This window comes from Phyllostomus hastatus, unplaced genomic scaffold (assembly GCF_019186645.2).
Source record: "Phyllostomus hastatus isolate PE091 unplaced genomic scaffold, TTU_PhHast_1.1 phas_contig_147, whole genome shotgun sequence".
Taxonomy (NCBI): domain Eukaryota; kingdom Metazoa; phylum Chordata; class Mammalia; order Chiroptera; family Phyllostomidae; genus Phyllostomus; species Phyllostomus hastatus.
Window position 1 is genome coordinate 5,206,513 of NW_025333603.1, and position 284,481 is coordinate 5,490,993.

At 51.1% G+C, this 284,481-nt stretch overlaps 3 protein-coding genes across 4 annotated transcripts; 2 read left to right on the forward strand and 1 right to left on the reverse strand.

Annotated features, from left to right (window-relative positions):
• Window positions 1–10,734: 10,734 nt before the first annotated feature.
• Window positions 10,735–228,638, forward strand: GLIS1 (GLIS family zinc finger 1). Of its 2 annotated transcripts, none has more exons than XM_045857836.1 (11): window positions 10,735–10,794; window positions 17,331–17,625; window positions 142,865–143,042; window positions 148,617–149,496; window positions 206,717–206,878; window positions 211,546–211,656; window positions 215,440–215,572; window positions 220,304–220,457; window positions 224,943–225,121; window positions 225,701–225,868; window positions 228,230–228,638. In XM_045857836.1, the coding sequence occupies exons 2-11, from the start codon at window positions 17,373–17,375 to the stop codon at window positions 228,385–228,387; spliced, it is 2,376 nt and encodes a 791-aa protein (XP_045713792.1). In that variant the 5' UTR covers window positions 10,735–10,794; window positions 17,331–17,372; the 3' UTR covers window positions 228,388–228,638. The 2 variants fall into 2 exon arrangements, with proteins under 2 accessions (XP_045713792.1, XP_045713781.1); XM_045857825.1 differs by lacking the exon at window positions 10,735–10,794 and adding an exon at window positions 16,280–16,354.
• Window positions 228,639–257,029: 28,391 nt separating this feature from the next.
• On the reverse strand, window positions 257,030–264,429 carry DMRTB1 (DMRT like family B with proline rich C-terminal 1). The gene is made up of 4 exons (XM_045858524.1): window positions 263,907–264,429; window positions 261,998–262,203; window positions 258,512–258,734; window positions 257,030–257,094 (listed from the first exon to the last, which is right to left on the reverse strand). The coding sequence occupies exons 1-4, from the start codon at window positions 264,421–264,423 to the stop codon at window positions 257,030–257,032; spliced, it is 1,011 nt and encodes a 336-aa protein (XP_045714480.1). The 5' UTR covers window positions 264,424–264,429.
• A 14,390-nt stretch (window positions 264,430–278,819) lies between these two features.
• On the forward strand, window positions 278,820–279,827 carry LOC123831427 (phosphate carrier protein, mitochondrial-like). Its single transcript, XM_045858310.1, has one exon. The coding sequence runs from the start codon at window positions 278,820–278,822 to the stop codon at window positions 279,825–279,827; it is 1,008 nt and encodes a 335-aa protein (XP_045714266.1).
• The last annotated feature ends 4,654 nt before the right edge of the window (window positions 279,828–284,481 follow it).

Consider the following 284,481-nt stretch of genomic DNA (forward strand, 5'->3'; position numbering starts at 1 on the left):
TTATACCTTAATAAAATGCATGAAGCAAAAATGGACAGAATCACTTATAAGGGGAAATAGACAAATCCATAATTATAACATGATATTTTGTACTTAGTAAAGTGATAGAACAAGGAGATTTTATAACTCAGTAAGGCTATAGAGTAGATCACTTGAATGACAGGATCAGCAAACTCGGCCTAGGTGCACACTTGGATCACTGCCCCTAACAATTAAAGAACATCTCTTTAACCTCTCACTGCACTTACCAGTCTGGTCATATGTTGGTCCATAAAGCAAGTCTCGACAAATTTCAGAGGATTAAAATCATTTAGCAGGGGTGTCTAACCTTTTGGTGTCTCTGGGCCACACTGGAAGAAGAGTTGTTTTGGGCCACACATTAAATAAACAAACGCTAATAAGAACTGATGAACAAAATAAAAAGTTTTAAGTAAATCTATGATTCTGTGTTAGGCCACGTTCTTGCCATCCTGGGCCGCATGCAGCCTGTGGGCCGTGGTTTGGACACCCCTGATTTAGAGTATGTTTGTAAGGCAATTAAAGATGGATTAAAATGATAGAACATTCTGTGTTTGGAAATTAAGAAATACATTTCAAATTGCCCCACAGGTAAAAGAAGCAATCACATAGGTGGGAGTTAGAAAAATGTTTTTAAAGGAGTGATAATAAAAATATACATGTGGAAACCTGTGAGCTATAGCTAATGCCAAGCTTAGAGGTAAATTTATACCCTTAAATGCATATGTTAGAAAAAAAAAATCTGAACATCAGTGAGCCGAATATTATCTATCACACAAAAGTAAAAAGTGAATTGAATTACTTTAGTTTTTACCACTTCTATACCTTTTCAATGCACATATCTTAGCATATTAGAATAACCAGTTTGTGTGCCCTCACTGGGAACAGTGATCTGTGAGTTCTTTGGGCTCAGAGGTCGTGTTTAATTCTTTTTATCCCCAGTGCCTATTAAAGTACCTTGTACACAGTTGATGGTTGTTTAAACTGAAGTCAGTTTAGTGCCTTTGGGTTGTTAGAAACCCAGGGTCTCAAACTCAAGTGTTTACAAAAGCCAGGCAGGTGGCAGGAGTGGGGCCGGCCCATGACCTACATACAGGGAACATGGCAAACTGGAGAGGGCCCACGCCCCTCTAAAGGGATGACTGTGCCACTGCCCGGCCCTGGTTGGTAGTTGCCACGGGACGGTGCTTGCCTGGTATGTCTAGATTTCCCCGTTTGTTTATCAGAAGGCAAAAATTCAGATTTCGATGTGAAATCTCCATTTTTAAAGTGTTGGAAACTAATTAATTAAAAAAATAATACCATGAGTGCCAAGCCAAATTACATGGTTCTGTGGCTGCCAGTTTGCGACCTCTGTTGTTTCACACTTTTAAGAGGTGGGAATGTGTTTCATGTTCAACCATCCCAGCCAGTAGACTCTTGAGCAGCCTCTTCCATGAAGCATATTTCTGCCTGAAGGAAAGGGTCATGACTGCTTCCTAATTGGATTTCTGGGTCCTATCTGTAAGAGGTTTGCAAGGTTTTTAAAAGCCTTCTTTGTAGTTGGCTGTTTACCCCAGCTGAATTAGACATGTGTTCCCAAAGATTTTTCCCCCTTCTTTTGTTTTAGTATTCTTAATGATGCATTCTGACTTTTTCACTCTATTTTCTACACATTTGTCACCACTTCTGCTTTTGGATCTTCATGCTGGAAAATCTGAGGCTTACATGGAAGATTGATTTTTAATGCCCCTTGTGTTGTTTTTCAGCTGTAACATTTGCATGCAATTATGACATTTTAAAAATAGGAGACTACAGGGTTTGCAAAAAAAGAATCTTCTGGGCGGATGAGCAAATGGAAAGGCCAGGCTTTAATTTTGTTAACATCCCAATTACATCGTGGTAACCCTTGTGACGAGTTCTGTCCCTTGTAATGCAACACCTGGTTTTTGTTCCAGGGACAGGGACCGAGCCTGGCTGACTCAACTCAGCCCTTGCTCGTTCATGACAACGTTGGTTGAAAAACTCATGTTTTCCGTGGGCCAGCAGAGGTCACTATTTCAAAGTTGTTAGAGGAAAAATTGTCTCCCGACCACACCTCTTGTTTGAGGGAGGTTTTATTCATAGTACTGGTGGGAGACTTTTTTTTTTTTTGTACTTTTGGTATCTTCTGGTGTTCTTTAAAAATCCGTTGTTTTTATATGGTGCATTCGCCAGTGCTGATGGCTTCAGTGGGCTTCTGTAGATCACTGGTCATGGGAGTGATAACAGTACTATTTATTGAGCACCTAGTGGGTGCTGGACTCTGTGCTCCGCACTCTGCACACACTGTTTTTAACAGCCGCTTCTCTTCCAGGGGTGTTGTGAAGATTACCTACGTTTTCCAGAAGAGGGACGGAGGCAGGAGAAGTGAGATGATCTGCCCAAGGACATAGCTAGTGGAGATGGGGTTCAGATGCAGGGAGATCCAGCTTCAAAGCCAGGCTCTTCGTTTCCTTGGGAGCTCTGCTTCCCCCGCCACCCCCACAAAGAAGTAATAGTTTAGCAGTTTGAAGCAACAGTCACCAGGAATGTATGAGAGGAGTATGTATTTTTGAAACAAACCCTTAGAAACAGCTTGCTTTGTTCCCTTTGCAAATTCCAGCCTGTTACTTTCTTGAAGAAGCTAGACTTCTTAGTCTTCTTTGGAGGTGGGGGCTGTGATGTTCCATCAGACTTTGCTCCTTCTCCACATGAAAACAAATATTAGTCATATATTGTCTCTAAAAATGTCTCAAGCTGAAAACCTACTTAGGAGTAAAGTTTACTACAAACATTTATTTTTTCATTTTACAAGTTCAACAGAAAAACCTCCTAACTTTGAAAGAAATAGCTTGTTTGTGAATGAAAAGATAAATCTATTTTAGTGGGCTTTTATTTATTCATGTTTTAACCAGGATTTTCCATAAAGGCTGGAGAGTTATGAGAGGACAGCTGTGTTCATCACCAGATAATGCATGGTCAGTGTGACCCCTCTGTTCTCACTGAAGAGGTCATGTGAGAACAGCGAGAAAAGACTGCGAGTCTTTGGGGCTGCTCTCAGTGGACGCGTGGTTCTGGAGACGTCTGACAAAGCGGCCTGATGCACTAACCTTATGTCTAGTTTTTTAATGTTTTGTGGTTGCTATGAACTGTGCTTATTATTATTAGAACAGAAAACCCTATTACCCTTTTAGAGCTTCTCAGTTAACTAATAAGATGGAGTTGGCTTTGTTCTTGTTGTCAGCAAATGTTTAACAAGCTTCCACGGGGACAGCAGAGTAGCTCAGAGTAGCTCAGAGTAGCAAAGCTCGTGGGGGAGATAGACAATGAACATAAACAAACGTGCCGTGGTGGTAAGCTCTCTGAAGAGCAAGTAGACAGGAGGACGGGATCCTGTCTTGGAGACGGTGGTCAGAGAAGGCCTTCCTAACGAAGCAATGTTTGATCCAAGGCCTGAGTGAGATAAGAAAGAGCGTAGGTCGCTGTCTGGGGGCAGAGTTCCCGAAAGCAGAAGGACCCCGAGCCCAGAGTGTGCCTGATAAGTTCAAGGGCTAGCAATGAGGACAGGGCGTTTGGGCACAGTGGGCGAGGGAGAGAGTGGGAGGAGGGGTCAGAGCCATAGGAGGGGACCAGATGGCGCCACAATAAGGACTTTGGTCTTACTCTGAGTCAGAGGCAGCCATTGGAAAGTTCTGAGCAAAGGAGGAACATGGGCCCGCTTATGTTTTTATTTTTAATTGAATTTATTGGAGTTACATTGGTTAATAAAATTACATAGGTTTAAGGCATATAATTCTATAGTACATCATCTGGGCCCACTTGTGTTTTAAGAAATTAAGTCCGGCTGGAAAACAGACTGGGGAGAGGAGGTGGCGGGTAGGCATGAAGGCAGGGAGACTAGTCAGGAGGCCACTGCTGTCGGCCAGGTGAGAGAGGACAGTGCCCGGGATCAGCGTGGGCAGTGCAAGCGGTGAGAGACAGGCAGGTCTGGGTCTATTGCGAAGAAAGAGTGGGTGAGACGACCTCTTTCTGGGTCTTCTTTTATGTGAAAAGTAAATTTCTATGTTAACTTAAGCTGCTATTATTTTGAGCTTTTCAGTTGTATGCAGTCAAACCTAACTAACCTGTCTTACTTACCCCTGTAGGTCCCTTCCTCTCCCATCTCAGTAAATGGCTTTTCATGCTACCGGCTGCTCAGGCCAGAAGCCTTGGAGTCAATACTAATGACTTGTTTTCTTTCATACTCCACGACCGTTCTGCCAGCAGTCCTCAGGAAGGTTATCAGGGATCTAGGCTCATTCAGAGAAGCTCTCGACGAACCTGCCCCCAAGGTGTGGTCCTCATCTTCATGGTCCCACATGCCTGCCAGAACTAGGGTCATCATTATCTGCATTTCAGGCACCAAGAAGGAAGAAGAGGAGGGAGAATGGTAGACCTGCTTCCTTTTTAAGGGACTTCCTAAAAGTGCACACACTTATCCTTGTATCTCCTTGGCTGAAGTATGGCTACATCTGTGTGCAAGGAAGTCTAGGATATGTGTTTTAGAGGTTATGTGTGACCCCTAAATAAAGTCAGGGTACTGTTACTGGGCTTTTGAATGAATATTAAGATAGGCTGCCAGTGTAGTGTCTACCCCAGAGTTTGATTTTGGAAGAAGTGAGTTCTAGTCTTGTCTGTGGCACTATCTAGCTGTATGACTTTGAACTAAGATCACATCACTAAACCTCTGTCTAACTGCAAAATAAAAGAATTGGACTGAATGATTTTTAAGTTCCCTTCTAACTTAAAATTGCACAAGTCTTCGCATTTGTCATATAATAAGGTAAGTATAGTTTTCATAAAAAGTAAAAAGTCTTGAAAAGTTTATGCAAGAAGATGTCAGTTAAATGTCTTAAAACTGATTTTTGTAATTGAAAGATTCATTTCAAACTTATTCATGGATACGATACCATCCTATTTTTCAGAATGCTTTCTGCATATAGATATAGATTATTTTAACATATGCTTGAAAAGAAACATGACATATAATACTAGCATGTACTGGGTAAACTTGATATTTTATAATAAAAATTTTTAATAAAAATTTGAATAAACAACTATCCTATTTTTAAAAAGGTTTTATTATTTTTAGATAGAGGGGAAAGGAGTGGGAGAGAAAAAGGGAGAGAAACATTGATGTGAGGGAGAAGCATCAGTTGGTTGCCTCTTGCTCTCACCCCACCCAGGGGCTGAACCCACAAACTAGGCACACCCCCAGCCAGGAGTCAAACTGGCGGTCTTTTGCTTTGCAGACTGACACCTAACCAACGGAGCCACACAAGCCACGCCGGTCAGGACAATTATCCATTTCTTACTCCACATTACATTTGCTGTAGCCTCATTTCTCAACTTCTGACCTGTTTAAAAAAGTTAGGACACATGTTCAAATACACACACTACCGCTTCTCTCCCACACACATTAAAGTCTGTGCCTTCACGGGGTCTGCGGTTTATTATTGGGAGTGCAGTAATACACAAATAGGTATGTAATCAGGCAGAGAATAAGTGCCTGGAGAGGGCCCTTACGTGTTTGGTGATTGGTTGGGAGGGGAAGCAGGCTATGTGGAAGAGAGACCAATGAGGTGAACCTTGGAGACTTGCCTGGGTCCGGGTGGGAGTGGTCAGGCACAAAGGTGTTCTGGATGAAAGAAAAGGAGAGTCAGTTGTAAATGAGGTATTATGGCCCAAAGGAAAGATCCTGGTATTTAGGGTCTGGTAGACCTGTGACTGAACCCTGAGTCTACCACTTGTTAGCTGAGACCTTGGGCAGGTCACTTCACAGATCCGGGTGTCGTTTTCTCATCTGTCTTCTCAGAAAAGACAACACTACCCTCGTCATAGGGTGGTTGTCTGTATTGAATGTGTCTATTGTGCCATCTGGAATAATGTATAGCAAAGGAACTGCCACAGGACATGGTTCTCTGTGCTTCCATAAATAACAGGCCCCTTCTATATGGATAACTGATATGGTCCCTCATATCTTGTCAAGTTGTCAAATCTTACTGTCCTCATTGGCAGCATATGACGTGCATTTTATATTGTCTGATTCTGTTTTTGTGCAAATACAGTGATGTGCTGAAAACCCAATTAATGTTTTTATGGAAAAGCAGTTGCGTAGTAATGAGACTGAGGAAGGGGTATAACTTAGTGGCCTGGCAATTGTGGCTTTTTTTTTTTTTTTTGCTTCCAGAAGCCACCATTAAGGATGAAGAATGCCTTGGGCCACCCAGGGGGTGTTCCAAGCTTGAAAACTAGTAGTCTTCTAGACACCCAGCCTCTTTTTTCCTCTTTATTCCCCCTCATTCCCATCACCCAAGCTCGTCAAGTTCACTTTGGAAATAAAGCTGTATTGCAGCCGTTTTTCCCCATCTCCACCAACCCCCGGCTCCCAGGGCCAGCTCCTCAGCACCTCTCTTTGGGACTTCTCCTGGCTGTGCTCCTAGCACCCACACTTGCCCCTTCCTCTGTCTGTTTTTTTCTCCCATACAACAGTGAGAGTATTTGCAGAACTGATCTGATCATGTCAGTTTCCACCTACAATCCTTCATGGATTTTGGATCCAGCCCTTTAGCTTCCTGGTGTCGTTGGGTGCCTTCTCTCCCCTTGCTCTGTGGCTCCAGTCCCCCATCCTCCTTTTGCTGTCGGGAAGGGGTCTTCGTTCCTCTGGTTCCAGGACTTTGGCATGTGCTGTTCCACCTGCAGGAATGCTCTTCCTCAACTCTACAACTGGTCATTTCTTATCCTCTGAGATCTTAATCATCACATCCTCCATCAAGCCTCTGACCCTCCTCCTGCTTCACTTCCTTTCATAGCATGGAATATTTCTCCTTCAGGGCCTTCTGTTTGTAAGTATGCATTCGCTTGTATGAATACTAAGTGTGTACCCTCAGATGGAAGGACTGTGAATCTCTGGCACCCAGGACAGTGCTTGGGACGTGGTAGATGCTCAGTCGACAATGTTGAATCAGGATGAAGGCTGTTCTGGGCCACAGACCTTGCTGCTTCCTCCTGCCATTCTGACCTCTCTGAATGAGTTTCTGGAGGGCCTGCAAACCCAATTACAGCTCCTTTATCCACTCTATTAATTTATACATTTATTCAACCATCTTTTCACTGAGTGTGCCCCGACACTAGGTACTATGCTTGGTAACAGGGCTACAGTGGCAAATAAAACAATAGCTGCCCCCAAAATGCCAGGGACACTCAGAAGGCTGTAAGCTTGGAGAGCAGCATGGCTGGATCTAGCTGTAAAGAGGAGGGTTGATTGCAGGAGCCAGGCTAGAGGCAGGGAGACCAGGATGAGAAGCTGGTCAGGCGATTCAGGCAAGAAATGATGAGGCCTGATGAGGGCCACAGCTGGGGAGGTGGGAGAGAGAAGGAGCACTTCCAGAAGGATACATAGGTAGGAAGCTCAAGCCTCAAGTCTGAATGTGGGTGAAGAGAGAAAACAAGGCCTAGGATAACCCCTAGGGTCCCAGTTTGGTGGTATCACCATTCATGTAGGAGAATACATAGGATAGAGAGGGGAGAAAGGAAGGGGAGGCAGAGGAAGTGAGTTTGATAGAACTTGGTTTCCCAAGCCATGTAACAGTTCCCATTTCTAGAGTGATTAACCTGAAGCTTCATTCAGAAGAGACTCTGATGTCAAAAATAATCAACTTGACTCAAAATATTGTTTGTTAAATTGACGTACAGTAAAATCTATAGTGTGCAGATCTCTGAGTTTTGAAAAATGCATTGAATCAAGATACAGAACAATTTGGTCATGTCCCCTATCTCCCCACTCTTCCCTCAATTCCTTTGAGGTCAGTTCTTTTCCAGTCCTTAACTTCTGGCAACCGTGGATCTGTCTAATTTTGCCTTTTCGAGAATATTGCATCAGTAGAGTTATACAGTGTGTAGACTTTTGAGTCTGGCTTCTTTTATTTGCCATAATGCATTTGATTCACCCATGTTATGTACATCCATAGCTGAGTCAAGCAGTATTCCATTCTGTGGATTTACCACAGTTTATCCATTCTGCACTTGAGGGACATTTGGTTTCCCATTTTTGAGGATTACAAATAAAGTTCATTATGTACAGATTTTTGTATAAACATAGATTTTCATTTACTACGGTAAATACTGGGAGTGGACTTGCTGGCTTGTATGGGCCATATCATGAGTATTGTGTTTAACTTTATGAGAAAAATATCAAACTGTTTCCCGAAGTGGTTGTACCTTTTTGCATTTCTACCAGCAGTGTTTGAGAGTTAGAGTTGCTTCACATTCTTGCCAGCATTTGGTGCTTTTTTTTTTATTTTTAAATTTTAACCATTCTCATCAGTGTGTAATGATGTCTCAGTGTGCTTTATTTTACGTTTGCGTTACCTGATGACTAATGCTGCTGCTCGTCTTTTCACGCACTTATTTTTTATCTGCCTATTTTTTGGTAAAGTCTCTGTCCAGATCTCTTGCCCATTTAAAACTTTGGTTGCCTTCTTTTTATTAAGTTGTAAAATGTCTTTATATATTCTGAATACAAGTCACTTGTTGGATATTTGATTTGCAAGTATTTTCTTTCAGTTTTTTTCATTCTCTTAACAGTATCTTTTTAAAGTAAATTTATGTATTCATGTATTTATTTATTTTTAGAGAGGGGGAAGGGAGAAAGAAAGAGAGGGAGAGAAACACTGATGTGTGAGAGGAACATCGATTGATTGCCTCTTGCACGCACCCTGACTGGCGACCGGGCCTGCAACCCAGGCATGTGCCCTGACTGTGAATCAAACCGGCGACCTTTGGCTTTGCAGGATGACGCCGAACCAAATGAGCTACACTGGTCAGGGTAACAACAGTCAGTGGCTTTTGCAGAGCAAAAATTTCAAATTTTTGATGAAGTCCAATTTAACAATTATTTTTTTATGGATTATGCTTTTGGTATCATACCTAATTTCTCTTTAGTGAACCCAAAGTCACAAAAACGTTCTTTTAGGCTTTTTTCTAGAAAGTGTAGCTTTGCAGTATGAGCCATTTTGAGTTAATTTTTGTATAACATGTGAAGTGTAGGTCCAAGTTCTCTTTTTTTGCACTTGTATGTGCAGCTGTTCTAGTACCATTTGTTTATAGAGGTAATTTTGACAAAATCTACTGGCCTTATGTGGGTTTCCATATATTAGGGAACATTCTGTTCCATTGATCTATGTTTATTTCCTTTCACCAATATCACACTGTCTTGATTACTGTAGCTTTACAGTGAATTTTATTTCTATTTTATTTATTTTTTTATCCTCACCCGAGGACATTTTTTTTATTGCTGTTAGAGAGGGAGGAAGGGAGAGAGACAAACATCGATGCAAGAGAGAAACATCAATTGGTTGCCTCTCATATGTGCTCGGACCAGGGATTGTACACACCAGAACTGGGAACTGAACCTACAACCTTTTGGTTAAGGGACAATATTCCAACCAGCTGAGCCACACTGGCCAGGGTGCTTTACAGTGAGTTTTAAAATCAAGTAGTGCATCCTCCAACTTTTTATTTTTCATATTGTTTTTGCATATTGTAGTTCCTTTGCCTTTCCAAATAAATTTGAGAATCAGCTTGTTGGTTTCTATCAAAAAAAAATCTGCTGGGATTTGATTGAAGTTGTGTTGCACTTATAGATTGATTTGGGAAGAGTAGACATCTTAATAATTTTCAGTCTTCCAAACCATGAGCATAATACTCCTGTTCACTTATTTAGATCTTCTTTGATTTCTCTTATCAGGGCTTTGTTATTTTCATCATATAGATTCTGCACATATTGTTTTAGATTTATATCTAACTATATCATTTTAAATGCTGTTATAAATGGAACTTAAAAATTTAAAATTTATGTCTTGGCTGGTGTGACTCAGTGGACTAAGCACCAGACTGCGAAGCAAAGGGTCACTGGTTCGATTCCCAGTCAGGGCATATGCCTGGGTTGCGGGCCATGTCCCCAGTAGGAGGTGCAGAAGAGGCAACCACACATTCATGTTTCTCTGTCTTTCTTCCTCTCTTCCCCTCTCTCTAAAAATAAATAAATAAAATATTTTAAAAATTTAAAATTTATAATGGTTTATTGCTAGTATATATAATTACCATAGATTTTCAAATATTAACCTTGTATCCTGCAATCTTGATAAATTCATTGGTTAGTTCTAGTGGCTTTTGTGGAGGAGTAGATTTCATGGAATTTTCCACGTAGATGGTCATACATGACCATGTTGCCTGTCAATAGGGAGTTTTATTACTTCCTTTCCAATCTGCATGTCGTTTTTTTTTCTTTCCTTACTATATTTGCTAGGACTTCCTAATCATATATGAATTTTCATCTCAAACATCTTTACTGGCTTTTTGTGCCTGTATGTCATACTGGGATTCTTTGGGTTCTTGTTTGTTTTGTTTTTAAAAAGAGCATCTTTGAGTTATAAGATAAACTCTAGAAATGGTGTGGAAGTAAGTTGTATATTTCATTGATCATTGTCATTGCCTCTCATTATCTGGTTGATTTTATCTTTTTCCACCTTTTAATTGAGTCTCCACAAGTCCTGGTGGGTCAGGCACTATCATCTTTAATTGGCAGGTGAAGTACTGAGGAGCCAGGGATGGTGACTTGTTCATGTCCCTCTGTTTGACAATATAGGAGTTCCAACCATTATAGAAGTCATTCTGTGGACTTCCCTTAATGAAAGCCCTGAAGTTCAGTGAAGGAAGCCCAGGCTTTGGACTCAGGTAGGCAATCTTTCTAATTTTAATTAAATGTTTTTATTGCAGTGAAATTCACATAACATAAAATAAACCATTTAAAAGTAGACAATTCAGTGGCATTTAGTATACACAAAATGTTGTGTAACAATCATTTCTATCTAACTTCCCCCAAATTTACATTTCTTGTAGGAAATCTATCTCGTTAAATGGATACTCCCCATTGGCCCCCCACCCAGCCCCTGGCAACCTCCAGTCTGCTTTCTGCCTCTATGGCTTTACGTATGAAGTCCATATAAGTAGAATCATACAATATGTGAACTTCGGTGCCTAGCTTCTTTCACACAGCATAATGTTTTTGAGGTTCATCCGTGTTATAGTATGTATCAGTACTTCATTCATTTTTATGGATGAAAAATATTCCATTGCATATGTGCACCAATATCTGTTTATCCATTCATCCGTTGGTGAACATATGGACTATTTCCACAGCAATGTTCTGTATAACTAGGAGAAGAATTGCTGGGTTATATGGTAATTCTAGGTTTAATGTTTTGAGAAACCATCAAGCTGTTTTCCACAGTGGCTGAGCCATTTTATATTCCTACCAGCAATATATGAGGGTCCCAATTTTTTTCACATTCTTGCCAACACTTGTTATTTTCTGTTTTTTTTGTCTTGTTTTTTAATTATAGCCATCCAAGTGTGTATGAAGTAATATCGCATTGTGGTTTTGATTTGCAGTTCCCTATTGACTAATAATTCAAGCATCTTTTCATGTACTTGTGGCCATTTGTGTATCTTCTTTGAAGAAGTGTCTATTTAAGCTCCTTGCCCATTTTTTGGGTGGGTTGTTTGTCTTTTTATTGTTGAGTTGTAAGAGTTCTATATATTCCAAATACTAGACCTTATTAGATGTATGATATGCAATATTTTCTCCCATTCTGTAGCTTGTCTTTTCACTATCTTCATTTTGTCTTTTGATGTACAAAAGTGTTTTTTTTTATTTTATTTAGTTTTTATTTTTTAGAGAGGGGAAGGAAAGGAGAGAGGGAGAGAAACATCAATATATGGTTGTGTCTTGCACATCCCCTACTGGGGACCGGGCCCACAACCCAGGCATGTGCCCTGACTAGGAATTGAACCAGCAACTCTTTGGTTTGCAGGCCCGAGCTCAGTCCACTGAGCTACACCAACCAGGGCTGCACAAAAGTTTTAAATTTGACAAAGTCCTGTTTTTTCCTTTTGTTGCTTGTGGTTTTGGTGTCACATCCAAGAATCTGTTGCCAAATCCAATGTCACAGAGATTACCCCTGTATTTCCTTCTTCTAAGTGTTTATGGTTTGTTAGCTCTTGTTTTTAGAAAGTTGATCCATTTTGAGTTTTGGGTTTGTTTTTTTTTTTGTATATGGTACGAGATAGGGGTCGTCGAACTTCATCTAACTATGGATATCCTGTTGTCTTTGCACCATTTGCTGAAGAGATTATTCTTTCCTTAATGAGCGGTCTTGGGATTCTTACCAAAATTCAGTTGGCCATAGATTTAGGGAAGGCAGGTACCCCTGACTGAGAACTTTAGCAAATCACTTGATTTTGAACTTTTATTCTCTCACCTGTAAGGTGGGGGAAATGACCTCTTCCTATCAAGATGTCAGGATAAAATGAGGTCACATGTAGAGAGTGTGAGGTGATACGACCCAGCGCATAGTAGCTTCCCTGGTGAATGTCATTTCTCTCCTTACTGCAAGAAAGAGGGCAGGGTAAGCAGTATGACACTCGTCACCTCCGTTTCTTCTCCTTCCTCATGTCTCTAGATCACAGAAGACCCTAGACACACAGAAATGTCCATTTTTGACATTTTCACAATGGTGCAGAGAGAGAACATGTTAGGGTGAAAAGGGACTTAGCTAGAAATTCAGGCAAGCAAAGCAAGTACTGGCAGTCTTTAATAATTCAATTAGCATTCAATAAACATTTATCTAGTGCTGACTTTGTGCCAGAATCTGTTCTAGGTTATGAAGTTACAAAGACAAAAAGCTGCCTCTACTTTTTGAGAGCTGTCAGTCCAGAAGGAGAGACAAACTGTTAAATAGGTAGTTATAAAATGGTATGAGAAGTTCTGAGATAGAATGAAGCAGAGATTGCTGTGAGAGTGTGTAGGAAGAAAATAATTCTGGCCAGTGGATTCAGGGAAAGCTTCTGTGAAAAAGCGACACTTGAGCTAGGTATTAAATGATTCATAGGGAAGGATGAAGGTGGATGAGAGGGAAAAGTGTTAGTACAGGAAATGTCATATACAAAGCTCTGAAGGCATAAATGTATGTTCTGGCTTCTAGGAGATGCAAAAAATATTCCAGGTCGCTTGGAACCTGGGCTTGAGCTAAGCGGAAGGGTGAGAAAATGATTTGAGTTTATTTAGATGACTACTGGGATCATTGGCTTAAATAGGGAAGTGAATTCATAGTCAGATCTATGCTTTAGAGATTCACAGGGAGACCAGGATGGAAACTGAATGATAGTAAGATGAGGCTGGTGGTGGGAAAAGGGTGAGGCTGGAGGTGGGAAGAAGAGTTGGGAAGAAATGTAGTAGAGAGGATAAAAGAGGGGCTCTCAGTAAGTGGATTTATGGCAAATCAGATATGGGAGTGTGGGAGAGCAGGGGCCCTGGATGATTCTCAGATTTCTGACCTGGGGGACTTGACCCTGGGGCCATTCACCCAGGTAGAGACATTGGGATGGGGAGCAAAGTCGGAGAAGAAAGCGTGATGTTTGCTCTTGCAGGTGGATCCAGATGGAGATATCCCGTAGACAGGCTAGACTGTGTGTGGGACTGGAGGGCAAAGGACAGCTGGAGCTAGAACATGGCATGTAAAAAAGCACACATTATTGCCTGGTCTGCTAAAGGGAGGGGTGGGTTTTATTTGTTTTGCTTTGTTTTGTTCTTGACAATTGAAATATTAATGGGTTTTATTTTAATACCAAAAGTTTAAAGAAAAATATAGCTTATAATCCTACTACTTAAATGACCCCTGTTGAAAGGGAGGGAGGATAATATATATGGTCAAAAAATACACACAGTTCAGAAAAGTATAAAATGAAAAGTGCAGGCTTCCCCAGGTCCTCTATTCCCTTAACCCCTGTTAACACTTTCTTGTGTTTCCTTCTAGGAAAACAAAATGCATATACCCACTGGATTCTGTATATACCTGAAGGGTCCTGTGATATACAGTGCTTAAGAAGTTCATTTTATTGAGCAGGTTAACTTTCTCATTGCTTTGCCAGGCTTCACAAACCCAATGGTCCTGGTGGGGCAGGTCTGGGTACCATTCACTGGGGGAAGACAGGACCTCCATGTCCCTAGCTCGGATATGGGGGCTGGCTCAGGGTAGGTGCCCAGTAAAGAATAACTGAATGAGCTGTTGCTGCATCTTTGAAACTCGGAGGCCTTCACCTACAGTTCCGGTTGGTTAAGTGACTTATTCAGCAAATGTTTTCAGAATCCTGTGTCCAGTGCTGTGAGCATATGGCAAGGAAGGAACGGCAGAGGACTCAGCTTCTGGGCTCACTGAAGGGTAGAATTGGAAAGGCCAATGATCTTCTACCTTCTCATTTTTTGAAGGGAAAATGAGGTCCAAGCCGAGGTTATGATTTGCCTAAAGCCACATTGAATGATTCATAGGAAGGAGTATGAAGATGGGCAAGAAAGAAAAGTGTCAGCGTAAGAAACATCATATACAAAGCTCTGAGGTGTATGAGCCAGCACTGGAACTTCAGAAGTGTGGAGGGGAGAGGGAGGAGCACCTGGTGACATGTGGGGGGGTGGTTTGGTAAGCCACCTGCTTCTTTCTACTTCTTCCCCTCCTGCCATAAAAGTAGCAACCATCTCCAACTCTAAATCCCCAAACAGAGGCAAGGTCTTTCAGATGCCCTATGCAGGCAGGTCTTGGCCTTTGGCCTGTGTATGGACGGGGTTGATTGATATCTTGTACCTATTAGGGGAATTGTGGTTGGTAGAGAAGAAGAGCACTGGACGGGGAGTCTGGAGGCCTGAATTTCAGCACCGGCTCTGCCACACCTGTCATACCGCTGTGTGCCAGTCACACCCTCTATCTTCTGCATGTGGGGTGGGTCTAACTCGATCTCCAGGTCCTTCCTATTATTATTGCTCTCTAAGGTAAGATGCTATGTTAATTAATTATAGGAAATCAGATTTTAGGATTCTGTGATTCTAAAATCCTGGTTTTTGAGGACTCTGGGGATGCTGTTTAAGGTATACTATTCTGCAGAATCCTGTGTTGTGAGACCTGTCCATATATATTTTTCAATTTGAGACCAGGGCCAAACAGACAGACCCCTTCCTTCCAAGAGCGTGAAGCCAGACAGGAGCTTAGAGCCCTACCAAGTCACTAGCAAAGAGTGCAGAGGAGGCATGCCAGGATGAAATGCAGGGACCATCTCAGAGACCTCGCCCCATCCTCCAGTAACCTTGGCAGATACGCTGGGTCTGGATGAACAACCCTGTTTTGCACAGGAGGAAACTGAGGCTCAGAGAAGGGAACTGAGCCACTGCTTCCAGTCGCCCTGAAGCCTTGTTCTTTGTCCAGTGTTCTTTCCACAGATTGAGCAGGGCTCACAGAGACACTGCTGTCTGTGAGGGGAGCCCAGAATGCAGGGGAACCGGGCTTCAGGCTCAGGGGGAACTTAAATGAGTGGGTCTCAACCCCCAGGGCTGTAAGCCTCTCCACCCCCAGGGCTGTAAGCCTCTCCTAGGACCTTGCTAAAATTCTAGGCGCTGGGGCCCCACCCCCAGACAGTTTCGCAGATTCTATTTTCTAGTCGGGATCCCGGATTCTGTTTTTGCTTGTTTACCCTTTTTCCTTGGAGTTTGAGACCCTCTACCCAGGGCTTTTTCTGGTGAGAAACACCACAAAAACAGAAACGTAAGAAGTGATCTAAGAGCTCTAGGTTCCGGTCTCAATTTTGCTTCTAACTCGCTGTGAAATCTGTGCGAGCTCCTAAGTGAGTAGGCTGGGTTTTGCAAGAAAACTTTTAAAGAGCTTTTACATCTATTACCTCCCCGTTAGGTTTCAACCTTCCCATTTGAGAAGAAAACTGGCGACAGAAGGGTCCTGCCCCAGCCACTGGGAAAGACGGAGGCACAACCGGGCTGAGCAGGTTCACCTGATGCTTTCTCCACCGCCCAGGCCAGGCCAGTCCCAACGACAGCGTAGACTCTGTCACCAGTGGCGCCGCCCCACTGGCCTGGCCCACTCTCTGGCGGCAGGGCGGCGGGCAGAGTTGGGCTCTGGTTGCTAAGGCCTGTCAAACGCTCTGCAGAGCCCCGCCCAGGCCCCTCCCAAGCAAAGAGACCCCGCCCTCGAGGCACGATTGGTCTCAGCGGGGCAGCCTCAATGAGACAGTGGCCATAATGGCTGTCGGGCAGACCTTAGTCCCGCCCCCCCCCACCCCCGGGTGCCGCCCCGCAGGACGCTGTGCTGCTGCTGCGGCTGCTGCGGCTGCGGGGGTTGCGGCGCCAGTAGAGGCGCGGCGAGCCGTGATCCCCACGAGCTGCTGTGGCTGGTGCTAGGTGAGAGGAGGCGCAACCGGTGACGCGGGGAGGGGGCAAACGCCTGGGCCAGAGATCCGGCGGCTGCTGTCCCAGCTACACTCAAATCTGAAGAGCTTTGGGGGTGGCGCGGGTAGCACCAAAGGGGAAAGGAGAGTTTGGGGGTTCCCGGGCCCTCGATCCAGGAGGCTCTGTGGAGGGAGACCCAGAGCGCGTGTGTGGAGTGTGAGACAGTGTGGCTGCTAGTGTTGCTCAGTGTCTGAGAGGATGAATGAGAGAGTAGTTTGTGTGATAGTTGTGTCACCGAATGTGCAGTTGCAGGGGTGTGTGGTGTGCGTGCATGGGCGCTACTGACTTTGTGCGAGTTTGTGAGAGCGAGGGGGCTCAGTTCTCGGCTGCGCGTAGGAGTGTGAGAATCTCGGTGTGCCTGTGATGGGTTTGCCTCACGGGAGTGAGCTCCCATCCTCGGACTCCCATTCGGATACCCAACTTTGGGATTTCCCAGTCTTGGGTGGTGGTAGGTGAATATCGGAGGGTCTGCACCTGGGACCCGTGAGTGCGCAGTACGCGTTCCCTGCGCACAGCCTGGTCGCGGAAAGCCCTGGGGCCAGAGCCCTGCCCTAGGAATCCTCCTTGCCGTCGGCCAGTCTCACCAGGTGCCACACAGGCGCTCTCCCTTCTCCAGGCCTCTGTTTCCCCAGTTGTCTTAGGAGGGCTGGCCTCTGTGGGGGCGTATTTGGTGTGAGGTGTAGGGGCTTCGGGGAATAATCTGTGGCGGCTGCCCGTTGGGACGCTCTGCTTGCCAGGGAGGAAAGTGCGAGCCGCTCCTGTGTAGGATCAGGTGGGTTTGTCAGGTTAGGCGAAGTGTGTCGAGCTAGCCCATTTTACAGGGAGGAATAAACCAAGGGGTGGTGGTGATCTGCCCAGACCTCGGCCCCAGGACGAGAAAGGAGCTGCTCCTCCCATTCTAATGCTCTGTGCTGTCTTCTCTCCCCAGGAGCCCGACGTGACCCCTACCTGTGCGCCCCACTCCAACGCCATGCACTGCGAGGTGGCCGAAGCGCACTCAGACAAGAGGCCGAAGGAGGCTCCCGGTGCTCCTGGTCCCGGCCGTGGGCCCGCAGGCCTCGGCGCGCATATGGCCTTTCGGGTCACTGTGAGCGGTGGTGGCTGCGGGGATGTGGATCGCCGTGACCTGCTGCCCCGGCCGGTGCCACCCCCTCGAGCTCACGACCTCCTCCGGCCCCGGAGCCCCAGAGACTATGGTCCGTCCAAGGCTGCCGCGGGAAAGGGTAAGTCTGGCCCTGCCAACGTGCGGGGCAGCGAATGTGGACAGATGAGTGCCGAGAGATTTGGTTGCCTGGCGTCGCCACCTCTGCCTGTGTAGGAATCCGCCTGAGACCTTGGTGGAACTTTCTCCGAGGTCGTCAGTTTCTCTTCATTTGTTTGGAACTAGCTTGTCATTCTAAAGCGATGCCTGTTTAGGAAACGTCTAATTTAAACTCAGTAAGCCTATTTTGGGGAAGTGTATCTAGAAAGGTCAGATTATATAATTTTGCTTATTTTGTTTCTGATAAAAGTTGTGTGAAATTTGTCAAAATCTTATTATTGGGTTGAGTAGCCAGCCACTGGAGTGTCTGCCTCTCTGAGCTGGGTAAAGGCATTTTTTGAAGTGCTCCAATTTCCCTAAATAACAAAAACCAGAAGGGTCTTCAGCAAGACCCTTCCCCTCTTGGGAGCTCAGTTTCCCCATCTGTCGAGAAAGGAATTAATTATACCAGATGATTTCTGGATTCCTGATGGAAAATTTTATTAATCTATGATATAGCCTGAGTCAAGTTCTGACTTGAAGAACTGCTTTTCTGTACTTGAAGTTTCAGAAGCACAGTCTTTGGTAGAAAGCTCCTTTGGAATACTCTTCCTCTGCCCAGTGAGGCAGTGGGCGGAAGGTACAGGCCTCAGTACGGTTGAGGGGCTCCAAGTCAGCGATGATGGCAGGGTTCTCCTGAACATGTTTTCATCACAGTTAATTATTATTGAGCCATTATTTATAAGTTTCATGCTGACAGATAATTAACTAGAAATTGGGGAAATTGTTCAGGCATTGTGTCCCCGCTCCCCACCCACCCTGTTTCCCCTCTGGGAGAAAAAAACCAAGGCTTTGGGCTTTCATTATTTTGGCGTTTGAGGCCTCTTGGTTCTATTTCCAGAGGCTTCTCAAGGAAGACAAAAGCAGCTTGTTTTATCACGCCTTTAGCATCAGCTCCAACACTTAGAAGGGGTAGGCAGCTTACTTTTAGAGAGCTCCTTCTGGGTAAAAAATACCCAACTTCCCAATTCAGGGACTGGCAGGATAAAATAAATGTAAAGGTTTTTTTCCCCCCTTTTAATGAAAACACCTGACTTTGTAGGAGGGTGCTATTTCTTATTGTTTTAAATGTCAGTCTCTTTCCCAAGACACAGAGATCATATTTTAGAGGAAAGATATAGAAAACCACCTTTAGAGTATTATTGCTGGATCACACATATGAGGAGGCTCTCTTGTACTCTGAGAGAGAGACGGGAATGCTGTGCAGCCAGACGTGAGCAATGAATGCTTGCTGCTCTCAGCTCCCAGGCTTGCCCTCTTCATACACGGTCCTCCCTTACGCAGATATGCTCTTGCAATGTTTTGGGTTTAAAAAAAAATCGTAGTCGTCCTCTGAAGATGGAGTCTCCACAGACCTAGTGAATGCCTGTCAAACATAGCCTTTGTTCCAAGCTGTGGTTAGGGACCTTTCATCTAGATGCTTAGTGTACGATCTTCCACTTCCATTCCTCCAAACCCCAATTATTTTTATCCACACACTTTCCCCCAGTGTCTAAGATATATCTTTAAGTTAGAATTGTATTTGGAAAGGACAGAGAGGATAAAGAGTTGGGAGGAGGAACCTCTTTCGTTGTACCAGAAGATGATCTTTCTGGTTACGATTTTTCTAAGAGGCTTCTAAATGGTTTTCTTTAGAGCATTCGGCCAGGCTGGTGGGGTAGGATTTATCACACCCATTTGAAAGATGAAGAAACTGAGGCCTGAGGGTGGAGAAGTGTCTCGTATGTAAAAGGCTACCCAGTCGGTCTGGGTCAGGTTTTCTAGCCAACCCATTGCTCGTGGACTTGGGCTTGCAGAGGTTTCTAGAGGTTTCTGACCCGGTCTCTGTCGGTCTGGGCAACTTCTTCCTCATGAGTGGCCTGAGAGAAAACCAGAGCTTTGGTTCGAGTGCCGTAAGGAAACGGCATCTTGCTATTGCCCTTATTCCCACCAAAATATTCCCCAGACCATATAACCCTTTGAATATTTGGTGTTTAGCTTCAAATCTGAGGCTTATTGGAAACAGACAGATAGAAATACCAATTGAAAAATATTTATTGACTGTGCTAGAAGTTGTTAGACCCTGCCACGGATGATCTGTGGGACCTTGGAGGAAGTCATTTCACTCTCTGAGCCTTAGTTTCCTCATTTATAAATCTGCCGGGGAGATTTACTTTCAGAGACTGAGGAGAGCATTAGTGATACAGTGTAGAAGGCCTGCCTCAGCGCCTGATTATTTGGGGGATTTGTTCTTGTAATGTGTTAAATGTTCTCAATCTCTTTAAGATTTTTTTTTATTTATTGATTTTAGAGAGAGTGAGAGAGGAATGGAGGGAGAAAGAAACATCAATTTGTTGTGCCACTTATTGATGCATTCATTGGTTGATTCTTGTATGTGCCCTGACCAGGGATCAAACCCACAACCTTGGTGCATCGGGTCAACTTCTGTTTTTTTATTTTCATGAGAGATAATAATGTTTACCTCCCAGGGTAAATGAAATAATGGTTGTAAGAACACTTTATTAGAAAGGTAGAAGGTTTTTTTTTTTTTTTTAAAGTAATTCATGCAGGGCACCATGCTAGAGTCAGTGGTACTTGAGATAAAGGGGATAGGGCGAAAAGGGAGAATGGTTTGATTTTTAAAATGCTGAATGGGAAGAGCACTAATTGGTGTGCTAGCCCGGGGAAGCCAAGAGGAGCCAAGCTTCAGGTCTTTTGTGGCCACCGCTGCCCAGTGAGCGGAGAGAAGACAGTATTGCTTGGTCTGGAATCAGGTTTCAGATGATCTGCCTTCTGCCCATGGCAGACCCCAAGCCGAGGAAGGGAGCAAGGTCTTGAATGCTGGCAGTTTGTCCATAAATGTTGAGGTTCTCTGTGTTTCCAGATCTGGAGTCAGGAGGCACTGGGGATGGTGCAGCGTCATGGACTAACATTATCATCATTTACAGTAAGAATCACGATCTGTTTATGGCAGAGTCCCGTTTATCCAGATTCCAAACAGCTGGAAAGACCAAATTACCAGATGCTGTTTTTTTCTTTTTTACTATTAAACACCCGACACTCTGCTTTTGGAAGTCCTGACAAGGAAAGAAGGTAAACATCTGGGCTTTACGGAGGCGGTCGGCTTTGTGGTGATGGCCTGATGACTCTTGTTTCCCGTGCGTAGAGCTTTACAATGTTCAGTGTGTGTTCCCACACACTGTCTCGTCTGCCCTCAAGTCAGCTGTGCTCTGCCTACCTCGTGGGCTGTTTTGGGGGAGCAGATGTGGGAGCGCTTCTCAGGCTGTAGAGAGCTGGGCAAATACTGGCTCTCATTGCTGCAATTCCCATTTTATGGATGAAGACTTTAAGGTTCAAGGACGTGCTCAAAGCTATAGGCAGTAAGTGGCAGTTTTCAAGGTTGCCTATTTCCAATATGCGTTTTTGGTTCGACAGCTTGTACCTTCTACGTGTGTGTTGTCGGCCGAGAGCTGGTGTTCACCAGGGCCTCCTGGTCATTCCCAGAGAATTTAGAATATTTTTGCTTTTGGTATTTTTTCCTGTCTTGAATCTTTGCAAATTGGTAAGTTGTATCTATGCCATCATTAGGAAACATCTTAGTTTACCAGATGATTCTGTTTGTCTAGAGTTGCTGTTCTCAGACCAAACCAGATAGTAAACGCACTTTTTAATTCAGAGACTCGCTGGGCCCTTTTCACTGTGCAGAGACAGGACATGTCCTTGTAATAAAACGGCAGCTGATGATATGACAAATGTGAACTCTGCCATTAGTAACCAGCTGTCACTACATGGCTGTAAATGTCAAAAAGGAGTCAACTTTGCAACTTAAAAAAAAAAAGCTAGAACACACATGTTTTTGAAGGAAAACAAAAAAGGGAAACAATTGTAGGTGTGTGCATGGACCTCAGGGGCTGCTGGTGGCGAGCGGACGTGCTGGTTTGGTAGCGTTACTCGGTAGAGCTTCTTCGTCTGAATCAGAAGCCACGGCGATGTTCTGGGGAAGGCTCGGAGGGGCTAGCACACCCGGAACAGAAAGGTATGAGTTATTTTGAAAGCATTTACCCCCTCCGGCTCTGGTGGGCAATTTGCTTGCATTTCATCCATTTTAAAGTGCTGGTCCTGTGATCCGGAAATAATCAGATCCAAATTTTTTCTCAGTGCTTGAGATTTCAAATAAGGGGGAGAAAAACCTGCTGGCCAAATGTCAGGCTCAGCGAGACAAAGCGAAACATGTATGTGTGTGTACGCATGTGAGATAGCAACATGCTACGCCGACAGTCGTTAAGAGTTACATCTCAGACACATCTTTTATAGGCAAATGGTGGAAATGTAATTCCCAAAGATGCCCTAAGAATCTTGTTTGGCTACAATTTCTCTCCTCATCTTGCTGTCCCCACTCTAGAAGCTGAGACTTGGTGTGCGAAATGGGAAAGGGACTGTCCTATGTGATCCTAACTTCACTTGGGTTCAGTTGTTTCTGAGGTCTCAGAACCCTCTTAGCTGCAGAATCATATTGATAGACCGTGTCGCTCTGTCTGTGATTAAGAAACATACGTTTCTTTATACTTCGTGGTTTCTCCTCACACTTCTCCTGAAAAAAACGAAAACCCGCCCCATCTTTGAGTCATTCATCTCCCTGCGTTACATTTGCGTGAGAAGCTAAGTGAGCCAGCGCACTTATTTTTACAGTGCGTTAAAATCCCATTACAGGCATAAGTGCACAATGAATCATTTAAAAAAATATATTCTTATGTTCTTTGTTCTGAATGTTGCATAATTATCATCATTTTCTTTGGTTTTATTTTGTGGAGTTTGGCCAGCATCCGAGAAAAGGGGAGAAACTAAAGTTTGAAATAGGATTTGCCATCCCTTTTTGGGTAAGATTAGAGGAAAAAAAACAACAAGCAAATAAATACCAACTTTATTTGTAAGTTCACCAGTGACTCTTGCTAGCTGTGGCTTTTAAGTAGAGAGGGTAATTTCCCTTCTTTCTCTCCATTTTCTTGGAAAATAATTCCCTGTATTGAGGCCCATATGGTGGTCTTTCAACCATTTCACCTTATATATGTCATTATATTCAAAGTTAAATTATAGTGTGTGGCTTGCTAATTATTTTTCCTAATACAGATTTTAGTTACCATTAGTTCGTTAGTTCGGACCTAGAAAGTTGTGTTTTTTTCCTTTGGTAGGGGGTAGTTTATTTTTGTGTTTAAAGAAACAAAGAAACTTAGTGCAAGAGGGAGAAGAAATGAAACAAACTCTGCAATGGGCTTTGAAAAATCCAACGGCCTTATGCAGAGAGCACAGCTGTGGTACCAGGGCCAGGAAAAAGAGCACACTCTGAAACATTCGTGTTGCTCGCCTTCCCTGTGCTAATGATTCTAGCAGTTTAAAAACAGACTTCTTGTTTATCAACAGCTGCTGCCCAAATTAATAGTTTACAATGAGAAAAAAAATGCTTTCAGCATTCGAAGCAAAGTCCAGGACTGATAGTGGAGTTACTGAGTAAGAAAAGCAGCAAAACAAAACAAACAAACAAATAAAAAAAAGTTCCGAACACACAAACCACCAAAAACACCCCCAACCACCCCACCAAACCAAAAACAAACGACAAAAAAATGGGGGGGGGGGTGTATTTTGTGGCTGTTTTGGTCTCCCCAAACTTTATTTATAAGAAACTGAAAGAAGACAGAGGCTTGGGATGGGGTGAGGGTGGAGAGAATACAACCTAACCCAATGGTCTTATAGTTTAAAGTCACCTAAAGCATCTGTTTTTTTCTCCCTCTCCCTGCTTCTCCCACTAAGCTCCAAAGGGTTATTCCTTCAGAAGGTTTCTGGCGGGTTGAGGTGGATTGTGTTAGCATTATGAGCCTTGTTTTCAAAGTCAGCATTTGAGTCAGATGCACAGAGAGGAGACCTTCAGCCTGCTAACTGAATAATGCATTTCCTGTACGGCCTGAATTTATTTGGTGGTTATGGTTGAGCCTGGCTGGAGCAAACACATGTGCCATTGTACAGCCTCAGTGCATGTGGGCCATGCCCTTTACTTTGAACCTTGGTTTCTGCATCTGTAAAATGGGAAGCAGTTCGAGGGGATGATCCAGAGTGCCTTCCTGCCCTGATGCTCCAGGATTCCACAGGAACTGGGCTGGGAAGATTGATAGGGACCTGGGGCATGGGCAGAGGCTACCTTTGCCTCAGGCCAGGTTACAGACTTGACCGGTCCTTGGAACTCTTGACTCCTGAGGCTGACCACAGAAGGAACAGAAAAAGGGAAGTCAGCTAACCCTTACTGAGTACCTGCTCTGTGCCAGGCCAGGTACGTTATAACTGATTGCATTGAATAACAACAACCCTGTGAGGGCAGAAGTCCTAACGGTAATTTTACAGATGGGGGAACTGAGGCTTGGAAAGGTTAAGTGATTTGTCCTAGATAGAAGGAGCTTCTATTTACTTTGTAGCCACCCATGGTACAGGCAGTTAAGTAGTAGAGCCTGGAATTTGAACCCAGCTCTCTCTGACAGCAAAGTTGGTACTTCCCCCTAGAGCACAGTGCTGTTAAGGATAGCCTTTAAAATGCAGGAGTAGCAAGAAGTCTCTGTGGTGGTTGAGTGTGCCCTGAAATGATGGGGGGAAAGGCAGGAGAAGGCCGCAGGCTGGACCAGATAGCCATTCTTCGACGCAGCACTTCCTGAGTTTCAGCTTACAGGCCTAGGTGTGACACTTGGGGGAGACTCTCTACCTCTGTTAGGGCTCTCCCCACTGCCCTACTACAGAAATGCGGAAGGACAGTGGGTCCCAGTTGTGACATGGGGTTCTCAGGCAAGTACTCTCTGAGGCTATGGAGGGGCCCCCTAGAAGCACCTCTTCTCAGAAGCTGTGACATACACACCCCATCGGTTAAGGTGGATTCTAGTCCCTGTTTGAGGCTTTCATGTAGTTTGTGGAGGTTCCTGGCCCAGCCACTGATGGCAGTCTCCCTTCCACTGCTTCTGAAGATGTCTGTTTGGAGAGAATTTCTCATGATCCCCAGCACACCTGGCACGTAGATCTGCATGCTTCGCTGGGCATGGTTGTTTGAAATCTATTAAGTAATAATTTTGTGTTAAAACCTTGGTAGGATGAAGAAGAGGTTGGGAGGGAGAGTAGGCCGGAGATCAGAGTGAACTTGAGAGTTTGCGGGAAATGGGTGTTTTGCATCTAGTGATGAATGAATAAATGACCCCCTTTGGAAGGAAAAGGCCTCCTTGCTGGTTTGTGTTTGTGGTCTTGCATAAGGGCAGGTGTGTATGTGTGGACAATCTTAAGAAATCACACATGTCCTGAAGGTGAAATTGTAGGAGTCTTGATTGCCCAAGGCTTCTCTGCCTTTGGGTGTGTAGGCTGGGGCTGAAAGAGACAGTAGGAAGAAATATCAGGATGTCCCTTGGTTGCGATCTGGCCCAGCCTCTTCCTATTTGTGTCTTTTTAACAACAAGATTACTCTTTCAGATATTGTTACTTTTGTTTTTAAATAACAGGTCTGATGGAAAATAAGGCTTTAGCAAGAAACCAGGGAGTATTATAAACCCGACTTAAAAAAATACAGATCCCTTTTGCTGTTTTAAGCTCTCCGGAGGGCTGGAGATTGGGTTTATTTTGGAATGTTGCTGGACTATATGAATTACTTCTCTGAGGCTTGGGTATTTAATACCTAGTAGACGTTTGTGTAAGAGCTGATGATGTATTTTGCCGACTTTCCAACCCTGTAAATAAATTACACGTGCCGGCAAAGGCTGCCAGGTTCCACTGTGTCAAATGAAGCTTAATTTTTATCCCAAACCACTTAATACCTTTGTCCTAGCGAGTAGAGAGCGTTACAGGGCTCTGCCCGGCAGCAGGCCCGTTTCAAGACGTAGACGGCCTCCCGCGCCCGTGGACAGGCCTCCGTGGATTCATCGATCTTGACACAGTTTTCAGTGGTTAAGTAGCTTCAGCGCTCTCAAGTCCAACCCTCCAGGCAGAGAATGATAATATAAGTTTAAGTATATCGTAAAAATGAAACTCAATCGCTTCCACTCCCCAAACCTGTCTCACTCCCCTTCTCTCTGGAGAAATCGGCTGTAATTGTGTATTTAATCTCCAGACCGCCTGCGCATTTTATCTTATTTGAGTGCAAAGCCCAGGTAATAACATTGGCATTTCCAGTGTGAAACAAAATAGGGTTTCTAATTTGGAGAACACTATTAAATATTTTATGCTTCAACCAAACTCAATTCTTTTTTCCCGCATAATAAGTTTAAATATTAATTCTCTGGAATGTCAGATGCCTAAAGCTAGGCATTTAATGATCTGCCGTTTCAAGTATCTCGAAGGTTTATGAAACAAGATATTTCTCTGGGAGGGATGAGTAGTGTGTTTCAGAGATATCTGAATTCAAGGCAGTGTCTTCTGATTTACTTTTTAAAGGGAAAAGGTCATAAAATAAGTTGCTTTATGTGCTGAAGGATTAAGTGGCTTAGGCCAAAATAACAGCAGAGACTTGACTGTTTTCCCCCGTTATATTTTAACAATGCTTTTTGAGGGAGGGAGTGGGTCATTTTCCCGCCTGCTTGTCTCCTCCCCCATCACCCCTGCCAGCCCCCACCGCCCCCCAGCCAGATGGCTTTAATTCTAACCAAATCCCACGCTGAGGCCAAATGATTGATCAGTCATTTGTACTTATGTAGCGCTCTTTGTGAGAATAGCTCTGCACTGGAGCTTCTCGCCAGGGCCGGCTCCTCTTTGGGCCTTCAGATCGTCCATTTCCAGCAGACCCAGGGGCTTGGAGAGGGCGGGTATAGGGGTGGGTGGAGAGCAGCAGACCTTAAATCCTAGGAATTCCTCTCTCTGTTACTTCCCATCCCTGATGCAGGGGTATACGAGTTTTCTAAATGCAAGGGCAGAAATATTTCCCTTGTTTACATCATAGCACTTATGTTTTTAGCATAATAAGGTTACTAGTTTTAAGAGCACTTGGAAATAGATTTGTATTTTATCAACTACTCACCCATCTGTAGAGACATGGGTTTGTCCCACAGACAGTCTCGGTGCATGCTTTAATGCTCTCCCCTGAACTGCAGCTTGGCTTGTAGAGTGGCACCCCCTCGGCCAATGGCGCAAACCTGAGCCGTTTTATCTGGCAGTCAGGGCTGTCCCGCGCTCCAGCCTGTGCCTGCTTGGCTTGTTCCAGGCCGCATCGGACTTTTCCTTATGCAGCTCCAGACCTGGAATTTTCTCTTTACTTCTCCTTCTGTGCTTATATTCTGTGAGCTTCTTTTTGTTCATCTCCATGCCTCCTTAAATCATTTTTAGAACAAGCTGGAAAATAGTGAATGTTCAAACATTTGCACCCTTGCGCCCAGTATCAGGTCTGGCACAAAGGACACATGTCAGACGTATAGCGGATGCTCACTGAGGCTGTGGGTGTAGAACCAGGCCACTAGGTTCAAATTCTGGCTCCCGGTACTAACTTGGGGATCTTGGGCAAATAATTGAGCTCTCTGGGTCTCGATGTCCCTATCTGTAAAATGGGGGCAATAATAGTAATGATCTCCAAAGGCTGTTGTGAGAATGAAATGAGTTAATACATGTACATATATGTGCTTAGATACAGAGACTGGCACTTGATAAAATGCTCAGTTAACGTTGGGGTTTTTGTGATTGTTCTTGCTACCCTGTAAATGGTCGGTAAACAGAGCCCTTGGAGGGGTCTTCCTGGCCTTCCTTGCCACCAGACTCCTACTTATTCTTTAAGACCCAGCTCAAGTGCCACCTCCTCCCAGACGCCTTCTCTTTCTTCCTAGGCCAGGTTTTGCTGGAGCTCTGGAACCCACAGCCCATATCCTTCCTTCCGTCGTAGCACTGGTCACTCTCTGTGATGTTCTATTTACTTAAGTGTCCTTGAGGACAGGGACAGAGTCTCATTCTACCTGCGCTCCATGTGCCCAGTACAAGGCCTGGCTCAGAGTAGATGTTAAGGAACATACAGCCTGCAAAGGAGGAGCTGAGTTTTATGTTCTTTTTTCCACGAGGTTGAACACACAGCAAGCTCTCAGCATACACAAGACTCCAGCAAATGCGCAGTGAGTTCTCACATGCAGACACAGTCTTATTTTCTTTCCAGCATCACCTTGGGGCTCTTCACAGATGAGGTCTGAAGCTTGCTTGCAAGGTGACTGTGGACAAGTCTTCTCACCTATTTGGGCTTCCCTTCCTCTCCTCTCTGTTCCCCTCCCCTCCTGGGAAGAGTTGGCTTCAGTGATCAGGGACCATTCTTGGTTGCCAACCTTCCGAGCTGCCAGACCAGGCCAGGTGGAACTGGGGGCCTGATGGCTGTCCTAGCGTAACTGCATACCTGCCCTCTCTCCTAGGCAGTCTCAGGCGCTGTAAAATGTGTCTCATTTTGTGGTTTAAAGAGCAGGTATTCATGGTTATAACACATCTGACACAGACTTCTCTAACATGAAGAACCTTGGATCAAGTATTGGAACTGAGAGCCAGTAGCCAGCTCTCAGCAGCCCTCCTGGCGGGGGAGATTGAGGTACACAGTCTGGACCCCCACTCTAGGACAGGCTTGGACAGAGCCCCTGGTGGGGATAGTATTGGCCTCCTGTTTCCTCTTCAGGCACTATTGTGATTTGAGCTTTGTAAACTCAAAGCTCCACCCAAATCACAATTGTTCATCCAATCTCCTTTTCAACAGATGGGAAGACTAAGGTTCAGAGAGGCCACGGTACTTGTGCAAATGTGGCCACAGGGCTTTTGGAGTCAGAACTGATTTCAGATCCTAATTACACCGCTTGTTGGGCCTTGGGCAAGTTCATTGAACTCTGAGCCCTGTTTACCTCATTGCAGGAAATGCATGAAATGGAGATAATTGCTATCTCATAGGGTTGCTGTGGGGAGCAGGAGGAGGAGTCTGTAGAGCACCTAGCTCGGGGGCCAGCATGTAGTAGGTGTGTGACAAAGGTGAACTGCTGTTACTGGTCTTACTGCGTGCAGAGCTGCAGCTGGGTCTGTAGGCCTGACTTCATCTGATGCTATTTTGCCTCTCCACTGTAGTGCCCTGTTCTCTTACTCTGACTTATTCTTTTCTTGGTCTAATTAAAAGAATAAATATTTTGGAGTCAGAGAGACTGAGGTTCTAATCCCAGCTCTGGAGGACACAAATTTGACTGGCTGGCATCTTGGCTTAGGGCTAGGGGAAGGTTAGGAGCTGTGTCCCTTGCCGAGGAGGGTGTGGGCTGCCTCAGTACAGCAGTCTGGCACGTCCTGGCCCTGGGGTCAGTCCAGGGCCCTCACTCTGCCTGTGATGGCCCTGGTGTCCAGCAGGAGGGGTTGTTTGTGGCACAGACCTCCCCCTCCAATCCCTGGTTTATTGTGTTGGGACTTGCCTTCCGACTTTAATATCCAGCTGAATTATCTCGATTGTATCTCCCAGTGTATGATGCCGTTTTCGTTCAGCTTCCCGCTTCCCCATATGGGTGGCCCTCTGTGGTGCCACAGTGACTTCCATTTGTTGGACCTCGCTGAGTGTAGATACCCTGTCACGCTGTTTAATTCTTCCTATTTTACTCTGTGTGTGTATGAGGGGGAGTATCATCAGCCTCATTTTACAGATGAGAAAAGCTGAGGCCCGGAGAGGTTAAATAACCCACCCACGGTTCTAGAGCTGATAGGTGGGCGCTGCAGGCCTGTCTGCCTCCAAGAGCCTGCCCTTTCCCATCTCCCCTATGGGCCTTCCCTCAGGTCCTCTGCACTTCTGCTGCCTGCAGTCCAATCTTATCCATTCCTCATAGTCAAGAAGTTACCATTTCCGTCCTTTGTCTTTGTCTTCTCCCTGCTCTTTGTCCCTTTTCTCTCACTGAGCAGCCAGTATTAGAGATGCTCAGCTCCGTGCGTTCCTCCCCAACGAGACTGTGGGCTCTTCGGAGCAGGGTCTGTGATGAATGAATCTCTGACTGGCGGAGGGGATGGGGCCCAGAGAACAGAATGAACGTGGGGTCCCCATGGAATCAATCTGTCCCTCTCCAGGCAAGGTGTGCTTCCTGGGTGAGTTCCCCAAGCAGATTTGCAGGACAGCAACCCAGAGTGGCCCTGTACTTCTGAGCCTCATTTTCCCGCTTGTAAAGTGGTGAGGACGGTCTCTGCTTGCCAGTTGTCAGGAGTATACAGGGTGAGGTGTGGGAAAACATCTGAAAATGGGCAGGGCCGCCCCTGGTGTGGTTGTTGCTTGGTTTATTCATGCATATGTACTGAATGGCTGCCGCGTCCCAGGTACTGGGCCGGACCCTGGGACACCGACATGGGTTGACAGCAGAGCCCTCATCTGCACAGAGCTTGCAGTCTGGAGGGCAGGCGGATGCTGGGAGAGTGTTCCCAGCCTGGCTGGTCCTTGCCCCCCTCTGTGCAGCTTCAGCACCTTACCACCTGGCTCACTATCCAAAGCAGATGCCTAGGCTCCAGCCAGTTAAAGCCTCGTGACCTCAGACAATCTCACTGAGCCTTGGTTGGCCGGCTTATAAAATGGAAATGTCTGCTAGCTAGCTTCCCTTGAGAGGATAGTGAGAGAATCAGTGAGGTCTCGGGAGAAGGGCTGACTGCTGGGCCGCTGGGACCGTGGGAACTCAGGTGTGTAGAGCAGCCCTCTGCAGGACACGGGCAGTAGAGCCACTTGGGTCAGCCAGCCCTTCTCTTGTACCTGTTGCCAGCTCGTTCCTGCTGCCTAAGTTTCCCTCTCAGAGGGGATGCCCTCTCTCCTTGTCTCTGGCAATACAGGCCAAGAGCTTGCCTTGTGCAAAACCTTCCGAGTCTCTCCTGTCCCAACCTCACACTCCTCTCTTTCCTTTTCCCCCAAACTTTCATTCTCTCCATGCCTGTGATTGCTTATGCACTCAGAATACCTCAGAGCTATTTGCTAGGGATTCAGGAGGCAGGTAAATTCCCATTGAGTGATACTGGCCAAGTGTGGGGGGGCAGGTAGAGTGGGGAGGGGGATTCCTCTTCCTCCTCATTTTTAGTATCCTGCAGTGATCATGTTGGGGCCTTCAAGGCACTGGATCATTTCTTTTTTTAAATTGATCCTCTTGTGTAATACTATGATCTCCCTGTGATGTACACAGTCTTATGGAAGAACTTACAGCTATTTACATTTAAATTAATTATAATTAATTAATTCACAATGCAATTAATTAATTAATTAATTAAGAATTTTGGCCCCTCAGTCATACTAGCATGTGGCCCAGTGGCTACCATATTGGACAGAGCAAATACAAAACATTTTTTTTTTCACCATAGAAAGTTTGGTTGAACTAGTCTAGCCAAATTAAAGAATGATATTCTAGGCTAGTCTAGAATATCATTCCTTAGTTTATTCACTTGTTCAGTAAACATTTCCTGGAGACCTATCCTATGCTAGGTTCTATGTGTGCTAGTCGCTGGAGAAGTCAGTGTAACCCAGGCCTGGCCTCTGCCTTGGGGAGCATCCAGTTGAGGGAGCAGGCACACAGACATACCAGCTGGGAGGTTTTCTGGCCTCTCAGGGATTGTTTATGCTCACATAAACAAGCATATATGTAAATAACTTGTACGTGCATAATGCTTAGGATTTTTCAGCCTTTCCCGTAGTATTGATAATGCTGCAGTGACTCTCTTTACGTAGTAATCTTTATTTGCATCTCTGATTATTTCTTAGGGTAGATTTCCAGAAATGATAATTACTGGGCTAAAGGGTAGTAACATTTGACACATTATCAAATTGCTCTTTAGAAGGCTACACAAATTTTCACAGCGGCAGGCAGTCTTAGAGGATTTACTTTTCTGCATCTTCACCAGTGTTCTAAAATAACTTCCTAATTCGGAGGTGCAAGTGACATCTGGTTGTGTCACTTTATGTCTCTGAATTAGTGTAGTTGGACGCATGCGGGTGCAGGGTGTGCGCTGGTGCAGAGTCCATGGCTCCTCTTCTGCACACTGGCATTTATCTTGGGGTCTGAATATTTTACTTACAAAATTAAAAGTTTACATCTTTTAAAGTGTTCAATTAAGTAAGGAATATTAATGCTCTGTTCATCATATTTGTTGCTAATATTTTTATGAATCTTCTGTTTAAACAAGTTTCTAATGATGATTTTGAAACAAAAACAAAAAAATTTTATGCAGTAATTTTTCATTTGTCATTTCTTTTATTGCTTTTTTTTTGTCATTCACCAAGTCTTGTGTTTTTTCTCTTGTTACTATTTCAGGCAGCTTGTTTCATTAACATTCTAAAAATAAATTCTTATTTTTAACAAAATAATGCCAAACATGGTTTTTAAATCACCTGTGCTATAATACTTTAAAGAGAGTCACTCCTCCACTGTCGCACTGAAGGCAGCCACCTTCAGCCAGAGCTCCTGGGATGCCCTCCTCCAGGGCGCACAGCTCTGCCCCGTCGGTCCTGGGCTTCTGCAGCGTGGGGGCCCTGCCTTCACGCCATAGCGTTGTCTTTTTCTAGCACTGTTCTCCCATCAGTCTCAGTTACAAAAATAAAAACAATAATAGCTAAACATGGTACTTAACCATGGTCTAGTCATGCTCCAAGCACATCATAAACACAGTTCCTGTAATCCTCCAACAACTTTACAAATGAGTTACTGTTACCCCCGGCTTGCAGATGAGGAAACAGACCAGAGGAGGCAAGTGACTTGCTGGTGGCGGTGAAGCCTTACCCGCCGTGCTGCGTGGGCTCTGAGCAAGACCTGTGCTGCTGTTTCTGGGCCAGCTGCACTCCCTGTGTACTGGCTCCTTGTTAGGACAGACCCTACCTGCACCCCAGTTCTTATTCCACTGACACTGCTGCTGCTCCCCTCCTTCCTGCTCTGGCTGCAGCACAAGTCTTTGCTTAGGCCAGTGCACTGGCCAGACTGTGTGTAACAGGATTCCACTATGGGGATTTGCTCTCTTGGCTGGGCCCCAAGACAGTGGGTATTGACAATAGGCATTGGATGGGGCCTTCTAAAGTAGGATCATAGGTGCCTAAGCTAATGTCTGTTTTTGAGATCTTTACCCAGCATACATTTTGAGGGCGTACAAGGGTTGAGATGGAAGAGACAAAAGAGAGGGCTGTGAACAAGCTGGGGGTTCTGCCCCACCAGTAGTGCCTTCTCTTCACTCAAGTGAGAGCGGCCCTGAGAGGCCCACCTGGAGAGCTGGGCACAGTCCCTGATGCTGCAGGAGTCAGAGCTGAAAGCTGTGGCTGGAGCCCCCGCCCGTGGCAGAATGCAGAGAGGCAGGTGCACTGTGGCACAGTGATGAGGAAGAGGCCTGTGTCCCAGTGGGCCCGCCTGGCAGCTGTTTTCAGAGTTCCCCACCCTGCCCAGGAGGGCTTCCTGCCAGGCAGGTGTAAAAAAGATTGGAGGTATCCCATGGGATGCAGCGGGATGGGGGGTGCCTGATAATAGGGGGCAGGGATCTCTCCCAGGAACCTGAAGTGGGCTTGACATCTGAGTCCAGAGAGCTGCCGTGGTACCTGGCAAGGGAGCTCCTTCCTGCCACTCCGGTTGACAGAGTAAGGGGACTGGAGACATTCCCCTTCTGCCCTGCCCAGGGTCCCCAGCCTGAGGCAGGCTGGAGCTGGGGGATGGGAGAGACATGACTGCAATTGACGTTTGGAGTTGAGATTGTTAATCTGGATGGGACATCTTAATTATTAAACTGAGACTGTTCTCGAGATGAAAACTGTCTGGAAGATGTTTTATGATCTAAGAGTGAGCCAAAGAGTTAAAGGAACTGCCATAGACTTCACAGGGCAGCAAGTCTGCAGACTGGGTTTTAAGAAGGACAGAGCCAGTGGGATGGGAGTGGGGTGATGATAAATTGTTTCTATAGCACCCTCTGGAGTCCACTTTTTCAGCATAGTGATTACGATTGAAACAGGAGGTTGAATCAAGTCATGCACTATAGGAGGTACAACCTTTTGCTTTCCTGGGACTAAATATGGCCTCTTTTAAAATGTACATAATTTTATATTTATGTAGCTATTACCATTTTCTCCTAAATATCCCATAAGTTTTGACAACTGCCTGTTTTCAGTTCTCTAAATGCTCAAATGCCTCAGGTTATCTTAGTTCTGTGTCTCCTGCATCCCAAACCAGGAGGAGACATTTCTCCCACACAGCCGACCTTTGGAGATTTCTTTTTGATGCGGACTTGTGTAGATTTCCCCATTTCCTGGCTCATATGTGTATCACTTACTCTGGCTGATTTAAGTGGAAAAGAGATATTATTACAAGGATGCTGAATGGCTCTCAGAGTTTCCTAGTAACAGAACCAGGCTTGGAAGCTACATAGCCTAGAACTTTACGTCAAATCCTGCCACAGGGCTGTGTGGTGAAAACGCATGGTGACAGTTGGTGCCAGACACTGTCAACGGAGCCACATCCCTGGTCACTACGGCCTGCCGTCGGCTTCTCTGTCTCACCTGTGCAGATGGATTTGAGCCCCACTCCTGGAGTCGTGTTCTGGGTGGATGCTTTTAACAGGCAGAGCCAAGGCCGGAAGCTGGAAACCATGTAGTTCCTTTGTTCAGGAACGTTTCATTGAGCACTTGCTGTGAGCTGGGCACTCTGCTAGAGGCCAAGAGAACAAGCAAAAAGGCCACAGTTCCTGTGCTCATGAAGCTTATGTTCTAGAGGAGGAAGGCACAGCTATCAAACAAGTCGGTTAGTTTACAAGGGTGGTGCACACTGTGGGGAGAGGTGGTGTTGGGGAGTAGTGCTGTTTATAAGGCGGTCATGATAGGGTGATCATGTGCAAAGACCAAAAGTGTGAGGACCTGACCTTCTTCCACCTCTGTGTGTGTTTTCAGCCTGCATGTGTGTGTTGGTGTGGAGTTGGGGGGCGGTGCCTTATAAGGTGAGTATGTTTTCTTGTTTGAAAGAAGATGTTCAGGTGCTGGCTCCGCAAAAAGAAAGGCACGTGTCCTCTGCATTGTATTTCCCTTTTTCTTGGTTTAACCCTGTAATTTGCTGGAGCACGTTTTCCTATGACTTTGTAAGAAAGTTAAGTAGGGATGTTTGTCTGAAAAGTGTCTAATTGCTGATGTATACTTTGGCTGGGGAATTTTAATAATTAGAACTAATCTTCAAGTGCTTATTACCATGGGCCAGACACAGTTCTGAGTGCTTTACATGGGTTCATGCCTCCACACAGTGCATTGCAGTGGGTGGTAGAGACTATTCCTGTGTTCGTTTTGCAGGTGAGGAAATGGAGACCCAGGGAGGTTAAGTAACTTGGCCGTAGTCACACAGCTAGTAATTGGCAGGGCAGGATTTGAACTCAGGCTGTCTGGCTTCAGAGCTGATCTTGTAAATAATTTTAAGAATATTGTTCCATTGTCTTTGAGCTTCCCTCATTGCTGCTTTGAAGTTCAGTGCCATGCTGATTCCTGATCTTTGCATAGATTCTTGGTCCCCCTCCCTTTATTTTCTAGAATAGTCTGGATGTTCTCTCTATCCCTGGTTTTCCAAAAATTCCTAGTGATGGGCCTTAATGTGAATTTCCTGCCCCATTAATTGGACTGGCTGCTTGGTAGCCCCTTTGTTTCTGGAGATTCATGACCTTTGGTTCTAGACATTTTTGTGTATTCGTTCTTGGAGTTTTTTTGCATACCACTTCTCCACTGTCTGGAAACTCCACTAGTTGCATGTTTTACTTTCTGTATTGATTTTCTAATTTTCTTACTGTCTTTGTCTTTTGATCTGTTTTCTGAGTGTATCCTTGATTTTATCTCTCATTTAAAAATTTGCAAGTTATTTTTAGTTTATAAAAGTACCTTCTCAGTCTCTAATGGCTTGTTCTCATGCATTCTCTCTCTCTATGGATGCAAAACCTTCTCGTACCCCACAGGCTGGCGGCAGTGATCTGCCCTTACAGAGACGTCACATCTAGACCATCGCCCCTCAGGTCATCACTGTGCTTCTCACCCGGCTTAGAGTCCAGCGTTATGGTCACTCCTTTCCGAACAGCTGCCCTTCCCATCGTCAGGCCCAGCCCTGGTGAAGACCCGCGCACCCAGCCTGCCTGGTGACTGGCGCTGGAGGAAACACAGCTTGCTGGGCAAACCGGGTCTGCATCGCTCAACTCAGAGCTCCCCTGGGCCTCCGCCTCTTCACCGTGCTCGCAGCACCCCTGCTTTCATCAAAGGTCCTTATTATTCCACCCTCTTTCCTTGTTTTAAAGACTTTACCTTGCAGTTACCTCTCCCACAGTGTAAATCTCGCCCTCTCTAGGGGACATTCCCATCAGCATCCGCACCTGCTGCAGAACCTGCGCATCAGCATCTCCTCCTCAAGCTCACACTCCCTCCTGGTACTGCTCCATTTCTCTGTTTCTGCCGAGGGTGACGCTTCTTTCGGGAGTTGCCTCGGTTTCAATCTGTGTCCTCCTCTGTCCCTAAGCTGCTCTTGTCAAAGTCCCTGTGGGCTCTGGTCGGCCAGATCTAGCCATCGTGTCTGTCTTCGTTTCAGTGCCCTGGCAGCAGTATCTGGCGCAGTGACTGCCCCTGGTTCTCCAGGGCCGCCTCCCTGCAAGTTTTGGGCCTACTTTGTCTTTAGACCATGCCCCCACCTCTCCCCGCCAATCCAAACTGATGTTTCCAGTTTCTTCTTATCTTCCTTCATTTAGTAACTTTATGGGGGAAGAAATCAGGAAAAGGGCTGAGGACCTGCTGTCCAGTGACATACCCCAGACCAGGGGTGGTGGAGGTGGCAGACACAGTGTGAAGAGGCTGAGGCCCTCAGGGGACCAGGGTGACATTTTGTGGGGAGGCTGTCATCCACCCTGTGGATGAATGCCTTTCAGGATGAGTTAGCTGCTATCTCGGGGGCTGTCCCCTCCACCTTTTTCTCCTTCCTATCTCTCTTCTTTCCTTCTCCCTCATCCCCTAGCACGTGCTGTCCCTGTCTCTCTTTGCACCAGCGCACTTCTTCCTGTTGCCATTTGCTTCTCTTCTTTTGGATGCTCGCTGACCCTCCCTCCGTGCAGGTTCTGTACTGGGCACTGGGCCTCCGCCCCACCCTCAGGGGCTCTCCATAGGGACATGGACTTGGAAACTGCTTGTTGTGAGCAGCACTGGGCAGGATTACCAGTTCCTCACACAGGAGACCCTCAGGGGCTTTATGAGCCCTGCTGTGGGTGCCGGCGTCTCAGAGCATTTGTCTTCAGTTAGCATTTTAGCAAGGCCTGAGTCAGGCTTTGAAGGATGAGGAGGCCCTTTCCTATTGAGCTAGGCCCTCAGTGTTCAAAGTGTGGGCATCTCCTGGGGGCCTGTTCGATACACGGAATCTCAGTCCCACCCAGACCCACTATATTGGAATCTGCTTTTCAACAAGATTGCCAGGGGATCCGTGTGCATACTGAAGCTGGAGGAGCATTGGTCCAGGCAAAGCCTGTACTGGGCGGAGGGGAGGAATTTGGTGTTGCAGGCTCAGTGATGGGGCTGGAAGTGGCTGGAATGAGGCTAGAAACGAAGATGGAACTCAAACTGTGCTGGACCTTGAATGATCCACTAAGAATGAGAACAGAGCAGGCAGGGGCCCTGCCTGCTACTTCCCTGTCCCTGCCAGACAAACAGACCCAGGAGCCACCTGGTCAGTGCAGACCCCTTGGGGTCATCAAGCCTTGTCTTCTCAAGCTGATGTGGAAACTGAAGCCCAGAGACCCTAAGTGACTTGCTTACAGATAGTCACACGGCAAATAAGAGGGATGGGATTAAAAAACATGGCTCTCTGACTCCACAGCTGATGCCCGTTTGGAAATGTGTTTGTTCATGATAAGAATGATTGCTACTTATTAAGATCTCACTATAGACCATGCACAAAACCAAGTACTTCTGACAGGACTAATGAAATAGGTAATTTCTCTATTGCAATGTGCATTTACCAGACAGGAAACTAAGGCTGAGAGGTCAAGTCACTTGCTAGAGGACAGGTGAGCTGAGAGCAGAGTTGGGCTCAGAACGTACATATTGCTGACCCCAGGGCTGCTGTGCTTGGCCCACTTGGAGGGCAGGCAGGGAAATGCCAGCTTTATCCCAGAGGCTCTGGGCAGCCATGGGAGGCTTTTGAGCAGGGGAAGGACCTGGTCTGACTGGGTATTTGGAAGATTAGCCTGGTGCAGTGATCACTAAACTCTTTGAGTGGCCTTGGGTGAGAAGGTTGCTTCTTCTCAGTTTTCTCACCAGCTGGGCTTCCATGGCTGCTGTAGTAGAGGGTCTTGGTCCATCCTGAGTCTGGCTTTGTGCATGTCATGCTGTGATGGCAGAGCTGCTGGTGGGTGGCGTGGCCCTGGTCCCACAAATGTGTTCCAATCGGTCTGTAAGAGGGTGGGGTGGTTTCAGTCCTGAGGTGGGAGGTGGGGGTGGGGGGTGTAGTCAGAGAAACGTTGCGTAAAGAAGGCAGAAGGGGCAGCAGTCGTTGGGGGAGGAGACTGACCAGCCCCTCCAGCTTGGCCACCATGGCCGACTCCATCCCACATGTGATTCTGATTAGGGGGCCTGTGTCAAAGTTACCTAAACACGACTCTAATTACTCTGTTTAGGAACATTCGCATGCGTGGGAGGGTGCCTGGCACTGGCTTCCCACATGTGCTGGGGGTCTGCGGGGAGGCACCACGTTTGCACGAGCGTGACCGGCACCATGTTGGAGCTCCACAGCCACCGGGGGTCAGAGGGTCCTGCAGGACAAGGTCAGGGAGTTCTTCCCAGAGGCCCGGCAGGCCGATGGGTATAGGCACTTGCTCATCGGGGAGAGCTTGTTTAGAACCTCTCACCCTCCCTGTGAAGTCAGTGGTCTCGTCCCCATGAGGGTGATGCCAAGCCTCAAAGGAAGGTGCCAGTACCAGAGCAGGGATTTGGAGTCAGCTGGACTGGTCCTCTTACTCCATGACCTTGGACAAGTGCCCTCACCTCTTTGGGCCTTGGTTTCTTCATCAGTCCAAGACCGCCTGGCTCTCAGGGCTGTTGTGGAGATCAAACGAGAACGCATCGTGCGTGAGACCTGGAGGGTTGTGGGACTGGGGCTGCCGTGCGCACAGCTCCACCCGCAGTGTCGGTGCGCCGGCTCTGCAGCTGCACACACTGCTGCACGTGAGATGTAAAAGGTGGTGGGCTGCTTATTTCATGTACAGTCCTGTGGGGGGGACGCCCTTGGGCCCTGGGATGGACAGGGATGGCATCTGGGGGGCCTGGCTGGGCACAGGGCAGCTCCCAGACTCTGGAGCTTCAGGAAGAAGGAGCCCCGTCTGAGCTGACTGGGCTGACACAGTGGGGACTTGCAGCACATGGACTGTCGGTGTCTCCCCGCTCCTTTAGGCTTGGACGAAGGGTATGCCATCCTTAGGAAAATTATGACATAGATAAAGATCTCTTGTGCCTTGTGTTTTCCTGCCCAACCCCCCTGTTCTTCTGTCCAAGGATGTCCCCTCCGTCCTCTGTGTCTCTGTGGGTACTCTCGTGTACCTCTGTGTCTGGCCGCACAGTATCCCCCAACAACAAAGTTTTCACCCACATAGATGTCCACTGTTCTGTAGCCCACCCAGCCCCACACCCATCTGCATGCCCATTTGAATGAACTCCCATCGATGTTTTCATCCAGCCAGCTAGTCAGCCATCGGCCAACACTCACCCGGCCCCATGGTGTCGCCTGCTCTTGCTCTGCCCTCAATGACACTGAGATGAGTCAGAGCTGCCAGTGTGTGCGGGTTCATTGGGGGTGGGGGTGGCTTTCTGTCTTTGACATCAAAGAGGGCCATAAACGCTGACTGTTCCTTTAAAGATGAATCAGATCAGAGAGTAAATCTGAATGAGTCTCCCCTTTCCCTTCTGTTTACTTGTACCTCTACCCATTCACCCATTTATCCATTCATGTGTCTGTCCACCTAACCATCTATCCACCCACCCACCTACCCACACACCCATCCATATAACCAACCATGAAGCCACCTAACTACCAGGAACCACCCAACTACCCTACTACCTGTTTGGTAGCCACCTAGCAGCTTATTCACCTTCATGCCATCAATAAACTCCGTATATTTTTAAGATCACAATACATATGAGTCATGTATTTGATTCTGGAATACTAGCCTGAGAGATGACCTGGGGCAGTTGAGTTACTGGAACCTGATCTTAAAGCTTGGACATTCTATAATACACAGAAGCATAAGACAGGGGTCCTACTCTCATTTCAACACTTTTCTGAACACTTGGGATAGTGTGGTGAGCAAGACAGATGATCCTTGACCTTGTGGAGTTCACATTTGGGTGGGGGAGACAGAAAGCAACTACTGAACAAATAGAGATGGCGGCATGTCTCAGTGTGCCAGACATGGGCTGGGCTCCCTCAGGGAGCCTCCAGTGTAGTCGGAGGTGAGACAGGCAGAGAGAACACCCCCAGGCTCTGTGTGCGTGCCGTGTCCCAGACTGGAGTGCGCTTGCACAGCAGGCCCTGCAGGTGGTCAGAGGGGCAGCTGCAGAGGGCTTCCTGGGGAAGGAGAGCCAGAGTTCAGCCGAGGAGGTCACGGTAGCAGGCGACCTGGTGAAACGTGCAGAGTGCCTTCTGACCCTGAGTGCCTTCCCAATGCCTGGGCTCCCAACTTGCTGGGTGAAGCCAGTCCCTTGCACACTCTGAGCCCCCGTCCCAGAACCACAGAATGAAGGGGTTGGACTAGATGAGCTGTAAAGTCTCCTGGGCCATAAGATCTATGAATGTAATTAAAAGGGGAGACATATTTATACCATGTTTTACAGTGGCATTCTGGAATATACCATTTTGAGTAACTGTCTTGTAAGAGAGGAGGTGCGACCCCGATTTTGCAGATGAGAAGACTGAGTCTTCCCGTTCTGTCAAGCTGCCTCTGGCTTTGCTGTCCTTCCAAAGCTCTGCAGAGAGCCGCTCTGGAGGTGGGTGGCAGTGGCATCTGAAAGCACCAGCCCTGCGCAGGGTGCACATTAGGGGCATGTGAGCCCCATCTTTGTCTACCTAAGATAGCAAATATTTATTTTTATTTCTTTTTGAGGAAAAAACTCAATAAATGGTTTTGATGTCTTTAATAGCAGGAACACTGGAACAGAACATATTGTAATTAACTGTTCTCCTTTTAAATGAGGGTCAGAAAAGACTCTGGCAGCAACCACTTGGTCCTAAATAACAGAACTGGGACTTGAACCCAAGGCTTGCTGTCTCCTCAGACATCCTTACCTTCTTTCCCTGCCTGTCTCAGGACTCTCCGAACACCTGCGAGAGTGCCAGGGAAGAAGGGGACTTACAGGGGAGAGGGAAGGCTTTTATCATGCTCTCCTCTCCGACATCCTCTATATGAGGAAAATGGGGGGAAATGCTTCCTCTTTAAAAAAAAAAACAAAAAGAAGCTTCTTGGACTTGCTGAGTCTTTTTTGCTGTGGAGAGAGCCCATTTTTGGTCCAGTTAGGCATGCTTTGTGACTTAACAGGTGCTGCAGAGGCAGGCTCCTTTGTTGAAGGGCTCTGCATGCACTCGCACTATGCAAACGGGGCCAGCTCCAGCCTCCCTATTAATTATGAACATGTAGAAATGTTCCCGACTATACCCAGCGTTCCCGCTTGTGAAACTCCCCAGGTCAGAGGCCACACATGTTTTGATTTTCTTATTTGAGGTATTATGTGTTCAAGGTAGATTTATGCTACAACCTTTGTTTATTGACTTGTACTTTTCCCTGTGAACCTAATGGAACATGACAGACAATATTTACAAGGCACGTGTTTCCGATTAAATCATGTGAGACATTAAAGCCCGATAAATGAAAGGCCCTTTGAAAGGCCAGGTTCAGAGAGAAGGAGGCAGTCCCCGGTGGGGTCTTGACGGTCGAGTTGCCCCTCGCTGGCCGCAGGAAATGCGGAAGGTGGCAGGCCATTCCTTTGCTTGCGTGGGACCCATTGGTCGCTGGACCTGGGCTGTGGGGAGGTCTGAAAAAATGGACACGAAGAGCCCTTCTTACTCTCAACCTCCTGAGGAATAGGGGAGGGAAAGAACGCTCCTCTTTAGAGCACCTACTGTGTGCCAGGCTCTGTCAGAGAAGTGCTTCCCCACAGAGTCTAGCTGAACCTCGCAACCACCTGTGGTGGCCACCTTCCTGAAGGGGAGGCGGAGTGGTGTGGCGTTAGGAACGCTGACTTCATGCTCAGGGAGACTTTCAGGGCCTGGCGGGCTGGCTCTGCCATTCAGTGTCTGTGCCTCTGAGCAAGTTACTTAACCCCACTAAGTCTTGGTCCCTTCACCTATAAAATGGGGATTATAATATTAGCTATTAATTTCTGTGCCCCATAGTATGTTAGCCAAGGCTATTATCATTATGAAATGAAGGCACAGAAAGGCCGAGTAACTTGCTAAGGTCACTGCCCGTGGTGGATTACAACAGAACTCAGGTCTTCAGCTTCCAAATCCTTCCCTGGTGCTGCTCCGGCTGCTCCCGTGTGGCTGTGCTGGGCAGCTGACGGCTGGTGAGGGCAGCCTGCTGCCTCCTGCACCAGGACTTGGGGTATTCCCTAGGCCTTCCTCAGACTTCCCAGGAGCATTAATGGGAAAGCTCGATAGGCAGGATTAGCTTAATCGGGAGTCTTTCCATGGAGGTCAATTAAAGGATTTAGATAAATATAAAAAGTGGAAACAGCTTGGGATGGAAGGCTTCCCCTCCCCTCCCTTCTCTCCTCCTCCTCCCTCTCCCTCTCTGCTTTTGCCCCCCCCCACCCCATTGTCTCCGAAGTGGTCTGTGGGTGCTGTTGACCCTTGGGACTGAGCATAACCAAAAGACTCACCTGTTTTCCTTTTTTCTGGACACCTGGTGGCAGGCGGCCTGAGAACTAATGGGAACACATTGGATTGTTTTTTGTGTGTTTAAAATTTCTCTTTGGGACTTCTAACTAGCTTAGCAACAATATAGGAGCAGAGACTGACAAAGAAGAGGAGAGATGCCCCCCCTTCCCCCCTGCCCCGTGGGAAAGCTTGCTTTCAGAGACACTGACTTCCTCTGTGTGGAGGAGACTTCACTGATGGTCGTCAGCCACTTCCTTGGAGATGGGACGTCCGATTTTCATCGGGTGGCAGGGGTAAGGCAGAATTCTCTGGGGTTGTGGGGAGGCTGGCTTTGGAGTCAGCCAGCTTGGACTCACTCCCTGGCTCTGCCACTTGCCACTTGGATACCTGGGGCAGGTCGCTCCCCCTTTTGGCCTCGGTGTCCTTGTGTGATCAAGTGTTGCCATGGGAGTCAGATGCAAAGGGAGTAGATGCGAAGGTTCTAGAGCGGGGTCCCCATGAGCTAGAATCTGCCAGACTTTCCCAGGAGGTGGCACAGGGCCGAGGAAAAGCCCTAAGAACCAAAGGCCTCCTCCTTCATTGCCTGGTGCCCTGTTAGGTGCATGTTGGGAGCGGGTGTGAGTTCCCCCTGCTGTTTCCTCCTTCCCTGGCTTTCCTTGAACTCATCTGCAAAAGGGGGAAGAGAGTCTTTTTTCTGCCTCCTGTGAGGCGGTGCACGTGAAAGCACCCAGGGAACTGCAGACCACGCTGATCACAGTAACGAGAGCAGTAATCGTGCTTCACGTGGAGGGTTACAAAGAGCATCGCCGCCTCTAACCTCACAGCACCCCTGTGGGGTGGCTGCCAGCTTTCTCACTATGAGGCAGTGCTGGGAGGGGAGGTGACTGGCTACTCGGTCCTGCAGAGCCAGGATTTGAACTGAGGTCTGTCCCACTGCAGGTTGGGTCTGCTCCGTCCCTGCTCTGATACGCCCTACTCTCCAATAGACCTTTGACTCCTGGAGTCAGGTGGCTCATGGGGCAGGAGGCTCGACTAGCTCTCTGTCTTCAGTGAATGCTCTTCCTGCCCCCTTCCCTCTTCACCCTTCCTTTGCCCGCCCCCTCCTTCACTGCAGTTTATCTGCTCACTTGGGCTCAGGGTGGAGTGGATGCGTGGTGCAAGCTGGACAGTACACTGAGTCAAAAGCTCTGTGAATGAACGAGTGAATGACCCTGCCACTAACTCTGTGTCTTTGGGCAAGTCACTTTCCCTCCCTGTGCCCAATTTCTCCAACAATAAGACAGGATTGATAATACCTGCCTTAACCCTGCCACGAATTTGTTACAAGGGATTAAAAGTAGTGCTGAGAGTGAGCGGGTGGAACTCAATCACCTACACGTGTGGCCAGGCAAGGTGCTGCTGTGGGCGCGCAGTTCTGGGAGAAGGCCCTGTGCTCTGCAGCCTCGGCCGTGAGCAAACGTTTCTCCCAAGTGGGGAGAGAGTGGTTCTGAAGCCACATACAGTCTTGAAAGCACAAGTGGGACTGAGGGAAAGGGTTTTGTTTCTTTAGTAGGTAACGCTGATTCTCAGAACAAGCTAAACAAATACTCCCTTATTGAAGAATGTTGCTTGGGGCTAGGCTTGATTAAAATCGGAAAATCTAAGAGGCTTAAATGTGTGCGGTTAAGGTTGTGGAGGGATCTGGAGCACTTTGCTCTGCGCTCTGTCTCCCGGGCCGTGGTTATAGACTTGTGAGGCCACAGAGGGTCTGTGGCTGTGACCGGCCGGTCCAGCACCTCGTTTTACCAGTGCGGAGCTGGAAAGCCTTCCTGCCTGGGCAGGCAGAGTCTAGAGCACCTCCCCTGGCTCCACCAGCCTCGGGTTGGGAGGTTTGAGTTAAGAGCTGCGTGGGGATCAGTTTGTTCCCGGGATTCTTTGGGACAAAGGCTGTCCTGTTACTCTCAGAGACCCTAAGTCCTGATGGGAATCTGCTCAGGGGGTGGAGGACTCATGCTTTTCAGCAGTTGTGGGTGCCAGAGGCTGGGCCAGGCACCCTGCGTAGGTGTCTCCTCTACACCTTCGTGTCCTGTTCCCCCCTCTGTAACGTGGGGTGATGGCAGCGCATGCTGCACAGGGCAGTGATGACAGTGAAATGAAGGGAATATGTAGGAAGAGCCTAGAACAGGGCCAGGCACTGGGTAGTGCACAGTAAACGTCAGCTCCCAGGAGGACCCTGCCGGGAAGGGGTGGAATTGCTTTTCACATTGAACGTAACCGAGGCTTACAGATGAAGTCACTTGCCCGCACTTGTGAGTGGCAGGCTGGGGGTTCGAATCTGGGTCCGGTCAGGTTTAAAGCCAGAGAAGGTCTGTGAAGCGACAACAGCCTCTATTCCACTTTACCCTCAGGCCGCAGGAGCACCCCCGCCAGGGCACAAGCTGCGGTGGTCTCCACGGCCACATTCCCCCGTCAGCCTGTGGACAAGTTGGGCTTCTGAGGGCAGGATCCCGAGGCCTGTGGCGGGTTTAGCAGACTGGCCACAGGTCTCTTGTCTCTTGGGTTAGGATTGTATGGCCATACAGAGAACGTAGCCAGAATCTTCTGTGGCTGAAGTCCCTTGCTGGCACAATTGTTCCTCATTAGTTGGGCCGGGTTTAGTTTTGGGACAGACTGCCTAGGGCAGTCACTGTGGCCCTGGCGAGCAGCCCCCACCCTTGAACCCCTGCCACCTGGGGTGGCCGGCAGGGGTGCCCTTGGCCTGGGCTGTGAGTGTGACTCGGGAGGGTGAGAAGAAAGCTCTGGCCCATAGCCGGGTGGCTCGGGGTCCGCCGTCTCGCTCCCTTGTTTTTCTCCGTCAGGCAGCTCTGCTACCCCATGCCGCAGGCCACAGTGCTGTGCCTCTCTGCGTTTTGGCAAGGGGACAGATGCAAGGAGGAGGGCCCTCGTGGGAGCTGATGTTTGCTGTCCTTATCCTGCACCTGGCACTCCTCTGAGCTCTTCCTTTCTATTAACTCACTTAAGCTTCACCTTAACCCTACAAACTGGGTGCTATAATGATCCCCATCTTACAGGTGAGGGAACAGCCTTGGCGAGGGGGAGGAGCACTGACCTTGGAGCCAGGACTGGAGCTCCAGCCCCAGCCCTATCTGGACCCTGCAGTGCCCAACTGCCCTTGATGGACAGAAGGGATCTGAGGTGGAAGTCATCTGTGTGAGCAAATGCAGGGAAGGAGAAATATCTGAAGCCTGCTTGTCCGCCTCCTGTAAACATTCATTAAATGCTTACTGTTTGCTGGGCATTGTGCCAGGGGGTGGGGCCCTGAGCTGATGGGAGAGGAAGCTGGGATTGCTGATGGCAGTAGTCACTGATGGTGGTGGTCCCGCAGTTTTCAGACGATGTGTGTTCCCACCATTGTCTTTTTTGACTCGGGGGCAGAAGATTCTGGTGGTTAAGAGCCAGAATCTGGAACCAGACTCCACGGTTTGAACTCTGATTCTACCACTTACCAGCCTGGGGGAAGTCACTTCTTTCTGTGCCTCAGTTTCTGTGCTCATAAAGTGGGGATAATAATAGGGCTTAGACCAGTACCTGACACATGACGAGTCCTCTCAGTGAGTGTTCCTCTTGACGGGAGAAGACGGGGTGGGGCAGGAGGGACAGAAGGTGGAACCGACTGTTGGCTCTGTAGGCTCTGAATCCCAAAGTTCCTCGTTATCAGAGAAGGAGAATATCCTGAGTCTGGAGTTCAAAATGTAGTTTATCCGCACAACAGAATATTATCCATCCATAAAAAGGAATGAAATATTGATGTATGTTATAACATGGATGAACCTTAAAAACATTATGCTTATTGGGAGAAGCCCAACACAAAAGGCCACGTATTACACGGTTCCATTTATATGAAATGCCCAGAGCAGGCAACTCTGTAGAGACAGGAAGTAGGTCAGTGGTTGCCAGGGCCTGGGGCAGGGGGGAAATAGAGAGCGCTAACAGGTATGGAGTTTATTTTGAGGCTGATGAAAATGTTCTGTAATTAGGTTGTGTTGATGGGTATAGAGTTCTGTGAATATACTAAAAAGCATTAAATAGTGTACTTTAAAAGAGTGAGTCTTATGGTATTGGAATTATACCTCAATTAAAAGAATTAAGAACCCTGGCTGGGTGGCTGTGTTGTTTGGAGCATTGCCCCATATATCAAAGGGTCGTGGGTTCGATTCCCAGTCAGGGCATGTACAGGAGGCAACTGATCAATATTTCTCTGTCACATTGATGTTTCTCTCTCTCTTGTTCTCCCCTCCTCTCTCTCTCAAATGAATAAAACATATATCCTTGGATGTAGTTTAAAAAAAATTAAGAAAAACAAAAGCCCTGCCTGATGTGACCCCTCTCCTTCCCCTAGAGACATGCATCCTCTCTGTGCTCCAGGTGGTGGCACCTGGTGCAGCCAAGCCCGTGCTCCTGTGAGTCTCTGTCCTGCGCTTCCTAGGCAGCTGTCTGGGGCCAGAACCCGCATTTCATAGACGATATTTCAGGAAGAAACCTGAAGCTTTGCAGCCACTGAGCCTTGCGTTCTTCTATCCCTGCTCCTTCTGCCGAGTTCCCGTTTTCATGCCTGAAAACATCATGTAGGACGGTCGTGAGGGCGAATGAGGGCAGGCAGGGGCCTGGGACAGGTATCAGGAGCAGAAGCATCCGAGTTCTGCAGTGTGCCTCCGTTCCCCCTGCTGAGTGCCTTGCACACCGCAGGTGTTCCAGAATGCTTGTGGGAGTGGGGCCCAGGGCTGATTGAACATGTAGCTGGGCTCTGCCATTACCTGGTAGAGGCAGCCCAGTTCAGAGTCCTGGCTGCGAGTCAGGGGGTCCTGCATCTGGAGCCCAGCTCTTCTCCTTCTAGCTGAGTGACCTTTGCAGATCACTCACCCTCTCTGTGCTTCAGTGTCATCTGTAGTAGACACAGGTTGTAGTTGGCATGCTGTGGACTGAATTGTGTCCCTCCATTTATGTTGAAGCCCTACCCTCAGTGTGATGGAATTTAGTTGGAGATGGGGCCTTTGGGATCTAATTAGGGTTAGATGAGGTCATGAGTGTGGGACCCTCATGAGGAGATTAGTGTCCTTACGAGAAGAGATACCAGAAAGCTCTCTCTGCCATATGGGGACACATTGAGAAGGTAGCCATCTACAAGCTAGGATGGGAGCCCTCATGTGTCACCTGATCTCAGATGTCCAGCCTCCAGAACAGTGAGAAATAAATGTCTGTTGTTTAAGCCCCTCAGTCTACAGCAGCTTGTTGTGGCAGCGCAGGCTGACTCAGACGAGGTATTAAAAACAATAGTGGATGCAAAGCTTGGAGTACAGTGCTTGGTATGTGTTAAACACACCTACTATTACTATTGGGCAGCTCCTTTTATGACTGTGATGGTCATTAGTAGTTGTGGGACCCTGGGTGTGTCACTTCGCTTTCTGAGCTGCTTCATCCTCTGTAAAACGAGGTCAAGGTGCTGCCCACATGGGGCTGCACCGAGGGTCAGAGGAGAGAATCTGGGTTGAGGGCCTTGTAAACTGACATGGCGTGCCCATGGAAGGGGCTGGGTGTTTACGGAGGGGAAGTGATGGGGAGCCCTCCACAGAAATGTGACTCAGTGTGAGCAGCACCGTGGCGATGACAGCGGGTTTGGAGGACACCCCTGGCCGGGAAGCTCTTCATGTGGCCCTTTCAAGAAGTTACTGGTGGAAGCACCTGTCTACCTGTGCCCAGGTGGCAGCAGCTGAACAGAAGTCCCTGGGCCTGACCCCATGGGCTGGCATTCTGGGCTCACCAGTGTCTCCTCACTGAACGGAGGGCCAAGCAGAGAGGAACGGGAAGCAGGGCAGGGCCTGCAGGCAGCCGTGTGCTCAGACGCGGGACGGGGAGGGCAGCCCACAGACAGCTCATGACCTTGCCTTTCGGCAGTGCTGGACCCTAGGTGAGGGCGAGCCTTTGGTAACAGAGAAACCTCTGGCCAATAGCTGCCCTTGGGGAGATGAGGAGACCTAGAAGCACGAGCCCAGTCAGCTCCTATTCCTGCTCCGTGACATCAGGGACTCGGAAGTCTCCGATGGAAAATCACCGTCTGGAACTCTTCGAGTCATTCTCTGGTGTGTGTCCCAAGGGGCCGTTGCCTGTTGCGTTTGTCTTTGGAGCTGTGGGCTGAGGTCGTCCACCCCCGCTCAGACATCCTTTACCCGAGTGGAGGGAGGGGCGTGTTCTGGGAGATTTTATGGGATTTTCTGGTTGGTTCTTTAATCGTGTCGTGTTTGTTTGCTGTCTGGTCTGGGGTGGTGGGGTGGGGAGTCCTCGGAATGTTGGCCTGAGCAGCACAGAAGGCCTCTCTGGGACAGAGGAGGGCAGACGTCAGAGAACGGAGACAGGGAGACAGAGAACGTGGAGACAGGGAGGTTTTCAAATGTAAAGGGTAAGGGGATTGGTTGCTAGAATAGTTGTGGTCTGACCCCACCCCACAGGCCTGTGGGTTTCAGAGAGGTGCGCTGGCTGCTGTGGTTAGAACCACTGGGTCTGAGCCCAGTTCCACTTCTGATGGGCGCTGTGACCTCAGAAAGTTTCTTAACCTGTCTGCCTCCATTTGCTCATGTGTGAAATAATAATAGTAGCACCTACCTCATAGGTTGTAGTTAAGATGAAGGGAGGCGATAGCATGGAAAAACAACTAGAACAGTGTCCAGCACGGAGTAAATGTTAAATAAGTGTTAGCTGGACTAAATAAATGTTAGCAAATGGCATGGAGGACAGGTCGGTCCTCCCAGCAGAACTGTTTCTTCTTTAGCTCCACTGACGCTCAAATGTGCCCTTTGTTCGGCCAAGCCCTCTGCTGAGAGTGGTCCAGCCCTCTGAGCCTGTCCCCGGAGTGCTCACAGCCTGGGCAGGGGAGTTCTCAAGAACAGACAGTGGCCACCTGGGGGTGGGGAGTGGGATCAAAAAGGCAGCACTGGGCTGTGTTTGAAAGGATAAATAGGAGTTCCTTAGGCAGAGCGGTCCAGAGCAATTGCATGTATAAGGCAACTAGAGTGGGAAGTGGAGAATGGGGTAACAAGGCTGGTGACCCGCTTACAATGGGCCTTGAACGCCAAGCTGAAGGGAGTCCAAACTCTGCCCAGTAGACAGAGGTGGCAATCGGAAGGTTTCGGGCACTGTTCCCCCCCACCCCCCAGGTTTCTTACAGAACCTGTCACTGCGTCATTCTGGGGTTGTATGACATGTGACTACCTTCCCCACTGCCTGGTTAGTGTCCGGTTCGTGTCCTGCTTCCTCCCAGCTGCCTTTCCCAGCCTTGCGGGAAGCAGGCTCAGGAGTTCCTGAGTCCATTTATTAGTTTACCTCACGATCTGGATCCACCTCCTGTAAAACCCTGGGTACCGCGCTAGGCACAGGGCGCACAGACAAGGGTTGTGGGCAATGCCATGTCGAAGGTATTCCGTCCTTAGTCTAAGGTGGCTCTCCCAAGGGCCACCACTCAAGGTTGGAAGGCCGTCACTCACGAGACAGAGTTCTACAAGTGGACAACCTGTTCCAGTTGGGGAGCCAGGCCAGGCCAGTGGAGGACATGGGCCTTAGAGCACGGGTGGGAAGGGGATTCCAGGCAGTGCCATCAGCGTGGGCAAAAGCACCCAGAGGTGGGAAAGCAGAGGGTGCGTGTGAGGAGCAGCGCTGAGTTCTGCTTGGCTGGAGCAGAGGGTGGGTGGAGGGAATGCAGAGAAGTGAGGTTGGGGGCAGGGGCTGGAGGGCCAGGTGGGGACAGGCAGGGAGCAGGGAGGTCTTGTTTGTTTCCCTGGCTCTGAGCTGTGTTATGATACCCGTGATTTTTACACACTGTGGTTCTTTGGAGATGGGGCCAAAGTGAATGGATGAGGCTTTAAGATGGGGGTGGGTCGTGAATCCTGTGTTTGCAGAAAGGTAACTTATTATGAAGCCATTATAAAAATCCTCGGAGATTTCTGCCTTAATGAAGGAGGCAATTTTTCTCCTGTAAATTCTTTAAAACCTGGATTTCAAGCAGGGAATAGCGACATAATTTATTTCTCCTGGTGCTTGATCTGAGATCCCTTGGGAAGGAACAGGAAAGAATTAGTGAGCTCTATATTACAATTTAATTGCTTGAAGGAAAAATATTATTTTTTATTGTTACCCATTAGCTGCTTCTAGTTTTATTAAACTCAACCCGCTGCCGAGCACGGCGTTGGCCACTTAGAGCTCGCCAGCTACCTGAGGGGACGAAACCCTCAGAATAGTCCCACCTTGTAAAGCATGGTTACAGGGTGGGATCTGAGTGGCCCTGGGGATACTTGAATTTCAGACATCCTTGTACTTGATGGTGGGTTCAGTTCCCACTCTGTCCCCCACCCCCCAGCGCTACCCCGAGGAAAGGACACTGTACCTGGGTCAAGCCTGAGTCTCTCCTAAGACGGGTGAACTTGACTACATTGCTTAATCTCCTGTTTTATAGATGGGGAGTTTTCATTTCTGTAGTTGCTAGGGCTAAATGAGACTCTGCATGTAAACTGAATACCCTGCAGTTCAGTAGGTGCTTGATAAGTGCCAGTTAATGGGTCCTGGTATCCTCCTCTGTTCTGGCTCCAGGCTCTACACCCTTGCCTACTGGGCCAGCCCCAGCCCACTCCCTGTGCAACTGGGCAGAGGGGAGAGGCCCCACTCAGCCTGACCCCTCCACAGCGTCGGGCAGTTCATTCTTGTTGCTGCTTCCATCTCTGCCAAGTGCTGGTACTGTGGCCTTGTGCCTTAGACAGGCCCCTGCCCTCAGGGAGCTCCCAAAGGGATGGATGAAGACAGGTGAGTGAACTGCGATGGTGAGGAGTGGCCAGGGTGGGCATCTTGCCCACCTGGGGGACTGGGGAAGATTGTAGAGGCAGATGCAGGGACAGTTCTGAGGGATTAGGAGGAACGAGCTCATCATGGAAACCGCCTTATTCGCTGAAGTCACAGAGCCCTGTCAGCCGCCGCCTGCTGGCTTGAAGGTCTCAGCTCGCCCGGCCCTGCGGTGACTCTTCTTGACCTTCATTTCGTCCCTCACCCACTCCTTCATCCTTCACCCACAGCTTGTGTTTTGCACACACTTTAACCAGCACTTTGGAGGCTTATCACCCCCTCTTACAGGTGGAACGTCACCTAGCTGGGGGTCCTGGCTGATGTCCGGAAGAGAGCAGCAGACCCTGCCGCTGCAGACCACGTGGAGAGCTTTTGAAACAGGTGTGGGCCTACTGTGGTCATCACATTTTCATGGACTCCCTTTTGGTGTTTTAGGAACCACTTGCAGCCTGGCCCCAGTCCCTTGAGTGATCAGGGGAGGTGGTGAGCCAGGTTTTTCAGAATGGCCCTGAGCAGCCTTGCGCAGAGGCTGCCCTTTCCTGCTCCCCACCCTGACTGGCTGCCATCTGCATCTGTGCTGTTGCCTGTGCAACCTTTCATGCTTATTGAATAACCGTATGACCAGGATTTTTGGAGATAGCCTCAATTTACTATGCTAGCAAGAATTCAGTGCCCACCGCTGACTACTCAACGGTGTATGCAGGTCTGTGTGGAGAGCCTTGCATACCTTGTCCACAGTAACTTCTTTTACCTCAAGTCCAGGCTCAGCCCTGGAGCGACTTGCCTAAGGTCACACAGCCGTTAAGACGTGGAGCCGGAGGCAGCATCTGTCCAGCCTGGACTTTCTTCCTGGGTGGCGCTCCTGCCTCAGGGGTCTCCCCTCAGCCCGGCCCCAGGTTGGAGCTCAGGTCAGTTCAGCACAGCTCTCCTGGACCGCTAGGCCTAGCCTGTGGAGAAGAGAAGGCAGAAAAGATCCAGACCAGGGTCAGCCGGCTTGCAGAAAGGGAGAGCGGAGTCCTATGCTCGGACCTGAGTCCATGGGGGTGTGAGGGTGGGAAGAGAACAGCCCTGTTCTGTGCACCTGCTGTGTGATGTGTGCCACATCATCTCTCGCCATCGCCCCTTCCGAGTACCCAGCTACACCTAACCATGTGTGTGCCACCTGCGCTCGTGCCCATGCTTTCCCCAACTCCTCTCTCTGCCCTCGCGCCTGTCTTTACTTGGCTAGATCCTGTTAATCTTTCAGGACTCATTTGAAGGCCAGCCCTAGAAGATCCCCTGACCCCACAGTTTCCTGAACATCCCTCTGCACAGCACTGACCACCCACCTGTGTGGTGACTTCCTGCCCTCTGTTCGTCTCTCCCATGAGGCAGTAGGTCTTGGGGGCCAGGACTGTGTTCTGTACTCCAGTGCCTCCTATCAGGCCTGGCATGCTCAAGGAAAGCTTCTCCAATTTGATTAGTAATGATAGAGCCCCCTCATGTTTGAACCATATTTTCTGTCCCCCGAAGTGTGTTCACATTCATTGTCACTTTGAACTGCACGATGGAGAGTTAGGTAAGGCAGGAGTGATAAGGCTCAGGAAGCTGCCCAGCGTGATGGTGACAGAGCCAGGTGTTCAAGTCCAAGACTCACTGTGCTGTCTCCCCCCACCACCTGCATGATGCCGCTGATGACACCTGCTTATGGCGCCCACACCCTTGACAGCTGAGGCCAGGACTGCTTGTGATCAGGTGGCCTTCTCCCCATTGAGCTCATGCTGCTGAGGGAATGGAAATTTGCATCAGTCGGTGGGGGTGAGGGGCTGGGTTGGAGAGGCAGCTCTGGGTGGTGATTCTGGGGGACTCAATGGGGTGGTGGGATTGGGCAAACATATTAGAACCAAACTTAGTGGTTTTGGGGTCTGGCCCTGGGAGCTGCTGAAAACCATCCTGTTTGGTTGGCCAAACACCTGCCCCATGCATCTGGGTGTTCAGAAGATTGTGAATGGTCAATAGTTGCAAGGAAGATGGATCTGACTGCTCCAGCCTGTTGAGGTTAAGTTGGCTATGGTGGTAGCTCCAGAGACTGACTGCCTGCAGGGAGACCTGGGTTCAAATCCTGCCTGGTCACTAATGCCACTGACTTGACACGGGGCCATGCAAGTCACTTCCCTTCTTTGTGCCTCAGTTTTCTCATCTATAAAAGGGGATAATAATAGCCTCCTAGAGGAGTTAGGGAGGATTACATCATTAAACAGAGCCTGTAACAAACCGAGTACCACAATCATTTCCGTCTCCATGAAGTGAAGTTGTACCCTACCATGCCTATCTCCCTGGGCTGATGGGAGGTCCACATGCAGCAGTCTGCATACTGTGAAGGGCTGCACACCTCTCTTCTCTCAGAAAGAAGGGAGGTGGATGCAGAGGACAGGGCTTGGCTCTTGAGCTACTACCTCCTGGGGAGGATAGGCCCTCGGAAGCCAACCCAGGGCCAGGCTGACAGATGGGCCAGTCTGGGCAGCGAAGCCCGAGCATCTCCAGCCAGAACAGGTGAGTAGTCAGAGGGGCCCAGGAAGAGACGTGGGATTCTCTGAGGGTGGTCGTCCTGGTCCAGAGAACCAGGCCTGCAGGGGGCCCAGGCCAGTGTGCCGTTCCAGCCCAGCAAGGAGAAAGGAGGCTGAAGGTGGGGTGGGGGGGATGCTGGAGTTCTCTGACTTCTCAGCCCTGTACCTCCCACAACCCCAGGGACAATAATAGTACCAGCCGGCAGGTTGGGATGAGAGTGAATATAACCCTGTGCGGTAGTATTAGCAATATGTGTGTTACTATGTAACAAGTACACGGCGAGTGCTCATTGTTAGATGATATTTTTATTGTTATTGTTATGTTCTTCACATTATTACTACATTCCTTTCCCATTCCTCCTGAGTACTTTGGATGCCACTTGCTGTTTTATGGTTGTGCTGAATACTTTAGTCCTTTAGGCAATGGGGAGCCATGGAGGGCTTCTGAGTAAGGGGATGGCATAGAGCTGGGCTCTGGGATGATTAATCTGGCAATAGGTTTCAGCCTCATTTTAGGAGGTGTGGTTAGCTCACAAAGGGATTTATTGTTCATGGGATTTAAAAAAATGACTTTTCAATTCTTTTCCTCTTTAGTTGGAGGGAAAAGAGAGGTTGGATGAGAAGGAAGAAAAAGCTTGTGTTAAGGAAGGAGGAGGCCATTGGAGGGGGTAAGGTATTTAACAGAGATAGCAAACACTGCTGAGTGCGCTCCATGCCAGGCCTGGGGTCACCAGTGTGCCCAGGTCGGGGCGTGGGTGAGGAAATGCCCTCATCCCATCACTGCCATCGTGTCAGATTTGAGAATAATTGTGATGTGGATTATCTCTGAGCCTTTGGAGTGGCCGACCTCCAGGGCAGGGCTGGTTTGCTGGTGGGTGTGGCTCTGGGTTGGGGTCGGGAGAGACGTGAGGTTGGGATTGACCGTGAAAGGACAGAGGCCACTTAGAGAAACTGGAAGTTTGATAAAGTGGAGCTGTGCAGAGATGAAGGACCCTTCTTTAGCAAATCCGGAGCTCAGCCAGTGTATGATTTGATGCTGGCTGAACGACTGCAGGGAGGGACCACTGGAAAAGCTAGTGGGGAGGCTGGGAGGTGGTGGGGGCGGGTAGAGGAAGGGGGAGGGAGGAGAGGCTGGCGAAGGAGGCAAGTTCAGGGAGATGGAGGTGTGGGTGAGCAGGGCACTCAGCTCCTCCAAATGTGTGCGCGTTTGGGATCCTGGGCCCAGGGCTCTTCCCAGGCTTCATCCGCCGTGATTCTGACCTGAGAAGTCCTGGGTAGACCCAGAAATCTGCATTTTAAACAAGTGTCCATGGATAGAAGGCAAAGAAGCAGGCTCTGAGGACACTGATTTAGGTCCACCTCCAGCTGCTGTGGTGGGTAGAAGGGATGAAACAATAGGTAGCCGGTGGTGAGAGGGGCTGGGCCTCCCATGAGGGATGCAGCTGGTGGAGGATGAGGGCGGGGAGGTGGGCCCTGGCCTGGGCAGAGGTGAGAGTGTGTTTTTGGAGAGTCTTGTTTAGAAGCTGGTCTTGACTGATGGTAAAATTGAGGGCAAGTGTGGGGATCCACAAGCTGGGTGGAGATTAGATGGGGTCAGTCCTGGGAATCAGACTGAGGGTCAGAAGTAGGGGACCACAGCTAGGGAGACGAAGGAGGGCCAGAGCAAATCTGTAGCCGTTATGGGTGGTGAGGGTACAGTGGATCCTGCCCAGAGAGAGAGGGCTGCGGTCAGAGCAGGACCCGTAACTTCCCAGAGAGCCTCACTTTGGCTTCCTGGAAACCCTCGCAGATCTTCCAGTGGGCAACTGGGGAGGCCCCAGGGCCTGGCTGGGGATGAGCATGCTGTGCTGTGAAGGGGTAAGTGGTCCCAGCACTGGCGATGGCTGTAGACCAGGGAGCTAGTATTACAGGTGGAGAGAGATGCCCAGACTCTCCATTCAGTCACCCACTGTTTGCTCATCAAATATGAATTAAGGGCCAGGCGCTGAACAGGCAGCTTTCTCTCCCTTCCTTTTCAAGAGGCAGTGTTGCCTGGTGGTTAAGGAAGAGTGGGGCCCCAGAGACTGGGTTTGCATCTCCCTAGTCCTTCACCTGCTTGCTGGGCAGCCTTGGGAAAGGTACTTAATCTTTGTGTTTCCTCTGTGAAAAGGGAGGAAGGGTTGCACCCACCTCAAGGGGTTGCCATGATGATTAAATGTCTAAATCCAGGCAAAGTGGTTAGAACAGCACCTGGATTCTATTGTTCTGGCTCCACACCCTTGGACAGTCCATGCCACGCGCTGTCATCAGCCTTCGTTCCTGCTGATGCCGTTTCCTTTGTCAGAATGCCCTTTCCTCCCTTCTTTGCCTATGAAGGCCCAATTCAAGCATGCTCCCTTCTGACTCATTTTTTTAGCTGTAAAAAGGGGTTAATCATTTCTGCCCTGCCTGCCTCTCTGGGTGACAAAAGGAAAAAGAGACAGTCTTGGCACACTGGACAGCAGCATACATTGTAAGCTTCTCTGCAGTCTTTTACTTATTTTATTGTGTCCATTTCAAGATGTAAAGGTTGAGGCTGAGAGGTGCTTCCTGTGTTAGAGCCCTTCCTCCATCCAGGACCTAGCCAGTCAGTTCAGGCAGAGGCCACCTGGTGTTCAGCTCTGGGAGGGGACGCTGCTGCACCCTGCATGACACTGGCTGAAGCTATCCCAGCTGCGTCTGGCATCACAAACCTTCACAGGGCCTTGGTGTTTGACCCCTTCCCCATCGTGGTGTTGATGGGAGCTGGAGCTGGGTGTGTGGGTGTGGGTGTGAAGTGACAGACAGTTCATCTTTGTCCGTGGCCCCGAAGATGCCCCACCATGGTATCGAGTGGGTGCTGAGGGGTGAGGCTCACCTGCCTGATGCCTTCATTACAGCACCTGGTTCAGGCTTAGACTGGACCAGCTGCTGTTTGATTCCTGTTTTCTGCTCCTTTTGGCCAGTGCTGGATGCTGGGGACCGTGAGATAAATCAGGCCCAGGCTGTCTCCAGGAACTCACAGCTGAGGGGTTGGGCAGCTGGGTATGAGATTGTGACCATGCAGTGTCACTCAGGGTCAGGGAGCCCAGGGGGAGCTTTATTACCAGAGAGGTGTGCTGCCTGGACTGCCAGGAACCCTCCCTCTGCCCTCCCCCTCCTGCCCACTTCTGCACCTCCAGGCAGGGTCTGCCTCTGCAGGACACTTCCCCGGCCCCACCCCCTTAGGGCAAGGACTGGGCCTGTCACACAGTGCCACTGCCCTCTGCCGTGTCTGTCTCCCTGCCTGAGCTCCAGCCACACTGAGCCATGAGCACTTTCCTCACAGCACTGTGCCTTCGCATCTGCTGTTCCCTCTGTCTGGGCTGCCCTTCTTTATGTTTGTGCGTGTTTCCTACCTGCCTTTCCAGATTCAGTTCAGACGCCACTCCTGTGAAGCCTTCCCTCTGACCACCGTCCCTCCAACGGGGCCTGCGGCCACTCTGCTCCCAGCACCCCCTCTCCTTTCTCTGCGTCTGTATTTCTGCTTTACTCTGCGGAGTGAATGATTCAAGGAATGGACGGACCGTAACTTTGAGCTGGTCTGTTAACCTCCCCCATCTCACAAGGGTGGTGTCTGTGGAGACAAGCAAATAACCTGAGAGAAAGTGCTCAGTTACCCACAAAGCGCAATTAAAGCTAAGGTGCTGCTACCGTTTCTAAAATTACCATCATCGTTTTTTATCTGGACCCCCTCACACCCACGCCCAGTCAGTGCCTAGCATAGTCAGCCTCTGACCTGGAGGCATGTGGCTGGTGCCAGATCCGCCCAGCTCCCGGGCTTTGGGAGGCTCCACCAGCAGGTGCCCCTCTAGAGTTCTCAAAGGGCTCACCCAGTGGATTCTCCACCATTCAGTAAAACTTGAAAATGGTCAAAACGAGAACATTTATTTATTGACTTACTCATTAGCAGATTTTTCTGTAGCACCAACTCTGGTACATGACACTTGATGTGTGCTGTGGGCCCACTCTTGGGGAGCTTATGGTTTAGTGGGGAAAGCAAGTGTCAGACAAGGGAGGAAGCACATGTTTTGGAAGCTCAGGGAAAGAAGGCCTTGTCTCCAGTGGGGGCAAACCAGGAATGACATCCTGGAGGAGGGGGCCTTTGCCCTGGACATTGAAGAATGGGGAGGGTTTTAGTGGTGGTGATGGGAGGGGGAGCGAAGAGGGCGACGGGGAAGGCAGGCGCACAGGCGTGGAGGAGCACCGGCTGCCTGCTCACTTGCTTCAGCAGGAGCTTGCACGTCTGCCCCAGGAAGGAAAGAGATCCTTCTCCCCTCTAACCCTCCTGCCCTCTCACTTCCCCACCTCTTCTCTCTTCCTTACCTTTCTTTTGCTGGTTGCTCAGAGCACATGTTGTAGGGACTGGTCGAATAGAGAATCAGATGGATTTATCCCCTGTGAGCCCACGGTCGCATTCCTGGCACAGGAGGGGCGCTGCCCGTGGAGATGTTTGCAGAGGAAACAGAGCCTAATGAGAGTCTGATGAGGTGCTTGCTGGGAGCCAGGGGCAGAGCAGGTGTCACCTGCTGCACACAGGGGCGCAGGAGACACTGCTGCTCTGGCAGTGGGGCCAGTCCAGCCTCCCGTGGGGTGGCCCCCTGGTCCTCAGCCGCAACAGTGGTCCTGATGGCACGAGGGAGGGTGGGAGTCCCACACGCTTGAGGTTAGTCAGGCTGTGTGGCTGCTGGTGGCCTAGTTTACTTTTGTGATGGTTTCCTGGCCTGTGACAGACAGATACCACTTGCCTCCTGAGCTGGAGCAAGAGGCAGATACAGGGAGGAAAGCAGCTGGCCCAGCGCCTGCTCCTGGGAACCTTCACATATGGGGGCAGTTGTCCCTGTCACCTGGTGACATGGGGCTGCCATTAGGGTCTGGGGCTGATAATCCTAGTTAACTGGAAGCCCCGTTACCCAGAATTCCTGCCTCGATGTCCTCATAGTATGTATAGAGGAGGTGGCCAGCTGATCTAGGACAGGCTCCTGCAGTGGGTGGCCAGAGGCAGAACTTCAGGCCAGCCCTGTCACTTCCTAGCTGGTGGACCCATCACTGGTTGAACAGTTCCTATCAACTGAGGAAGAAAATAAACAAATACACTCTCCACCGGGTGACCTTTAGGAAGGAAAGGGTAACAGGATAGAGAGTATCATTATGAGGATTAAATTATACAAGGCCTGACACAGGAGCTTCGTGCTTCGAATTTTGGTCAAAGAAGCATGGGATGATTGATGTTGCCTCAAAGTCTTGACATGTCTGGGAGTATGTAAGTATTAAAGAACTCCATGGGAAGCCCTCAGGAGACCTTTACTTCCTGTGCTCCTGCCTGTTACTCCCTAGGCAGGCGAGCATCTGAGAGTCACAGGGGCTGGCAGTTGGAGGCTGTAAAAGGCGTTGTGAGCTGAGACCCAATTCCCTCCCTGGACTCAGAAGAGGTGCGTGGCCCCTCCCAAGTCCAGCTTTCCTGCCTGCTTCTGGTTCTGGCTCCCACTTCCCTTTGCTCATTTGCTTCCTCCCTGTGAAAGTCTTCTCTTAACTCAAGAAATGCTGGGTTCCAGCCTAGGCTCTGCCTCTTGGAGGCTGTGTGACCTCGGTCAAATCACTTGACCTTTCTGAGCCTGTATCCTCACAGGAAAAATCCTGGCATTGGAATAGCTTTCTGGAGCCTCCCACACACAGTGCTGGAATCTTTTGCATAACAAAGCCAGAGTAGTGCACAACACTGTCAGAAAGTTCAGTTAGGGGGCAGACACGGTGGCCCTGCAGAGTGGTCTGACCTCCCTAGCAAGTGGACAGGGTCCTTGGTGACCCGGCCCCAGTACACTTACGGCTTCTCTCCTGCTTCCCTTTTGGCAATCTTGGCCTTTTTTCATCCTCTAAACAGACCATGTGCTCTCATGCTTCTGTGCCTTTGCACAGTCGCTCTTTTTTTTGGCTGGAGAGCTCCTATTGATCTCTCAAAACACAGCTCAGATGTTCCCTCTGAATCCTTCCCATCTCTTTCAAGTGGAGGCAGTCGCGCTGACCAGGCACCAGCACTCCTACGCTGTGCTCTAGGTCATCTGCTCCCCACCAGAGTTTCCCAAGGCTTCCTCTCAGTGCCCAGCTCAGGGTCCGGCACAGACCAAGCCAGGACCATTTCCTGTGCTTGAACTTAGCTCCATTTCCCACCTGCTTTTTTTTTCCCACCTTGGAGGGAAAAGACAGTACTGTGGTGGGAACAAAGCAGCGTCCTCTGCTGGGGAGGCTGAGGAGCTGGCGGAAGGTGGAATGGGGCTGAGCCAGGGGAGAACTGACCTCTACTGTGCCACCTCCAAAATGGGATGCAAGGGGATCTTCATTTTTTTTTCTGTCTGTCTGCCTGTCCGTCCATTCATCATGTAATGAGAACTCAGCTTCATGTTAAGTACTGCTGTAGTCCTCAATAAACAGTGGAGAAAAGGAGAGAGACCCTGCCTGAAGGGGCTCGCAGCCGGCTGGGGGAGGTGGAGGAAACAGTGACCGTGGGCGGGGTGGCTGAGAGGATGGAGGGAAGCCCGAGGACCCGAGGGCGGAGAGGAGCCAGCCCAGCAGCGTGGGGTGAATGAGTCTGAGCTGGGCGTGTGGACGATGCGGAGATGTGAGCCAGATGAAGGGTTGGGGCAGAGGAATGGGCATGTTTCTGACAGAACCTGTGGATGAGAGTTGGTGTGTCCATGGTGGGGTGAGGGGTCAGAGGTCAGGCTGGAGGGTCAGCAGTCCTCTGGCCAGATGGCTGGGGACGGAGTTTGCTCTGATCAGATCTGGCTGCGGTGGTGGCGGCAGCAAGGAGAGGAGGCGTAGGTCAGGGCCTGCTATTTGAGACTTGGCGACTGACGGGATGTGAAAGATGAGGGTCAGGGAAACAGTCACGGACAAGTGGGGAAGTGACAGTTGTCTCAGGAAATAACTCGTTGGAGGAGAGGAGAAAAACACAAAGAACTCTGCAGGGCTCTCTGCAACTCAGGGTAATTTTGGCTTTGGAGAGCCAGCCCTGCTAATCAGATTGTAAAAATCAGGTACTGGGGTTTTTGCAGAAAATGAAGCAGATCAAAGCCAGGGTCGATTAGGCTCTGATTAAACATTGCCGAGGAGGGTCAGAGTCATTACCCAGGAATGTACACAGGCCGGCAGCACTGACGGGGGATAATAACAGATCGCACCCGGCAGCGCAGACACTATGGCGCTCTGGGGACGCGGTGCTCTGTGGCGGGGCGGCCACAAGGAATGGTATGTCCACAGGCTTTGATGGGAATGAAGGTGGCAGGGGGTGTGTGTGGAAGTCTAGTCCCCTCTCTGTGGCCTCTGTCTCCTTCTTCACCACCCCCGTGGACAGGACTCCTCCCGCAAGCTGGCATCGGCTGAGGTCACTGTTCCCACCTTTGCGTGCTTGCTCATGCCCTTCCTGCTGTGTTAAATGCCTCCCTCACCCTCTTCTATCTTCTGTTTCTCTCCAGGACACTGCTTGCTTACACCTCCTCCAGGAAGCCTTCCCTGACCCCCAGCCTGGGTCAGGTAGGTATTTCCTCTAAGTCCCCACAGGAGTTGTTATGGTCTATTTCCACGTGTGTCCCCCGGCCCCCTCCTGACTGTGTGCCCCTCACTGGCGGTGTGCCTCTCCATGTCCTGTGTGTGCAACTCAGGTCCAGGCACAGAGCAGAAGTCAGGCTGTGTTCACTGATCTGGGCAGAGCCAAGCCCCTGACGCCACATGGCTGAGAAGAGCAAAGCAGGGTCAGGCTCTGCTTGCCCGCCCTGGGAACAGCCCCAGGACTTCAACCTAGAGGAGCTGGTGAGCCAGGGTGGGGTGCTGGGAATCTGTCAGCCAGGGTAAGGAGTCTCCAGGCATCTCGCCTTTTGCCCAGCTGAGGAGAGGCAGTTGGCTCCACCAGGCTGGAGTGTGTAAAGGAGATTTGCTGGGAGGGAAGATGGGAATGAGTCCCAGGCTGAAGAGTGTGGACTTGGCCATCTGGGCACTGGGGAGCCACTGAAGGTTCTTGATTTGGGGCACTGACAGAAGCAGAGCTCAATTTCTTCTGTGAGAATGGGATTTCTCTGGACAACCAGCTGTCCTGGTGGATCTGACCTGGATTAGCTGCTTTACCTGCACTGGTCCCCATACATGACCCCAGAGGGCCCAGGCCGGCCCTGACCATGGAGGGGCCACATCAGCCCAGGAGTGAGAGGAAGCAGGGTTGGGCCAGCCTGAAATCAGGCTGCACTTGGTTTACATACTCCACAAACATACACTTACTGTGTGCCAGCTCTGTGCTGAGCCCCGCTTATGCTCTGGGGTTCTGGCTCCCACTGGAGATGGGGGGAGGAGCTGGGCTACAGAGGTCTGGGAGGGGAGGGCACCCACTGAGGGAGACATGGACGCTTCCAGGCCTGGCTGGGAACATCGGGGGTTTAGAGGGAAGGAACACAAAAGCCCTTAACCTCCCAGCTGGAATGTGGACACTTCATCCAGACTACTCTTCTGACCCTCCTCCAGCCCCATAAATGTCCAGTTTGGGGAAAGGAGTCAGCTTTCAGCTCCAGCAGAATAAGGTTGATTAAGAAACTGAGTGCCATAAAATTGTCTGTGCTCTGGCAGGCTGGTGGGTGGGGAGAGTCACCGAGCCTCAGGCCTGCGAAGGACTGTACAAAGCCCTCATCCTTCTAATCCAGGTCCCCCAACACGCAGCCTGTTTGCAGCATCTCCAGAAAGTGACCACCCTGGGCGTGCCTGAGTATCTCTGGGGCAGGTGCTCACTACCTCCCCCATGTGTCCACTTCAGGACTGTAATACTCAGCCTGACATGCATTTATTGGGCACCTGGGCTGTTCCTTCATTCCACACACCTGCCCTCTGCACGGTCTCCCACCAGTGCTGGAAACACGGGTTTGCTAAGGTGAGTACTGGTTTCCCTCTTCTGTGCCCACTGCCAGCCGGGTGCTGACGCATTTGTATCCCCTGATTGCATTTAATTTACACAGGGACTCTTCGTGGTAGGTGGTACCATCATATTCTCATTTCACAGGTGGAGCCCATAGAAATAGTGCAACTTACCCAGGGTCGAGAGGAAATAAGAAGTAGAGCTGGGACTTGAACGTAGGACTCCTACCCATGGTCTCTGCCCATGGTCACCTGGTTCCATGGCTTGGTGGGAAGGGCCTTTGGAGAGGCACTCAGGCTCTAGAGACTGCCAGCCTGGGTTCACAGTCACGCCCACGGAATGTGAGGACTGTCATGACAGAGTTAATGGCTGCCAGTGCTCAGAGGAGGGTCCCGCCTTTGATACATGCTCAGGGTTGTTAGCAGCGTACACTAGCAGGGATGTGGGGGAGTGAGGAAGTGGGACCCCAGACTCCACATGCCTGGACTGAGCCTCACTGGCACCCCAGGCTCAGGGAAGGATGCCCTCGCAATTATTCTCGATGGCACCTCTGACTTTCTACTTCCAGTCCCTCTGCAAGCCCTGTCACTCTGATCTCCTGCATCTCACTTGAGTGTGTCCACTTCTTTCTGTCTCTACTGTCACCACCCCAGTCCAAGCCTGGCCAACTGCACTGACCTCCCAGCTGGTCTCCCTGTTTTCTCTGTAGGTTGTTCTCTACACCGTAGTTAAGATGACCTTTTTATAACACAAATCTGATCCTATCACATACCCCTACCCTGCTTAGGACTGTACTAGTTTGTTGCTGTTTCCAGAACAGCACTCACATTTTACACCTTGGCCCACCTTCTGCGCAATCTGGCCCCTGACTCCCCTTTGGCTCTGTGCCGTGAGGCTGTCCACACTCCGTACCCTAGTCACACTGGTCTTCTTTCCTTCCCCGCCAAAGCAGTTACCTCTGTCTTGAGGCCTTTGCACAGGCTATTCCCTTGACCTGGAATGCTCTTCCTTCCTCTGCTCATTGAATATTTACTCATAATTCATGCCTGAGTGTAAGTGCCACTTCTGCAGGGAAGCCTTCCCTGACTTCTCTCCTGTGTTCTCATAGCTCCCATTATTCTCCCCTCATACCACTAAGGGAGTTCATTATGCATTTATTTAGGACCCTCACTAGGTTCTAAGCTCAAGGCAGGGACATCTCTTTAGCTCATCATTATGTCAATGGTGCCTGGCACATAATAGGCCTACAACAAATCCTTGTTGAATGAGAGTTCAAAGGAAAGAAAGGCAAGGTACTTGGGGGCTTTGGGAAGAGAGGAAGAGACTCCGGTATACTGGCCTGGGTGTCAAGGGCATCAGCATTTCCAGGGACCCTCCCTGCAGTGGTTCCTCTTCATTGCAATACGTGGCTGGAAGCTCACCGGTTATGGATTCTTTCTGGCCAACATCCTCCTCCTGTCTCCAGGACCGCTCTCTAGGAGGCAAGGGCAGTCCGACTAATAAAGCCAGTCCTTCTGCTGGACACCGCACTTGGCTTCCTGTCCAAATCTTGATCCTGTCTCTCTGTGAGGCCTGGGGCCGTCCCTTCTCTTTTCCGAGCCTCAGTATCCCCAACTGTAAAATGGCAGAGTTGTCTGAGGAGATCTTATGGCCCCTTTCCACTTTCTGGATTTGTGTGATTTAATGTATTACTGTGGCCCCATTTCTTTTGTTGTTGTTAAAAGACAGATCTTCATAGATTGACCGGTGGTAAAAGGACCTCTCCTAATTCTTTTCCTCCTTGCCTGCCCTCTCTGGCTCTGAAATTATTGCTCGTGAAGAATCATTACAGACAGGAGCATGGATGGGTGCTAAAGAGTGATGCCAAATCCACCCTTGTGAAAAGTTCCCAGCCTTTTGCACCAACATGTAGAGCTGCAGCCAGGGTCCTTGGCATTTGGTGTCCCTGCATGCTTGTGGGGACCCATGTCGGAAGGTAGTCCACAGAGAAAGGCCCTGTTCTGATTACATTCGCTTTATTTCAGTCACATTCACTGGGGGAGAGGTAAATGGCCCTTGGTTCCACCAGCCTGTGGGCTCCTCACACGGGGGACACCAGGACTGTGCCTGGTTGACCCCCCATCCTCTGGCCTAGCCCAGGGCCTGCCGCCAGGTGTCAGCTCTGTCAGTGGCTGCTGAACAGCTGGAGGAGAGAACGAATGGCTGCCTAGTGGGTCCTGGGCTCGGGGCTGTGGAAGGGGCTGTGGAGGGGGAGAGGGGCTCCTCACCTTTACAACAGGAAGCATCTGGGCAGGGCTGATGCCGAATCCGCCTGGAATGGCCCTGGCCGGCCAGATGCCAAGAGTTTATTGCAAGCAGCACAGCAATTTCAAATTTCCTTTATTCTCCAAGAACCGATGAATTAGTTGAAAGATTAAGAACACTTGCAAAGTAGCTGACAAAGTGGTTTAAGTTAGTGTAGTATAAACTCAGCCCAGGAGTGTGTGGGAGTGGGGGGAGGCGGGGTCAGGGAAGGTCTCTGAGACAAGGAACAAATGGCTGACCGGGTGCTTGTGGCTCTACAGAAGGAGGTGAGGGAGATCAGAAAACGGAGTCCCAGGTCCACCACCTAGCAGCCGTGTGGCCCACAGCACATCATTTAACCTCTGAGCCGTGTGGGAGAGTGGGGTGTTGGTCGTAAGCTCCCTGCACACAGGGGCCGTGACTGGGTTCTCTCTCTGTCCCAGGCACCCATGCATGTATGTGGGGGTGGGTGGCCCCTGGTGGGCTCAGGCCCTTTCACCTGCCCCTCCCTGGTAGTCCTTGAGCAGCTGTCATCAGCCTGGAGCTGTGGAGGTTTGGGGAAGTCCAGTCCTTCGCTTTGTCAGCACAGAGAGAATGTTGATGTTCTCTTTCTGGGCTGCTTTGGACTTGACATCTTTGCCCAGCCCGGCAGCGTCCACATCTCTCCTTTTGCTCACAGTTTTACATGAATTTTCCCTAAGTTTTTTTCTGCCAGGTCCAGACCCCTCTCCGGCCTCTGACCAGCATGTCCCACCCCACTTGGCATCATCCCTGGAGCAGTGAGGCAGTAGCCCAGACAAGAAGCTGTGAGGCCCAGAGGCCCTGTCTTGATAGTCTTTGCCCACCACGGGCTGCGTTCCTGGTTCTGATGAAGAGTGCACCACGTGCCCCCCAACCCAGGCCATTCACTCAGAGCTGGGTGCACGTCTTCACGCAGCCACGAACTCGGAAGAGAACCCTGCTCCCCTGGTGCAAGTGTGGATCCCAGGGCAGCCAGACGAGTGCTTTAGGTTTTCTCTTTGACTTAATTTTGGAGACTAGGAGGCTCCAAAATTGTTTGGACCCAGGGCTGGGAAAGAAGGGCCTTCCTTTGACCCCAGATGGCAGATGGTATCAGAGTAGCTGGGCCCAAGGTCCGGGAGGCCTTTGCCCAGCTGATCTGGCCAGTGTCTGCTGCAGAGTGGAGTGTCAGATTGTGGCAGATGCGTCAGTCATCATCTGTTGGAGACATTCTCCTTGGATATGGAAAGCTGTCGCCCATGGTCATTTTCAAGTCTTCAGACATGGCTCACCCTGCCCATCGACAGCAGCGGCACTGGAGCTGCTATTTCATTCCTGTTGCTTACTTATTGGGGCAGATTAGTCTTAGCATACATTCAGATGGCCTGAACAGCTTTGGTTTGGGACGGTCCTTTGTTCATTTATTAGGCACCTTGCCAGGGGCAGTTCACACATGTGCCTACACCCAACCCCTCCCCAAACAGGATCGATCTGCTTTCTGACCACGTGAGTTTTAAAACCTTCTTTGATCATAACAGGACAGTAAACGCTCCCGTTTCCATGTTGTTCACAGTTCAGACAGGGTTTCTTCCACCATTTCCTCTCATGTTAATGAGGTAATGGAATTTCATCTCTGTTTTCTAAGAGAGGGAAACGGAGGCTCAGAGAGAGTAAACGTCTTGCCCAAGGTGACACAGCTCTGTCAGGAACAGAGTCTGTGGCTGTCCCCTCTCCCTGCAGTGCTGAAATCTGGCACTAGTGCCCTGGGGGGCAGGCCCCATGCTCACAACACGGAGAGCATCCACCTTCTGCCGAAGAACAGGGGTTTGTAGAAGGGACATAGGTTTCCTTAGTCTCTTTGAGTCTCACAGTGTTCCTGCCGATGAAATTGATGTGGCAGAAATGTCTCTCCTTGCCTTCCCTTATGAGGACATGAAGGACAGATGCTGTATTTGATACAAACAGATTTTAGTAGCAGAGACATGATGGACAGTTGGTGCCATTAGGCCCTTCTTGGATCTGGTGGAAGCTCCTTCCATTCCTCCTTCCCTGCCTCCTCCCTCCTTCGTTCAGCAGGTATCTGGGAACCACACTGCTCCGTGTCCAGCTCTGGGTTGGGCACTGGGGGCTCAGAGGCTCTGACCTGGTACCAGACCTTGAGGAGTTCACAGAGCATGATGGTGGCCCTCCCCAGGCCAGGCTCCCTCAGGTGGGCAGCTTGGGTGCCACTCTTCACTAGAAAAGATGGACACGCTGTGGGGAGAAGCAGAGGCGTGGGTCCGGCACGGCCCTTGTGGAGCTGCACTGGGGCCAGCCCGGTGCCAGGGGCTTTCCAGACCTCCTCCGGTTCCCTCCTCACAGTAGTATAGGAGGCCGCCGCGAGCCGTCCTGGTTTTACAGCTAAGGAAATAGGCTCAGAGTAACTCGGTGACTTGTCCAGGGTTGCACCGCTGGCATTTAACTTTCATCGCTGTGGTTTTGACTTCCTTCTGGGACACCTTGCCTCTGAGTAGCCCTCCTGAGGTTCTGCATACATGGGGGGAGAAGAGAAATGGAGGGAGAATGCAGGCTTTCTGGGCTCTGACCCAGAGAGGCTAGCAAAGAGTGTGCCCTGTGCCCATCGCCCAGACCAGTTACTCAGAGCTGGGCACACATCCCCTGTGGCTTGGGGCAGGGGTCTGGGTCTCTGGGTCTTCATTTCTGGGCGGCCCCTTCCCCCCAAGCATGCTAGGGCTCCTGCCGGAGCAGCAAATGCTACATTACAGGTCAGATGTTCAGCCTCACATCTGGTCTCCCTCCTCCTTTCATCTGAAACCCAACTCGGGTTGTCTCAGTAAACAAACAGTAAATTCAACAATACAATCTTCTTGAAATGCCTTGTAGTTATTTTAAGGCTGTTTGGGGGTTTATTTTAATTGCGGGCCCAGCTCCCACAGTCATCCAGCTGCTGCTGGGGGCATTTGTGGCTGCTGCCTCCCCGCCTTGTAGACCCTGTCCCCTCCCACTAGAGGCCCAGGGTGGCCTGGGGTTGTGAGGGAGAAAGAATGAGGTGTAAGTCCACTACCTCCCGTGTCTGGCCACTGTGTCTAAGAATCTGAGGGCTGCAGTGGCCAGAGCCCAGCTTTAGATGTGGGCCTGGTGACAGGGAGACACAGAGGTGGGTCATCACCTCTCAGGCTGAGGTCACTAGGAAAGGAGCAGGGGGCCTGGCTGTGGATTCACACCCGTCACCAGGACCACAGGCACCCCTGCTGTGCGGCTGAAATGGGCTGCAAAGTGGGCCCCAATAAGTCAGATTTGCTGGTGAGGAAAATGACCCCGAGGGTCATCTTGTCCAGTGTGTTCCTTTTACAGTTACGGAGACGGGGACGGGCCTAGAGAGGGAGGGGGCTCACTGCCCCTTCTCACTGCCCCCAACCCTAAGGCTTCACTCTTGCTCTGCCCCCAGTTAATCCTGTGTCCTGGCTGATAGCACCAGGTATGACCCTTCACACGCATGCATGCACATATATACACACACCCCTTAGTGATGTGTGTTTAAATTACTGGCTCTGGAAGCCAGAAGCCTTGAGTCTGAGGGGAACTGGGCACTCCTGGTGGATGTGGGTGCTTGGACAGGCTGTGGGCTGATGTTTCTGTGCCACCAGTGTGTCCCCACGGTGGCTTTCCTGTCACGGCTTGGGTGGCAGGCACCAGCTCTGTCTCATGGGTGTGACTTAGAAGACGTTGGGGCCGGGAGTCTAGAGACCTGGCTTTTTGTGTGATGCCAGGCAAGTGATCTAAGCTCTCCGGGCCTCAGTGTCTTCACCCTGTGGGGGGTTGGAGAGCCTCCGCCAGCTTCCAGTCAGCTTCCGGTCAGGGTATCTCCTAAGCCGTCAGTTTGTCTCTGTTTCAGAGACAACGCTGTAGCAAGGCTCCTGTCGACAGACTCCCTCGGGAGTGGGGGGTGCTGGTACACGGTGTGGACCTCCGGAAGGGGTGGCAGGGCATTTCCAGGGACGGACAGGCTGGCGAGCACTGTCGGATTGGGGGGGACCCTCACTGCTCAGGAGCGTGGGGGGACCAAGCTTAGCTGACCACAGACGGTGTGTCCCCCAGGAGCCTCTGGTGCCCCAGTGCAGTGGAGCAGGCCCACATTTGGGGCTGTTTTCTAACTGGCAGGCTCTGTGGTCGGGACTTCGGGTGTTTTTATTCTTGCAGCCGCTCTGGCAGGAAGACACCATGATCCCCATTTTACGCAGAGGGAGACTGAGGGTCAGAGGGGAAACCAGTGCCCTGAGCCTGAGGCCTCACAGCAGGGAGGGGCCTCCCCGAGGCCTGCTCTGCCCCTGGCTGGGAGACGGACTGGGGGACGCCCCTGCAGATGGGCAGCTCTGGAAGTGATGACAGAGAAGGGGAGAGGAGATGAGAAGGTGCGCAGGTCCCAGAGATGGCGGCGTGGGAGCAAGCGACAAGTGAGGGTGCCCCTCACGGGGTCCGGGGCCAGATCCCGTTGGAGCAGGGCCCGGGGCCTGGGAGACGTGTGGTCTGGGCCTGGCCCAGACCCCTCTATTTATTTGTACATCACCAGATGTAAACTAATTTGTTTAGTGAGAAAAAACACATTTTTATTGCCTTCCAAACTCGAGCTGTTTTTCCTCCCCTGGTGTGGTGTGTTGAGCGGCCAGGCTCGGGAGCAGAACTTGGGGCACACGCTGAGGTGCCGGAGAGGCAAGGCTGTCATTACAGAGTGTTTCTCCCTGGGGGGTGGGGAGGGGCCGGCTGGGGCCAGCAGACCCGGATTCCAGCCCCAGCTCTGTCGCCGTGGGCAGGGCAGCTTTGGTGTGCCGTCCGGCTGCTTGGTGCCTCCGTTTTCTCACCTGGGAGGTGGGGACGACCACGTGTCCTGTGTGGAAGGAGCCTCTCCGGCGCCACCGGCCTGTTCGTTGGTGAAAAGCAGGTTCAGTCGTCATTACTCCCCTCGAGACCAGCCTACAAACTGCTCCCTGCTGATGGCACCGTCAGCCCCAGCGTGAAGGTGATTATACCCCTCACGTGCGTTTGTAATGATGAGCCGTGCACAGCAGTGTGGCTTGTCCTCACAGGCAGAACTGCACTGCACTCTGGGAGAGGGGAGGGGTGGAAGGACAGCTTGGGGTTCTTGGGGACCTACTATGTGCATCACTTAATCCTTGAGACTGATATGGCATCACTTAATCCCCAACACCTGGAAAAAATGGTATTAATGCCCCCATTTCACAGGTAAGGCTCAGAGAGTCCAGGAGCCCTGCTCAAGGCTGATGACTGTTTAGTAGGGATTCAAAGGTATGTGTGTCCAGAGCCCATGCTCCTTCAGGTATGAGGTAAGAGCGAGAGAGAACTTTTAATAACTTTAAGTGGTTTTAAAGCTCCCAGCTCTTCAGTGAGGCCGAGGAGAGGGACACAGGCATGGCTCAGCTCTAGAGGGTCCACAGGGCACCCTGGGAGGTTGGGATGGGTGATGCTTCTGGCCCCAGGACACAAACATTGAACCCTGGAAGGTGCAGCCTGAGGGTTAGAGAAGGACTGGGTGCCTTGCTTGTTTCTGCCTGATTTTCCCTGAGGAGCATGTCTGTGACAGGCCCAGTGAGTAGGTGATATCTGGCTGAGGACCTACTGTGGCCATGCCTGCACCTGGCATGGGGACCTGCCCGCAGGGGCCCCAGTGCAGAGGGGAGGTGGAACTGTCACTGGGGAAGACCAGAGCGGACTGAGGGGAAATGGTTGGAACTCCCAGGCGTGGAGGTGCCAGAGTGGGGGGGAGGGGTGGCGCTGGGCAGTCCCCCAGCAGCTGGGCCTGGACGGAGGGGTCTCCATCCAGGCCTGGGCCCACTGCTGTCTAAGGAGAACTGGGACTCCTGACTGAACGGCTTTTTCTCATTCCCTCGGCCTCAAATGGAGCCACTGAGACCGACGCCTCTGGGGCCTGTGGAATGAGGTTCCCCAATTGTTGCTTCCCACAGACTCGACCAAAACCTCAAACCCCAAACCAGAGCAAACGGTGTTAATTTGCTGAATCCCAAACCAAACCCAAGAATTATTATTTTTTGAACTGTGAACCAACTCGATGATTTCTTCCTCAAAATAAAAGGTTCTGTTCAAGAAATTTTAAATATTAACTGTGCCTCTTTTTCCCTCTGCTTTTGCCTGGGGATTCTTGGACAGGGTCCTGGTGGCTGTTGGCTCCAGGCTGGGCTCTCCGGGCCAGGTAGAGAGAGGAGGTGGCGCGGAGTGCAGGGGTGAGGTCTGCTGTTCCAGGGGTGGTTGTGAGAGGAGGTTCGGTGAACGAAGTGACAAGACAGTATGAAGGAAGGGGCCCTGGCCCAGGAGACAGAAGACCTGGGTTCGAGGCCAGGCTTTCCTGCTGTGTGCCTCTGTGAGAGCTGCATGTCTAAACCTCTGTTAAAACGAGGAGAACAATCCCTTTGCCAACGGGGTGTGAGGAGGTGGCCCCTGAGAGTGTCTCTGTCTTACAGCTGGCAGCGAGCAGTGACTGGGCAAAGACACCCTCAGTCTGCACATTTCCTTGTTTCTACCTTCTTGTTCGGTCCCTCCAGATAGGCCTAGGTGATAGGTATTTTCCCAGCTGGCTTTGGGGAATCTGGGCTCACTCAGAATGAGCCTCATCTAGGAACTCATGTGGGGCTCAGCCAGGCACAGACCCAACCTTCTGATTCAGGGAAGCAGCAAGAACATAGGCAGAGAATGAGCTTCCGTGTCAGCCCACCCGATTTTGCCTCTCTTGAGCCGTGCAACCACAGGCAGGCCACGTAACCTCTCTGAGCCTCATCTCTAAAAGCAGAATAATAATCCCATGTGAACAATTTCCTGGTCTTTGCTGGTATTAAAGCCATTTACACAGAGCCTGACACCCGGGAGATGCTCAGAGAATAACTGTCAAATGAGTAAATGAATAAATGGGAGTTTTAAGAGTCAGGGATGGGAAAAGAAGCTATTTTAAGGAATTCCAGGTTGCTGGAGTATCTGGACCCCTACTGTTAACCCCCCATCTAGCAAAGCAGGGGGCCCGAGAGAACCAGCCTTTGCCAGATGAGACGTTGCATGTCAGACCATGTGAGGCTCCTGGCCAGGAGTGGGCTGGGGGTACTGAGCTGGCCCCTACTGTGTGCAGGCAGCCTGTCCCCACTGCTCTTGGGCTGAGAGGAGTGAGGGGTCCTGCCGTGAGCACTCCTGCTTGAAATCTGCTCAAAATCTCCCGAGAAGCCGGTATCCCAGGCTTGGCTCATGCACACAGGCTGGGTGACCTCAGGTCAGTCTTGCCCTTCTCTGCCCTCAGCTTCCCCCTATGCAAAAGGAAGCTTCCAGGTTCCTAGTGTCCCTTGTGGGGACAGCTTCGGCTCGGTACCAGGGGCCTCTGGGTCAGCCGTGCTGTTTTACTCCATGACCCCGGCCACACCGTCGAGCACGTCGTTGTACCCGCTCAGATGTGACGTGCCCTTGTCCTGCACCTGAGCTGTGTCTGCTGTGTCCGTTCCCCTCCCGTACCTCACGGCTGCTGGTCTCCCGGGGCAGCCCTGGTGAAAACAGCATGCCTGTGGTTCCTGAGCCCACGCACATGTGTTGTCATCATTTTGAGGAGACAAATAGGGGCACAGAACACATAAGGAACTTAGACCTACGATCGAAACCAGTGTTTCTCAAACTTTCCTGTGCAGAAAAGTCACCAGACAGGCTTGTTGAAATCCAGATGCCCAGGCCCTGTACCCAGAGAATCTGTTTCAGTAGATCTGAGGTGGGACCTGGGAGTTTGCGTTCTGGCAAGTACCCAAGTTGTGCTGATGCTGCTGGACTGTGGCCCGTGCTCTGGGTAGCCCCCATCCACCCAGCCTCATACAGGCATTTGCAGTGTTTTTGCCCCCATCTCAGCTGGTCCTCGCCAGAGCCCTGAGGAGCCAGGCCACACAGGCTTCTGTTTATTCTCGCTTTCATTTGGTCATTAGCATCCACCTCACACCAGGCGTTGTGCTTGGCACTAGGGATATAGTAGACACAGGCTTAATTCTTGTTCTGAAGATGAAAAATAGGCCCAGAGAGTTGAACTTTGTTCTTTTGCTTTTCTGTCCATCTAACCATCTGTTCATCCAACAAATGCCCACTGGTGCTCCTCTGCCCAGCCCTGAGCTGGGTGTCCCTGACTGGGAAGAAATCCCAGTGTAGTAAGAGATGCATGGGAAGCTCAGGAGTAATGGTTACCCACAGATAGGGGCCAATGAAGGGAATCAGGGAAGGCTCCCTGGAGGAGGTGACTTGCCCAAGACCAAGTGACTTATAAGGATAGAATAAAGGCTTAAAGCCAGATCTCCCCTGCATTATGCTGCCTCTCCATGCTTGCTCATTTTCTCAACATGGTCTTACTGGAGACATGGATTTATTTTGTTTTTCCTTTGTATCTGGGGCTGGGTTTTTCCTGGGCAAGTGGCCCTAATGTTAATCCAGGCACTTTTAGAGTCATTTTATCACCACTGTCTCTCTAAACCATTCGAATGTTCCACTAATAAAAAAATTCTGTGGGGACAATATGGACAGGAAGTTAAAGACGTAACACTCACAGTTGAAAATTTGAGCATGGGCTCCAGGAGACGGAGGGGGCCTCATGGGGACGCAGACTGGAACGAGGCTTCCATGACCACTGGCGCCGCTCTGGCCTTTATAGGCACGAGACTGTGGGGAACATGGCGTGCTTGCCAGCTCAGGGAATAATGCACCAGACTGGAGTGACCTGGCTGGGCAGAGACCCGGGGACAGGCTGTCCAGGCAGGGCCTGGGGAAGGCCTGCACTGCCTCTACCTGGTGGGTGGGGTGAGGAGCCGGGTGGGTCAGGCAGCCAGTCCCAGCAGAGAGTAGGGTGGGCTGTGGTAGCTCCAGGGAATTCTTGCTGCTGTGGACAGATAGATTTGGGGAGGTGTGGCCCCATTAGGTGGCTAGCCCTGAGCCGGCTAGTGTGTGGGTAGGAAGGAGAGAGGAAACTGGGGCTTGTGTGGAAGAGGTGGGTGACAGGGAATGGTGGGGTAAGAGGAGCAGGTGGACTTCACAGAGATCTGCAAACTCGAGACTTTAAAGGCCGCGCTGATTTTGAGTTGGCAGAGAGGCCGTGCCGTCAATCCAGCTCACCAGTGTGTGCAGCATGTGGCAGCGGCTCCAAGGCCCGTAGTTACATGAATAGTCCAAGGATGGGGGATGTTCTGAGTATCAGAGAAGCACAAAGTTACTCACCCAGGGCCCGGGAATAGGAGGTGATTGGGGAAGGCTTTGCAGAGTAAGTGACCTTGGGGCTGGGTCTCCAACAATGTGTAGAAGTTCACAGACAGGATGGTGAGAGGGCATCGCAGGCAGAACCCCATGCAGCTCTGAGACGGGCCAGGTGGGTGGAATGGTTCCGTGCTGCACAGCAGAAAAGCAGGGTTTAGGAAGATGGGGTGGCTTGTCCAAGGTGCTGGTGGCTAGACCTTCTCCCGACTACTCAGCTGGTGCTCGGCCCACTGCCCCACACGGCTCAGAATGTGCCCTGGGCTGCTGTTCCACTTTAGCACCTGGATGAGCGGGAATGGCAGGGCAGGGTGGTGTCAGACTTGCCTGGACGCAGGGCTTGACTCCCTGGGCCTGGGGCCCCGCGCCCTGCGCCCCCCCGCCCCCGGCTCCAGAGGGGCCTCCGCAGCTCGGCCAGGGTCTGCTGTCTTCTCCAGACCGCAGCTCACTGACGGAGAGGTTGAAAATGTCCTCATCTTACAGTAGAGGAAGTCTGAATGAAGATTTAGAGTCTCTTCTTGCTAATGAATGAAATACTTAAGAAGTGAACAGTTGGGAGTGAGGGGAAGGAGCTTTGGAGTTGGCAGATCCGGGCTTGAATTCCAGTTTTGCCTCAGCTGACTCGGACAGCTCGAGCAGATCATTTCTTCTTCCTAAGCCTTAGTTTACTCCTCTGTGAAACTCTAAGAAGATTCCATGATATAACATATATTTAAAGTACATTCCAATTTATATAGGTGCTCAGTACATATGTTTAGTTTTCCATAGCACATACGAAATTTCATCTGCCTCTCTCCCTAAAATACTCTTGATGGAAGGGAGTCTGTCTCTGAACACCAGTGATAGGGAGCTCTCTACTTGCAAGGCAGTTCTTATACCCAACAAGTTGATAGTTGTCAGGTGGGAGGGGGGTGGGGGACTGGGTTAAAAAGGTGAAGGGATTAAGAAGTACAAATTGAGTAAATGTACCACAGCTTTTTTTAAACCCTCATCTACTGATGGAAACTTCCAAATCTGGGCTATTGTGAGTAACACCACAATGAGCATAGGGGTGCATATATTCTTTCAAATTTGTGTTTCACAATGGAATACTACTTGTCAATAAAAAAGAAGGAAATCTTACCATTTGCGACAGCAGGGACAGAGCTGGAGAGCAATATGCTAAGTGAAATGAGCCAGTCAGAGAGACAAGTACCATATACCATATTTTGCTGTGTTCACTGTGCTCCTGTGTGTAGTGTGCACCCACGTTTTGTGTGTATTATACACAGGATTATTATTCCTATGGTGTGCAGTCATTATACCCATGTATAACGGCTCATTCTTATTTTTCCCTCAAAAACTTGGGCAAAAAGGTGTACATTATACACGGCAAAATATGGTAATTTCACACATGTGGAATCTAATGAACCAAGTAAACTAACAAACAAAATAGAAACAGATTCATAGATAAAGAGAAGACAGACAGCTGTGGGAGGAGAGGGGGTCGGGAGGCTGGGTGAAAGAGGTGTTGGGATTCATCCAAAAACCCCTCATGGACAGTGTGGTGATCGCCAGAGGGAAAGGGGGTGGGGGAGGCAGAAGAGAGTAAAGGGGGATAGATGGTGGTGGAAGGAGACTTGACTTGGGGTGGTGAACCCACAAAATAGATGATGTGTTATAGAACTGTACGCTTGAAACCTGTATAGTTTTATTAACCAATGTAACCCCAATAAATTTAATTAAAGAAAGAAGTACAAGTTGGCAGTTACGAAATAGTCATGGGATGTAAAGCACAGCACAGGGAATACAGTGAACGTTACTGAAATAACAGTGGACAGTGTTGGGTGGGCACTAGACTTACGGGAGGGTCACTTCGAAAGTCACATCAATGTCTCATCACTATGTTGTATACCTGAATCTAATCTAACATAGTATGTCGACTGCAACTGAGGACAAAAATATTTAGTTCTTATACTGAGTGAATTCCGACCCCTTGTAACTTTTCCCATTGATACCGGTAAGGCCTCAGGCACTGGAGGCCAATGAACACCCCCACATCCCTGGGCTCTTCTCGGAAAGGAAGCACCCAAGACCCTCTTAGAATCTGGGGCCAGGAGCTGAGCCTGGTGCCCCAGGCGCCCTGGCTGTGCCCAGATGGGCAGAGAGTCTACACCCGAACATTTCCACCGACGCAGCTCATTGGCTTGTCGCCCCGGCACAGGCAGACACCCCCACCCTTCACACCCTCTGTCCTCCACACCCTCTGCTGCTAGACACGTTTCCACCATCCTCTGTTTCTGCAATTATTTTAAAACAATTCTTCACTGATAACGCTGTAGCAATAACTAGTTCAAAATGAGATGTGTTCTTTTACAAATTCACCCCCATCCAAAATCACCAGTTTCCCCTGTTCCTTGACCCTTTCTGACCTCTGTCCACAATGCATGGTTTAAAAACTTTGAATCGTGGCATCCATGATTCTTCCAAAAATTTTTCTTCATGAGCTACATCCTCTCAAAATAATGGCCACATAGTGTTTCTTTCATTACCTGGACATAGCCTGATATGTGGAATATTTCCTCTGTTGCTGGACATTCAGGTCGTTTCCTGCTTTTCACTCACTATTGTACGTAATAGTGTGACGAACACCTTCATTTAAAAAAGAACCAGTAAGCTCTACCTGTGGGCCAGGTGATGTGCCGGGTGCTGGGGAGCAGAGAGGGACAGGGCACCGTGGAGGAGCAGAGTGGGGCAGACGAACGTGTGAGCAGGTGCGCGCCTGGCTGGCTGCTTCCTGGGAGTGTTCACAGAAGCTGGACTTCTGCTTGGAGGCCTCGGAGGCCCAGCATGTAGCAACTTGAACCTCCTCACGGCACTTCATGTTTATCCCTTTGGGATTTCTTCTGGCTGCTGTCTGAGGGGTTGAACGGGTGGTGTCTCCCTTTGAGAGAATCGCTAAGATGTGGAAACCATAAATTTTTATTAAGCACTTCTGTATTCGAGGATCTGGAGCAGAAAGGAAATGAACGAGACTCACCTCTGTCTTTGTTACAGTCTTACTGGTGAAACAAGGTAGTTATCTAAAATGACTGTTTAAGAAGGTAGAGGCTTAGAAAAGGGAGGCACTGGATTGAAGTTTGGGGAAGGAGTCTCACTTTCTGGGGAGCTGAAGCAGTGATTTTCTACCTTTTTCATCTTATGGCACACATAAACTAATTACCAAAATTCTGCGGCACACCCAAAAGTATATTTTTTGCCAATCTGACAAAAAAAGTTGGTATAAGCCCTGGCTGGCATAGCTCAGTGGGTTGAGTGCGGGCTGCGAACCAAAGTGTTGCAGGTTCGATTCCCAGCCAGGGTACATACCTGGGTTGCAGGCCACAACCCCCAGCAACTGCACATTGATGTTTCTCTCTCTCTTTCTCCCTCCCTTCCCTCTCTAAAAATAAATAATAAATAAAATCTAAAAAAAAATTGGTATAATTTTGATCCATTCATAGCAGACAGTGATTGTCATGTTGGCTATTGTCAATTTTTTATTTGACAAGCTAAGGGAAAACAGGTCAGTGCCCCTGGCTAAATAGTCAGGTACTGCATGTTTGAAAGATTCTTGCGGCACACTGGTTGAAAATTGCTGGTCTAAAGCATTTTTGCCTCATTTGGAAAACCTCACGCTGCCCAAGTTGCTCTGTCGGTCTCTGGCCGGGGGCTATGTGACTTGAGAAGCCCTCTCCCTTCGCTGAGACGTGGGCTGGGGCCGGGAGAGCGCTCCATTCCCATCAGATGTGCCTTTCTTGGCCAGAGCTGGTTCAATATTGAATCCAGAGGGAGATCCAGCCCAGAAATAGGATTCCTGCCTGAGCTGTGGCTGCTGAGCCACTTTTTGTTTTATGCTTTGGGCCACTTAGATAAAGCCGATAAAAAGCCAGACCAGTCATCTCCATGTGTTGTCAAGGAGGCTGTGTGACCTCAAGTGTCTGCTGCTGGTCTGACAAACAAGGCTGGGCTGCGAGCTGCCCGGCCGGGAGTCCCTCTAAAGCACACCGAGTAGCTAGTCCTCCCTGATCCTTGGATGTTCCACTTGTGGGTTCTACCAGTAAATGGTCCACTGAGGGCCGGGCGTGTGCTGGATGCTGGGTGTGGGGACACAAGGGGTAGTTATACTGGCCTCCGTTTTTGGGGAGCTCTCAGTCCACGAGGGACAGATGCTGTGACTGTGGTGGGAGGGGCTGGGGCTGAGGAAAGCAGGGGTGGGGGGGTGGGCTGTGGAGCCCAAGCATCCTGGCAGCCTGTGGGATCCGCAGAGCCTGGGTTTTGTCTGGCCTGTTCGCCACAGTGCATCTAGCACCCAGCATGCTGCCTGGGATGGAGCAGATGCTCAATAAGTGTTTGTGAAACGAATGCCTAGGTAAGTGCCTGACCCAGCCGGGTTGTGAGGGTAGAGGGGGAATTGGGCATCACACAGTCTTACCTGGTAGGAAAGAATCTTGCGTCCCTCCCTTTGTCTTTTTCTTTCTCCAACCTATCAATCCCTTGCTGTGAGCTCGCTGGGGCTCAGCCCCCATGCTGGTAGTGGGTATACAGAGTGGGGTTCTGGGGCCCCAGGGAGGAGGACATGGAGCTCTGTTCACACCCCACACCCTTTCTGGGGGTCCTCCATCATGGCCCCCATGACACTTCAGTGCACATGTCTGTGTCCATGCCTTCCACCTCGAGCTCCTCCAGGACAGGGAAGGACCCACACACAACACCACACACAGAGGACACGATCAGGGACCATTGTGGACATGTGAGAGGAGGGCCAGACAAACAGCTACGGGAGCCCCGAGCAAGAAGGACCAGTGTTAACTGAAGACCGGCTGAGAGAATATCTATGCCTCGTCCTTTCCCCTGATCAGCTGTGTGACCTTGGACAGGTCACTTTCCTCAACAACACAGGGTTTGAGGGGGGTCAGAGGAGGCGATGGGTATGGAAGCACCTTGTAAAATGTGGTGTGCCTTTCAGAAGTGAGGGGTAGAGGGACCCAGACCGATCCTAGTGTTCATCATATGTATATATGTATGTTTGTGTGTGTACATGATATGTGTGCACAAACACATATATAGAGAATTTTGGTGTTGCTTAGATTCTGCAATGCACGGGACAAACTCTACAACAAACAATTCCGTGGCCACAAACAACAGTAGTCTGGGATTCAGAAACCCAGATGTAACAGAAAAGTTTAATCTGTGGAATAGATTATTTTTCCTCTGTGCAACACCATGGAGAAGACAGTGGTAAGAAGCAAGGGTGGGCAGGGAGGGGGTGCGCCTGGAGGGAGATGAGGCTACAGAACTTGGCGGGGCCACAAGAGCCATGGTGATGAGTTAGATTTTTACCCAAGGGCAGCAGAGCACCACCGAAGGAAGCATGGAGGCTGGGAAGACAGGTGAGAAGGTGTTTTGAAGCCTCGATCAGGGATCACGATTGAGAACGGACGATGGGGCCAGAACAGCAGGACTGGGGGCCAGGCCAGAGGCGCCAGGGCCTGAACCCCTGTAGAGCTCCAGTGCCGACTGGCTGGGGGAGCCTGGGGATGCACAGCCTTGGTCTGGGGCCTCAGTTTCTCAACGGCAACACGAGAGTAATGAGGCCTACCTCGAGGGTTGTGGAACTGGTATGTAGCCATGCAAAAGTGAGGGGCAGAGGCAGTGGATGGGATCCTGGCCATCGGGAAGCTCGTGTTTAGGGAAGGCTGCGAGTTGATAAGTGTCATTGTGGGTGGGCAGGCCCCACTGACTCATGGGTAGGCTCGAGATGGCACACATATGTGCAGAGTGTTTATTGTTCCCCAAGTACTTTCAGCTCTTTAATCTCCTTTATCCTCACTATAGTGCTCAGAAGTATACATTAATCATTATCTACATCTTCCCAGTGAGAAACTGGGCCCCAGACTCAGAGTGCAGGGGAAGGAGGTTCCCATAGAGAATGAATGGAAGGAGCAGTGTGGGGATGAGCAGCACGGTCAGTGTTTACCAGGTGCGTGAGATGAGGTGGCAGGCTCCAAGGACAAAGACAAAGCAGACCTGTTGGGAGAGGTCTGGTCCCTGACTCTGGGATAGACTGAGACTGCAGAGAGAGGCAGGATGAGTAGGATGAAGGCATTTCAGCAAGGCCGAGTCCAACTTCACCACCCCTGCCTGGTGGCTCCCCAGCCTGGCCCAAGACCGGCAGCAAGGAAGGGGTTTGGTAAAGTGCCACAGAGGACACAGAGGTGTATGTGGTTGTTCCACCATCCGGGGTATGCCTGGACTCATGCCTCTCTGTGCTGGCCTTTAAGTCTGCCAGGGTGGGGCGTGGATCCCCAGAAATGGCTGCAGTTGAGTGGGAGGTGGGGCAGAGGCTGAGGTGCGAGAGGAGGCAGGTCAGATCTCAAAGGGACCCAAGAGCCAGCTGCCCATGGTGCTTGGACTCTTTGTGAACCAGTGGGATTTGGGGGCCTCAGGTCAGGGCAGTTGGCTTGGTCCTTGCCTGAGCACAGTGTCTGATCCATTGGGACCCGAGATGCCATCCTGAAAGCTATCAGTTATGAGCACAGACATTGGAGTCATCTTGACCTGGGTTTATACACTGGTTTCACCTCGGGCTAACTTGGAGTCTGGGTTTCCCATCTGCAAGACAGGGAAATAGGATGCGACCTGCAGCTGGAGGAGGGGAGGTGCAGGGTGTGGGGTGGTGGTTGTAGAGAGCATACAGCAGGGGCTCAATAAACAAGTGGCTATATGTGCACAAGTAAGGGACAGCAGAGCACAGTGGTTGAGATGGGGTCCTAGGGCCAGCCTACTCAAGTTCAAAGCCTGGCTTTACTGCTTGATGGCTGGGTGATCTTGGACCCTCTGGTTAGTCCTCTCTTTTATTTTGTTGTTTTTAATTTGTAACCATGAGAAAAGTCATATTGACCTCACAGGATTGACCTGAATATAATACCCACTTTCTCTCTTCTCGTTCTCTCTTAAATCTACTCCACTTAGACTCTCATCCCCTTCACGAAGTCTGTGAGAGTCCTGACCTTTCAGCAGTGTCTGACGCAGTTGCTCACTTCCCCCTCCTTGAATCACTTTCCGCGTTGGCTTTGAGGACACCGCCTGGTTCTCTTCCCTCCATGGCAGCTGCTTCTCACTGGCCTTGGCTGGTTCCCACTCCTCCTGACTTCTAGATATTCATGTGCCCCAGGTTTCTAGTCTTCGTTTGCATTTGCTCTCTTGGTGCTCTCCTCCCACTCATGGCTTTGACCATCATCGGATAAAGTCCAGATTTATACTTCCAGTGGGGACCTTGCCTGTGAGCTCTATTTTCCAACTGGATGTCCAATAGCTGTCTCAAACTTAGCACATCCAGAGCTGAACCCCGCAGCCATAGCCTCATGCTCCCCCACTGTCCTACAAGTTGTTCAGGCCTAAATCCATGGAGTCCCATTCTCTTTTCTCTCTGCAAAGTCCTACGTTGAATCCATCCCCAGATCTCATTGGCTTCTGTTTACACACAGAAGAATCTGACCCCTCTCACCCTCTCCCTGCTGTTATCCTGGTCCACATCTCTGTCATCCTCATTTGGATTGTTGGGTTGTCTCCGGTCTGGCCCCCTGCTCCCACTGGGCCTGCCTGCAGTCTGGTCCTGTTCTGACAGAAGCCCAGTGATGTCACTGCTCTGCTCAGGGCCCTCCAGTGGCTGTGCAGCAGAGTCTCTGGTGGGCTTGGGCTCTCCCCTGGAATGGACACTGGGCAGGCCCCTTCAGGGTTATGTCTCGGGCTGGCAGAGGCTTGACAAAATGAAGAGCACATTCTGGGTTGCCCCTCTTTTTCTGAGTCGGGTTCGCTGCTGCTTTCCCCATCAGTGGGACAGGAGGAGGCAAAGGGGCAGTGAGTGCAAAGGAGAGCCGGCCTGCAATTCGCTGATGTTCACCCCTCTGGCCACCCCAGCCACCCTGCTGGGAAGAGGGATGGCTCGCCCCACAGGACAGATGAGGAAACTGAGCACAGAGCAGCAAAGGGCAGTGAGGGGGACACAGGTCAGCTTCATCTCTCATTTTTAACTCATGCCCGTTGCTCACCCCTGTGGTCTAGAGTAGAAATCTTTAGCTGGTGGAGTGGAAGGAGCTTTGATCAGTCACGTGGCACAATTGTACCTGCAGGTTCCTTGCGTGAATGAAATGTGATAATGCGTGGAAAGCACTCAGCCCTTGCCTGACACCCAGGAGCCATCCATTAGCTGTCTGCAACCCCCTCATCTGCCTCAGCAGCCCCTGGTCCTCCAGAGTGGCTTTGGTTTGGTTGTGTGTACTCCGCGCTCACTGACGCCTGCCTGCATTGGGCCCAGCCCTATGCCAGGATTCAGAAACCTAGAAGAGAGCCGGCTACGTCTAGGCACTTGTGTTACTCACTGTGGGCATATCAGACAGGTGGTCACATAGGCCAAGATGAGAGGGGCTGACGGCCTGAGCCAGGGTGGTGGCAGTGGTCATGGAGCAGAACGGAGAGATGTGAGAGACATTTATGAGGTCCAAGAGGCAATTTGTTAGCTATAGATTGGCCAGGTTCAAACCCTGGCTCCAGTATTTACCAGCTGTGTGACCTTGGGCAGGTTATTTACCCTTTCTGTGCTTCAGTTTCCTCATCTATAAAATGGGAGTGTTAACAGTATTCTCTCTGTGGGCCAGGGGAGACAGCCACGAAAGGGGCTCAGAGCAGTCTCAGCACATGCAGTGCCCAGTAAACATTAGTTGTCATTATTGCTGTTCTTGGTGACTGACAGATGGGGGACTGGGGCAGAGGGAGGTGTCTTGGATAGTGATCTGGGTGTCTGGAGACAGGGAAGGAGGAGCAGGTGTAGGGGTGGCGAGGAGGGGAGCTTGGCTGAATCCAGGGTGCCTGTGGGGCATCCCCTGGAGGTGAGGAGGCCCTGGTAGGGACTGCCAGAAACTGCCCCCCAGCAACCCCCAAACCGGGAGGCTGATGGCGCCACACAGGTGACAGGTCTGCCTTTAGGATCTACAGGTTGATTATTTTGGACCCCTTGGGGTCCCTGAGCCAGGAGATGGGAGAACAGCGATCATCATCACCATCATCATCATGATAATGGCAATGATAACAACTACCATTTGTGTGTGGATATACTCTTGCAAAGTGCTTTCTCACCCATTACCTCACTGGGAACACATGGTTCCAATAGAAGGCAAAGGATGCATTTCTCTGGGGTCCCGTGGGGCCCACTCCTCTGGAAGTCTGTTTTAAATGATGATAATGCCGCACATTTTTATAGTGCTTTGTGCTTTGCAAAGTGCCCTCATGTCCGTGCTTGCGTTCGGCCCTCTCTAGGGCTCCTCACAGTGTCGGGAATTTACATCCCATTGGACAAGAAAATCTGAGATCCCAAGAATTCCAGTGACTTGCTGGAGGTGTCCCGGCTTGTGAGGCTGGGACTTACGTAGTAGAATAGGGACCGGGGGAGCTTATGGCGTCTTCATTTTCAGTTTAGTCTTCCATACAGGGCAGGCCTCGCTTCTGTAGCAGCAGCTCAGCCACTTGATTACATACCTCCAGAATGGGAAGCTCACTACCTGATTGAGCAGAGGTCTGTCTCCCTCGGGTTCCCCCAACATGTGGGTCTCCTTCCCTCCTGCTGTTCCCGGCGCTGTGGCCTGCCAATGCACAGCCTAGCTGAGACATCAGGACAAGAGGTTTGTCTCCTCTGATGTTCAGCCCTGAGCTGAATGGCCTTTCAAATGACCAGGTGTATCCAAGCTTCCCTTCCCCAGCTTAGTTTTCATCTCTGTGCTGTTTCTGTCCCACTGTCTCTACTCTCTTGCCCCTCACTGGGACGTATCCTGGGGCTTCCTCAGAGAGGGGGGCAGAATAGAGACCATGTGGGGAGTGATGGTGGGAAGTAGCTTTGAGCTGGACATCTAGGAGTCTGGGCTCAGTCTGACCCTGACAACTCAGCACCTTCCTGGACCTCCTTGAATCAAAAAGTCTTTCAGGTCCCTCAGTAGCCCTCCTGGACTCCTGGACACTCAGCCATGTCCTCCCCAGCTCCTTCCCTTTAAGGTCCTTCTGGCTGTGTGGGCCTCTGTAGAGTGGTCTAGAGGAGCTTAGAAGACCATGCATTTGGGGGTTTTCGATGTTGGAGGATTGTTTTTGATGAAAGCAAATTAGGATTTTTGGGAATTTTGTTCTAGGACAAAGACTAAATGCATAGACGATCAAACAGGCCCTCCATGGCGGGCCTGGCCTGCCTCTTCAACCTGTCCTCTGCCCCTCTGCTTCAGATGTGCTGCCTTCAGTCTCCCAGCCCCCAACCTCTTGCCCAGCTCAAATACCCCTTCCTCCAGGAAGCCTTCTCTGACTTTCTTGACTGGATAAAGGAGGGGCCTTTACTGGGTTCCTACAGTCCTCAAGCATCTCTGCCAGCCATTTGCTTTCCTGTCTTCCCAACATGCACAGACCTCAGCCCTGTCCCACATCCCCAAGAAGTTAGCAGTTCTCACTTTGTACCTCTCCTGATTGTGTCCTATAAGCCAGGCAGTGCTAAAATATACATGTATGTACACATGTGTGTGCATCTCTTTGCCTAATCTTATAACCCGGTGCCAAGGCCACTCAGTAGATGGATTGTAGAGCCACAACTCAAACATGAGTCTGCCAACGCATGTTCCACCCAACTGGGCCCCCCACCCCACCCTGTCCGGCTGGGCGAGCGGGCCTGCTGGTGGACTGTGCTTTGATTTGCAGTGACCCACTGCTTTCTTCATAGTTGCTCCTCCCCCCCCGAGCCCGGGGGTGGGAGGTGGGAGGACGACACATTCCTGTAAACCTGAGTGCAGCAGGGAGCCCCCACCTCTCCCATCTAGCCAGATGAGAAGATGAGAGGACTGTCCAGGCTGGGCTTGGCTCAGGGGTCCCTATCTGCACGCAGCCCCTGGGGCTGTGCTTTTCCTCTCTCCCTGCTGCACTCCAGAACCACCCAGTTCCTCCCCTTTCCCCCACCAGGGGTCAGGGGTCAGGGAGACAGCACTCCAAGCTCTCTCCCTCCTCCACCCCTACCCAGCTTAGGGTTTGTGGAAGGCACCAGAGGGTGGAATGTGTACTTGAGGTCCACCTCCTCTGCCATGTACCAGGGAGACTGGGGCCAGTCACCTCCCCTCTCTTATGCTGGCCTCCTTGGGCACAGATGGAGCATGCTAGCCTCATCCATGAGTTGCTATGACAATTGGGTGAAATTACATAGGTGAAGGGCCTGGTGCCCTACCTGGCACATAGTACATGAATATGTTAGCTCTTCTTACTCTACAGATGAGAGTAAACCCCTTTTTGCTGAGAAGGGAGGGTGACTGGGGGCAAGAGAGGCATTGAGGGTGGAGGGGCAGTGAAGTGAGCCAAGAGAGACCTTCCATCTGGAAGACAGAAATGAGGCAGTGGATCCATGGCCCCCTAAGGAAGGCCCTAATGCCTTTCGGATATTGAGGTGTCTGGAAAAGAGTGAGGCTTCTCACATGCTAATGAGATGGCTCTCCACCTTGGAGAGTATCTAGGACAGCCTAAAGTAGATGTGAGGGACTTTTGGGCTGGCTAGGACCTTTGTACTCACTTTGGGCAAGACGAAAGAACTGAGAGGGAAAGAGGCCCTCCCAGGACTACCCAGTCAGAAGGGAGCAGCGCTGCACCCCTTCTGTTCCAGGGCCTCAAACAGTTAAAAAGAAAAAGTTAACAACTCACATTTATTGAGCCCTTGAAACCTTCTGGGCCTGTTCTGAGCATATTTCAGCTAGCTAATCCTCACATAAACCCTTTGAGGCAGGACCTGTTATTTCCATTTTACAGACAAGCAAACTGAGGCTTGAAGTAGCTGAACAACTTTCCCAGGGTGGCATCACCTTCTCAGTCCCACAGAGCCTTGGAGTAAGGAGTCAGCATCAGTGGGAGGGGCCCTGGGGGGCCTGGAGGTTGAGTTTGTCTAAAGGCCTGCTCATAAATGCTATTGGCTCTGAGTCAGCTGAGGAGAGCCTGTGTGGAGTGCTGTCCTAACTGGGAATAGGGAGACCAGGGTGCAAGTCTTGCTCTGTCATCAACTTATCATGTCACCTTGAGCAAGTCCTCTTGCTTCTCTGGGCCTCAGTTTTCCCATGGGCAACATGAGGAAGATTGAAAGACCCTCCTGCCCTAATGTTCTCAATTTAAGAGGTTACCCAGTTGCTGCACGCCTTGTGATGGGCAGATCACTACCTGTCTCATCAGCTCATCCCATGCCGGGCAGTTCTCCACAGGGAGCCAAACTGCACAAGGGTTTCCAACAAACTCAAGAGTATTCAAGAGTTCCTCTGTCACCTGTTCTCCTGGGTCTCCTGCCCCAGTGCTCCTTCCCTGAGTGTGGCAGCCAAGCCCAGGCCTGGCCTTTGGCTGCTGGTTCGGAAATACTTCCTTTTTCCTGGGCCTTTCTGGAGACCTTCTCCAGAGTCAGAGCACCAGGAGGCCTTCAGGGCCCAGGGTCATCCCTGAGGCCCAGACTCCTGTTTGCCAGGTGTCAGTACACACGACTCTGTGCCAGACACTTATCGCATTGGCCCTGCCACCACCCCTGTTCACAGGGGGAGCTGTGGGATTGCACAGCCACGACAGTGGTGCCATCAGTTCCCCACAGCACCTAGGTTCATTCTTTGGGCCTCTCTGGACTTCCTTCTGCTCATATTGCCTCCTTAACCTCCCCCTCCTTCATTTCAACAACCAGCCTCTTAGTACCTGCTCTGGGTGAGGCCCTGTGCTGATCCCTATCTTCCAGTTGGAGGAGATCCAGAACCTAGTGATGATGCCCCCTGACTGGGCACTGTGGGTGCAGCACTGAGTGGGGAGCAGGGAACGGGAGCAGTCCCTGTGGTGCAGTTAGGCGAGCGCAGCCAGTGGGAGTGCAAGCCACAACCTCAGCCCAGAGGACTCTCGGGGACAGCTCCTGGAGGAGGAGACTTGGACAGCAGCACGGTTTTCCTCCTCCTCCTCCCCGACAACCCGAGACCCCATGGCTTCTCCCTTCTCTGATCTCAGTTCCCTATCACTGCTGTGCTGCTTGTTGGAATTGTTTGTTGGAATTCAGCTTTTCATGTTTTCCTTTCCTATAGATGGCTTGGTGCCAGGGCCTGCATAACAAATAATAAAATTTGTTCTTTTATTAGCTCCTTCAGTGAAACTCTATTGGATTCTATTCCAGGCACCGTGTTAGCACTGGGTAGGCTAAAACCCAAGAGCTTCTGTGCTCTCCTCAAGTTCCTTCCCCACCTAGTGTAGAAAGACAATACAGGATGGTAAAGGCTAAAAAAGCCCAGAGGCACCAACAAATGCCCTGGGCACTGAAGGCTGAATAGGAGTTTGCCAAGCAGACAATAGGGAGCAGAGCATAAGGCGGAGGAGACAGCATATACAACAGCATAGGAGCCTTTTCAAGAGTGTGCTCCATCTGGGGAATGGTGAGCATGGGGTGGGCCAGGTGGCTGGAAAAGCAGTTAAGACCCCACAGGACTTTGAGGTTGAGTGTGATCACAGCCTCGGCTTAGCAAGGTCTCTGGTGGCCAGGGAGAGTGTGACCAGTAGGGGACCAGATGGGAAGCTGGAAACCAGGCCAGGTTGGTCTTCCAGGCTGAGGTGACGAGGCTGAGGGGCAGCAAACAGTGAGGACGGAGACAGGGGTGGATGATCCAAATAATAACTGCTCTAAAACTTTGCAGCTTAAGTCCCTAAATATTTCACTATGTCTCACAATTTTGTGGGTCAGGAATTTGGAGCAAGGCTCTTCTGGGTGACCCCTCTGCGCCATGGGACATCCATCCACTGGGGTCACTCTGGCGGTATTCAGTTGGCGGCTGCTCTGACTGGAGAGTCCAGCCCAGATTGATTGTATGCTAGTTCATGGGAGGGGCGGCTGGAGGTTGGGCTCAGCTGGGCCCTTCTCCCTCCCCATGTAGTCTCCATGGGGTGTTTCCAGCAGCGTCGTCAGACTTCCTTACTTTTGTGTTTAAGAAACTTTTTTAGTTTATTGATTTTTAGAGGGAAAGAGAGAGAGAGAAGCATTGATTTGTTGTTCCACTTAAACTTCTTATGCGGCAGCTCAGACAACAGGAGGCCAAGAGGGAAGCTGCTTGTCTTGAGAAAGGCAGGCTTATGAACAGGCACAGCCTCGCTCCCACCTGCCCCATTTGTCAGGGCAGCCACAAGCCAGCTCACAGTCAGAGGGGGGCGCAGACCCACCTCTTAATGGGAGGACTGTGAAAGAATTTGTGGCCATCTTTAGTCCACGTGCAGCGCCCGCCCCATCTGCCTTGGAGAGGTCAGAGCCCCTCCGAAGATAGGGAGGTGGAATCTTCCAGATGGTGGGTATCAGCCATGTGCTAAAGAGTCTTAGCTCTGTAGCACAGATTTGAATCTCTGAACTTTTAGCACTCACCTCAATGCTGACCCACTACACATACCTGAGCCTCTAGCTTATGGGATAATGGAGATCATTAAGAGTTTAATACACACTGCAGGTGCTCCAGCCCCCAACGCACACCATGAAGCGCCCCAGGGTGTGAGCCCAGGGCTGACAAACTTAGCCCAGCTTGGCTACTTCCTAGTGCTGCCTAGAGAATTGTGTTGATAAGAAGGATTTTGAGCTTAGCAGGAAAGAGATGGTGTGATTAGTGATGCCTTTTGTCCAAGGCATGGGGGGAAGTGTTGTCACTCAGCTCACTGATTCTGTTGTCCATTTTCCCCTTAGCACCTCCAGGACCACTGCCATTGTAAGGATCCCTCCACAGCTCTGGTCTAGCCATATAGCCCTGTATACCCAGAGGGTCAACAGGTTTGCATGTTCTTATCCCTTCAGAAACCTGTCAGCATGCCTCTGCTCCCAACCCATGGCCGCCAGCTGGACAGCCAACCCAATGGCATGTGCCTGGGTTTCAGATACACAGCACACGCGCACCCTCCCCTGCCAGCCAGTACCTGAGCCGCAGACACCCAGCTCTAGGTGCTAACACCAGCCGTTATCAGCCTCACACCGCATTCCTTCACTTCACCGTCTCCTGTTAGCCCCCTCCGACCTCTTCCTCAACCACGGAAGGTTTAATTGTTGCAAATGGAATCCGTGTTCTACAGAAGTCCAATAAATCTGCAGTCTGTCTTCCTGGTAATCAATCACAGATTGCAAATCGCACGAGGAGAAGTCTATAAGATATGTTCTTCATGTCTAGTATGTTGGGTTATTTTCATGTCTTGTGGTTTGAATTTGGCCACTGTCATTTTAGAGGAATTTCCTGCCATCTGCGTTCAATTGAATTTTCTCACAGATTTGTGCTTGCTTGTAAATACTAGGGGCTGGCAGAAAGGGGAGCTTTGTTCTTGGTGACATTTCAGAAATCCGTTAATGTAGCCTTGCCGGCTGATCTGCAGCTTGGCTAGGAGAGAGGCGCGAGGTGAAGGGAAGGTGCAGATTCCCAAAGGACAGTGATGCTTCTCTGGCTCAGGCTGGGCCCCTCCCTGGGGTTGGGGTGGAGTAGGGTGCGTCCGCCAGGTTAGTTCTCTGATCCTCCTGCCTTTTCTGCCTGTACCCAGACTTTGTTTTCCTCTGTGCTTCTGCTAATTATGAGGCGTTGTGCATCTGTCCACCTATCCCACCCTCTTCTGCAGGAGGCAGGAGGACAGTCAGGCTGCGAGTCAGTGCCTGTCCCCCAAGCAGCCACATCCCAGCGGTATATCGTGCCTGTACCCTTGGTGACGGGGAGAGGCCATTAGCCATGAGACTGGGCACCCAGCTGCCCTGCTGTGGGCCCCAGCCCTGTTGTAACTTGCTCTGTGATCTTAGACAAATCATGTCACCCCTCAGAGCCTCAGTTTCTCCCACTGGGAAGTGGAATATTGACCCCACCTCAGTAGTTGTTGCAAGGACTGAGTGATGTGCAGCTCATGGCTGGGCCTCAACAAGTGGCAGTTCTTTATTCCAGCACCAGTTTTTTAGACCACCTGCTGTGTGCCAGCCCCTTGGCTGGGCATCAGAGATAGAGGATGAACGAGAAACACGTGGTCCTTGTCTTTGAGGATGTCACTGGGTGGACCAGCCATCACTAGCTTGACCAACAAGACCATCTATAGGATGAGGAGAAATATTAGACTGTGACTTATGTTTATGGCTTCTCTCATTTTTGGTGTGACGGTAATGGTGATGATCTTATGTGTCAGGCATTGTTCTGAGCACTGCGCATATTGTTCATTCATGTGGTCCTCACAACAACCCCATTTTATGGGTGGGTGCTCTTATCATCACCCATTTTATGAATGGGGAAAACTAAGACACAGGATGGTTACTTGGGCAAGTTGCCCAAGGCCGTATACCTAGCATGTGGTAAAGTGTTTCTGATAATATATATGCTGTCTGTCTAGAAAGTATCCAGCCATGTGCTATGAAAGATAGACATTTATTGAAGAAGATACAAGAAACATTGTACATAGGACAATGATACCTGAGTCCCCTTTGAAGTAGGCACCTTGGGACCTCACACAGTTCTCCCAGCATTATTAGCAACTGCAGCATCACATTCCTTCTGCTCTGATAGCAGAAGCTGTGGAACGAATTTTGCCAGGATGTGTTTCATGCCAAGATCCTGCATCAAAATCTTAGAGACAGTAGATTTTGGAATCCCCAGATCAGCTTCTAGTTCTCACACTGTCAGTCACTGATCTTTGTTGATTGCAGTCCATATATGTTCAACATTTTCAGGTGTTCTGCTTGTTGCAGGCCTTCCAGAACGTGGATGACTTTTAACAGATTCTCAACCATCTTTGAATTGTTTATGTTACATTTTTATTTGTGCTGCACTCATTGCATCATCTCTGAAAGCCTTCTGAATCATCCGAATAGTTTCCATGGAGGAATGTTCAAACAACACAAAATTTGATGCAGATTTGTTGCTCTTCTTGCTCAGTCATTTTTAATGTGACAGCCACACAGTACACATGCTCACTCAGTGGCGTCTACCACCCCCTCCCCCACTGACTAGTACAGTAGAGTTGTCATTGTTCACACATGCGCATTCTAGTCTACTCTCCTTGGCACTAGGTTACATTGATGTCATGCAAACAGTTCTTGTTTTTTTAACAATGGCTAGACTTTTTTCTGGACAGACTTCATATATAAGAATAGTAGTTTATATCTGTGATTTATAAATGAATACATTTTCTCTTGATAGGAATATGAGGTAAAACAAGTTTAGAGACTACTGGCCTAGCGTAATGATTGTCAAACTTTAGTGTGCATGAGAAAAATTTAAGGAACAGGCTGAAATGCAGATTTCTGCTCCGCCTTAGGGGTATAAGAGGGTTTTAAGCAGAGGCAGCAGGTGGGGAAGGGAACTACAGGTGATTGTTGTGGACGTGCAGGTTAACGTTTTCAGCCTCAGCATCCTTCTGTGAAAAGTGAGCACAGGTCCCCCGACCCAGCAGCGTCTGTGGTGTGTGGGTGTCTAAGGGACCAGGCACCCGATGCCGCTTACCTGCTCAAGGGCACGGCCCCCCCAGTCCGCCTGCTCCTGCAGCATCAGCACTTCCTTTCTGCTGAGTCACTCCTGTCCCCACATAAGCAAGCTGTTATTTCTACCACATTACAAAACAAACCTCTTGTCCCACTTCCCTCTTCAGATACCGCCTTGTTCTTTCCTTTCCTTTAGAGCAAAGCTCCTTGGAATAGTGGCTGTACTTTATGTCCTGTTTTTCTTCTGAGCCCACGCTAGGCTTTCATGTCCACAACTGCTCTGACGCTGCTCCTATAAAGGTTCAGTGGCCTCTGTGTCACCAGGCCACCATTATCTCTCAGCCTCTGCCCACTCCCCCCATCCCCGACACCACACTCTCCCCATCTCCCCACCTCTCTGCTCCTCCCACCTTTCCTTGGGTCCACCTCCTCTCACTGACCTTCTCACTTCCCCAGTGATCTCATTCTGGCTGTGACTTTGAAGAACATCCGTTTTTTGATGATTCCCAAATTTGTACACTCAGCCCAGACCTTCCCCTGGAGCCTACACTTGTGCATCTAGCTGATACCCCTGGACATCCACACATGGGGTGGCACCCCAGATTTAATGTGGTCATAACCAACCAAGCTGGGACTACTGTGGCCCCAGACCCACCCCTTTCACAGTAATGGCAGCCCCATCATTACCGCCCTGCATATTCTGGTTATGAACATCCCTTTTCTTCCACTCTCCCCATCAGTGTCAGCTCCGTGTGCACAGGGGCTTTTGTCCATCTTATTCCTGCTCTATCTCAGGACCTAGACCTGTACCTGGCACAGAGGAATGCTCAGTAAGTGTCTGTTAATGGGTGGCTGGGCTGTCAGGACCTCGGAAATTGAGAAGTGCCAGAACCACACGTGCAGGTGACCAGCACTGCTGTCGTGCTGGGGTGTTTGCATGTCTTGGTCTCAGTCCCAAGCCTGGTGGAATTGGGTACCGTCCCTCACAGACAGAGCCCTCTGCTTCTGCCCCATGGCCAGGTGGCAGTACTTTGGCTTAGGGAAAACCTGGGTCCCATAGTACCTTTTCATTAGGGTCTGGTCCAGGTAGAGACCTCTCCCTTGGGTGCTCTGCTTCCTCACCCACTGCTGGCACCCAGGAGGGCTGGGTCAAGGGAGACACAGGGGTGGGGAGGAGGGGTGGTGCACTGGTGGAGGGTGCATGGCAGGGACACCTAGTCTCTCCCTGACTGTGACCTGGCTTACAGCGAGGCTTTGGGCCATGTCCCTGTCAACAGGGGTGTCTCTTTCACCCCATCTTCTCTCACTGCTTACAAGCAGGGTCTCTCTAGATAAAACATCTGCAGGTGCACCTGTGCCTGCGGGAAGCAAGGCTTTCATGGGGGAATCGGGAAGACAGGCAGGCGATGGGGCAAGGGGAAGGAGAGAGGAAACGAAAAGGGAAGAAAGGCCAAAAAGAGGCAGAGACACCAAGAGAGGAGAGAGATACCCACCTACAGAGAAAAACAACATGAGACAGAGAAAGTCAGAGACCCAGAGGAAGAGACTGGAAGACAGACGAGAAAGACCTCCGGGAAGAGACAAATAGAGACAGAGTGTGAGGGCAGAGACTTGAGTGGGGTGCCTTTAGTGTAATGAATGCCGTTTACAGATACTTGAGGGGCCGGTGAGTTTTATAAGAAGAGTGTGGCACAGCCTACCTCCTCACGGGAGAAGGAGGAACCGAAAACTAGAGGTTTGAATCTCTTCTTTCATTCCTTTTTTCCCACCCATTCGTTCCCATTTGTCTGCCAATCTGGTGTTTACTGAGCTCCCATTTGTGCCAGGCACTGCGTGTCCGCTTCTTTCCCCTCCTCCTCTCTAGCCCCGACACTCACCTCCAACCCGACCTCCAGCCGGGCCTCTCCCCGAGGGCCCCAGGGCCTTGCCCTCGGTGGGCGCGCCATCAGGTCTGCTGAGAGGTGGAGACAGAGACAGCAGAGAGGGAAATGGGGAGCCTCACTCCTGTCCAGCACTTGTCGTTTGCTTCTGTTCTGTCATGTGATCCTCTTGTCAACCCTGGGAGGCAGGAGTGCTCTGTCATCACCCCTCTCACAGGTGAGGAAGTGGAAGCTCATTGATGCCTTCTCCTCCTTTTTGGTGCCATAGCCTGTCTTCATGTCATCCTGGCCCAGAGGTAGCCCCCCATGCCCCCCCGCCCCCGGCTCCCTGGATCTGTTTTAAGAAGGGAGATGCCGGAGGCCTGCATTACACAGGAATCAAGGCTTCTACCTAGGACGACCTCTCTTCTGAACCACAGGAAACATACGGAAGATGTTGTCTAGGCCTTATTTGTTTATCGATAACCTTTACTGAGTTTCGGTCTGTTCCAGACTGGCTGGACACTGAGGACTCGGAGAGGAGTCAGACGCTATCCCTGCCGTCAGGGGGCTGACAGTCATAGGGCCTGGGACACAGATGAATAAACTATCCATCCCAAAATGGCCTGGGGATCCCAGAGAGTCCTTGGCTATGTCATCTTGGCCTGGCCTCCTCAGCTGTTTCTGCCACCTGCTTTCCCTTCCCGGTCAGCACTGGTCTGAGTGGCTGGCAGCTAAGGACCCCTCCCCCACTTCAGGAAGGGCACATGTGGGTCTCGCCCCCGAGCCTCAGATCCAGCCTCCCCGGCCTGAGCTCCCACTGCATGCCACACTTCTGTTCCCTGGGAGCAGAGGCTGGCTCTGGTCTCTGCATCCTTGGTGCAGAGTTGGCACAGAAGAGGACAAAGGGGTCCAGTGTCAGAGGACTACCTGCTGTGCGCCAAGCATGTGCTGGATTCTTTACAAGCAGGGACATATCAAATTCAAAGAACAGCCCCACTTTATAGATGAAGACACTGAGACCACCAAGCTACAATGTCGGCGTATCTGAGATTGAAATCTATGTGCACTGGCCTTCTAGTCCCGCAGTCCTTTCCTTTTACCGGCTGCCCCACCAACGGTGCCCCGGCAGTACTGGCTGGCCACGTTTCTCAGGAAGGCCTTGGGGACTCACATTTGTCTCACTCACGCTGATTCTCTCCCATCCGCAATGCTCAGGTGGAGCCCAGGACCCAGCACATCCTTCGTGTCCACCGATTGTTGAGCAAAGAGAATAGCACTCCACTCACCAGCCTCTTGGCACCAAGAAGCAACTACCTCACCCAAACCCACCTGGAGACAGTGTTCTGGTGACTTGGGTCTCAGTTTTGGTTGGATCTGCATGCTCCTCTTGGTCACGTGTTTCTGAACACCACCACTGAGGAAAATGTTCTTGGAGATTATGTGGTTAATTTTGTGTTTTTGTTTAGACAGGGCTGGGAGTGGGAGCTCTTATTAGTATCAGTTTGGAAAAACATAGTGAGGCATTCACTGCCAACTGCTTAATAGTTTTCATTGAATTAATTTAAAAATGAGAACCTTGTTTCCTTTATTTAATGGTAGAAAACAACTTCCACATTCTGCCCGGTAACAAACAGCCTTGGTTACGGGCCCTCCGCAATGTGCGCATTAAAGGCATCGCTCTGCCCATATGTGGAATGAATAATTTTGGGCAAACTATTTATTATAAGCACACGATGCACTTAAACTTTTAAAAAAAATTTTTGTTTTTTACTGTCGTGGTGACAGATCCAGCCCAGAACTGGACTGTTAAAAAAGTCTCCGGCTCTTTCAGGCTGTGAAGAAGTGGACTCACAGTTGAGAAACGCCATAGGGCTGAGAGGAAATTGTTAACTCACTTGGCCCAATGTCTCGGCTCCCTGGGCTGGTGTGTGATGCCGGAGAGCGGGTGCTGAGGGGGTTTACTAGAAGCTGCACTAATTAGGCCAGTGCCAGCCGAAAAGAAACGTAGGCGTGGGGAGAGGATGCCGGTGGGTGGGTGGGCGGGGTGAGGCAAGCGTTGAGGGGCATGTCCTGTTTCACCTATTCACGGATCTATGTATTGTTTCTAGTTTTGTTGAGGTATATGAGTGACATAAAATTGTGTTTGTGCTAGGTGTACAGCACAATGATTCGATATAAGTATATGTTATGAAATGATTACCAAATTTAGTTAACATCCCGCACATAGTTACAAGTTTCGTTTTTCTTGTGATGAGAACTTTTAAGATCTAATCTCTTAGCAACTTTCAAGCATGCAATATGGTGCTGTTAACTATAGTCACCATATGTATGTTACATCCCTAGGGCTCGTTAATGTTATAACTGGAAAAAACATCCCTTTATTCAGTAATTATTAATTGGAGACCTGCCTTGTTCTAGATGCTGAATAAAAATCAAGAAAATATTTATTTTGTTCTCGCTTTGGCAGAGTGCTAGCCCACGTACTTGTCTCACGGCTCTCTGAGGTGGCTAGTGGTGTCCTGATGTTGATGACTTCTCCCTGGAGGATGGTCTTTTTTGTGTATCTATTTTTTTTTAAGGTTTTATTTATTTTTTAGAGAGAGGGGAAGGGAAGGAGAAAGAGAAGGAGAGAAACATCAGTGTGTGGTTGCCTCTCATGAGCCCCCTACCAGGGACCCAGCCCTCTACCCAGGCATGTGCCCTGATTGGGAATCGAACCTGCAACCTTTTGATTTGCAGGCCCATGCTCAATCCACTGAACCACACCAGCCAGGGCTATATCTGTGTTTTAAATAATGCACAGAATTGCATTAAGCACAGTTACGAGTTTGTGTTCACTATCTTCTTTGGTCCATTACTGTGCCCACCTCTCCCTGTCCCTCTATCTCTCCTTCATGGGGACACTAAGAAGAAAATACGTTTTCCTAGGTGCTCTCCCCTGTCTGGGCTCCTGCCTCCAGCCTGGAGGTAATCACTTTACTGACTTTTATTCCCATAATGCTATTTTAATTATACTCTTCATTCAAATAAATCTTACAGATAGAAAGTTCATAACTCATAAGTGTACAGTCTGAGGAACATCACTATGTGAACATAGCTGTGAGACTGATACTTAGATCAAGAAAAGAACATTACTGTCACCCGAACAGCTGTGCTTACACCTCCTGCCATTGTCTACTCCCTGCCTCCGTCCCCAGGGTCACCTTGGTCCGGCCTTCAACCTGCAGAGTGGTTCTGCTTGCTTTTGAACTTTGTATAGCTAGGGTCACACTGTGCATCCTCTGTGTGTCTAGCTCCTTTCACGCAACATTATGTTTCTGAGACCTGTTCAGCTCTTGTATAGCTATGGCTTATTGGTTCTCACTGATGTGTAGCGTTAGAGTTTATGGGCCTTTTCATCTGCAGGTGGACGTTTGGGTTGTTTCCAATTTTTGACCATTACGACTAACATCCCTATGAATACATCTCTCCCTGCACTTCTGTAGGGTGTCTGTGTAGGAGTGGAATTGCTGAGCTGTGCAGTCCGGCTCTGTTCGTTTGCAGCATGTCTGCCATACTGCTTTCCAAAGTGACCGCACTGTCGTAACACTGCCACCAGCGAAGCAGCAGAGTTCTGTTGTTCATCATCCCTGCTCACTCTTGATGTTGCTTGTCTTAGATTTTAGCCACTCTGGTGTGGTGCGGTGGCACAGCTGTGGTTTTGGTTTGCATTTTTTCTGATGGTCAGTTATAGGGAGCACCATTTCATATTTCTTTGACCATTGAATAGTCTCTTCTGTGAAATACCTCTTCAAGCCCTTGATTTTTTTTTGATTTGCCTTTTAATGTGCAAAAGTTCCTTGTTCTAGAGATCTAAGTGCTCTGTTAGTCAGGTGTGCTGCAAGTAGTGGTTCCCACCCTGTGGCTGTCCTGTCCTTCCCTTCATGGTGCTTTATGATGAGTAGAGCTGTTAGTTTTAAAACAGTCTAGTTTTCTCTATTTTCCTCTTGAAGCTTGCTTGTTTTACACCTTGTATTTAGATCCGTAATCTGGATTTGATTTTTGAATATGGTGTGTGGTAGGGGTCAAGTTGGTTGTTTTTTTTTTTTAAATATAGAGCTCTGATTTAGCCAGCACCTTCTATTGAACACACTGCCCTTTCTGCACTCTCCCTCGCCCATGAATCAGTTTGGTGAGCAGGTCTACTTCTGAATTCTCTATTTTGTTTATTGGTATATTTATTTATCTTTGTGCCAACTTCATAGTCTTAATTATGGCAGTTTTACAGTAAGTCTTGATATTTAGTAGTGAAAGCTCTTTGACTTTGTTCTTCTTCAGGATTACCCTGGCTGTTCTTGGTCATTTGGATTTTAATACAAGTTTTAGAATTAGCGTGGTAATTTCCACAGATGAAAAGTCTGCTGGGATTTTGATTTGGATTGCTTTGAATCTCTAGATGCATTTGGGGAAATAAATTTGGAATTTCCAAATTCAGTTTGGAATCTTTTGATCCATGAATATGTATAGCCCTCAATTCATTTAGGTCTTCATGTTTTGTGATTTTCTAGGTAGAGGTCCTGCATATCTTAAAATTTTCCTTTTCTGTTGACTGTAGATAGACTTGCAGTTGATTTTTGAGGATTCACCCTAGGTACACGGACCTCATCAAATCTGCTTATTAATGTCAGTTCATTTCTAGATTCTTTTGACATGATTGTCATTTGTGAATAATAACAGTTTTCTGTCTTTTAAATTATTATATGTTTTATTTATTTCATTCTTACCCACACATAGAGGTAATTTTGTTTGTCATTCTATTTCTTTAAAGTAGTTTTTATATTTTTATAGTTAATATGTCTGTGCTTTAACACATATAGTTTCAGTTGATTTTTGACTTTATATTCCAAAGCTCACTTTTTATTTATTTTATTTTGTTTATGTATTTATTTACTTATTTTCCTATAGTGCTTCTGAGATATGGCCATTTCTCCAATTAATATCTTTAGGAGTATTTGCAGAAAACATACACATAATTGAAGTGAAGGCACTGGAACTGTTTATTTTGTTTTTAAGTATATTTTGTTGATTTTGCTATTACATTTGTCCCAGTTTTTTTCTCCCCTTTATTCCTCCTCTCCCTGCACCCTCCCCCATTCTCCAGCACCCCCTCTTAGTTCATGTCCATGGATTGTACATATAAGTTCTTTTGCTTCTCTATTTTCTATGCTATTCTTAACCTCCCCCTGTCTATTTTGTACCTACCAATTATGTTTCTTATTTCCTGTACCTTCCCTTCATCCTCCTCCTCCAACTCCCCACTGATAACCCTCCATGTGGTCTCTATTTCTGTGATTCTGTTGCTGTTCTAGTTGTTTGCTTAGTTTTTGTGTTTCTTTTTTAGGTTCACTTGATAGTTATGAGTTTGCTGTCATTTTATTGTTCATAGTTTTGGATCTTCTTCTATTTCTTAGATAAGCCCCTTTAACATTTCATATAATAATGGCTTGGTGATGATGAACTTCTTTAATTTGACCTTATCTGGGAAGCACTTTATCTGCCCTTCCATTCTAAATGATAGCTTTGCTGAGTAGAGTAATTTTGGATGTAGGTCCTTGCCTTTCATGACTTGAATACTTCTTTCCAGCCCCTTCTTGCCTGCAAGGTTTCTTTTGAGAAACTAGCTGATAGCCTTATGGGTACCCCTTTGTAGGTAACTCTCTCCTTTCCTCTTGCTGCTTTTAAGATTCTCTCCTTATCTTTAATCTTGGGTAACTTAATTATGATGTGCCTTGGTGTGTGCTTCCTTGGGTCCAATTTCTTTGAGACTCTTTGGGCTTCCTGGACTTTCTGGAAGTCTGTTTCCCTCACCAGATTGGGGAAGTTTTCCTTCATTATTTGTTCAAATAAGTTTTCTATTTGTTGCTCTTCCTTTTCTCCTGGAAGCCCCATGATTTGGATGTTGGAGTGCTTAAAGTGGTCCTGGAGGTTCCTAAGCCCCTCCTTATTTTTTTGAATTCTTGTTTCTTCGTTCTTCATCTATTGGATGTTTATTTTTTCCTTTTGTTCCAAATCATTGATTTAGGTTCTGGTTTCCTTCCTTTCAGGAAGGAACTTTGATTTATTTCACTTCGTGTAGCCTTCGTTTCTTCATTTTGTGACTGAGCTCAATCAGTTCTGTGCTCATCCAGATTACCAGTGTTTTGAACTCTTTGTCGCTTGAACTGTTTGTCTCCTTGTAGCTTAGCTCTTTTTCTGGAGTTTTGATCTGTTCTTTCATTTGGGCCATATTTCTTTGTCATGGAGCACCTGTTATGTTGTAAGGGGGCAGAGCCTTAAGTATTCACCAGGGTAGGGCAACCTTTTTTGCTGCATTGTGGCAGCTGTTTGTGGGAGAGGGGTGAGAAAGGGAACAATGCCACTCACTCACTCTGCTCTAGCCCCACTTTCCAACAAACTCTCCTGCCATCACAACCCTCACCATATTTTATAGCTAGAGCTTTTGAGTCTTTAGTTTCCTGGTCAGCCAGCCAGCCAGCCAGCCCCTCCTTGCGGTCTGCCGCCTCACATGGGTCCTCTATGCCCACCCAGCTGCCTGTCTCCCATCTCCACCCTTCCTATGGGCCTGGATGAATGTTTCTTTAATTCCTTGGTTGTTGGAGTTCCATGCAATTTGACTTTCTGGAGTTCTGGTTGTCTATTGTTTTTAAATTGGTTGTTATCCCTCTTGTGGTTGTGCGAGGAAGAGAAGCATTTTTCCTACGTCTCCATCATGGCTGGAACTGGCACTGGACCTGGAATTCACTTTTTAAATTTAGTATTATTTTAGTGATCTTTGCAAGTGCCTCTAATTGATTCATTTTCACTGCTATGTGATATTCTACTGTATGACTGACTATCCATCGATACTTATTGTTACCTACTCCATTGGGTGGGTGTTGGGGTTGGTTGGTTCCAGTTTTGTTTTTCTTTTTGCTATTGCCAGTGGTGCTGCTGTGCAGACTCTTGTGCTCATGTCCTGGTGCACATATGCAAAGGTTTCTCTAGGGCAGTGGCTCTCAAAACATTTTGGCCTGAGGACCCCTTTATACTCTTAAAAATTATTGAGGATTCTCAAAGACCCTTTGCTTGTGTGGGTTATATTCAGTAGTGTGCAGACAAATGTTTAACAGTGGGATCTCTGAAGAGGGGAAAAAAAGCTGTGGTTGTAGCATTTGCTGATTTCCGTGGTCTGCAGATCCCACTTTGGTAACCCCTGCTCTTAAAGATCACCAAGCTGTGGAACCCGTGCGCTAAACAGTATATGAGTTCTTTTCAAAAGATGATGCCCAGTAGGTTTCCAGAGTGATGGACCAGTAATACTCACACAACACTGCATGAGAGATTCTGTTGCCCATACCCTCTCCTCTGATTGGTACTGTCAGACTCACTAGTTTTTGCTTATCAAGTGGGCACAAAATGGTACCTCACTGTGGTCTTTACTGGCATTTCTCCACCGTCCTAGCTTCCTAATGCATCTCATGAGGAAAGCCTGACAAGCTCTGACTCCTACCTCTTGTTTCAGGTCTCCATCCAGGCTGAACAGTCAGCTCTAGGCCTTTGCACATGCTGTTCCTTCCACAAAATCCTCCTTTCCACCTCGGCCCTTGGCCCCCTTGTTCACCGCTGTATTCCTCAGAACCAAATGCAGGGTCAACCATGGCATGGCAGGTCAGAAAGCTTTGATTGACTGAGAACTGGAAAGAATCAAATAGGCTTGAGTTCAAATCCAAGATCTGTCACCTCTTAAATTCTAGCTTCTCTGAGCTTCAGGTTTTCCTCTTGAGTAAAATGGAGATGACAATACTTAGTTTGTGTGGCTTCCATGAGACAACTTGCTGTGACACAAGTTACCATGCAGAGCATGGCCCTTCCTTCTGCTCTGGCCTCTGCTCGCCAGGCTGTGGTTTCCAGAGGCGCTTACTGTTGGGCAGGGAGTCCTTGGCTGCTCCTGTTGCCCTGGTTGTCCACCTGCTCACTGAGGCTTGACCAAGAGCCAACAGGAGGAGCTGCATGCTCATTCAGCAAGCATTTTCTGGGCTCCCACTATGTGTTACCAACTGTCCTAGATACTGGAGATTAATCAGTGAATAAAAGATAAAAAAAATCTCTGTCTCTCGATAGCTTATTTTATAGTGGATGGAGACAAATAGTAAGAAAGGAAAATACAGAGAATGTCATTTGGTAACAAGTGCAACAGAGAAAAATTGAGCATAGAAGAGAGATAGAAAGTATAGGAGAGGGACACTTGGTACACTCCTCTTAAATAACATTTCCAGGAAAGGCCTAAGCATTCACATGATGCTTGAGCAAAGATCCATAGTGTGGGAATAAACTATGAAGATACCTGGAAGAAGACCATTCTGGGTAGAATGCATAGTAGGTGCAAAGTCCCCCAGGGTGCGCTCAGCACGTGTGAGGAATAGCCAAGAGGCCAGCGTGATTGAGTGCATGTTTGTTTGTTTAGCCAGTCATTTCACAGAAGTTTTCTCAACACTAGTATGTGCCAAGCTTTGTTTTAGGCTCTGAGAAGAACAGTGATCAACACAGATTAAGTGTTGCCTTCATATTTTTGTGGAGCAGGTAAACCATAAACCAGTGAGCAAGCAAGGCATTCTGTTCCTAACACAGTGGCCTGAATGATCTTTTTATACTGAGTCGATTTGCTACTCTTTGGCCATCAATACTTATTGTGAAATAACTCCCCAGTTCACTCAGACCAGGAGCCTACAAGTGGGGTCCCAGGCCCAGGACCTCTCTGACCACAGTGTTGTTGCTTCTCTCCTCCTTCCTGTGCTCCATCAAGCACACTCCCTCTTCCGGGCCCTCACCCTGTCTGTGCCTTTTGCCTGGAATGCCCTTCCCCCAGGTGTCTGCTGGACCAACTCCTGCCCTTACTGTGGTGCCCACCTGAACACCCTGTTTAAAAGTGCTATACCTGGCCCACCCTGGCACACCTATCCTATTACACTGCTCAACTTTTTCAAATAATTTTCACATTCTTCCATACTATAAATTTCATATATTTATCATGATTATTATCTATAATTTATCTCCCCTTCTGGTATGTAAGCTTCAGGAAGACAGGGATTTTTGTCTGTGTCATTCACTGTCATTTCTTAAACATTTACAGCAGTTTCTTGTACAGAACAGGTGTTCAATAAATATTTGTTTAATGAAGGAAAAATTTGGTATTATGTAAAGTATATGGCGATTTTTTAAAAAGCAGGGTGAGGAGCTGGAAATGAGGGGTGGTGGTGCTACTTCAGCGGTGTGGGGAGAGCTCTCTGGGGCGATAGCATCTGAGCAGAGGCCTGGGTGGAGTGCAGGAGGGCGTGTAGGCGGCCTGGCTGCAGTGGGAGCCACTGATTGGGGTGGGTGGACAGAGAAAAACAGAGGCAAGTCAGCTGACCCTAAATGGTGCTTTTTAGACACGTTTTCCAATATATATGAGTGGACCCTAAGAGGGATCCTCATCCCCACCCCTCCACTTTGCCCTCCTCCTTTTTAAAACAAGTTGGTCTAAAACATTTTCTGTCAGGGAAGGAACACTGGACTTGGCATTGGGAGTCCAGGGTCAGGCTCCCAGTTCACTGAATTACAGACAAGTTAAGGCCCCTCTCCAAGCTACCCTTCACCCCTAATGTGGAGGCAGCATTGCGTACCTCCTAGCTCGTCTGAGGGATGAATTTGGATAATGGATTCAGAAGGACCTTGTCTCTACTTGTCAGTATTTGATGGCAGAGGGTGGTGGAAGACCCACAGGAGCAGAGTGGAGAAAGCTCGCCATCATGTGCTAAGCCTGGTCTACACTCTTCTTCAGTGTGAAACCCCTCAGTGCTCACAGCAGCCCCCAGAGGTAGATGCCATCCTGACATGGTTCCCTGTGTTTGAGATGTGCACTGAGGCAGAGAGCTTCAACAGCTTGCCCAAGTCAGGTAGCTAGTAAGAATCGAACCCACAGCTGCTGTGTTATGCTGCTTCCTTGGACATAAGCTCTAGATCTGACCTAACTGCCTCCTTACCTGTGGTCATTGCAAAGATGGGGAGACTGAAGCCCAGATCGGGGAGTAGCTCGTCAAAGCCTACCCATGTGTGTGGCAGAGTCCGTACTTAAACCCAAGTCTCCAGGTCCCATCCATTGCATCATGTTCAGGTGACTGGACCTACAGGGTTACCCAGAGGACAGGAGCATCGGGGAGCCCCCTTTTCCTCCCCCACTTATCAACCCCAGTTAAATGGGCGACTTCCTGTTGCTCTGAAGGTTGTTCCCAAGGCTTGCAGGGGCAAAGGTAAAACTTTACAGAGCTTCTGGAAAGAAGGAACCTGAGTGTAAATCAGGTTTATGGCCTGGATAATAAAGTGTCTGTTCCAGCTGATACTTCATTCCTTAGTCCTCTTGATTCCTTCCATATGAAGCCCCCTACATTTGGGCCCTGGCAGTTCTTGGTTGTTTCATGTACTCAGTCACTAGAAGCTGGGTCTTCCTGTCAGTCTGAGAAGACAGAACACTGGGGACAGACCCAATCTGTGGGTCTTGGATTGTCCTGCCCCCTTGGTGTTTGTTAGTGATTGAACACCTTTCTTTAGCATGCATCCCCTGAGCACCCGCTGGCGCCAGGCCTGTGCTGGGCACCAAGGACAGGGAACTTCCAGGTTTGAATGGGGTACAAACATGCAAACTGACAATCGGAGTCCAAGAACAAATGCAGGGAGTTGGGGGCTGGGACAGTGCCTAAGACAGGCAGGTGGCAGATCAGGGAGGGCTTCCCACAGGAGATGACATCTACTTTGAGATGAGGAAAGTGAGTTGAAATTAAAACTGCAGGGAAGGCAGAGGGAATGGCATATGCAAAGACACGAGAAAAGATGTTTAGCTCCTGTGAGGCTGGAAAGACAAGCCTGATAGCAGGAAGTGGGAATGCTTTACTGTGGGGGATACTCAGAAAGCTTCCACGAGGGGATGGCATTTGAGCTGGGTGCTATGTGATGGGTAGGACTTTGTTAGCCATTGAATAACCTTTGCAAAGGCCTGGAAATGTGAAGCTGCATGGCGAGCGAGCATGGGTAGCAATGAGCAGTCCCAGTGGGGTGTTAGAGAGGCAGGAGCTAGGAAGCTTGGGGGGTGTCCATTGGAGGAAGGCCAGGCAGCAACCTGACCTTCCTATTGGAGTGCTGGGAAGTTGGTGCAGAGGACCCTGGCTCCTTCTGTCTGCGATGTCCAGAACAATCTAAATTGAACTGCTCTGCTGCTCGCCCCCATCAAAGCAAGGCACTCCCCTGACTCCAGATTGCTGAGCTGCTGATGTTTATAATTACAGCATCCCACCATCAGGATCTTTGTTCATCAGACTTCGTAAGCCTGATTTATTTGACGGGCACTGGTCCTAGATCATAATAGGGAACAGAAGTGGGCAGTGTGCTGCCTGAGGATTCACCAGGGTGGGTGTGGCCTGGCCCAAGGGGCTCTGGACCTGCTGCGCCACAGAGATGTCCTGGCTCTGGCCAGCTGGCCCCAGGAGCAGCCTGTGAAGCCCCATACCTGACAGTTTTGGGCTCAACCTAGGGTGGGAGGCCCAGAAAAGTACAAGGTCTGGGACAAGGCCCTAAGTGTGAGACTTGGGTCAAGCACCTTACTCCTTGGCTTCAGTGGCTCCCTCAATAAAGGGAGTTATTAGGCAGCCACCCCTCCACAGAGCTGGAGGATTAACCAGGGTGCTAGCTGTGGCAGTGCCTAGCATACATGGACAGACAGACTGTTCCTTCTTGAGAAGCTTGAGAAGAGGTAGGTAAGTGGCAGGAAGATGGGTTGGGACTCTCACCCTCACTCTATCACAAAGGTTGCCTATTCCCCATCACCATTGCTACACTTTATTGTCATTATCTATTTAAAGCTTCATAATTTGCAAAGTATCTCCATACTCTCAGTCTCATTTCTTATGTGTGACAACCCTGGCGCAGGGCAGAGTTTGTTACCCACATTTTTTCAGGTGAGAAGCCCAAGTCCCAGAGAGGGGAAGTGAGTTCCCAAGGTCACATAGTAGGTAAGTTATGGAGTCAGGACTTGCACCCAGGACTCTTCCTAGAGTGCTCGGCTCCTCTGGCCCTCCCTGCCTTCCTCTTTCACCAGATGCTGCTGGAGCTCCTTCTGTGAGCACCAAGAAGTGGCCGTAGGAAAGCCATTCTTGCCCCAGAGGAGCTAGCCCATGGGCATCACCAGATGGGCAGAGTCATTCCACACTGTGCCATGCAGGGCACAAGAGAGGAGAGCACAGGAGCGCAGAAGAGAGGTCAGCGAGTGCGTACTGGAGGAGGTGAGCACTGGAGCAAACCACCTCCTCGTATGAGTTCTCCAAAGGAAGGGCTTTCCAGGCAGAGGGAACAGCACATGCAAACGCCAGGAGGCCTAGCTTTGCTGAAGGATGGCAGCCCTGTTCATTTGTGGTAGCACAGCTCACATTTCCAGGGCACTCTGGTTTTGCTGCTCATAGATCTATTTTGGGCAGTGGCTCAGGAAGGCAAGTGGGGCTCTGTGCAGATGGATGGGCTGGACCAGGGCAAAGAGGGTGGGGTTTACAGTCAGGTCTGGGTTTAGAGCCCACAAACGCTGGGACTGACACGTGCCTTTGGGCAGGTCCCTCTGCCCCTCTGGCCCTCTGTGTGAGACATGAGGTAGGGTTGTTAATGGTCTGAGCTGCCATGGTGTGAGGCCCCTGGATTTTCTCAGGCCTGGGTCTCAGGGATCCTCCAGCCTTTGGGCTTAGGTTTCTCAAAATACAAAGTGGGAGTAGGGATGTTTGTTCACGAACTGCACCAAGGAGAAGCTAAGACCAAATGCTCTGAGACCAGGCAAGGGGAGGCAGGGGATGGGAGGCACTCCTGACTTTGTTGGGAGAACAGGGAACAAAGCAGCTTCCCTGGCTGAGTGGGGAGGGAGAACTGAGGGTGTGTGTGTGTGTGTGTGTGTGTGTGTGTGTGTGTGATGAAGTGAGTAACTAACCCTGTAAAGATTTTCATTCTCAGAGCCTCAAGGATGATGGATCAGGCAATTTGCTCCCCGCCTCAGAAAATATGGCCTCTAGGACTTTTGTGCTTGAACCTGCTGTGGCTCCCTACTGCCTCAGATAAGCCACACTCGCCTTGAGAGGGAGGCAGCGCAATGGCAAAATGATAAGCATTGGTGTCAGACGGATGCGGGTGTGAGTCCTGGCCTGGCCCCTTTCCGTGGAAAGAGCACTGCTCAGGGTCTGACTCCAGGTGCTCATCTGGAGGGTCCCCGTGCCCCAGTGCCTATTTGACTGTTCATCTGCCCAGAGCTCACGCAGCTGGGCGACCCTCTGGAGCCAGGAGGCCTGGATGCCACTGGTTGTCAAGTCCCAGCTGGGCGGCTGATTGTTCAGAAGAGCTGGGGGCTCTTTCAAAGGAAACTGCAGTCAATTAGCGGAGAGTGGAATTTGAAAGGCCCAAATCCCCCTTTTTCCCCCCAAACTTCAAATCTGGTTTTTGTCAGTGGCTTTGAAAACAAATACCAAAAGAACCCTTCTTTATTATGTTTTTCCCCTTCTCCCCCTTGCTCTTCACTCCCTTGTGCATTCTTGTTTCCTGGGCTTTTATCTCTTCTCCGAGTCAGCTCGGACAGCCAGGCCTACCTGGCCTGGCCACACCGTTGTGGCTAAGCAGGTGGCCAGTGTGAGTCACAGGCCCACCCTTCCAGCCCTGGTGGTTGATGGGGAATGCAACGGAATATGATTATCTGCAATTTACAGCCCATCTGAGTCCCTCTGGTTTATTTCCATGCTCCCTGCGCCCAGCCCAGAGAAGGTGTCAGTCAGCACAGGTGATCTTAAGGAGAAGTGTAAGGAAGATGGGTGAGTAGAACACTGTCAGGGAATGCAGAGGGCTTCCCTGCATTCCCTGCATGGGGAAGGCACGGAGCCAGGTCTGCAGGGAGGTGTTCCGGCCACCCGTCCCTGCCTCATCCATCTTTTGAGTTACTGACTCATTCATGCCATAAACTCCCACAGATCTCGTGCTCTGGGCCAGGCCCTATGCTGGGGACCGCAGGTGAACAGATACAATATCTGCCCCCAGAAGAGCCTGGTCTACTGGGGCAGACTGTGTGACAGCTGTGTCAACCCAGGGTGAGCAGGGCTGGGATGGAGAGAGGCTGACAGTGGCCAGGGCCAGAAGAGGTACTGACATAGCCTGTAGCAGTCAGAGAAGGCTCCTTGGAGGAGGTGGCTATTGAACTGAGTTCTGAAGGATGAGTAGGAGTTTGCCAAGTAAAGAGGGGAGGAAGGACATTCCCAGCAGAGAGGGCTCAGAGAGCAAAAGCCCAGGGGCAGCAAAGCACCAGTTTGCTCTGTAGGTGATGGGGTATGACTCTTCCCTGAGAGGGCCTTGAGGGCCAGGCTGAGACCTGTGCTGTCTGCATCTCATCAGCTTCTCCACTGGCTGTCCTTAGGCTGGGGAGGCAGTGTCAGCCTCACCTCTGACACTGTGTCATCTGGCGTAGTTTAATCTCTAGGAAAACCCTAGCCCAACCTCTAGGCGCTGCCTCAGCACAGGCGTGAGTGAGTGTGTATGTGTCTTCATCTGGGTGTGTGTCTTCATCAGGGGAGGGGCAGGGGCTGCAGAGGTGCTCAGGGGCCAGACCACCTGGGTTTCAAGTCCAGCCTTTACTTCTCTTGTGACTTTGGGCCAGGCACTCAGCTTTTCTGTAAGCTAACTTTCCTCCTCCGTGCAGTGGGCACAGTGAGGGTGCTTCCTGCTTCACAGGGCAGCAGTGGGGAGGGAGTGACCGTCCACGTCAGTGTGGTGCATGGTGGCTACACCTGGTAAGTGCTCAGCAGTGGCTGTGGTTGCTGGATTTCACGTACCCACCTGGCAGGCAGGTTCAGTCCAGGCCCCTGGGAAGGGCAGAGCACTGGGGACCTCAGAAATCCTGCCAGCATATGAAAAGCCACAACCAAGGGAAGGGCAGGTTGGGATTTTAGCTAAAAAATTGTGGAGTAACTGGCCTGTTTTCAAACCAGGCTTCATTGCCTATTTTTATAGTCTTTCTATTTGGTTACAACGAAAAGTAGTCAAATTGCTAACTTATTCTGGATGCAGACTCAAATATTTTTCTCTCTTTCTGGGCATTCTTCATAAAGGCGTGTGTGGGACCTTAGAAAGGTGAGTCAGTATTTGCCCTGTCTGGAGCCTGGCTGCCCGGGAACCGGCTGAGTGGTGCTGGGCACGGCAGCCCGACTGTGACTTTGGGGTGTTGCATCCCTGCTTCGTGGGACAGAGCCCAGCACACAGGCACTCCCACTGTGGTGCATTTTTCTTTCCTTTTCCTCTCCTTGACTGGCTGCCCTGGTGCCCTCTGTCCTGGGGGAGGGCCTGTCCATCCGGTAGACGACGCAGAAAGCTGAGAACGAGCGCGGGCTCTGGGGTCGGGTGTCTGAGCTCCTCGGACTGTGCAGCGACCTTGTCACAGGACTAGCTGTGCCCCTCCTCCGAGTACTCATGTTTTAACACTGATAGTGACGATTTATCAAATAGCTAAAATGTGCTGGCCCTGTGTAAGCTAGTCATGTGTTTTATTTTAATTTAAACCTCACTTTATTATGATTTGTTACGTATTGGAGATGATATCTGTTTACAAAGCAAAAGTATAATTGAGGCTCAGTGAGATGTCAGACCTGGGATTTGAACCTAGGACCATCAGCGGTAAAGCCACAGCTTTTAACACATGCACACGCTCCTGGTTTCCTTGGGCAGGGCTTCTGGGGTGGCTGTGAGGAAAATGGAGCCCTGTGGCAGATGGCATCTGCAGGCTGGGAAGCCCACGGCATTGCTGGCTGTCCCTGTGACTGGCTTCCCCAAGCCCGGGGGTCTATAAATATGCACTGAGTAAACCTGGGTTTGCTGTCGGCCCGGGATAGCGGGCTGGAAAAAACCCCACCCTGTCTCCGAGGTAAGACAGGAAAGAAAATATTGTCGTCACCCTCTGGTGGATCCAGGCCCAGCCCTGTCAAATTGTGAATCACCTGAGAGGGTCTGGTTTCACGGCAACCGCAGAAAAGGACCAGGGTTCCAACCCAAACAACTTGTGCACGTCTGCTTGGAATTTATTGATTGATTTATAGGGCGGTCCTGCCAGCCATGAGGAGATGGACAGGCCTTCTCAGAGCTGTCATTCAGAGAGCCGAGGGGAGTGGGGAAGAAGAGCAGCCCTGGGGGCCAAGGAGAACTCTGCATGAAGGGGGAAGCGGGCTGCAGCCAGAGAGGGTTCCCCAGGAGCCTGGTGCGAGGGCGGCAGACTTGGTTCAGCCGGGAGAGGCAGCCAGGCCTGGTGGAGCCCAGCGGCCGCACCCTCCCCCGGCCTCCCCAGCTTCCTCCATGTAATGCTGCACAGTGCGGTCATCGTCATGTGGCTGCTCTGTGTCACCTGGTGAAGTTTAATCTCTACAACAGCCTTAAGGAGATGGTGTTGTTATCCTCATGTTATTCATGAGGAAACTAAGGCTAAGAGACAGTAAGGATTTGCATAAAGCCATGCAGCTCCCAGTGGCAGGTCCCGGTTTTAATCCTTTCATGTGGAGGTTTATGCTATTGGTACGAAGCTGAAAGGCCTCGGGAGCATGTGGTCCAACTCTCTCCCTCGCCCCCACTCCCTGCCCCCAATTTGTGGGTGAGGGAGTCCACACACTGAGAGGGGCCGTGACTTGCCCGAGGATTCCCCTGGGTTGAAGCACACCCGGGACCCCAGCAGCCCCCTTCCCACTGGTCTTGCTGTTTTCTAGCCCCCTGGTCAGGCCCTTCCAGTGGCCTCCCTGACCTCTCCCTTCCAAGGTCACTCCCCGTGTTATGTCCCCTGGCTCCTTCTGTCCTCCTCCTTTGTCCTCTGGGTGTGTGAAATTTGGGGTTAGAAGGGGGCTTATTGGCAGCTGTCTGGTCTGAAGCAGCGGTAAGGTGAGCTGTGCCACTGGGACGTGGATACAGGACTCCTGGGCCCTTGCCGCTGCTCCACTCTGACTCAGCGGCTCTCTGAGGTGGGGAGGCAGCCAGGTTGGGGAAACAGGGAGGATAGACCAGGTTCGGAACAGTCGTGGCCACTTCTAGACTCTCTGCAGCGGCCTCTGGTTAACGCTGTGCAGATCTAGTCCTCACCTGTCAGCTGAGGGAGCGACCTGGACTCCTGAGGCTCCGGGTCTGGGCTGACCTGGATGCAGCCCTTCCGTTGGGCCAATCACTATTTTGTTCAGTCTTCCCTTCCTGCAGCCAATGCTCATCACGGTGGCTGTGATGGTAATGAGTGGGTGGCACCCTTGCCTTTTTACATTTTTGATGTCCAGCACCAAGGAGGCCTGTGGTTATTATCTGTCAAGATGAAAATAAACACGTAAACCCCCTTTCTCCAGAGATGCCCTGCCTGGCACCCCTCCCATTCATACTGCCTTTCTCAGGTCGGGCTCCCCTTGAACAGCATGACAGCCAACAATACGGTTATGGGTCCATCTCAGCCAACTGGAGTGATCTCTCTGAACCCATGTTGGACCCTGGGTCTCTGCTGCCCTCAGGACAGCACCTGCACTCTGGGGTCTGTCCCAGGGGCCAGCTTCTCCCAAGCATGTCCAGTCAGTGTCCTGGCATAGGACCCTGCAGCCAGGCCCCTGAAATACCACCAGGTTCTCTCACACCCATGTCCTCTGCTCACACGTGTCCTGTTTAAGGGTCACCCTTCTCTCCCCTGTCTGTTTGTCTGCCCATCACTGTTTCACATGAGGTGAGTGCTCAGCAGTTCTGGTAGTTATGGTGGGGCTCACAGGGGGGATGGTGACATTCCCTCCTGCTGATGGAGTCACTATAAGGCCTCTGTTGGGAGTGGTCTGCACAATGCTATGAGCCAAGGCTGTGGGACCCTTGCTCAGTGGAAGTGGGGTGCATTTTCCAGCAAGGGGGTCAGCCTTTGCCCTGCGGGGTGGAAGTGGTTATCTTGGATCCTAGTGAAAAATAACCAGATGAAAGTGGACAGCAAATGAACTTCAGTTGTACTTTTTCTCCCTAAGCATGGAACAGTTTGATTTTGCCATTGTCAGTGTATAGTCTAGAGAACCTAGGGGCCCAGGGTGGGCTTCAGAGTATGTGTTCATGCATTTTTCTGGGAGCGGGGGGGTGGTCCACAGTTTCACACATTACGGGAGCCACTTTTCCGGTCCCATTGCTCCCTGACGACTCTCATAGTGCTCCGCCCTCAGGGACCCGCCTCAGCTTCCCAGCCCTGGACATCCTCCTACCTCCACCCTCTTTCAACACTAACACCCGCTTTTGTTGTCTAGAGCTCAGTTTAGAAGCCCCTCCTCCTGGAAGCCTCTTCTGACCTTACAGGCTGGGTCAGGCACCTTTTTGCCCCTACCACCCTGCTTGGCCATCGCCAGCCCACCAGGGAGGGACAGGGTCTCAGCGTACCACTTTATGTTCCCAAAGCAGCCCAGCAGAGAGCCAGTACAGAGCTGCTCCGTGCAGAGCAGCAGGAACGGTCTCTCAAGGAAGAAAGGAAGGAGCTGGTAGGTAGTGGTGAAGTAGGAAGGCCCTGCCTTGGAGACAGGATCCTGCTGCCTCCATCACACTCGCCTGATTCATTCATCAGTCAGCAAGCGCTTGCTGGGCCCTGGTGTATGTGATGGGCTGCAGCACAGGTGAAGCTACCCTGGTCCTGACTGCAAGGACCTGAAGGAGCTGAGGTTGGGACAGTGCAGCTCGCAGAGCAATACCAGAGTGCCCTACCCTGAGAACGCTGTCTGTGAGGAAGGGAAGTCAGAAACATGCCACAGGTGCAGGGCAGTGTGAGGCAGAAGTTGTCTGGCTCTCAGAAGGCCCAGCAGGCATTCGCTGAGTGACTGAGAGAGGGAGTAAGGGGAGGATTGAGGGAAGGTTAAGCTTGGGTTGGAATCAGAGGTGGGAATGCTCTGTGTGGCCTAGACTCGGAGAAACCTGGGTGTGGATGTCAGCTCTTTTCATGCATCCTTAACCTTTTTTATTGCCTTCCATGCTGGCCAGGACCTCCAGAACGTAATATCCAGTATTATTACATAGAATATAATGAAAGTGGAGGATGGAGGGCATCCTTGTCTTGCTCCTGGTATCAAAAGGAAATCTTTCAACATTTTACCACTAACTGCGACATTCACTGTTGGCTTTTTGTAGACACTCTTTATCACATGATGGAAATTCTTTTCTTCTTCAGGTTGGCTCACAGTTTTCTTTTCAAATCATGAATTAATGCTGAATGATATCAGATGTTTTCTCTGCAATGAAAGCATGTTCATATTATTTTCTCTCTAAATCTACTAATGTGATGAATGACGTTAGGTGATTTTCTAATGTCAAATCAACTTTTAATTCCTTGGATATACTCAACTGGTCCATGATGTATTTTTCCTATTTACATACTGCCGGATTCAACTTGTTCATTTTTTTTTTTTTTTTAGAATTTTTGCATCTGTGTTCATGGATGAAATTAACTTGTAATTTCCCTTTCTCATACTGTCCTTTTTGAGGTTAATATTGGAGTTTTATAGCCTTATACAACAAATTGGGGTATATTCTCTCTTCTTGTAGTCTCTGGAAGAGTGAGCATAAGATTAGACTTACTTCTTCCTTCAATTTTGGGTAGAAATCACTGGAAAAAACACGTGGGCTTAGAGTTTTCTTTGTGGGAAGATTTTAGACCATGTATTTATGTACTTTAATGCCTATAGGACTACTCTGGTTTTCTGTTTCTTCTTTAATCATTTTTGGTAAATTGTGTTTTCCTTGGAATCTGTCCATTTTGACTACATTTCAAAATTACTGGCATAAAGATATTACTCATAATATTCTCTGAACATTTTTTATTGCCTGTAGCATCAAGTGTTGGCTTATTTTTACTCCTGATTTCAGTTATTTGTTCTCCCTCCTTTCTTTCCACCGGTCCTGTCAGTTGTTTGTCAGTCTTATTTGTCTTTCCAAAGAACCAGTTTCAGACTAATTTATCACTCTTTTCTACTGAGTGTAGGCTTTTTGTATTATTGATTTCTGTCCATGTCTTTTTAATTTCTCTCTTTCTGTTTTATTTTGCTCTTCTTCTTTTAATATGTTGAAATGAATGTTTAACTCCTTAAGTCTGAACAAAAAATACCTTTGATACCTTTTAAACAAAGGTCTCAAAGACATTAGAAACCACAAACTTTTCTTAAGTACTGATTTAGCAGCATTGTACAAGCTTTGCTGTGTAGAATTTTCATTACCAATCAGTATAAAATACCTTTTAAATTACATATTTCTGACCCATGGTTATGAGGCATGTTTCTTAATTCCCAAACATATAAGGTTCCTAATTATCTTTTACACTGTGGTCGAAGAACATGCTCTGTTCATTTGAGATCTCTTCTGTGGCCCAGCACATGGTCAGTTTTATAAATAGGACTGTGGATCCTCCTCTCACTTACTCAGGGACACTACCCCCGCAATCTCACTTCTCTGTTCTGTATCAATTTTTTGCCTTCCTCCTGGACCCTTCCCATCAGCATATATACAAGCCTGCTATTATTTCTATCATCTTCAAAAAAAGAACCCAAACCCAAACCTTCTCTTGACTCCATATCTACCTCCAACTTCCTTCTCGTGTCTCTCCTTGCCATTTGTCTTAGCCCAGCTCCCCTGAAGTCAGAGATTTTCATCCTCTGGTGCAGGTAGTTTCCTTGGGAAGTGATCCCAGGCAGCAGGAATGAGAGATGGGGACATGAAACAGGGCGGGGTGAGGGAGAGCCCATCAGGAGTGCACTGTTGAGCTGCTAGACCTTTCGAGTGGCTGGCTTTTAAAACGCATCCCAGAGCACTGCCAAAGGGGAAGTATCATTCATGGTGCCCATATCCCTTGGTCAGGGTTTCTCCAGAACCGTTAAGTCCCACCCACCTTAAGGTTGGGTGTGTGGGGTTGTACCATGTGTTTGCTTTGTAGGAAGTGCAGTCAGGCCGCCCCTGCCTGAAGCAGAGAAGTCTGCCTACAGTGTCTGCCGCAGCAGTGACAGCAATAAAAGGCCAGCCAAGAGGATGGCAGAGGAGCTCAGGAGGAGTCTGAGAACCCATTATAGCAAACAAAAGGGCTGCCATTCTTCAGTGTCTCAAGTTCCTCTCCTCCCATCCCTCCTGAGTGAACTCCAGTCAGGCCCTCACCCCATCCTCATCCCCAGAAAGTCCAGTTAAGATTTGTAGTGACTTCTATGTGGCCAAGTACAGTGGGTAACTCTTGGTCCTCATTGTGTTGTCCTGTCAGCAGCCTTGAACACAGCTGATCACTCGACTTGTAACACTTCCTTCCCCCGGCTTCATGCCTGCATTCCTTCTGCTCCTCTGGCCCCTCCTCTTCAGCTCCCTGACCTTTAAACTGAGTCCTTGGACCCCTTCCTCTCTGTTTATATTCCTCCCTTGGTGGTCTCATCCTGTATCACTGCATTTCAAGTACCATCGGTGCTATTGCTCCAAAGTTATGTTTCTGTCCCTGATCTGGCCCCTAAACTCTAGACCTGTAAGTCCAGTTGCTATTCAGCATTTCCATTTATATGTCTAAAAAGCGTCTCACATGTACATGACTGACCACCGCTGAGCTCCTTATTAGTCTCTCCTACACTTGGTTCTTCTCCTGTGGTCCCCATCTCAGTAAATGGCAACTCTATCCTAATAGATTCTTGGACTGAAACCTTGCTGTCACCCTTGACTTTTTCTCTCACTCCTTGTAGCTGATCTGTCAATGAGTCCAAGAAGCCATCACGCTCACAGCACATCCATAATCCAGCCACTTCTCGCCACCCTGGCTCATCAACTGCATAGCTCCTTCACTGGCTTCTCTGTCTCTGCCTTTGTCCCCATCAGCACAGGGACCAGAGTGACACCGTTGAAGCAGTAGTTGTCAGCTGGGGGCCATTGCGCCCCTCTTCAGAGGACATTTGACAATGTCTGGAGACACTCTTAATTATTACAACTCTGTGTGCGTGTGCATGTGAATTACTGCTCCTAGACATCCTGCAACACACAAGACAGAACAAAGAAGGATCCATTCCCAAGAATGTCAGTGGGGCTGGGGTCAGACAAACCCTGTGTTAAAACATAAATAATGCTGCTCTGCTGCTTAAAACTCACCAGAACTCCTCATCTCATCCAGATGTGGAGGTAAAAGCAACATCTGTGCAAAGGCCTGTGAGGCCCTGTGTGAAACACACATGCCCACCTCCCTCCCTCATTCTTCTGGTCTTAGCTCTTCGTTCGTGCACTCAGGCTCACTCCACTCCAGCCACACTGGCTTCTTCTTTTTTCTAATCCTCACTTGAGGATATAGTTTATTATTGATGAGAGAGAGAGAGAGAGAGAGAGAAGGAAAGAGAGAGAAACATCGATCATTTGGCTCTTGTACGTGTCCTGACTGGGGATCAAACCCACTACCAGGTATGGGCATGCCCGACCAGGGATTGAACCTACAACTTTTTGGTATATGGGACGATGCTCCAACCAGCTGAGACACCCTGCCAGAGCCACCCTGGCGTCTTGCGGATCCTAGAGCATGTTAGTTCTCCTGCCACCTCAGGGCCTTGGAACTGGCTGTTCCCTCTGGCTGGAGTGTCCTCCACCAAAGCCCAGACATCCACATGGATCAGTCCCTCACCTGCTTCAGGTCTTCACCCAAGTGACATTTCTCAGGGAGGATGTTCCCCTGAACATCCTGTGTAGAAGTACTTCCTTCCCACAAATACTTCCTATCCCCCTTCATGTTCGATTTTTTCCTTATCACTAATGTTCTGTGTAATTTACTTATTTATTTTGTTTATTTCACAGCTCTCATCAGAAGGGGTCCTCCATGAGAGCAGAGATTATTATCTGTTCTATTCACTGCTATCTTCCTAGCAGTTAGAATAATCCCTAGTGCATATCAGGCGCTCAACCAAAACGTGATGAATGAATGATGAATGAATAATGTCTTATAAAGCATAAGTACATACATGTGATACTTGTGATTATCATTACATTGTGGTGCTACTAAGGGAGATGGTAGAAACCCTGCCATAAAGGTCTTAAAAAAAATAACACAGATGGGGACAATTGGTTAACTATTGGGGGGAAAAATAAAGTTAAATCCTCACTTACATTATCCTGCAAAATATATTCCAGATGGATTAAGGAGTTAAGAGTGAAAAATGAAGCCACACACACAAAAAAATAGAAGGCATTATAGGGAAATATTTATCTTACATCTGGTTGGAAAAGGACTAGCTTTACATAAAGCCCATGGAAGTGATCTCAACTAGAGACTGTTAGATACAACTACGTGAAATTTTAGAACGCTTTTACACGTAACAATTTACAAACATCAATAAAGGGCAATAAACAAACTGAGAAAAGTGTTTGCTACAGAGAGCAAGACTGATATCTTTAATACATTAAAAAAGCAACCCCAAAATGATAAGAAAGGACAGGAATAGGCAGTTGACAGAAGACATACAGATAGCCAAAAATATTTTCGAATATGTGCCCCTCCCTACTCGTAATAAAATTCAAATGAAAACAAGGTCTCCGTTCAGGCTCACAGATCTGCGAAGATGGAGGGAGCCTGTTGGGCCCGTCGCTGCCTTGTGCAGTGAGGTGGGCCCTCTCGTGAGTCACCGGGGGGAATGTGCGCTGGGACAGTCTTTCTGGAGGGCAGTCTGACCACGTGTTCCATGAGCCTGGAAAACATTCAGTCCCTTTGACCCAGGAATTCCTCATGTTGGAAGTGGTCCTGAGGAAACATTTGGAGTTGCGGACAGTGATTTATGTTCGAGGGTGCTCACCACTGCGTTATTCATAATAGCAAACAACGGGAAACAACCCCAATGTCTAACAATTGGGAATAGCTAAATAAATTATGGTGCAATCCTATGACAGAATACTATGCAGCCGTTCAAAAGCGGGGTTTTGAAGAATCCTTGGTGACAAGGGAAAATGCTTGTGATTTGATATTGAGTGTAACAAACACTAAACAAACATCAAAATGTAGTAAGTGGTATATATTTGTATATGTATGTATGTGTATGCATATATAAACAGATATAACCATACGCATTGGTGTAATGAAAAAATGAACATATCAAAATCTAAGCAATCTAAGAGATGGAATTAGGGGATTTTAAAAATTTTGGGTTTTTTTTTTCCCCCTAAAATTCACCACAAATGAACATGTATAGTCAGCCATATACAGAGGTTAGCAAAAGTAGGTTAACAGTTGTTTGTATGGAAAAAGACTTTCAGGTGATGATTATTAGAATAGCTTTAACTGTTTTGTGTACTCATAACTGTAAACCTACTTTTGCCTGCCCCTGTATGTACCTCAGAAAGGAAAACCCAAGGCTTGGGTATTAGGCCTGTGTGTGTGTTTCTGTAGGCAGGAATGAGCAAGTTCAGTTGATTTAGCAATTATCTATTGAGTCCCAGGGACTCCCTACCCTTATGGAGCTTGTGTTCAAGTGGTGCAGACAGGCCACGAGCAAACAGAATACTGTGTGGGTAATGGTATGTGCTAAGAAGAAGAATGAGGTAGATGAGGGGAGGTGAGTGAGGGGCTCTGGGGAGGTCAAGGGGAGGCCTCTCGCAGGAAGTGAGAGGATCTGAATGACCAGAAGCAGCCATCCTGATGAACTGTCTGGGGCAGAGCACATCAGGCAGAGGAAGCAGCTAGAGGGGAGGCCCAGCAGGAGAAGCAAGCTCCCGGTGTGGGCTGAGGCCAGTGTGGCTGCAACGTGGTGGGGAGAACGGAGTCCAGTGAGGCTTGCCCTTCCCCTGTTTATCTTTGGGTCAAGATCTGTACTCCATGACCCTCGCATGCCTCATTCGTTTCCAGAGTGGCATTCTGAGCCAGCCCTGGGCCAGAAAGTCAGGCTAGAAGGAGGGCTAGAGAGAGACCCCGAGGAGCCAACCATCTGGTGATGGGGACAGCTGGGGCTCAGTGGGGGCTTATACCTGGGGCTGTGAAGCACAGAGGAGAACTGGGAGGGCTTCAGGGAGGAAACATTTGAGCTGGGCCTTGAAGGGTAAGTAGGCATGAGTTCACCAGGTTGAAGCTGGTAGAAAGGTATTTCAGGAGAGGGAAGAGCATAAAGCACAGGGTGAAGGTGGGGTTGCACATTCAGGCATATTGGGCCAATGGTAAATAGCTGTTAGGCCCAACTGTTTGACCCTATGGTGTGTGTGCGCACGCACATACACGCACGCAGCCCTGGCAGATCAGACCAGAGAGGTGGTGGTTGGGAGCCAGGCTGTGTAGGGCATTGAATGTGCCACTGCCAGGCCGAAGGGGTGAGACTTTCTCTGGAAGTTTGGTGGTGGCCAAATAATATGTAGGGCTGGCACCAGGCAGGCCTCAGCAGGATGCTCTCGAGCACTCATGAAAGTACAGCTTCCCAGCCCATACCCCCTGAGATTCTGATTAATGTGATGGTAGGGCCCAGATAAATTTTTCAAAAGTTCCCCAGGTGATCCTGATGTGTTAGAGAGTTCGGGGCCCACTGCTGTGGACAAAGAACCATTGAGAATGGCAAACAGGACTCTGTCCTTTGCTTTGTCATCTTCCCCGATGGTTGTCCCTTCTGGCCTCTCAAGAGGTTATTTTCTGCCCCTGTATTTGGGCCTTTCATCATTAAATCCATCCTATCCCCATCCTGCATCTTACACCACTGGCTGCCTGATGCTCAGCACAAAGAAGGTGCACTTAGACCTGCTGAGTTGGCGAGTGGGGCAGGGCTGCGATGGTGCAGGGAGGGCCTTTGGCAGAGGGGGCAGCATGGCAGGGGCGGCCTGGGTATGCCTCTCACTCGGCCATGGCCTAGTTGGCTTCACCTTCTGAGCCTCAGGTTCCTTGTCTGGTACATGGCAGTAGCTATTCCTCCCCCCAGAGTTGATAAGGTTGAATTAGTGTTTTATAAAGTGCCTGGTACTCAGGTATAAGGTCCATGTGGGCATTATTTCTGGTTCATGGTTCTATCCATGGTGCAGGTACGAGTTGGCGCTCAAAACGTGTGAGTTGAGCCCTGGCTGGTGTGGCTCAGTGAATTGAGGGCTGGCCTGAGTACCAAGGGGTCGCCGGTTCAGTTCCCAGTTGAGGCTCATGACTGGGTTGTGAGCCAGGTCCCTAGTGTGGGTCGCACGAGAGGCCGCCACACATTGATGTTTTTTCCCTTCCTTTCTCCCTCCCTTCCCCTTTCTCTAAAAATAAATAAATAAAATCTTTTTAAAAATCCCATTCTCTAAGAGCAAAACAAAACATGTGAGTTGAATGAATCAGCGAGGTACTGTGTAAATATTAGCTGCCTCCCCGGCCCACTCCCCTGCCCTGGGTGGATGCGAGGCTGGTGTTCAGGGTGCTGGGACAGCGGAGGACTCACTTGGCAGCACTGAGCATTTTCTGTGTCACTGTGGGAGGACACGGGGATGGACATGGGTATACTTATTTGAGGCAAACAAATTTGGGGATAAATAAGATAAACACAAACATGCTGTAATTCAGGGCACGTCTCAAGGGGGAGACCCAGGTCAGGTTCCGGCATTAGCATGAGCTCAGAAAACGACCACTGCAGGCAGCCCAGGTAGACGCACAGCCAGGCTCAGGGACCAGTGGTGGGGAAGTGCACAGGTGGGTGCAGGGGCTCCCGTGCTCCCTGTCTGTCTGGCCATCTCTCTCTCAGGTCCTTGGGGCTCTCGTGTTGGGCCATCTCTTTTCCTACATTTCTTGGTGGAAAGAGAAGAGCGTTAGGGTCTGGGAACTCTATGGCCTCGTACACATTATATTATAGCATCTTAAGTCCTTGTCCTTAAAATGGGGACAGTGTTGTCTTCTTCACATGATTGGCATAGTGGCTTAAACAAAACAGATTATGCCAAGCTCAGTACCTGGCACGCAGCAGGAATATAACTGATGCTAGTTCTTGTGTCCCTCCTCCCATCCTGTCGCAGCTCCTCTCTGGCTGATAATCAGCCTTAGGAAGTCCCCAGTGGGTTTCCCAGCCAGGCGCAGTGGCCCTGCATTCTGCTATCTCTTCAGGATAATAAATACGAACAAAACTGAAATCCATTATTAGCTTCTTCTAGACTGTCTGCATGATTTATGGCTTCAAAGTGTCTCTAGTTAATCTGTCGAAAGGGATTTTAAATTTCATCCGTCTTCCTTGCTGGCAGCCTCCTCTACCTTGAATTCAGCTGTTTGACATGTCTAGTACCGGGGTCCCATTTTAAAAACATTTACAGTGGGCCGGCAGGGAAAAAAGTCAGAGATGGAGCGGCAAGCAGGAGGCTCAATTTGGCACATCTGCTTTTAATTCTACGCATCTCCAAAAGTGCAAATAACTTGAAAGTTCGCCCAGGGAAGAGGTCCGCTGTGCCCACGAGAGCTGCCTTAGGTGACTTTAAAGGAGAGAGGGATAATTACTGAAAATGAATTGTCACTGAAATAGAACCCTCCCGATCGCAGGGCTGGCCATCTGCTGCTCACATGTTCCGGCGGCTCTCTGCACCTCCCCCTCCCAGGACCGGGGGCACGCAGCTCTGTGGTTTTTTTAACCTCTGCCTCCTGGTCTGCTCAGGTAATGAATGAGTGGTTCAAGGCTTATGCCAACCGTGGCTGCACAGTTCCAACGTGTGGCTTTTGTTGTGGGAATTCAGTTCAGCAGACTTGTGGTAAGGCCTTGTGACCGTCAGGCCCTGGAGTGTGTGTGTGTGTATGTGTGCGTGTGCGTGCACTCTACAGTTTACGAAGCCCTTCCACAGTTAATGCAGGTGGAGAAGCTGAATTGCATTCACTTACTTATTCAATGTAAATGTATTCGGCCCATGGCAGGCCAGTGCCTGTGTTAGGGCCCTGTTGTGGAGATGAATCAGCCATGGCCTTGCCCTCAAGCACCAGGGGGAGAGAGGGGTGAGGGAGGGGATGGTGCGGTCTGCAACTCCGAGGGAGCTGAGCAAGGGTGTCCAGGAAGGTCTCACTAAGGGCGTGTCATTTAAGTGTGGCCTTGAGGATTCACGCATGCGACCAATGTCCGTTGAATTCCTATTATTGAAGACCAGGCAGTGTTCTCAGATCTGGGTGGTGGTCAGAACAGACCAAGACCATGCCCCTTTTACAGAGCAGAAATAAAGATGTGAACAAACAAGTGAGATGTGTTTAAATGATGCTGAGTGCTGTGACGGCGGTCAGACAGGGTGCTGTGAGGGTGAGGTTCCCAGTGTCTGGGAAGGCCTCCCAGATGAGGCAGTGTTCACCCCAAGACTTGACCGGTGACAAGGAGCCTCGAAGACCTGGGAGAAGGGGCCGGAGATTAGAAGATATGAAGCTCCTGACAAATGTTTGAGGATGAGGCAGGGGTCTTAGCCAGCTCTGGCTGCTGTAACAAAAATACCACACACAGTTGTTTGCACAGTTACAGCGGCGGAAGTCCCTCAGGTCAGGGCACCCGCAGCCCCAGTGTCTGGAGAGGACCTGCTTCCTGGCTTGTAGACATCCGCCGCCTCACTGTGTCCTCACATTGGGCAGAGCAGGGAGACGCAAGCTCTCCTGACTCTCACGAGGGCACTGATGCCATTTATGAGGGCGCCGCTGATGCCCTCATCATAGGTCCCACCTTCAAATACCATCACATTGGGGGTAAAGTTTCAACATACGAATTTTGGGGGGACACACACATTCAGTTCATAACAGTGGGTGTGGTAGAGGCAGAGCAATGCGGGCTGATAAGGAGGCAGAGAACTTAGCTCAGCCAGCTCAGGGATCCCCTGGAGGTAGGTGGGGGCCATCAGGCCTGGGAAATGGGGGCCACTGGGGAGTGTTTGGAGCAGAGATGGGGTCCCTGAGGTGAGGGGGCACTGTGCAGACCCTGGCAGGCTGTTGAGGATAGACTTGGCAGGAGTTCCAGAGAGGGGTATAGGGAGGCTGCCTCCTGGGGAAGTTTTGGGTTATATCTGCTGTTTGTTTATTTGACTTGCCTCTAACTGGATTAATGATCCCACTAGCTGCAATAATGGGAACTTTAATATTTGGCAGGGGTCTGGTTATGCCAAAGAAAGGTGTAGGTTTGAAGGGGAGGGGCTGGACCTTGGCAAAGGTCATTCCCAAGACCTGCCCCACTCTGGGCTTAGTGGTTCAACCAGCAGGCAAAAGGACAGAGAATCTATTGTCATGAGCCCTACAGAAGGGAGTCAGTGAGACCGAGTCCAGGGTTACTCAGCCTGGACACCTGGGGGCCTGCTTGGACAACTGTGAGGGAAGGTGCCTTCTAATGGGAAAGACGTTGCAAGCAGGCAGGTGTGAGCTCCTCAAGGGCAGCATTGTGACCACCTGTGTTCCCAGCCCGTGTCCTGTATGGGTCACAGGGCCTGGCCCACCACCTGCCCTTGGGCACTGTTTCTGCACAGATGGATTGGTAGACCTGAGTGGGGGTCAGGAGTCAGATAGGCTTAAGCTTGAATCAGTTTCTTCTTTGAGCCTCTCATTTCTTCATCTGCAAAACAGTGAAAACATGAGGATTAAATAAGATTTTGCATATGTTGCACCAGGCCTAGCTCCTGGCACACAAAGGAGCCCACTCTATGGTGGCCGTATATCCCAGAGAAAGTCCAGGCTAGGAATGCGGATGCAGTCAGTGCTGGGGAGACAACAATGTTTATGACGGGTGTGCGGTAAATGTTGAATGGATACTTGAGTAAAACGTGACTGATTGACTGACTGACTGAATGAATGGATCTAGTTTGCATGTTGGGATTTGGTTTAGACTTTGGCCAAGTGAGAGAATCTGTGACTCTGTCACATCAGAGGATGAAGTCCAGGGTTATTAGTGTGGCCCACCAGGCCTCACCTGCCCTGGCTCCTGCCCATCTTTCTGGGATTCCTGGTCGCAGGGCTGAAATACTCCAAGCTCCCAAATACTGCCCGCCATTTCATGTCTCTGGCTGGGTGCTGGTCCTTGTACTTTTGATGTTCTTTTTTGCCCTGCCTTCCCAGCAAATAGTCTTTCAGGGTTGAGCTCATGTGTCATCTCCTCTAGGAGTTTCTTTCTGACTTCTTCCTGCTCAGAAGCAAGAAGAGGAGGTCCAGTGAAGCCAGGTGTGTCCTCGAGACCTGGCGCTCGTGCCAGAAGCAGGACTTGTGCTTTGTTCTGTCTTCAGAACAGGCCGGCAGGAAGGCCTCCGCAATAGTGGCGATCACCAGCCCTTAAGTGGGTGTTCAGTTACTCACATCTCAAACACTAGTGTCGTACTGTCTTCCTGATGACTGGAGATGTAGAGTATTTTTGCACTTTCTCACGGGCATACTGCTGTGTACGTATTTTCTTTGAGAAGTACCTATTCAAGTCCTTTGCCCATTTTTCCATTGGGTGGTTTATCTGTTTGTTATGAGTTGTAAGAGTTCTTTATATATTCTGGATACAAGTCTCGTTAGATACATGTATGAGGAATATTTTCTCTCCTTCTCTGCCTTGCCTTTTCATTTTCTAAATGCTGTTTTTCAAAGAACAAAGATTTTAAATTTTGATTCAGTCCAATTTTAACAACTTTTTCTTTTGTATTTCCTGCACTCTTGTGTTCTACCTAAGAAGACTTTGCCTGTCTCCGGCATGCTCTCTTTTGGAAGCTTTATGGTTTTAGCTCTAACTGTCGGTTGGTGATGCTTTGTGAACTGACTTGTGTGTGTGGTGTGAGGCATGGGTCAAGGTTCATCTCTTCCATACAGTGATCTAGCGTTCGAGCAACATTTGTTGAAAAGACTTGTTTCCTTCATTGTTTTGTCTTTGCATCATTGTAAAAAAAAAACAGTTGATCATATTAGTGTGGGCTTATTTGTAGACTTCTGTCCCACTGATCTGTGTGCCTGTTCTTATGCCAACACCACACTGTCCTCGTTACTGTGGTTTCACAGTCTTCTGTGAAACCAGGTAGCATGAGTCCCTGACTTCATTTTCAATATCGTTTTGTTTATTCTACTTAATATTTTCACATATATTTTGGAGTCAACTTGTCAAGCTTTACAAAAAGCCTGCTGGAAGTTTGGTTAGGATGGCATTAAATTTAAAGATGGATTTGGATGGAGTTAACATCCTAACGTGACTGAAACACCCACCCATGAGCATGACATCTCTCCCGCCCCTTTGGGCCTTCCTGACTCCCTCTCTGTGGCATTTGGTAGTTTTCATCATAAAGGTCTTCAATGACTTTTCTCAACTTCTTTCGGAAGTATTTTACGTTTTTTGGTGCTATGGCATGTGATACTGTCCTTCGAATTCCATTTCCCATTATTTCCTCTAGTGTATAGAATTGCGGTTGATTTTTATGTCAACTTGTGTCCTGCCACATTGCTAAATCAATTTATTCTCTTCACGTTTTTGTTTTTGGAGATTCCCTAGGACTTTTCATGTAAACAGTCATGTCATCTGAGAATAAAGAGTTATACTTCTTTTTTCCTATTTTCATGCCTTTCTTTTTCTTTGCATAAGTATGCTAGCAGACCTCCAATGTCACACTGCATGGAGCAGGGAGTATGGACATCCTTCCTTTGTTTCCAGTCTCGGGGGAAGCAGTCGGTTTTCACCATTAAGTGTGATATTTACTGTAGCGTCTCACTGATGTGCTTTAGTATATTGACAAAATTATTTTTTTCCTAATATGTTGATAATTTTTGTTGTAAATAGATATTGCTTATTTTGTATCTATTGAGCTGATCATACGGCTCCTCTCCTTTATTTTTTTTTGATTTAGTGAATTATACTGACAGATTTAGAACTTGGCATTCTGACAGTAAACCTTACTTGGTCATGATGAATTATCCTTTTTATATATTGCTACATTTTATTAATTTTTAAAAAAGGTATAAATGTCCAGTTGTAAAATAAATAAGTCATGGGGATCTAATGCACAGCACAGGAAGTATAAGCAGTACTATCATAATAACTTTGTACGGGGACAGATGGACCCTAGATTTTCCATGGCAGTCACACTGTAAGGTATATAAATGTCAAATCACTATGTTGTACACCTGAAACTAATATAATATTGTATGTCAACTATACTTCATTTAAAAAGTATAGATATAAAATTTTATATACTTTAACTATAAATATGAAATCGTAAAAAGAGAATAAAAAAAGTTGGTTGTGAACCGTGAAAAGTCTGAGATGATGGGGAAAGGAGTACATAAACTGAGAAGTGGCTAAGCAGCCGTATTGAGGTTGTGTGATAATTGCTAGAAATAAATAAACTAAAGTTAATAAGTTTCTTGAGAAATCAGCAAAAAAGTCCTTTAAATGAAGGGTAAGAGTTGGCAAAAGAGAAGAGGGCATAAAACAGTCAGTTAAAAATATATACCCGTTTGCTGGGGCTGCTGTTGTAAGTGACCACCAACTTGGTGCTTGACAACAACAGACAGTCCTTCTCTCCCAGTTCTAGGGGTCTGGTGTCGGGGGGCTGGCTTTGGGGGCTTCGGGGAAGAGCCCGTCCTTTGCCTCTTCCAGTGCCTGGTGTTGGCTGGCGTTCTGTGACTCGGGGCCGCGTTGCTCTGTTCTCTGCCTCTGCGCTCAGGTTGCCTCCTTCTCTCTGTCCGTGTGTCTCTCATAAGGACCCTTCTCAGTGGATTTAGGGCCCATCAGGATAATCCAGGAAGAGCTCCTCATTTCAAGATCCTTAACTTCATTACATCTGCAAAGATCCTTTTTCCCAAATTCACTAAAACTAGCACCATCTCCTGCAACACAAATTGTTGTCATCTTTATAAATGGTTCAAATAAACAAGTTTGGGTAACTGTTTGGCTAATTTGGGAATGTAGCCATTTGGCGAGGTAATCTGTGGCTAATTGGCTTTTGATGAATTGGTCATTTGACACATTGATTTTCAGCCAACTGGCTCTTGGAAACTTGATGTTTGTCTAGTTGGACTGCCTCCCACATGGGCCTGGGGCTTGATGTCTGGGGCCAGGCTGAGGCACACATGGGCGCCTGGCAGGCCGAGTTATTGGTGCTGGACTCAAAGATCATCTTAGACCAGGAAGGGAGAATCCCAGCAGACCTGGCTGTTACCCAGCCTTGGCCACCCGCTTCATCCTGAGAGCCTGCCCCTTCGGGAGAGGCTGTGTGAGATTTGGGGTATACCGATACTAACAGAGTGAGAGTGACTTCTATTGGCTGTGTGCTGGGCACTGGGCAAAGCACCTCTGGGCATTATCTCATTTGACCCTCACAACAACCATGTGCAATAAAAATGATGGTTTGCATTTTGCAGATAAGGGAAGGGAGGCTCAGAGAGGTTAGGTTACCTGGACAAGAGCACACCAGAGGGTGCATGGCAAAGTCCAGATTCCAGACCAGGTCAGTGTCTCTCTCTGAAGTCCATACTGTTAACTGCTGGGCCCTAAGTGAATCGGATGCAGTCCTCGTACTCGGACAACTGCTGATGCTGTTGGCTCATTCCTTGTAGCTTGGCAGTGGAGCCCTTTCCTGTTTCTCAAGATGAGGAAACTGAGGCCAGGGCTAGGCGTGAGATTTGTCAAAGGTCACACAGGATCCATGTAAGAACTAGGATTGGAACCAGGTAGGGCCTTGTTCCCCCTTCCTCGCCTTCCAGCCTGGTTCCTGGATTTCTTCCTTTGTGTTCCTGTCTCCAAAAGTGGGACAGATCCTAGTGGCCTCCCTGCCTTCCATCCCCCAGCTCTCCATGTTTATGTCCCTGTTAATGGGTCTTTGCAAGCCGGCCCAGCTGCCGAGCGCGAGCCAGAGAGCCACCTGGAGCTGCGTCTGCCACAGAATGTTTACGGTGCACGGAGCCGAAACGAAACAACATCCATCTTGTTGACTGGTCCCAAACACTGGACTCATTCATGGCCAGACCGCTGACAGGGTCCCCGTGCTTGGCAGTGAGCTGCCACAGCTCACTCGGCAAAACCTGGCAGCAAGAAGAACGTAGGCAGACTTCGGGGAAATCACGCCCTGAGCCCAGGCAGCCCTCCGGCCCATTTTCTAATCAGCCTAGTCTCTAACCAGATGCATCCATTAAGGTGGGGCACTGTGACGTCAGGGTTGGTCTGAGGAAAGATGCTGGGCACTGGGCTGGCATCAGAAGCACAGGTCAGGGCTGCCCGCAGGCCTTGGTGAGGACTGATGAGATAGATCGCCTAGTACATGTGAAGTGCCGTGAGGTTTGGCAGCCCAGCCTGGAGAGACTGCCTTTACCCCAGACAGAGCTGGCTTGACTCCTGGCCTGGCCCCATCCCCTCCCAGACCCAGTTTCCTCTTCTCTCCAGCAGGGTTAATGGTGATCTCTGCCTTGCAGAGCTGATGGGAGAACCTTTGAGAAACTCACAACCAAGTTGTCGCTCTAAGTGTCCCATCTCTTCCGGGATGCCACGGAGAGTGTTACAGAGAGGGTACTGCCTTTAAGAGGCATCAGCAAGGCGCTGTGGAGGGAATGCCTACTGGGGAATGCAGACACCTGGGTCTGGTCCTGACTTGACTACTGGCCGTGTGACCTTAAACAAGCCTCTTGCTCTTTGTGGGCCTCAGTCTTCTTTTTCTGTAACATAGGAGGCTGAGACTACATTATCTTTTAGGGCCATGTTAGCCCTGATATCTTACCATGGAATGACGGAGGGATGCTCCTCAGGAAGCGTGTTGTTCCCCTAGGAATCTGGACCTTCATCAGCCCTGTGGGTGAGGCCGGGGTGATCACTGTAACCCCAGCCAAGGACTATAGTCTGGAATGACTGGCCCTGGGATTGAATGCCAGGTCTGCTTCCTATGTGTGTTATTCAGAAGTCATTTCACCTTCTTGGGTCCCGGTTTTCTCTTCTGTAAAATGGGCTACTTCATTTATCTAGCAAGACTATTGAGAGGCTTAGCTGAAACATGCAGCACAGTGCTCTGCCCTCCGAGGTACAGACACAGCACTTACATCACATGGTAAGGGCTACAGGGGAGGGACACCAGCATGCCTGGGAGTGGCCAACCACAAGAGGAGAGGGTAGCATGGTCAGGGAGGGCGTCACGAGACAGTGACTGCACCGGAAGGAGGATAAGGGAAGGGAAGTATGCTCCCTTGTCCTCGGGGGAGGGGAGTTTCAGTCCTGGCACTGATTGACCTGGCAGCCTTTTCTGTTTATGGGCTTTTGAGAATGGCACTGGTGCCTGGCTCATCTCTGTGTCCCAGAGCCCAGGCCAGGCACAGGTAGGAGCTTAGGGATACAGCGTGGGTAGATAGTCTTCAGCTCTTCCAGAGAAAGCATAGGTTCCTGTGGGAAGGCGCAGGCCTGTCAGGTAACGAGGCACCCTAAATGTTGGGGCCCAGGGAGGGAGAGGTCCAGGTCCTGTGCACTACCCACCCTCCTCTGGACCATGAAGCTTCTGACAGGGGATTTGTGATGGTTGTCTGGGGCTAGAAGAGAGTGCAGACATTAGCCACACCTCCAGCCCATTTTCTTTGTCTTACTGCGGAAACTGAGCCCCAAGGGCTGGAGGCTAACCAAGACATGCAGTGAGTCTTCAGGGAAACCTAGAATGAGGGGCTCTGCTTCCCTGCCTGGGGGGCCCTTTCCTGGGACTCTCACACAGAAGTGTGAGAAAGCAGGTTGGGACTAAATGTGGGGGCTACTGGACCAAAACACATCATTTATTTTGGTGAGAACCAGACTCCCTCCCCATGGAGGCAAAATGTGACCTGTGCCCAGGCTTTCTCCTCTGCAGCGGCCCAGCTGTGAGTGTCCCCGAGTGGGCTGCCACATCAGCTGTATTTGCCTAGAAACCCTCCCTTGCAGCCTCAGAAGTCAGGGCAGCGTGGTCCTGCTTGGGCCGGTGCAGCCCAGAGCAGCGCCCAGCCTGCGGTCCCCCGCCTTCCAGAGGCTCCTGTTTAGAAAGCAAATGCTGCTAGGTGCTGCTTCATGTCCCCTCAAACACACTTCTGGAAATGTTCATTATGTTCCCACCCCCATCTCTCCAGGGAAGTTGGTGGGTTCGGCCAATAAAGTCGTAATGGCTGGGATGGGGTCTGTGGCCTGGCGGACTCACCTGGGGGCTGTATCTTAGAGAAAAGGCTTCCGGCTTTCTAGATTCGTCTTTCCTGGCAGCAGAGGTTCAAGTGTCATTCAAGGCCTCGCTCAGCTCTCCCTTGGTGTGCTCTTTTCTGCTTTTGTCCTTCAAACTGGTATTTGATGCAGTTACATGTGAGCCACACTATATGGTGCAAGTGGAGCTTGACAGGGGATGTGCACAGGGCTGGAGACGCACAGAGGAAGAAGTAGGGCGTGCTTGGTGGGGGCACAGCAAGGGCATGAGGTTAGAGGGGAAGAACAGGGCAGAGCTGTGAGCAGCAGGGCACAGCTGCAGGGTGCTGGTGTTGGAAACCAGCAGGAGAGGGGTGGGATGGTGGGAACAGACAGAGGGCGCAGCATCTTGTTTGCCTGGTGCGGGCATTCAGAGGCATCTCATGGGTAGTGGGAGACATGGTGGGTGAGGAGCAGGGACAGATGGGTAAGGTTTTTGTGCTTTGGAAAGATCACCCTGGCTGTGGTCAAATGGATGGATGGTCGTATTCAGGGAGGAGAAGAAACTGTTGTTCAGGTTTGTTGATGGTTTGACTGAGATAACGACAGTGTGGTTGGGGAGGGGGGATGGATTGAGAGCTGTTAAGAGGGGAAATGGGGGCTGAAGGCAAGGAAGGAGCTGAGACAAGGAGCACAGTAGGAGAAGGAGGTTTGGGTGGGGGAGGAAGGGAATGGAGAGGTGAGCTCCATCTCAAGGTCTCAACCCCCAGGCTCTGCTGATCAGCCCGTGCCAGGAAATTGCACCTGCCCAAGACCCCCTCTGGGGCTTTCCAGAGTCAGCCTGCATACCCCACCTTGTGCTCCCAGCACATGGCAGGGCCTGGGGAGCCCGCTTGGGTGTCATGTGTCTCTGCCTTCTCATGAGTCCTTCTGGGTGCAGAACAGGGTACAGAATTCTTTCTGAATCCAGAAACAGACCCTGGGATTCAGAGACACCAAGACACAGGCCAGCCCACACGGATACTAGACTTATGGGGGGGTCCCTCCATAAGTTACAGAAATGTCTAACTGCTATGCCGTTCAACTGAATGCCAACTGGAACCTAAATATTTTTTTTTAAATGAAAAAGGAAAAAGACACGGGCCTGCCCTTTGAGTGTCCCGGCACCATCAAGTCAGATGCACTTGGCCAAATCCTGGCTCCCACGTCACCCCGAGGTGGGACTTTGGAGGACACCGAGCTTTCCAATCTGGAAAATGAGGAGCTGGCCTCCACTGCTGGCTCTCAGAGCGCTTCCTTTCCCTAGCAGGGCCTCCTCTACCCTCCTGAAGTAGAGTTCATAGATAGCGTCACCTGCCTGCACTAGAGTTCTTAAAAACTCCATATACCGCTTCATCGCATTATAAAGGAGACGTGCAAGGGAAGTAGCTCATGGGTAACGTGTGTTCCCCACACACGCGCTCGGGCGTGACCCTGCCAGAAGACGCAGCGTCCTGGGCCTGACAGCTACAGACACACAAACGTCACAGGCAAAGTGACCAAAGGTGATGTGGTTTTTTAACATGGTGAACACCGCCTGTTTAAGTTCCAAACTAAACACAGTGCAGTCTCTCCTCAATTTACATGGCAGCTCCATTCCTGGAAAATTCAGTGCATGTTAAAACCATGAAAAAAGTACTTTGTGTTTATGTGTAAAATGAAGCCGTATTCAGGCTTAGATGACCAGGTTGCTTGTTTATGGTTATTTTGAATATCTGGCAAGATATTCAAAAGTTACTGTAGGGCTGACCCACCCTTGGCCATGAGCTGTCTGTTTCTGGCTCCTCCCCACTAAATGAGTGGCTCCCAGTCATTGTGACCAGCAGAACCTCCCTCCCCCAGTGATTTTCAGTATGTCCCCTGGGATAGAATCCCAACCCTGGAGAATCCCTGCTACCTTATGCCTCTTGTGCCCCAGGAGGTGAGGGTGCAGACTGGAGCACTGGCTATAGGTCCTCAGGGAGGGCAGAGAAAGACAACAAAAAGCTCGTTGGGACAGGGTTGGCCAGGAGGGCTTCCTGGAGGAGGGGCTCTGGGAACTGAGTGTTTTTAGAGCTGAGGCCTGGGGAAGAGGGATTTTTCAGGAGCCAAAGCAACTTCTATGACTTCTCCAGTAGGCTTTGCCTTTCTGCCCATACTGTGGAACAAGTCATCTTTTTCAGTGTCTATATACTCTGAGTTTCTTAAGGGCCTGCTTTGTGTTGTATTTCTGATGGTGCCCTTTTCTGGAGGTCGAGGTGTCTTTCCAAAGAATGGCAATATTTTCTCGGTCAGAACAATTGATCCTTCCCAGAGAGACCCGTGATGGGGGGAGGGCATTTTAAGATGCTGGCATCTCATGTCCTTCCTTCTGCCCAGCTCCCTGGAGCTGGGCCTCTCCCTCCTTGCCCTCATGTCTTCCTTCTTCCTTTAGATATTTTTTAGCAGTTGGGAGATGGGGGTGGGGTGAGCAACATAGACACGAATAGGAGTTAACTAATTAGCTTGATTTAAGTGGAGGATGTTAAAAAGGGGGGGGGCAAACATGAAATAATAAATACATGCCTGACATAAACATTTATGGTTCTGTATTTACTGAAAAAACACAGATGGAAATGTTTGTCTTTGAGAAGTTTTTATAGATTTCAACAGCCATTTCCTCTGGATTTCTTGTCGTCCCATTACTCTCCTGATTGTTTTGGGCTTGAACAAAAACAGAGGGTTTTCAGTGACTATCACTATTGTTTGCTGGTAATCTGGGCCAGGCAGGGGCTCCTGAGGTGCTCAGGCGCCTGGGGACGTGATGGGCCTTTGATCAGAGAAGTCTGGGGTTTTGCAAGCTCAGAATCAGAGAATCTTTTTATGTCTAATCCACGACATTAGAGAATCTTAGAACCATAGTAATGTGTAAATGCTTAGCTTTATAAAATTGCATCATTTCAGAATGGGAGAATCATGGAATTTTAGAATCCCAGATGCATGGACATTTCTGATCTTGAATTTGGGAATCATGATGGCTCAGTATGATGAAACATAGAATCTGAGAATTTTAAGGGACATCAGAGTTTCTTCATGAGGCCATCCCTCCTCCATCCCTGGGATGTAATTAAATCAACTAAATGTGGGCAGTGCTTTCGTTTGCCAGTCCTTGGGCTCCTGCATGTGCTGTTTGCTTCCTGGTTCAACTTAGAATTTTGCTCCCCCCTCCCCCCCAGAGGCACACTAGTAGTCACTTGTACCTGGTCTGGGAGCGGTCTTTCCAGAGAGGGAGCTGGGGAAGGGGCAGAGGCGTGAGAGGCTGCAGGCAGAGGCAGGGAGGGCAGAGGCTCTCTCAGACCCTCCCTGAAGAGAAGGAGCCCTGGGTCCTGAGACACACTGGGTAGAGCCTCCCTCCCGTCAGCTGCCTTATCTCATGTGAATGTGTCTGTCTCCTTCAGGTCAGTGGTGACCCCTGGGTACCCTTCCTCTTAATAGGTTACTGAAGAGAAGATTAATGAATAGGAAAATAGGTTAGTAGACAATGTCTAGACTGAAGCATAAAAGTTTTAAAAGGATGGGAAATTAAGAAAAGAGGGTAAGAGATATATAGGACATGGTGAAAGAGTCTAACATACACCATTGCTCAAGAGAGACAGAGGAAAGATAATGGGCAGACGTAATGTCTGGAGTGATAACGGCCAGCAATTTCCCCAAACTGACAGAAGACATCAAGCCACTTATTGAAGAAACCACATGGACCTCAGGCAGAATAAATACAAAGAAAATCATGACTAGGCACAGCATAGTCATAGTCAGTCTACTGCAAACTAAATGCAACAAGAAAATTTTGGAAACAGCCAGGAGTGAGGGGAGTGATACAGTGTCTTTGAAAGACTTGCAGATAACTTTCTAATAATGATGATGAAATCCAGAAGACAGTGGAAGAAATCTGTCATAGACTGAAAGAATATAACCGCCAACCTGGACTTCTATACCCAGTGGATGTATCCTTCAGAAGTGCAGGTGAAAGAATAACAGAGTCAAACAAAAGCCTAGAGAATTCCTGGCCAGCAGACTTATAGTTTTTAAAAATTCTCTGTGAGTCTTGGCTGGGGTAGCTCAGTGGATTGAGCACGGGCAGCGAACCAAAGTGTTGCAGGTTTGATTCCCAGTCAGGGCACATGCCTGGGTTGCAGGCCACGGCCCCCAGAAACTGCACATTGATGTTTCTCCCTCTCTCTCTCTTTCTCCTTCCATTCCTTCTCTAAAAAATAAATAAATAAAATCTTAAAAAAAATAAAATAAAAATTCTCCGTGAAGAAGGAAGATGACTATATGGAAGCAGGAGGAAGGGAAATATTTAAATAAATATTGACTCTACAAAACATTGATAACATGTGGTGAGGTTTAAAAATATGTTAGGAATTAAAATATGCAACAGTAATCTGGGGGGAAGGTGGAGAGAACAAGTGAGAGAGAGAGCGAGACAGAGAGAAGAGTTAAAGATCCTGAAATTCTTGAACATTTCAGGAAGTAGCAAGTCCACTATTCTATATTAGACTGTAATATTAAGTGAGGGACAGATGCATAACTACTTACAATAAAAAGAATGTGTATTTAGCAAGCTAATAGATAAAATAGAATAATAAGAAATGCTCAATTAATCTGAAAGAAGGCAGAAAAGGAGAGAAAAAGCATACGAAATAGGTGGGACAAATAAAAAGCAGATAGTAAGATGTGCATTTCAACCCAGATATAAGTTACTTTAAAGGTAAATGGTATAACAGGGGAAAAGAAAGGGAAGGGTTGTCAAGGAATGTATATGAAAGACACATGGACAAAGCCAGAGAGGGTAGGATTGAGGGTGGGAGGTGGCAGGGCTAGGAGGGGAAGTGGTGTGGGAAAATGAAGATAACTGTACTTGAACAACTATAAAAATTTTTAAAAATAAATAAAGATAAATGGTATAAATGGACTAAATACTCATTAAACACAAAGATTGTCAGAGCAGATAGAAATTATTTTATGGAAAAATATTGATAAGGATGCTTTATATTACATTAATAAGGATGTGAGTGGCAGAAAGTACATCTGAGACAAGCTTAATACAGTATAGGAATTTTACTATTCACACAGGGGTTCTTGGTGCCACCAGTGCTTCGGCTTAGCTTGTCTGCTGCCCTGGTCAAGATGCTCTGTTTCATTGACATCCCCCTCCAACCAACCAACTTCCAAGGTGGCTTCTACTAGCTACCAGGGTGACATGCTTGCTCATTCACAAATAGAGGAGAAAAGGCCGTTCTTACCTTTGTCATCACACAGATGTCCCAGGCCTCTATTGAACTAAACTTACTTGTGCTGCATGCCTGTCTTGGAGCCAGTCACCGTGGCACTGTGGCTGGGGAGACAAGGTCACGCTGATCAGTTCAGGCCTCCAAAGCCCACTGGAGTGGGATTTATAAGAACAGCCATAAGAGCCAACATTTACACAGTGCTTCTTTACTGTGTGCCAGATGTACTGTTCAAGGTACTTCATACATGGTACCTGAACTCATTTCAATAAACTGTGCTACAGAGAAGCCAAGTCACGTGACTTAGACAAGGTCACAGCTAAAAAACAGAACTCAGACCTTGTTGGTTAGACCCCAGAATCTGCGCTCTTACCTGCTGTGAGATACTGGGAGATGCTGGGAGATCTTCACCTCAGGTCCCACAGGTAGATATGGAAATATGGGGCCCTGTCGTGGGGAAGGAAGGGAATGAACACCTACTGTCATGGACTGGATGTTCGTGGTTTGTGCCCCACCCTGCCTACCAAATTCATCTGTCGAAGCCTTAACCTCCAGTGTGGCTTTTTTGGAGACTAAGACCCAAAAGGAAATAATTGAGTTTAAATGAGGTGAAGGGTAAGGCCCTGATCCTCCAATAGGATCAGTGTCCTTGTAAAGAGAGACTCGGGAGCACACCGCACCCTCACACTTGCTCTCCGTCTGCACGCTTGAGGAAAGGCTGTGTGAGGGACATGGTGAGCAGGCAGCCACCTACAAGCCAGAAAGAGAGTTCTCAACAGAAATGCAATCAGCGGGAACCTTCATTTTAGACTTGTAGCCTCCAGAAATTCGAGAAAGTAAGTATGTTGTTCAAGCCACCTCGTCTATGGCATTTTGTGATGACAGCCCAGGCTGACCAATACACCAGGAAAGTAATCAGCTGCATTGACTCTGAATCCCTTGAGGATGTGGAAAAATGTCTGGGCCAGCATTGCCCTCCTGTCCGAGAGAGCTAGGCATGCACCATTTACCAGCCGCATGACCTTGGACAAGTCACTCTTCCCCTGGAAAATGGCATTAGCAATACTGGTATGGAAAGAGCCTGTTACTGGGCCTGGCACGTGGCAGGCACTCTGTGAACTTTGGTATTCATGATACATTACATTAAAAAAAAAGAAAAAGCAGAATACAAGAAAACAAGTATATCTTCCTGTGGGGTTTTTTTGGTCAACAATATATGGAAATGCATATGGAAATACCACAGAGGTTCATGTGTTGCCATGGATGCTGTGGCTGTCTCTGGTTGTTGGTCTTATAGGTGTCATTTATTCTCTAATAGTTAGTTGTCTAGGTATATTTTCTAATTTTTTCATCCAGCAAATTATTTGTGCTAATTTGGTGGCAATACGAGAGACCGAGAAAAACTCTGCCGATGTGTGTGTTTATACACAGAGATGCCGGCACTTACGTGTGAAACCAGCCCTGGGCTGCTCACTCCCTGACCCTGGACTGGGACTGAGCAGAAGGCTGGCTCGCTCAGGTTTCTTTGTGATGCCTTCCTGAGGTGCGCCTGCTCAGGTTTTACTGGCCTGAGTCCCTGTAAATCTAGCTTAGCTGTAAAGGGGAATTTATGGAGTTTTTGTGATACGGGATAAGAGATGACAGGCGGCCATAATAAACCTGGCCTGAGGCCTTGGGTATCAGACTCTGTAGCTCCAAAGGCCCTGCTGAGCTTCTAGCCCACCCCCCTCCAGTGACCTCGAACCCCTGGACTGTGGTCACTAGGACTCTGGGCCTGGAGGGGAGGGGAGAGGAGGTGATAAGGCAGTGTGGTGAGGCAGAAGGAGCTGGGAGTATGGATGCAGCCTGGGCTCAGCCTCTGCTGTATGTCCTTCAAGAGCCGCTCACTCTCCCTGGGTCTGAGAAGGGGGGCCCTGTGTCTCCTGCTCTCTGGGATCTCCAGTGCCCCCCTACCCTGTCCGGCACTCCCAGAACAGCTGAGGAGGCTCAGAGGGCCAAGGCCCTGCTCTGCTCTGAGTGAGCCTGCAGAGCCCGGGCTCAGGCTCAAGACCCCACGAGGCTGAGGCCGCTTTCTCTGGCCCCTGGCGCTCACTGCCTGGGAAAGCAGGTCTTCGTTCCTGGAGACACAGATCAGCCAGGGGGTCCATGACCCTGTCTCCACAGCCTGTCAAGATGGCAAAAGGAGGGGTCTTTACTGAGGTGCTGACTGCCAGTCACCGTACCTCTGCATTTAATCCTCACAGCCACCCCCTGGAGCTGGGTTTCTTATTCTCATTTTACAGATGAAGAAACTGAGGCTCAGAAGGGTGGCCCTCATTTAGAGTCAAATAGCCAGAAAGTTAATGGTGGAGCCAGAGCATCAACCTAGGTAAATGTGTCACCAAAGCTTGGTCTGTTTTCCTAAGTGGCAGCATCTGGCACATAGTAGGCATGAAAATGAACTTTGGACAGTCTTCCAGCTGTCCACCTTCCCAGCGTCCCCAGGCACTTCATCTGGGTCTAACCACATGCTAGGAGTGAGGGGAGTATCCCCGGTGGGGCCCAGGTGCCCAGAGAATCTGCTTGCTGTGTGACTAGGGCAAATCTCTTCCCCATCTGGGCCCCTGTTTTTTGTATGTGAAGTAAATTGGACAAAATCATGTCTCCTCATGCTCTGACACTCAGCAGCTCTGGGGGCCCAAGACCCTTGTCCTGAAGGACTGACTTCACAGACTCGTGGGGGAGGCAGGAATTTAATTGCACTTAAAAGCATCCATTTGCCAGCACAGAGTGTTACAGCCCTGACTTTGCAGTGATGTCGTGGAGATTTAGAGCTCAAACGTGTGGAGTATTTGGCGTCTGCTGAGTGTATGGAAAGAAGGTATTCACATGGCAGCTGTTCACCCGGACTGCTGTGAGCTGAGGTTGGGGAGCTCAGGGAGGGCAGGAGAGACCAGAGAACATTTTAAAATGGGATGCACTTCTGTTGAGCTCTGCGGGCTCAGAGGGTTTGGAAGGTGTCAGGCCACCCTGACTGGATGGGCGAGGACGTGTGCAACACATCAGCAAAGCATCATGGGAGGTAACGCCCAGGTGGAGGGGTGAGCTCAGGCTGTGGGGGGCCCCCGAGACAGGTTCAGGCACTTCTGTTTATTGAATGTCCACCGGGGCCAGCCCTGCATTCAGTATTTGACAGTGGTTTTCACACCATCAACTCCACCCCATAAAATTCTCCCCATTTTACAGGTGCAAACAAATCTAACTGCAAAGCCTCATCTCTAACTGCTGCCCTAGCTTAGGGGTTGGCAAATTACATAGCCAGTGAGCTGTTTTTCTAAATAAAGTTTTATTGGAACGCAGCCCCATTCACTTGTTTACCTATTACTTATGGCCACTGTCTATGGTCCAAGTTGAGTAGTCCTGACAGTGGACTGTATGGCCCACAAAGCCTATAATATTTACTGTCTTGCCCTTTACAGAAAAAGTTTGCTGACAGAATGGCTGAGTCAGGAGATTCAGTGTGAGTCTGAGCCCTACGTTTGCTGAGTGAGGTGGGCAAATTGTTTGCCCTTCTGCCCCTCACTCTCCCCGCCCAAGTATGCCCAGCCCTATCCTGGGAGTTGTGATGAAGCTCAGAGGTGAAGGCTGCACAGTGTGTTGTAGATGGTAAAGTGCAGTGTCCTGTCACTGGTCTGGCACTTGGCGGGCACTACAAGTCTGCCCTGCTCGTCCGTGAACGAGGAGCGGTCATGTAGGCTGCCCTAGACCCGGCCTCTGGCTGCTCCTAGGACTGCAAGGAGGCAGCCTCTGGGCCTGAGATGCTGAATGCATCATTGTCCCCCTCGTGCAGACTTGGCAGGTTTCGGCCTGCATTAAAATTCCTGTGGGGAGTCACCTTATATGTGGTACCGCTTTATAGCCAAGTCATTACGGTAATTTGCAAAGCTCTGTGGTGTATAACTGGAGACATTTGCTTCAGATTCGCTGGCTGTGACCTCATTCAGACTGCCAGGTCCTGCATCTGGTGACCCCTGAGCCTCGGGGGCTTGCCCTTTTGAATCTGGCCTCAAGGTCATCTAGACAGGACCTTCCTGGGGATAGAATGCTTTTTGTACTGGGCCCTGCATCCTGGCCCCATCCCAAGCTCAGGGATAAATGGAAGAGATAATGATTATTATCATCACTGTTACTTTTCAAGGGCTTACTGTAAACCAGGTACTGTGCGAAATGCATTGTGTTCATAATCTGTTAAATCACCAGAACTTTGTGAAGTAGATGTTTGCACCATTTTACAGAAAAGGAAACTGAGACTTGAAGAGGAAACTAAACCAAACGCTTACCTAGCCCAGAGGTGGCAGTCCACGCTCTGTTATGGATTAGCTATGTGACCGAGAGGCCCTTTCCCTCTCTGAGCCTCAGCTTTGTCACCTATTAATGAAATAGATGGTTAGTCCATCCCAGCCCTGATGTGCTAGGTTTTCTCACCAACTTGTGAAAATGAACACAGGACCCCCTTTACCCTCCAGGCCTTCCCCAAAGCTTTACCTACATGGGGAAAGCCAGGTCCAGGAGCGGGTCCCCTGTGGGGGACAGTGGGAGACACGCCTGCTCCCCACCCGCCTCAGGCCAGCAGGGCTGCTGTGCCCTCTCACTCCCCGCCTCTCCTGAGAAAGACCCCATCCTTGCTCCCTGAGATGGAGAGTGAGAAGGGGTGGGCCCTGTGCTGTGCTTGGTGACGGAGAGGCAACACGCCAGCCAGCAGGGAGCAGCGGGAGATCCCTGGAAGACTTGGGCTTGGGGTGGGTCATGGTGACAGTACCCACTCTTCCCAGTGGTGGCAGCATCTCTGGGAAATATATTAGTCTTTGGTTTAATTTTCAGCTTTTGAGAAAGCTGGTGGCCCAGGACAGGGTCTGGCATAGGCCTTGGGATACCTGAGTCTGGGCCCTGGCTATGTCGGCAGTGGGCATGTGATTTTGGGCAACTGCCTGCCAGCTGTGGTACGTGTGTCCCCACAAGGTGGGGAGGCCCGCTCTTTCATCCAGGGTCTAGGAGGGTTACACAGACAATGACTGGATGGGCTTGGGCCCTGAGCGGTGCCAGACTGTGAACCAAGGGCCTCCTTCCTTACTCCCTCTCAGACTTGGCTTGCCTATTTATTACAGGAAAACCTCTTAAAGTGTCCAACAGAGAAGAAGCCCTCAGGCCTGAATGGTCAGAGTAGTGCTGTCTCTTCCCACATCTCCACCTGGCCCCTGCCTGCCTGTGTGACTTTGGGCGAGCCCCTCCCTGAGCCCTTGTGTTCTCGTCTGTAGATGGGGTGACCCTACCACCTGGCAGAGTTTGGGAGCCATTGTCACAGTGGTACTCTGGCTTCCCCAAAGGCTTCCCAGCATGATCTTCATTGGAGTCACCGGTGGGGATGCTTGTTCAGGGGCCCCCAGTGGTTCATCAGTTGGCTGAGAGGCAGCAGGACTGAACCTGGGCTTTGAAGTCTGAGAGATCTGGGTGGGGCCATGAGTCGAACCTCGACCCCGGGGCCCAGTCAAAGGCCCCTAATCTCTCCAGACTTCAGCTTTCCTGGTCTGGAAAATGGCTGTAACGAGAATGTGTCATGGGGCGGGCTCCGGAAAGTACTGAATGTGCCTGGCACCTGGAAAGTGCCAGGTGGGCTTCCCAGCACCTTTCCCAGGGCCCACCGTCTGTTGCTGCACATGCCCCCCTCAGTGAAGGGGGGTAAGTGACTCCAGGGTCCTCCATGGGCCTGGTGGGTCCTTAAAGGAAGCTCAGAACTGCCTCCCCAGCCCAAAGACTCTGGGAGAAAAACCCTGCTGGACAGCCCTGTGTGATGATTAAGCTCTCTCTGCTCCAAATGCTATTGATGGTCATAAAATTATCCACAGTTTTCTGAGGCCCAGTCCCACAGTTTGCCTCCACGGGACGATAAAATCGCATTCAGAAACAAGGAGGAAAGGGCAAAGACCGCCAAGCAGAGACAGGGTTAAATGAGCAGCAGCCTGGTCTCATTAGCTTAGGCCATTCGAGTTTGTTACCAGGGATTTCTTTTTAATTAAAAAACAACCAAGTTATTAAAAAATAAGCTTGTGAAGGGCTGGCCGAGCAGCAGCCAAAGCCAGAGGGGGCGAGTGTTCCTCGCAGCAGGACACGGGCCCAGGCTCTGCCTGGGAAGGTGACACAGAGGGCAGCTTCTGCGCAAACGTTCATTGGAGCCCTCTCAAGCGGGCTTGCCTGTGCCTGGGAACCTCGAAACTTGTCTGAGCCCCTCACCTGCTCTGGGACCTTGAGAGAGTTGCACTCTCATCTGCCAACTGTGAAGTGCTCAGCAGGTGCCTGCCTGGTGCCTGTCTAGAGCCGTGGGCACTTGGCAAGGTAGCTCAGAGAGTCTGGCCTTGGGGGTAGGTTAGAATTAGGGTGAGGTTGGATTTTGGCTAAGAGACTGCTCTTTATTACATAGCGATTACGATGTGGGGTTTGGGTCTGGCAGACCTGAGCCAGAGACCCAGCCTAGACTCTTCCTAGCTGTGTCATCTTGGGCACCTAATTTAACTCCCGGGCTCCTGTTTTCTCTTCTGTACCCTGGGCATGATACTACGCATACCTCCCGCAGAGGCCAGTGGGGAGGCTTCGCTGCGGCAGGGGAGCTGCGCCCGGGGCTGCACACACTGCCCAGGAAACGGCGCTCTGTCGTCTCCTTGTCCTCACATTAGGGCTGTTCTTGTGTCAGTTCTCTCAGTACTTGGGCCTGTTAATAATGTTTTATTACCTCTCTAGAGTACTTTATGCTTTTCAAAGTACTATATGACAATAAGGACAATTTCTACTCCTGGCGCACCTACTAGGTGCCAGTGTTGTGCTAGGGGCTCCGCACCTCAGTGCTCAAACCCTCACAGCACCTCGGGAGAACTGGCGTGGCTCTCTCCATCCTACACCAGGGAGCTGAGGTTCAGCCTCGGGGAGGGCCAGCCCTGCGGAGGGACTTGTTCAAGTCACAGGCTTGGCTGGGGGCAGTAGAGGCTCACACCGAGGTCCATAGGGCCCCCAAGCCCATGTATGTCCTTTCCTCCTTGCATGAGCTGTCCAAGTGACTTGGCAGAAAGCCCAAGGAAGAAGTAGTTTCCAGATTAACCCTCCTCACACTATAGATGAGGAAACTGAGGCCCGGGGAGTGGAAGTAATTCAACAACTATGTCTAGCATTTTTATTACATATAATGTAGCTTTTCAAGGGCTCTCAATCTGCTGGAAAGTAACGAAGATTGAACAAGAACAGGTTCTTGTTCTTTGGTGGGGACAGCAACAGGTGCTGTTCAGTAAGCACCTGCTCCTTGGCATGTAGTGTCTCTCAGCCTGCTGGAGAGCCGAGGTCTAGCCCACCAGCTCTCCCACGTGGGTGTACATGTCGTCAAATGAGCAATAGGTGATGGGTACAAGGATCATAGATTCTGAGCTTCCCAGAGACAGGAGCTTGCCTGTCTAGTCCCCAAGTGTTTGCTGCACCTAGGGTAATGCCTGGTGCTATTATTGGTCCTGCAGGTGATTGTGGGAATTCAGTGAGGCATCTTGGTGCCTCCACTGTAGCAGGGGTTCAGTGAGTGTTGGCTCAAGGGTGCTATTTCATGCTGTGCCTGATGACCACCCTCTGCCTACTCCCCCTGCGGGCTGTCCCTACTTACTTTGTCTCCTCTTCTGTCCTTCTCTACCTAGTGAACGGGAGCTACGGCCACTGCACGCCAGGCTCGGAGAAGAGCCTGCTGGACCTGGACCTTGCTGAGGGCCTTGGCCCCACCTGCCGTCAGGGCTTGTTCCTCCCAGCAGGAACCCCACCACCCCGAGGCCACCCCCCAGCCTGTGACCGGCTGCTCCATTTCCCCCACCCCAGCAGGTATGTGCTCCATTCCCACCATCGGCTGCCCTCTGTGGATACTTCCTGGAAACCAAGGACCAAGGGCCTCCAGACCTCGCCTGGTCTGCCTGGCTTGTGGGATACACAGGGAAACTGAGGCACAGAATTGCCAGGGACCAGCCAGATCCCAGTAGCACAATGCAGGCTGCCCGGTGTGGACCCCGCACCTCCTGCATTACAGGGCCTCAGGAGAGACGGAGGTGGTGTTATTGAGGTGGTGTTTCCACATTGCAGCAGCAGCAGCAGCAGCAGCAGCTGAGATGGCTTTCCACAGAGGAGGATTTGGAGTGCACTGGGGGAAGGAAAACTCAGTTTAGGGTTCACACTGTCACACCCTGGGCTACTCAGAGAGCAGAGAGGGACCATCTCCTGGGGCCATCTCCTGGCCCAAGAAGCCCTCATCCCATGGAAGGAAAACTCAGTTTAGGGTTCACACTGTCACACCCTGGGCTACTCAGAGAGCAGAGAGGGACCATCTCCTGGGGCCATCTCCTGGCCCAAGAAGCCCTCATCCCATGGAACCTGTCATGTAACCATCACATTCAGCGCTTGCGCATTTCCAGCGATGTCCACTCTGCAAAATGTTTCATTAGATTGCATGCTGGGCTGATATCTGCCTTCTTGGCTTCTCACCCATGCCTCTGTGCCCTCTGGTCTGCTGACAGGCGTAGGTCAACCACAGACAGGCCTCTGCACCCGCCCCCTTGGCCCCGAGGGCCCTCACCCCAGTGCTTGGAGCTGCTGACCTGAGACCTGTTCACAGATGAGGGATGCGAACAGCTGGCCCCATTGCCACAATTGATCCCTTCACCTACCATTGATCAAGCACCTCCTGTGGGCCAGGCACTGTGGGGTGCTCGGGGTGCCTTGGTGAAAGAGGCAGAGACCTGCCTGATGGAGCTCACTTTCCAGTGCGAGCTCTACAGTAGGAGGTATTATCAAATAGCTTTTCCTTCATGTGGAACCATTTTTCTCTGGGAACTGAGGTTCCCTCTGGCCTTCTTTGGTGTTCATGAGACCTCTGATTTAAAAGAGTGTGTTAAGTCTGTTTGGCTGCCATGACAAACCACCACAGATCGAGTGGCTTCAGCAATAGACATGTTTTTCTTCCCTGTTCTCCGAGCTGGGAGTCCAAGATCAAGATGTCGGAAGGTTTGGTTTCTCCTGAGGCCTCTCTCAGCTTGCAGGTGGCTGCCTTCTCACTGTGTCCTCTTCTCTGGGTGCACACCCTGGGTGTCTCTTCCTCTTACAAGGACACCAGTCCTTAGGATGAGGGCCCCACCCTCTGACCTTATTTAACCTTAATTACCTCCCTAAAGTCTCTGTCTCCAAATATGGTCACATTGAGGGTTCAGGCTTCAGCATACAAATTTTAGGAGAACATCAATGCAGTACATGACAGGACCAAACTTCCTTTAGTTTCCAAGCTGTGCATCGTTTGGCAACAGTCAAGTGTATGCATCTGCCTGATTATTCACCATGGCTCCCAGCAGTATCCATTTTCTCCAGGGACATTCTTTCTGCCTCAGGGCAGAAGCTATGCAAACCTAGGGAAAGCTAGGGAGTGTTTTGTTTTGTTTTGATAGAGACCTTCAGAAATATCACTTGTTACTTTGAAGGTCATTTTGACAGGTTAGGACACAGGAGAGTCTGCACCCAGAACCCTATACAGGCATCAATCTAAGTTGCTGCCACCTCTGCCACCGGAGTGGTTGAATTTGACCTGGCACCTTTATATGCCCTCATTTTCCTAAAGAAGAAGAGGGCCCAGCCCATCTCCCACCCCAGGCAGATGCCGTTCCTTCTCCCTCCCCCTGGATTGCCTTGTGCTCGGGGACCCTCCTCTCGGTTTCTGCTGTCCCCTCCTGATCTGTGGCACCTCGACCCACCGCCTGGGTTCCTGTGGCAGCCACGTCAGCCACCTCCTTGTCTCCAGACCAGCTCTCTAATGCCAACAGAATAGCCCCCACTTTCTGAGTGAGCGCTGCCCATGCACACTCCCTCACTCAGTCCGCACAGGCCCAGGAAGCCCAGCTCCTACTGCTAAATAAGCAACCATCATGGAGTACTTCCTATTTGCCACACCCCGGGCCAAGCACTTTATATGTTAACTCATTCAACCCACAACTGCCATAGGGTGGGGAAACTGGGGCCAGAGGGACTATAAAACTAGCTGGAGGTCACCCAACAAGTGATGAGGATTTTTAAGAAACTTTAGCAATGTTCCGATGTTGTCATTTCTATGCTTAAAATGACTGCCCATCCCCACCCTGGTCAGCAGAATGTATTGTTAATCGCAGCTCGAGTCCTAGCTCCACGACTGGCTCTCTGGGTGAGAAGCTGACCCTCTCCCGGCCTCACTTCCTTTCCTGTAAGACGAGGATGCAGACAGTGTGCAGGCCTCCACTGGTGCTGGGGGGGTGCCCGTGACTGGGCCCCTGACTGGGCCCCTGCCTGCCAGCCTCCTGGCCTCGCTTTGAATCTGCCACATAGTTTTCTACCTTCACATCTTGGCCTCCGGAATCCTGTGTTCTCTTCCGTTTGCCACTGCTCTGCCCGTCCCTCAGCAGAGTTCAAGCATTCCCTCGGGGCACTCCTCAGTTTCCCCATTAGAAGGGGAGATTCTTAAGGGCAGGGACCTGCCTGGGCTCCGCACTGTCTGGAGTCCCCAGCATCCCCCAGCACAGTGTGCAAAGCCTGTGGAGAGAGCGCGTTGACCCCCAGCCCAGGCTGCAGCCCTTGAACTGTCTGTTGACCTCATGAGGTCTGACATCACCCTCTTCTCCCCTTGAGCCTCTGCTGGGGAAACACTGATTTTCTCAATTCTGCCAGCTCCCTTCCACGGTCCAGCATGATAGAGCACATCGAGTCCTTGGGACTCAGAACACTGAGGCTGCTGGGAAACATAATGGTTATTAAATTAGATCGTTTTACAGATGAGAAAGCAGGGGCCCCGGGCAGTAGAGTGTTGTGGGAAAATCCCAGGCTCTTATTTAAACAGATCCAGGTTCAAATTCCTACTCTATCACTGACTGCCTTTGACAGCTTGGGCAAGTTGTTTCAGTTTTGCTAAGTGTAAAACAGATGGTGGTCTCTCCCTTGAAGAATCTGGTCATGCACTCAGCAGATACCATGCATTGTTCTGCTGTGCTCAGACTGCACGAGACGGCCCTCGGGAAAGCACCTGGCGTGTGGGGCTGCTCTGCAGTTCTTTGCTCTGTCTAGGGACTCATGCTCACAGTTTGTAGAGGTGGGATGGGAGTTGCCTGGGCTGCACAGGGCTCAGTGGCAGGGCAGAGCCCGAGCTGCTGCTTGTTTGCACAGGGACAGCAAGGGCAAGTGGGGGCCTCCTCAGCTGGCATTTGGAGCTGTAGGACACCAGGACCAGAGCTACCCATTCCCCACATTGATGTCATTCGAGATTTTGCAGTTGATTATTCGATTATTTGGGTGACTCAGTCACAGAAAGCTACAGCTGTTCTCTTCTCCCAGTGGGGGTTGCTTTAACCACGGCACTGCTTTTTAAAGGGATTGCTTGAAACAAAGACTTGCCTGGCTGCTCGTCCCTGCCCGTGCCCACCTCTGCCCGGCCCAGGGTTGCAGCCATGCGAGGAGCAGCTAGCAGTGCTTTTATTTATTTTGTTAAGCTCCACAGTCACAACCTGGATATCAGATCTTTAAGTTACTTGGAGCTTTCTGCTGGCCACGGTGGACCCAGTATCCCCAGCTCTGGAGAGGGGTTAGGGTTTGCTGTCTACCTCGGAGTGCAAGCTCTTTTTGGTTCCACTGACCATTCTCAGGTCTCTGGTGAGCTAGCCTGAGAATTGTTCAAGAGCCGTTGAGAAATAAACAGGAGAGCCCCTCCCCCAAGCCTTTACTCAGGGAGTGCCTTGGGTCATTCTATGCAGGAGAAAGGCACACAGAGGGGAGAAGGGGAGCCTGGGCTCTGGTCCCAGCCCTGTCTCTGCTTGCTGCTTGTGCCTGTGGGTGAGACCTGTGCCCTCTTGGCCCTTTTCCTGACCCTGTAGTGATGGGGTTGGAGGCGATGCTCTCTGAGTGCTCTGGGGTCTGGGCTCTGACTTTCCTTCTCCTTTGCCCCTCCCCATCCCCTCCACCTGTGACTGAAGCTGGGGATGCCACAGCTGCAGAGCCAGAGAGGGGTGGGCTGGAGCTACAGGAAGTGACACTGGGAACAGAGGGGCAGACAGTGACCCTGCAGCTCCACGGGCCTGGCTGCAGGAAGCCCCAGGACAGCAGCGGTAATAGTGGCAGTAACGATGGCACCATTTGCTCTGCCATTCTTTCCAGGTGGCCATCACGGCATCTGTCCTCTCACTTGATCCCGGCAGCCATCCTCTGAAGTCGAGAGGGTTGGTCCTCATATCACGGGCAAAGTAACCGGGCCTCAGAAAGGGCAAGGTCTGAGGACAGGCAGGGTGTCCCTGTCAGAGTTCAGGCACATAAGCAGGCTTCCTGTTCTGCCTGGCCAGCCAGTGGGGGCTTCTCTGACCCGAGACCCAGCGTGGGCTTGCCAGTCTCTCCCCTTCTCAGAGTTCTCTGGACCAACAGACCCTGGTGTCTCTACTTGCATGTACTTCCCCAAATTGGGGAGGTGCCCCCTCCAGAAATGCATGTCCCATGTGCATAATGAAGTCACCACCTCAGCCAGCCCAGCCCTGCCCATCACACCATCCTCACCCACAGAAGTAGAACCATTCTGCTGTTGGGGTGAGGAGCAAGGCCCAGGCCACCTTGTTCAGGTGTGCTCAGCTGGGGGTGGCTGAGCCTGGCTTTGAACCCAAGGCCCCTGTTCTGCCTGGCCCCACCCGCCCATGGCTTCTCCTTAAAGTTTCGTTTTGTGCAGTCACTGTGTCTGGGCTTGAAATTCTGGGACACCCAACCACAAAGCTTTTCCTCTGTCACCCCTAGGGTGTGTCCTCACCAGGGGTGTGTTTCAGAAACCCCGTCCACGGACATTCACAGCGTAGAAGACAGATTGCTTGGGGCAAAACACCACATAATTGGCGTTCTTAGAAATTATGAAAGATTACAAAAATGAACAGATTTAAGGGACATGTAAGCAGAATTTTAAAAAACTGAACCTAGGTATCCTACAAAAGGTCAGCTTCAGCCTTCTCCCTCCAAAACTCACTGAAGATCAGAGGGAGGGGGTCAGGGCAGACCCCAGGGAGGCCTTGGAGGCAGAGCAGGAGGCATCGGGGCTGGGGTGGGCTGGGCTTGGTAACGGGATGAAATGGTGCCTTTTCTGGCATTCTCCTCTTCAGACCTGCCCCCCTCCGGCCCACTCCTCTTCCCCTCACTCCCCCTTTCCCCCCACACTCTTCCTTGTCGACCTGACAACAATACCTGCCCTCTACCTTTTCCCTCCCTCCTCTCTTTCCCTCCCCCCAAGCCCCTCTTCCATCCCCCATCCTCCCCGTCCTGCTCTGGGTTCCCCAGCCCTCAGCCTTCAGGTTCCTCGCCACCCCTGCCTGGGCCTCCCTACTGTGCAGCGCCCACCCTCTCATGGCCTCGCTGGCCACTGTCTTCCAGGTCACCCAGACCCCAAGCCACGTATATGAATGGCAGCCTGCCGGCCACACAGCACATCAAGCAGGAGTCCCTGCCTGTCTATCGGGCCATGATGGAAGCTCGGGCACCCCTGTCTACCCACTGCCGGGCCCCACCGGCCACCGGCCCGCGCACAGACCTGGACCTCCCGGGCCGAGGCCTTGCCAACCCAGCACCTTCCTGCTACCTTCTAGGCAGTGAACCCAGCTCTGGCCTGGGCCCCCAACCTGAGGCCCACCTGCCCGAGGGCAGCCTGAAGCACTGCTGCCTCCTGGGCCTGCCCCCCACCTCCTCAGCCTCCTCCTCGCCCCGCGCCTCCTCTGACATCACCGCCATCATCCGTTCCTCCCAGACGGCTCTGGTCACCTGCATAAATGGACTCCGGAGCCCCCCTCTGCCAGGTGACCTGGGGGTTCCCCCCAAGCGGGCCCAGCCTGGCCCCGCAACCACTGAGAGTCACGAGGGCAGTTTGCAACTTGAATCCTGCCGGAAGGCGGGCTTCCTGAAGCAGGAGCCTGCGGACGAGTTCTCAGAGCTCTTCGGGCCTCACCAGCCGGGGCTGCCGCCCCCCTACCCTTTGCCTCCGTTGCCATCAGGCCCTGGCCTTGGAGGCCTGGGGCTGGGCCTGTCAGGGAGAGGGGCTGGGCGGCAGGCGTGCCGCTGGGTGGACTGCTGTGCAGCCTACGAGCAGCAGGAGGAGCTGGTGCGGCACATCGAGAAGAGCCACATAGACCAGCGCAAGGGTGAGGACTTCACCTGCTTCTGGGCGGGCTGCGTGCGCCGCTACAAGCCCTTCAACGCCCGCTACAAGCTGCTCATCCACATGAGGGTGCACTCGGGCGAGAAGCCCAACAAGTGCATGGTGAGTTCCCACGGCCACTAGGCCACATGCAGGCCAACCCTGGCAGAGCAGCACCCACGTCACTGGCTGAGAGGCATACCCGGCCTCCTTGCCTGGGGCCTGGCTGAGATCCCCTGTGGTTGAGGAGGGAAGGAAGAATGCTATGGATGTGGCCACTGGTCATGATGGGCAGTGCCCCTGTCACTGGGAACGTTGGCAGAGGGCCCCTCATACTTGCCATGTGCCCCATCTCTCACCCCAAGGCATACTATGGCCCAACGAGTTGTGGGGGGCAGGTAGTCCTGCTGGGCCTCCGCCTTCCCAGAGAGGCTCTCTGGGCCCCCTGGAGAAGCCCACAGGCTTGGCTGGCTTCCTGTGAGGGGCACTGGGTCCCCACAGGCATCCAGCCTGAGAGTTGTGGGTCCCCAGGGCAGGCTTTGGGGCATGACTAAGGGTTAAAATAAGGCCCTGGATAGCACAGTGTTCTAGGCACCTGAGCCTCTGGCCGTTCTGACATTTCTGTGTTTTCCAAATCAGAGGAATGTAGGCTTAGCCCCTGAGACCCTCATCTGAGCCACCGTGCCCACCACCAAAGCCCAGCCAGCCCACCAGGAGAGGCGCTTGCCTTCAGCAGAAGGGGTGGTGGCACCACTAATGCCCGCCCATTGGGACATTGATAAGGCAAAGGAAGAATGCAGTGTCTGGTCTACAAGCGAGTATCATAGCCAAGGTTGAGTTCCTTCACACTGGTATGCTGTCACTGTCACTGGGTCCCACCTCATGGAGCGTTCATCCTGGGAAGGGGCACAGTGGGAACAGGGGCATGCATCTGTTCCTGCTCTAAGCCCAGGGCAGCATTTGTAGGGGCCAGGGAAGGGGCAGGAAGCATTGACAACCGGCAGTGTAAACTCTACCCTGCTGGGACCAGGTATTCGCCCTTGGGTCCCCATCTGTTTGTGCTGCTGTGAGCTGGGCATCCACTGGCCCAGCCTATTCAGCTTCAAGGAGGCTGGGTCTCGAGCACGAGAGGGAGTTCACTTTACAGACAAGTGAGGGGCAGTGAACAGTCTGTGGCTGGTGTGCTGGTGTTGTGGGGAGAGCCTGGAGGGAACAGACTGAGAATTTGCGTTTATCACATGCCTTTGGTCCAAGAGTGAGAGCTGGTACCCAAGCCACTCTCTGGGGGTGCCCCAGTCACTTGGGGTGTCGTGACACATGACTTGCTGAAAGGCATATCCCTGCTTGGAAGGAGATGACCAATAGATATCACAGGCCAGGGCTGCTGGAGGACACAGGGGCTCTGTCTCCCTCAGAGGCCCTGGAGCTGCCAGCCGCCAAGCTGCAGTTCTTCATGTCTTCTTCCCTGTGGGTGATCTCACTGGTGTCTGAGGAGGCCTGCATGGTGGCTACATAGCCTGATCCCCGGCGTGGTGTGGTCGGTGCCCTTCTCATACTAGGGCTTCCCATGTGGGATCACAGTATCCAGGAGCTTCTGTGTTGCACATTAGGCCTTTGGAGATGATTGGGGCTCTCACTGCCCATCTTCCAGTTTGGTGAACAGAGGACCAGCAAGTGGGTCCGAGAAACCCAGATTACTTGGTGTAGCCTCAGCACCTCTCTCTAGAGTTCTTTCTCCTGTTACTATCTCGTTAGGTTCAGCAGGCTCCACGGAACACACTGGCTTACACCTGGCTCATGCCTGACTCTGGGTACCGAGACCCAGACCTGCCACAGTCCTTGCCCTGGGGGCACTGGGTCAGGGATGGGTGGGAAATGGGGGTGGAGATCCGTGATGAGTTCTGGGATGGAGTTTTCATAGGCTCAAGGAGAGGAGACCCAGAAGGGTTTCAAGGAGGAGGTGATGTTAAAGCTGTGTCTATATTCACCCCTTTAATCTTCACAAGCATCCTGTAAAACTAACAGTTTTTATAGGCAAAGAAACAAAGGTTCAATGGGTTCCAGCTGGCCTTCCCGTTGCTACTATAAGAACACTTCGTCTTACCTCTTTGGGGCTTTGGAGTTATGGTGATAATACTGGCAAGCAGCTTCTGAGTGCTGATCACATGCAGGGACTATTCTAATCAATAACTCTGTGTGGTCCTCACAACTGCCCTGTGGGGTAGATACTATGAGAACCCCCATTTTGCAGATGAGAAGACTGAAGCTCAGAGAGATAACATAATTTGATCCAGGTCATACAGCTAGAGATGGACAATAATAGCAATAACAATAAGGGCTAATGATCATGCTGGTAACAATAGTAACAACAACAGATAAATACAACCAGCCCAGGGTTATACCATTAGTGACCACTGGAGTGGAATCTGAACCCACATCTTTCTAAACAGTGATGCTCTTTTTTGTGTAGACTTTTCTCGTGTCTAACTGAGTATTCTCCGGGGTTGTAGGTCCCGCCCTGCTGGGTCCCACCATCTGGAGATGGTAGCAGAGGTCTCCTCCGGGCTGCTCCCTGCCCACTGCGGGACTGCTCCCCCTTCCTGCGATGCTGGCGCAGCAGGCAACCCCTGGGAAAGGGTGGTCTCCAGCCCACACCCACATAAATAAAATCACCCTTCCCTGTAAAATTATTAATTTCTCATGACAGGCCTCTGCTACCATGTGCTGTAATAGACAAAGGAATTTTGGACCCAGAGCCTCTGGAGAACAGGAAATAGATGAGACACTTTGATTGAAGAGTAAATGGCCCACTAAAATAGCAGTTAATCCTTTTATTATCTTTCCAGCAGCCGTTTCCATGGTTCTTTCATGAGGTAAGCCTTCCCCACCCCATTCAACTGCAACACTCCGGTCCTTGCAGCTGGTTTACATTTAACCTGAGTGTGAAGCCTCTGCTCCCGCACCAGGCCGGTCTCGAGGTGTCTGGAGGAGCCCCGCTCCCCTCTGCCCAGGCCTCTTAGTCTCCAGGCCAGGCCTGGGACCAGGACCCACCTTGCCGGCCGCCAGGGCAGACCACACCATTCATTCCCGACCCTGCCCTCCCCCTGGCTGTCCACGCCATCCAGAGGAAGCCCCCTAATCTCTTTGCAATATCCTGTTATGTTTTTTGAGTTGTCCGAGTTGTCTTAGCCTTATTAAATTTGGAGTTTCATCTGTGTTGCGATAGCAAGGTTACATCCAACCCAAATACTGCTGCGACGCCTCGAAGACGTTAACTTTGAAGAGATTAATTTCTTGCTTTCTTAGGTTGGCTCTCTCAGACGGTTGGAATTCTGATTGTCTGAGACTGCCGAAATTAGTTTGCTTTTCTCCACATCAGGAAAAGAGAGGCAGAGTGCACAGGAACACCTCTCATAGCTTTGGGTTTATAAGAGATAAGAATGACAGCAGCCCCTGACTTTTGTGGAGCGCTGTAACTGAAGCTCTAAGCGCCGTGTGGAAACCGTGGGCAGACAGGGGAAAAGCCCAGGTGTGGAGTCACAAGACCTAGGTTCTTGCCTGGCCCTGCCACTTACCAGCTGTATGACCTCAGGCAGGTGACTTGGCCTTTCTGAAGCACACTTGGTTATAAAATGGGGCAATAATAGTGCCTGTTTTTCAGGATTATTGTTTTAGTATTAAAACAGATGATTTAGTATTTAGTAAATCATGTTTTAGTATTAAAAGAGTTGACCCGGGGAAGTACTTGGCTAATTCTTTCCTCCCGCATTACACTGATCACCTCTGGAGATCTGTAGGGTAGCCCTAGGAGTTAGGACAAGATCCTTTATGGCTCTTTTACAAATGAGGAAACTGAGGCTCAGTAGGCAGTCAGTACGTGAGGTCGGCTAATCCCAGGAGCTTCTGCTGTTGGTGAGGTAGGCAGGGCTGTCACACGTGCTGCTGGCCCTGTTTTCCCGAGTCTGCCAGTGGTGTAGAGCACCTGCTCTGTGCCAGAGTGTCTGTCCAGGGTGGCTGAAGCAGAAGAGGGTTCTGGGTCAGGGGCACAGGGAGGAGGTTCCGGTCTGAGGCCTTGCAGTCCCGATGCACAGCTATAGCCTCCAGGCTGAACTTCCACCCTGCCCGGGTTCCTCTGGCAGCTGCAGCCACACTGCTCACTGGTCCCCATCCCTGTTATTTGCTTACTACTCTGTCTCTGGTGCCACTGGACCTGGGGCCAGAGAAATGCATCCAACCAAAAGCCAAGCATCATTGATTAGCCTTAACCAGCCAAGATACTCAGAACACCAGCCACCTGATTGGACTTCCTGGAGGGGCCTTACTCACCTCCCAGAGGGGCTAGCCCAGGCCAAACTTACTTTCATTTCCCATAATCCTGGAGCTCTGGCTTCCTCTTTTTTACTCTGCCCCAGCCCCCCCCCCACCCCCATCCCACCCTGAGAAGTAAAACCCTGGGTGCTGGAAGAGTGTGGAAGAGGTAGAGGCAGTTTCTGTTTATTGAGATGCAGAGCTTCTTATATTCTGGCTCAGTGTTGTCTATTCCATAGTCCATCTTCAGAACAGAACTGACTGTAACTCTGGGGCCCAGAGAGGCTAAATTGTTTCCCAAGGTCACACAGCTTGCCACTTGGCAGGGGATAGATACTGACTATATCTGCCCAGCCAGGCTGTGAGCTGAGAGCCAGTGAGAGGCTTGACTGGTGGTCTGGGGTCACATCTCACGGGAAGTCCTGTGAGAGGAGAGCACGAATGCATTCCGAGACACGCTGTGCCCACCCATGGGTTGCCATGCCCATTTCACAGAAGAGACGGAATAGCCTGGTCTGTCTCTTGGCTCAGCTGCCTGGACGGTTCCACAGGCCAAGCTGCCTTCCACTAACCCACCTCTGCCAGCCTCTTCCTTCTGAAGAGTAGAGTCCTCTGTGCTTTTCTCATCATAGTGGGTGAGTCCCTGTGCATCTGCTCCTCATGGTCTGCGACCAGCCTTGTGTGCTGGGCATGTTTCTAGGGCAGCAGCCAGCCCTGACTCACCTCAGCATCTCAAGCTCAATTCTGGGAATTATTTGGGAGCTGGAATACCTGAGCAGGCAGGTCTACCAGGGAAGACAGGCCCTGAGAGGTAGTGAGAGGCTGGGGAGCACACAGCAGATGGGCTTCTGTGGGCGGAGGCCGGGGGGGGGGGGTGTCCTGAAAGGAAGGGGCAGACTGCCCGTGTGCAGGGCCTTGTGCTGGGAGCTGGGGGCCCAGAGACCAGATGATGTGATGCGAGACGTCTGGCTCTGTGGGAAGGACACTGCCCTTGACTCTTGTGATATTATTGCTGAGCGATGGAGGAAAAGAAGGGAGCCGGGAGCTGAGGATTTGAGGCCTGGCTGCATAACCTTGCCCAGGTCAGTCTAGGGGGACAGGAACATTATTGAAACACTGACGCTCGTTGGATGTTTTTCGGTTTATTTAGGGCTTCCTTTCAGAACATTCATGAAGACTAGAATTATTATCCCCATTTTTCAGATGGGGAAAGTGATGTCCATTTTATGCTCAAGTTCAGGCTCAAGTATATCGTGGGTCCGATTTGAGCCCAGGTCTCAGCCTGACTCCAAAGACTGTGTGCCCACCAAGACCCTAAGCCACTCTCCAGGCAGAGAATCATCATCAGTCTGCTTACAAATATCAGGAGAATATCCAGTTTTGAAACTCACTGAGCAAGTGGTCACCAAGCATCACCTGCGTGCCAGGCTCTGGGGCTTCTGGCTTCCTCCTGTTGCTTTGCCATAGTGTCTGCCTGTCCTGAGAAACAAAACGCTGGGTGCTGGGAGGGGTGGGGAAGGAAGAAGGAGTTGGGGTCACACCAGGGAATTAAAGCCCATTTGGCCTCAGGGAGTCCTGGTAGAGCAGGGAAGCCAATAGACATTTGCATTTAACTCATTTTCCCAAACCAGTGCTCCAGGCACTTTGGGGGCCTGTCGCAGGTCCCCCGTCCTGCTGACATGACAGGTCTTTGTTCTGTCTGAGAAGAGAGAGTGCTCATGGGATGAGGTGTAAGACATTTCATGTTAAAAATAAATAAGTCACCTGAAAACAAGCTTGCTTTGTGGAGGCTGGGGTTGCTGGAGAGATTTAAAAAACCGCAAAGTGGAACATGGTTTAAGAGCTCTGGAGAAGCCTGCTGTGAATGAGCCCAGAGAGGCCAAGCTGGCCCAACCAGTGTAGGTTGTCTGTCAAGTCCACCCCTTTGGAAATGGGGGTCTGAGTCTCGCCTGGTTCCAGGGAGGGAGGGTCTGGGCAGGAAAACCTTTCTGGGCAAAGTCAGCCTTTATGTTGGCATCCAGATGTGCCTCGTTAACAGCCCTTCTGGGGTCCCCCCTGGGATCACGTCGGTTCTCATGTCTACTCATTATTAGACGGGCAAGCTGAAGCCCAGAGAGGTGGTGTCGGTGGCCCCCTGTCACCCAGGGGGCTAACAGTAGCCCTGGAATGCCTGCTTTATTTCGCCTGGCCCCAGGCTTCCTCTCCTCCCAGGCTCCTAGAGAGCCTTTGCACACACGAGCTTCTTTCGCTCTCCTCTGGGCCTTGGCTTTTGCAGGTCCCTTCGACTGGAATGCCTTTCCCAGAACAGGAAATCCCTAACTGTCCTTCACAAACCAGTCCAGTGTCACCTTGCTTTGCTCCCTCTTTCTCATGTCTCCTGCTCTTTCAGAGCGTGTTGCCCCTTGTATTAAAGTGTTTCCCGGTATGGTTGAGTGTCTTGGGGACCATGTGCTCTTTGACACCTGACCTGGCCTTGGAGGCAGAGGAGCCAAGCCTGCTCCCTAGTAGAGGTCCTGGTGGCCATCCAACCCCTCTGCTCCAAGGCTGTGTAAGGTTGCCTGGACACTGTCCTCCAGAGCAGTTTCCCTGTGAAGTCACATGATTAGAGGGACTTTAAAAGATAGTTGTGTGCACTCCCTAATCTGATGCTTGAAATTTTTCTCCAAAAAAAGCTTCCCCTTGAAACCTGGCCTTGCCATCTATCGGCCTGTGATTGTGTGTAAATAACTTGGCTTCTGCAAGCTTCTGTCTTCTTACCTGTAAAGTGGAGGGAATGGAACCATGGTCAGGCTTCTGTGAGATGCTACGCATGAGGTGCTTATGCAGTGCCTGACATGCAGTGAGAGCACAGCGAATGGATCTGACTGTTCTGAGCAGTTTGCATCAGGAAAGAGAAAAGGGAGAGTCTAAAATGGATAGTGGCCATGTGGTCACCCATGTCCCCAAGGGAACAGAGAAGACTATTGTAAGTCCCAGCTCTGCTACAGACAAGCTGTGTGACCTTGGAGGGGACCTGGCTGTTCTGATCCTCAGGTTTCTGAGCTGTGGAATGGGATCATGCCTAGCACCCTGAGTTGGCATGCCTTCCTCTCGACCCTCATTTTGAAAAATCAAACTCAGGCTTTTTGAAGCCCCAGCCTTACGATCAGGTCAGAACCCTGAGAGTCCCTCTCGTCAGTGTACAGAGGGGGAAACTGAACACCTAGATGGAAATGATGTGCCTGTGAAAGGGTGGAGGAACTGGAGACAGGTGGAGCTGGAGATTCGTCCCAGCTCTGCTGCTCACCAGCTCTGCAATCTTGGACAGGTCACTTACTCCTGAGTCTCAGTGTACATATCTGTAGGATGGGGCCTGCGTTGCTCACCCCAGAAGCGTCTCTTCAAGGGGTGGAAGGACTGGGATCTGCGAACTGCAGAGCGCTCTGTAGAGGGTATCAAGCTGAGTTCCCAACTCCCAGTCCAGTGCTCCTGCCTCAGAGTACACAGCCACCCTCTCCGGCGTGTTCCTCCCAGATGGGTTCCCCATCGGGCATGTAACCTGCTAGCTGCAGGCTCCTCCTAATGCAGTTGCTGGTCTTCAGACTCCTGCCTGCAGCTCTGCTCTCTCCTCCTTCCCTGCCCCACAGCCCACCCCATTCCTGTTCACCCCTGATCCCCACTCCTACCTTGTCTCACTTTCCGTCTTATTTAAATTATGAGCCTGGGTGGATCGAAAGCCAGGCCCATAGGATAACCACTGGATTTGAAATCTATCTGCTCCTTAAACAGCTGTGAAGTCCAAATAAGTCACAAGGCCTCTCAGCCTCAGTGTCCCGTCTGTGTAAAGCGGGGAGTGTCTCGAGAATTAAATGAGATCAGGTATATGGAGCATTTACCTCATGCCTGGGAAATACTTGGTGCTTGAAAACAGAAGCACTTGTTCTCTCTCTTTCTTTTTTTTTTTTTTTTGAGTCATCAAACCAGAGATGAGAATTCCTGGGAGCACCACACTTAGTGAATGCTGGCCAAGGTTTGTGGATGCTGCTTTATGGAATATTAAAAAATTCAGGATAAAAACAGACTTATGAATTGAATTTAAAATAATAAAAGGGGGAAAGCTCTTGAATTAAATGTAAGTGGAATTGAAATGATTGAGAAAGTCAGATAAAATCAATAGCGACTCTAAGAAGTGTCCAGACCATGTTTTCTAAGAGGGACATCCTGGAAATGGCAAACCGCATGATTGAGAATTAATAGGCTCTATCTCCACTGATGGCAGATGGGTGAGCTCAACTGACTTCGTGTGACTCTCATGGACTGTTGCAGTGACAGACCTGTGTCCTGGCCTCATTTGTTAAGGGGGTGATGGGTCCAATAACCCCTGTGGCCTTGGTTTCCTCAGACACTCTAAGATCCAGAACCTGTGTCCCTCTCCCCTCAAGGAGACAACCTTGAGCTCCTGTGCATTGTCTCCCCCTCCCTCCTGCCCACTTTTCAGCACAGCTTTATCGACACGCACTGTGCCAGGTTCAATGCTAGAAGCAGGGGGTGAGCGCAGCATCAAATGGGGGAAGGATCTGGTGGTGAGGGCTGCAGAGACACAGAGGAGGGAGTAGATGTTCCCTAGGGCACCATCAGAGCTGGGCTTTGAGGGGAGGTTAGGAGCTTTTAAGGTGCAGGCCACAAGGAAAGGCATTTCAAAGAAAGGGAATAGCATATGTAAAAGTTTTGAGATGTGACAGTGTTGACCCATGGAGGGAGCATAGGCGTCCTCTTGTGCTTGGGGTGCATTACATGCATGGGAGCTGGGAACAGAAATGACTGCTAGAACTGGAGTTTAAAAGGCCTCGAAGTCCATCCAGTAGGAAGAGCTTGGACTCTACCCTGAGGGCCATGGAGAGATTGGTGGAGGGGTTCTGAACAGGAGAATATTGGTCATGTGGCAGGTATGTTGGCGAGGGAATGACAGTAGGCAGATGAGGACATGGAGGCCTAGGACAGAGCCTTCTTCCCCAGGTTCACCAGAGCATCCCAGGATGGCTGTGCCCCCAGAGGGCAGGGCTTGGCTGTCCGCCAGGGCCTGGGCACCACGGGCCAGACCAGCTCAGCCCAGCAAGCTGTGCCGGGGCCGTGTCTGCACCCAGTTGGGTAGCAAAGCCCAGTTCCCTTTGGAAACAATGTCCGGTACATTTACCAGTGGGAAACGGAAAGGCATTTCCCATAATGTAGCTCCGTAAAGTTTGCACAACTGTTCTTTGTTTTCTATCCATCCCCACAATAAATCTTCCTCCTCTGCCAGGACTGGGGCCAGCACGGTCTGTAAGTGATTATGGCACTGACTCGTGCAGTGCAGCCTCCTCGCCATGCATTCTTCTGGCCTGGCTAATGATAAAGTGAGAGTCCATCCCTGGTACTCTGACCTTGCAAGTGGCAGTTTCCAAAGGGCTGGGGGTGGCTGCCTGAAGAAGCACAGCCTGCTCTTCACCCCTCCACTTACCCTGGCCTTCCTTGATAAGTCTGTGTGTTGGGGGCATAAGCCTCAGAAGGCAGATGGCATAGTAGTGCCGGGCTGTGCATTTCTTGCAGATGGGATGCTGGGACTGGAGGTCTCTGCAGGACTGCATTTCTGAGGGTGAGACTGGGAGGTATCTGCTGCCCATGGAACAAGGCAAGCACCTAGTGAGTATAGGTTCAACTGAGGAACCATCCACCAGCCTCTGTGTTTTATCAGAGCCAAAACGCATAGGTTTTTGAGCTGAAAGTAACATTGGCACCTAACCAGGCGTGGTCAGGCCTTGGGCAGGGCCCAGGATGCAGAGCTCTGATGGGTAGTTCCTGTGCTCCAGGGATGCATGGGAAGGAGGCAGGATCCCTGTTTTACAGTGGAGTCACTTAAATCCACGGAGTAGAAGCTACGTGCCCAGGTGTCACACCTGGGACTCCACTTCTTGTCCCTTGCTCCCTGCTGTGTGATTGTCCTAAGGCTCCCCCACCCCAACCCATTTAACCATGAGTCTGTGCTTTCTAGAACCTGCTGAACTCCAAGTTTTGGGAGTCAGTTTGGCCTATGGGATCATTTCTGACCTGGTATAGTTGCCAACATAGCAATTGGAAGTCAAGAGAGTTTGGCCCCAGGGAGAAAACCAGTCTGCTGTGTCTCATACTTCCTCAAGATCCTTCTCCCCTCCCAACCCCACCGCCAGCTCCCACCCCATCTCACCAGGTACCCAGGATAGGATGATGGGGCTCATGGGGGCCACCGGTGTGGATGCCTTGTTTGTACTTTTGCTTTTCGCTGAAGTGCAAACTGAGGCCTGTAGAGAGGACCTGGCTCATGGAAAATCATGGAGCAAAAGGAGTCTAAAGCACTGAGCCCAGTCCCTTGCCTCCTAGCCAGCACCCTTCCCACCAGCAGAGCACCTGTCCATTGAGCAGTGACAGTGAGCCAGGCCCCATCTGTACAATCACTGCCTCCCAAATTCTGACGAGCCCTGGCTGGTGCTGGGTTTGCACCAAGGAACAACCTTTCAGGGAATCTCATCTGATGCTGCTCCCAAACCTGGCCGCACCCTTTGAGAGATGGGCACCTGAGGCCCAGGGCAGAGAAATGACCCCCTGGAGGTCATGTGGCAGAAGATGGCCGGTGGCCTCTGCAGTCCACACGTGTCAGAATCACCTCCCCTCCCAGCAGGGTCTGCCTCATGAAGCAGCACCCAGCAGACTCCAGGAGATCCTAACGGCGGCAGGGCTCACACATCACACCTCCTTACGTGCACAAGAAAAGCGCAATGATGGATTGCTGGGCAAGGGCTCACACAGACATGCGCTGGCCTGAGTCTCACCTCTCCTGCCCACTCAGCCCCTTACTGTCTCCCTGCACCCAGAGCCTCTGGGGGCCCCGTTTCTTCATGAGTGCAATGAAGACTTTGAGTCTCATAGCCCTGGTTCAGTCAGTCTTGATAAAGAGCATGGGCTGGGGGTTCAGAGCTCGGTTCCCTCCCCAGCTCTGCACTCAAACTGCCTTGTGGTTCTAGGAAAGTCATCAGGTCTCTCTGGGGCCTCGGTTTTCTCATCTATACAAAATGGAAGGCTTAACTCCAGAATGCCCTAGAGCCTTTGAACTCAGACACTCAGACACCCACTCGTATCTTTCTGCATTCCTAGTGTGGCCCAGGGCAGGAGGAAGGAAATGGAGACAGGAAGGGGCAAGTGTGGCACGCACGCACGCACGCAGAGCTCTCTGACCTCAGTTCCTTCCATACTCTCCTCTTGTGCCAGCCTCAATGGATCCAGGCTGTTCCTCAAACATACTAAGTTTGTTCCCACCTCAGGCTCTTTGTATTGCCACTCTCTCTGCTTGGATGCTCTTGGCCCAGCCCCAACTCTGTTCACTCAGGCCCATAGAGGTTTTCATGGAAGTTCATGTCACCTCTTCCAGGAAGCCTTTCCTGACTACCTGTCTAAAGTAGCACCTTCAGCCACTTTCTGCCCCTCATACTACCTGACATGTGTTTGTCTGCGATCTGTTTCCTGCACTCAAATGTAAGCTCTATGGTCTAAATCTTTTGAGGTTTTTGTTCCCTGCTGTGTCTTCACTGTTTGGAAGTAATACGACCAACAGCTGTTTGCTAAGTGATTGAATGAAAAAGGGGAGAGAGTCTGGCTCAGTGGGGCAGAAGTGATGGGCTGTGCTGGGAGGGTTTTTGCAACAAGCTCACAGGGCTGTGGTGAGGACCGCGCAGGTTGCTGTCCGAGAGGCATTTCCGGGTTAGGCGAGATGGGTAGTGTTCCCAGAGAGCCTGGCACAGCACCTGGTGCCCAGCAGGTGCCCAGCACATGTTGTTCACTACTCCCACCTGTCCCTTGCCCTGACTTCCCTTCCTCCTCAATCTGCAGTATCAGGGTAAAGGAGAGGCCTCACCCCGTGTCCATCGGCTCATGGAACTTCAAACCCAGACAAGCACTTAGAAACCATCTGCCTTAATTGTTTATGAATTTGGAAATCAAGGCCCTGAAAGGAGTTCTCGTCCAGGTTCCCACACTATTTCTGGGGCCTGGAAAGAAGTTCACAGACAAGTTCTCCACATAGATGCTCAGTAATTAGCTGCTGTCTCTGCAGCTGTTTATCATTAATTCTGTCTCCACAGACCCTGTTTTTATGACTGTGGCCCAAAGATAGAGCAAGAGTACAATTTTGCATTAAGTGACGACAAAAGGACTATTACAGCCAAGAATGTAGCAGGGGAAATGATTAAACCACCCCAAGCAACTACTTTAAAGTGTGGGGAAGGAAAGAACGTGGCATTAGTTAGGACTGTGCTCTCTCTGGTCCAAGTTGTCGCAGTGAATCTTGTCATGTTGGCATCACTCTCCCAGCTGATGGATGAGGAGACTGAGACTCAGAGAAATTGAGTGTTGAGATTCAAAACCCTGGCCTCGGGACACTATCTGTGTGCATTTCTGCTATCGAGCAGGCGCCGATTACTCCGTTTTCTTCGAGCTCACCCCAGCAGACCCCTGACGAGGCACCTTCATTAGTTACTGTGATTCCTTAGAGCAATCACGTGTAAGCTGGGTTTTCCAGGAGCCTGTCCTTCCACTTAGCCTGCACCAGGTGGGAGTGGCTGAACCCAGACTCTGCACCCCAAGCTGCAGGCATCCTCATGCCTTGCTTCCCTGTGCACTTCTGTGTACAGGGAGATACCTGGCCTCACAGGTTGGGGGAGGCAGAGGAAGGGAGGGGCTCGGGGACAGCTGTCCCAGGCTCCAGGGGCGAGGGAACCAGGCCAGGATGGAGGGGCTCTGTGGCTTGTGTCTGCATACACTGGGCAGGAGACAGAACATGGGGAGGTCCCACAGCCAGTAAGAGCTGTGTGGGAACTTGGATCCAAGTAAGCCTGAGGCAGAGCCAGTCCTCAGGAAGACCTGGACCCCGCCTCTGGGCTCCTAGATCCAGGGCTGTGTCCAAGGCCTGGCCTGATCCCTTCCTCACCAGGACCTTGGCTGGTCTCAGTTTCTTTATCTGTTCAGTAGGAATTATAATCCTGCCTGGAGTTGTTTACTGACCTTGACTCCGCATCATCCTCACGACAACCTCACGTCTTTGGGACCATTGCCCCATCTTCCCAGTGAGGACATTGGGGCCTGCAGAGGTAGGGCAGCCAGCAGGGGGGTCACACAAAGGGCCAGCAGGGATGCCCGGGGTCACTCAGGGTCAGCAGTGATGTCTAGGGCGGGCCACTCCCCTGCCTCATTCTCTGAGTTCTGATGCCACTTGTTCCCGGTGGGGTGGTGGTCCCAGGCTAGTTCTGCTCCTCTTCTGCCCTGACAGTGAGCCCCGTGAGAGGGCTGGGGAAGATGAGGTGTGGTCTCGGCCATGAGGAACAGAGGAGGGTCTGCTGCTCACAGTCAACACCTCCGTCAGGAAGTGCTCGGCTCGTGCCTTCAAAGCACCAGCTCTCTAATCGTCTCCACATTGCAAGCCCAGGAAGGTTCGTCCTGACAACTGGTTGGCGAAGTCAGCCAGGGGATCCCCTCCCACAGCCGGGCCCTGGTTTCAGCCTTTCAAGACCTGTCTGAGGTGGTTACCACAAGGTATAAATTAGATTCACCTGGCAAGGCCCCGCTTCCCTCTGGAATGTTTGTGGAAACACTGCCTTTCGATCCTGTCAGAGAGGGAGGCGCAGAGAGGGCTGGGGCCCCCAGGAAGCTGGCAGGTGGCGAGTGGGAGCTTCCGGTACTCGCTGGTGTGGGGGGAATATGAGCAGGGCCCCCTCGTGACGTGTTTTGTCTGGATATCGAACCCTTCGAGAGTGTCCTGAGGCAGTGGGAGGCTGGGGTTTGGAGCCCCGGCATTTCTCTGAGCCTGTCTCCTTGTCCATAAAATGGATAGTAATGCCAGCATCAGCGGGTTCATGGAGGAAACACAGACCAAGGGCTGGACAGGACGTCTGGAGGAGAGCACACTTCTGGCAGATGCAGCAAGGGCAGTGTGGGGCGACGGTTTTGACTGTCCTTTCCCAGTGGACCCACTGGGTCGCAGAGTAGGGGTGGTTCAGGCCATTCACTCCCCCTGGGCCCTCTTGGACTCTCATCCGTCCCCTGCTGACTGTGCTCGCCGTCGTCTCCAAGAACAGCCAGCAGGCTGGCCCACCGGGCCCTGACCAAGTCCTCCAGTGCGGTGGGTGCTGCACCACGCCCCGAGCCCCAGGCCGTGCACGCACCTGTGTGCGTGTGCCCATTCACTGCTGTGTACCCGCTCTGTGCCTCCCTGGTGCCGAGGGTCGGCCGAGAAGCAAGGAGCCCTGCCCTGGAGACACTCACAGTCTAGAGCAGGGATAGACTCGAGGATCTGAGTTACAAAATGTTGAGAATGCCCTGAAGGAAAATAAATGGGGACCCGGAGGAGAGGAAACGGCATAAGAAAAGGCCTGGAGGTGAGAGCTGGGAGTGGCTCAGAATGTCCGGTGGGGGAGAGAGCGGTGGGGAGGTGAATGGGACTGGTCTCCTCTCCATCCTCCGTCAGAGGGAGGAGCTCGGGCTTTGTCCGCGGGACTACTGAGACCTGAAGTCGGGCTGAAGCTGGGGGGGGGGGTCGGTGCATGTGAACGTAGGTGTGTGTGCTTCCTGCACCTCACGAGGGCCAGCGTGCACACATTTGTGCCAAGGGATTACTTAGAATCTCTGCCCCCTCGTGTTAGCTAACAGGTAATTACTTGATTCTAGAGGTCTTTCCAAGAACATGGTTAGTGTCTTTGGTTGCAGTTTCCCAGGGTTTAATAACCCCTTTCCTCCAGATTTATATAGGTTGCTGGAGAGCACTATGCTTGCATGCAGTTTTCCAACTTGGCCCAAGAATCCTCTGTGCTGGGCCAGGGTGTCCAATGAGGGCCCCTGACGCGATGTTGGGTCCAGATGGGGCCGCCCACTCTGTCCCGGGCTGATTGCACAGTTTGTTGAGAGGGTAGGGGGCCCAAGCTTTGGGCAGGGTGGTCTCAAGCCCTGGCAGACCTCAGTTCCCCTCCTCTTAACTATATTCACACCTAGACCCCACGGCTAGGCGAGGATGCCAGTGCCCCTCGTTAATGGTACGGCTAGAACCATGAATGTGGCTTGGACATAAGGGCAAAGGAGTGCTGCTTCCCTCACCCGTATTAGAGACCAGCAGACATCAGCACCTCACCTGCATCCCCAGAGGAGGGGTGGGGGAGCCACCTCCCCAGGGGAACTAACTCCCAGGGGCAGGCTGTGCTGTGTGACACCAGGAAAGTTACTTTACCTTTCTGAAGCTTCTGTTTCCTCACCTGTGAAATGGTGTTTTGGTGGGTGTTCCAGAAGCAGACCCTGAGAGGAGGATTTGTATACAGGTGGTCTCCCAGGGGAGACCAGAAAGGAGGGTCTGCCACAGGTGTCTTCCAGGGTGGGGAGGGTGTTCATTCTTTCGATGGTTCCTTATTGAGTCCCTGGAATATGTCCAGCAGTGTGTGAAGTGCTAGGGACAGAGGTGAATGAGACCTGGGAAAAAGGCAGGGTGGGTGGGGAAGTTGCAAGGGAAGCTGACCAAAGGTCCAGTGATATCTGGGAAACTGAGGCTCAGAGCTGTGCTTGAGCAGGGCCTCCCGGAGAGTGACCTTGATGGAACTCACAGCGAGGGCTGCAGGACAGAAGTGCAGATGGTCTGGGGTGAGTGAGGCCTGTCCCAGCTCACAGCATCCCGCTGCCGGGAGTGCCTGGAGCAGGCTGCAGGCTGGCGTGGGGGTGAGGTCTCTGCGCAAGCAAATCGGCCTGCAACGACTGCGGCTCTGGTTGTGCTCGCCTTGCAGCTTGTGCGGTGATTTGCACAGCATGGGTGGAGCAGAGGCTCTGCCTGAGGAGCTGTGACTGGCTCCCTGGCTACTGGAGTTCCCTCGTGCCTCTGAAGACCTGTGTTTGTACGCGTGTGCCTGTCTAAGTGCTTATCCCCATGTCTCTAAGTGTATGTGCTTGTGGGGTATGTGTGTGGGGTTGTGTGTGGGGCGTGGTGGTGTTCATACACATACACGTGCATGTATGTCAGCATGCTAGTACCTGTGGGCACTTCTGTGTGGTTGGTTGCATGTGTCTCCAGGAGCCCAGGTGTCATGTGTGCTGCTGTGAGTGTTGGTTTGTGACTGTGTGACCGTGTGTCTGCATATCTCTGTGGGTCTGTACAGCATGTGTCTGTGAACGTGGGTTCTACAAGCCAGAGGAAGTCATCATTCCCCCCGGCTGGCGGGGGTGGGGGGAGCTCCACTGAGAAGGGTGGGCCCCATTTGGGCCCTGGAGAGTGGGAACAAATGGGGTTTGGGGCTTCTCTTTCCCACTTCCCCTCCTCTATTCCCAAAACTCAGAGGGAGGGAGCTGTCAGGAGCCGGGTCAGCTCAGTGCCAGGAAGGACTTTCTAACAGGCAGAACCTTCCCTCCCCCGCGAAGCGACGGGATGAGGATCTCATCCCCAAGTGTGGCTGCCACTTGGCAATTTTATTCAGCAAACAGTCCCTAAAGCTCTTACTCTGTATCAGGCCTTGCTCTGGGCCCTGGGGCACAGACACGATTCATGCTGAGTTCCAAGACCCATAAATTAAGACGGGGGACCCTTGAGACTGGGTCCCCATGGGAATAGTAATAGCTAAGAGGGATGGAGCTCGTGTTGTGGTGGGCACTGATCTCAGTTCACTAATGCATTTGAGCCGTTTTACAAATGGGAGATTGAAGCCACTTACCTGGGTCCCCAAAGCAAGCAGAGGCAATGCTGGAAGTGGAACCCCGTGCCTGAGTCGGGAGGACTTGACCTGTGCTCCTCCTCCCTTGCCCCAGCTCCAGGCGGGGGTGCCGACAGGGCCTGGAAGAGACTCATCTCTGTCCCAGAGCTCATGTGCATCCAAGAGGTGCCGTGCCATGTGTCCTGTTCCCTGGCCACCATCCTCCGAGAGCTCTCAGCACCAGGCCAGGTTATTGATCGCCAAGGTCCAGAGGCCCCGGCAGTGCCCTCTGAGGGTTTGAATCCACCAGGAACACAAACATCTCCTGACTGAATGGGGACTGTTGACTGTGGTGTGGCATCATGCAGTTGCTCCTCTGCCAAAGCCAGAAAGAGTCACCCTGCTTCCCCCAACCTGGGGGCGTCAGGTAGAAAGGGCAGCATAGGAGGAGCACCAGACTGAGAGGTGGGGACGGCATGGGTCCCTGCTCTGCCCCTGTGTTTACCCTTATTAATAGTAATAATGAAACCAGCAAACATTTACTTAGTGCTTCACACATGCCAGACACGGTGCTAAGGCAGGATTGGCTCCCAGCACCCCAGGAGGGAGGTGGCACTATCCCGTTTTATAGACAGAGAAACGGAAGCTCAGGAAAGGGAAGAGACTTGCCAAGGTCGCACACTGGGAAGTAAAGACGCCAGGATTTGAACCAGTGTTTAGACGCAGAGCCCTTACTTATGTTTTATGTTTACATTTTTCAAAATTACGTCATATTTGATACATTCAAAAGAATACATGCAAATATATGTAAGTAATAAAGCACAGCAAGATGAGCATTCATGAATTTCTCGAACGGCAGCTCCTTTTGTTCTAGCATTCTCTGCTTTCCTTAACATGGTTTTCCGCCACACGTGTACCGCCCCATGTATACCACCACAAACAAGGTATTGTCTACAGTGTCTTCCTGTATGTGGTCTTGGTAATTTTTTCACTTAATGTTATATTTTGAAGATTTTATCTATATTACTATGGATAGCTATTAATTAATTCAATTTTACTACTACATAATATTACATTGTGTGAAGAATCTAAACTTCCTTTTCTTGTTGATGGACATTTGGGTTGTTTGAGTTAGCTGCTAGTTCACAATGCTGCTGTGAAAATTCTTCATGTGTCTTTTTGGACCAGTGGAAGAGTTCCACTAGAATGCGTGCCTAGAAATGGAATTGCGTAAGTGAGTGAATTTTTTTAAAAAAGTGGCTGTACCAATTTACACCCCATCCACAGTACGTAGAAGTTCTGTTGTTCCGATCCTCCAAAATGTTACGCAGCTTTGTCAGTCTGGGGGGCGTGAAATGGTATCTGGCCGTGGTCTTAATTTTCACTCAGCTGATTACTAATAAGACTGAGCACCTTTTCCTACTTTGTAGGCCATTCCTTTTTCCTCTTCGGTGAAATGCCTTTGATGTCCTTTGCCAATTTTTCTATCAGTTGTTTGTCTTTTTCTTATTGATTTATGGGGATTCTTGATATTTTCTGCCAGTTTGTGGCTTATATTTTCTTTCTTTATGATGCTTTTCTGAAATATATCTTATTTTTTTACATTTAATATTATTTTGTATTAGTTTCAGGTGTGCAGCCTTGTGGTTCGACAATCACATACTTTACAAAATAGTCCCCTGACATTTCCAGTACCCACCAGGCACCGTACACAGTCATCATGATATTACTGACCGTATTCCCCATGCTGTCCTTTCCATCCCCGTGGCTATTAGTTTCTACCGATTCATACCTCTTAGTCCTTCACCTTTTTAACCTGGACCTCTAACCCCCTCCCAACTCTGGCAACTATCAGTCTGTTCTCTGTATCTGTTTCATTTTTTTTTTGTTTCTTTTGTTCTTTAGATTCCACATTTAAGTGAAATCACATGGCATTTGTCTTTCTGTGACTTATTTCACTTAGCACAATACCCTCTAGGCCCATCCATACTGTTGCAAATGGTAAGATTCCCTTCCTTTTTTACAGCCAAGTAGTATTCCACTGTGTAAATGTACCACAGCTTTTTAATCCACTCATCTAATGATGGATACCTGAGCTGCTTCCAAATTTTGGCTATTGTAAATAATGCTGCAATGAACATGAGTTCATATATTCTTTTGAATCGGTTTTGGGTTTCTTCAGATAATATTCTTAGAAGTGGAATCTCTGGGTCATAAGGCAGTTCTGCTTCTAATTTTCTGAGGACCCTCCATACTGTTTTCCATAGGGGCTGCATTCCCACCAACAGTGCATGAGGGTTCTTTTTTCTTCACATTTAGAAGTTCTGAATTTTAATGAGTTGAATTTATCAATTTATTCTCTACCTATTTATATCTTTTGTGTCTGTTGTAAGAAATCCTCCTCTAATTTGAAGAGGAATCCTCTTGTATCATAATGGGATGATCTATTTTAAGGTTTTTAAAGTTTTACTGTCATTTGAGGTTTTAATCCATCAGAATTAGAGTTTATGGTGTGAGGCAGGGCCCCAATTTAATTTTTTCCATCTGGATTACCATTCATCTACTTGCCCAGCCTGTCTCCAGTGATCTGCAACGCCACCCTCTCCTATGTCACTTTCTCTGCATTTGCGAGTCTGCTTCTAGGTGCTCCTGCTTCATCAGCCAGTTTTCCTGCCTCTGTGTCAGTGTCACATTATCTTCATTCCCATAGTTTTAAAAGAAGTTTTTGCTCATATCTAATAGGAAAGGCCGTTTCCCTACTCCCACTCCAATCTTTTTTAGGTGTTCCTTGGCTATTCTTGGGACTTGACTCTTTTGTATATATCTTAGAGTCAACTTTAAAATTTCCATAACATCTCTTGAGATTTTGGTTAGATTCCACTTACTATAGATCAGGGGAAATGGGCCTCTTTATGATATTAGTTCTTCCCATCTGTAAGCATGGTCCTTGTTAGTGATTTTCTGCAAGATTTTATGTTTCTTCATGCATGTGTTGCATACATTTCTTTTAAATACTTATTCGTAGGTTTATGTTGTTTTTGTTGCTAAAGAGTATCTTTTTTTAAATTACTTTTTTGTTTGTTCCTGGTGAATAGAAATACAATTGCTTTTTTACGTTTGTCTTAGAACCAGCCATCTTGACAAATTCTCTTATCATTTCTAGACTCCTTTGGGATTTCTATACAAACTCTCATGTATATGAATAATGATGATTTTATTTCTTTCTTTACAACCCTTATACTTTTTCTTTTTTCTCTTTGAAAAGAAGCAGTGATAATAGACATCTTTGTCTTGCTGCTGATTTTAAATGCTTCTAACATTTTACCATTAAATAAAACATTTCCTGTGGGATTTCTATAGATGCCCTCTATCAGTTGAAAGGCATTCCTTTAAAAAAAAAGATTTTATTTTTAGAGCAGTTTTGGGTTCTCAGAAAAGCAGAGTAGAAAGTACAAAGAGTTCCCATATACCCCCTGCCCCTAGACACACAGCCTCCCCTACCAGCAGCTTGTGCTGGAGCAGCACCTCTGCTGCAGTTGGTGAGCCTGCACGGACATCATTCTCGTTCAAAGCCCACAGTTTGCATTAGGGGTCACTCTTGGTGTTGTATGTCTATGAGCTTAACAAATGTGTAATGACACATATCCACCATTATAGTACCAGACAGGACAGTTTCACTGCCCTAAAAATTCTCTGTGCTCTACCTGTTCATCCACGCCCCCAACCCCAGGCAGCCGCTGATCTCTGTAGTTTTCCCTTTTCTGGAATATCATATAGTTGGAACCACACAATGAGTAGCTTTTCATATTGGCTTCTCCACTTAGTAATATGCATTTAAAGTTTCTCCACATCTTTTCATGGTTTGGTGGCTCATTTCTTTTTTAAGCTGAATAATATTCCATTGTCTAGATGTACCAGGGTAAGTTTTACGTAATCATTATCTATTAAAGGACATCTTGGTTGCTTCAAGTTTGGGCAGTTATGAGTAAAGTTTCTGTAAGCGTCTATGTGCAGGTTTTGTGTGCACGTAAGTTTTCAACTCACTTGGGTAAGTACTGAGAAGCACAATTTTTGGATCAAATGGTAAGAGGATATTTCATTTTGTAAGAAATTAGCCAAGCTGTCTTTTATAGTGACTGTACCATTTTCCATTCCCATCAGCGATAAATGACAGTTCCTGTTGCTCCACATCCTCTCCAGCCTTTGGTGATCAGTGTTTTGGATTTTAGCCATCTTAACGGATATGTGGTGCTATGTTGTCATCGCGTTAGTCTGCAATTCCCTAATGACATGATGCGACACATCTTTCCATATGTTTATTTACCATCTGATGAGGTATCAGTTCAGATCTTTGGTCCATTTTTACATCAGGTTGATCATTTTCTTATTGTTGAGTTTAAGAGCTCTTTGTATATTTTGGATAATAGTCCTTAGTTAGATATGTCTTTTGCAAATATTGTCTATCAGTCTGTGGCTTGTCTTCCCATTCTCCAGACAGTGTCTTTTGCAGAGCAGGAATGTTTTAAATTTTAAGTTTAGTTTATCAGTTATTTATTTTGTGGATTATGCTTTGGTGTTATATCTAAAGAATCATTGCCAATCCAAAGTAACCAAAGTTTTCTCCTCTGTTATACCCTAGGAGTTCTATAGTTTTGCATTTTGTATTTAGGTGTATAATCTATTAGAGTTAATTTTTGTGAAGAGTGTAAGGTCTGTACATAGATTTGTTTTTTGCATGTGGATGTCCAGTTTTTGAAGACTTTTTGCTATTGCATTAACTTTTCTTCTTTGTCAATAACCAGTAGGTTGTATTTATGGGGGTCTACTTCTGGGCTTTCTATTCTGTTCCATTGATCTATTTGTGTATTGTTTTGCCAATACCACACTGACTTAATTGCTGTATCTTTATAGTAAGTATCAGTCCTCCAACTTGGTTCCTCTGCTTCAGTATTGTGTTGGTTATTCTGTGTATCAATATCACAAAATAACTTCCTTCCTGGCATTGGATTGGGGTTGTGTTGAATGTATAGATTAAGCTGGGAATAACTGGTTTCACAGCAATACTTAGTTTTTCCATCCATAAATATGAAATATCTCTCCATTTTCAAGTTCTTTTTAAATTCCTTTCATTACAGCTTTATAGTTTTCCTCATATATGTCTTGTGCATATTTTGTTAGGTTTCTACCTAAGTATTTCATATGGACGGAGTGCTAATGTAAATGGTATTGTGTTTTCAATTCCATTTCTTTTTTTTTTTTTTTGGCTGACATAGGGGAAAGTAACTGACTTCCATATACTAACCATGGTAATTGCCTATTAGTCCCAGTAATGTTTGTGTTGGTTCTCTAGGATTTTCTACATAGACAATCATGTCACCTGTGGGGAAAAAAACACTCTTATTTCTTCCTTTATAATCTGCATTCTTTTTATTTCCTTTTCTTGTCTTACTGCGTTAGCTAGGACTTCCAGTTCAGTGTTGAAAAGGAGTGGTGAAAGGAGATACTGTTATTTTGCTCGAGTCATTCCTTTTTATTCCTGATTTTCTAAGCATTTTAGAATATATGAGCCATGAATTGTATCAAATGGTCTTTCAGAACCTATTGAGGTTATAATATATATAGTTTACTTCAGTTCGTAAATATGGTGAGTTAAGTTTATAGACTTCCCTGATGTTAGTCATTCTGATGTTCTCAAAAATCTACCCAACTTGGTTTATATCACTGAATTCAGGATTTTTACATCTTTATTCATGAGTGATATCTGCCTATAGTTCTACTGTAACATACTTTGCTCATTTGTTTGTGGTGTCAGGATTCTATTGGCCTCATAGATTGAGTCAGGGAGTATTCCTCTTTTTTCTGTTCCTTGAAGAGTTTGTATAACATTGGAATGACATGTTCTTTAAAACTGAGTCTGGTGTTATCTTCTTTGTGAAAAAAAGTTTAAACTACTGTTCCAATTATCTTAATTGCCATAGAACTATTAAGACTTTTCACTTCTTCTGAAGTCTGATCCCCCTATCCTAGGATTGTCTCCATTCTGTGTGTTTTCAAATGTGTTGGCATAAAATTAGTTATAGTGTTTTTTAAATTTTTAAATCTTTGCTGGATCTGTAGTTATGTCTTCCTTTTTGTCCCTAATATTATACTTGTTTCGTGCCTTTTCTCAATTTTTGTAAAACTCATTTCACCAGAAGGTCTGTCTGTCTTTCCCAGAACTAGTTCCTGGCTTTGTTGTTTCTCTCTACTGTATCTTTGTTTTGTGGTGCATTAACTTCTGCTTTTATATTTATTATCCTCTTCCTTTTATATTTTGTAATTTTATTTTTCTGTCTCTTTTCTAAATTCTGAAATTTCTTAATGTATCACCTAGATATATATTAAGTTTTAGACTTTCTCTTTTCTGGTATAATCATTTGCAAAATAAATTTCTCTTTCAATGCTACTTTTACCGCATCTCAGAATTTTTTATATGTGCTGTTGACATTATTGTTCAGTTCTGAGTAAGTATTTTAAATATCCATTATGATGCTTTGATTGACTCAGTGAGTCTTTAATTTATAAACATAGGGAAGTATTTTTCCCTTTTTGTTACTGATTTCTAATTTAATTTCACTGTACTTGGAAAATATTTATTTATATAATATTAGTCTTTATGACTATGTAAAGCATTTGGTAAATGTTCCATATGTGGTTGAGAAGAATGTGTACATTTAATTTTATTCAACAGATCCCAAGTTTTGTATTATTCAAAATTTTTTTAGCTTTACTAATTTCTTCTTCATTTGACCTATGAATAATTGAGAGAAAGTTGTTGAAATCTCCCACCAAGATGGAAGGCTTTGTATTTCTATATATATTTGCAGCATCATTAGGTTCCTAGAAGTTTTAAACTTTTATCATTAGATAACTCCATGCCTGATCATTTTTTGTTTAAATTCTACCTTATCTAATATTAACGTGGTCGTGCCAGCTTGGTTTAGGATGGCATTTGCATGGCATGTCTTATTCTATTCTTTAACTTACAACATTTTCATGTCCTTATTAGGTGTGTTTTAGTATAACTAGCAAATAGTGGGAGGTGTGGTTTGTCTTGTTGCTGTAGTTCAATCTGACAAGCTCTCTTTTAATTAGAGTTTAGTGCCTTTTCAATTACTGTGATTACAGTGTGTTTGGATGTGTTTCTGATAGCTTGCACTTTGCTTTCTACTTTTGCTTTTTCTATGCTTCCTTTTTTATTTGTTTATTTTTGCTTAGTATTGTCATTGTTTTGTTTTGCTCTTATGATCTATTAAGGGCAAAGTTTTTTCCCTCACCTTATTACTCTTCCCCTTCTGCTGGTTTGGAAATTGTGCACTCTACTTCATTTCTTTTAATAATTACCCTTGATTTTCTTTTCTTTTTAGAGACTTTGTTTTTCAGAGTGCTTTAAGTTCAAAGCAAAATTGGGAAGAAGGTTTATAGGTTTTCATACATGCGCTGCCCCTACACACAGCCTGCACCGTTATCAATATCCCCCACCAGAGTGGTACATTCGTTAGGATTTTATCATGCATTGCTAACCAAAAGTAGCCTAAAGTCAATACCCCAGCCCCTTCCCCAGCAATACAAGAGCCTTAGAACACCATCTCTAATTCCTCCCTCCAGACTCGTATCCTACTGTTGTGCAGCATTCTAAGTCCTGTCCTTGTTTCAACCATGAATTAGAGAGCTTTATCATTTAATAAGACAATGTTTGTTTATCTCTTCCTACATATTTACAACTATATTTGGCCATCATTATTTCTTGCATTTTACACTTTCCTTCTGGAATTTTTCTTCTTTCTGAAGTTGATACTTTTGAAGTTTCTTGAGTCTCTCTCTCCTCCTCTCTCTGCTTCTGTATCTGAAAATATCTTTTCTTTCATCCTTATTTTGAAAGATAGTTTTTAAAATACCCAGCTCTAGGTTGACAGTTATTTTTTGTCAGTACTTTGAAAATATTATTCCATTGTCTCTGGCTTCCATTTTGTTGTAGAGAAACCTGTTGATATCATTGTCATTCTTTGTGGGTTATCTGTTTTCTCTGTATTTCTTTTATGCTCTTCTGCTTTGGTGTTCTGAATTTTCACTGCTCTGTAAGTGTGAATTTATTTTTATTTTTTTCCTCTTCCTCCCTGTAGCCCTGGAAAATTATCAGCCATTATCTTTTCAAATATTACTTCTTTTCCATTCTTCCTTTGTTGCTTTTGAAGCTTTGATTAAAGGTATAGTATACCTTCTTATTCTGGGCTCCTTATCTCTTATTTTCTGGTTGCTTGTCTCTCTGGTCTTAATTCTGTGTAATTTTTTTTTCAGCTCTTCTAGTTCAGCTGTGTCTAAACTGCTGTTTCACCCATTTTGCTTTTTAAAAAATCATTGCAACAATTATATTTTTAATTTTTGAAACATTTGATTCTTTTCAAATTTCATTGGTTGTTTTTGATAGTCTCTTATGGCTTGTTCATGTTTTGTGATTCACTCATTTCTTTCAACATTTCCCCCATGTTAGTTTATATTCTAAGTCTGATAGTTTTAAAACTAGAATTCCTTGAAAGGAGCATCTAATTTTGTGTTTTATTATTTTGTTCTTCAGGATCCCCCTCTGCTTGCCTCCTTGTGTGCTGGGTGATTTCGAGTGTGAGGAGATGTGTTTGATCCTTGTCTCCAGGCGTGTGGGAAGCCTGAGTTGAACGGGCTCTTCTCCCTAAAGGACTAGCATTGGCTTTTGCCAGAAGCCAGGGACACTCAGCACCAGCTCACCCCAAACCCTGGCCAGGTCCCCAAGCTCATTCTAGGAGATGCAGGGCCAGCCCCCACCCACGCCTTGGTACAGCCCTGGTGTTGACACCAGCTCCAGGGCAACCCCTCTACTGCCTCACCAGTCTAGTTTTAGCTCATGGCTTCCTCCTTTTGTTCCTCTCCTAGCCTCTGACTGAGATTTAGCTTACCTTTTAGGACACAAGCAACTCAACAAAAACTGTGTTTTATGCATAATCTGATCATTTTGCAGCAGAAGAGCCCAGAAACAAAACCTCAGTCTCCTTATCTATAAAATAGTCTTCAATAAGAACTGTAATAGCAACTACCCCACAAGTTGTCGTAAGAATCCTAGGAAATTACATATGGCAAAGCATCACAAGAGTGTTATTTTAAGAATAATTGCCATATGTTGTGGATATTTCATAGTGCTGAGTTCTGTACATGCAATATATCCTTTAGTCCTCCACCACATCTGCTTCTATCAGACCTCCATTTTACAAATTAGAAAATGGAGGTTTTAAGTGGTAAAGGTTCATCTTGCATCACAGTTATGGTGATCATTATCGCTATGTTGTTGTTGGAGGAGGTGGAAACGAGAATAGCTATGGGCGTACCGGGGCCTAAGGGAGTGGAGTGGGGGGGCCTGCCCGTTGGTTGAGGATTGGTTTGGGGAGGGCTGGACTGGTGCTCAGGAGAAGGGGTAGGGTTGTGACTCTGGCAGGTTCTTGCTGGGTGATCTTGAGCCACTCAGCTCGTGGTCTGGGGTGCTGGCTGCAGGAACCTCAGTCTGCTCGTTTCTCAGGAGCAGAGGATGGAGCTGTGGGTGTGGGAGTGTGTTTCTACACATCGCAAGTCACCACGGAGGCCGGCCCTCGTCGTTTCCCTAGTAGGTTACCTTCTCAGAGGTCGCCAGGTTCCTTCTGTGTCTCAGCTCTGTGCAGTACAATCTTGGTGCCCATTTTCTGTTCAACACTTAGCTCCCTAAAGGCAGGCGCTTGACTCTTCTCAGCTCTGTCCCTGGTAAGGGCCGGCACACCATCCTCGGTGTTCCATAGATGATGAATACAGGACTAAACATGGGTCTTATTCTCTGCATCATGCAGGATCTGCACCACCAGCATCTCCGTTAGCCTCTGCTCATTCATCTGGGAAACTTGGTCCTTCCCCAGCATTGCGTTCTGGCTTCATCCCACCTTCAAACGCTCTGTTGTGTTGCCCTCATAACCAGGCCTGTTCTCATCATTCCTGGTGCGCAGATTGATTGGTTAGGCAAATAAAATATCTGTCACCCATCCTCTCTTCATGTGTGATGTGGAGAAAACCTTTGGAACTAGGCAGCCCTGGATCCACACTGTGGCTTTTCCACTTGCTGTCTCTGTGGACAAATGGATAACCTTTGTGAGCCTCAGTCTCCCTATTTCTAAAATAGGGTGAGCGAAGCCGGCTTCCCAGAGTGTGGAGAGATTTGCACACTGTAAGTTCACCATGGGGGTGAGTTCCTCCTAGTCCCTGGCCAGCCTCCGGCCTTGCTCTGTTTGCCAGCAAGTTCCACCCAGTGGAACTCTCTGGCTCCCCAGGGCCTGAGCTCCTTTGGCTCCGCACCTTAGGGTGACAACTCCACGGATTGCTGAGTGCACCATCTCCCTTCAGTCTCTCCCAAGCCCAGCATTTTCTTAGGCTTCCCCAGGGTGGGCCAGGCCCCTACCCTTGGTCTGTCGCTCTAGTTGTTGGCTGGCTGGGAGGCAGCTGCCAGCCCACTGTTTACCTTGGGAGCATGGTCTCCTCTCCAGCAGCTTTTGCCAGCCATGGAGCGAGGGCAGATTTATGAACTCGGTCACACAGAAACTATTTAAGGCCCTGGTTGGCCAACAGTAATGTAAAGACATACAGTGCCTGTTTGAAAAAAGATTGCATTTAGGTGCCCACACTTTGGTCTGATTTACAGTGTAACCGAGGATCCAATTAGCATTCACAGCCGTCTTTTAGCTGAAACCAGCGCCTTCCAGGATTATGCAGACTTTCCAGGGCCTGGGCTATGATGAAATTATAGCTGGAGGCTTGTAAAGTCGTTCACCGTTTATAAATGCAGTATATTCTTAACTGCCCTGATGCTCAGCTTACCTGCAAGGCCTGGAGCCCCTGTGGCCCAGCTCTTCATTAAAGTGACCCTAGGAAATTGCTGGAAAGGGAGACCTGGTTTCAATCCTGGCTCTCTACCACTCGCCATGGGACCTCGGGCAAATGGTTTCCAGGGGCGTCCACCTGCAGCCTGCCCAAGATGGCTGTGAATGCGCAACAACACAAAATTGTAAATTTACTTAAAACATTATGAGGGTTTTTTGTGATTACGTGTTGCAATATATTTAATGTGTGGCCCAAGACAACTCTTCTTCTTCCAGCGTGGTCCAGAGACACCAAAAGGTTGGACACCCATGGAGCCTCTCTGAGCCTAAATTTCTTTTTTTTTTCGTTGTTTGTTGATTTATTTTTTTTATTTTAATCATTGTTCAAATACAGTTTTCTCCTTTTTACTCCCAATCCAGTCCCCCCCTCCCACCCCCCCCCCCACTTCCCTCCCATTACCACCCTCCCCTTAGTTTGTGACCATGTGTCCTTTAAGTTTGTTCCTGTGAACCTTTCCCACTGTCCCCTTAAATTCCCTCTACTCTCTTCTGTGGGCACTGTCAGCCCGGCCTCTATTTCAGTGTCTTTGGTTATATTTTGCTTGTTTCTTTGTTTTGTTATTTAGGTTCCTGTTAAAGGTGAGATCATATGGTATTTGTCTTTCACTGCCTGGCTTGTTTCGCTTAGCATAGTGTTTTCCAGCTCCATCCACGCTATTGCAAAGAGTAGGAGCTCCTTCTTTCTTTCTGCTGCATAGCATTCCATTGTGTAAATGTACCATAGTTTTTTGATCCATTCATTACTGATGGGCATCTTGGTTGCTTCCAGCATCTAGCTATTGTAAATTGTGCTGCTATGAACGTTGGGATGCATAGGTTCTTTTGAATTGGTGTTTTAGTGTTCTTAGGATAGAGTCCCAGCAGTGGAATTGTAGGGTCAAAAGGCAGATCCATTTTTAGTTTTCTGAGGAAGTTCCATACTGCTTTCCATAGTGGTTGTACCAGTCTGCAGTCCCACCAGCAGTGCACTAGGGATCCCTTTTCTCCACAACCTCTCCAACACTTGTTGTTTGTTGCTTTGTTTATGATGGCCATTCTGACTGGTGTGAAGTGGTATCTCATTGTGGTTTTAATTTGCATCTCTCTGATAGCTAGCAATATTGAACATTGTTTCATGTGTCTTTGGATTTTCTGTATGTCCTCCTTGGAGAAGTGTCTGTTCAAGTCCTTTGCCCACTTTTTAATTGGATTCCTTGTCTTCTTAGAGTGCAGTCTTGTAAGTTCTTTATATATTTTGGAGATTAAACCCTTGTCTGAGGTATCATTGAGCCTAAATTTCTTCATCGATGACTTGACTAGCATAGCAGAATGTGACTGGGGAAGAGTAGTAGACACTGCTTTGTGGGGATCACACTGGAGAATGGCTACAGATAACTATCACAAGTCCTGGCACATAGTAGGTACTCAATAACATCATGTGTGTTAGAGTTTCTGAAAGGCACAAAAATCCAGGTGGGAACTGGCTTCTTTGCTGGTATCCTGCCTGGCTGCCTGGCAGCCTGGCAGGGGCAGGAACGGGTGGGCAGTAGAATGTAGTATATTGCCTGCGGCCTTTGGGCAGCAGGGCCTGGAGTGGGTGCTGGGTGGGCTGGGTGGGTGCTCCTACTGAACAACCTTTGTGTCTGAGGCCTTCTTAACACACCGTCTGTGTGCACAATTGCCCCTGTGCCTAGCACAGTGCTGAACTCCCCAAAATTTGCTGAAGTCATGGTAAACCAGTTACACTCATGTGCAGAGGCCAACCAGACAAACCCAAATCCTGTCTCCAGTCTTTTTTATGGCCCCTCCTGTCCTCACTGTAGCTTCTGCCCTCAGGGGGTGAGGGGGAGGGTTAATTGGTGGGTGTTGCAGGGAAGCTGATGACAAGTCAGCATATAGACAGGTTTCTGAAGATCAGAACTGTCCACCAGCGGAAAATCTGTCCTGCAAGCAGAGAGTGAGCTCCTGTCACTGAGGTGGGGAACAGGCTGGTTGCCGTGAGGGGATTCATGACCCAGGACAGAAAAGTAAAGAAATATACACGGAGGGTGTGTTGCACAATCAGGGTCCTGAATGGACCATGGTAACAAATGGTTCACCCCAGGGGGAGGTGGCTGTTCATTCTCTCCCTCACTCAGCCTTTCCCGAGAGCGCCTCTGGGCCAGGCTCTGGGCTGGTGCTGGGCACCACTTCATGGATAGGATGCCCTTCTTGACTTTGCCCCAAGTCTGGTGGCGAAGCCATACACTAAAGCAAGGGAAGTCGACATGTGGTTTGGCACAAGGAGCGGGAGTTCGTTAGGAAGAGAGTTGGGGACCGTGTGAGGGAAGGAGTGTCTTGTTCTGGGAATGACAAGGAGTCTGCTGGGCCAGAGTAGGTGGCCCGGGTGGAGAGCAGCAGGAAGGAGACTGGAAGGGCCTGCTGGGGCCGGAGCACACAGCCTAGCTGCACACAGAGGAACCGGGCCACCAGTTTGGAGATCCACAAAGAGGGGCTACCATCAGCGGCTTTCTTAGAAACATCACCGATAATAAGTGGCAGAAGGAGGCTGAACCCCAGGGGATGGCACTCTGCATGACCCTGGGCCTGCCTCCAGCGGTCACTGAGCTGCCCTCCCTACGTTGGGCCCTTTGGCTCACCACCCTCCACATGCTGTACACTCCCTGCACCCAGACTCCCGCCAGTCACATCGGTCACACGTCATGAGCCTTCGACAAGGTGCCCTTCTAGCCTGACAGGCAGTGCCCACGCAGGGCCTGCCCCCACCGGCCCCGGCCCTCGTCCTCCAGAGCCCCCGTCCCCATCTCATTTTTGTCTCCATCCTGCTTTGATTTGAGGCTCTTCTAATGATCTTTGATTGGCAGTAACTGGAGTCAACCATAAGCTCATGCAAAAGGGAAGATTATTTATGTGTTTTCTGCTGTTCTGTTAACAGAGACTTCAGAGCGGCATATGGAACAGATAAGGGATTATTTAGAAATCAGAAATTTTGCAACAGACTGGAAAGAACTTGATAAAAACCATTTAGGTTCTATAACGTGCTTCACTTCTCTTAGCTTCATTTAAGAAAAGATATATATATTTACCTAGTCTGTCTGATCCTACAGGAAGTGAGTTAGGGGAGGTATTAAGAAATGAAATGAGAGTGACAAGATATTTCATGGTAGCTGCTCGACCCATGTGATCTGCTCTGTGTCTGTTTCAAGGTGCACCTGAGGGGCCAGCGGGCCATCCTTCCCCAGCCAGCCCCAGCCACAGGGTGTGGTTGCTCTGCATCTGAGTACCAGCTGCCACCCTACCCCATTCCTCCAGAACCCCAAGAGGCTTTGTGCACTCATCCTCGCTTGCTTACATCTGGTTGGTCACCAAATGCCAGTGACCTGGCCTCCTCACCTGGCCAGTGACGGTCTCTGGAGCCAGGCTGCTTGAGTTAGATCCCACTGCTACTGCTGCCTTGTAGCTGAGCGACGTGGCAGTTACATAATGCTCTGTGCTTCTTCATCTGGAAAATGGGGATCCTGATGATAAAGTTGCCACTGGGGCTGTCCTGGGGACTTGCTGGCAGAATGTACGGAGTATTCAGGGTGTCCAGCGAACAAGGCACGAGTGTGGCTGAGCAGATTCCTTTGGTTCTGGTCCCAGTCCTGGCCCACAGGATCGCCTGAACAGGGCCTGCAGCTTAGCGCCCTCCCCTGGCCCACTGTGTGGAGTGAGTGCTGCTTCCCAGTGGGCCTGGCTCAGGCGTTGAGTGTGAGCAGCCCAGCAGGTCGAGGGCTTTTCTTTCTTGGTGTCTCCCACAGCACAGCCACATAGCCACAGTCCCACAGCCCGCGTGCACACACACACCCACAATACGCCTGCGCGCACAGTGCACCCACACAGCATCCACTGGTCCCCGTCAGTCCCTGCTCTGTGCTGCAGTCAGGGCGGCCGTGCCCTGTCCCTTTCATCAGGGCCATAGCTGGGCTCTGAAGGAGAGGGTTTGCAGAGTCGGAGTGGCCCAGGAGGCCATCTTATCACAACACACTGCTCTGCAGGGGAGGGAGGGACCTAGTCACCTGAGGGGGAAGAAGGGACGGCCAGTGTTTGGACCTAAGGGTCCCTGTGCAGCTTTCTGGAACATGCCAGCCCTGTGGATTGCTGAGCCCAGAGAAGCCACCAGTGGCCAGCATTCAAGTCTGCCCAGAGAGATAGCTTCAAGGGCCTGGGAGCTGCCAGTCCTTCTCCGATCCCCAGGTCCCCTGTCCTATTTTCCATTCTGCACCCCAGAGAATGTCCCCTTCAAGCCTTGCAGGCCCTGATGGAGGCTGGGAGGATGGCACAGTGTCCTTCAGTGGTGGCTTCAGCAGGGTTGTCAGGGGGAGCCTTCCTGAGCCCCCCACCCTGAGGCAGTGGCTCTCAGGAAAGCATCCTCAGCTCCTCACAGCTAGGCTCCTGGGGCTTGGTGACAGGTTGTTGCGCGTGGGTCACCGGCCAGCAGTGACCACGGAACACTGTGGATGGCTCGACAATAAACACGCGAGAAATAACAACATGCACAGAGACAAACTAGTTTCTGTGGGGAAGTAGGGACAGAATGGCCACCCCCCCTAGTGGGGAGCGCCCTGATTTACCGTCCATACCTGCTTTTATTAGGCTCATTTTGCATAATAATTCAGGCAAAGTACAGTACTCATTAGGGGGAAGTAACAAAGAACTCTGCCGGTCTATTGAGTTGGGGGGTCAAAGAGCTGTAAGGCTGAGGAACAAACTAGCTTCCTCCTAAGACCCTCCTCATTCAACTGAGAGCATTCTTGAACAAAGAAGGTTTCACAGTAATTTATATGTTCTTTCTTAGGCCTGATCACCCCGGGAAATCCGCACTTCCCAGTACCGAGCTGTACTTCCCCGTCATTGTTTCAGGCTTAGGTGGAGCGCGGGAACTAAGGCCACCGAGAGATAAGGAGATTTTCTTCCGGACGCTGAGAACTCAGACTTTGTCAAAGCCGAGGAGTGAGGGTCCATCACCCCCCTTTTGCTGCAGCCCCCCAAGTCCTTCTTTTGGGGGGCCTCCCAAAGTGATCGTGCCTGGCTTGGGTTGTTCCCCCCGTGGGGAATCTTACCCGTCTTTGGCTAACCGACCAAGCTTTTGGGGTTCAGCAGCAGAAACAGCATTTCTGCCAGGGAGATAAGCTTTTGTCTCCTTGCCGGCTCACGGTTCCAAGGGCGTTCCCTTAGCCTAGCTAGGCGGGGGTCTCAGTTTCTGATACCAGTCAGGGCGGTTCCCAACAACAGGTCACGATTGGTGGGGCTTATGTATGTCACTGCTTCCCTGATGTGACCCATCCCCACACCTTTCACCCAGTGTCCTCGTCACCAACAGGCTCAAACCTGAGGGCAAATTGGCATCAGAAGAGGGAACTTCCCTGAACTAATGAACCGCTTGATTGGTCATGTGGTATCAGACTTGAGCGGAGACTCGGCTCCTCCGCAGATCTGCTGTGTGACCCGGGGCAGGTCAGCTGCCCTGTCTGAGCTTTGGTCCCCTACTTTTCCAAGCTGTGTAAATAGCCTGGCCCCTAGTACCTGCCTGGACCTCAGTTACCCAAACATTATCCCACAGGGGTTGATGGGGTCCTCAGGACACCCTGAAGAAAGGGCTTGGGCTCAAGTCCTATTCACTGTGTGATTGTTCCACCTCTTTGTGCCTCAGTTTCCTCGTCTGACAAAAGAAAGCTGTCACCCTTGAGACCTCAGCTCCAACGCCACTCCTAAAGCGAGCTTTCCTCGTCCACATTGCAGGGCCGAGTGCTTCTCCCTCTGGCGCTCACACAGTCAGACATTATCTTATTTATCTGCTCACCTGGTTGGTATCTGTGCCACCCAGCACGTGAGCTGCACAAGGGCAAAGGCCAGATGTGTCTTATCCAACACAATGTCCCCGGCAGCTGGTGCCCGGCATCCTGTAGGTGCTCCACACTGGATGGATGATGGACGAGTGAGTGTGTGGATGGTTAGGTCACAGCTGGAGGGAGAGGTGGTGGATGGGTAGGAAAGGCTGCCTCACGCGGGGGTACCATCTCGGCAGGCGTGTAAGCCAAGGGGAGTGATCCCTGGCTGGGGCCGTGGACCGGATTCCTCTCCTGTGGGAGGGGAACTCTGCTAGTCCCCCCAGACCCGGTTGTGCTTTACTGATGTGCCTAGATCCGAAGCACAACCTGTGTTCTCCAAGGCTCCCCTGGGTGGGGGTGGCTGTATGTGCCAGGTCAGCCAGTGTGGACCCACTGGGTGGGGTGAAGAAAACAGAGAAGAAAAGCAGAGAAGGTGGGTAGTCTTCCTGCTCAGGCTGTGGAATCGGCTCAAAAACCAGCTCTGCTGCTGACTTGGTTGGGACTTGCCACAGGTTGAAGACTTGAACAAGTTGCTGATTCCCTCTAAGCTCAGTTTCTTTGTATGTAAAATGGAGATAATGCTAGCCCCTACCTGCCAGGGCTGTTAAGTGTTTCAAATGGCTGATTAAATGGGAGTCTCCTTTTCCGTGTTGTGGTAGTTTGTCTCTGCCTAGCCTACTCCCTCCTCTGGGGTTGATGATAAAAATAAAAATAGAAACACTCTCCTAGACATAATCTCACGTGAGGCTGCAGCCACGGCCCAGCCAGGTCCTCCTCCTGCCCTCGGCCTCCAGGCAGGATGGAGGGGGCCTGTGGAGCTGGAGCCGGCCGCCTGGGAATGAGCCCAGGGGCCGAGAGGACGGATGGGTGGTGGAGGGGGAATTGTTCCCATTAGGCCACGGGAATGTTTGCGTTTCTTCTCCAAGAACTGGTTGTGGTCATGTAAATCACCCTGGAGGAAAATCAGAGGGTCCCCAAATGCATCTGTTGGTTTTTATTAAAAAAAAGGAAGAAAGAAAGAAAGACAACAATCTTTGTGGTTGGCTTAAAAGTATTTTAATCACCAATGAACAAGGGAAGAATAAACCCCCGGAGCAGGCAGGAATGTGGCCAGGGGACCCTAGAAGGAAGGCCCGGTGGGGCTCCCCAGCCGCCTGCCACCTGGGTCCCTCGTGCAGAAGCAGCCCTTGCACAGGGCTTGTGCGTGGAATCACAGGGATCTGCCCCATCCCACTCCCATGGGGACACACTCTCCATCCATGAACCTTAAAGCTGGGGTCTGCTGTGGGGCCTGGGGAGCCGGGAGAGGAGTGTTCGGGGGCATTCATCTTTGGGCACAAGAGGGGCGCAGTGAGTATGTGCAGTGTGTGTGTGTGTGTGTGTGTATGTGTGTGTGTGTGTAGCTGACGATGCCTGCGTGTGTGTTAAGCATTGGGGGTTAGGAGAGAATGGGTGTGTGTGTTTGTGTGGTTAGCTCCATGAGGGTGTGTATGGAGCTGTTTGCAGCGTGATCGGAATGTGTGCAGTTGCAGGGTGCATGTCTGGGCCTGGCGGCGGGGCATGAGTGGGGTTCTGAGTGAGATGGGGAGTTTATGCGGCTGGCATGTGTGTATCGGGGATGTGGTTGGGGGTATATGGTGGAAATGGACGTGTAGAATTGAATATCCTATGGACCACTATACACGTCGATGCCTAAACCACACCCAGACACCCCACCCCATGCCCAGACACACACTCAACACCGCGTGAACACCCCCACACCCAGTATACACTCCCGTGAGACACTCTCAGACACCTTTTCAATATGCATGTGTGCATGTGATTGGTTGAGTGTGTGTGCATGTGCGTGTGTGTGTGTGTGTGTGTGTGGAAATTGGAGTTGGGGCACACATGATATGTGCCCACTGAGGGGGAGGGTAGTTGGAGAGTGTGGTCGGGTGTTTGGGTGTGTGTTGTATGTGCAGTGTGTGTGTTGGGTGTACTGTGTTGCACTGGGTGTTGGTTATGTGTATGTTGGGTGTGTGTGTGTGGTGAAGGCACACACGTGTTTGGAGGAGTATTTTGGAGAATCTTTTCTGTGTGTGCATGGGTATTGGGCATGGGAATGTGTGTTGGCATTGGGTGTGTGTGTATGTGTTTAGGTGTGGGTGGGATGTTGGATATAGATGTGTGTGCTGGATGTAGGCATGCTAGAGCAGAGCTCACGCTGGCCAGGAGAGATGAGTCTTTGGGCTGACCCACGCTATGATTTGAACCCTGGAGCCTGTAGCCCCCACTACCTTCTCCTCGAGTCAGGGGGCCATCTGGGAATGTTCTAGGGAGGAATGAGAGTGAGCCAGGCCTGGAGGGGTGAAGAGAGGACTGGCGTCGAAGGACATTCCAGGCAGAGGAGCCAGGAGGCAGGAGACCCCGGGAAAGCCGAGATGCGGAGAGCGGAGGGCAGGGTGAGGGTGATCAGAAGGAAGTGGGCTTGGCCCATGACGTGTGACTGGGTGTTGGGCCAAGGAGCGGGACCTGAGTCTGGGGGCCAAGGGAGGAAGAGCGGGAACAGGCCAGGCTGCGGAGCTCATAGACGGAAGAGGCCGAGGCGCGCGGGCAGTCTCGCCTGTGGGGCTCTGTGAAGTATCATAGGGCCCCTGGAAAAGGCGGCCTCTGAGGCTTCATTGGTCCCCCAGGCTCTGAGCTGCCTGCAGTAGAGTGACCCCTTGACCGAGCATTCTCCCAGCACTGGGGGAGGCCAGAGGGCAGGGATCGTTACCCCATGTGACAGATGAGAATGCTGGACCAGAAGGAAGAAGCAGCCTGAGGCGTGGGCCTCAGAGGAGGGACTCCTCCTCCTCGGCCTGGGTTGTCTCCTACCATCCGAGAGAGGCTTCTGTCGTGTTCACGGGGTGCTGAGTGCAGGGGGACCCTGCAGTTCCCAAAGGGCTGCCTCGTAGTGTCCCCAGGCTTCACTGTCACCCCGAGTGGCGGGTGTTTTGAATTTCTTTGTATAAATGGGACACGTACTAGACATTTTGCAAAACCAAAAAGAGCAGACAATTCTAAACCACCAGGGAGGAAAGTTTTCTTTGGGCCAGTTCCTGCCCCGTGTGACAGGGCCGAGCATGGTCTCTGGCACATAGTAAGTGCTCAGCCAGGGGTGACTTCAACGTCATTGCCAGGACTTTAGAGTGAGAAGGGTCTGAATCCTGACCCATCCTTCGTCTTGGGTGAGGCGTTCATTTCTCTGTGCTTCAGGTTCCAATGGGGTTGTCGAGAGAATTACTGAAAATACTTAGCATTGATAAATTGAGCAGTATGTCTAAGAAACTTCTTGGCATTGGAACCATCGTTTTTCAGAGCAGTATCGTAATCCATCATGTAGACTGGGGCACAGCGCACTCAGCTGTGCTCCACTCTTGGATATTTAGGTTGTTCTGAACTTCTATTATTGCTTGTTCACAACAAAAGTATTTCATTAGGCGTCTTCTTGCACAAAGCTTCCCTGATCGTCAGCCTGGATGGTGGCCCGGAACTGAGATATCAAATGGCGATTTGAACCTGGCTCTGCATGAGCCCGTTTGCTCTAGTACAGTCACACCGACCCCTCAAACCCTCGTGGCAAGGCTTTCTCCCCTCTGGGCCTGGCATTCCCCCAGCACGGCCTTCTGCCTCCTTCTGGCCCAGGCTGACTGCAGAGAAAGGTCAAGAATACTCGCTTGCTAATGTGTTAATGGGCGGGGCTCCCTCTGGGACTGGCGGCTGAAAACCTCATCCTCCATGATTGGCAGCGGGCCAGTTCCTGAGCCAGAGTCCGGAATCTCCTGGGAGAAAATTCACCCAATTGATCTATAGCTGTACGGGAGCCGGATCTTTCCTGAATACATAGAGCCCGGATTCCCAGAGGATGGCAAAGGAGACAGAAAACTGTATGAGATGGGCTCAACCTGGGGGCCCTGGCTCCCCTTTGCGGGGTCTCTTGCTGCTCTGCCCCGTATCAGCCCCAGGAGGCAACACATTCCCAGGGCATCCACTTCACCTTCTCCTGGATGGGTGACCTGAGCTTGGTACTGTTCTGTGGCTCAGTGTAGTTGTCTGTAATGTGGGGGTGGTGAAAACAGTAACAACTACCGCAATAAGGATCACTACCTTGCAGAGCTGTCATGGGCATTAAAACATTCAGTACACATAAAGCACTTGACACAGGGCCCAGCATATAGCAAGCTCTCAGTAAGTTTTAGCTGTTGTTATTTTCAGCTCAAAAATGAATTTACTTTTATAATCACATTTCTGATAACAGACTTGTACCCATAAAATGTTAAGAACTCTTACATTTTAATAATAAAAGGAAAATAGCCCAATTTTTAAAAAGGGCAAAGGACTTGAATAGGCATTTCTCCAGTGAAAAATCATGGCCAAAAGCACATAAAAAGATGTTCAACATCATTAGCTATCAGGGAAATGCAAATCAGAACCATAGTGAAATACTACTCCATGCCCACTAGGATAGCTGTTGTATAATCACAAAGATGGGTTGTAAGTGTTGGCAAGGACGTGGGAAAATTGGAACCCTCGTACACTGATGATAGGAATGTAAAATGGTATAGGTGCTTTGGAAAATAGTCTGGCAGATCTGCAAACAATTAAATATAGACTTATAATATGATTTAGCAATTCTGCTCCTAGGTATATATTCAAAACAAATGAAAACATGTCTACACAAAATTTTGTGCATGAATGTTTATTGCAGCATTATTTATAATCGACAAAAAGTAAAAACAAACTAAATGCCTATAAACTGAGGAGTGGATAAATAAAATGTGTCATATCCATACAATGGAATATTACTCAGCCATAAAAAAGAATGAAGTATGGATACATGCTACAACATGGATGAATCCTGAAATCATTATGCTGAGTGAAAGAAGCCAGTCACACTAGGTGTGCCATGCCAGAGCCAGAAGGGACCTATGGAATCATCTTTAGTCCTCTCCTCTTTACAGATGCAGAAACTGAGGCCCAGGGAAGTTTAGGATAAAAGAGGAAGTACATTGGAATCAGACAGACTTGCACTCAGGTCCCAGTAGGCCAGGACCCCTGAGGTGGCCCTGGGCAAGAGCTGTCTTTAGAATGTGGAGTTGTTGAGAGAGTAAAGTGTGCAGGCCCAGGGTCCAGTTAGAGTGTGGCAGCTGGAGGGCACAGAGTCAGTCTGTGTTCAGCAGAAACTTCCCCCATGCAAAGAAGCAGAGAGAGGCAGGCCAGCAGGGAGGAGTCAGAAAAGCAGGAAGAGTCTGTTCTGGAGTCTTTGAAAATATAAATATTTGTAGAAGTTGTATATGCTTATTGCAGTAAACATGGAAAACACAATAAGCATAGATTTATAAGAAAACAAAAGTCCTTCCTACTGCCCCCCTCACAAGGAGAGCCTCAAGTTGGACCTCTTAGGCTGCTTCTGGCTCCTTGAGTAAAATAGAAGTCGACTTTATGAAGCATAGTTCTAATGAGAAACGATCGTCGTCCCGCCCTGGCAGCCCCTGGCAGCCCAGGTTTGGCTCGGCATGGAGGGAGAGGCAGGGAAACAGAATTTGTCAGACCTGGTCTGAGCCTGGTTCACCAAGTCGGTGTTCCAGAAACTGCAGTCGTTCCAAAGATGATGAAAACCCACTGCGGTGCTTATAGTGCGCACATGCATTTTAAAGCAGGGCCCTGTGCTTCCAGGCTTGAGTAGGCCTGCGGGCCCACCAGAGGGCCGTGGCTATTGGTGAGGTTCCAGGAGGTCAGGTGTATTAGGGGGATTTTGCCTGGGTCAAGGCCTGAGAAATAGGACCGCAAAGAGATAAGTAATATCTTCCGTTCAGTAAAGGCAGTAACGGGCAGTGAAAAATTGAAAAGCTCAGGACCCAGGAGTCAAGAGCTACTTTTGGGAGGATATAAGAGGAGGTGGCTCTACTGCCCTTTCCCTGGACATGAGGAAGAGAGTGTGCCCCAAGGTCACAGGTCAGGGAGCACTGGGTGGGGCTGTCTGGAGACCTGGCTCCCTGTCTTGGCATCCCCAGTGACTTAATGGGCAGCCTTGTGCCAGTCTCTTCTCCTTCCCCAGCCCCAGTCTCCCCATCTGTAGAGTGGGCAGACTTCCTTAAACACTTCTTCCAGTTCAGACCTTTGATTTTAGAAGAGCCTTTCTCCTACCCAAGGGAGAAATGGGACAGGGTGGCTAACCCTGACGGAGCAGATTGCTCTAGTCAGCAAGTGCCCTGAGTCCCTACAGAGTCTCCAGTTCACTGCTGGGCCCTGGAGTGAGAGGCCAGGCCATAGGACCTGTACCATCCTGTGTCTGACTCACACCCCTAGCAGATGGGAGAAAAGGACATAGATGCCGACACTTAGAATCCTAAGTCCTATGGGCTGTGACGAGGGAAGGATAGGGCTGTGAGATCCCCGAGGAGCCTAGCTCTAACAGTAGGGAAATCAAGGAAGCCTCCCTGGAAGAGGTGGTATATGAGCTAAAACTTGGAGGATGAGCAGGATTTTGGCAGGTGATGTAGTGGGAGAAGGGCACCCAAGGTAGAGAGTGAGGGGAGTGGAGGCACAGGGGTTTCAGCTGCATGAGTATGACACGTATCACCAGCATGTTGTATTGCTGGGTGAAGCCCTGTCCCAACCCCAGAGGTGGTGGGCCCTGCCATCTCTTAACTCATTTGGCCCTTCTAATAAACCTACAAGGAAGGAGCGTTAACTCTGTTTTCCAGAAGACAACATTGGACCAGAAAGGCTATGTAACATGTGTAGGGACACAGCCAGTAATCAGCACAGCTGGGACTGGAACCCAGGTCTGCCTGATCCGAAGCCCACACCCTGTCCAGCTGGTTCAGAGATGAGTCCCCAGACATTTGGCTGAGGCTGTAGAGATGGACATTAAAGGAGCAGTTGCTCCTTCCTGGCACTCTGTGCTGGTGGCTGCTGCTGGGGAGTAAAACTAAAATGCAGCCTTGCCCTCCCGTCCACACTTGTGGCTCAGACTTGCCTGTATGTCCTCTGCCCTAAGAGGCGGCTCATCTGTCACCACTAGTTAATTAAACCAGCCACTCCGTCTCCTGAGACTCCTCAGTCATCACTGGCCACCACATGTGGAGCTCCTCAGTCCTACTGCCCTGTGAGGAGTCAGCTGTGTCCTGCAGCACATCCGGTGGGGTGGGCCTCAGGTTCCCTTCACAGGTACACGGCAGTCATCACCACGGGCGTCACCCCCAGACGTTTTTGAAGGTTGGTCACCATCCACATCTGTTTTGATTTTCAGATCCCCTGTGGAGGCCACCATATTGTCCCCATATATTGCCACAGAGGCTGAGTTCAGACGGAGCTCCTTTGTTCACATCACATAGCACAGGAGCGAGCGTCGGCTCAGGTCTGACCCCGATCCCTCTGGTTCCGCATGGAGGGTGGGGGCATTCCCCGGTCCTGCTGTAGGACAGTTTGCCCAAAGTCGCACACGGAGCTAAGAAGGAAATCTAGTTCTGCAACCTAGATCTCTGTGAAGTATTATACTGCCCTCAGTGACTTTTTTTTAAACTTCAGCAAAACAGAATAGTATAAAATATAAAGCAGTAAGTATAATGTATCAAGAAGTAAAAAGTAGCCTGACTGGCATAGCTCAGTGGATTGAGCATGGACTGCGAACCAAAGCATCGCAGGTTCGATTCCCAGTCAGGGCACGTGCCTGGGTTACAGGCCATGGCCCCCAGCAACCACACATTGATGTTTCTCTCTCTCTCTCTTTCTCTCTCCCTTCCCTCTCTAAAAATAAATGAATAGAATCTTTAAAAAAAAAAACTTTAAAAAAAAGAAGTAAAAAGTAGTGAGCACAGTATAAGAAGGAAGAAGTTACCCTTAACTACAGCACCCAGAAATTACCCCTGTTGAACATTTTAGAGTATTTTTCCCAGACTTCTCTCTGTGTCTATGATAATTATACTCTTTCCTAGAGTGGAATCATAGTGCACTGACGGTTTGGTAACTTGCTTTTTTCACTAACAGTGTATTGTGGGCATCTAGCACTGCACACTTAGCTGAGGGAATGAGTGCGTGAGGAAGTGAATGAATGCCTGGTGAATGACTGAATGAACTGCAGCCTGCTCTCATGTCCCACTGGACAAGTGAGGCGTTGGGGACCACTCAGACTGCCCTGCTGAACCAGGAGCCTCTCTCTCTCTCCTGTCATTGACTCCCTGCCCTCTGTAGCCTTGGCCCTGTTTCTCCGTCTGCACCAGGGGTTGTGGTTGCCTGATGCTGACTCTCCACATTCCTGGGAGGGCTGACACTACCCTCCTACTGTCCCTGTAATGCCAGTGAATTCACTGACTCCCGGAGAGCTTAGGTGGTTTGTGCCAGTCCCAGGGTTGGAGGGAGCTGGGGTTTGAATTCAGGCCTGGGTGACTCTGGAGCACTTTGTACGCTGGATGCAAGAGCAGAAAGAGCCTGCCCTATGAAGGGAGCCAAAGTTGGGGGCACAGGAGAAACCTTAATTAGCCCTGCCCTCCTGAGCTGCCTCAGTGTCCCCCCCTATATAACACGAGGGTCTCTGAAAGCCAGCCACTTCTGACATTGTGTGAGTCTCAGGTCCCCGTGCAGCCTGACCCAACCACCCTGCTTTTGCCCCAAGGCCAGAATAGGCCCGGAGAGGAGTCTAGCTCCGGCTCTGCCCCAAAGCCCAGAGCCCCTGCAGAGGAGTCACTATTGGACCTGAGCCCTGACACCTGAGGGAACTCCAGGCTGAGGGAACAGCCTATGCAAAGCACACAAAGTACAGGAAGTTCCGAGAGCCCGAGAAGTCTAGAGGAAAAAGGGAACTTGGGGAGCCAGCCACAGCTGGAAGGCCCACAGATTCAGGTAGTGGGAGGCCAGGAGCACCAGGTTGGGGGCCTGGGGTTGTATGCTGAGGGCAATAGGGAGCCATCGATGGGTTCTGAGCAGTGACAAGGACAGGTTTGTAACTTAGGAAATCTCTTTAGCTGCAGGATAGATGATTTGGGGGCAATGGCCGGGGTGGAAACAGGGAGGTCAGCAAGGCGAGGGGCAAGATGGGCATATAACTGGCACTGCCATGGGCAGTGAGCCAGCAGAAGGCCCAGGGCCCTGGGCCCCAGCCCACTCAGGTCCCCAACTTGCTTCCCCCCGGACCGAGCTGTGGACTCATTCTCAGCGGTCAGCCTCCGCTGGCAACCAAGGGCCCTGGCTGGACCAGAGCAAAGCGGCGGTTTCTTCTCTGTAAATTATTGGTGCCCAAGTCATAGTCGAGTGGCTCAGCACAATAGCATCCTTCTCTTTTTGTCCTCCTTACTTTTAGAAGCCAAAGCTAAATGTTCTAATTTTACATTATTCGTGACATACCCTGATGGGTTCCAGGTGTCCCTCTGAGTCGCAGTGCCGTGTGGCCAGGCCCACCCCCCAGAGCGCCCCTCTGCCGCCTTCATGGTTCTCAGAGAAGCGCCTTGCAGCGAGCGTGCTTTCCCCTGAGGACCCCTTCCCGCTTTATCTTCCGGTTATATATATTTTTCATTTTACATGGGTTTTTTCTCTTGTGTGGCGACCTCAGGGTATTTCTGCGTTGCCCAAGGGATGGAAAGCTCCCACATGGGCCAGAGGGAGGGCCTGTCTATCCCAGCAGAAGGCACAGCCTGCCTGTAGACCCTGGCGAATCCTGGGCACCGGTGAGGGCTGGGACACCTCCTGCAGACCCTTCTAGAGTTCTCTAACCTGTGTTGAGCTGAACAGCTAGAGAATTTAGGTCTTAAATCCACTCACTCACAGGGAAATATACTCATAGGGAATCTGAAAAAAAAAAAAACAACAACAACAGTGTAGTGGTGGTTGTAGCCAGTGTTGTTACTTTCTGGTGAAGTGAACCATTTAATTCTTTCGTGCTAGTCATTTCTTTCCCACGGCCTAATGTTCCCTAAATCTGTAGACCACTCTGCGTTTTGTTGACCGTGATGTAAGAACAGGGGCAAGGGCTTTGGCATCAGCGAGCCCTGCTTTCGGTCCAGATGCTGCCCTTACTCCTTGGGGCCCTGAGCCCAGGCTCCATGGGAGCCTCTGTTTCCTCAGTATGAAAGAGGGTAGCACCTGTGTCCCGGGCGCCCCGAGAGTTGGTGAGGCCGTGCACAGGTGGGGGCTGCACAGGCCAGTGCAGAGCTTTTGGTGGCAACTTTCCTCCCTTCTCCCTTTTCCATGTCCCCATGAGGGGACAGACAGTGGTGTCTCTTTACTTATGTCATGTCTGAGCCTGACATCCACAGACTCGAATGGGAGAGAAATGAAATGTGACTAGAGAGTTTTCCTTGACCCCCTTCCTATTCTGAGCACCCAGATGCTAGGCAACAAACCACAGGCAGGTCTCAGACCAGTGTCTGTCTTCTCTCTGAGTTATATCTAAGTTCAGGGGTGTGGGAGGCTTACCCTGCACGCAGGGTTCCCCAGAGTTCACTGTCTCCTGTCCATCTGAACGGCCGCCTCAGGGCAGGAGGGACTCACTATCTCCCCCATCGCACTGACCACGGGGCTTCCTGAGACATCCAGAGCCCCACCTGCAAGGGGCCTGGGCCCTACCTGGGCCCTACCTCGAGCCCTGCTTCGAGGCCCTGGGGTGAAAGGGCAGAGCTCAGAGTCTCCCATTTTTAAAGACCCCTGCCGTCTACACGTGTCTTCCTTCCCCTTGGTGTCCCTGCCGTACCTGGAGCATCATTCCAGGGGCAGGAGCCCTGGAAGCTTGGCCTCTCCTCCCCACAAGGCCTCTCCTGGCCTCCACTTATCTGAGGGGCTCCCTGCCCTGCCCCATACTTCCCTCAAGCGTGTTTGTTTGTTGCTTGGTTCTTTCACTCACTAGCAGATATTCACAAAAGTCTGCTTTGTACCAGGCCCAGTGTTGGGCATTCTCAGATGGGTTGATGGCAGAAAAATTGTTGAAATATTAACTCTGCATGACTCATTCCTGTCTCCAAAGTTGCTTCCATTTGGCCCTGGGCATGGGATTTTGAAACCCGAAAGCCAGGAACTCACTCACTCCTATCTGCTCTGCTTTCTGCTGAGTTATCCCTTCCCTCCAGCACCTGGGCAGAGGCGCAGTGCTGTTCTGCACACACCCACCGGGCAGGTGAGGACTGAGGCCCAGCGGGAAAGGGGCTTTCCCAGCACACCTGGCCCAGGGGTCTCCTCCGTGGCTCCATCGGCCAGGTGCCCACTTGTCATTTGCACAGTGGGGCAGTTGGGGGCAGGGGGACATTGGCAGCAGGTTCCAGCTGCTGAGAAGCCCCAGAGTGAGCCTCTGGGACCCGGTCCTGTCCTCTCTTGGAGTGGCTGTGACGCTGGTAGGACCGGGAAGAGGGGTGTTCCGTAGACTGGTGCACTTGTGAGGTTTGCCCTTGTCTCTTCCCAGCTTCTCATCCTCTCCATGGGCTGGATTTCATTTAGTCTTTCTGTTTGTGTAATTAGCTGACCTTCCTAATTGCAGTTGACCTTCCTTCACTAGGTCGAGTGTGAGAACTGGGCTGTCACCATTCCTGCCATCCACCGTTACCAAGCACCTGCCGTGAATGCGGTCACTGGCCCAGTGGCAGCCCACCCTGGGGCCCCTCAGTCGGTCCTCGGTGGGCGGGGAGTGGTGGCAGTGCTGAAGCAGGTCACTCTGGCCCGTTTGTCCCACTGGGCCCCTGGTGGTAGGTCCAGCCCGATTGAGACCTGTTGGATGTCTGAGAAGGTGGCTTAGAAACCACCTTACCCCCTCCAAGCTGCCCCGATGAACAGGTAGTCACCTGGCTCTGCACCCAAGCACCTAGGAACTCACCTCTCCCCTCAACCCATAGCATGCCTCCTGGCACTGAGCACAGGCCTCTGTGACCCCACCATGACCTCCACGGTTCCCTGCTGCCCACACTGGTGGTCTGGCCCTGCCCCTCACAGGCCTGGTTCTGAACACTGCCCCCTTGCCAGGTGGGGGCGCAGAGCCTCCCGGGACGTTCTGGTAGGACCTGAGCCCCAGGTGCACACTGGGAAGGGCGCTGCCTCCCACTCGTGACCTCAGACGGGAGCTTTGCATGTTGTACATCTGTAACGATTCCCAGTGGTCCAATGTGAGCTTTTCTTTCAGGTGGTGGGGGGAATGTCTTGGATCTGCTTCCTCCTCTGGAAGCCCCAAGACGCTGCGGGTCATGCAGCGCTGGGCATTAATGCACTGCCACATGTTTGACCCTGCTGCTCATTCACTGCCCTGCCCTCGCCCCGCCCCATTTTGAGCAGGTGACCCTGGGACAGTTAAGCCCAGGAAAGGCAGGTGACTGGTTGAGGTCACACAGCAGCCTGTGACCGAGCCAGGGCCGGAATCAGGCCTTCCAACCCTGATGTTTGGCACATCGTGGACCTGTCCCCTGCTGTTTCTTCTGGGAATTCAGGAGAAGAGCTGAAAAGGGGACTAACTCTCCTGGGCCTAGGACCAAGGCCACACCCTGATGTCCATAATAGGTGTCTGAAGCCAGGTGTGTCACCCCATTTTGCAGTGAGAACACAGAGGTTTGCAGGAGCCAGGAAGAGGAGGAGCTGGACCTGAGCCCGGGCTGTGCCAGTGTGGGGAGATGCTCTGCCCAGGCTATGGGTGGGGGCTCTTATTTGGGGGACGGTGGAGGATGGAGGCTCACAGGACCCTTTTGTTTCTCAGGGTCCCTCTGCCCCCCCTTCCTGAATCAGTGCTCACCGCCTCGCCCTCAGCTCTTGGGGTCCGATGTTGCACCATCTAGAGAGGCATCAGCAAATAAGACCCAGTGGTTCTTCTCAGTTGGCTGTGGAAATGGAGTAGCTACAGAGGTGGAGTAGCTGCCATGTGGCTCTGCCACCTGTGCCTACCTTCCCTCCCGGGGGTGAGCTCCCGGAGGCCAGGCCAGGCACCAGGCAAGGCTCCAGGGCATGGACAGGGTCTGCACAGAGGGCAAGCAGTGAGATGGGCAGTCTGACCTCGGCACCAGGGTGCGGTTCAGGCAGAACCAGGAGGTCTACTGTGGGGAAGGTGGGGGCTGCTGAGGCCTCAGCCAAGCCTGGACGGAAAGGGAGGACTGGACAGGTGAACTGAGGGGCTTTGTAAGCAGAGGACACAGCCTGGGCAAAGGCCTGGAGGTGGGAAGGTGTGGCCTGTGGCAGGAGCATGGCGGGGGCAGGGGAGTGGGCGTTAGGCTAGAGGTCAGTGGGGCCAAAGGGTGGCCTGCAGCCCTGTCTTGGTGTTGTCTCAGGCCGTGTGTGCCCTCCCTAAAGCCAAGCCAGCCCAGGAAAGTCGGGAGGTACATGGGCCCAGCCCTCAGGTCTGCAGCCTCAGAGCCTCCCCCTAGGGCCTCCTGGAGCTGTGGAGAGGCATATGGGAACGTGCCTGTCCACAGGCCTGGCTGTACTGGGTGTTGAGATATTGGTGTGAGGACACATCTTTATCCGCTGACCTCCTGGAGCCTTTTCTGGATGTCACCTCCAGGGGAATGTCTTCTCCGATGTGCACCCACACCACCATGAGGCTGTCATTGTACCAAGCCTTTGTCCAGTTTCTGGCATGCGCTGTGCTGTGCGGTGCCTCCGGCTGTGTGTTGGTGTGTCCAGGGTCAGGGAGTTTGTGTGTTTGTGCCTATGGTATGGCCTGACCTCCAGTGTCCTTGGGTATGTGCTTGAGCATGTGTGTGCTGGCCTGTGTGTCTCTGTGGCAGAGTCGTGTGATCAGTGCTGCATGCTGGGGTCCTGGGACCATGTCTCTGACGTGTGGCTGGGCTGGGATGTCAGACTGTGTGTGTCTCCGTTTCCGGCTCTGCAGCTGGTGGCGTGGTGTGCGTCTGCATCAGCCATCCTGTGCAGTCTGCTTCCTGCTGGGCCCTGGCTGCGAGCTGAGCTCCTCCACACATCGCAAATGATGTCTAGCCACCGCTCAGCTTGGGGGCTCCCCTGAAGTCCACCTGGCTGCTTGGTGAGCGGACTCAGCCCCCACTTGCACCTCCTACTTTGGGTGGGGGGCGTCCACACCCCTGGCACGGCAGCCTGGCCATCTTGGGCCTTGCTGGCTGGGAATAGGAATCCACTTCTTGCCCAGACAGGCCCAGCCCAGAGTCCTTAGTGCAGTCCTGGTGAGGAAGGGACAAGGGGTGTGCAGCCCCGCCCCACCACTCTTGGGAACCTCTTCCAGGGGCAGGCGCAACGTGACCAGCTCTGGGAGGGAGGCACGTCTGTGACTTTGCCTCTGCCCCCTTCTCCCTTTGCCTCTTGTGTGTCCCCATCCTTCCCCTCAGCCTCCAGCTTCTCTAGGTGGCACGAAGGCCTAGAGTTAAGCAGAGGCAAAGAGCTCCCCACATCGGCCTTGCATCTCACAGCACCCCCTCGGTCGTGGCTGCTGCGGACACTGGTGTGGCCCAGGGCACAGAGCTTGGACACTAGAGGCAAACCCAGGTTCCAACCCCACTGAGCTCTGGGGCTCTCACATAAACTCTGTGGGCCTCCGATTCTGCCTCTAACCAAGGGGCTTGCTGTGCTGGCCCAATGGGACCGAGGAGATTGAGTTAGGGAGAGTCTGGCCCAGTCTTGAGTGCACAGTAAATGTAATGCTGCTGTTACAGGCCCTTCTCCCTCCGGCACACCTCCCGTCATTCACTTACTCAGGGGGCACCGTGCACCTGAAACTAGGCCAGACCCTTAAGGACCCCACTGAGCAGAGTCTAGGCCGGCGCCCTCCAGCCTGCCTCCCAGGACTATCTCTGCATTTGTTCCTCCCCTTCCTGCCTCGACCTCCCTCCAGGGACTGGAGAAGCACAAGGCTCTGAGGAGCTCATCACTGAAACCCCATGAAGGGGCCCACTGGACAATAACCTCAGGGCCAGAGTCCCCCTCCCAGGGTGTGGGGTGAGGAACAGACCTCAGCTCCCGGCTGGCTGGCCTTTCGAGCTGGCCAAACATAGAAGTTTTTGACATCTTGGAGAAGGATCTGGCACCACAAAGGTCTCCCATCCAAATCATTGTTGCAAAGTAAGTTAAAAGTTTGTACAAAATGAGAAGCTGATCCCCGAATGGCCTGCCAGACTGTTGTAACCCAATATATTTTACCCTTAAACCAGAAATGTGTTTGTTTAGAAGCAAGTCACTGGCAAATGCCAAAACTGGAGGCATTTCCTCCCCTGCCCCCGCCCGTGCCCTGCTCCCCGGAGCCCCCTCTCCTTGCCCTTTGTGTCAAGATCCATAGCCAGAGCATGAGAAGCTGGGGCCGTCCCACTCTGGGGGCCATGTCCACCACAGGGAAGAAACTTGACATTCATTAGGTGCCCACTGGATGCCAGTTTCTGCACTGGGCATGTTCTTTACTTCTAGCAGCTGCTTGTGGTGGCCCCCATTTTAGAGGGCGGGAAAATGAGGACAGAGATGGGAGGTGCCCTGCCCGAGTTTGTGGCTGTGGGGGGGCCACAGCACAAACCTCAGCGTGACTCCGTGACCTCCAGTTCGCACAGCACCGTGTCCCACACCTCACCGGGAAGCAGGGCCCTCGTCCTTCCCCGGGGCCGGAGGCAGAGTGCAGTCATGCCTCGTACCAGCTGTCACGGAGCGGGGGCTTTCCTGCTTGATCTTGCTCAGCCCTTCTGGCCTCGAGGGAGAGGCTCAGAGAGTGCCTCTTGCTGAGGAGGTGAGCCCAGCGCTGCAGAGTCTGACCTCTGACCCAGTGCCCCCGCCTCCCCGAGCCAGAGCTTGAAGGGTCCTCAGGCGTGGCCTAGAGGGAAAGAGGTGCCCGCTGCCTAGCTCCGGATGGCTCGCCTGTCTTTTATCTCCTGCTCTTGGTTCTGTGGACTGCAGGCAGCAGTAATGGATTGCAGTGGACTTTTTTCAATTAGGTTCTGATTTCCCCTTGCCTGTTACTATAAAACTCCAGATGGTCTGGGGCTTCACGGTTCCCAGGGTATTTTCTCCCCGTTATTTTAATCTTCTTTGGTAACACGCCCCACATGTGGGAACTGGGCCTTTCAAGCCTCTTCGCTCTGTGCGTTAGCAGGGCTCTTTCTTCTCCGCCATGCTGCCTTGAATTTCTGTTCGGGCTGTGGCATCACCGCTCTCAGTGGGGCCTGGCAGAAGGAGGGCGTCCTGCCTTCCTGCACTGGCTCTGCATCGGACGGGCCAGCCGGAGCTCCTGAGCGCAGCCCTGTTCCTGGTGCTTTATGTAGGGGCCCCCAGGCAGTGGCCGGCACGGCCAAGGACACACACAGATAGCCTTGCACGTCAGTCAGACCTGCCGCCAGACCCCAGCTCTGCCACTTGCTGGCTGGGTGACCTGGGGCCAGTGATACCACCTTTCTGAGCCTCGGCTTCCTCAACTACAGAATGTGGCTGGGAAAGAGCCTTGTCAGCAGGGCGTGTGGATGTACTACGTGTGGCACACACAGCCCCCCACACCCCCCTCACCGACTGGTCCCGAGAGGGTCTCGCCCAGTCACTTGCACCGCTCTGAATTCATCCCAGTTTCGTCTTAGGATGTATTTTAATGTTTATGGATTTTAAGGTAAATTGAAAAACCGGACACCCATTCTTACATTTTTTCTAGACTGTTAGAGGTCCCTTTTGTTTCTGTCCCCGCCTCTGTGTGCCCCCTACCCACAGTAGCCACCCTCTCTGTTACCCGTGGTGTGTGAGCCTTGGCTTCTGGCCAGATCAGTCTGTTGTGTGTTTGGTTATTGCAGCCAGGGTGTTTCCAATTTGCCTGAATAAGAGGTGCCCAGGTGATTCTGTGGGTGGACACAGATGGCCTTGGGCCCTGGGCCACAGAGAGTACCCCCCCACACACACCTGTGCCCATGCGTGCCCATTCCAGAGGAGGAATCTGGGCCCTGACAAGGGAGATGAACTTGCCCAAGGTCATCCAGCTGGGAAGTGTGGAGGCCAGATTTGCATCCAGACCCCTCTGATGTTGAAACATAGCGGTGTGGGAGTTGGAGGGGTCAGGTTACACCAGCCAGAGAGGTGCTTGGACACACCCGTAGGCTCAAGTCCTAGGTCTGGACACCAGATTCCACGTGGGAATGAGTTGGAAGGGGAGGGGCAGACAGGGTGAGAGGCAGGGCAGCGGCTGATGCAGTCCCCGGGGGAGCAGTGCTCCGGGAGTGGGTCAGGACAGTGGGGCGGATGAGAGGAGAAGAGGAGGGCACACGTGAACGATGCTCACAAGGTGCATTTCGCTCGCTTGGTGGCTGATTGGATGCAGAGACCTGGGAGGGGTCCAGCACTGGAGTCTCCCAGGTAAAAGTCTCAGGTCACCCCACTTGCTGGGCCACATCAGTGATTGTCCAGGGTGGTTTCCAGGGAGTCTTTTGGAGTCACCACCCCTGGGTTTGAATGGACGGGGCCCTTAAAACTCCCATTTCTACTCCCACCTCTCCTTTCCCTGCTGCCCTTCACTCTGGCTTAGCAGACCCTTAGCTCTCTCCAGCACATACACCGCCCCTCCCAGTCCCCCTGTGCCCTCCACCCCAGAGTTTGTTTGTCTAAACTCTGCCTAGGCTTCAAGGCCCAGCTCCTCCAGAAAGGTTTTAGCAACCCCTGGGACTCTCCCAGCTGGGGTCCCCGGTGATCAGCCCCTTCCTAGGACTTAGTATTCTCTCTTGTTTTGTGGTCTTCGTTGCGCTGAAGTCTCAGCCCCAACAGGCCACCAGTCACGCACAGGGGCAGCCGAGCAAGGCAAGGGGGTATGCATCAGTGAGCAGAGAGATGAGAGGCTGAAGGAGTGACTTGAGGAAGTGGGCGGTGGAAGGATAGAGGGATGCATGACAGGGGAGTCAAGGGTATGTGCCAAGGCTGGGGTGGATGGATGGATGAGTCACTTCTTTCTAGAAGAGATGGCAGTTCTCACTGTGGCTTAGTCCAGGCTTCATGCCCTCTGGCACAGTGGGAGCAGTTTCCCCTCCCTGCCCCCTATGTACAGATACCCAGCCCTTGCGATTGGGTGGAGGGAGGGCATCCCAGGAGGTCTGCTCTGAACAGTTGTACACCTGGACACTGACAGCAGGGAGGAAGGTATACCCGTCCAGGGCAAAATCTGCCCCAGAACCTCAGGGTCTGGCAGACAGAAGAATGTCAGGAAGGCCTCGCCCCCTGGCCTGAGACCCTTGGAAGCATCGTTACACCCTTAGGTCATAGTAGCATTGCCTGTGGGGCCCATCCTCCACCCTCTCAGGGAAACTGAAGCCCAAAGCCAGGGATGTGCCTACTGGCTCCACTTCTGCTCTAACAAGACCCACATTTCCTTTCTGGCAGCATCTGTACCCCCCACAACACAGCAGTAGTGGGGCCCCTCTCTCTGATGCCCACCCAGCCCCACACAGCTGTTGGGCAGGGCCCCTTCAAACCATTCTCACCCCAAAAGGCTGCCTCACTCTCATGGGAGGCCGCTCCCAGTACCCAAAGGGTGCCCCATGGGCTTGACATGGCAAGGGCGTTAGGGCCAGACCGGCCAATGGCAAACACGCCAGCCAGGACCCCTGTTCTTCAACTCTGGGGTCAGTGAAGCCTGACCCACATTGGTGTCCTCCCTGAGGGCAAGACGGGAGCAGCCACCACCACAGTCACAGCGGTGACACTGAGGGTGCGTCGTGTGCCGTGCCACATGTGCATTGCCCCTCACAATACTCTGTGAGTGGTCACCATCATCTTCACTTTACAGAGAAAGAAACTGAGGCATGGGGAGTGGCACTGACTCCTCAAGATCACGGGGCTGTCTGCCTTCCAGGTTTGGACCCTTCCCCCGGGCTGGGACACACCCAAACCACGGAGGGCCCCGAACACCGGGCTAGGGGGTTGAGCCGCTGTGAAGGGGCACAGTGAGCCCGGGAGGGTCCCGAGTGGGACTGACCAGGTTAGACTGACAGCTTAGAAATGGATTCCAAAAGCCTGCTCACCAGAGGTGGAGCTAGAACAGCCCAGGGCCACCTGGGGACAGAGGGAGGGCATAAGGAGTGAGAAGTGAAAACAGGACATGGAGGACATGGGACCCATTGTGTCCAGTGGGACATCGCACATGCACGCCCCTCCAACTCTGCAGAGGGGCAGCAGGCCTGGGAGATGCCACCCCAGGTAGGATACCCCCCACTACTTAGTTGCTCTGTGACCTTAAATGATAGTTACAGTGACAATATGGGCAGGAACCTGGTGTCAAGATAACACTTAACGTGCATTACCTCATTCATTCCTCACAGCCACTGTCTGGGTTTGGTGTATCTCACCCAGAGTTACATGTGAGGAAACCGAGGGTAGGAGGGACTCACCTTGGATTGTTCCTAAGTGGAGCAGCCAAGACCCAAGCCCAGGTCATCCCACACCAGAGTCCATGTCTGTAACCACTGGGCAGGTCGCTGTGCGTCCTCCAGCCTCAGCTCCTGGCAGTGGGGGGAGTATTGGTCACATAGGAGAGGACAGAGATCACGCTAGTGACAACATCCGGCCCCCAGAGTGCGTGCACACACACAGGTGCTGAACCCAAGCGTTCCTGCCCTCGTCTCTCTGCCTCTGTCAGTCCACCTGTACAGTGGTCGGGCGGGACGACTGTGAGACCTGGCAGGCAGCTGCAGGCAGAGCCCACACCCCCCCAGGTCCCTGGCACTGCCAGGATCCTGGCCCTGATGGGGGTACCGCTGTGTCGGGGGCCCCTGCAGCATCCTCACCCCAGAGCAGTCCTGATGGGCAGCGCCCCTCCTCCACCTGCTGCTACCTCTGGTTGCACCTACAGAGACAGCCCCCCAAGTCAGGACAACCTGCTTCTTGTGCTCCAGACGGCACCACAGCTCCGGAAAGTTTTGAGGGGTGGGACGGGGCTGGGCGTGGCAGGGGCACAGGGCACATGCGCAGGTGTGCAGGACCTTGATGAACATTCGGGGGAGGAAGTGAGCTCACTGGGGCATGCGCACCACCAGGCCCCAGAACCCTCCTTCTTACCTCCATTCAGCCATGTTTCTAACCCACCCTTTGCCCCCTGAATAAAGATGCCAGCCCTGCCTTCAAGGAACCCTGAGCCTGCAGGCATGTGGAGAGACTGTAGTGGGTGTGTGGTGAAAACCTAAGGCACAGAGTCAGGGTGTGACCGAGGAGGGGCCAAGGAGGTTGGGGTGGGCTTGGGCACGGTTAGTAGAAGTCTGCTAAATGACGGAAGGTAGGCTGTCTGGGCTGAGGGAACCGTTCCAGCAAAGGCCTGGGGGCAGGAAAGTTCAGGACAGGCTCAGCCAATCACCACCCGCCCCCCCCCCCCCGCCTGGCACCGTGGCGACAGAGTGACACATGCGTGTATGCAGACGAGAGAGGCTTTGAGGCCATGTTGGAAGACTGTGAACACCAAGCTACAGACCCAGGACTTTTGAAAAATGTACAAATTAAATAGTCAATAAGTTGGAAGTGAAGAAGGGGCAGGGCCGAGGCGTCTGGGAGCAGTGGCGCTGAGACAGGGTGGGCCAGGCAGGCTTACAGACCCTGGTGGGGAGGAGATGGTATGCCAGCCTTTAGAGTCCAGTGGGCCCCCCAGACTCAGGAAATTCATGCAGCATGTGAGGGGCCATTGCCCTTCGGCCTCGGAGGTCTACCCTCCTGCCTCAGGCCAGAGAGGAGTAAAGGGACCAGCTGGGTGCCAAGAGGCAGCCCACCCTGCAGCCGGGCTCCTCCACCTCACTTGGTGGTGAACTTGGCACAAGGCTACTGCAGGAGAGCAAGGGGAGCTGCCTGTGGCCTGTACACTCCCCGCAAAGGATCTCCTTCTGGTTCTGATGCATGGAAAAGGCACAGCATCTGGAAGCAGGAAGGAGAGAACACCCTCTAAAACCCAGCTGTGGGCTGCTTGCCTCGGACCTGCCCCGGCAGAGCTCAGCCCGCAGTGATGGCCAGGCCTGCGAGGGCCAGGTGCGAAGGGAGCCCGCCCCAGACTGGCAGTCGTCTCTGGTCCTGTCCTCACATCTGGCTGGGACTTCTGGCCTGGCTTTTGCCCCATCCGCCACCTCTGCCTTGGGTCCAGGCTCAGCGACCTGCATCCATGACGCTGCCCCTGCCTTCTGTGCACCATCCCCTGTTCTCTCCCAGCCCCGGCTGTCACTAGCAGCTGGAGTGGGGGAGGGTGTCTTCCTCAGGTGCATATCTAACCCTGCGCCCTCCCTTCTTAAGGTCCTTTTATGGTCCTCCTGTCTTCAGAGTGGCATCCAGACTCTTCAGCCTGCCCCGTGAACCCCCACTCTCTGGCCTCTGATCTCCCCGGGGGCCCCTCGCTCACTAGGGCCCATTTCACGGCCCACACGCAGCCACAGAGAGGCATCCGCAGGGCCCTGCCCCACCCACACTGCAGGGCCCATGGGCCTGTCTCCCCTCGGCTTTCAGCGTTGGTTGCTCTGTTCATCTTCGGTGTCCTGGTCATTGCTCAGGGCTCAGCTGGGCCAGGGACTGAATGAAGCAAATGCATCAGTGTTGGCGTGACTGGCTGTGTGTCTCCCCAGGCCTGCCCAGTCCCCCACTCTGTGACACCTACCATCCCCAGGCTGCGTGAGGTGCCCCTCTGTGCTGCCGCAGCCCGCCGATCTCCCTCCGGACCTGCTCTGGCCTCAGCGTTTTGTCCTGCGGTGTCTGTGCCTCCCCGTGGGCTCTGCACTTCTGGAGAGCGGGACCCACGCCTGGGCTCTCACTGCATCCCTGCCTCACCCAGCACAGGGCTGCAGCCAATGTGTCCAGCTGAACAGCCCCCACTAAAATGACCACGTGTGCTGAACTGCCCTGGGTGGGGACGCTGACCTCTCAGGGCTAAGAAAGGAAGCTAGGTGGACCGCTGGGTCTGAATCTGTCCGCAGTCCCCTCTGGCCTCCACCCACAAATGTGCTAACAGACAAAGTACCTTTAAAGTTGGGAGGTGGGGGCAGAAAGGAACCCAGTGCTCAGATGAGGAAAGAGAAAAGTCACATCTTCTGAGTGCAGGTCAGCCCAGACGGGGTGGGAAGAGCCCTGTGGGCACGCTAGCCCATGGGGACACTGCTGAACTGTCTCAGAGGCTCGGGGTACGTGGTCCTGGTCTGGCGGGCACTTCCACCCTGGCTTGGGGGATGAAACCGGTGGCTCTGAAGAGGGCACTGGCCTCCTCTGGCCTCTTTCTCCTCAAGGGTCACTTCCCCCTGCCCACCTGCCCCAGGAAGGCAGCTGCTAGCAGAGAAAGCCACCCGAGCTTTGGCATCAAATATGGCCTGCATCCTGTCTGCCTTGTCACTGTCCTGTGATCACACGGGAAGCCTTCATCTCTGAGGTGGGGACACTGAGGTCACACACTTCACAGGTTGTTCTGTGGCTAAACACCCAGCACCAGGCCTGGACGGAGCGAGCAGTTTCTGGGCGGTGTTGGGGTCTTCCTCGCCCGCAGCACACGCTGCGGGGAGCACGGCCAGCCGGCGGGGGGAAGCAGGAAGGGACTGCCTGCCCCACAAGGGGACCGGGCATGGCCGCCTCCACCAGGCAGCATTCAAGCTGGACTTTGAAGGCTGAGGGGGATTGGATGGATTGTTACGAGAGAGAGGACATTCCTTGTTGAGCAACTTGTGGGAACAAAGGCTTGAAATTGCCTGGTGGACCCCTGTTGTTCCCAGAGTGTGAGGTGGAAGTCAGGAGGGGCAGGGAGTGGCTTGGGAGAGGGTTGAATGCCAGGCCTGGAGGGCTTTCAGCCGAGAGCAGCATGGTGTGTCCCTACATCAGAGACTTCCTCTGGGCGGCAGTGTGGAGAATAGGGAGGGAGGGCTGCAAGTTAGAGGGCCCCAGGGAGAGAGGCTGGGGCCGGGCAGCCTGGGGCCACAGGAGGAGGGCACTGTATTTGTTGCTCTTTGTCCAGCCCCACCTGTGACCAGAGGTATCACGTGTCTGTGCTGTGTCCACTGCCCAGCATGGGGCCTGGTACGTGGTGGGCACTGGACAAGCTAAATGGCCAAACAGTCAAAGACGCCAGGTTTACGAACGTGGTCGTTGTTCAGACAGCAGTCAGCATCGATGCTGCGCTCCAGAAGGACAGGGCCCTCGGGCAGTCAGCGTCCAGCCCCGGGGCCCTCCTGTCTGCTTGGAGTGGTGGCCACACAGTCCCACGTGTATAGGCAAGGAAACGAGGCACAGGCAGGTCAAAGGCCGTCCCATCCAGGGCCGTCTGCGCTACGAGGTATGCCTGCCATCCCTGTCCTGGGCAGGGCTGCTGTCAGGGCAGCCGCTGTGTCCAGATGTCATTTGCGAGGCAATCCTTCCGGATCCACAGGTGGAAAGACCACTGTCTTCTCCAGCCCTAGTGGCCATTTCTAGGCCAGGCATGCATTTTTTCTAGACCTACCAGGGCTTCCTAGGTAGAGTCTGTGTGCTGAGTACTTCATGGGGAGCTAACCGGGGTACCTGGAGACCGTGGGCTGGATGGGGAGTGGGGGCGGGGAGGGCAGGGGATGTTGGAGGCCATGTCCAGGCCAGGTGCTGGGCCCTGCAGGGGCTGCAGAGCGTCCCTCACCAGCCTCTCCTGCAGTTTGAAGGCTGCAGCAAGGCCTTCTCGAGGCTGGAGAACCTCAAGATCCACCTGCGGAGCCACACGGGCGAGAAGCCATACCTGTGCCAGCACCCAGGCTGTCAGAAGGCCTTCAGCAACTCCAGCGACCGTGCCAAGCACCAGCGCACGCACCTTGACACGGTAGGCCTGCAGGTGGAGGCCAAGGGGCAGGGGGTGGAGGGCATGCACATTCCCGCTTGTCTGATGCAGGGCAGGACCCGAGCAGAAACTCCGCCTTCTCCCTGGAGCCCATGGGCATTTCCTGCAGAATGACTGTTTGCAGAGAGAGGGAAGTCCTGCCATCAGAGGATGTGTAGCACGCCCCTGGCCTCTGTCCCCTAGGTGGTGATTTCCCTCTCCCACCGTGACAACCCAAAATTACTCCGCACACTGCCAAAGTCCTGGGAGGAGATAGGAATGTCTCCCTCCATTGGGAACCACTGCGTTAGCCCATGGGTGCTGCCAGGGCACCGGCGTCCTTGCATCTCCCCACGGAGAGGGTGGGCTCGCCATCCCGAGTCCTCTCCCCAGGCCCAAGAGGTCAGCCAGTCCCAGAACAGGCCTCCCTGCTCGTCCCACCCCACCCCTGCACGGAGCCCACGGAGGCTCTCCAGGCTGTTCTCTACCCCTCAAGTCCAGTGCACGAGGAGCTGAGGTGAGCAGGGCCTCAGACTCAAGGCCTTGGAATGGGGACCCAGCCCCAGGTACCTGTATGTCACCTCCTTTCCCTTGTTCGTGCCAGACAGTGAGATAACCTGCAGCTTTCCACAGGCTGCCCGAGCATCTCTGAGCATACAGACCTCATGGTTAACAGCACTTCCCGTGGTTTCCCACGACCTCACCCTAACCCTGCCGGTCAGGGGGCCGCTGGCCCATTTGACAGATGAGGAAAGCAGGGCTCTGGGAGTTTCAGAGCCTGCTCAGCTGGAAAGTGGGAGAGCTGCCTCGGAGGTGGGCCTCACGCCAATCTTCGGGGCCTGTGTGAGGGGGGCACTTGGCCTGGCAGGACCCCAGCCCCCGCAGCCGCAGAAGACGGGTCTGCAGACAGAGCCCGAGTCTGGGCTCGCAGTCTCCGTTCTTTCTGCAGATGTTTGGGGAGCTCCACAGGTGAGGGGCTGGGAGGCCTGAGGGGATGGCAGGAAAGAGCAGGGAGGTCGTGTTCAGGTCCAAGTGAGGCCCTGGGCAGACTGTTCTACACATCTCCCCCACCCCGACCCCAAATCACACAACCCTCGCCCAGTTTAGTCCTGGTGACAGCCCACAAGGTAGGACCATTATCCGCACTTTGCAAACAGAGAACCTGGGACTCCGATTTGGTCAGCGGCTGTCACGCAGCTGATCAGTGGCAGAGCAGGGATGCAACCTGGGCCTGTCCGACTCCAAGTCCGGTGCCTGTGTTGGAAGAGCAGGTGTGTCAGCCATGCTGGAGAGGTGCAGCTGAGTAGAGGGGGCAAGGTACAAAGAAAGAGCCCTGTCCCCCACCTGAACCCAACCCCTGCCACCACCTACCCCCTGTCAGGCTGCGCTGACGCAGGCTGTGTCCGGGACACAGTGAGGCGGTGTGCTAACCAATCCCTGCCTGCATTATCTTCTCATATGCCCAGCCTTTGCCCTTGGGGCCCAGCCCAGGCCCTGAGAGGCAGTTTGTGCCTCGGCCCCCCAGTCACGTCTCCCAGTGGCCACAGGCAGCAGCAGCAACAGCAGGCCTCTCAGGCCCACCCACTCTGACTTACTTCCTCTCCCCCCTCCATTCTGCATTTCCTGGCTCCAGCCCCAAAGCAACAGGCCTCTGGCCCCCACTTGGTGTGTGAACAGAGCTCCAGGGTCAGGTCAGGTCAGGCCCAGCATGAGCCTGCAGGGTTATCTCAGGCCTCCGTTGCCCTAGAAGGTCCTGGTACAGCCCGGGAGGCACCGCGGCCAAGCCCAGCCCTGCGGTGCCCATCCACACGGACGTCACACACAGGCAGCTCGGAGAGGCTAGGTTGCTTTCCCAGCACCCGAGCTTCAGAGGCCCAGAGGGTTATAGCCCTGTGTACTCTGGGCCTTGTTTTCCAGAAGGAACCCAGTCATGTCCCCTGCTCCCCTCTGGCACCAGAGAACATGGGATTCCGTCCATGGGCAGGAAAGTGGCGGAACAGACTGGAGAGGACCAGCCATGGCCCTAACCCGGGCCCTGCTCTTGGTCACAGATGTCTAGGAATGCTACCTGGCCTGTCCGGGCCTCAGTTTCCCCAAACACCTACGAGAGAGATGGGAACCACCTCGATGGCAGGCCTCGATGGCGGATGTGGAGGCCTGATGCACGGCCTGCACAGCACACGCGAGCCCCTCCTTTGCCGCCCTCTGACCCGCGGGCAGAGTGCTGACCAGACCCGGCCATGTCTCCTGTGCTCAGTGCAGGGTTCAAGTCTTGACGGCACCGACTCCCCAAATAGGCCACTGTCCTGCTCTGGCCTCAGTTTCTGCATCGGCAAGATGGGGCTGATGCTCTGTCCTTTGCCCACTCCACTGGACGGTTCAGGGAAGCAGGCCAGAGAGGAGGCACGCTAGCAGGACGCCATGGGTGTTCTTGCTTCAAAATCTTGGGCAAAGCGTCCACCTCGATTTCCTCACCTGCAGAGTGGAAATGCCCCCCAGGGTGGGTGAGAGACGGAAAGACGGGCACAGCAGGCCCTTGCGCCCGGCCTGCATGTGGGGCACTCGGGCATGAGGGTGGTGCTGGAGCTCAGAGTGGGGGGCTGTGCAGGCTCGCCCTCGCCCACGACCAGGAGGGCCCTCGCTAGCGAGAAGGCGCTGGAGCCGGCGCTGGGACTCCAGGCCTGGGACTTGGCAGCTGCTGGGACACCCCCGGGGTTCGCCGAGGGCTCGTGGGGGAGCCGGGCCGGAGGAATGCTCTCCACACATCAGGCCCTGGAAAAACAAACACGGAGATGGGCCTGGTGCCCTCTTTCCGGGCAAGTGTGCCTGCACACTCAGAGCTCTGTTTGTTTGCTTTTTGACAAAAGCGCGTGGATTTCTCTCAGCGTCCCCAAGGGACGGGGCCGGGGCAGGGCAGAGCCACAGAGAGAGAGGAGGAGAGAGAGCACTGGGATGGGGTGAGAGGGGCTTTGTGTGTGTGTGTGTGCGCGCGTGTGTGTGTGTGTGTGTGCTCATCTGCGAGTGTGTTGGGTGGGGGTCAAGCCTGTGGGAGAGGGGTCCTGCGTGCGTGTCTGTCTGTCTGTCTGCAGGCACGTCTGTCTGCACCTCTGTGGTTTGGGGGCAGGTCTGAGGAGCACTGTGTACCCTCCCACCCCACTCCTTCCCTTTGGCGAGACAAGCCTCTCACTGCTCTGTCTCTCTCTTTTTGCTCTCCGTTTCTCTAACCCGACAACTCTCCGTGGCAGCACCAAGGTATGGTTGTCTCTTTCCGCACCGCCCCCCACGCCCACGAGGTCCCCGAGACAGGCTGACCAACCTCGCCCCAGTCCAGAGGGCAGAGTGACCTTGTAGTTAGGGGACAGTTCCATTGGGCACAGCTGATGGGGACACAGCCATCCCTTGCAATCCAAGAGGTGCCACCCCCTCCAAACATGCTCCTGACCCTACAGGGACTGGAGGCCGGGGGCCCTGAGGAACCTAAGCCAGTGGATGTGTTCAGAAACGGGGATGGGGAGGGTTTCGAGGCCCAGTCCCACCTGCAGTCCCCAGGCAGGGTGTTGTGGAAGCCCGCATGGGAGAGCCCAGAGTCCAGGTACACCCACGGAGCCCCAGCCCTGGCTCAGTCCCTGGGGCCTGGGGGACAGAACCAGGGACCCTCCCCCGAGGAAGACTCACCACTTGGTGGAGCAGGACCCTGGACAGACCCAGCAGTGCGGGGTGGACAGCGCTGCGGATGGGAAGCCCAGCAGGGAGAGGTGGGAAGAAGGTTCGAGGAGGGCTTGGAGAGGAGATGGTAAGAGCTCGAGGCAGGCGCAGGAGGAGAGGCGAAGACGTACACACGGCCCACGTCACAAAAGGGCCTCCGCTGGCCAGAGACGGCCGTATCCAGGACACCGGGGAGTCACGGGGGGTCTGGGAGAGGGAGGCCACTCTGTGAGTGCCAGGGGAGAGGGGAAGCACGGAGAGCAGGGCGGGCCCAGGCAGAACCGAGGGAGGCAGTGGACGTGGATTCCTTCCAGGAGAGCAACAGGGGCCCCGAGGGTAAGGGACACAAAGGGTGCAGATGCCCAGCTGCCCAGGTCTGTGCCCGAGACGCAGTTCCCGTCTGGCATCCTGTGGTGGTTGGGGCGAGGACCAGAGCGCCGTCTGGGGACCCTGGCGGCACTGCCAGGGGTGCTCGGCTGCTCCTAGCCGGGGGCCTGCCATACTCCAGCCTGACCCCAAGTTCGTGCCCCTGCCCCATGCTGTCCTGCTCTGTTCCCCTCTTCTCCTCCTCCTCTCCAAGGGCTCACTCCTTGCCCCCTTGCTGCTTTGCTGCTGCTCTGGGCTACCAAGGGTGAGCTTTCTCAGAGCCAGTGTCGAGCTGGGAGAATCCCTGTGGGCCCCATTTAGCAGGCAAGAAAAGGGAGACTCAGAAAGAAGCGACTTACCTGGGGTCCCAGTGTGAGGGTGGAATAGAGACGGGTCCCCTCCTTTGTTACCAGGCCAAACAGCTTCCCACACCCGCGGGCAGGGCTGGCTGAGTCAAGACCCCTCCTGGCAGGGACATGGAGGAGGGGACAGGGCGTGTGCCTGCAGCCTGCCCCTCCCCACCACAGGCCACGCAGCTGGCCCCTGGGCCTGGCAGGTGGCCTCCCACTCACCCCACCCCTGCCCCTCTGGTGTTGCAGAAGCCGTACGCCTGTCAGATCCCCGGCTGCTCCAAGCGCTACACCGACCCCAGCTCCCTCCGCAAGCATGTGAAGGCCCATTCGGCCAAAGAGCAGCAGGTGCGTAAGAAGGTAAGATGGCCTGTGTCCCAGGGTCGCCTCTTAGACCCCCGCCCCGGCCTCCCAGCCCCACGCCCAGCGTGGAGCCAGACACCCGTGCCCCTTGCGCGAGTTCTCCCTTCCACACCCGAGGACGATGCTGTCCGTCGTCCATCATCTGCCCCCACCCGTCCCCTAGTGGGGTTCCTCACCCGCAGCCCGCCAGGCAGGCCCCCAGCTCCTCTCTCGGGCATCTGCCCGCTCGCTGCGGCTCACTTACGGAATGTCTGGTGCCAGGCGCTGCCTCGGCCTCGGCCTCGAAGAGGCAGAAACGAAAACCCTGCACGGGGACCGGGCCGCTGCGAGGCGGGCACAAAGGGCTCCCTCAGTGTGTGACAGGAAAGCGGCTGCAGTAGAGGTGTGCGGAGACAGGGGCCTGGCCCGCTGGGGTGGGGACAGGAGGGGCGTGGGAGGAAGGACACCAGGAGCAGGGCAGCTCAGCGGCGTGCACTCAGGCCAGCCTGCCGGGCTCACCGCCACCGCCCTGCGGCCTTGGGCCCGGTTCTTGGCGCCTTTATTCTTCCCCGTCCCTCAGCTGTCTGTGGGGCAGGGTGGGGCGGGGGGCGGGGTGCGATCAAGGACTGCTTTAAAGGGTTGTCATGAGGACTGAATGAGGAAACCTGTGTTAAGGGTGTGGAGCAGCACTTGGCCCAAAGGTGAAAGTCAGCAGAAGGTAGTGCGTTTTGTCCTTGAGTCTTAAAGAAGGAGAAGGTGTCGGGCGGGTGAAGACAGAGCGTGTATCGCAGAGAGTGACTGAAGCGGCAGCGCTGTGTGTGAGGGCCAGTGGGCGGGAGGAGGGGCGGGGCGCGGGGTGGGCGTGAGAGGCCCGAAGCCCTGCCGCGGAGTCTGGGCTGTCCTGAGGACAGTGGGTGCCATCCAGGGGTCTCAAGCAGAGGAGGGACATGTCACCTTGAAGGAAGGCTCTGGGGGCCGCTTGGAGAATGGTTTGCAGGTGGTTGGAGGGAAATTCGGGGCAGGGAAGCCACTGCTGGGGAGCGGGAGAGGTGGTGGGGTCTGAGTGCGGCAGAGCAGGAGGGGGGCAGGGAGGGATGAAGCTTGGTGACCGCTGGGCGGGGTGGGGGTGTGGCAGGGGAGCACCAGGGTCAGACTCTGAGGGGCAGGGTGGATGGTGGTCCTGTCACCAGGACAGAGAATTCAAGAAAGAAGCAGATGTGCAGGAGAAAGCCGGTCCTGTTTGGGACAAGGAGTATGTGAGCTGCTAAGGGACCCAGTGCAATGGGAGGGGTGGGGCTGCTGCTCGGGGGAGAGGCGACCTGGCTGGGTTTGACCTGCAGCCCCGGAGGGCCACTGGGGCCATGGGACTGGGCATGCTTAAGTGCCAGGGAGGGCATGGGGGTGAAGAGAAACATCAGGGCCCAGTGCGGGGGCACTGGCATGGCAGAGGAGGACAGAGGAGGAGGAGCCCATTGATTTGGCCAGCAAGATTTATGGAATACCCCCTGTCTTCCAAGCACTGTTTAAACAACTGGGGAGATGGCTGTGAATAAAGCAGAGAAAGGCCGAGGGGCTGGGGAAAGCAGACCACTTTAGCCTCGGGGGATGGGGTATGCAAAGACCGGGTGCCAGAGCAAGCAGGCTTCTGGGGGAAAGACAATGGTGGGGAGACAGCCAGGTTAGAGACTGGTCTTCATCCTGCAGGCAGCAGAGCAGAGGGACATGGTCAGAGCAGGCGCCGTGAGCTCGCCGGTAAAAACACCACAACCCTGAGGATGGAGGGCCGAGCCTTAACCTTGGCCCTGTGTCTGCGGCTTCACTGACTGTACCTTCCTAGTCCTCTCTGTAACCGGAGGGAGTAGCACTAGTTTTTCCCATTGTAGCAGTGGAGGAACTGAGGCTCGGAGAGCTCGTCAGTCTGCCCAGTCTACCCAGAGCGGTGCAGCACGGAAGTGTCAGAGCCAGGCCCCATCCCAGACACAGCTGCCTTTAGGGCCCGAGCTCTCTCCACCACCCTCAGGTTGAGGGGCCTGAGGGGGGACAGGGAGGGAATAGCCCAGGCTCCATGCCAGGGATGCTTCTGTCCCCAGCGGACCGGTGCCCGAGGACCAGAATCCTGCCCTGGTTTTCCCAGGCCCCATGCTTGGCTCATGCTGAGCCCCAGGGACCTGGAGCCGCAGATCTGCAAACTTCCCAACAATAAGCATCCATTAAGAGCCATCGGGGATGATGTATCTTTCTGGGTAAAGCGACCCTTGTATTATGACAGCTCCTTGGCAGCCCTGCTGCGTTTCAGAGAGAATTAGAAATGCTTTTCTTCCTTAATTCTCCTCTCCTGCTGCTCCTAATCCGATCGACATTGCGGTCTGCAAGGCATGCCTTGGCCCTCTTTTGCCAGAAACTTAATTTACATGGAAAACAGCTGCTGGGTCAGGGAGCTGCGAGCCCATTGGGAGACTGGGCATGCCTGCCCCAAGCCTGGGTGCTGCCCTGCTGGCCCAAGAGGGTGGAAAAACCCTTGGGGCCGACCCTCAGCTGCTGTGTGACATGAGACAAGGCTCTCGCCTTCTATGGGTCGGTTTTGTCCCGAGTAAAACAAGGATTTAGACGAGTCCGCTTCAGGGCTGCAATAGTCAGGCTTCGGGATTTCCCTGGGAGAGGGGCCCTTCCCACCCAGGTGTGTGCCCCTCATCACCCACTGTCCCCAGGGCCCTTGTCAGCCCCTCCCTGTCCCCGTCTAACCACGTTGGTAGCGGTGAAGACTTTCTGACGTGCCAGGCTCGAGTCTGTCTTATAAGGGACAGCTGAGATTTACTGGCCGAAGATTTGCCAGCCCAGCCTCGTGCTGAGCGAGCGTGCCCACTGTCCTGGGACCGCGTGAGACTCGGCCAGCTGGCAGCAGCCAGCCCTTCACATGGCACATTCAACGAGCTTGTTCGCGCCCATCACTGGTTACTCCTCACGGCAGCCTCGGGTGAGGGGCTTATTGTTATCCCAGGCCGTGGGGCGGAGAACCAGAGAGGTTTTTTGTCCAATGTCACACAGGGAGTAAGAGGAGATGGAGTGGGATTTGAACCCAGGTCTTCTGTCCCAGCCCTGTACCTATTTCTGCTGCACCTGTGCCAGGAGAAAGCTGGTAGGGGCTAGTGCAGGAAGGAGGGGAAGACTCTGTGTGTTTACTGTGTTTTCCTCCCACTGCATCAACTCACCTCTGTGGCAGCCACGAGAACAGGCCTCACAGACCTCTGGCTGCCTGTGGGGGGCCCCAGCTGCTGCCTGTGATGCCCACCCTAATGTCTGTGCTGAGGCCATGCCTCCCGCCGGCCGTGTGAGCCAGGGGCTGAGTGAGGCAGGGCCTGCAGGCGTGCTGAGGCAAGACCCCTTCCCGGGAGACAGACATAGGACTCCCCCCTACTGACAGCCAGCAGACTTTGGCTCCCTAAGGACCCTCTGGCCACCCACCAACCTCCTTTCCCTCCCTCCTTCCCGTGGGGTCAGACTGACTGGCCACGTGGTCCCATGGCCTCTCAGCCTGCCCATCACTCTAATATAAATGTTCCCCTTAAAATCCCTGCACGTCCAATCTCATCTTAGCATCTGCTGCTCCCACCTGAACTGACGCCACTTTCACAAGGCACTCGATGGGCTCCATTTTACAAAGGAGGGACCTGAGGCATCGTGAGGTGAAGGGCCTGCCCTGGGGCCACCGCCCTTCCTGCCCTGCCTCCTAAAGCCAGGGTCACTGGAGGACAGGTGGCCTCGTGCTGACAACGCCTCTCTGTCCCTGTGCTTGCTCCCCAGCTGCACGTGGGCCAGGACCCTGAGGCCGACGTCCTGACCGAGTGTCTGGCCCTGCAGCAGCTCCAGGCGTCCACACAGATGGCTGACGGCGACGGGAAGGGAGGCCGAGCCTTGGGCCAGGAGCTGCTCCCAGGTAGGCAGGCCCGGAGGCAGGGCCAGGCCCACGCCTGGAGGGCCCTTTTCCCGCCACCCTGCCCCACCACGCATGAAGACAGGGGGCTCATGTCAGCAAGACTTGCGGAAGGATGCCCTCCGTCACACTCTTCTGGGGCTCCCCATGGCCCATGGGCTGAAGTTGGGGCTGGGCAGGGCCTAGCAGTCGTGGAGGCTTCCTGGCCCACCCTTGTTGGCACGTTGGATGCAGTTCCCTGGATGGGCTGTGCTCCCTCCTTCCTCCCAGCCTCCGTTCACACCTCACCGGCCCCCTCCCTGTCTCTTCCTCGTCGCTGAGGCAGCTCCTTCACTTCCTTCAGGGCCTGCCTTGGGGTTCAGGCCTGGGCCTCAGCTTGGCCCCGTGGACTCAGCACCATCATCGTTCCTCGCCTCAGAGGAGAAAACCTAGGCTCTGCGAGGGTGAGCAGCTTGGCCATAACCACCTCTGCCTCATGCGCTAAACTCTGTGGCCCAGAGACACCCCCCGCAAACCCCTGAGCCCCTGAAGGCCCATCCAGCCAGACCCTCTGAGCCTCTGGTCCAGCCAAGGCAGCCTGTCCGTCCCGGCCACTGCCACAGCCACAGGGCCCGTCTCAGGCCCAACAGTTCTGGCTGCTTGGCCTAGGAATCCGGCCTGGATCAGGGCACCGCGGCCTGTGGATTCCAGCTGACGAAGTTGCTCTCTCCCTCCTCCCCGCAAAGAAACCGCGGTATCGGAGCAGAAAGCTCTTCCCACCCTCTGGGATTTCTTGAATTACTCCAACCATTTTAAACATTTTTTATTTTCCAATTTCTTATTCTTTCCTCTCAGCATTGAAGTGGCAGCAGATTTAAAACTGCCAAAGCACTTAAAATGGCCTTGGGAAGAGGAGGTGTTCACCCGTCCTCTGGGTGTGAGGGCAGGCAGGCCCTCCAGGGTGAGCACCCCCAGGAGGGTGGGTCCACACCCTTCTCCCTCTGGCCAGCAGCTGCTTCTCACGGGGCCAGAGGTGCTGAAATAGCAGGGCGAGAAGGTGCCTTAGGGATGACCTAGCCCCGCGATGAAGGCTTGCTACATGGCACTCTGTGCTGAGCAGGGTTCTAAGCCTCAGCAGGAAAGAGGGCTGGGACTGTTAGCAATGGCTGCCCTGCAGCAGAGGTCCTGCGGGCCCGCCGTCTTCACCCTGGGGGGACTCGGGCCTGGGCCGGAGGAGGACGGACCCGAGACCATCAGAAGTCCTTAGCAGATCCAGGTGGGAAGCTTCTTCCCCAAGCTGCCAGCCCAGGGCTTGTCTCAGGGAGAGGGGCCAGGGCCAGCGATGACTACCTCTTGAGTACTCGGTTGGGCCGGTCACTTTGCAAACATCCTCTCGGTCAGCCCCCCGGGAGCCCGGGCTAAAGGTGAGAAGTGGAGGCACTGAGGCAGCAGCACGGGTGAGGCGGTGCAGGCCAAGCACATGGGCCAGGCCCACTCGGACAGGGCATGAGCGGTGTCTTCCTGCCGTGAGCTGCTGACCTTCTGTGATGACCAGTGGTGATTGTGGATGAGATCACTTATACAGACCCAGTGTGACTGATGACTGTGTCATCGCCATTGTTATTGTTGTGGCTCGTGGTGAACGAGAAGAGTCACTATTTACTTACCCGTCTCCGGGTAACGCCACAGCGGACACAGACTGGGCAATGTGCAGAACCTGCTGCAACCAACACAGCCCTCCAGCAGCACGGGCTGGTGCGCCCTCCCCTCCCGGACGAGGGGCTTTGGTTTCTGAGCGGTCAGGACACTTTTTGCTGAGGTTCCACAGCCAGGAAGACGCAGAGGCCCGATCTGGGCCCAGGCCACCTGCTCGCTGGCTGTGCCCTTAACGGACTAGTCTGCTTCCCTGCTGCTAAGGCTACACTTGGCCAAACCGAGCACCTACTGTGTGCCAGGCCCCGTGCTGGTCCCTGACCTCGAGCGGCTTTCTCCTAGGCTCCGGCTGCCAGACTGTGCTGCAGGCCGCCGGGTGCACGCCTGAGGCACAGCTGGGGACAGATGTCGGGGCCGGAGGCGAAGCACTCGCGGCTGGTGGTCAATGATGCTGGTTTACAGCCCGAAGTGGGACATGTGGGGAGAGGCTGGCAGGCCCCGTGGCATCTCTACTCTCGCTGCCCCTTCCGGTGCCGTGATTCCCTCGTTTCCACCCACTGTCTGTTCACACGCACAACAAGCCCCGTTCACACACTCAGACGCCCACCGTGTGTCCGTCCTCAGGGGACCGGACAGACGGAGACCTGGACCGGCAGAGCACAGGCTGGGGAGAGCAGGGTAGATTCGAGCAGTGTTAGGGTGGAAGAGTCCCAAACAGAGGGGCGGGGGCGAGGGAGGAGCTGGTGAGGGTGACATTGAACTTTCATCGTCTGACCCTAGGAAGCTCTCTCGCGCTTGTGCCCCATCAGGAAGGACCTGCTGTCTGCACAGGAAGCCCTCAGCAGCTTCCCTGGCAGGCCTCCTTTGGCTGACTCATGGCAGTGAGGACATGAGAGGCATGTGGTCAGCATGGCTGAAAGAGAGGTGGCAGGATTTGTCAGGACTCTAGGCCTCCCGAGCTGCCAGGCCCCCAAACGGGTGGCCGAGGGAGCAGTGGATGGGGTGGGTGGGCAGGCAGGCGGTGCTGTCAGGTGAGCGGAGGTACCTCAGCCAGGCAGGGGTAAGGACTCGGGCCCAGAGGCAGAGGGCCCTCCGGAACCCATTTGGAGCCCTGGGGTCTCCCAGCCAGCTCACACGAAGCCTGAACCAGGGGCCTCGAGCCAGACACCCAGGCCATAACCTGGTCTGGAGCCCTGGGCCGTTTCCTGGACCAGCTTTCAATGGACTTCCTTTTGGTATTACTCAGGAGACCTGATTAGCTGCCCACTGTGTAACTTTCAGCAAATCATGGAAGTTCTTAAGACTTAGTTTCTTCATCTTAAAATGGGACCATATTATCTCCCCCTATTGACAGCTGTTGAGATGGTTAAACATAGTGTGGAAAAGAGTGTGGAAAAATAGCTCACACATAGTATATTCTTAATTAACAGTAACTGGTACTAATTATACACATCCATTGAGAGTGCAGAATGCCAGCTAGTGTAGCCCATCCCTGGGATGTCTGCTGCCCCAGCTCCAGGCCTGGGGGTGTAAACTGTTTGGTCTCAGAGGCACAGTATTTCATTTTTGTTCTGTTTTTGAACAGTTTCACTGGAAAGGCCGTAAGAGGCACAGTCTCCACTTTGCCACTGTCCCCACTGCTCCCTGTTGTCACCTCCACAGTTTCACTTCTGTTGCTCCCTGCCATGCCACCTAAGGCACTGAGCTGGCCATCCCTGCCGCAGCCCTGCTCAGTTCCTTGCAGTAGCTCCCTGGACTGCAGGCCTGGGCCGTCAGGGCCAGCCCGGGATGGGCGAGCCTTGGAGCCCGAAACACCTGAGGAGGTAAAAGTCCGTCTTTCACCCCATGCATGAAAGAGTGTGACGTGTTCTCAGAAGGTCCTCAGGAGGTGATAAAAAGCCTTGTGTATGGCTCCATGATGACCAGAATGATGCTTGAGACGTAGCAGCTGGCCCAGGGTGAGCTCAGGCCAGTTGGAGTAGACACATCAACGCAGCTGTGGGCCTGACCCCCAGGTCCAGAGAGTCCTCCCAGGCCATCGACTTGATGAGTTGATTTCTGTGAAAATGATGCCAGTTTCTATTAAAAGTCAAATAAAGATGGCCAGGTTAAAAAGAGAGTGCGAAACTGGCCCCATTTTTTTCAGATAAAATAGGGATGTCAAAAATGTGCAGCCCTCTCTGTCCGTCTCAGGCTCCGGTCCCGGAGGGGTTCATTCTCCTTTTCAGCTGGGGTCTCTCAGTGAACCACTGCACTCAGCAACTACACTCAGACCCTCAGCCGGGCCACTGGGGCGACATCTGATGACCTAGTGCCCATCTGATCCATTAACCCACTTACTCTCCCCACGAAGGTGAGACTGTTGGGGTAAAAGGTGAGAAGAGGTGATACCAACCTGCGGGGGTTCCAGAATCTGAGACGAGAGCACAGCTGACTGACCGCTGTCCCCGGGTGGGACACCCATACGGTGTACAGCCCCCTGTGACGTCCTTTCTCGGAGGTCTCCCAGGCCAGCCTGCCGTCCGCCAGCTCGGCCATGCTCTCTCTGGGGCGCCTCACACTGGACATCCAGGGTCTGCTCGCCCATCTCCAGGCTGACGGGCCGTTCATTGTTCCCAGCAGCAGCCCATTACCCTGCGGCAGCGTGGCCTGTCGGAGGGTACAGCCGAGCCCAGAGCCTACTCCTCTCTGTCCAGGGCCCTGTCTGCCTCTGGGGCTACACAGATACACAAAGCCAGCCTCGTCTTTCCCAGAACAGCCCCAGAGATCTGAGGCAGCCTTTTCATATAGTCCCCTCATCCTGATCAAGACACACACCCCCCCACGGGGCCTGACCACCCCACGCCTCTGATGGCCCCCTCACCTGGCCTCTGCAGTCAGTCGGGGGGACCTCGGCTCTGCACGCGGCCCTTCGGCCCAGGCACGGGCGAGGAGTAGAGCCAGAGCCGTCATGTCCCCGTTTGGTCCCTGACCTTCTGCTAACACAACGTTGCTGGCTCCCTGTCTTGTCTTTCTCGTAGGCAGGCGCGCTGCTCCCGGGTCGCCCACAGCCATCTCTAGAGAGTGGCCGAAGCCCAGCGATATTTGTTTGCTTCCCTGCAGGTGTGTATCCTGGCTCTGTCACCCCCCATAATGGGCTCGCATCAGGCATTCTGCCCCCCACGCACGATGTCCCTTCCAGGCACCACCCACTGGACGCCACCACAGGTCCCCACCATCTGTCCCCTCTGCCCACGGCTGAGAGCACCAGGGACGGGTACGTACAGCAAGCCAGCCCTCCTGCAGGGCGCTAAGCAGGGACCTGCATGGGAGGCAGAGGAGGGCAGGCATCCCTCACACTAAATGATTGTTACTGATCATGAAAATAGCCAGCATTTAGGCAGCACTTACCTAGGTGCCGCGTCTGTACCAGACTCTTTCTGTGCACGGTTTCACTGGGGCCTCATGGCAACCCTACCTGGTAGATGGCACTGGCCCCTGGGCTTCTCGACGCCTCACCTTGAGTACCCTCCCCTCTCCTGTGGAGGGGGGCGGGCCAGGGAACGCTGCATCCTCACCCGACCCCTGCATTCCGGGCTGCCACACCCAGGCCCCCTCAGGAGCCACGCTCTGGCTTCTCCTTGTCTCACGCTGTGCATTTGGTGAGCAGACTGCCCACCAACCACTCCAGAGATGCCCACCTGGGCCTCACCCCTACTCCGCCACTGCAGCTGTACCCCACTGCCAGGCCGGTGGGGCTGTCCAGGAGCCCTCACTGCGGGATCACTGCAGGGAGGGGTGGCCTCTTCCTGCATTCAATGTGGTTCTCATTGTGGTCACTTAATTGGCTGGAAATGGTGAATGTGCTAATTGCCAGCTGCTCATGCTGCCAAAATCGGTTTCCTTGCCCTGCCTCCTGCCCTCCCTGCCACCTCCACTTACCGCCGGCAGGATTTGATCAGATTTGCCCCTGAGGCCTATCTCCAGAGCTGTCCTCCGCCCCAAGCAAAGCCTCAGCCTGCCTCTGCCTGGGGCCCACCTGGCTTTCTCACCAGATTTGTCATCCAGGGCCCCTAACTCTGCTCCTCCTTTATTCAAAGTCCAGCGAAGGCCCTGGTGTGGGCAGGCCTGTGCCACGCATGACCCCAGCCCTGGGGAAGCTCCCCGTGAGGAGGGGAGAGGGACAGGCCCGCAGGGGTTGATGACACAGATGTGCTCTGAGGGAAGGCAGCAGAAGAATGGAGAAGCCCAGAGGAGAGCCCAGTGCGGTGGGGGAGGGTGGCAGGAGAAGCTTCCTGGAGGGGATGCCAAGTCAGACCTCTACGGTTAAGTAGGAGCTGGCTGAGTGGAGAGGTTGGGAGGAAGGAGGAAGCAGGAGTGAAGGCAGGCGTGGTGGGAGCTTGGTGTGTTCTGGAAACTGGAATCTGCACGTGCAGCGACAGGCTCTGGAGAGAGGTCGCCAGGGCCAGGTCGGGAGGCCTGTGATGGAACTCTCTCTGAGGCATCACGTGGTCAGGCTTGGGGACGCAAATTTGAGACCTGCAGGAGGGCCAGGATCACCAGGGGCAGCATTGAATGGAGGGTGGGTGCCAGCCTGAGCTAGAGCTGGTGGGCGGGCAGGAAGAACCCCCAGAAGGCATTAGTGACTTGGAACATGAAGGACTTAGGGAAACTCTGGCTGGCGGAGAGGGGAGGGGCCATGGCGGGGGAGAGCCTGTGGGTGGGCAGAGGTACCGTTCATGGGTTCAGGGAGCAGGGGCGGCTGTGGTGGGCAGGCCGTGGAGAGCCACAAAGAGGCAGCCTGACGGGGTGCAAGGGGAACTCAGAAAACCAAGCCTGAGGTCCCCCTCTGTAAAGCGAGCATGACAGTCTCCCCTGGAGGAAAGCAGTGAGACCCTGCTCGTGCCCGACTCCACATGTGTCACCTGGTACAGCTTCCATGGACACCCGCCCCCCACCCACCGGCTCAGGCCACCTGCTCACCCACCAGCCAGCCTCAAACATCTCCAACCAAAGAAAAATAAACCACCGAGGCCTTTCCCCACTTGGGCCTGTGCACTCTGCTCTGCCTCATTCATCACCTGCCTGCCGCCTGCGTAAGTGCCCGTCAAGAATTCCTGCCACGAGAGGCAGAGTGATGACAAGATCGAGACAGACCCCCGGCTCGCCCGCCCACCCGTGCCTGCAGGAGCCGGGGCGCGAGTCATCCCAACCGCCAGGTGCCCCGGCTCCTCCGGGCTGCGGGACAGAGGGGCCCTCACGCCTGACACCGGGCCCAGCCTGAATGGGTTTCTTTTTTCAGCCCCTGAGAAGGGGGTGGGGAGGCCTTCAGCCTCCCCTTCCAGCCAAAGTCAACAGGGAAGGCCACTCGAGGCTCCCCAGTGGTTTGCTGGGACGTTTAAATAGCTTGACAGAATTATCTGATTCACTCGAAAATATGCTAAGAGGGCCTGACTTCATGACCAAATGTATTTATTCTGGCTCAGAGAAGACGCCGAATAGGGTGGTATTTTACCCCAGCCCTGTACGAGGTATGAAGCCCTAAGTCTGCCAGGCCAGTGAGGTTTTATATTAATTTTTATAGGTTCCAATTGGAGCAAAAATATTTGATTTAGGAGTCATTTGCATGACTCAGAAGAGGCGCTCTAGATGAGCTTTCTTCCCTTTAAAGGGCGCAGGTAGAGCCGCGCAAGCTCAGCCCTCACGTCGGCTGAGGAGAGGGCCGAGTTCTGTTTAATTTCACTGGCTGCAAAGGTGGCAAATGTGAGTGTATGGCAGGTTTGAGACAGGAAAAACAAACTCTGGAAATGCATGTTTTTTCCCCTTCAGATCGGGCTCTCCTTAATTCTGCAGTGCCGTTGCTCTCTGGGTGTCGTGTCGTAGCTGGACAATTTAGAAACCAGTTTGTCGGTATCTATCAGCTGTTTGCTGGGGGCCAGGCCCAGGGCTGAGTGCCGCGGGACTGAGGGGACTGAGACCTGGCCCTCCCGACAGGCAGGGCTGGCAGGACACCAGGCCAGAGGTGGAGCGTGGTGGGTGCCGGGCTGGGAGGGTCAATAAGGCAGATGGGCACCACCCAGCAGGCCCGAAGGAGGGTCTCCCCTCCTGGCCACACCTCTGCCCGGCCTCGGCCAGGAGAACTGGCTATGAGGGCCCATGGCTTGTGTGTAGCCCCCCACTGTTTACGAAGCGCGGCAGAAGACCCTGGCCTGCCCCATAGCCCCTGAGACAGGCCTAAAAATGTTAGGGTAGTCAGTAATGATGATTTGTACATGGCGCCTTGATGAGGATTCAGTTCGTTTGCTCCAGGAGGCTGAAGCGAGCCTGCAGGGTGTTAGATGCTGGGCTAGGGAGCCGGGACATGGTGCGGAGTGCCCCCTTCTGCTGCCTTCAGAGCACGCACGGTGGTGGGGGCCCAGACGCGTGGGTGGTGACCGCGCAGTGGAGGGGCAGAGACGGCAGGGTGCCCAGGCTGGAGGGAGCAGCGAGGGACCCGGCAGAGCCACGGCATGGAGCCCACTGAGCTCTCCCCCAACCCCCGCTCCCCATTTCAAGACAGTCCTGCTTCCTCGGAGAGGTGCTGATCTGTCCCGTTAATACCGCGTGCCTTGGAGGGTGGGTCAGGGGAACACGCCTCGCCTGCCAAGGTCACCAGGAGCTGTGACGTTGAATTTGCCGTGTATTTTAATCGATGGCCCGACAAATCCACAAGTGCAAACCAGAAAATGGGGACCGAGCTCTCGCGCTCCCCCTCCCTCTGCAGTGCGAGGACGAGAGCCCGCCCCGTCCCGTCCGGCGGAGCTCATTTTGGGCCCTGTGAACAGGCCGCCGCCTGGTCTACGGGGGTGTGCAGTCCGGGTGGGTGGCCCCCTCCGTGGGGGCGGTGAAGGCCCCATCGCAGGACGGATCCAAGTGGAGGAGAGGTGGCCGGGGACGGAGATAGAGGCCACCGAAGGCGCACTGGGTAGGGCAGGGAGGCCACCTCGGACATCAGACCTACCTGCCGGTTTTCCTTCCCTTCCTCTCGATGATGATGATGCACAGAGTGGCTGAGAACGTACTGACCCCACACCGGTCCTTAGTCCGCATCGCTTTATTTACTTTACCCTCACCATGACTGCGTGTCAGTGCTGTGTGGCCAGACTCACTGAGGCAGCCTCTCTGAACTTGGTTTTCTGGCCTGTGAGGAGGACACAAGAACCTCTCGCACAGGCGCTCCCTGAACAATGGCTGCCCATGCCGTAGGCTGCTCTCCGGCAGAGGGACTGCCCCAGGCTCGTCCTCCAGGCGCCAGAGTGGTGCGCCCACTCAGGGTCTGACTGGCAGGGGAGGCTGGGAGGCAGCCCTGGGTAATGAGAGCTGCCCTGTGTCAGGGAGAGAACTCGGCAAGGAAACCAAGGCTCAGAGACATTTAGCATCTTGCCCAAAGTCACGTGGCTGGTGAGAACCAACAGGGTTTTAAACGCAGTTCTGCCAACCCCGGGGGTCGTATCACCATGTTCCTTGCTGTCAGTCCTAAATACCAGGTGGAAGTTTTGCTTCACTGATTCCTTCGGGGCTCTAATACTCACAACATTTTAAAAATTTAATTACAGTTTGAACATAGACATTAAACCTTCCTCTTCTAACTGCACTGTTGCAAGTTAGAGCAGGCCAGCTAGTGAGCCCCCCATTGCTGGAGGGAAGTAAGCAGTGGTAGCCAAGCCTCTGGCCCTCATCTCTTCCAGAGCCTCTCCTGCTCACAGCTGTCCCTGTTCTCCAGGTTGGGACCCGGCCTCCTCTCGCCCATGCTCAGCCCACTGAAGGGGCTTGGGCCACCGCCGTTGCCACCATCCTCCCAGAGCCATTCTCCAGGGGGCCACTCCTTCCCCACACTCCCCAGCAAGCCACCCTACCCGCCCTTCCAGGGTCCTCCACCCCCACCTCTGCCCAGCCCGCAAGGTAAGCTCAGTCTGGGGGCCTCTCCTGTACACACACCAATGCCTGCTGGGGTGCGCAAGGGGCCTGGGACACTGCCCTGGGGGGAGCAGGTGGGCAGCAGAGTGACAGCAGGCACGGAGGGCCGCCCTGGGAGAAGCTGGAGTCAGGGGACCAACACGCCTAGTCAGGGGCACTTCCTGGAGGAAATTCTCCCTAAGGGTGGAAAAGAGTTCCAACGATAAGGCATTACAGGATCTGGCAGGAGGGAACTGCATCGGCAGTGGCAGGGAACAGCCTGCTGCTCGGAGGGAGAGAAGTGTGATTGGGTGTCTCAGAGGCGGAGGGGTGGAGGGCCAATTGTCCCTCTCCCCAGAGCACTGTCATTGCCACAAATGACTCGAGGCAGGTGCAGCCACATGAGGTCGTGTCACCCACTCCCTCTGGTTCAGGGCAGGGGTGCAAGAGGGGCCCAGGCCCCCAGCCCCTTTGCACCCTGGGGCCTCCTTCTCCGTCACACCCACCACCATGCCTGGACAGGACAGCGTGGGGGCCCCGGGCACTTCCCCTTCGTTAACACGGCCCTGCCGCCTCCCTCCGCAGGGTACCAGGGCAGTTTCCACTCCATCCAGAATTGCTTCCCCTACGGCGACTGCTACCGTGTGGCTGAGCCGGCAGCCGGTGGGGATGGACTGGCTGGGGAGGCCCACGGTTTCAACCCCCTGCGGCCCAATGGTTACCACAGCCTCAGTGCACCTTTACCTGCCACAGGTAAGCCCCACCTGCGTGACTCCCTTCCCTGAATGCCCACCAAGGCCCAACCCTGTGCTGAGTGCTTTATGCAGGTTGTCCCGCAGCCGTGGGACAGCCCCCTGAGGCAGGGTCACTCCCACTTGACAGAGACGAAGTTACAGGCTCAGAGGCCCCAGGAGGCGGCAGAACGGGAACGTGCGCCCCGCCTGCCTCCACAGTCTCACACAGCTTGTTCGTGCCCCGATTCCGGCAGGTGCCTGCAGGCGCAGACAAGAATCAGACTGGAGCTCACAGTCAGGTGATGCGCCCTTTGAATATTCACTGCACACCTACTGTGTGCAGGCACGGTCACAGATCTGAGGATCCAGCGGAGCCTGAGACAGAGGCTGATCTCCGTGTAACAGAGAGGAAACTGAGGCCCAGAAGGGCCACATTGCTAGGAAGGGACAGGGCCCCGGTGGTCATGCTTGTTCTCGTGCTGCTTCTGTGCCCCCACAGGGCCCCGGGCCTTCCCCAGGCAGGGCCCTTGGCTGGGGCGGAGAAGCCCGTGAGCAGGGAAGGCTGTGCAAGGCCCGGGGCAGAGTGAGGCTCAGAGCAGGGCCAGTCCCGGTCAGAGCGGGGCCCAGATGGGTGGGGCGGCCCTGCCCTGAGTGCTCCGAGCCCAGCCCCACCTAGATCAGCCCTGGGCCGGGGGGCCAGTGGGCAGCTACCAGGCCTGGGCAGGATGGGACCCCGGACGGAGGGGAACTTGAGGCCCCGTCCCAGCGGACCCCTGGGCAGCTCTGGGTGCGTGCAGCTGGGGGTGGAGATGTAAAGACAGGAACAAGCGCCGAGGCCACGGACGAGCACACGTAAAACCATGGGTCCCCGCTTCCTGTTCACATACATGCCCCCCGTGTCTGTGCACGCTCTTTCTTCCTGGTCTGAGGAGCACGGCCGTGTGCACGCGCACGTGGGGCCAGCGGGGCGAGTCCGGGCAGCGTGAGCCCCGTGAGTGTGTGAGGAGCTGGCAGGGCACGCGTGCTTTTGTCTGCACACGTGTGCTCACATCATGCTTGTGCTGATGTTTTTGGCCCGCCTGTGTGCACACCTGTGTCCGTCCCCATCCTGTGACCCCATCCGTGTGCACACACACGTGTTCCCCACCCCATGTAACCCCATCTGTGTGCACAGAATGTGTTCAAGGACAGTGTAAGTATGTCTGTGGTGGTCACATCACACGCACCACAGGCAGATGTGTACCCAGTCACAGGGTGGGCATGTTCCACATTTGCACGCCTCTGGATTGGTGTATGAGTGGGCACTGGCCACTGTCCCCAGCACTGCTAGCTCTCACCGGGCCAGCCCCCACCCAGCCCCCCGCCAGCCCAAGGTGGGATTGCTTGGTTTAGCGGCCAGGCCTGAAATAAGTGGTTCTGAGGGGTCAAGAGGGGTCCCATGCCCTCCCACCAAGGCAGGGGTTCTCCTGGCCTCCTTCACCCCTGCTACCTGGTGGCAGCCCAGCATCCAGCACCCATTCCAGGCCCTGCTCTGCTACCCACATCTCTGCCAAGCTGCGAATAGGCATGCTGGACTGAACAAGGTGGGGCCAAGGGGCCTCGGGAATAGTCCAGCCTGGTCCCATTGCACGGATGGGAAGACTGAGGCCCAAGTGCCTGAGGCTACAGAAGTTCATGACAACAGTTCAGACTCAGAGGCCTGGGCAAGGCGACCTCTTCAGGCGCCTCCCAGGTTGAGAGCCTCTGAGCAGTAACCCCACCTGGAGACAGGGTGTCCAGCGGAAGGGCCAGGTGTCTTGGAGCCGGACGGACCGGGGTTCAAAGCACACCTCTCCCACTGAACCTGGGCAAGTGTGTTGCCCTCTCTGAGTCGCCTCTTCAGCCCTACGACGGAGCCATGAATCCCATCTCCCAGGGTTGTCGTGAGGCTTCAATGAGATGCGGCTTCACCGAGCCCTTAGTGCCCAGGGAGTACCAATCCCTCCTTTGGGTTTCTGGTGTTCGGTGGGGTGGAGGAACCTGAAAGGGTAGGTGGGCTGGGGTCCTTCCACCAGGAGGGGACCAGCCCCTGCAGGCAAGACCTGTGATAAGCCACCCCCACACCCCCAGCCCCCACAACATTCTGCCCCACAACACAGTGCTGGGTAATGGACCCCCCCAAACCAGCCTGTGCCTACCTCACCGGCTGCCCCGGGCCCATTGGAAATGCAAGGCCTGGGGCACCTTCTGCCAAGCCCCGCCCCTCCTTACCTGGAAGGGCAGAGGGCTCAGAGCGGATCTCACTGAGGGGACACTAGGCAGGGGGTGGCATCTGGGAGTTGGGAAAAGGTGACAAGCCATCACCCCTGAGTTCTCCAGCCAGACCCTGTGCCCTACACAGGCTATGAGGCTCTGGCTGAGGCCGCGTGCCCCCCCACGCTGCCGCCACAGCCCCCCACAGACGTCTTGCCCAGTGGCCCCGAGGACTGCAGCTTCTTCCCCAATGGGGCCTTCGATCACTGCCTGAGTCACATCCCCTCCATCTACACGGACACCTGAAGAGAGGCCCGGCCCACCGCCACCCGCCCTCCACCACAGATGCTCCCTCGCCTACCCCCTGCGCGCGCCCACCCTTCGTGCGCCCAGCCTGAACGGCCAGATCACTGGGAGCCGTGGTCGGAGCCCCAGCTGGGGGGGCCGGCAGGATCCGCGACCCGTGACATGCCCTTGGCCGTGTCTTCCCTTTTTCTCCCCAATGGCTTTAAAATCACAGACCTCATGTATATAAAGTGTACAGAATTTGTTTTCCATTCCCCTGCCAGTTTTATACTTTGGGTTTTATAAGAAAAACATTAAAAACTGGAAATGAGACTTGGGCCTACCTCTGTTTTAGTGATGGAGCCTCGAGGCCGAGATCAGGAGGACGAGGAGGGGTGTGTAGTGGGCGGGGGCCCAGACCGCCCCTGGGGGGCCAGCGAGGGCCTTGGGTTCTCCCCCCCCACCCCCGTGGGTATGGGCGCCTGAGTCACACGGCCCCACCAAGGAGCTGTGAGCCTTACAGACACCGCTGCTAGTCTCGGGACCTCGGCGAAAGGCAGGTATAACCCGACCATGGGCGGGCAAGAGGACCAAGGCGGGGCCTGGGACTGGAATCTAGACCCATCCGGCCCAGACCTTTTCTCTCTGCACTGACATCTCAGTGGGTGGAAAAACGCGCTGCAGCTGTGGCATGGCTTTGGCATAGCAGGCAGGGAAGGCAGGGGCAGAGGCAGGGCCCCTGCAGGTGGGCCAGGGCGAGGCGAGCACCCTCTCTGCACACAGAGCCCCACCCTCCCCCGAGTGGCCAGAGGGAGGGGAGGGAGGAGGCCGGTTCTAGGGCGCCCAGCCACCTGTCTCTCCCCATCGTGCAGTACCAGGAGCAGGCCCACCACCCAGGCCTGCGCAGATGCCCCGGGCAGTGCCCTGCACCTCACTACGTCACCCTGAAGGTCACCTGGTTAAAGGAAAATTCCTCAAGGAGAATTCCTGTCCTGTAACTGCCGAAGTAAAACAAGGCAGGGAGAGCACATTGCTGAGCACCTACTGTGTGCCGGGCCCTTGCCTGTGCTCCGGGCAGCCCCATGGGAGGTCTTTCATCCCCTCTTGGCAGCTTGTGCCGGGATGGGTGAGCAGCGGGTGAGCAGCGTGGGATGGAGCAACCTCGTCAGCCCCTTCCTCAGGGAGAGAGGCCCCAGGTTCAGAGAGGCTGCCCAGCCCTGTGGCGACGGAACCCGACGACCCGTGCCAGTCCGCCCCGTCATCTCTGGCCGTGACCGCACTCACCATGCGCGTGTGCAGCTCGGTGCCAGTCCTGGGTGTGCTGCCCGGGACTCCGCCCCCTGACGCCTGCCCCCGCGCCCCGCCAGGAGCACGGTCCACGTCTCTGGGGCCCCGCCCACCTGTGGGGCCGCGTCGTCGGGGCCTCCCTCCCCCAGGCTCCCACCGGCTGCAGCCTGTGAGGAGTTCAGCATGGGAGGGAGGGCGAGAGGGACGGTTCCCAGGCGGGCTGCACCCCCCACTGAAGGTCCAGAGGCCCTCTCGGCACAGCTCACTCTCGGGGAAGTCGGGGCACAGCACTGTCCTTGTTCACCTGACACCCTGTTCACGTCAGGGACGCAGTTCCTTCGTTTCACCCTCTTCGGTGGCCCCAGTCGGAGGACCTCTGTTTCCTGAGGGAGCCCGACAGTCACCCCCCTTCACAGATGCAGAGGATGACAGAGGGTGATGTTGAGGCACGGCCAGCAAGTATGGAGCTGAGATTCAAACCCCGGCCTCCGGCTCCAGAGTCCATGCTCTCACCCACAGCACCACCCAGCCCTCGAAGCTCGAAGCTCAGGGCGACCTGGCCCCCACCTCTCCCGGTGCCAGCCTCCCAGATCTGCCCTGTGCAAGCCCCCAGGGGGGCGGGACCAGCCCAGTGTCACTCAGAACCTCCAGGTCTGGGAGGAGGACCCGGCCTCCTGACTCCTGCCCAGGCCTCTTGCCCCCTCACCCCAGTCCCAGCTGGTTTGGTGGAGTTGATTAGGTCGTGGCAAAATTCTTGCAACAGGGACACCCAGAATCAGTACCGCCTGTCATTGTGAGCGCTTCACCGCTCCAGAGAGGTGGGATGGAGCTGCACGGTGAGGACGCGTCTCTGTTAATGATGAGAAGGGCTGAGCTGTGAGCGGAGCACATGGCCGGCAGTTGGGTCCCACTTAATGTCAGAGAGCCCACGGAAGAAAAGGAGGAAACGGCAGAAGGAAGCAGAAAGGAAAGGCAGACGAGTTGGAGGCAAACGCCCGGGGCCTAGCCAGGGGCCCAGCACTGCACACCACAGGGCTCAGTCAGCACAGCTTTCGTCCTGACCCTGAGCTGTGACCTGGATTGTGCCCCCTCCCCCGGGGTCTCCTCTGAGCCTCCTCTCCCCCTCTCAGCAAGTTCTGGGCCCTCCTTCCCTGACGCCCCCATGCCCACCGGGTCTGCCTCCTAGTCTATGGTGAGCTCATCAGGGGGCCGGCCCCTGGGGCAGGACCTGCAGACAGACTGGACAGCCTGCCCCTCCCCAGCCAGTGCTTGCTTTGCCCACTGTTCAGAAAGTACCGTTGCTGTTTCTAACTGGCAGGAGGGGTGACTGTGCCCCCTCACACAGAGGGGACTGGGGGTCTGGTGAAGGGGTTGGTGTTTTTACCTGGGGAGCTCCTGGGAATTGGCCAAGGCTGGGGGGGCCTGTGGGGCCTGTAGGGCAGTGGAGCTGAGTCTTCCCAGGGTCCCCCATGGGGACCCAGGTGCAGGGACAGTACCCAGGCCTACCAGGTGACCATGCCGCCCTTCCCGGCCAGCCGCTCCAGCTTCCCTGCAGCCCAGCCCGTGTGCAGTCTGGGCTCAGACTGGCCCTTTTCCCTGTAACAGTGGGAAATTGCAACCCACCCACCATTCTTTGGACATTTTTCTGTAAGTGCTGGCTCTGACTGATGTGTAGCTTATAGATGAACAGCATGTTTGTAGAAGAACCCTAGGAACTAACTTCAAAAGACACAGACTTCCGCCTGCAAGCATCCCAGTTTGGGGAGACTGGCTGGCCTTCACCTGTGGAGCCAGGATGACGTGAATCCAGGACGATGCCCGCTGGACCGCCACTCATCTCATCGGAATGGACTGTGCTCGTTGGCACGTGGAGAACTTGGCAACCCCCTCCCCCTTGATTCTTTGTTTTGTTTCCCTCTCTCCCCTTATGAAGCCCTCTGCCTCCACTGAGAGGTGGAGGTGGGCTTGGAGACGTGAGTCCCCCATCTTCCAGATGGCCGTCATCTAATAAACCACTTTCCTTTCTCAGCACCTGCTTCAGGGGGACAGAGCACGGGCTGTCGTAGTGGCAGGCAGCCGGACCTACGTTTGGTTACAGCCCCACTGCCTCGTCTCTGTCCCTGCCCACCCCCCTGCCCCCGTCCCTCCCTGCCTTTCTTTACTGCTCCCCCTCATTCCCTGCAGCTCTCTTGGCCTCTCCACCCTCCCTATGTCTCCCCATTTCTCTGCTGGTGCCCTTTAGTCCCGATTCTCTCCTCCCTCCCTCTGCCCACCCTCCCAGTCCATTCCCTTTGTCTCTTCTTCCTCCGTTTTCTCTTTCTCTTGCAAGGTCTGATCCAAGATGAGGACATTTTTCTTCTCTCTCCCCTTACTCTGCTCTCTCTGCTTCCTCATTGCTCCTACCCCTCGGTTTCTGAAGAAGACAGGCCCACAGTTCCTGAGCTAGCAGGTCAGTGGCCTGCAGCGGAGAACCCAGGCCTCCTGTCCCCAGCCACACTCTGTCCAGCCTGACAGTCTCCCGAAGAACTACTATGTGCCATGCTTATGACTCCTGCAGACATACGTGATGTTGTTACAACACCCACAAAGCCCGTGTGATTACCCCATTTCACAGAGGGAAGAACCGAGGCTCAGAGGTGACTTGCCAGAAACCACTTCGAGAGTCAGGGCGGAGCTGGAATTCCAGGGCCAAAGCGGCCCAGCCCTGCCCCGCGGGTCTGCGTCACGTGGCCAGGGCTGGTCCGCAGGAGTTCTGGCACACGCCCCTCTCCCCTCTGTCCGGAGGGGACCATTATGCTTTTACAAGTCCCGATTTATATACTCGCCTGGCCCGTCAGCCCTGCCAGGGATTTATAGGTTTCTAAGTGATCGTGTCTCTGGGGGAAAAAGCAAGTGGAACGTGAACCGGGAAGCAATTGCCAGCCCTGTCAGCCCTGCGGCTGCAGAGCCAAAGCTCTTCGGTCTATTCCCAGGGGCCCAGTGGTGTGGGAGGGCCCTGCAGAAGGGCCATCAAGGCAGAGGCCAGCGAGGAACAGGCCTCTAGGCAGCCCTGGGCTGGGCTTTGCCACCAGGGAGATTTGTTCTATCCTTGTAGAGGGGGGCACTGCCTGAGCCCCAGCGGCGCCAGAGAGTGCAAGGCTGGCGTTGGACTTGGGTCCAGTGGGCAATTTCTAGGGCAGAGCAAAGAACTGGAGCAGCCACTAGGCTGCAGCTTAATTTGGAGCGGGGGTGGGGGGGCAGGCCTCAGGGGTGGAGAGGATGGAAACCGGCTACACCTCAAGTTGGAAATGCTGAAACCAGAGGAGGGCCCATGACACTAGTCTCCGAGGGTTGCTGTGCTCTTCTCTGTATTTTTGTGTATGTCTGAAGTTTTTCAGAAAAGAACCAATGCGGTCCCAGAGTGGCCAGGCTGGGGCTTTCTGGCTGGCCAGGCAGCCTGGACAGGCACGGGAGGCTCAGCTCAGCAAGTCTCGGCCCAAGTTCACCTTTACTGTGGCTGCCTTGCGACAGCAGGGGCCATGTTGGTGGCCCCATGTCCCCAGTGTCCAGCACAGGGCCTGGCACACAACTGGTGTTTAATAAATGCTGCCTTGTATGGGTTAACTTCCCAGTGACAAGTACGAATCTGTGCAGAACAAGGGCCAGGGCAGGAACAGGTCTGCCGAGGGTGGCTGCAGGTGCTGGCGGCGTGCTTGGGAGCGCAAAAGACTTGGAGGACCTCGACCCAAGCCCAGAGCTCTGCAGGGTGCTCAAGCAGGCTGGGACTAAATCTCACATTTCTAAAAGGAAATCTTCTAAAGCAGAGCAGACAACTTTGGAATGAAGTGAGCTCCCCATCCCTGAGGGCATGCAGCAAGAGTGGGCAGGAAGGTACGAAGCTGTTCTGGCACCGAGTCAGGGCTGGACCGGACAGCCTCCACAGGCCGCACAGGCCCAGCCGGACTCTGCGACAGCAGAGCATGTCTCACGGCCACACGGGCCGCAGTGGGGCCAGCCACCCCAGAATCATTTCTGGGACAAGACATAGGGCAGAGCACGTCCAGATGATTAATTGCACATTTGCACAGAAAGCAGGTGGCTGGGGCTTGAGTTACTGCCTAAATATTTCCTCAGAGGTTCCAGGCTGGCGGACCTCATGTTCAGGCAGCCCAGGACGGCAGGAAGGGGCAGCCGGGATGGGAGTCTCTGCTGTCCTCTGCTTCACGTTGCCCTGCATGGAGCCCGTGTGTCGGGAAACCTAACCTGGTCTGGAGGATGCGGGGAAGGAGCCGTGCAGACCCAGGGGATGCAGGCTACAGTGCACGAGCTTAAGTCTGCTTTGGGGCTTCAGAGGCGGCAAGCCACCTGGGGGACAGCATCTCACCACTGTCATCACTTCACAAAGGGGGAAACTGAGACTCCAACATCAGACGGGCCCGGACAAGGCCACCGTCTCTACTCCCTGAGTCAGGGGTGGGAGGGGTGGTTATTACTTTCAGGAGGGGCAATTCAATCCCAGAGAAGGAAAGGCTGCACCCAAGGCAGCACACTGGTCCCTGGCAGTGAGGCCAGAGCTCCCACCCGGCCTGGTCACCAGGTGGCACCCTTGGGAACCGGTCAGCTGAGGGTAGCCAGGTCTGGAGGAGCAGGAGCGTAAGCCCAGGGGACCCACGGTTACTTTGCCCTTGAAGACTCAGTTTACCCATCTGCATGACGAGCAGCTCGATCGAGAGCAGTCCCTCCTGTTGACTGTTCATCACAGTCACCTGGCAGCTTCCGAGGGGTCACCTACAGACCCCATCTCTGAGCAGTGGGAACCCGCCCCCCCCAAAGGCAGACAGGCTTGCACATGTGACTAGCTTCCCAGGAGGAGCCAGTGTCCAGAGAGGGCTGGGGGTGCTGGCCCAGAGTTTACACAGGTGGCTGCCGCTTACTGTGGGCCGGGCGCCATCGGTGCTTTCCACGCACGACCCGTCTCACTGCCACCCTACCCAGCGGGGAAGGCCCTGCTACAGATCCCCACTTCACAGACGAGAAAGCTGACCGCAGACTGGTGCGGCGACTCGCCCATGGCCCCACGTGGCTGGGCCAGGTTTGGGATTCATGTTTCCTGACTGCGAAGTCCTTGCCCTTGGCCAGCCTCTGAGCATCGGCACTGGGCTGTCGCCGAACTCCTGAGGTAAGGGGCACAGGCCAAGTTGAGATGAGATCCCAGGATTGGGTGTCAGCCCCAGTGTACAACCCACCTCTACCGCTGACTTGTGGAAAATTGTTTCACACTGGGGGCTGTTTCTTCACCTGCAGAAGGAACCGCACCCTGGCCCGCCTGGCTCCTGGGGCGTCAGGAACTCTAAAGAGGCAGAGCTGCTCTGCAAACCACGTGAGGCTGTGCCCAGGTGAGCTGGTATTTTCACCAGAAGTTTGGCATCTAATCTCACCTAAGGTTTCCTCCCTGTCAGTCATGCCTCCACCACCAGGTGTCTCAACACTGAGGCCCAGGTGTTGCATCCTGAGGCAGAGAGAAGTGGGGTGGAGTCTCCTGCTAAAAAGCAAGGGTGGGGGGTAGGTGGAGAGTGGGTCCAGGTGAGGTCTTTAAGTCCTGATGGGGCAGACTGCCAGGGGCTCAGGCTTCCTGGGGCTGGACGCAGTCCCTCCGGAGCAAGGCCCTGTGTGTGGTGCAGCCACCTCCACGCAGCCTGGCTCTGCAAGCGGCTCCACACCCCAGGGAGGCCAAGAATGTGACAGGCACACAGTGCTCTATTTTTACTGGGAAGAAACTGAGGCTCAGGAGGCCTGTGGCTCTAAAAAACTGTGGGGCAATTAGGCAAAGAAATTAAATAAAAAGCATCCAGTTTGGAAAAGAAGTAAAACTATTTCTATTTGCAGATGATCTGATCTTGTATAAAGAAAAATTTTAAGATGTCCACAATGAAACTATTATAGCTAATAAATAAATACAGCAAGGCCACAGGGTATATGATCAATACACAAAATTAATTGAATTTGTATGCAATTATCAATCCTAAAAAGAAATGAAGAAAAAATCCATTTATAGTAATATTAGAATAAAATATTAGTAACAAATTTAACAAAAGTACAAAACTTATACTCTGAATACTATAAAAACACTGTAGAAAAAATGGAAGACCCAGTTACATGGAAAAACATCCCATGTTCATTGATTAAAGCACTTAACATTGTTATGATAGCAGTACTCCCCGAGGTAATCTGCAGATTCAACACAATCCCATTCGGAATCCCAGTTGGATTCTTTGCAGAAATTGACAACCTGATCATAACATTCATATGGAAATTCAAGGAATCCTGAAAAACCAACTCTCGAAAGAGAAGACCAAAGCTGGAGGACTCATACCTCCTGATTTCAGAATTCACTGTTGATACATGTGGTGCTGACACAAGATGGACAGAGACAAACGGAGCAGAGCCGAGAGTTCAGACGTAGACCTTTGCATTTATGGTCAGTTGATTTGTGACAACGATGCCAAGACTATCAAATGGGGAAATAATGGCTTTTTAACAAATGGTGCTGGGACAGCTGGGTAGCCACATGCAAAAGAATGAACCTCTATCTCACATCATACAAAAGTTAAGTTAAAATGAACCAGCCCTGGCTGGTGTGGCTCAGTGGACTGAGTGATGGTCTGTGGACCAAAGGGTCCTGGGTTCCATTCCCAATCAGGGCGCATGCCAGGGTTGCAGGCCAGGTCCCCAATTGGGGGCATGCGAGAGGCAACCACACATTGATGTTTCTCTCCCTCTTTTTCTCCCTCCTTTCCCCTCTCTCTAAACATAAATAAATAAAACCTTTAAAACAAATGAACTAAAGACCTAAATAAAAGAGTAAAAAATTATACAACTCTGAGAAAAAAGTATATGAGAAAAATCTTCATGATCTTGGATTAGGCAATATTTTCTTAAACATGACACTAAATGCACAAGCAGAAACAAGATAAATTGAATTCCACTAAAATTAAAATGTTTTGTGCTTCAAAGGACACCATCAAGAAAGTGAAAAGACAACCCACAGAATGGGAGAAACTATTTGCAAATCATGCATCTGATAAGGAGTTTGTATCTAGATAAAAGAACTTTTACAACCCAGTAATAAAAGGACAAATAACCCAATTAAAAAACAGGCCAAAGACCTGAATCAACATCGCTCCAAAGACAATTTACAAATGGCCAAATTACAAATAGCCAGAAAAGCATAGGAAAAGGCACTCAACATCATTAACCACCAGGGAAATGCAAATCAAAACCACGGTGAGATACTGTTCCATACCCACTAGGATGGCTGTCATCAAAAAGTCAGACAATGACAGGTGTGGTCGAGCATGGGGAGAAACTGGAACCTTCGTGCACTGCTGGTGGGCGGTACCAGGGCAGCCACCGCGGAAAACAGGCTGGCAGCTCCTGGGAAGTTAAACGTCGAGTTACCATAGGACCCGCCCACTCTACTCTTAGGTGGGATACAAACCCAAGAGAAGTTAAAATGTTTACACAAATCTTACACATGCATATTCACAGCATTGTTTTTCATAACAGCCAAAAAAAGTGAAAACAACCCAAATGTCCGTCAGCGGATGAATGGAGAAACAAGATGTGGTGTGTCCCTGCAGTGGGACATTACTCAACAAAAAGAAGAAATGCTAGTACTGCCACAACGTGGGCGAACCTCGAGCACATTGTGCTGAGAGAAAAAAGCCCGTCATGGACGACCACACCCAGTGCGATTCCCTTTGTGTGGAATGGCCGCAATAGGCAAACCCACGGAGGCAGAAGGAGATCGGTGTCGGTCCAGGAACAGGAACTCGAGGGGGATGGGAGTCTCTGCAGATGGGTGTGGGGTTTCTGCGCATGTGCTAGAAGCAATCAATGGTACGCTTTAAACTGGTGAATCACGTGGCATGCCAATGACATCTCAATAAAGCCAGGACTTTGAAGCAAACAGTCTGCTGCTGAACTGGTCCCTGTGATGACAGGACCCATGCAGTCTAGTGGAGTGGCCGTCTCGGCAGCAGCACCAAGTGACTCGTGTACTGTTTCTCCCACGGGCACTGTGCTTCCCGGCGCGCGGCCTGCCCCTCGCTCGGCCAGCTTTCCCTCTCTCTATTTTTCTCTATATATACTTTCTCTCTATTTTTTTTTAAACCCAACCCTCTTTGAGTAAAAATAAAAATAGTGGCTGGGAAATGTGTACATCTCAGGCACAGGCTGAAGCAAACCTTTTACACAAACCAAAATAATTAAGGGAAAGGGTTTTACGTCTACAAAAGCCACAAAGAAACCCCATGGAAAGGGGTTCTCAGAGAAAGGCCTGGTGGGAGGTGAGCTGAGGCTCTCACCACTGCCCTGGGGCCCTGGACAGTCTTCGTTCTTACAGGCACGCTTTTCCCCAACGGCTCTTCTTCCTTCTCCAGGGGCACAGCCTGTGCGAGAAGGTGTGGACTGAGAGAGAGAATTCCTGGTGACAGAGCACAGAGGGCAGTTCAGTCCCATGCCACGGGGAGGGGAGGGGAAGGGAGAGAGGCGGGAGACGCAGTGGGCCAGGACCATCCAGGGCTGTGACCCAGGCTGAGGAATTTGGATGGTCATAATGGGTGACCTTGAGCAAGTCGCCCGTAGATCTGAGCCCAATCCCACACCTGTATCTACCCTCATAGGGCGGTAATGAGAATCCCGTGAGGATAACATATTGCAACGTGCTTAACGGGGAGCTTGGAATGGAGCAAGCACTGGATAAATATGAGCTGTTGTAATGAGGATGATGTTTCTTTGGCTGCCCCAGACCGCCTGACACAAGGCGAAGTTTAACTGAAATGGTAGAGAGAGACCGGACATAAACGTTGATCTCATCTCCTCCTGAAACTCCATCAGGGTGACAGTGCAGAACTAAAAACGCCCGTGAGAACAGGAGAGGGGCCGATGCGAGCCCCAGCAGCCGGGGCGGTGGGGGGTGGGGTGGGGGCTGGGGGTGGAGCCTGAGCTAGCCGGGCAGACGCAGCTCAACGCCTGTGGAGGGCGCACTGCCGCGTGTGAGCAGGGGCTCCCGCGGAGTCTCAGAAGTGCTCAGACTCCGGGGCACCAGATATTAAGGAAGGTGGGGGCAGGGAGTGGACTAAAAAGAGAGGGCTGGTGGAAAATCCGTGTGGGAGCAGATAGATGCCCTGGTACCCCTCTCCCAACCCATACCAACAACTGGTCCGCCCCTACCACTCCCCTCCCGCTCCCAGGAGACAGGAGCAGAGGGGATTCTGACCCGCAAATCCTGAGCAGCACAGGAGGATGAGGAGTCTTCTCTGCAACAACACACCTCAGGAAACAGATATTTGGAGCCTCTGCCAGAAAGCTGACTTGCCACCAGACCACCCCAGTGAAGCCCACCCCCCACCAATTGGATGCACAGCTTCGCATTGGTTTTCACACGGGCCTGTGAGGATCACCAGGAGCAAATGGGAAAAACCTGGGGGAAACAGAGGCCGTGCAGGCAGCTGAATGAAACACCTGGGACAGCAAGTGTGCCTGGCAACGCTGAGGACATCTCTCAGAAAGCAGGCAAACAGAGAAAGAGAGGAGGACAGGGAAAGTAAGGACTGAGGACCGACCCAGAAAGTCAGTATATCAGACATAATCGTTCCAGAAACAGTAAATGAAGGAAGTTATCAAAGAAACATAAGAAAATTTTTCAAAACAGACAGATGTGAACATCCAGCTTGAAAGGGCTCACCGAGCGCCCAGTCCAATGGGTGAAGACCCACCAAGGCACGTCATCTGAAAACACCAGAAGACCAGGAGCCTAGAAGAGAAGGAGGAAGGGAAGGAGAAAAAGAACAGGAAGTGCCCTACAAAGACATGGATCAAAATGTCATTGAATTTCTACAGCAAGGTAGACAACGGTACAGCAAACATCTTGAAAACTATGAATAAGCCCTGGCCGGGTGGCGCAGTTGGTTGGAGCACTATCACCATCCCATACAACAAAAGGTCTCGGGTTTGATCCTTGGTCAGGGCACATACCTAGGCTGCAAGTTCGATCACCAGTCAGGGCAAGTACGGAAGGCAGCTAATCAATATTTCTCTCTCACAACGATGTTTCTCCCTCTCTCTCTTCCCCACACTCTAAAATCAATAAGCATGTCCTCTGGTGAGGATAAAAAAAATCTGAATGAAAACAATTTTCAACCTGGAATTCTATGTCCAGCTAAACTATTGATCAAGGGTAGGTGTAAAATAAAAAGATTTTCGGACATGCCAGAATTAAGGGAAAAAAAAGTATTTTCTGTGCACTATTTTTCAAAAAGTTACCAGAGAGTGAGCTCCACTAAACTGAGGGATTAAAGCAAGAAAAGGGAAGACATCTGACCCTGCCTGCAAGGGACTCTCCTGCAATCAACTGAGTGCAGGAGAGGTCGAGGAGAGGCCAAGTGGACAGCTGCGCACCAGGGACAGAGGGAGCCGAGGGCTGCGCGGGGACTCTGATGCATTTGGCTGTGTGGACAGTGACACAGAGACAGAGAGAGGTGCCGCGCATGGCCATCTGACGGGTTTGGGGAGAACTGGCGATAGAAGCATAGAACGAGAAACGAGAAACAAGGCAATTGTTAATGCCAGCAAATGGTAAAAGTATGAGGAAAAAGAGACTAGTCAGAATATAGTCCTTGGATTAGTAAATATTTACACAGATATGATAACATACATTCAACATAAATCCAGACTATTTAATGAAAGTGTGCGCCCGGGAACTCCTGGGAGTGTCAGGAACAGGGAAGTGATGGGCACGTGGGCGGAAAGTCGAGTCACCGCTGCCTCCCCAGGAAGCCGGTAGAAACTCTCTCTGGGAGTGGGGAAGTGGCAGTGAGCCCGAATCCAAGCATGAACGTAAATACAAGAGAAACGGCTTCAGGGGTTGTGTGGAGCTGCCTCTGGAAAGTGGAACTGGGATTGGGGCTGCCTGAGACTGGGATACTTTGGGCACTCTTCGTTTTTGTTCCCAGCCCAGAGTATGGATACTAATGGACTTTTTGAAACCACGTGTTTGTATTTCTTGAGAAAAATAAAAATGACCGAGCAGCAGGTGGAATTAATTCCTCTTTATAGGGAAGACCCTGGTGCTCGGGAAGTCTGAGGGGCTTGCCCAAGACCCTCGTGTGGCCACGTTAGGACAGGAGCGGGTCCCCCACATTCAGGCGGTTCTCGGGTGCCGATGACTACAAGCAGTGGTCATGGGAAAGGCGAAAACTGGAATGTCACCATATCGAGTCTCAAAGGTCAGCCTGCAGGACCCTCCACTGCTGCTGGAAGAAGAGTTTGAAAAAAGTTCAGTCCATTTATGTTATGTTATGGTTGGTGAAGCCAGTTGAGTTCAGAAGAAATGTATGACCATAATTTGTATTTAGTTGACCCAAAAGCTTTACTTTCAAAGAGGAAGAAATATGGGACCAGGGGAAATTCTTTTCAATGACCGTGAATTCCCAGGCCACAAAGCGGAGGAGACAGTTTCCATAATATTCCACCCTATTCTGTACACGTTTCCAAGCAGCCTTTGATGCTACAGTTGAGAGCGCAGCCCAGAGCCTCTTGCTCTAAAACAAATCAGCTGCTCCCTGCCTTTCTCCCTCCCCCCAACCCACCCTGTCTCCTACTTTTGCAGCCTTTGCTCCCACCTCCCACCTGCTCCTGCTCCGCTGACCCCCTCCCAACCTGCAGGCCAGTGGGGGCAGCTCAGTTCTGAGGTATAATGTTTTGGGGGTGCCAGAGCCTCTGCCAGGGGAGGGCCCATGCAAGGGAGCCCCAGCTGGTGGGAGACTTTCAGGTAAAAGGGCCATTAAGATATACAAGCTCCCCACCCCCACCCCTACCCCCAGTTTAAAATCCAAAGACCTCAGTGATGCCTCGGGCCCCCCTGTGTCAGAGCCCCGGCCTCCTCCCTTCACACCCTCTTCTCCCACCAGACCCCATTCCTTTCACTTCTGCCTCTTGTTTCCAGTTCTTTGTCTATGCTGTTCCCTCTGTGTGGAACATTTTTCCTTTCACTTCCCGGATCACAGAACTGGTCACAGCATTGTCCACTGTCCGTGGGCATCTCCCCCGCCGGGCTGTGAGTCTCTCAGAGGCTGGACCGTGTGTGGCTGCACAGAGGGCCTCTCCTGCAGTCGGTTAGTGCTGGGTTTTCGGGCACGTCCAGCCTGGTGCCTGTGGACGAGCTACCGTAGCCTACAGAGCAGTTCCCCATAGCATTGTCTGTGGGCCCGGTTCAGAGCCAGGTGGGGCAACTGGTACAAATGCAGATTCGTGCTCCGCGCCCCTCCCATGATCCTCTAAGCTTTGCAGCCCATGCTCCAGGACTTTGACTCAGCACCCTTCTTCAAGTCTGGCAGCCTCCTACAGGGCTGATGAGTATATCTGTGGCCCCTAACCCTGGTCCCAGGGGTTTCTGCCTCCTTGAGGAACAGCAAATAGGGGAGAAACAGGGCCCACGGCCCTGGCCCCGGGGCCCAGAGCTCAGCATCCCCTGCTGAGGGCATTTTTAGGACCATGGACTTTAAAGCATTCAGTGCTCTGTGCCTTGGTTTCCATACCAGCAGTCAGGGCTCTTGTGCTAATGTGGAAACATCCTCAGCAAACTTCAAAGCCCTAAAGAGCACAGAGGCAGCCTCAGGGCCCAGAGCACTGATGGGGGTCTCCACGGGTGGGTGGGGCCAGGCACCAGACCGCCAGGGCTGGGGTGGGGAGGCACCAGCACTGCTGGGCCCTCTCCCAAGGGGCCCACCTCCCTCTACTTCCCACACCCGCAGGTGAAGAAGACATGACCATTGACCAGTGGGAAACAGGCCCGAAAAGCACGGAAGAGACTTACCCAAAGTCTCTGGAAGAACTGGGGATTGAGCTGGGCCTCCTGCCCCCTCTCAAGGAGAGAATAAGCCCTACATCACGACAAACTTTCAGATTCTCATTGCAGTAACAAGCCCCTTCCAAATACAAGACGACTAGGGAGCGTGCTCCGTCAGAGTATCTGGTTGGCTTGGGTCGTGGCGCCCCCTCGTGGCCATTCCTTCCACTTTCGCCACCAGCGCTTGGCCAGCCTGCTGCGTCTGAACCACTGGTAGGAGGAAGCCCAGGTCCTGACAGGCTACAGGCAGCTGTCCTGGGAGAAGGAAGGGGACAGAGGCCTACATGCCCCTTGGATACCCTGTGTAACCTGTCCCCTGTTTATATCTGGGAAACTAGTGTCCCCTCCTCCAGGAAACTTCTGCCCTTCAATCTAGCAGAGGCCTCCCCAGGTCCCCAGGTCCCCAGGTCCAGGCCTCCTCCGTCCCAGTCTGATCCCTCTGGGTGTCATGAAATGCACACCTGACTGTCTGCTACAGGAGTAATGGCTCATCCTTCTGGGGATTCCTCTAAGCACTTTGCACATATCGATCCTACGTTGATAGGATAATGCTATTGTTGCCCCTGTTTCACAGATGGAGAAAGTGAGGCCCTGAGTCTTTCATCCAAGGCCAGTTAGGCACACGGTCTGTACCAGGCGGGGCTCCCTGGAGATGAGAACCGAGGCCTGCGAATCTGGTTTAAATGGAAACCAGCCCCTGAGCAGCTCCCTGCCCGCCCGCCCCTCCCAGCCCTGGATGAAGGCTCCACATCCCCTTTCATGCTGTTTATCCTTTTGAACAAATTGTGGGTTTTACAAGACATTCAAGGCCTGTGGTGGCAAACACATGTTCCCGTGGCGAGAGTCGTTGGACCCACTGGGCACAGGGCCGTGAGTGTGGCCGGCCCAACCACCCGGCCCTGCTCTTCGGAGCCCTGCCGGCACCCTGGAGCAGGCCACACCCGCTGCTGCTTGGACCGCTGGAGAGAGGCCACAGCTTCTTCTCCACGGTTCCCGCCCCCATCCACTACAGCATCCCCTTCACTCCCATGGCTCCCATACTCCAAGGAATGACTCCCCCTACCCCTGCAGAACTGGAGCTAACAACATCCTAGGACAGAGGAGGACATCCTGTGTCCACTCAGCAGAGGAGGAAACTGAAGCTCAGAGAGGGGTGGTGACTTGCCCAAGATCACACAGCTGATTCTCGGGGAAGCTGGGAGTTAGAACTCAGGTCTCCTGGCTCCAAAGCTGGTGCTTCCCCCATAACATCATTCCTGCCTTCAAAGACAAGAAAGCAGGAGGATTTTGTGTCCCTCATGCCTGGCATGAGGCCCTCCACCCACTCCGCCCTGAGAAATCCTGAAGCTCCAGAAGAAGCAGGGACACTGCTTTCTGGGCCTGGCTCTGCACCTTAGGAAGTCACTGACCTCCCAGGCCTCAGTTTCCCCTTCTGAAAAGCAAGAAGGACGGGCCCACAGAGCCTTGCAGATCCCGTCCTTCCGAGGAAACAGCGTGGCCTGGCTGTGTGACGTCAGGCAGCCCTCACAGGGGTCAGGCCACACCCCTCAGAATGGTGACTCTTTCCCACCGATTGTACCAGTGACCTTAAGAAATGTCGAAAACACCACAGCTTGTTTTAGTCTGATGTGCATTCCCCAAACAGAACTTTCTTTTTCAAAATAAAGTAATTGAACAAATGCTCCATCAAATGTAAAAGTCTGCAAAGTCTCAAAATGAAGCAACCCCATTTTCTGAGGAATGAATTTGGGGAAAAGCTCACTCACCAAGCATATAGAGCAGCTGCCCCCCATCCCCCCTCAGAGGCCTGGAGGCTGCATGAAGCCTCTCTGGGGGTGCTGATCCTGACACTGAAGGATGGATGTGCACAGCCTCACTGGCACGGCATCCGAGGCCTTCTTCCCTCTGCTCTCAAACCGCCCCTCTGGCCCATCTCTCACCCCACCCCTGTGCCCCAGTGCTCCAGCCACATCCACCAGAACCCCTCCTCAAGCCTTCCAGGAAGATCTTGGGCTCATGGGAGAGTTCCCAGGAAGGGAGAGCTACAGACCCAGGTGGGCCTGGGTGGGCATCTGAGAAAGTGACATTGGACCCAAACCAGAATGATGAAGGTGAGCTGGACCAGCAAAGGCACTCCAGGAAGAGAAAGCACAGCAGGTGCAAAGGCCCCAGGACAGGGGTGAGCGCGGAGTGCACACAGAGGCCAGCGTGGCTGGCATGTGGTGAGTGAGGGAAGAATGGTAGAAGGTGGGCCAGCTCCCACAGCCAACCTGCACTCCGAGAGCCAGTGGGAGGGAGGGCGCCAGGGACCTGGGATGCCACGTGGGACTGTCACACAGCAGGTGAAACCAGTGGGTTACAGCAGCCCACAACATGGGTGAACAAATAAAGTTCAGTGAAAAAAGTTTGTCTGTAGACCACAGCCTAAAATAACTTTTAAAAAAATCGGAAACACGTATGGGTGTAATGGAATAAAAAAGGAAAGCTAGTGACTGAGGCACTAGCATCAGGATGCTGATGGCCATGGCGGGGGTGGGGGGGAAGGGGGGAGTGAGAGGAGAACTGGGGACCTGAGGGCTGGATGTAGGAAACCATCAAGGGCCTGGCCTCTGTCTGGAGTGATGGAGTCATGGGTGCTTATCACATGATTAAAAACAAACAATCAAGCAAATGAAAGTGGGCCGTGCATGGAGCAGTGATGAATTTGTCTCCTGTGCCAGTTTGGGTGGCGGCCACTTCATCCAGAACTGGCCAACGGGTCACGGTTTTACTGGGAGAGCAATGGGAGCCCTGCGGGCTTTGGGGCCAGGAATAGAGTGACCTGATCTGACTGATATTTTGTAAGGACATTCCAGCTGCTTATGGGAAATGCAGTGGGACTGGGAGGAGACAGGAGGGAAGGGGTCCAGTTAGAAGACCACTGCCATCTCCCAGGTGGGAGGTGAGTTGGGGGTGCAGAGGTCCTCGGTGCCTGGTAAGGCTGAGAGCTCTGTTCTGCATGTCAGGTGGGAGCTGTGGGCTGGTGGCTCTCCCTTTGCCTCTCACACACGCAGATCCCCCTTCCTCTGCTCTGGGTCCAGAGGGGCTGATCCCTGCGGACGGCATCTCCTGGCTCCTTTGCTCTCTGGCTTCCAGTCAGAGGTCAGAGGACAGGAGGAGGAAGAATTTGAAATGCGTTCTCTAAAATGAAAGATGGGAGGCTACACCTTGTATAAACCACCACTAAATAAGAGGCACGGTGCTGGTGGGGCCTGTCTGGATTGTGGAACCTGCGTATGCCGCATCTGGGGCTGCAGCTCAGACCCATTTCCTGGGAAACTGGTGAGCCTGCCAGTGTGCTATGGGTGCAAAGTGAGACAAGGCTCTGGGTTTGGGCCAGACTCTGGTACACACTGCCCTGCCCCACGGGCCGTGTGACCCAGCAGTCCAATGCAGCTGGAGTGTCTGGGGCAGCCGGAGGTGGGCGTGGGGGCCCTGGGCATGCCCCCTGGAATCACAGTGCAGACCACTAAGGCCCCGGAGCCAGCGTGCTCTTCTCTGCTGGCTGTGCTTCTGCTCAGCCTGGCAACTGGCTCTGGGAGAGACTCGACCCCACGGCCACAGGACACTGAAGGGCCAGTGACCTGAGCTCCAGGCTGGATGTCCTCCTGCTGCCTGCCCTCCCCTCCCCCGACCTGTGTGGACTGTCACAAGGGGCTGCCTTGTCCTCTGGCTTCTGGCTGGGCTCAGCATTAAAAGGCCGCAGCAGGAGAATGGAAGGTAGGAGGGGAAGAAAGCCACTGGTCTTCCCAGCCCCTCCTGCAGGATGTCCCTGGGACAGGGCATGGCTCTCTCCCACAGACTTCTCTGCATGACTCTCTCTTTCCAGGTCCCACACTGCTTCTCTGTCCCCTCACCCCTCAAGTCATCCCTCAGGATGCTAAGGAGACTCACCAGGTGCTGCACTCTCCCTTTGGTTTCCTGCTCCCTGCCAAATCTTTTCATTAGCTCCCTTACTGAGCCCCCTTCAGCTGTCTTCATGTGAGCATGCTCTTCCCTGCTGGGGCCATGTGCGATGGCAGAATTCCAAAATGACCCGAGAGTCCTGCTCCCTGGTGGACACACCCCAGGTAACCAACGCCTCTCCCTGAGCCTCCCCACCGTGGGGTAGTCACTCCTGTGATTATGGTATAGAAGGCCCTAGCCTAGCAGCCTGGAGGGAGACTCCCTGCTGGCTTTGAGGAAGTAAGCTGCCCCAGTGAGATGCCCACGTGGCTGGGGCCGGAGAGCAGCCTCCAGGAGCTGAGAGTGCTTCCCAATCAATAGTCAGCAAGAAGACAGCGGCCTTAGTCCTATGCCTGCACAGAACCAGCAAGCTGAATGTCTTAAAAGAGGACCCCCAGCCTCAGGGGACATTGCAGCCCTGGCGAGACCCCAAGCACAGAATCCAGTCCTGCGGTTGCCTAGGCTCTGACCTACAGAAACTGAGATAGTAAGTGGGTGTTCTTTAAGCCACCAAGTCTGTAGTCATTCATTAAGCAGTCGTAGACAACGAGTACACTGGATGTGTCTTCCCCAAAGCACCAAGCTGGGCGTGAGCAGCAGCATCCCGCCTTCAAAGCAACAGCCCGCACGGAGTGGGCTGGAGTGGGCTGGAGCGGGCTGGAGCGGGCTGGAAGGCGCTTGGAAATCAGAGGCACACTGGGCTCAGCTGCCCCTCAGCTGGCCGCGGGTGCTCTCCTGTCTCTCTTGGGGGAATTTTCTTTGACCCGTTAGCAAAAGAGAAACCACTAGGATCCTGGTTTACAAATGGGTGACAGCGGTAGGCCAGCACTGGCCAGAAGTGGGTGGGGGCTGCGTTCCAGCCCCCTGGGCAGCCCCCAAAGGCGGTGGTGTAAAGAGATGTTCCCGCGGGCGGATCAGCTGGTACCTGAGTGCCCACCTCAGTGGGAGGAGAGGCACCCCGAGGTGTGGGTCAGCCCTGACTCGGGGGCAGGGGCTTGTGGGTGAGCTGGCTGCTCAGTGACTTGGAGAGAAGGCGATTGGAAAACCAGTGACAAGGCGGTGCGTCTGCGGCGGGACCTCTCAAAGCCCGCAGAGGGCGGAGCTGTTCCTGTACCGTGCGCATGCGTGCCAGAGGCTCCAGTGACTAGGGGCGCAAGGTGGCCCGGCTGTGGACACCAGTTCCTCTCCTTCCACTGCTGATCCGATCCTTGCTCAATGGCTCACTTAAAAAAAGGCGACTGTGACAACAGGTGTGTTGGCCTGTTCAGGCTGCTGTGACAAAGCATCACGGACTGCGCGACGCAGACAACAGACCTTTATTACTCACCACTCTGGAGGGCAGGACGTTCAAGGTCCAAGTGCCAGCCGGGTGGGTTCCTTTTAGAGGCCTCTTCCTCTGACTTGAGGTGCCACCATTGGGCTGTACGCTCAGATGACCTCTTCTTTGTATGCATGGAGAGAAAGAGGAAGGAAGCTCTCTGGTGTCTCTTCTGATAAAGACATTAATCCCAGTGGATCAGGGCCCCACTATTAACGACTGCATTTAATCGTAATTACTTCCTTAGAGGCCGGATCTCCCAATACAGCCACACTGGGTGTTAGGACTTCGGCATATGAGTTTAGGGCTTCCTGGTGGCTTTGGCCGGCGAAAGCACTCGCGGGAGATCAGAGGGCGGGAGGAGAGCAAGGTGGGCTGTCTACCCATTTTCCTTCCTGCTCCGGAGCTATTTATTTTGGCTGCAGTTACAGCCCTCCATGACCACAGCCACTGCAGGGCCCACCCCTGTCCCTTCCACCCTGGGGTGGGAATGGCTCCCATGTGGCTAGTCTCTGAGTGCCTCAGTATCTCTTGTTGGTTCTTTAACCCTGTTCACACCTCTGAGAAAAGCCCTCTCATTAAAATCTCTTGAACCTTCCAAGTTGGCTTCTGTTCCCTGCCACAGCCCTCACGGCCAGGACACCATTTGGATGTGCAGTTTGGGTGGTTGTGTAAGTCAGACATGAGGCTGACGGAAGTCCAGAGCCTAGGCTGGCCCTTCTTCCTTGCTGGGCAGAGTGTCAGGACATGGACCGAGAGGAGCAGCTTGAACAAACACGGATGGAGGAAAGGGACGTCCTGCCCCTACCCAGGGAGTGCCGGCACCCAGCAGGCAGGCAGAGAAGGAGGAAGAGCAGCAGTGGATGGAGAAAGGTGTGAGGCCGGGGGATCGGGGAGGGGGCGTCCAGAAGTCTGTAGAAATGTGTGTAAAACATGTTAGGAGACCACGGAAGCAGAGGACAGAGAACTGACCAGTAGACTTAGCCAGGAGGTCATATCTGGTGACTTCAGTGGGCGAGTCAGATGTCATCCTTACCTGCAACAAACCCACGGAAAAGGCAATAAGTGCAGTAAAGTCTTGGAGGGATCATCGCAGGGCACACCTGGCATCAAAGAAGAGCAAGGCTGGACTTCATGGGGAGGCTCAGAGCAGGCTCCATGGAGGTGCCGATGGCAGGGGTGGGCCTGCGGGGGAGCGAACCTGCTCAGACAGGGCCTGCAGGCATTTGGGGAGATTCTAGTGCAACAAGACAAAGAGGCACAGAGTGTGGAACGGGCAGCGGGCCGGTGGGTTGTGATGGGCCAGCCTGGGAAGCCGGGACTTTCCTGGAGCAGTGGGAGCTGGGGAAGGGTTTTATGTGGGAGGCGTGCTCAGATGGCAGGGTCTTAGGACACCCAGGCCTGGAGGTGGGAGAGAAACATCACCTCTGTCCTCAGAGCCCAGCACATGGCCTGGCCCATTTTCTGTGCCCGGTGAACGCTGACTGAGCCTGTGGACAGGACACGGGCCGTGGCCGATGTGGCAGATGGTGGCTGACATCGCCCATGACTGGTGTGAATACGCCATGCTAGTGAAAAAAAAACAAAAACAAAAGCTCCAATTTGGGAAAAACCTATATACAAAAGCCAGATGCTTAGAAAACACTGACTTAATTAAAGACGTTTCACACATTTCAGAATGAGGTGTTACTATCTCTTGTTTCCCCAGGTGGAGAGCGGTGAGGGGAGCAAAGGCCCCAGCCAATGGCGGCCAGTGCTGGGAGGCAGCGCAGCGTTTGCTGGGGAACCGGGTTACAGCGGGGAACTAACTGCCCGTGAATGTGGAAAACAGCCAAGTCCACACGGAGTGATCCATGGACTGCATCCACTACCAAGAAGAAAGAAAAGAAGAGAGAAAAAAAGATGTTCTGATTCCAATTTTAAAAAAAAAGAAAGAAGAAAAGACACCACCCAGCAGCTAATTACTGACAGCCCAGTGCCTGTGCTAGCTCAAACGCAGAGCTGACAGGATAGAATGTTAGCATCTTGCAATCTGCTGTTAATAAAATGTAGCACAAAGGCACAGAGAAGCTGTACATCTGCTCACAGGATGCGGTGTGGCTCGGGGAAGCCTCCCCAGCCCACCGACCACTTGCTCTCAAGGGCTGGCGTGGAGTCCCCAGTCCGGGCTTGGGGGCAGGTGTGAGGGACGGCAAGGTGTGGGGGCGAACAGCCCCCAGGAGGAGATGGAGATGCAAGGCGCCCTCTGCACCCGGCTGTGTCTGTACCGCCGCTTGGGGATGTCTCTGAAGGCCCTGGGGGCCATCTTGGTGGCCCTGCTTGAGCAGGAGAAATGTTTTAAAAACGAAATTAAAAGTAATAGCAAAAGATAGGAAACAACCCGGCAGTCTCATAGTGGGGCACTGGTCAAACAAATACAGGCGTTTCCCTTCCATGAGATACTGGACAGCAGTCAGAGTGAGGGAGACCGGAGGAGCCCCAAGTTCCGATGCAGAAGTTCACAACTGGGGTCCCAGAGACAGTGTAGAGCTCGTGGACTTGGCTGGGGAAGAAAGCCGCACCTCGATTTTCGCTGACCTCTAACTCCAGTCCAGTGTCCCCCCATGGTGAACGTAGGCCGCCAACCCCAGCAGCGCCGGTGGTGACCTGGCCACAGGCGGAAATCACAGGTTTTCTCCCATCGCTTACAGTTGTGGAGGGTATCTCCAAGGATCAACGACTGGCGCTACTTTGAAATATTAATAGTGATTATCCCACCACTCGCTCTTGTTACTGAGTGTGTTCATAAAGAAGTACATGTATTACTAACCCACAAATGCAGTCTTCTGTTTGACAAATATATTAAACGTAATTGGTTTCTTCTGTAACCTTATGTATTTTGTTCTATCCACTGAAAGTGCTGCTCCGAGACGAGGTCCTGGGCTTTCCCAGACTCGTCTGGGAGGGGCCGACGGCACAGAAAAGGCTCAGGAGGAGCCCCGGTCTGGTGTCAGTGAGAAGAGAAAGCTGCAGGACAGTGCGGATCATACGCTGCTGTTTGTGTGTTTAAAAAACAAAAAAAAACAAAAAAAAAACAGATCCGTGGAACAGATGAGAAAACTCAAAAACGGACCCACACTTGCAAGCTCAGCTGATTTGGGCAAAGGTGCAAACACAGTTCTGTGGGGGAGGATGTCTCCGATGGGCGCAGCAGCAGCAGCAGAATGTCCGTCCGGAGGCAAACAAACAAACAGATACATGCACAAATGAGCCTTAACCTGAGCTTCCCGACACAGCGATGAACTCGAACACGGAATGTAACCCTGCACCTGCATAAGCCGAGTGGGCTGCATCGATGTCCACATTTGGTTTCTGAGGCTGTGGCCTGGTTTTGGACAATGTTACTATCGGGGGTGAGATTTCTCTGTATTGTTTCTTACAACCACATGTGAGCCTATAATTATCTCAAAATTAAAGATGAGTTAAACACGCTCAGCTTGTAAAAATCATCTCGGGGAGGAGATGCATACATGGGGGGCCCTCCAAGGGGAGAGACAGGAGTGGGTGAGAGAGGAGGGTTACCCTTTCAGATTGTTCACCATTTCCACACATTACAGATATTCACAATTAATTATTTTTAAACAAAAACAAAAGCTCTGGAGAAAGAGGGAGAAACAAACCTAAAAAGAAATAGCTCAGTACAAATCAAAACTGTCTCCTAGGCTACAAATTAAAAGCACTATTTTTACGAATTTCCCGTATACCTTGTGAGAGAGCTTAGGTTTAAATTTTAACATACTATTAATGCTATTGTTTTCCAATCAACTTCACGCTTTGTTTATTTTCAAAACAAAATGAAAGGGTTTGAAAATTTTTAAAACAATTATTTCACGGCTTGTGGAAGATGTGAGCCAGGTTGTTCTTTATGCTTGTCCCGTCCACGTGCCTTGGCGCCGGCCTGGGCTGAGTGGGCTGCAGTGGGGCAGCCAGTCTGGGGGGGCCACAACTTCCCCAAGACTCACAACCCCACCCTCGACCCTCCGAACCCTCTCCCCCCACCCCCAGAAGCAGGAGACCGCATGTACTGTGGTTAGGGACTTAGCTTTGGATTCAGGTGGAATCTGGATTTAAGCCCAGCTCTGTAACTTACAGACAGTATGCCAAGTGCGGGAACCTCACCTCTGCAGGCCTCAATCTTGCCATCTGCGGGACGGGACTGTCGTGGGGCCTGCTGGCGTGGGTCATTGTGAGCGTTCACAGAGAGAATGTGTGGAAAGCGCTCAGCATGGCGCCTGGCACTGGGAAGCAGCAGGGAGTGAAGAGCCACAGCTGCAGGCCTCAGCCTCCTGACACGGACGATGACAACACAGGGCCCATGTTCTGTGCACTGAGAGGTGGCATCAGAGGTGGAATTTCACACAGGAACTCCCTGCACCCTCAGCACAGAGTCCCTGAACCAATGTTGCCAGGGGCAGGGGGCGGCTCAGAGAGGTTACATGATGCGCCCAAGAGCACACAGCCAGGAAAAGGCAAGGGTGAAGGGCAGGGCCCAGGAGGAAAGGCTGTGGCTCTTTCTTGGGTTTCTGAGCAGCTCCCCAGTAAGAGAGACCTAGGCCCAGGCCCACGAAGACCGCAGGGCACAGGGGTGGAGGGAGCTGGAAGAACCATCAGGGGCCCTGCTGGTGTGGGCTGGGCGGAGCGTCCCCGTACACCGAAGGGCTGCGGGTTCGATCCCCAGTCAGGGCCTGGCTGGGAGACAACCATTCAAGGCTTCTCTTTCACATCTCTCTTTCTTTCTCTGCAGGCACACACCCTCCTCTCTCTCTAAAAAAATCAATCAAAATATATCCTCAAGTAAAGATTAAAAAAAAAAAAGAATCCTCAGGGCTGCAGAGAGAGAAGCTGGCCCCCAGCTCTAGGCCCAGAGGGGTGTGTTGTTCCAGGAGGAAGCAGAGCACTCCCACCCCACTTTCCAGAGGAACGGGGGGCATCGTGGTCAGGAGGGCTGCTCTCCGCAGGGTTTGGGGGACCAGAACCTAGAGGTGCAGCTCAGAAAACGTGCCTCCTCGCTGTGCTCTGCCGGCAGAACAAGCACTCTGTCGGCACCCGCTGGCATCGTGGGGCTCATGGCGACCCCCTCCACGGTGGGGGCTCAGGCACCAGGGGGCCGTGGGGCCCCTCCCTCACATATCACTGATCACCAATCACCGCGATGCCGACTTCAGCACTCTCCCTCGGAGCGGGCAGTGGTTTCGAGGGGCGAATGCCCGCGGGCTGCCCTCTCTGTGCTGCTTGAATCCGTCCAGAATCCAGGGTACATCTGTGTGGTCCATGTTCAAAAATCTCGAGATGTTAATTCGGGGCAAAATGGATGTTTAAAACTCTAGACCCGGTGCCCAGGGATGTCGGTTGCCCTCTGCATGCCCTTGGCCGCTTCCAAGCTGTGTGGCTTTGGACGTGGCTTTGGACAAATCACTATCCCTCTATGGCTCACTGTCCTTTACAGACGAGAGGTGACAGCGCAAGTCTTCCCGGGTGGCTGTGAGGATTACTACGGGAAGGGTGCAGAGTGCTTGGCGTCCAGCGGAGTTTCAGTGAAGGCCGATTCCACGTGCGGGGGCTCCTCAGACAGGGCACAAATGTACAGCAAATGCTGTTGCTGTGCGTGGCCAGAGGCAGAGCAAGTCAACCCTCCACCCAAAACCCACAAGATGGCCCAGAAAGTCAGCCACTTATTCTGGAACTGGCCCTCAGTAACCACCAGCTTAACCGATGCTAAGCTCCACCAATGGGGGCTGGGGACACAGACAAATGAGACCTTGTCACTGCCTCCAGGAAGCCCACAGACTTGTAGGAGGGACTCTGCTCAGTGGGATCAGTGTGACTGGGCAGCAGAGGGCCTGGGCAGGCCCCACAGACCCTCCTAGTCCAGGTAGAGGGAGCCTGGAGGAGGGGCACCTGGACTAAGCCGGAAAGGGTATGTAGGAGAGGAGTCCAGTAGGAGGCTAGACAGGAGACTCAGCAGGTGCAAAAGGGCAGAAAGAGAGGAGGTGGGGATTATTCGTGTCCTGAGACCCCCGTCGTTGGGTTGGGGCTGCTGCCTGAAGACCAGGATAGGAGGGCATCTACTGCATAGCGCAAAGAGGATTGCTGGGCCTGGTGATCACACAGCCTAGCCTGCAGGCTCCTCGTTTTGATTTCCCAGGAAGATCACAGGCCTCCAGGAGGCACTTCGACACCGCAGTAACCTGTTCCTCCAGCCTGGCTGCCGCGCTGGCCCTGGAGTCGGTGGGGTGGAGGGTGGGGGGGTGAAGGCCCCTACCCTACTGTGGTCTCGCCCCCCCCCCCCGCCCCGTCGCCCCGCCCACAACTGCCGCCCGCCGCCCTCTCCTGGCAGCACCTCGCCGGTGCAGCGGCGTCCAGGAAGGCAGACCTGCTGCCTTCCAGGACACCCTCTGGGCTCACAGCTAAGCCAGCCCCTTTGGGGTGAGTACTGCTGCCCATCCTTTGCTGCCTGAACCTGGCTGACCCCAGCTGACCCCGCAGAGGGAGAGGAGGCTGGAAAGGTGGGCGGGCAGGCTGGGCTGAAGGTCTTTATTCTGGGGGCAGTAGGGTGCCTTGAAAGGCATGGGAGCAGGTTGGAAGCACGTGATCTGTTAATTTCATGCTCACTCTGCTCCCGACAGCCTGGAAGAGCAAGGCGTGCAGAAGCACGGGCCGCATTGATTGACTGGAAGCAGGGAGCGGGGTCCACTGACCCCACCAGGGGAAGAGCCCACAGGAAAGGACAGAATTTGGGGTTCACACCCGGGGAAAGGCAGGCAGGCAGGCAGGCTTCCCACTGCACCCCCGAGTTGGTCTTATCACCCCAGAAGCACCTTCAAGGCTCCAGAAAAGACGCAGACCAGTCTCTAGAGATTCATGGGGTCACAGGCCTATAGAAGTGAACAACCCCCTTCCTGGAGGCCTGTGAACTGAGCCCTACAGGACACCACTCTCCTCACTGGCCAGAGCTTGCGCCCCAAACCCCGAAGGCTAACCAAACATCCTGCGTCCTTGCATTAGTCTGGAACGGTCACAGGTTGTCTCACACCTCAGTGTGCTTTGATCAGATACAGAAAGCAGCTTTATCGATTAACGCAGCTTGGTTGGAAAAAAAACCTTTCAAAACATGGAGTCTAGGATAAAACAAGGTGTGATTAAAAAGAAAAATGTAGGGGCTGATTAGCCCCGCCTGACCACACGGACAGGTGAGACTGAGCGGGAGCAGAGGCCAGGTCTCCTCCCACACCCTCGCAGGACTCTCGTTATCACTGCAGCTCCGGGGGCGGGACCAGCCTTGGGAGGCCCACGGCTGCAGCCTGTGAGCCAGGCGAGTGTGAAATCGTGGCGTCATCAGGCCCAGACCCAAGCCAACGCCTGGTCTTGCCCTGAGGAAGCCACTGCACCTCTAATGCAGGAACTGAAGATCCACGACGGGGGCAGGGGGACGGGACAGTACTGCTTGTCAATGATCCTCCTGCTACCTGCGCTGGGAGGGTGCCTAGGCACCCCTGCCCACAGGCAAGACAGGAAGCAGGCCAGCCTGCCCTCCTGAGGCATCTTTCCCTGGACAGAGAACAGGACACTGGCCCTGGCCCTGGCCCGCTTCAGTCCGGGTCCCCGCCCTCTGTCCCGTACTGCGAGTGCCTATCTGGGCCTAACTCGCTCTTGCACTCGAAGAGGCAGCCAAGGCCCCAACCGCTCAGGCCGTCTCCCACCATCCTCACAGCCCCTCTTCCTCTGTCCCTGTTGCTGTCCCAATGCCACTGGACAGTGAGTTTCTCCTGCTACAGCTTACTTTCCCCAGGGGCTGAGCTGATGATTGCCAGGCTCCAAATCTAAGACAGATGTGGACTCTTCACCTGCGGACATGCTTATTGGTTTTAGAGGAACTGAGGGAGAGAAACATCGATCAGATGCCTTTTGCATGAGCCCTGACTGGTAATCCAACTGCGACCTTTTAGTTTCTGGGACAAAGCTCCAACCCAGCCACACTGGCTAGGGCAGATGTAGGGGAAGGTTTATATAAATGAGCAAATAAAAGCAGGGGAAGAGCCCCAAGGTCCTAAAACCATGTCCGTCTGCTGGAGCCTTGAAAGGACCCGGGGAAAGGAAATGAAAAGACATCGTCACATTTTGTGTGTCTGCATCGAATTTCCTTAAGAAACTTCCATTTCTTAACAGTAGTTCGTGTTTCTCCCAATTCCCGAAGGCAGGGGTGGGGAGGGCGAGCGGGGGAGGATGCAGTGAGCACACACTGGACGCAGGCGGCAGTCCCCCAACCCCTCCACCCGACACTGCCTTCCACAAGGGTTTAGACAGAATACGCCTTCCACGGGGATTTCCATGCTCATTTTATTTCAACAGTCAACTTGTCCCCAGAGAAGAAATTGCTGATGTCGTAGGCACTTTGGAAGCACCATTCTATTCTCTGAGAACAGCATAAGTGCTTACAAATGGCCCACTTTTTTAAGTTGGCAAGCACTATAAAAACACTAAATAATAAAACTGTAATAGATTTTTTAAAAACTACAAATGATGCCTATAAATGGCTTAAACTTTATGGAGGGGAGGAGAAGCGGCCCCAGTGGTCACAATGCTTACTGGCAGGGCCCCATGGAGAAGGGGCAAGGGGCAGTGGCTAGGTCGGCCACAGGGGGCAGAGCAGCGAAGGAGGACATTCCAGAACCTGCTGTCAGTGCCCTGGTCCTGGCTGCTCGCATCGGCCCCCTGAACGCGCTGGAAGCCTGGTGTTCGTGCTGCCCCCGGCTGGGGACAGGCCAAGGCAGAAGGCCGAAATGCATGGCACCTCCTGTCGGGGGCGGGTCTGAGGAAATCAAAGGACACCTCCAAGGGGAAGTCTCATAAAGGGCAGCACAACCCAGAGATGGTTAAATTCATTCCTAAACGTGAGTTCCCACCAGCCCCCCTCCTCAGAGCCCTGGTCCTCCCCCGGGAATTTCTTCCTCCCTTCTCCTGTACAAGCTCACATCTCAGGATTGAGAGAAACTTAGAAACCACCCTCTTTCCTCCTATCTTGAAGTGGGAATTAACTCTATCTTATGTCTATCACTACCCTCCCTCCCTGCACAGCACTGAACACGATAAGAACACCTCAGCAGCCACACCCCCGCTGCCCTGCTCCACAGGCCCAGGGCCCGGGCCTAGTCGGACTGCTCCTGAGACGCAGGCTGGCCGGGCTCAAGTGGTGCCTCTGCATCCTGGTCATCTGCAAAGAACAAACAAGAGGGACTGGACTTAGAAGTAGGAAAATTACTTATTTTCAGGCCCTAAGAAGAATTAATTTGCCTTTAATTTGCCAGGTGTGAGGAGACTGGAAGTCTAGTCCCCATTTGATACAGGCTCAAGTTCAAACTCCAGTCCTGCCTGTCACGGGCTGGGCGGCACGGCACAAGCTGCCTCGAAGCTCTGACCCCAGCTCCTCCCCCTGCCGAACGAGATGACCCCTGCCTGGCAACATCAGGCTGGCACGGGGACCAGGTACAACGGTCAGTGAGAACCAACTCTCACTAGTGTCTCCATCACTGCAGCTTCTGTAACCCTCAGAACAGCCTCACGAGGTAGGGGGCGCTCTCAACCCACTTTTGCAGATACTGACGCTGAGGCCCCAAGGAGTGAACTAACTTGCCCAAGGTCACAGGGCTGGTAAGTGCGGGAGCCTGGCTGGTCAGCACCGAGGCCAGCGTGCGTCCTTCAGGCCACCGCTCCAGCTCACAGATCCGGGCAGCTCACACACAGCGCGCGTGCAGCAGGCCTCGGTGTCCCATTCCCTGAAACAGGAATGGTGTCGGCAGACGGACCCAGCTCAGGAACTCTTTCTGACAGTCACTGGGAGGGCTGTGCTGAGTTTGCCAACCATTTCCAAATCATTTCTTTTCCTGAGAGGTGTCAGGAGAGGATCGAGATTAAAAAAAAATCCTTTAACATAAAAGTAACGCAACCCAGAGATGGTTGAATTCATTCTGCAAAGGGCCCTTAAAAGAAAACCCAAAGCATTTTCACATTCAGAATTTCAGTTGACCTTCACAGTCAGCCAACGAAGGGGCTCACTTTACGGAAGACTGAGGCCCAGAGAAGGGTTGTGACTGGCGAACCTCGCCCGGCGCACCGGAGGCAGCGCTGCGCAGGCCGGGTCTCCAGCTCCGGGGCAGGTTCCCTCTCCAGAGTGGCCAGGAGAGGACCATCCCCACCAGACCGGAAGTGGCTCCTGCTGCTGCTCCAGGCCACGCACTTGCTGCTTCCCCCGCCACAAAGGCCTGGCACCTCTCTTCTGAACACACCACACTCATGCCTGCCTCCACACCCCTGCCCACAGGCCCTGAAGAGCCATTTCTGGATAAAGCACTGCAGCCAGACATAGAATTCTGTTGAAATCTGAGCCATGCCATTTACATCTCTGAGAACCGCTCAGGGTTCTGTTGACTTCCTCAGCTGAGATGGGCACCCCCTCCCCTTTGCCTGTGCATGGAATTTAAGGGGGTGTAAGGAAAGAGCTTGTCCCAGGACCGGCACATTTTAATTCTGTTCTCCATCTCCCCTCTCTCCACATCTACTTCAGGTTAGCCCCCTTGCTCCAAAAAGGCCTCCCGGCTCACCCCCACACTAGAAGGCTGGTACTCACTCACCAGCGGTCTCCTGGTCCGTATCAGAATGCATGGGCAGTGAGAAGGATGCTGGTGGTGGTGGCGGTGGCAGCGGCGGCAGGAAGTGGATCGCAGAGAGGAAGCCTGGTGGGAGGAACTGGGGCTGGGGTGACAGCGGCGGCGGTGGTGGCAGCAGGGTGGGCGGCGGCAGCAGGGTGGGCGGCGGGGGGTAGCTTGGCTGGAAGTCTTCCCCTGGCTCCGATACCTGCGCGGCACACTCAGCAGAGAAGCCAGACAGGGAGACGGTTAGCCAGACGGGCTGATTGGACATGTCCCATCTCCCAAATGGGGCGCTCCCCATGGGCTAGATTCACCTGTGCAGCCCAAACACCTGAACAGGAGGCACTTGAAACCAGGTGTTCAGCAGACACCCACCTAACCACGGAAGGCAAGAAGGTGCGCAGGCACATCTCACCTCAGCCTGGGGAAGAGCCGCCCAGTGGCCGGGACTGAGCCTGCCGCCTGTGCTTAGACCTGTTACCTTGTTCCATCCTGATGACCCACGGAGGGCTGCTCTCTCCCCACCCCCACTGTAATGGCGAAAACCAGCATCCGTGGAATGAAGCTACGGTCCCTGGGCCGCAGGGCTGGCGAGTGGCTGAGGCAGGACTGGACCCCAAGTCTGCGTGACCCTGCTGCTCTGGGCAAGGGTCAGGTGCATCCCCAACCTCTTGTGGAGATCCCACCTCCTGGCACACATAATGCCTTGTCGTTAAGAGTCAGGGAGTCTTCAGGTGCCCTATTCTAACAGGACAGAACACCTGGGTGTATGTAGTGCAGCTATTACTGAGTCGGGGAAGCTGGGTGACCTCAGGAAAGTGGCTTCAGCCATCAAGCATCCTGTGCTTCTGTTCCTTCTTCAGAAGATGGCAGCTAGCCCCAGGCCACTGGACCCCAGGGCCGGAAGGAAGGGATCTGGAGGGGCAGTGACTGCGCAGCTCAAAGTCTAACTGAGAAAGACATGAGTATACTAAAAAATAACAAGGAATTTCAGATGTAGTTCCTATTATTTATTCTCCATCCAGATACTTTAGAGCAGCACTTCACAAACTGTGTTCTGGAGAATCCTGGTGTCCTACGAGGTATTTTTAAAGTGCTTTTCAGTGTTCTTTGTCCAGGGAGTTGGAGAAACTCCACACACTGCCCACACAATGGCGAGTCACACATGAGAATATTAAAGCCCGGAGGCCATCTGCAAAAATCTCCTTAGATTAATCCAGCATTTCCTAACTTAATGTGCCCACAAAGAAGGAAAGAAAGCCTACTTTTAAGTACCTACTATACGCCAGACCCTGCGCCAGGCACCCTATTTAATCTGTCGATGGCCCCGTGAGATGGGTACTCTCACCCCCGCTGACAGACGGAGAACCTGAGTGAGGGCCGCAGAAGTAGGTGACTTCCCCAGGCCACACAGCCCGTGAAAAGGAGGACTGGACACCAGGTCTGTCCAACTCCAGGTCTGTGATCTTTTGTGGGGAGAAAACAGGGGGAGCGAGGCAGTGGCAGGTGGGACAGACACAGAAAGAGAAGGCAGACGATGTCCCTGGGGAGTGTGCGGGTGCTGGGCAGGGGGAGCGGGACAAGGATGAAAGCCATTCACAGGCTCTTCTTGGTCTGAAACAGCTTTACAAATAAACGCTGGATCTTCTACACAGACATGAAATGGGTGGGAGGGGGATCATCAGTGCTTTAATTCCAAGCTACTCAGCCAAGTTTCCCCTGGATGGCAGCTCCTGCCTGGGGCCTGTGGTGGCAGCGCAGGCCCACACAAACCAGCTGAGATCACACTCTTTAACAATGGCCGTCTGGCGGGCTGTCAATCAGAGCCCTGCTCTGGACGCCGGGCTCCAGGCTTCTGTGTGAGCAGACGGTGGGTGGGGTGCGTGCTCCACTTGGCCACGACCCCTCTCTTTGTGTGGAGGCTAGAGACGCCACACTGTCCCTGGGGCTGCAAGGGAGTGGCCAGTACCCACAGATTTCAGGGGGGGCAGGGTGGTGGCGAGAGTCTTATTTACTCTACCTCTGCAAGAGAGATAGGCTTAGGGTAGCAGAAAGCAGCCAGATCCAGAGTGGGGCAGCCCGGGTGCACGTCCTGTTTCCATTATGGACCTGCTGATAATTTGGATCCCAGTCCCTCACCAACCAGCTCTGGGACCTTGGAGAGATACAGAACTTCTCCAAGCCTTCATCCTCTCCTCTACAATGAAATAACAACACATGCCTTGAAGACTCAAATAAGGGTCAGTAGATGCCCTAGAAATTAAGAACAGTGGTTTTCAGATTGTCCCTGCTTGAATCAATGGAAAGTGATGCACACATAGAACTTTACAATGTCTGAACAGAGAGAAGGGGCCCACCGAGGCTGAGGCAGGAGTAGGGGTCCAGCACCCTGCGCAACTGACCTGCCTGGGCAGAGCTAGGGCTCCGTCGAACTGGCTCCACATGCTGTGGCGAGTGACCCTCACTATGTAAACGTTGAGCTTTCACCTTTTTTCTTTATCGCTTTCCACATTAAACCAAACAAGCCTGCTCTCTCCCTCTTCCCCACCCTCCACTCGAGGGAACATCTCTCTAACACTCAAGGTTAGGCTTTTCGCTCTGAGGGAAGGATAAAGGTGATGGTGGTCTACATTTCCTTGACCGTGAGCTGCACTGGAGCCAGCCTCCTCTCCAGGTCCAGCCTCACGGGCCCAAAGTCAGGACTGGCCCCCCAGGCCTTTCACTGCCCTGCCTGCAGTCCTGGCGGCCCCCAGGGAGACGGCTTTAAACTGTCCTGGTCCGGAAGTAGCTGGTAACTAAAGCCACAAAACCCAGTCACCCCGACTTGTATCTCATACAGCAGGGACGGCCTGCCTTACACACCAATACTCAAAACTCCAGGCCTGTGGAGCACACCGGTTTTTAACTGACCGCTGATCTTATGAAAAGACTGAACATCATTCCTTCTTTCAACACGTATTTCCTAAGGTGACAGGTGTTTGGGGGAAAGGTTTCCATAGTTTTCACGACTAACCTTAAATGGCACTTCCTCCTGAAAGAACTCTGCAGTCTCAAGTGGGCCATACCTTTGGGTGGGAGACCTGTGTCTGCTCCTGCCTCTGCCCTGAACGGATGGCTCCAGGAAAGTGGCATTTCCCTTCCAGTGCCCGGCAACACGAATGGCCCTGCGAGCACCAGCACTCCACGGGCCTGAGCAGGTGGTCACTCAGTCATTGTTCCCCAGCTCATCTGAGATGCGTCTGAGCTCCCAGAGCTTTCTAGTCTACAATTCTAAAAGGCAAATGCCACAGCCCAGGCTGACCTGTGTACACATGACTGGACCTGGACTTATGTACACAGTACACAGATGCACTTCCAGAGGTGCACACTGGACAAGGAAGCCCACTGGCGTCCTGGAATTGAGCACATATACGTGCAAGAGCAAATGGGATGAGGAGGAACCCGGAAAGGAGTCAGGGTGGCACTCACCGAGCCTCCTCCGTGGTAGGGGCTGTAGGACACGTGCCGGAAGCCCTGCTGCAGAGGGATCCCCAAGCCTGGGGACACATCCTGGTAGCCCAGCGGGAATGGGTGATAGGGGTACATGCTGGAGCAGCTGGGATACAGCTTGGATGGATCTCTCTCCAGGTACTCAGACCCCACCACAGAATCCGAGTGGATGTTCAAAGAGAGCCCTACAAAGGCAAGCAATGAGGGCAGCATTAAAAACACAAAGAGCTGGGGAAAAGAGCATCACATTACTATCCAAAGACAGGTACAGTAAACACTCAGCTCCATTTACAAAGAACTCCCACATCCATTATGCTTTTGACCCTCCCCACTTTTTAAACCTTTCAGCCACATCCCATGGCTTGAAAAAATCCTGGGCACGGCCACGAAGCCCACTCGGGCTGACTCCTGCTTCCACTCCAGCCTCCTCCAGTGCGATAAACTAGCAGTTTCTTCTTTCGCATCCACCTCAAGGCCTCCGCAGATGCTGTTCCCTCATCTTGGAAGGCGTTCTCCCCTAAACCCACTTGGCCTCCTCAGTACTCAACTTCTCCCCTTCCTTAGGACCGCAGCTAGACCATTAACGGTTAGAGAGTTCTACACAACGAGTTGTGTGATTCTCTGATCGGTGCCACTCCTCGCACACAGACAAGATCCCTGAGGGCAAGGGACTGGACTTCAATCCCCGTTGCCAGTTCATCACTATTGTCTGGCACCTAGTTACGCGCTCAGTCCCCCACGTTGAGTGAAGGAACAAAGTAAGGCATCGGTCGGTGGAAAGGTATCCTTCCACAGGACTGCTGTTCTCTGGGGACCAGGTTTTCCTAGTATATCCCAGAAGACAGAAACGGCCTACAGGGTGCACGCGGGCTAATCCTCCTAACGCACAGGCGGAAGGCGCTGGCCGAAGGTGGCAGAGTGCGTGGCCCATCCCCGGACCCAGACGTGTGCGCCTCCCGTCGCCCCACCCAGGAAAAATCAACAGGGATCTTAATTAAAAACCAGCCATTTTCCTAAAAGCCTCAAATCTACATGTGACTTGAAGTTGCACTTTAATACTGAAAGCATAATATTCATAGGGTCAACGTAATTTATGCACATGGTGGGCAGGAAAAAGTAGACAGCATCTCAAGAAACCAACTTTCTCCTCCTGCATGGAGCAAAAAAAAAAAGCTGTCCCATTCCCACCCACCCACACCCAGGGACAGGTGGGAGAGGGTATGAACCTGGGTGCACATGCACCCTGGGCCGTGGATTGGATAAGGGGAGGGGCCTCCAGAATGCAGAAAGGGACGGAAGGGTGGCCAGGCACAGGAAGTCCTACAGGAGGAGGGGGCAGGGTGGGGGGAAGCTCCTACCCAAGAAATGAGCGGGAAAAGGTGCTCAGGCAGACTGAATGAAGGTAGAGTTGAAGAGAAGCCTTCTAGAAAGAGCCGTCAGCTCTCGGAAAAGGTGGAGGAATGCGCAGGCGCAGTGATCATTGTGCTGGCCCACCCAGAGATGGCCTGGAGGGAGGTGCCTCCAGCCCAAGAAAAGGGCGGGAAGAGGTGCGCAAGCGCAGTAGGGCCAATGTCTCCTCAAGAAGGCCCGACTAAGGGGACTGGAGGCCATTTTATCCTTGCAAGACAGAAAGATAAGCGTTGTAGTTAAGTATTGAAAACCGTCTGCACCACCCACTGCTATCTCTTGTACCTTTTTTGCAAAAAAGCACTCAACCCAAATCCGTATTCAGAGAAAGTTTTCTTAAAGCAAGTTTACTTCGGAAAGCATTTTCCCCACCCCCCTCCCCAAAGTCCCATCCGGGGACGCCAACATGGGGTGCCGGGAGGCTGCAGCCCTGACAGGAACCAATGGCAGAGGAAGGCTGCATGGAGCCTGGGAGTCTTACCAAAGGCGAATGACGAGCTGGGAATGGGCCGCAGTGGCCTACGCGTCTCCATGTGGCCAGAACCTCCCGTGCTGGTGGCCTCCGCCCCGACCTGGGGCCCCACGAAACCCGGAATGGCCACAGCAGCTTGCTTGCCTGCACCGGTGTGGCCGCCGCCGGCCAGAACTGGCTGGAAGGCGCTGGGGCCAGGGCTTGGGCCGTGCGGTGGTCTCTCCTGCAAGTAGGTGGCCGCGCGGTCCTCAGGGCCCGGCTCCAGGTCTCCAGAACTGGCCAGCGGAGGAAGCGGGCGGAGGCTGGACGCCGGGGCCACAGCTTCGGCCCGGGAGGCTAGCGCCTGATCCTCGTCGGAGGCCTGCTTCCTGAGCATTTTCTGTGCGGCCATGATCTTCTGGCGTTCAGTGATAAGGTAGCACTTGTCGCAAGTGCACTGCTTCCAGCGACAGTTGCCCGCGTGGCCCTTGACTGCCACCAGGAAGCCATGGTTCCGGCACCGCGAGCATTTAGGGGTGCGCAGCATCTTGTCGGCCAGCTTGGCAAGGTCTGCCTTCATGAAAACAACCGCCACCTCTAGAAGCTGCGGAGCAAGTGAAGCGGGAAGAGCAGAGCCCCAGAAGTCCCTGGTGCTGGGGACATTGGATACACTTGTAACAAAGTTGTTCTCCATACATCCCGGGAACTGCAGCAAGACCCCTTGCATTTTCTCAACTTTGGAAGGGGGGATGGTGCAAAATTTGGAGTTTCTGTGCCTTGATTAATCAGATGCAAGGGGTTGGGTTGAATAAATTCTATATGGAACGCTGTTGCATGTATGTCATCTGGGTTATCTGAAGTCGTAGGCATTTAATTTTCTGAAATTTCTATTCTTATTACCCCAGAGACAAAGTATTTTGTAACTTCAAAAGAGGCGGAGTAATGTTCAACGGTCCACAGATTTAAAACTCCAGAGGAATGTAGCTCTCAGTAAACCCATTCCAGTAGAAAAGCTTTCTAAGATAAAAACCCTGTTTCGCCTACCAAAAGCTGTTGCTGAATTTCATTTCTCGCCCCTGCGGAGAAGCAGCCGTTCACGGTGATGCTTCCAGAATATTCTCAAGAGCTCTGAGCAGTGTGATAGTGGCTCATGGTTGTGTCCTTATAGTAGTTCCCATATAAGACTGTTTCTGGAAGATGGCATGTTGCTGTTTGTGATGCCTTCCAAAGTAAAGCATGCTTAAAATGCTTTAAGGTAAAATAGACCTAGGATATTTTAGCATGAGTTTGACTCATTGCTTAACTTTGCCACGAATTTAGTTATACCTGTAAAGCAACCCGAATCTTGGGATGCCTAAAAGCTGGCATGAATTTCATAGTTTCCCAAGGCAACTAAATTATTTCATTTCCTTGTGTGATCGAAACTTGTGACACCCCGAGGCCTTTTTTTTTAAGTCCCTAAAAAGAAAAAAAAAATGGGCCACTCACAGCTAAGTTGAAAGCTTATAATCATAGAATCAATCATGTTTAAGAAGGTAGTCAGGGTTACCATTTGACTAAAATGTGCACTTTAAATTTCCCTTTCTCTGAAACTCTGCTAGTAGAATGTTCTGTAGAAGCTAAGGCCCAGCCAGTGTCCTTCTTGATTATCCTGTGCCTCTGAACTACACAGTGCAGCTGGTTGCAGCTGGTTGCAGCTGAACTGTGTATTTCTCACCAGCTGCCTGAGAATAGGAAATGTTTGCCATTCTGAGGCTGATTCGAGACTGAAAGGCTGAATAGGGGGTTGTAAAGCCTTTTTTTCTGTTTGAAAGAAATACATTCATATCTTATTAAAAGGGTAAGAGTATAAACTTCTGTATTATGTGGCCTTTCAGGAATTTCACTGGTAATTTTACATCCATTTGAAGAGACCTAGGTTTGTCTCTGATAAAAGGGCAGGCAAGTTCTTTTCTGACTCCACCCAACTCAAAATAATTTTTTACTGACTGTCATTTGAAAACGGTACTTAAAAATCATAGCTCCAGTACTACGGTTAAAAATCTAGGGCATAAGCTTCATTGTTTCATGATACTGCAAATTTAAGGTCACTTTCTGCATTATTGAATTTAAAACTTTGACATTAGATGACATCGAATGATAAGGCCTAAAAAAAGAAAACCACTCTCGTTTACATTTCATGTTTGACCACCTAAATTCTCTTCATTTTCCTATTAATGATTTAAAAGAAAATCCTGTTCAAAGCCAACTCTTTGAATTAACATATTTCAGCCATGTTAACTACAAAATGTTTTTACATTTATTTCATAGGTTTAGGGGCAAAATATATCCAAGGTGATGTGAATTTGCATAGTGCTTTAGAATATTAATAAACAACCATATATCTTTCTAATCAGTAGTCACATTGTACAATGTAGAAACCCCAAGGTTTATATAGTATGTAAATCTAAGAGAAAGAAAAAGGCTGGTTTATTTCTCTTCCCCCCTAAAGTCTCAATTTATATAGGTAAATTCCAACAGAGCTTTATTTATTTCACTCTTGGAAATTCAGTCAAATTGATAGTTTTGTTTTATTTAGTTTGAGGACTGATTACTTCTTAGGCTGCTGCTTTTTTTTAACGTATACGTTTCTTTAAATTGTTCTTTAAAAAGGTGGTAACAGATGGTAAGGACATCAAAGTGAAAAACTGGAAGTCAAAAGGATGGGAGCAGTAAGTACACAACATCCCCTTTCTTCCCCACACCTAAACCTTGGGAAATTCATGTTCCAGTCAGTCTGCATCGTCATAAGCAATGGTTTGTAAAATAACAAGTTATAGTTGCTGGGGAATCACCAGTTTGACTAATTGACAGTAAAGGGGCTGGCTGGTGGCCATGTCTGACTCCCAGCTTCAGTAACGGACTCCTTTCCCTTGGAGTCCCAAGTTTCTTACCTTGAATAATGCCTCTACTCTTTGGTTAATGTGGTTGCTATTGGTACTGTTTAATTCATATTCATTTTAAAGAGCCCTGTATTATGCAATGCATGGAGTATCATTTATAATCATTAAATGTTGTATGCACTGTGAGTTTTCCTTAATGGTGGCACCCAAGAGTAAGGAAGGCCTTTTTTGCCAATAGCATCTTTCCCCCAGCAGCAGATAACCCAGATCATCTGCTCTCTTTCCCTTCTTCAGGCTTTCTCAAGTGAGCAATGAAAACTTTACTGAAGATTTTGTAAGGGGTGGAGGGGAGGATTTACAAGACACATCCTAGAGCAAATGCTTTAAAAAGCCTGCCTCAGCATTTCTGTTTTCTCAGGATCTGACTCTGCTGGGCCACACCCACTGGAGAGAAAGTGGTCTGTTGTCCCTCTTCTCCCCAGGCCCCACCCAGTCCCCAGTCTCTAGCTTTTCCTCCCTAGGATTTTGTAAGTATATTTTATTGATTATGCTGTTACAGTTGTCCCAATTTTTTTCTCCCCTTTATTCCCCTCCCTGCACTGCCCCCCACCCCTTAGTTCATGTCCATGGGTTGTACATGTAAGTTCTTTGGCTTCTCCACTTCCTATACTATTCTTAACCTCCCTCTCTTTTGTGCCTGCCATTCATGCTTCTTGTTCCCAGTACCTTTTCCCCCATTCTCTCTGCTGATAAACTTCTGTGTGATCTCCATTTCTATTATTGTGTTCCTGTTCTAGTTATTTGCTTAATTTTTGTTTTTTAGGTTCAATTGTTGATAGTTGTGAGTTTATTGTCATTTTAATGTTCACAGTTTTTGATCTTCTATTTCTTAGATAAGTCCCTTTAACATTTCACATAATAAGGGCTTGGTGATGATGAACTCCTTTAACTTGACCTTATCTGAGAAGCACTTTATCTGCCCATCCATTCTAAATGACAGCTTTGCTAGGTAGAGTCATCTTGGATGTAGGTCCTGCCTCTCCTGACTTAGAATACTTCTTCCTAGCCCCTTCTTGCTTGCAAGCTTTCTTTTGAAAAATCAGCTGACAGCCTTATGGGAACTCCTTTGTAGGTAACTGTCTCCTTTTCTCTTGCTGCTTTTAAGATTCTCTCCTTATCTTTAATTTTAGCTAATGTAATTATGATGTGCCTTGGTGTGTTCCTGCTTGGGTCCAACTTCTTTGGGACTCTCTGGACTTCTTGGAAGTCTATTTTCCTTCACCAGATTGATGAGTTCTTCTTCATTATTTGTTCAAATAAGCTTTCAATTTCTTGCTATTCCTGTTCTTCTGGCACCCCCATGATTCAGATATTGGAATGCTTAAAGTTCTCCCATAGGTTCCTAAGCCTCTCCTTATTTTTTTTGAAATTTTGTTTCTTCATTCTGTTCTGGTTGGATATGTATTTCTTCCTTTTGTTCCAAATCATTGATTTGAGTCCCAGTTTCCTTCCCTTCACTGTTCATCCCTGTATATTTTGCTTTATTTCACTTTGTGTAGCCTTTATTTCTTCCTCCATTTCGTGACCGAGCTCAGTCAATTCTGTGATCATCCTATTACCAGTGTTTTAAACTCTGCATCAGATAGGTTGTCTGTCTCCTGGTCACTTAGTTATTTTTCTGGAGTTTTGATCTGTTCTTTCACTTGGGCCATATTTCTTTGTTTCAGCGCACCAGTCTGGGACTTTTCTTTAACTCCTTGGTTGTTGGATCTCCATGCAAATGATTTTCTGGCAGTTCTGATTGTTCTTTGTTTTTAAATTGGTTGTTATCCTTCTTTTGGTTGTGAGAGGAAGTGGAGCGTTTCTGCCTACGCCTCCATCTTGGCCAGAACTCTCTTTCCTATATTTTTGAGAGCTCTGTAACAGCTGTGACTCTCTTATTTTCCTTTATGTCTAGCACAAAATAGACATTCAGTAAATATTTGTTGAATGTATAAATGAATCTTGCCTCCCTCTCCTGCCAATGTCAAAGTTATAATTGGCACTGTAAATCAACTTGGCTGCAGCAACTCTCCCCAAACGTTACACAAACAGAAAGCCCAGAGTGAATAGGACCACTCTCCTGACAAGCAGAATTTTGGAATCAACTTCGGTCCCTTGAACTCCCCCATCCCTAATGGTTTAATAATAGTAATAGTAATAGCTAGCACTGAGTATGTATATGTGACAGTAATTCTTAAGTTATCTGTGTGCATTAATTCATAAAATCTTCACAACAGCCCTCTAAGGTAGGTACTATTATTTTCACCCATGTTTTATACATGAAGAAACTGAGGCCTAGAGAAGTCAAGTAACTTGTCGAAAGTTTTATAGCCTTTAAATGGCAGAACCATGATTCAAAACCAGGAAATCTATCCTCAAAGTCCATGTTCTTAACCATGTATCTGCTAACTCAATATTTCTTTTGAACAAACACAGTGCTGTCCCCAAGAAAACTTTGGTGATGAGTAGAAATGCTTGCCTTCTTACATACCCCATTACAGTTGGGGTGAAAAAGGGTAAAGTTGGTAGGAGCCTGGGGAAATTTCCTAGGACGCCCTGCTTAGTTGTTTCCCTCCACCCACAGCCAATGTTTGTCACCAACTATGGGCTAAACATAAGGGACACAGAGCTAAATGCAAAAACAGGATTCTTACCTTTAGTCATACATACTAGCTGGCAAACCACACAGTGAACAATTCCAAATGAAAGGGGAATGGTGGGGGCGGAGAGGGCAGGATACTATGGGCACCCATATGAGGATCCTAACTTTCATCACAAAATCAAGGAATCCTTCTTTGAAGGGCTGATTTCTAAGCTGAGGTCTAAAGGACGATTAGGAATCAGCCAGGTACAGGAGCAGGAAGGCTGTGTCCCCGACAAAGGGAACAGCATACTTGAAGGCTTGCAGTATGGCTACAAAACAGTAAGGTCAGGAGACTGGGGAGAGAGGAGATACAGAGGTTAAGCAGTAGCCAGGTCTTAAATGGAATCCTCAGGGGTAAATATGGGTGTTGCTATCAAAGACTAAGGAGAGAAAAATGACATGACAAGAGCCAGGCCAAACTAAAATCCATATGCCAAACCATCTAGTCCCTGCCCTTGGCTTTTCTTTCAGAAAGTAGAACAATAAGTAACTAGGACTTGCATAGGTAGTTCAGGATTAAAATGGAGTCGAGCAAGGTTTTCTTTGGGGTGGATGGTTCAGGTGGGGCGCACATTCAAGGCAGTCATGGCCCTGAACTAGCACAGTGCTAGGCAGGGTTGTTCCTTCCAACCCTGGAGCCCTGCTGACTGATCCATACAAATCTCCTAGGAATCTTAAAGAGGCTAGGCAGCGATGGAAGACAAAGGAGTGAGAGGAAAGAAGAGTGAGATGAAATCAAACAGAATGCAGCTGAAGAGGGTATACATTATTAAAAGGGAATAATAGCTTGAATCTCTCTGTCCTTTGTTAAAATGCAAATTTGATTTAACACAACATGTGTAAACTTAATGCCAATATATGCAGGGCACTGTTCCTTAGTAAAATTAGAGTCAAAAAGAACAAAGGAGCGAAGAAAATTAAATTTAATCTCTCTTTTTCTACGTATGTTCCTGGTCTAGTTTCTTAGACACTAAATTCCCATTTATTGAGAGAGAGAGAGAGAGCGCTACCCCAGAATTTTCCCCTAAATTCTGCTTTTATGAAAATGGCAAGCAGATATCAGGAATTTATTTCAAAAGCCCTTTTCATTTTATGTCAGAGTCAGTGAAACTTCAGTCCATGTTATAACTATAAACAGATGGCAAGAAAAACTGCCCTAGAGACAGGCAAACTGAGTGAGAGCCTGATCACTACTTATTAGCTGTGTTACTTCAGCTGAATCACTTAATTTCTTCGGGTCTTAGTAGCAGTCTCAGTAGCAAAACTATTTGTACAAGGTACTGCAAGTCCCAGTGTCCCACATTTATCCCATTTAATATTAACATTTCATGAATGCTTACAGTTTTGCAGGCATGGTCTCATTAAACCACAGAACAACATCTATAAGGGAGGTCGTTTTATTGTGGTTATTTGACAAAAGATAAAACTGAAACTTAGAGAAGTTAAGAAATTTCTTACCCAAGGTGCACAGGAAGTGGCAGAAACATGTATGAATGGGCTCCCAGTCTGTATTCTTAACCACTGCACTACATTGCCATCATTTAGTTATTTCATTCAACTGCGAAACAAGATCTTTGATTCTTGCAGGAGTAATGAGAGAATGCATTTAGAATGCTGGGCACAGTGTCCAGTATCTGGTACATGGTTAGCATGCATTACATTGTACCAAGGAGAAGGAAAGGGAAAGGCCATGAGAAATGAAGAGGAGAAAATAGTGTCTCTGACTTACCCAAGCCCACCTCCAACAAGATCTGATTAGGCTGCATAACCTTTCTGGGGACAGTCAGGTTCTCCAAGCAGATTAAACCCTAAACTGTCCAACACCATAACTGTTACCCCCATGTGGCTATTGACCACTTGAAGTGAGGCAAATTCAAATTAAGATGTAACACACACACCAGATTCCAAAGACATAGTGTGAAAAAAAGTGTAAAATATCATCAATAATTTTATATAGATTATATATTGAAGTAATATTTTGGATATATTTAGTTAAATAACTATTTTTTTAGATTTTATTTATTTATTTTTAGAGAGGGAAGGGAGGGAGAAAGAGAGAGAGAGAAACATCAATGTGCAGTTGCTGGAGACTGTGGCCTGCAACCCAGGCAAGTGCCCTGACTGGGAGTCGAACCTGCGACACTTTGGTTCGCAGCCCGAGCTCAATCCACTGAGCTATGCCAGCCAGGGCTAAATAACATTATTTTTAATGTGGGTTTTTTATTACTTTTTTAATGTGGCTACCAGAAAATTTTAAATTACATCTATATTTTTCATTTCTTTTGGACAGCACTGAATCAGACAGTCTGCTCAGCCCTCCTTCCACTTCCAGAGACCAGGTTTCAACGGCAGCCCCAATTCAAGCCATCACATCATTGCCTGGGAAATATACCACGTGGGTTCTCAGGTCCTTTCCTCATGTTAGTTAGATTACCTTCACTGACTTGAATGTACTCTGCTATTTAGGGCCTTTTCAATGAAATCAAACTGTTTCAAGCTTTAGAATTGGAAATATTTATCTGACTACTAGATTATGTTAGCTAGAAGAGTCTAATAAAACTCAGTTTGCATTTTGAATCTTCAAATGCATTGATGTTATTGATGTTTTTATAGGAATAATTTCATATTTATCTTATTAGTTAAATTACCAGTAAAATGCTGTATAAACTATAAAAAAGGAGAAGTATGTCATTATATACTAAGGTTACACCATTCCTATAATACATAATCCATCAGATTCTCCTAAGATCCCAGCTAGAGGGCATGGGTTGATTATTTACATGGTGCTTGATAAATGTAGTCCTTTGGATATTTAATATTTTAAGAACTCTAGAAATTTAATGTTGCTTTGCACAAATAATTCTTTAAACAAACAAAAGAAGACAAGATTTCTCATGAACAGTTTTTATCTAAGCGTGTAGAGATCGCTACCTCCCGCAACATGTTCTTTAAACATGGTTAGACTTACTTAGTTTAATGAGTTTGGAGATTGTTGCTTTTTCCCCTTTAATTTGCCAGATGAATCAGGAATATTTACTTTAAGAGACAGTTTAAGGAACTCCGTAATTCCAATCTGTCAGAGTTTTACAAATAAAACCCAGTTGAATGCCTGTCATTGTTTCCAATCTGGTCAAGCAAAAAGATAAAAAGTATACAATTCATCAGAATAATTAGTTGATTGGGGTTAAATAATTCTAAGAATAAACATTTGACCCTCTGGCACATCATAAACCTCCTGGAGTGAGAAGGATTATAAATTAAATGTACAAGATTTAAAATGGTCCTGATATACTCTGAACATTATTGCAGGCATGTGGGACACATTTAGATAAGTTAAAACCAAGTGTGGGTTTAGAGTTTAGCCATCTTTGATCATCGGTTTACTAAAGCTTTATTGCTTTGGTGTGAGGATAGGGGAGCAAAGAGGAGCCACTAGAAAGAAAGGAACAGTGGCAGCAGTGCCCCCTGCTGCTTGGTGGCCACCTCCCTTCAGTTTCAGAGATTTTTAGAGACACAGTACCCCAAGGCACAATGAACCTATACTAAGTATAAGGCAGTCAGGAAGGAAAGACCTAACCTTCGTTGAGGGCCTATACCATTCCAAGCACTGTGCTGTAATTTAATTTAATAATAACATGAGTTTCATTACAAATTCAGGAAAGACTAGGATGAAGTTTATGGATAAAGAAACTGAGATTCAATGAAGTTAAATAACCTGTACAAGATTCACCGTTAGCTGGAGAATGAGCCAGGATTTGGACCCAGACATGCCTCGCCACAAACCCAGGGATTCTTACACTGTGGCACGCTGACAGGGACTGCAGGCTGTGGGCGCAGTTCAGACTCCTACAAGCACAGTGACCAGCCATTCTGATTTCCCGGGGGGTGAGAGGGTTCAGGGACACTGGACTTTTAGGGCCTCAACTAGGAGAGTCCAGTGCAAATGTGACTGAGTTGGTCACTGTAACTAGAATTCAACTGATTCAGGAACCAGGCTAGGAGGGTTGTACTGAGTGGGGGAAAAGGAAGGTTGTCCAGTTGTCTGTCTCCTTCCTCTCTGTGCCGCAGATGAACAGTCCCAGGTGTACACCATGACACATCTGGGGCATTGTCAAAGAAGTTCACATTTCTGCCAGTTATGATTTCTTCAGTTCCTGTCCTAAATCATCGAAGTCAGTTGGAATTTAGTTAACTCAAATGGAGGGGAAAGATTGGAGACTGGCCTCACAGAAACATGAGTTCTGTAGGGACCGGAGAAGGGGGGTGAGTGACGGAATTGACACTCACAGAATGTTCATTATGTACACAGGGCACTGGGTTAGGTATTTTATGCACATTACCTCTTCTTATAACATCTCTAAGAGGTTATAATTAACTCTAATTACAGATTTTTTAATGAAATAAATGAAGCTCAGAAACAGCTAAATAATTTGCCTGAGTTCACACAGTTAGAAAAAAAGGTGAACTCAGGATTTATTTTTACCCAAACCTATGACTTTTCCACTATATTATAGTGTCTGACTCATAGTAGTGCTTGATAAATATTGAATTCCCCTTCCCATTGTCCTTCATTGGCTTTTTAAAATAACATAACATACCAAAAACTCTATTCTCCAAACTCATGATGGATATAGGGATTCATGAGGGGAGATAAAGTTATCTGCTTAAGTTCACTGTGCATGTTGAGGCTGAGAAAATAATTCAAGGAACCACTTCAGCTCACTCTCTCGAGATGAGCTGGCCAGTACCCAATAAGACGAGACAGGACACTGAACAATGAGATGATAAATAAGCAAAGTAAGCAATGTTTTTATAGGTGCGTCTGAAGTACTCCCTATACCATTTTTCAAGTGGCAATTTACCTGCATAGATTAACTACAAATTAATGTCTGGTATACTACTTAAGTACTGTAGTGATCAGAAAAACACAAGAGAGGTGGGTTAATAAAGGAAGGTTTTCCGGCACACATATTTTGCCCTTAATTCTGTAAGACAACCTGAACTGGCAGAGGACAGTGGACAGACACACACAAAGATATGGACAGGGATCAGGACATCTTGCATGTATATGTTTGTGTAATAGGAGTGGAGGCACCATTAATGGGCCTGAGTATTTATGGTCCATTAATCAAATATCCTACATGCAAATTAAAAGGTGATGAGAAGGAAGTGAGCAAATATGATATAGAGATAAAAAATATCTACCAGATACTTGAACAAGCAGAGGTTCTGTTAGCAAAGAGGACTAGGAAATGTGCTCTTGGTAGACAACAACAGTGTCTGCCACTGTGTATTTATGAAATGAAGAGAACATTTATCTTGTATGGTTGCTGTGTGGATTAGAGATACTTAAGTCACCTGACAAAGAGTAGGTGCATACTCAAGGAGTATTTGCTATTGTTGTTTCTAAGCACTCCATGATTCTGTTTTTAGAACTTATAAACATTTTGTTTGGGGACAATGTTGGATATTATTAGCTCTGCTTTGGTATATTAATTCAAAATGTGCCTGGCACATAATAGGAACTTGATAAAAATCTGTTGAAAGAATGAATTAATACATTTTAACTCTCTTAAGTATAACAAATCAAAAACATAAAAGTTTGTTACATCTGGCCCTGTGGAAAGGTCTACTTTTCAACTCAAGGTAGCAGAAAGAACGCAGCAAAGGTGAAATAATGATTTCAAAACGGAAATGTCACCCTGTGTTGCATACGTGCCAAAGAGAGAAACGTCACAGTGGTGGACGTGTGCTCTGTGATGGCAAACTGTTCTTCCAGACTACTTCCAGTTTGTACAGACCGTATGTGTGGCTGTGTCACAGTAAGAGTTATTGAACTAAGAATTGTCCAAGAAAATTTTAGTCCTGAAGATTCCTAGATTGTTTTCTTTAACTTGTACATTTTATTTTGCAATATTTTAATACTTTAATGATACAGAACAAGTATCTCATACAAATGAGATAAATTAATTTAACCTCTGTTTTCATTAAATAGCCAGTACTCTATGTTACACGCCAGCAAAACATCCAAGTTGTACCTGTGAGAGATAGAGGCCTGGGTAAATGTGTCTCTGTCATTACTTTAGACTTCTACTCCTTATTTAGTCTAAACTCCATTTTTGATAGAATCCAACATTTCCCAAAATACACTCCATGGAAGACTACCGTATTTTTTGGACCATAAGACACACCTAGGTTTTAGAGGAGGAAAATTGGGAAAAAAATTTTTCAAGCAAAAAATGTGGTAAAATATTTAATAACCTAAATAACATAATATCTCACCAATGTAAATATAAACAGAACTCAACAGCAGCATTAACAACCATTATTCCCCCCAAATTGGGGGGTGCATCTTATAGTCCGAAAAATATGGTAAGTCTGTAAAATGTGAATAGGTATCATATAATAAAGGAGGTTTAGCCCTGGCTGGCATAGCTCAGTGGACTGAGCACAGGCTGGGAACCAAAGTGTCCCAGGTTCTATTCCCAGCCAGGGTACATGCCTGGGTTGCAGGCCATAACCCCCAGCAACTGCCCATTGATGTTTCTCTCTCTCTCTATCTCTATCTCCCTCCCTTCCCTCTCTAAAAATAAATAAATAAAATCTAAAAAAAAACCACATTTAAAAAATAAAATAAAATAAAAGAGATTTGAGCTCCAGTAAAATTAGGAACCCCTACATTATCAAAGTTAAAGTTCTTTACTCTAAACTTCTCTTTACTATGTTAATGTACCCTGTGAATCTCCAGGGGGAAGTTGTAGTGCAGTGTTTCTCAATCTTTTTAGTCATCATTGGCCCTCCCTCCCCAGGAGCCTTTTTAGACTTTTTCTAACCATCCCTTTCTGTCCCCCTTTTCCTCCCCCTGCCCAAAATTAAATACTAAGCAATAAGGTTTGGTTGGGTAGAGTTGAATTTTGTAGGACTACAAACTGTTGTACTAAGATTGTTTGCCCCCTAAAAAACAGTGTTCTCCCGGGAATGACATCACCTCAGCTGACCACGAACACTCCTCAGACAGGTCGAGTGGGCCGATGCTCCCGGGAACATACTTGGGAAGCCCTGAGTTAGTTGGCATGGAATATTTTAACATTTCATTGTTCCCTTGTGACTCAAGGAGTGTCTTCTCTTTCATACTGAACTTCCTGGTGCTAAAAGATAAGTTGAAGCATATTAAAAATTTTAATAGTTTATTTGAGCAAAAATTGATTCCAATCAGGCAGCGCCAAATGGGAAATAATTAGAAGTGCTCCACTGACAGGAGCTGGAGAGAGACTTTTGTAGAGAAGATGCCAGAGGAAAGCAAGGAAATTATTTGATTGGCTGCAGCTTAAAGTGGCTGCCTTATTCAGGAAAGCCTAGCTGGCTCTTCGTGGTTGGTTTTCCTTAGGTTTCAGTTTGTTAACCTTGAGAAGTTCATAGGCTTGGGTTTTGGTTCCCTTATGTAGACTACTAAAGCGTCGGAACCACCTCAGCCTAATGCCCTCCTTGTTTAACTAATTGAACACTGGGATAAGACTAGAATAAGGACAGGAGTTCACTAAAACTTGATGATTAAAACTTGAATAAAATTTGTATCTTCCTCTGCTCCAGCCATTGTCCTTAGTTTGTGGTTAGAATTTTATGCCAGTCGTTTTTAAAAATTATGGTAAAACACACATAATGCACACTAGTCTTAAGTGTACAGCTTAGTGAATTTTCAGATTTGTACACATGCCTACTTCAGGATTGAAGTACTGAATTCTTGATGAGAGAAACTTGGACCTTTGACCTCGTGTCATCCGTATACTGTGGTTTCAACTTTAGTAAAGTTCACTGAAGAATACACCCAGGGGAGCTTGTATATGCCTGCTCCCAGAGAGCCTCACTCAGGGGATTTGGGATACAATCTGGGGTTTTAAATAAAGTCCCCCAGGTGATTTTGATACAGGTTGTACCAGAATCCCTACAGGATAAAAGTCACAAATTCTCAACAAGGCATTAAGGCTTTTCCTAATTTGACCCAATTTTTTTCCCCACACTCATCCCTTGCTAGTTTCTACCATGTCAAATTATTCCCCTCTTCTCAGCAGGTCATACATTCACGTTTACCCTCACCTTGAATGGCCTGTCTATGCTTATTTACACAGCAGACTTCTGTGCAACCTCAAAGCTACGTTGCCATCTCTGGGAGGTCTTCTTAACCTCACCAGGCAGAATGTTGCCTCTCATTGTTTATCCAGAACTTCATTCAAACTCCTGTTATAATACTGGTCACACAATACGATTTTTTAAATCTTCAGTTTAGAAGTAAGAGGGAAGGAGTATGTCTAGCTCCTCCCTGAACCTCCGATGCACACAGGACCAGCGCACGGTGCGTGGATAAATGAATGTGTGCCATCGATTGACACGCGGAGTCACTCAGGTCTCACTGTCCAGGCCAGTGAGACTGCAAGCTCCCTGTGGGGGAGAGAGGATTTCTGATTTATTTTCATAATATTGGAAACCATGGCAGGGATTCAGTAATCAATGAAAAAAATATCAATGAATGGAAATAATCAGCCTCCCCTCCCCCCACAATTCACTTCCATGTTTACTAAGCCCTCACTACAACTCTCGGAGGAAAAATAAGAGTGAAGTCAATGTTGGGAGGAGGGAAATGTCAACCCCACCTGCCAGGTAAGAACATTACGTAAAGCTGGGAGCCTTAAGACCGGGCCTACAGTGCCGGGTTCTTAGTTCTCTCTGCCCACTGCCTTCATAGAATACTCCGTTGCCACGGCGATGGCCATTTCTTTAAGCGGGCACATTGGGCGAGGACTCCAAAAAGGCCTCTTAGGAAGCCAACTGCGCATGGAGACCCTTCGCCCCCTCGCCAACATCCTTATCTATTTACTCGCCTATTCTTGTGTTTACTCATGTTTGTACTGGCTGATTTATTTTTTTAGCATCTTCGTAGAGGACTAGGTAGCAGAGCTGCCACTTGGCACGGAGAGCCTTACCGACCCCACCGAGGTAATACCTAGGGGCTGCAGACCATGGGGCTTGGGAGGGCTGAGGGCCAGGGTTCCTGCGGTTACCAGAAACCCCTTGTCCGGAAGGAGCGAGGGAGGGGCAGACTCGCCCTGGGGGTGAGGTGCCCCGCGATTCTCCTAATTAAACTCTCGCGAGTGGGATTCGAAGACCTCGCGCCAACCCAGCCAGTAGCAGCTGCGCAGGCGCGGTGAGGGCGTTCCGAGAAACCCGGTGGGTGCCTCATGGGCGGCCGACTCGCCCTGACCGTTGGTTAGGCGGGCTCGCGAGGGAAGCTCACTACGCGTGTGCACCAGTTCCGCGGCCCGAAGGGAGGAAAGAGCCCTGGCTAAGGGACTGGTGTGATTGATTATACGGAGAGTGGCCATGTGTGACGCTGGCAGTTACCGAGCCCGGCAGGCGAGAAGTGTGGGCGGAAGCAAGGGCAGGCTGTGGACTGCGGCGGCCGCGGAGGAACAAAGCTATGAATACGGCTCTATGAAATACCTGCTGCTGTGCGGTCTGGGCGGCATGGTGAGCTGTGGGCTGACGCACACGGCCATTGTGCCCCTGGACCTGGTCAAGTGCCGCATGCAGGTGGACCCCGGCAAGTACAAGGGCATCCTGAGTGGCTTTGGTGTGACGCTGCGGGATGAGGGGCTGCGGGGCCTGGCCCGAGGCTGGGCCCCGACCTTTCTTGGCTACTCCATGCAGGGCCTCTTCAAGTTCGGCCTCTACGAGGTCTTCAAGATCCGCTACGCGGAGCTCCTGGGCGTGAAGAAGGCTTACGAATGGAGAACCGGCCTCTACCTGGCCGCCTCGGCCAGCGCCGAGTTCTTCGCCGACGTGGCCCTGTCGCCCATGGAGGCGGTGAAGGTCCGCGTCCAGACACAGCCGGGCTACGCCAGCACGCTGCGGACCGCGGCCCCCAGGATGTACAGCGAGGAAGGCCTGTGGGCCTTCTACAAAGGCGTGGCACCGCTCTGGATGAGGCAGATCCCCTACACCATGATGAAGTTCGCCTGCTTCGAGCGCACCGTGGAGGCCCTCTACAAGTACGTCGTGCCCAAGCCTCAGAGCCAGTGCACCAAAGCTGAGCAGCTCGCGGTAACCTTCGTGGCTGGCTACATTGCTGGCATCTTCTGCGCCGTTGTGTCCCACCCAGCGGATTCCGTAGTCTCTGTTTTGAACAAGGAGAAAGGCAGCACGGCTTTTGGAGTTCTCCGCAAATTGGGGTTTGAGGGCGTGTGGAAGGGCCTGTTCGCCCGGATCATCATGATTGGCACCCTGACAGCGCTGCAGTGGTTCATCTATGACTCTGTTAAGGTCTATTTCAAGTTGCCTCGCCCTCCAGTCGCTCAGGCACCAGAGGAATCCTTCAAGAAGCAGAAGTAGGCGTGGATTTGTCAAGTCCGGTAGCCACCATCGTCCCATATTTCAATCCAGTGGGCCAGTGTGTTCAGACAGTACTAGAGTGTAAAGTGTTAACATTTTTTTGGAGAGGTGATTTAATATGCAGTGATCGATTCCTGTTTTGACAATCCAAGAGGATAGCAGCCTTTTCATTCGCAACCATTATCTTTGGGAAGTCTCCATGGTTGCTTTAACTCAATTGTTTTTTCAGCAATTATAGGGGAAAAATGTCTTAAAAAGAATTAATGTTAGGTAATTCCGTGTCTCTAGATTGTATATCCTTTGATGCAGTGGAGATTATCCAAGCATCACTACTGAATAGCCTACTAATGAGGTTTTAAGGTCAGCACAACTATATGGGACAGGGAACAAAGTAAAATTCTGCTACATGGCATTCATCTCAATAGAAATCGTGCACCTATTGAATAGATGAAGGACTCATTCAATATTTCCTGTTCATATCCATTATAGGTTAAAAATTATTAAAGTTTAAATTGTGACACAGTGCCTGATAGCTTAGAATGCGTTCATTTTTTTCACAGAGGCATGACATGAGAAGATCAGCCTTTTCTCATTTTGCTTTGTCCAGTTCTCTTCGTGACATTGCTAGTTAGGGCATAGCTCTCCCCAGGAAGTGCTACAATTGGATCAATGTGGGGAACCAAAGTGAGATGAAGGGCAGGCTTTGGGAATAAATATGTAAAGAAGAGCCTCTGTTCTCTATTATTTCTTCTGTGTAACTCAGCTTTCAACAGCCGTACAGCCAGAGAAGACCGTACCTCCCTGACATTGAAACACACACATACAACCCTGCACATTCCAACAATTGTTTGTTGAATGTTAAAGAATGGTTTGAGTGACTTTGGAAGGAAAATCTTACTTTTAATGTAACAAATGTCATTCATTTAATTTGGTAGATGTTTCAGTGATCTTTACAGTGATTGAGGTTCATAATTTTTTTTGAAGTTATAAGTCACATTTTCAGTTTTCTGTAGTCTTCACATCTCTGGGGAAATTATAAAATTGGTGAAGTTCTGTGAATTTGAAATGTTTATAAAAATGTGAATACGAAATAAATGTCATTATATTTGGTATAACTTACCAAAATGTTACATGATTGCCTTAATAATTTGTTTTAAAGATTACAAACTTAGAATATGTTAATGTTTTAACTATGTGATAAATTGTTTAATGGTTAACAGAAGTTAAAAAGTGTCTAGATTTAAGTATGTCTGAACTTTCTTGGTTGGATAATAAAGAGTTGGAGGGAAAATGTCACAACTTGTGAATGAGATGGAATTTTATATTTAGTGCTTCTATTTTGTTAATTGGGAGAATGCAGGGGAAGGGCTATTACTAATTGTGAAGACACTTTTGCTTTCCTTAGGTAGTTAGTGTCTAGGTGTGTTGAAAAGAATAGTTCTCAGTGAAGAAAAATGATAAACATTTCAAGTTCGGCCTCTACGAGACGGATTCATTTTTACATGTTAAAACAAACATCTTTCCATCTAAGGTTGTCTTGTAAAATATAGGAAGTTTCTTTGGTCAATAATTTATTAAGTGAAGTATTTTCTATCAGTAATATAATTTAGGAAATTACTGCAAAATCTATGGAGTTTCAAAGCAGTAAGAGACCTCTTGCTCTGGTCTGTGGTATTTCATGATTGTTCTGTTGACAGTTCCCGGTAATTTCTGTAACATACACTGCTCATGTTTAGAGAAGTATGATCTAAGGAGAGCTGTTTGCCGTGGTTCTGACGGTTGTGGACATGATAAAGAAAATGGGTGTACTTAATTTGTGCCAGCAGTTTCCATATTTAGTCCCCAGGTTTCTGTTCACCATTTTTTGTCAGTGGTAGTTTACAAATGTTTGTCTGAACAAATAGGGCCAGGATAGCTAACAATGAAGAATAAAAGATAAGAAAACATGAGCTCAGAATCATTAGGAATTTTTTCCTACTTATTATTCCTTTGGGACAATTTAAATGTCAGTGTTTTACCTGTTTATAATAATTACTCTGTGAAATCATGCATCTCTTTTAGAAAAGCCATAGAATACATCTGGTATTGTTAGACATTTTATATTTATTTTCTCATAATCTCTATCCTTGCATAATCTTGGTCTACCTTCACGTACTAAGGGGCTAGGTAACTGGCTCAGAGTCCTGCAGCTGAGTGGCACAGCCTGAACCAGAGTGCACACTTTCTCATTACTGGCGTCCAGCCTCTTGATATAACCAATGGCTATCCTTTTTGTAAATTTCCTTCTATAGTACCTGCAAATTATTTTTAAATTTTTTCTGTTCGTATATATTATACATTTTCTTAATCTTTCACTAATGGAAAGTTTGTACTGTGTGTCTCAATTATGAAGAAAAACCTATGGCATAATTGCTTAGAAGTAATCAAACTGCAAAATACTTAAATGCATTTCATTTAATATTTAAATTGCTTTTTACACCAGGTCAATGCCTCAATCCTAACTTGCAGGAACTGATGATCATAATCACATTGCTTTGTACTTTTTTTGTAAGTTGTGGTATTGCAATTTTAACAAGAGACTTTATTCTATCACATTTTCTAATTTTTTCCTCTAATCTTTAGTTTCTACAGCCAAAAAAACTGGCTTAGGCTATTTATCTATTCCCCTAGGTGGTGATTAAAGTAGCTTTTTCAAGTATATGAAATTAATTGTATGACAGGGTACTGTAATCTTATCCATTGATCTGTCCTTTGAGAAGTAAATAAAGAGAGTAGGTAAAATCTTGAAAAACAAAGGCCATGTTTACATGTTAGTACCACACTGATAAAGATGGAAAACAATCAAGATATTGATGCTATGAGTTTTTTTTCTTGCTGTACAAACAAGGCTTTAAAAAGGATTTCTTTTGAGCCTTTCAAAGGCAAAAATAATCACAGAAGTCAGGTGGTCACATTTTGATAAGCAGCCATTCAGTGATAATATACTTGTTTTTTGTGGTCCTAAAGATCAATTATTTTTTCAAATCATGAGCAAAGAACTGTTCAAAAGGAAATTTAAATTTCAATATTATTTAGAAGGCTTTGTCTTGTTTTTTTTTGAATGCTACTAATATTTGGGTGTGTGGGTGAGTAGGGAGGGTACTAATAATGTGATTATAACTAAGGTTTGTGGTTATGTATGTGTCCATTCGGTTACCATATTTTTGAGACCTCCAGTGATAAGAGTATCTAAAATCTTAGAGGCCATTTGGTAATTCTGTCCCTACCCACCTATGACACTACTGATCAGCATCTACCATGTGCCCCACACTGTGCCAGGCAGAAGAGTATTTGTGATGAGCAAATAACCCCCTCGAATAACATGAGGGTTAAGTGCCAACCCCCATGCAGTCAAATATACACATAGAATGTTTGAATCCCCCAAAACTTAACTACTAACAGCCTGCTGTTGACCACATGCCTTGCTGATAACATAATCTGTTGATGAACACATTTTGTATGTAATGTGTATTCTATACTATATTCTTACAATGAAGTAAGCTAGAGAGAAGAAAATGTAATTAAGAAATCATAAGGTAGAGAAAATACTTTTGCACAGTATTTATTGGAAGAAAATCCATGCATAAGTGGACCCATGTAGTTCAAACCTATGTTGTTCAACAGTCAATGGACATGGCTCTGTCCTTGTGGAGCTTACACACTAGTAGGAAAAATAAACTACAGTAATGTAACATGCTGCAAAGAAATACAGGGTGTCTGAGATTGTGCATCCAAGTGATGTTCCAGATGAGACCTACAGGATAAGGAGGAGTTAGGCTGGCCTAGTTCCTTTTGGCTGGAGCCATTCAGCTGCGGAGACAGTGGTATGATATGAAGTATGAAAGGTCAACAGGAACAGGATCACTCAGGCTTTGTAGTTCAGTTTGTTTAGCTCAAGTTAAGACTGGACTGCAAAAGTAAACATCTGGCTGTGACACTGTCATGTTAAATTCCATACAAGTGAGCAGGAAAAAAAATCTACCAGGTTGTAAAGTCCGGAAATTACCTCTAAGGAATGAAAATTCTCTTAATCTTTAGCGGTGTAGAGATCTCTAAGTTTGGGAGAATCACTTCACAATGTGAGGAGTTGAGCTGCCAACAATTTTTCCCTTTAAAGAAGGGAAAGGATAGATGTTGAGAAAAGCAGGTGTGTATGTAGAGTGTGCAAGAAAAATCTCAGCTAGCCAAAATGTTCAGGAAATGGTAGTTTTATTTAATTAACTGCAAGGTACCCAGAAATCCCATTTTCAATTCTTGATGCCTTTTTGTCTGTATGTTTGATAACTTATCTTTTATAATGTGCTGAATCTGATTAGTAATTCAGGGATTTAGGAAGCCATGTGGCCATCAGTTATGAAAATCAATGCTTGTTGTGTAGTACCACAGCCACAGAAGGCACAGGGCTTTCGGATGGGTGTGCACTGACCCCAGTGGACAGGGATGCGAGTGTATGTGTGTGTTTGATCTTAAATGTTAGTTGGAAACCTTGTCATTTGCATCTTTGCTAAAACATAAAATGAAGAAAAATCTGGTTTACTTTAAGGTTGTTTATTGAGTACTATACGATATTACCTCTGTTGTGGTAGGCACTTTCACATGTCGTCTTACTTGTATT

Coding starts and splice junctions, on each gene's coding strand:
- LOC123831427 (XM_045858310.1), top strand. CDS start 278,820: ATGTGTGACGCTGGCAGTTACCGAGCCCGGCAGGCGAGAAGTGTGGGC.
- DMRTB1 (XM_045858524.1), bottom strand. CDS start 264,423: ATGCTGCGCACCCCTAAATGCTCGCGGTGCCGGAACCATGGCTTCCTG. Junction 262,204..263,906: donor CAGCTCGTCATTCGCCTTTG/GTAAGACTCCCA, acceptor TTGCCTTTGTAG/GGCTCTCTTTGAACATCCAC. Junction 258,735..261,997: donor CCTACCACGGAGGAGGCTCG/GTGAGTGCCACC, acceptor TGTGCCGCGCAG/GTATCGGAGCCAGGGGAAGA.
- GLIS1 (XM_045857836.1), top strand. CDS start 17,373: ATGCACTGCGAGGTGGCCGAAGCGCACTCAGACAAGAGGCCGAAGGAG. Junction 17,626..142,864: donor CAAGGCTGCCGCGGGAAAGG/GTAAGTCTGGCC, acceptor TTCTCTACCTAG/TGAACGGGAGCTACGGCCAC. Junction 149,497..206,716: donor AGAAGCCCAACAAGTGCATG/GTGAGTTCCCAC, acceptor CCTCTCCTGCAG/TTTGAAGGCTGCAGCAAGGC.